At 40.4% G+C, this 219,416-nt stretch overlaps 29 protein-coding genes and 1 long non-coding RNA gene across 36 annotated transcripts; 16 read left to right on the top strand and 14 right to left on the bottom strand.

Annotated features, from left to right (window-relative positions):
- Positions 1 to 517: 517 nt before the first annotated feature.
- Positions 518 to 7,484, bottom strand: LOC105394632 (WW domain-binding protein 4). The gene is made up of 7 exons (XM_011566537.3): positions 7,317 to 7,484; positions 7,135 to 7,207; positions 6,759 to 6,956; positions 6,467 to 6,614; positions 6,074 to 6,185; positions 5,288 to 5,449; positions 518 to 765 (listed from the first exon to the last, which is right to left on the bottom strand). Coding segments are annotated over exons 1-7 (897 nt in total). The 5' UTR covers positions 7,319 to 7,484; the 3' UTR covers positions 518 to 563.
- Positions 7,485 to 7,708: 224 nt separating this feature from the next.
- On the top strand, positions 7,709 to 15,487 carry LOC105393859 (ATP-dependent RNA helicase me31b). Of its 2 annotated transcripts, none has more exons than XM_011565674.3 (9): positions 7,709 to 7,859; positions 8,268 to 8,474; positions 8,555 to 8,636; positions 8,950 to 9,156; positions 11,205 to 11,376; positions 11,861 to 12,011; positions 12,097 to 12,292; positions 12,400 to 12,700; positions 13,132 to 15,487. In XM_011565674.3, the coding sequence occupies exons 2-9, from the start codon at positions 8,410 to 8,412 to the stop codon at positions 13,281 to 13,283; spliced, it is 1,326 nt and encodes a 441-aa protein (XP_011563976.1). In that variant the 5' UTR covers positions 7,709 to 7,859; positions 8,268 to 8,409; the 3' UTR covers positions 13,284 to 15,487. The 2 variants fall into 2 exon arrangements, with proteins under 2 accessions (XP_011563976.1, XP_037975131.1); XM_038119203.2 differs by lacking the exon at positions 7,709 to 7,859 and adding an exon at positions 8,078 to 8,097.
- A 349-nt stretch (positions 15,488 to 15,836) lies between these two features.
- Positions 15,837 to 29,750, bottom strand: LOC105393858 (pre-mRNA-processing factor 40 homolog A). Its single transcript, XM_038119202.2, has 18 exons — positions 29,489 to 29,750; positions 29,192 to 29,407; positions 28,881 to 29,036; positions 28,507 to 28,658; positions 27,792 to 27,949; positions 27,340 to 27,452; positions 26,873 to 27,021; positions 26,491 to 26,602; positions 23,601 to 23,726; positions 23,131 to 23,260; positions 22,616 to 22,722; positions 22,186 to 22,291; positions 21,646 to 21,875; positions 20,960 to 21,157; positions 20,303 to 20,407; positions 18,885 to 19,001; positions 18,261 to 18,415; positions 15,837 to 16,938 (listed from the first exon to the last, which is right to left on the bottom strand). The coding sequence occupies exons 1-18, from the start codon at positions 29,489 to 29,491 to the stop codon at positions 16,845 to 16,847; spliced, it is 2,427 nt and encodes an 808-aa protein (XP_037975130.1). The 5' UTR covers positions 29,492 to 29,750; the 3' UTR covers positions 15,837 to 16,844.
- Positions 29,751 to 29,965: 215 nt separating this feature from the next.
- Positions 29,966 to 31,811, top strand: LOC105393857 (syntaxin-5). The gene is made up of 3 exons (XM_011565671.3): positions 29,966 to 30,549; positions 30,769 to 30,977; positions 31,088 to 31,811. Exons 1-3 carry the CDS (start codon positions 30,129 to 30,131, stop codon positions 31,544 to 31,546), a joined length of 1,089 nt encoding a protein of 362 aa, XP_011563973.1. The 5' UTR covers positions 29,966 to 30,128; the 3' UTR covers positions 31,547 to 31,811.
- LOC105393856 (barrier-to-autointegration factor B) lies at positions 31,520 to 33,288 on the bottom strand. Its single transcript, XM_011565670.3, has 2 exons — positions 33,033 to 33,288; positions 31,520 to 32,949 (listed from the first exon to the last, which is right to left on the bottom strand). Exons 1-2 carry the CDS (start codon positions 33,156 to 33,158, stop codon positions 32,803 to 32,805), a joined length of 273 nt encoding a protein of 90 aa, XP_011563972.1. The 5' UTR covers positions 33,159 to 33,288; the 3' UTR covers positions 31,520 to 32,802.
- Positions 33,289 to 35,859: 2,571 nt separating this feature from the next.
- On the bottom strand, positions 35,860 to 37,539 carry LOC105393855 (magnesium transporter NIPA2). The gene is made up of 3 exons (XM_038119189.2): positions 37,148 to 37,539; positions 36,812 to 36,954; positions 35,860 to 36,735 (listed from the first exon to the last, which is right to left on the bottom strand). The coding sequence occupies exons 1-3, from the start codon at positions 37,365 to 37,367 to the stop codon at positions 36,034 to 36,036; spliced, it is 1,065 nt and encodes a 354-aa protein (XP_037975117.1). The 5' UTR covers positions 37,368 to 37,539; the 3' UTR covers positions 35,860 to 36,033.
- Positions 37,540 to 37,919: 380 nt separating this feature from the next.
- LOC105393854 (ribonucleoside-diphosphate reductase large subunit) lies at positions 37,920 to 41,954 on the top strand. The gene is made up of 5 exons (XM_011565668.3): positions 37,920 to 38,147; positions 38,673 to 38,761; positions 39,009 to 39,186; positions 39,551 to 39,750; positions 39,916 to 41,954. The coding sequence occupies exons 1-5, from the start codon at positions 38,108 to 38,110 to the stop codon at positions 41,803 to 41,805; spliced, it is 2,397 nt and encodes a 798-aa protein (XP_011563970.1). The 5' UTR covers positions 37,920 to 38,107; the 3' UTR covers positions 41,806 to 41,954.
- LOC105393853 (TATA-box-binding protein) lies at positions 41,951 to 43,689 on the bottom strand. Its single transcript, XM_011565667.3, has 6 exons — positions 43,468 to 43,689; positions 43,040 to 43,356; positions 42,794 to 42,940; positions 42,533 to 42,629; positions 42,249 to 42,447; positions 41,951 to 42,152 (listed from the first exon to the last, which is right to left on the bottom strand). Exons 1-6 carry the CDS (start codon positions 43,534 to 43,536, stop codon positions 42,076 to 42,078), a joined length of 906 nt encoding a protein of 301 aa, XP_011563969.3. The 5' UTR covers positions 43,537 to 43,689; the 3' UTR covers positions 41,951 to 42,075.
- A 397-nt stretch (positions 43,690 to 44,086) lies between these two features.
- On the top strand, positions 44,087 to 50,586 carry LOC105393852 (cytoplasmic dynein 2 light intermediate chain 1). 2 transcript variants are annotated; one of them, XM_011565666.3, is made up of 4 exons: positions 44,087 to 44,240; positions 44,334 to 44,694; positions 49,756 to 50,006; positions 50,286 to 50,586. In XM_011565666.3, exons 1-4 carry the CDS (start codon positions 44,136 to 44,138, stop codon positions 50,481 to 50,483), a joined length of 915 nt encoding a protein of 304 aa, XP_011563968.3. In that variant the 5' UTR covers positions 44,087 to 44,135; the 3' UTR covers positions 50,484 to 50,586. The 2 variants fall into 2 exon arrangements, with proteins under 2 accessions (XP_011563968.3, XP_037975021.2); XM_038119093.2 differs by having other exon boundaries at positions 44,143 to 44,240; positions 44,311 to 44,694.
- Positions 50,587 to 50,593: 7 nt separating this feature from the next.
- Positions 50,594 to 52,592, bottom strand: LOC105393863 (tetratricopeptide repeat protein 8). The gene is made up of 5 exons (XM_011565678.3): positions 52,212 to 52,592; positions 51,744 to 52,004; positions 51,242 to 51,666; positions 50,987 to 51,161; positions 50,594 to 50,828 (listed from the first exon to the last, which is right to left on the bottom strand). Exons 1-5 carry the CDS (start codon positions 52,503 to 52,505, stop codon positions 50,706 to 50,708), a joined length of 1,278 nt encoding a protein of 425 aa, XP_011563980.3. The 5' UTR covers positions 52,506 to 52,592; the 3' UTR covers positions 50,594 to 50,705.
- A 633-nt stretch (positions 52,593 to 53,225) lies between these two features.
- LOC105393851 (thyrostimulin alpha-2 subunit) lies at positions 53,226 to 55,040 on the top strand. The gene is made up of 4 exons (XM_011565665.3): positions 53,226 to 53,462; positions 53,647 to 53,813; positions 54,072 to 54,261; positions 54,838 to 55,040. Exons 1-3 carry the CDS (start codon positions 53,369 to 53,371, stop codon positions 54,162 to 54,164), a joined length of 354 nt encoding a protein of 117 aa, XP_011563967.1. The 5' UTR covers positions 53,226 to 53,368; the 3' UTR covers positions 54,165 to 54,261; positions 54,838 to 55,040.
- Positions 55,041 to 55,722: 682 nt separating this feature from the next.
- On the top strand, positions 55,723 to 58,987 carry LOC105393850 (vacuolar protein sorting-associated protein 54). The gene is made up of 2 exons (XM_011565664.3): positions 55,723 to 55,953; positions 56,054 to 58,987. Exons 1-2 carry the CDS (start codon positions 55,856 to 55,858, stop codon positions 58,611 to 58,613), a joined length of 2,658 nt encoding a protein of 885 aa, XP_011563966.3. The 5' UTR covers positions 55,723 to 55,855; the 3' UTR covers positions 58,614 to 58,987.
- A 91-nt stretch (positions 58,988 to 59,078) lies between these two features.
- Positions 59,079 to 61,257, bottom strand: LOC105389880 (UDP-N-acetylglucosamine--dolichyl-phosphate N-acetylglucosaminephosphotransferase). Its single transcript, XM_011561075.3, has 5 exons — positions 60,976 to 61,257; positions 60,689 to 60,803; positions 60,268 to 60,481; positions 59,920 to 60,151; positions 59,079 to 59,761 (listed from the first exon to the last, which is right to left on the bottom strand). Exons 1-5 carry the CDS (start codon positions 61,113 to 61,115, stop codon positions 59,275 to 59,277), a joined length of 1,188 nt encoding a protein of 395 aa, XP_011559377.3. The 5' UTR covers positions 61,116 to 61,257; the 3' UTR covers positions 59,079 to 59,274.
- Positions 61,258 to 61,769: 512 nt separating this feature from the next.
- On the top strand, positions 61,770 to 71,522 carry LOC105393848 (exocyst complex component 3). Its single transcript, XM_048624795.1, has 12 exons — positions 61,770 to 61,998; positions 62,209 to 62,357; positions 62,536 to 62,731; positions 62,966 to 63,220; positions 64,564 to 64,709; positions 65,155 to 65,290; positions 65,883 to 66,065; positions 66,604 to 66,762; positions 67,028 to 67,135; positions 69,028 to 69,207; positions 69,632 to 70,024; positions 70,425 to 71,522. The coding sequence occupies exons 1-12, from the start codon at positions 61,906 to 61,908 to the stop codon at positions 70,677 to 70,679; spliced, it is 2,253 nt and encodes a 750-aa protein (XP_048480752.1). The 5' UTR covers positions 61,770 to 61,905; the 3' UTR covers positions 70,680 to 71,522.
- A 410-nt stretch (positions 71,523 to 71,932) lies between these two features.
- Positions 71,933 to 83,468, top strand: LOC105393847. Of its 3 annotated transcripts, XM_048624796.1 has the most exons (8): positions 71,938 to 72,110; positions 74,961 to 75,185; positions 75,908 to 76,033; positions 79,033 to 79,168; positions 81,036 to 81,214; positions 82,150 to 82,203; positions 82,647 to 82,700; positions 83,294 to 83,468. In XM_048624796.1, exons 1-8 carry the CDS (start codon positions 72,038 to 72,040, stop codon positions 83,356 to 83,358), a joined length of 912 nt encoding a protein of 303 aa, XP_048480753.1. In that variant the 5' UTR covers positions 71,938 to 72,037; the 3' UTR covers positions 83,359 to 83,468. The 3 variants fall into 3 exon arrangements, with proteins under 3 accessions (XP_048480755.1, XP_048480754.1, XP_048480753.1); XM_048624797.1 differs by lacking the exon at positions 82,647 to 82,700 and having other exon boundaries at positions 71,934 to 72,110; XM_048624798.1 differs by lacking the exons at positions 82,150 to 82,203; positions 82,647 to 82,700 and having other exon boundaries at positions 71,933 to 72,110.
- LOC125489309 lies at positions 82,596 to 84,188 on the bottom strand. Its single transcript, XR_007266876.1, has 2 exons — positions 84,021 to 84,188; positions 82,596 to 83,638 (listed from the first exon to the last, which is right to left on the bottom strand). It is a non-coding gene; the product is annotated as an uncharacterized LOC125489309 (long non-coding RNA).
- A 347-nt stretch (positions 84,189 to 84,535) lies between these two features.
- LOC105393862 lies at positions 84,536 to 86,533 on the bottom strand. Its single transcript, XM_011565677.3, has 4 exons — positions 86,071 to 86,533; positions 85,613 to 85,849; positions 85,009 to 85,140; positions 84,536 to 84,648 (listed from the first exon to the last, which is right to left on the bottom strand). Exons 1-4 carry the CDS (start codon positions 86,279 to 86,281, stop codon positions 84,536 to 84,538), a joined length of 693 nt encoding a protein of 230 aa, XP_011563979.3. The 5' UTR covers positions 86,282 to 86,533.
- Positions 86,534 to 86,627: 94 nt separating this feature from the next.
- On the bottom strand, positions 86,628 to 90,096 carry LOC105393846. Its single transcript, XM_011565658.3, has 2 exons — positions 89,622 to 90,096; positions 86,628 to 89,183 (listed from the first exon to the last, which is right to left on the bottom strand). The coding sequence occupies exons 1-2, from the start codon at positions 89,839 to 89,841 to the stop codon at positions 87,835 to 87,837; spliced, it is 1,569 nt and encodes a 522-aa protein (XP_011563960.3). The 5' UTR covers positions 89,842 to 90,096; the 3' UTR covers positions 86,628 to 87,834.
- A 319-nt stretch (positions 90,097 to 90,415) lies between these two features.
- Positions 90,416 to 96,940, top strand: LOC119693970 (rab3 GTPase-activating protein regulatory subunit). Its single transcript, XM_038119089.2, has 9 exons — positions 90,416 to 90,628; positions 90,717 to 90,928; positions 91,760 to 92,009; positions 92,132 to 92,303; positions 92,574 to 92,723; positions 93,082 to 93,331; positions 93,502 to 96,039; positions 96,264 to 96,461; positions 96,654 to 96,940. Exons 1-9 carry the CDS (start codon positions 90,547 to 90,549, stop codon positions 96,816 to 96,818), a joined length of 4,017 nt encoding a protein of 1,338 aa, XP_037975017.2. The 5' UTR covers positions 90,416 to 90,546; the 3' UTR covers positions 96,819 to 96,940.
- A 1,037-nt stretch (positions 96,941 to 97,977) lies between these two features.
- LOC105397264 (piwi-like protein Siwi) lies at positions 97,978 to 111,958 on the top strand. The gene is made up of 18 exons (XM_038119081.2): positions 97,978 to 98,094; positions 99,674 to 99,971; positions 100,576 to 100,701; positions 102,539 to 102,698; positions 103,259 to 103,370; positions 105,674 to 105,799; positions 106,063 to 106,164; positions 106,661 to 106,754; positions 106,874 to 107,001; positions 107,256 to 107,516; positions 107,790 to 107,932; positions 108,128 to 108,385; positions 108,572 to 108,701; positions 109,068 to 109,305; positions 109,626 to 109,702; positions 109,955 to 110,127; positions 110,286 to 110,385; positions 110,639 to 111,958. The coding sequence occupies exons 2-18, from the start codon at positions 99,677 to 99,679 to the stop codon at positions 110,801 to 110,803; spliced, it is 2,688 nt and encodes an 895-aa protein (XP_037975009.1). The 5' UTR covers positions 97,978 to 98,094; positions 99,674 to 99,676; the 3' UTR covers positions 110,804 to 111,958.
- Positions 111,959 to 112,062: 104 nt separating this feature from the next.
- On the top strand, positions 112,063 to 134,201 carry LOC105386833 (coiled-coil domain-containing protein 170). Its single transcript, XM_048624368.1, has 13 exons — positions 112,063 to 112,481; positions 113,692 to 113,784; positions 113,860 to 114,592; positions 114,711 to 114,883; positions 115,241 to 115,420; positions 116,079 to 116,210; positions 117,094 to 117,174; positions 118,950 to 119,054; positions 119,374 to 119,541; positions 120,615 to 120,725; positions 131,527 to 131,666; positions 132,926 to 133,123; positions 133,987 to 134,201. The coding sequence occupies exons 1-13, from the start codon at positions 112,404 to 112,406 to the stop codon at positions 134,069 to 134,071; spliced, it is 2,277 nt and encodes a 758-aa protein (XP_048480325.1). The 5' UTR covers positions 112,063 to 112,403; the 3' UTR covers positions 134,072 to 134,201.
- Positions 134,202 to 136,880: 2,679 nt separating this feature from the next.
- On the top strand, positions 136,881 to 138,694 carry LOC105386832. The gene is made up of 3 exons (XM_038119050.2): positions 136,881 to 137,047; positions 137,447 to 137,769; positions 138,363 to 138,694. Exons 1-3 carry the CDS (start codon positions 136,996 to 136,998, stop codon positions 138,522 to 138,524), a joined length of 537 nt encoding a protein of 178 aa, XP_037974978.2. The 5' UTR covers positions 136,881 to 136,995; the 3' UTR covers positions 138,525 to 138,694.
- A 123-nt stretch (positions 138,695 to 138,817) lies between these two features.
- Positions 138,818 to 149,478, top strand: LOC105386800 (polycystic kidney disease protein 1-like 3). The gene is made up of 2 exons (XM_011557436.3): positions 138,818 to 139,058; positions 147,123 to 149,478. Exons 1-2 carry the CDS (start codon positions 139,026 to 139,028, stop codon positions 148,725 to 148,727), a joined length of 1,638 nt encoding a protein of 545 aa, XP_011555738.3. The 5' UTR covers positions 138,818 to 139,025; the 3' UTR covers positions 148,728 to 149,478.
- A 2,115-nt stretch (positions 149,479 to 151,593) lies between these two features.
- On the bottom strand, positions 151,594 to 170,221 carry LOC105386797 (uridine phosphorylase 1). 2 transcript variants are annotated; one of them, XM_048624405.1, is made up of 9 exons: positions 165,287 to 165,461; positions 163,689 to 163,890; positions 162,544 to 162,667; positions 159,067 to 159,228; positions 157,051 to 157,236; positions 154,569 to 154,707; positions 153,716 to 153,909; positions 152,253 to 152,326; positions 151,594 to 152,084 (listed from the first exon to the last, which is right to left on the bottom strand). In XM_048624405.1, the coding sequence occupies exons 1-9, from the start codon at positions 165,444 to 165,446 to the stop codon at positions 151,976 to 151,978; spliced, it is 1,350 nt and encodes a 449-aa protein (XP_048480362.1). In that variant the 5' UTR covers positions 165,447 to 165,461; the 3' UTR covers positions 151,594 to 151,975. The 2 variants fall into 2 exon arrangements, with proteins under 2 accessions (XP_048480362.1, XP_048480363.1); XM_048624406.1 differs by lacking the exons at positions 163,689 to 163,890; positions 165,287 to 165,461 and adding an exon at positions 170,081 to 170,221.
- A 3,977-nt stretch (positions 170,222 to 174,198) lies between these two features.
- Positions 174,199 to 179,505, bottom strand: LOC105386796 (tetraspanin-13). 2 transcript variants are annotated; one of them, XM_011557430.3, is made up of 7 exons: positions 179,248 to 179,505; positions 178,942 to 179,109; positions 178,541 to 178,639; positions 177,853 to 177,978; positions 176,882 to 177,013; positions 175,873 to 175,987; positions 174,237 to 174,373 (listed from the first exon to the last, which is right to left on the bottom strand). In XM_011557430.3, the coding sequence occupies exons 1-6, from the start codon at positions 179,305 to 179,307 to the stop codon at positions 175,913 to 175,915; spliced, it is 660 nt and encodes a 219-aa protein (XP_011555732.1). In that variant the 5' UTR covers positions 179,308 to 179,505; the 3' UTR covers positions 174,237 to 174,373; positions 175,873 to 175,912. The 2 variants fall into 2 exon arrangements, with proteins under 2 accessions (XP_011555731.1, XP_011555732.1); XM_011557429.3 differs by lacking the exon at positions 175,873 to 175,987 and having other exon boundaries at positions 174,199 to 174,373; positions 179,248 to 179,503.
- Positions 179,506 to 180,028: 523 nt separating this feature from the next.
- LOC105386795 (transmembrane protein 177) lies at positions 180,029 to 181,460 on the bottom strand. The gene is made up of 4 exons (XM_011557428.3): positions 181,227 to 181,460; positions 181,012 to 181,148; positions 180,765 to 180,856; positions 180,029 to 180,679 (listed from the first exon to the last, which is right to left on the bottom strand). Exons 1-4 carry the CDS (start codon positions 181,382 to 181,384, stop codon positions 180,110 to 180,112), a joined length of 957 nt encoding a protein of 318 aa, XP_011555730.3. The 5' UTR covers positions 181,385 to 181,460; the 3' UTR covers positions 180,029 to 180,109.
- A 448-nt stretch (positions 181,461 to 181,908) lies between these two features.
- LOC105386831 lies at positions 181,909 to 197,016 on the top strand. The gene is made up of 22 exons (XM_048624458.1): positions 181,909 to 182,698; positions 182,796 to 182,956; positions 183,175 to 183,294; positions 183,794 to 183,937; positions 184,079 to 184,577; positions 184,840 to 184,970; positions 185,440 to 185,625; positions 188,594 to 188,746; positions 189,039 to 189,290; positions 189,609 to 189,790; positions 190,138 to 190,297; positions 190,597 to 191,488; positions 191,797 to 191,877; positions 192,120 to 192,373; positions 192,703 to 192,847; positions 193,321 to 193,387; positions 193,451 to 193,600; positions 194,144 to 194,286; positions 194,959 to 195,174; positions 195,633 to 195,709; positions 196,000 to 196,137; positions 196,466 to 197,016. The coding sequence occupies exons 1-22, from the start codon at positions 182,044 to 182,046 to the stop codon at positions 196,679 to 196,681; spliced, it is 5,022 nt and encodes a 1,673-aa protein (XP_048480415.1). The 5' UTR covers positions 181,909 to 182,043; the 3' UTR covers positions 196,682 to 197,016.
- Positions 197,017 to 197,154: 138 nt separating this feature from the next.
- On the bottom strand, positions 197,155 to 209,466 carry LOC105386698 (ATP-dependent DNA helicase Q5). The gene is made up of 11 exons (XM_038119442.2): positions 209,188 to 209,466; positions 206,784 to 207,442; positions 206,600 to 206,705; positions 206,120 to 206,280; positions 205,330 to 205,520; positions 204,838 to 205,050; positions 202,929 to 203,130; positions 200,056 to 200,271; positions 199,412 to 199,580; positions 197,548 to 199,191; positions 197,155 to 197,339 (listed from the first exon to the last, which is right to left on the bottom strand). The coding sequence occupies exons 1-11, from the start codon at positions 209,279 to 209,281 to the stop codon at positions 197,239 to 197,241; spliced, it is 3,756 nt and encodes a 1,251-aa protein (XP_037975370.2). The 5' UTR covers positions 209,282 to 209,466; the 3' UTR covers positions 197,155 to 197,238.
- Positions 209,467 to 210,472: 1,006 nt separating this feature from the next.
- On the top strand, positions 210,473 to 212,834 carry LOC105396035 (DNA polymerase beta). The gene is made up of 5 exons (XM_048624595.1): positions 210,473 to 210,922; positions 211,050 to 211,172; positions 211,457 to 211,634; positions 212,160 to 212,349; positions 212,689 to 212,834. Exons 1-5 carry the CDS (start codon positions 210,495 to 210,497, stop codon positions 212,781 to 212,783), a joined length of 1,014 nt encoding a protein of 337 aa, XP_048480552.1. The 5' UTR covers positions 210,473 to 210,494; the 3' UTR covers positions 212,784 to 212,834.
- A 754-nt stretch (positions 212,835 to 213,588) lies between these two features.
- Positions 213,589 to 218,834, top strand: LOC105386705 (spermine oxidase). The gene is made up of 8 exons (XM_048624457.1): positions 213,589 to 213,744; positions 214,514 to 214,690; positions 214,889 to 215,107; positions 215,396 to 215,612; positions 216,260 to 216,441; positions 216,639 to 216,909; positions 218,339 to 218,436; positions 218,523 to 218,834. Exons 1-8 carry the CDS (start codon positions 213,659 to 213,661, stop codon positions 218,776 to 218,778), a joined length of 1,506 nt encoding a protein of 501 aa, XP_048480414.1. The 5' UTR covers positions 213,589 to 213,658; the 3' UTR covers positions 218,779 to 218,834.
- The last annotated feature ends 582 nt before the right edge of the window (positions 218,835 to 219,416 follow it).

Below are 219,416 nucleotides of genomic sequence, written 5' to 3'. Positions count from 1 at the left end.
AAGATTATACATAGGTATAGACGAACATAAATTTGAGCAAACGAAACTTAGGTGTTTAAAGATTGTGCCTAAAGAGTTTTAGACAAAACGAGCCTTATGCCACATAAGTCTTGGCAAAGTGATGGTTCGGCCAAAAAAGTTTAGACCATACGAGTTATGCGAAATGAGTTTTGGTCAATAAAGATTATGCCAGATGAGCGGAACCCAGATTATAGACATGCCTTCCAGATGTGTAAGTACCTAGTTGTAGATGATAATGAGGAACCAAGCTGTATTTTTACGATATTCTTACCTGTAAGTAATGATCATTCCATTCATGAATAGACTTCCAGCCTTTAATTTTAACGCAAAATATTTGTATAGGTCCTCAAATAAAACTTAGACCTAACCGAGGATAATAAGGACATTGGTTCGTTCACTGATAAAATGTACCTATCCCTGATGCATATACTTTACCTTCCTAAATATTTATAGTCAATATCAATATATGAAACAAAATTAAATGAAACAACACAAATTAGAAAACTATGTACAATTTATTTAACTTAATCTCTACCATCACATCAGTCATCAGTGTCCAGTTTCTGTCTCATATTTTTCCTGTTGTGTCCGAGTTTCCGCTTCTTGAACTCGACGGGTCCGTCTCCTAATGATTCGACGGTCCGTTCCTTGAACTGGAGGCGCTCGTCGGGCTCCACGACCACGGGGGGCGGGGGCTTCGGCCGCTGTGACTTCGGGAGCTGCAGGTCCACCGCTTCCACAGGCCTGTGGACCAATGACATATATCTTAAGTACCTTACTTGGAATTTGAAGACATTGCTGGCAATTCTGGAGCGAGTATTGGATTTAATGAGATTTGTAAAATTATTCAGTGAGTTGCAAAAACGTGAAATTCGCAAAACTGCGTTGTTGTATGAATTGTGTCAAAATCGGCTAGATGATGCTGTACGAAATGCAACGATGCGTTCAGTTCACGCTGGATATCCGTCATTAACTTCGATGAGACAACTTTGCTGAGGGATAACGAAACCACGATTATAGAATGAATTCGTCAGATTTATGAATATTACAGGAAGTAAGTACCTACTTAGTGCTACCTCGGTAGGTACTTGAGATTGTGGTTGTCCAAAGGTCACATGCCCTTCGAGTTGTTTCGACAAATCTCAAAGAAACCGTAAACATGAGTTTCCCGGAACGTGACGCCACATCGCCTTTATACAATATTTATACTTACACAAAACTTTTTATCAAGATATTGTTTCAATGGTATTAAAGGAAATTTCGAGAGTCAACCCGTGACTAAGAAATTAATGTTACAGAAACAATTTTTGTGGGCGTCACGGGGAAATAATGACATGGAAATACGAATCCTTACAAGCGAAGAGTTTTCCAAAAACAACAATAATAACTGAACAAGATCGAATTGTAAAGAAATATTAATGATTATTTAATGGGTAGGTAAAGAAGTAGAAAGCTACCTAAACAATAGGACAGGATGAACATATAATTTTCATCGGCGTTGCACACAGCCACACTTCCAATTCATAAATAAAGTACCTATTTAAATGCACTTGAACAGATTTTTTTGTTTTTTTTTTACAAAATATTACTTATACGTAGATGTTGCAAAACAGGTACCCTAAGCAGAAAATTGTTCAGAACCCTTTCAGCTTACTACACCCTTTTTGCAACACACTGTATAATTTATTAATTTAATGCGCTAAGGCCTAATTTCACACCATTCGGTTAGGTTAAAAATACCTCGGTTTGGTTACATTTTGGACCGTTAAGGTTAGTGAGTGTCCCACCATGCTAAATCACGGGGTTAACTCCCTTGATCGGGTGATAAACTTGATTGCTGCTGTGGGGTTCCGCTAAGACTTGGTTAAGACCGGTAACCAGGCAACGGGTTGTTTACTTGTCACTCATTCTGTCAAGATTCAAGATGGAAAAATGAACAGAGCCTTTGATAAACAATATACGAACTAGATGTTGTGTGACAAAAAAAATGAAGCGAAATACTGTCTGGGTTTTATATACTGTCAAACCGAGATAAAAGTTTTAATTTAATGTCCTAACCTAACTTGGAACCGCAATATAGAAACACAAATTAATGGCCCTACCTGGAAATCGAACCCGGGATCCCTGGGTGATGAAGCTGAGCTTCTATCACTAGACCACAGAGGTAGATATAAGAAGTTAAACTTAATGACTTAATGAGAACTATTGAATTAAGTGAAAAATCTTCTAACAAACTATTTTAAAATAAGACCTTACTTAGAAATTGAGGTGTTATTTGTTGAGTCCTTTCTTTTGCACTGACACTCCATCTAGTTCGTTGTATTGTTTTTCAAAGGGCATGGCGTAATGATATTATTTTCAATGACGGATGTCAAAAAACAACCTCGATAGAAATAGTAACCATGGCAACCTCAAAACCAAAAAGTTTGGTTGTTTGAGGTTGTTTGACATTATAGGGACATAGACACCAATTTCAATGAATATGACAGAATATTGAATGAAGTGTGAGTGAATGATTCACATAATGCTTGATTTATGAATGGTCTATTAGATTTTCGTCATGGGACTCATCCAATTAACAAGGGTAATAATCCTTAAACGCGTCGTCAGCAAATCCGCTATTGAGACTGTAACTAACAGAATCATGAGAAACCAGGTCTTAATCAAACAAACCATTTTAAAATCGGTAGTTAAGTTATGTATTAGTTGTATGTTAAGGTATATTGTGTTTTCATGCTATTGCTGAGTCAGTATATTTATTTAAGACATAAGTTTTTTTTTTTATTTATTTTACCGTAACTGTACGATGTTGTTTCCTATGTTAGCTAATTACATAATAACTTAGGCCTAATTTCACACCATTCGGTTAGGTTAAAAATACCTCGGTTTGGTTACATGTTGGACCGTTAAGGTTAGTGAGTGTCCCACCATGCTAAATCACGGGGTTAACTCCCTTGATCGGGTGATAAACTTGATTGCTGCTGTGGGGTTCCGCTAAGACTCGGTTAAGACCGGTAACCAGGCAACGGGTTGTTGACTTTTGACACATTTGTCAAGAATTCAAGATGGAGAAATGAACAGAGCCGCATATATATATACAATATACGAACTAGATGTTGTGTGACATAAAAAATGAAGCGAAATACTGTCTGGGTTTTATATACTGTCAAACCGAGATAAAAGTTTTAATTTAATGTCCTAACCTAACTTGGAACCGCAATATAGAAACACGAATTGATGGCCCTACCTGGAAATCGAACCCGGGATCCCTGGGTGATGAAGCTGAGCTTCTACCACAAGACCACAGAAGTAAATATAAGAAGTTAAACCTAATGACTTAATGAGAACTATTGAATTAAGTGAAAAATCTTCTAACAAAATATTTTAAAATAAGACCTTACTTAGAAATTGAGGTATTATTTGTTGAGCCCTTTCTTTTGGACTGACACTCCATCTAGTTCGTTGTATTGTTTTTCAAAGGGCATGGCGTAATGATATTATTTTCAATGACGGATGTCAAAAAACAACCTCGATAGAAATAGTAACCATGGCAACCTCAAAACCAAAAAGTTTGGTTGTTTGAGGTTGTTTGACATTATAGAGACATAGACACCAATTTCAATGAATATGACAGAATATTGAATGAAGTGTGAGTGAATGATTCACATAATGCTTGATTTATGAATGGTCTATTAGATTTTCGTCATGGGACTCATCCAATTAACAAGGGTAATAATCCTTAAACGCGTCGTCAGCAAATCCGTTATTGAGACTGTAACTAACAGAATCATGAGAAACCAGGTCTAACTAACAGAATCATGAGAAACCAGGTCTTAAGGTTAGTGAGTGTCCCACCATGCTAAATCACGGGGTTAACTCCCTTGATCGGGTGATAAACTTGATTGCTGCTGTGGGGTTCCGCTAAGACTTGGTAAAGACCGGTAACCAGGCAACGGGTTGTTTACTTGTGACTCATTCTGTCAAGATTCAAGATGGAAAAATGAACAGAGCCTTTGATAAACAATATACGAACTAGATGTTGTGTGACATAAAAAATTAAGCGAAATACTGTCTGGGTTTTATATAATGTCAAACCGAGATAAAAGTTTAAATTTAATATCCTAACCTAAGTTGGAACCGCAATATAGAAACACAAATTGATGGCCCTACCTGGAAATCGAACCCGGGATCCCTGGGTGATGAAGCTGAGCTTCTACCACTAGACCACAGAGGCAGATTCAAGAAGTTAAACCTAATGACTTAATGAGAACTATTGAATTAAGTGAAAAATCTTTTAACAAAATATTTTAAAATAAGACCTTACTTAGCAATTGATATGTTATTTCCTGAGAAGTTTCTTTTGCACTGACACTCCATCTTGTTCGTTGTATTGCTTTTCAAAGGGCATGGCGTAATAATATTATTTTCAATGACGGATGTCAAAAAACAACAAAATAGTAACCATGGCAACCTCAAAACCAAAAAGTTTGGTTGTTTGAGGTTGTTTGAAATCACAGAGACATAGACAACAAATTTCAATGAATATGACAGAATATTGAGTGAAGTGTGAGGGAAATGAGTGAATGATACACATAATGCTGGATTTATGAATGGTCTATTAGATTTTCGTCGTGGGACTCATCCAGTTAACAAGGGTAATAATCCTTAAACGCGTCGTCAGCAAATCCGTTATTGAACTGTAACTAACAGAATCATGAGAAACCAGGTCTTAAGATACAAGGGTCATTAAGTAGGGACTGAATAAATGTACCGACTTGGTATAACCTACATGGATTTCTCAACTTTTTACGGTTGAAGGCTTGTTCAAGGGCTGAATTGCGACACTTGGTTTTTTACAAGTTCTGTTTTTTTATGGAAAAATCTTGTGAAATTAATATTATAGTACCTATTCCCTATACCATACCTATACAGGATGGCCCTATTAATCATGGTGCACACGAGACCGGGTAACCTACGACATAATTACCAGCAAATAATTCCACTACATCATTCAGTCAAATCTTTCTTCTTTACAGCTAACATAGGTGTATAAAGTACTGAAATCGGAAGTAGATCCTAACGAATTGTTAAAGAGCGTATTTAATCAATTTATTATATTTGTTTAAGGACAAATCCGTTAAAAAGCCATTATCAATCGGTATTTTATATTTGAAATGTAAGTAAACTGACAATGATAAAAAGTCTTTGCAAAATCGTACTCGTTATTGTCATGACTTTCTAGTCTATACTATCGTTAAGCACTTACTCAGTGACGACGGTGGTCCAAGTCCCATACGGGCGGGCGGCGGGCGCGGGCCCGCACACGGCGGCGGCGGGCGCGGGCTCGGGGGGCGCCGCGCGGGACCGCATGCTCTCTCGGGACAGGTGCGCCTTCACCTCTTTCATGCTCTCTTTGTGCTTCTGTTTTCTGGGGGAAATAAAGGAATTAATAGATAAGGCCAGTGTCTGGCATCGGCTTTTTTCTGAAGAAGACTGCCGACTGGTGTAGTGGTTAGTGGCCCTGACTGCTGAGCCGAAGGTTCCGGATTCGATTCCCGGCTGGGGCAGATATTTGTTTAAAGATAGATATTTGTACTCGGGTCTTGGGTGTTGATATTTATATTTAATATATCTATCTATCTATGTATTTGTGTAGATATATCAGCTGTCCGATACCCATAACACAGGCTCTGCCTAGCTTGGAGTCGGATGGCCGTGTGTGAGATGTCCCCACATATTTTAAAAATGACACAAGAGGCACAGGATCACAAACGGTGGGTAGTTCATAAGGGTGGCCATTGCCCAGCAGAGACATACTACAGATAGATAATGTCACAAACTTAAAGCGTGGACGCAGGCATCCCTATCCCGGAGGGCTAGGGACAGAGTGTTGTAAGAAGAAGCAAAAAAGCCTTAAAAGAGGCTTATGTCCAGCAGTGGATAATTACGGGCTGATGATGGTCATTTTGATAGATAAAGCCTGGCTCACCAATGCTGCATATATAATGCTATAAATATCATAAACAACAACACACAATCATGTTAAACCTACTTTAACTTTACATCTATTTTTGCTTGTTTCTTGGTTTTCTCCTCTTCTTTAATTTTCTGTTCCTCTTGCTGGGCCAGAGAGAGGTACTCGTCAGGAGGATCCCAGGTGGTCTCTGTAACAACAAATAATATACTTATGAAATCCTACAATGATAATTTGTCTTTGTTCGGTGTTTCAGCAGTAGCTTATGTGTTAATCCAGGGTATCTGCATCATTTCATAAAATTGGTCCACACATTTTCCAGTGATAAAGTAACAAACATCCATCCATCCATACTTACAAACATCATATTTGTCATTTGTAATATGTATTAGTAGGACATTTCATATCATTATAATTTTAAAAAGTTAAGAATAATTATTGCCAAGATAGTAATCCTATTGTTCAACCCACCATTGTTTTCAATATTCCAGAAGTAGTTCCCATCATCACTCTTGACTTCATGCCACACGGGTTTCTTGCTGGCTTGGACAATAGGTGCGGGCGCCTTGGTGTCGCCTTGTGCGGACCCACCAGCATCATTTAACATCTGATTGAGGGTCTGGGAACAATGCCAAGTAATATAATTTTATTAGGTGTTATGTATATTTAATATATATTATACACATTCATAATAATCATACAGGTAAGTACTATATTTTTATAATTTATTTTAAAAATCAATCCTGATAGTAGACAGAAATACCTGTGATGTAAGGTCAGCATCAACATTGTTCTCAACATCCTTCAAGTAAGCGGCCATGGCCGCGGCCTCCATCTTCTTGATCTCGTCATCCATCTTCTCTTTCTGCTTGAAGTCCTTGGCACTCCTCTTGGTAACCTGAGATATGTGCTTGGCGACAGCTTCCTTGTGCCGCTTGCCATTTTCATGGAATGATACTGACTAAAATGTAGATAAGAAGTTAGTTTCATGTATAAATTCTTTAGTAAATTATAGTATCATACCAAAGAAATCTAAGTCCATGCTTCTTTGTCACCTCTGCTTAATGGTTCTTAAATGTAGATCACTGACTACTATAATTTATAAGATAATATTATTATATTTATGTATGTAAACTTACCACTTTATTATCAGCTATCCAACATTTACAAAATTCACAATATTTCCTTCCCTGGGATTTCCAATATTCTGTCCTGAAATATAAATAGTCATTTTCAGATACCAATTTTATAACCTAGAAGCTAATTCAAATTTCAACCTAAAAAAATAATAAGACATAATTTTTCTGCTTTGGTTACTTACATGGTGACGATATAAGTTGGTGGTTCATAAATTTTATCTTGAAATGGGTTATAGTAAAATAGTAAAGTTATGTTATAGAAAATTTCAAATTATTTATTTTACTTTGTTTACGTTTGATGATTGGAATTGAGTGAACGAATGAAATGAATGAAGTGATTTGAAGTGAATGAAAGGAAGGCGTGCTTAATGTCTAAAGCCGCGTACAGACCGGCCCAACGAACGCCAACGAACGTTTTTCGTTGACCTTCGTTGCTGCAATCTGCCCTGTATTATAAATGATAAATATCCATCGTTGGGATAACCGTTGGCGTTCGTTGCCATCAACTTTTTTTTTATGAGACACAGATACAAAAAAAAAAACATACCATAAACGACTCTTAGGATGCTCTTATATAGTCTTAGGTCATTCGGTAGAAATTGGCAACACTGGTTCTTCTCTTTGGTTTTACTTGACGTTTTTCTTCTTTGTCTTTGGTTGTTACTTTATGAGTGATGTCGCCGTTGTTAATCGAGTGTCGTCGTCTTTTTTAAAGTTTTATCTAGGTAAGATTGTTTATTTATTATCTACGATACAAAGATAATGATTATGTTAGTATTTCAATTGTTGTTTTGCCCTTAAAACTTAAAAATTTTTGGTCCGGTCTCTGGGTCTTAACTTTGGTGACTAGAGTCGGCCATTTTTATATTGGGAATTTCTATCAACCCAGACTACTTCGTATCACTATTTATCTCTTCAATCTCAAATCAGATTTATAAATAATTCCTCTGATACGATTTTATGGTAAAAACTGCATCCCCTATTTAAATTAGTTCTCAAGTTTAACGATAGTTTACTTACGTCAATCTACGTTCTATTTATATTTTGTTAATGTTGGTTGTTGACGCGTCTTTAGGCCTATTCACTTATTTTATCTTTACGAAAGTATCTAACATTCATTTAATTTATTTCAGATAATTCCGGACTCCGCTGGTGTACGTGATAACTTAGCCTATGTATATAAAAGTGACAAATCGTGAAATTAGTTTTGTGTCGGACAAAGATTTGTGATTAAGTTTCTAATTTATTGATCCCGAGAGGGATTTATTTGGCAAAATGATGACCGAAAGGATCAGTTCGAGTAATCACGTCGGGAACAGTATCAATAATCAGAGCAAAGGGTCAGTATCACTTATTTTCCTGCTGTATCATTCCTTTCACCTATTTACATTTTACATTACAGTCCCGTTATTTTTCACAGAGATGTCGATAAAGCTGTTGACGACATTGGTTGGAAATCTAAATTAAAAATACCTCCAAAAGACAGAAGAATAAAGACTAGTGTGAGTATCTACCCTCATTTATTTATATTTTTTTAAGATGGTCCCTAAGTTTTAATTTCCTTTTATTACCTTTCACTCATTATCCTAATGCCCTAAAGCAGCAAAATTTGCAGGTAGTTTAGTTTTTGGTACTTTTAGAGCAAGCAAGCAAGAGAACAAATTTTATGCAATGTTCGTAAAATGTTTGGTGCATGTCAACCTTAGCCAACTTACTGTTTTATATAATTATGTATTAATTTGGCACCTTGACCAATCTTTTCGCCATCAGGTTAACCATTGTATTGTCCTTATTTTAATAATTTCTTAAATGTAGGATGTGACGGATACAAGAGGAAATGAGTTTGAAGAGTTTTGTCTAAAGAGAGAGCTGCTGATGGGAATCTTTGAAAAAGGCTGGGAGAAACCGTCCCCTATTCAAGAGGCTTCTATTCCTATTGCTCTCAGTGGAAAAGACGTACTTGCTAGAGCCAAAAATGGAACCGGCAAAACTGGTGCTTATTGTATTCCAGTTTTAGAACAGGTAACTATATTAGTTTAATTCTGACCTGCATGTAGTCTCTTTCAGACTGCTTAGATTTTTCACATAATTGAAATTCATAATTATAATTCATTCAAGTTTTGGGTTCTGTAGTGATTTTCAAAACAATCTTTTTCTTAGCTTGTCAGTGACAAAGATTAGCTGGAATAAGGGTTTGTCACCATGGTCAAAAGATTTTCCAGTCAGATAAGTCATCAGACTCATTTGCTGGACAAAGCATCTGTAAAGGCAGGATATTGTTTCAATTTACCTGGCTCTTCCTATAAAATATTAGTTTTTGGTATTTCATGAATATCCCTGCCAAACACTACAGCCTGCATTATATTCATGTTAGAATTTGTATGAATGTGTAATATAGGGTTTCGTTTTTCCCGACCTTTTTCTGTTCCCGGGAAACGGGATTTTTTTTCTAGATTTCCCGGGAATTCCCGGGAAACGGGAATTTATTTTGAATGCTTAGTTTTGCCATTTTCGCGTATTAAAAGTCTATTAAAACACTAACAATTAAATCAAATATACGTTTATCACTCGTATAGGTAGAAAAAAGCAACAGTCAGATAAATTAACAACCAAAATTATAATTATTTATTTGTTTTACATGCCAAATCATTTGTTTTCTTATTTGTAAATAAAAACAATAACAAAGGTATTCATTATAATATTCTATTTTAATTATATGTCATAATAATATTATTTTCAAACTGTTACTAATTATAACATTTTGAAAATAATATTATTAATTATAACATTTTGAAAATAAAATTATTAGGACATAATTATAATTAAAATTAATTATACTTGAGGTAATGTTTTAGAAAAATTAATTAATTTAACAATTTATCGCTCAACCTTCTTCTTATTTTGGTTTTTTCTATGCGTTAGTAATTTTATAAAAAATAAACGCGGACACAAAACGGGGACATAACAAAAATAATATGACAGGCGTCACACTAGCGTTAGCTTTTACATACTCTTTGGTCACATATGTAAAAGCCGATCAATTGTTTGGTTTTAGGTAGGCGGTAGGACCAACAGATAAATAAAGAGGAAATATTGAATCAGAAATTGAAATATTAGAAATAAAATATGGATTGATTATGGATTTTAACAGATAGTCCTTTAATAAATACCTATAACAGATCGATTAAATACGATCTTAAACGATTAGTTAGGATCCACTTCCGTTTTCACGACTTTGTAGTTGGACTGTAAGTAACAATAAGTATTTAGAATTTTAAGTTCTCATTTTGAGTGAATGTTTTTTATAATGTTCTTATGAGAAATAAAGTACCTTAAACCTTAATCAGGAAGACGTGAAACAAGGTGATGTAGATGAGTCATTTATCTTTGCAAAGCAGCTGCGCGAAAACAATGACACGTATCATTTTCCAATAATTTACAACAAAACCGAGTTTCTGATCGTAGACAAGAAGCCTTTTTTTGGTTTAAGTCAGAAGCAACAGATAAATATACTTAGGTATTTGTCATAAATGAACTTCCATACTTAGGAACTCATATTTCGTGGTTATTTAACTTATTGTAGGTACTTTATATAAAATAGAAATATAATGTACTTGAATAAAACGTTTGATATCACTAACTTTTAAAGGTGTAATTACCTGGTATTGTATGCTTAATTTTAAGATAAAAGTGTAATTGCATAAGTTACTTTACTTTAATATTTGTTATTTATCATTTATCCAATAAAGAATTCTTGAAAACAAACAACAGATAAATAAAGATGAAAATATAGCATAGAATCGATTAAAAATCAAACCCGGGAATTCCCGGGAATGCTATTTTTTTCCCGGTTTCGGGAAAGAGAAATTTCCCGGGAATTCCCGGGAACGGGAATTCCCGGGAACACGGGAACGAAACCCTAGTGTAATAGTAATCTTTAATAATATGATGATATATTTGGATTCCCCTTCATTTTCTATAAATGATAATATCCATCCTGATCTATCACCCTCTAAAATCTCTATTTGACTTCATTGTTTAATGTACTAAAAAACACTTTATTACTTTAGGTTGACCCTAAGAAGGATTGTATTCAAGCTTTAATTGTGGTACCAACAAGAGAATTAGCACTCCAGACATCACAGATTTGCATTGAGCTGGCGAAGCACACAGACATTCGTGTTATGGTCACTACAGGAGGCACTAACCTCCGTGACGACATAATGCGTATCTACCAAAACGGTAAGAAAAATTACTAAAGTCAATCTGTTTTATATAATCTCTTCATTATGAACCTTAACCCACTGACGGACACTGACTGCATTTGACGTCCTCCACACTTTTAGAAAAAAATCACAACGTCGAATGCAGTCCCCGCTCTTTTTCTAATTATTTCAACAACGGTCAATGCAGTCCTGTTTTACCTAGAGTTTGTATGAAGACCATCTTGTGCTTTATTTGGAAGGATTTCAAAGTTATATGTGCACCCAGAGTACCTTTTTTTCACACAGCAATAATTTTTCATACAGAAAAAAGTGTGAACTCACACGCACACAACGGTCATCGACGTCGTGATTTCTTTACTGCGCCTAGGCAGTGTGCCGGCATGTGCACCAGCAGATCATCACACAATTCCCATACAAAAATGTTGTGCGTTTTTATGAGTTTCACGGTTAATCTAGTGTCCATCAATGTGTTAAATAACAATATGGTTGTTTTTTTACAGTTCAAGTAATAATTGCGACCCCCGGTCGTATGATTGATCTCATGGATAAACAGGTGGCAAAGATGGACCAATGCAGGATGCTAGTCCTTGATGAAGCCGACAAGCTCCTCTCACAAGACTTCAAGGGCATGCTCGATATGGTGATCTGCAGGTAACTCCCATCACATCATTGTTAGCCTCACTCACAAGAATTGTTTCATTTTGGACAAGAATTTAAATGATGCATTGACCTACAGATTACCCAAGGAACGTCAAATCCTGCTCTTCTCCGCAACCTTCCCTCTGAGTGTGAAGCAGTTCATGGAAAAGCACCTGAGGGAACCTTATGAAATTAATCTCATGGAAGAATTAACACTGAAAGGTGTCACACAATACTATGCATTTGTTCAGGAGCGGCAGAAAGTTCATTGTTTAAATACACTCTTCTCAAAGGTTGGTTTCTTTTGTTCGTGTCGTATATTTTTGTTATTATTTATAATTAATAACATGACCCAATTACAACCTTATCACCGACTCACCAACAAATCTCTCAATTCCAGTTACAAATAAACCAGTCGATCATATTCTGCAACTCGACGCAGCGCGTGGAGCTCCTCGCCAAGAAGATCACGGAGCTGGGCTACTGCTGCTACTACATCCACGCGCGCATGGCGCAGGCGCACCGTAACCGCGTGTTCCACGACTTCCGCGCCGGCCTCTGCCGCAACCTCGTGTGCTCGGACCTGTTCACGCGCGGTATCGACGTGCAGGCCGTCAACGTGGTCATCAACTTCGACTTCCCGCGCATGGCGGAGACCTACCTGCATCGTATTGGTCGCTCCGGACGTTTCGGACACTTAGGTGGGTGTTTTTGGTTTCTTTTAAACAAGTCTTCACCATTTTTCATCAAAATTATTGTGATGGCCAATGTTAGACATGATTTATCTGCGAGGTACCTACTTTAAAATTTGTACAGGTGATCAATCAGTCAGATACCATTCATAATTAACAGCATGCAACATTATATTCCTTTAAATAAACTATTCACAATATCACATGTTATTTATAGGTCTCTCGCCCAGTACTATATGGCATAGATAAGAATTACAATGTTATTGTTTGTTTATCAGTACTCTTACAAAGGTTCTGATAACGATAACAGTGTGTGTATGTGTAAACTTCTCTGCACACAAGTTTGTGCCCATTAAAACTATGTATATTGTACAAATGATGCCTATCCTGGTGGTGGTGTTTGCGAGTCCACTGCAGCTAGTAACGGGTGTGCTCCGCAGGTATCGCCATCAACCTGATCACGTACGAGGACCGGTTCGCGCTGCACCGCATCGAGCAGGAGCTGGGCACGGAGATCAAGCCCATCCCCAAGGTCATCGACCCGGCGCTGTACGTGGCGCGCCCGTCGGACGACTGCTCGGACGACAAGTAACGCCCGACACTTGCTGACTGCTCCAAACAAACTAATATACACATAGTAAAAAACTACAAAAACAAAAACTATATTTGTAAAGTGTAATGAATTTAACGAAAATTGTGTCTTGTAAATAGTTTTCTCGTGATAAGACTTATGACATCTGTCGATTTGGTGGTAAAACTGTGAACTTTTAATGGAAAAGGAAAATATGTATGTTGATGAGTGACTTTAAAGTGATGCCTCCTAGATCCATATTGGATTCGGGGCCCGGCAGCCGCGGATAGGTACACTTGTTGGATTGGTGAGTTTTGTTAAAATATAAAATATTTATCTGAATTGTTCAGAGTCTACCTAAATTTATCCAATGATCAATTACATAAATTGTGGTAGACTTTCAGAAATGATTTGCCCTCCCCAGCCCATGTCGCGAACTGAGCTAGCACTGGGTTACTTTACTGTTACTACAACCTTCTAGCTGGTGCATGGGTTGGGGCAAGAGACTAGCTCAGTTCTTCTAATGTAGAATGATTAAATTATATCCTTTACAACAATTTGACATGTTTTGTTACTGTCGAAATCTTATGAAAAATGTTGTCAAATATATTGTAAATGGAAAAGTATTAGAAAAACTGTAATTTAGATATTGTCCTGCCACTTGGGACAGTATCATAAAATCAAGTCGTTTTGATTTTATTTATTGTACACACTTTTATTTTGTTTTTATATCAAGTGGTAAATCACAGTTTAGTGAAACCTAAGATGATGGTTTGGTGGTAAGTCCAAGACACGGTTACCCAATAACTACCTATAAATGAATAATGCCTGCTTCAATAAAAATCGTGACTTGGACAACTGCCTGAGTTTGTGGATGTAACAATGTTGATGTAAATGTAAACTGTGACCAACGAGGCGCGGGGAAGGCACATCCCGTCACGACTTGCGGGCATGGACCGTCCCTGCGTCTGAGGGGATTTTATTTAGAGAGCTTTAAGTTTCAATTAATAACACGCATTTTGCTCTCTGGGGGTTCAAACTTTTTGGGATGTCAAGTGAAGAGTATTTCATTGGAACAGTATACATCTTTAGATTGTAACTTTTTATTTATTATTATATGGCTTAATCTGCATCTGGTATGTGTTTGTACGCCATACAAATTGATTTTTACTTACGATTTTTCACTGAAGACATCAAATTGAGGGTACAAATAGCAATATGTAACTTTAGTAGTTATTTACAGAAAACTTACAGTACCGTGTATGCACTAGAGGCTATTAAAGAGTCTGTTGATGGACAGTGAGTAAGCTATAACAAAGCTTTGGCAACTAAATGAATACAGACTATGCTTCAAGTGAATACATAGTGATTAACTTTGATCTGTGATAAAAGTGAATTCATATTTATCGGGCCTGTCTAGAGATGTTTATTTTGATCTAAGGTATTTTCGAATTGTAGTAATTTTGTAGTCTTCCATTTTTCACCATCTCCAAAATATTGCGTAAGCGTATGATGATAAGAGATATTGGCTTCGTCGCAGCTGGCTCTATTGGACTTACTCATACTTTTGCTACAATATTTATGCAGTCCGATGTAGGTACAAATTCCTATACTGGTTTATGTAAAATAGAATATTAGCCTGTAATGCAATCATGCAAGAGGCTTGTTTGTCCATGTGAATACTCACAGCAATCTGCCCTAGCCCTATAATATAACAACTCCTTTGTATGGCCATTGTGTGAATTCAAAATCTTATGGAGTAAATTTGGGAGACCTCAACAAAGCATATCAATATTGTCTACAAATTATTTGAGAAATCTTGTATTTCTGCTTTATTGCCTCTATTGGTGCAGGTGGCAATGCATTTCTCTCATTGTAATTCTCAAAGAAGTGACATATAAACTAAATGATGACATTGTAGAAGCACTGTAGTAATAAGCTGTAAGTGATAAAAAGTTAATTTTATGAAAGTAATTTGCTAAAACGCAAAAAAAATGAAAGTATTACTGTATTGTACGGAAGTGTAGAAATATTTTCTATTGGAAACTAGAGAAAAATGTGTAATCATGTTTTGTTTATAATTTTGTATGTAGGTACTTCAGTGTTTCTACACTATCATTTCAACAATTATTATGTTACAACTATTCCAAAAATAATGTGATATTCTACAAAACAGTATTTTGTTTTGTTGTACTGAACCATGAAAAATAAACTCTTCACGCAAATTAATTGGTTTTATTAAAAGTATGATAGATACCTAGGTAGGGTAGGAAACGGTATAGGTACCATGATTTGTAGTATAGCCCAGTTATCGAAAGCTGGCACGTCCAACACATTGAGATTTGTATTTTACTGACTGCGGAGCCAGGCTGCCTATTATATACGAAGCGCGCGGCGTTGAATCATGTATGTACCTTCGTACGTATACCCACTTTCCTAAGGCAGCTCAATGTCATGCCCACCAACACTGATACCTCTCACCTCTCAACGTAACCGACATGTCCAGTCATAGAATAGCTCCAGGGAGGGACTGTGCCTATAGATAGGCCATTTAATTAAATAAAACCAAAAAAGTTCTGTTCTTAAGTCAACATTTATTAGGTATCATTCAACATTGATAATATTCACATAAATTGGATAGGTAACCTATCATTTATCGATCAACCGTAAATTCCGAAACGTCTTTCAGTCTTTAGGTACTATATTGCATGCCTTCTCTTTTTATGCTTTCTATTGTCCAAATACCACTCACTTCTCGCTGCCGCAAAGTAAAATATAGTTAATATTACATATCTCATAATAATAGTTAAAATATATTTGTTACCTATTAGTTAAATTACAAGCTTAAAATGAACATCAAGTATCTATTAAATTTTACACTGTTGTCCATGAACTTATAAATAGTAGGTGTCACAAGTAAACTAATTAGAACACACAAAATATTTATTGTTTAATAACACTATATGTTAAATAACGCTACTGAAAGTCATTTTAAAGCCGATTCACTTCACAGGGTGTACAATAGGCGAAAGGATTAATATTTTAGTTTAGCTATAAGAATCCTTTGCACATATTGTAGCCGAAATTCCGTCAAACTTTTTGCGACTGAGCAGTACCTATCTCCTCTCAAGTTATCCAGTTTCTGAATGTATTTGTAGGTATTCCATATTATTATTCTATGCCATCCTTGAGAGATGTATTTTAGTGAGCCATGGCGGGCATGTGATTAGGTACTACGCTCAGCTTCAGTTTCTAAAAAATGCAATTAAGCGTAGTTTACACGACAAGAGTTCGCGCGGACCGAGTGACTGGATGCTACTCATAATATCATAACAAGTAATCCGAGCGCTCCCAGACAAAGACAGCCAATCACCGGAATCTGATCATACTCTATTTTCACACGAGCGGGCTACGACCAAGCGCCCTCTCATCGTGTAGTAAACGCTTCAAGTTTGACGGCACAATTCGCATTCACTCGGGGGTATCACTGTCGCTGGCGCTGGGCGGCGCGGGCGCGGGCGGCTCGGGGGGCGGCGCGGGGCGCGGGTAGTCGTTGAAGATGTGGATGTGCGTGACGCAGCGTCAGTCGGCCTCCTGCTCGTGCAGCTGCGCCAGCAGCGCCGCGCGCCGCGACTCCAGCTCCGCGTCGCTCCACGCGCCGCCGCCGCGCGGGGACCTGTAAGTCAGTACATACATTTATTAATTCTTAGGTTTAGATATTCGTGTAGCTATATAGATTACGCTGTATAAGGCATCAATAATGCATCATCTATTATCCATCAATCACATCGCTAATCAAATCGACGATTAAGATGTCTGTTGCAGCTGAAGCTGTTACTTATTGAGATTGTGATAGGGTAATGATCAATTAATAAGAAATTTGACCAATTTCTTCACGAAGTCGCAGTAGCAGAAAAAGTACCCGTGTCTATGTAAAATACTTAAATCATCGAGTACGCACGACATTATGCAGCTACCCTGTGATTGGTCTAGTTACATTTTTTATTATGGTTAGACTACGAGTATTCCGGGGAAAGTCTAAAATATGATGTACCTTACATTCTAACTATTTTACCCAAAGTAACTAAACCATACGTTATAAACACCAATCTTAATACATATATATTAATTTATAGCATACGTAAAACTTACAACTAGTTAGGTACCTACTTCAAGATATAATATAATACGATTATAATGAAATTATGGTTGTGTTGTGGAGGCCTAGAAGTTTCTAATGAAAATAGTAGGTACATTGAATACAATAAGAAGTCATATCTATTCCTATTTCAATAAAACCGAACTAATATTATTATATGTATAGTTAAATGTTATTCAAATATCGTGGTCTTTTTATACCGTTTTAATTGTACGTAAAATAAATAAACTTAAAACAAAACTAAAATTTAATGGACATTGGTATAACCTGCGATCCTTTTTTATCATATCAGATAATAGCTCGAGAATGTCGGATTGAAGCCTGAAAGAGTAGGAGACAAACTGAATAAAATTCTTACGTGGTAGATTACGAGAAATTGTTTAAAAGTAGATTTTAATGTCTTACGGTTTAACATCTTATTTATACGTACGTACTCACATACTTTTCTTTAAAACGACATACCGGTTCGCTAAAACGGAAATACGGCGATACAGCTTGCGGCCTTATCTTATGGTAGCAAGCAAGCTTCCGATTCATCTCTGCCTATTGTACTACTATGATCTCTCGGATTACAGTTGTGTTGTGATCGAGCAGCCCGCTTTTCTAAACCACGTGATATATTTATAGTGACCTAAGTAGCTCTTACACTGGGAAAGCATTGGATGCGGGCGGCCTCCGATCAGACAAGGTGGAAATCATTGGGGGAGGCCTATGTTTAGCAGTTGACGTACTCACTCGAACTCGGTCATAAACTACAGGCACTATACCGTCAGCCAGACATAAGTCTGACATCAGGGATCCATGGAGCAGTGTATCTAGCCGCCGAAGCTAATACATACTTGTCTTTCTTATCCTTCTTGTCCTTCTTCTTCTTGGGCTTGTAGACGGGCTCGTCGAGCTCGGGACTGGTCGGCGCGCTGCGCTTGCTCTTCTTGGGCCTCACGCGCGCGGGAGACTCGTCAGAGATGCCGCCCTCCTCGGGGGTTGGCGACTTCTGTTGGGGGGAGAGTGGGTGAGTCATACAGTAGTTATACACTTTTGTACTTTGTTAAACTACCTACTTAAAAAACTGTCAATGTTTGATGAATAAATAGCAAGTTTGTGAGTTTGTCTAGGTACTTTACAGTTGACTCCATTAGTTTATACAATTTTGATAAAAATATAAATTCGGAAACTGTCAATTACCTACCGTCCAAAGAGGTATGGTTTTTTTATGTTTGGTTTCCATAAAAAAACGAGGCACCATTTCTGCCAATGGGGCCTGACCCTAACCGACTCTTGGCGGCAATGGTAGACGGCCACCCTCGGATAGCCTGTCCAAACGTGGCGCAGAATTGTTAAAGTCGAGATTTATTCTATACCACCTCTATTCTATTCCTGTACGTGGCTCTCTCTTACTTATCAATCGATGACCAGTACTGTCGAAGATATCAACTACATCACACCGTCTTCACTATACGTACGGGCACGGGCGTGTGTCGGCGGTGCTTCTTCTTGGCCTTCTTGTGCTTGCGCTCCTCGGAGCTGGACGCGGACGGCGAGCGCTCGGACGGCGTGCGCGAGCGCGAGCGCGAGCGAGACTGGGGAATAATAATAAAAATTAATAAAAATTTCTTTATTTGAAAACCAACAAAGACACATACAAATTGTTGAATTTGTATGTGCCAATTAGTCCTAAAACTAGGATTCCCTGTGCTATGAGGACCAAGAATAACAGATAATATGCTGTTGGAGACTGTGTGACAGTAGACACACTTGCAGGAGAATGGGGATTTAAAATATACTGCCAGTTTCATTACTCTATCTATCGATAGCTGATAGTTACTATAAGGGTCAATTCAGACGTACCACAACCACACCACAGCCACAACCACACCACAACCACGCGGTGTGGTCGGGCGTATATTTTGTATTGACAATGAATAATCCAATTCACACGTGCCACATTTTGCCGTTGTCATCGTCCACCTGTGTAATACGACCACATCGCAACCACATCGCGTCGGCAACGCCGCCACGCGGCGGCGGCACGACAGCCACCTTCTCTCCCTGCAAACGACCACGTGGTTACCACATCGCAACGACAGCGACAGCACAACCACACCGACATTTTGTCGCTGCCACAACGCAACTGCTAAAAGCCGCTGCCACTCAATTCACACGTAACCACAGCTTGACCACCTTATGTCGCTGCGACGTGGTGTGGTTGTGGTACGTGTGAATTGACGCTAATACGATTTTGACGCATAAAACGTTGCATTCTATCAAAATCGTATGAAAGTAACTGTCAGCTATCGATAGATAGAGTTATTGAAACTGGTAGATAGTGTATTACACGTTGGCACCACAACTATCTCTAATCCTGTTCTTTTTTAAACTCTCTTCCATCCAAAGGTTGTCTGGTAGAGACTGCTCTAAGCAATAAAGCTGCATTTTTGTACTGGTTTTATTTTTTTATTTTTACTGTTTTGGTGCAAATAAAGAGGAATGTTGTTATTGTTATTAGTTAAATTTCCGCGAGCCACGTGGTCAGAGTGTCGCCTATAAAAGAAGAGCCGTCTTCGATATTTGACTCATTCGATGTCAAGCTCTTGACTGAGACGGACCTCGCGAATTCTTTAATTCGCGAATTGACTTATTTGAAGTAGGTACTTTTGATTGCTCATCATGTTAATTACTTTTAATGAATTAAGTTTTATATGAACTAATCACGTTTTAATATGCAATTTTTACTTTTTAATATGAGTTAATAACTTTGAATATTCGTTCATTACATTTATAACTTTAAATTGTTAATTATAATTTGAAATGATTCAGAGATTCGGGTGATTGCATCATACTGACAACCGTGCTCCAACATCATTCATAATAAAGCACATACCAAGGAGGCGGAGTTGGACCGCTTCTTCTTCTTGCTTCGCTTGGACTTGCGCGGCTTGGGGTGGTGGTAGTGCATGCAGCTGTCCTCCTGCTCGTTCTGGTAGTCCTGCATTTTGACAAACAAATATATTATGTATTAATCATTGTGTTTTTATCGCCCAATGAACATTTCGCTTACAAACTACGTACAATTATTTGACTGAGGATTAACGTTATATTCCCGTTGGGAAAGTAAATCCCACGTGTTAAATGTGAATAGTCTCTAATTCCAACCGCCTTCAGCAGGTCCTTATCCCACTTATCCCAATTATAACTACACCTACAACAGTGGTGGTGGGCTATTCTGTGAGCCAAGTGTGAACAATTACATCGCCGCAGAGAAAAGAATAGTCGTTTATCGCTGGCTCCGGTATAGACTATACCTACACATACTACACTAAAAACGGCCATTGACCTCTTATTCTACAGTAGTCAGCGTCAAAAGGAAAACGATAAGTATCGCTTTCCATGTGTTTCTAACACTTTAGTGTCGTTCCCGCGTAAGTGGTAACCCTGTGCCTAGCGACGCTGTCAGTCGAATTGGTAACCCTGTGGTAAAGGTCAATATCCGTTTATCGCTGGCTCCGGTATAGCCTATACCTACACATGCTACACATACCTTGTATATAGCCTCGCGGTCGTGCTCATCGGGCACGGCGGTGAACTCAGGGAGCTCGAGGTCTAATTTCTCCCGCGCCTCGCTCCACGGCAGCGCGGGGTCGATGTTGGCCTCCGTTAGCGCCCACTTGAACGCGCTCTCGATCTTCTTCTGGGCTTTCGACTCTTCTTTCAGCTTCTCTTTGTTGCGCGCTTCCGCCTGGATGGAGCAAGAGGAAGTTAATTTAAGGTTGTTTTAGTTACACATCTTGTTTTTTCATACATATTTTTAAGGAAAACTTAATTGATTGGAGCATCGAAACTCCTCTTTTAAAAATAGTGAAAACATGCTAGTTTGTGGTGATTAACGATAAAAATTGTTTATTACTTTTTAAGATTATAACGAAGAGGCTGCAAAGTAGGCATAGACTATTGTAGCATTATAACCACCACGCTGGATACCCTAAATACCTATACCTTCCTCAATGGACATGTCTGTCCAGAAGATATGGGGTGACAACTTGCGAAAGATGGCTGGTTATGTATATGTCGCAGGCATCTGGTTTAATCTCCTGTTTGATTGAACAGTATATAGATGCGGAAAGCTATAGATCGCATGCAGTGGCGTGCTTTGGAAGAGGCCTACGTCCGACTGCTATAGGCTGATGGTGATGAGGAAGATATACTAATAATTTGTGATTGTATTACCTTTTCAAGCAGCGAGTTATATGTCAACTTGACATTGCCGGCGTCCAGAGCAGCACTCTTCGAGTCCTCACAGACCACGGTCGCGAACTCTTCGAAGGAGGTGTCGGGGCGGACTTCGAACTCCTTCTCTTTGAGGATCTCCTTGATCACCTTCTTCTCGTCGTGGAAGCGAGCCTTGAGGTTCTCCACGTAGAACTTGAACAGGTCCAGCGGTGTGGAGCCGCTTTGGCCTGGAGAAGGTATGTAAGAAGTGATGTTAGCAGTGTTGATCTAAGCAGATGACATGCGCAAAACACGCATTTTTCTTGCATAAAATACCAGACATCTATAAAGACACTTGGCTGTTCTGTAACTTTAATGATTTTAACATACACAGCTGTAGCATGCTGGAAACTCAGTTTTCCAGATAGAACACGGCACGCACGTCTCGCACGGCTTCGACTTCGCCTTTGGCGGAAAACTTTCGTCACGTCTTGAGGTGCGCTTATTGCGGCCCATGCTACGCCTTCAGGTATAGACACGTATATTAGAATAGATTACCCAGCATGGCGGAGAAGCGCGTGTCGGCGGAGATGACGGGGTACAGCTCCACCCACAGCGACATGGACGTGAGCTTGCCCTCCTCGTGCAGCCCGTCCAGCAGCGCCTGCGGTATACGCCGTTATTGAGTCAAGATTTTATTTTATGCTCACAGGCGATGCTTGCGATATACATATGTATCCTTATTGTTGTACGGGTCAGAGTTAGGTTGGTCTGCTCTGCTTCATAATTATGTTAATTTATCATCGCTAAAACCTGCTTATAATAGAAGGTATCAATCGATTAAGATTCGCATGTGCAAAGGTGAGCCTCCATACAGTGATTCGATAAAATCGTAATATAATAAATAGCTTTCACAGCCGCATTATTGAATCTGGCATTCGTGGCAGATATTGGATAAAGCAATATGTATAAATGAGTATGTATTTACCAGGAAGTTGTCTCTGTTCTTCCGCTGCTGGCGCTTGTTCCGCTTCTTGAGCTGCTCGCGCTCCGCCAGGTACTCCGTCTCCAGGTTGCGGATGTGCTGCTCGAACACTGAAATAAATAGTCACAGTTTACAAGTGTTTCAAATGAAGCGAAAGGCGAAAGTAAAAAAATAGTTCTTCTCACTCATTCTTCAGATTGACTCCCTGAGTTAACGCTCCGGTCTTTCCGTTGGTACACTATTTACGGGACACCCTGTATAACATTCCGGGAAAGACAGACTCTGTTCCTTTTTACCAATAACATTTCTATTTACGGTACCGTTTTGCGGTACGGACTGATGTTACGTGACTGACACAATGTCTAACAGCCGTGCCGGACACATTCAATCAAAAATTATCAAAAAAATACACTTACTGTAAAAAGGAAGTCTTATTAAGCCAGTAATACAAATCCCTTTCTCTCTCTCTCTCTATCTCTCTCTCTATCTCTCTCTCTCACTCTGTCCAGTGTACTGACCAATGAGCGCGTCCTCCTTGTCCATGCCGAGCAGGCTGACGTCGTTCTTGAACGCCGAGTTCTCGAGCAGCAGCACCTGCGCCTCGCTCCACGTGCTGTTGTACGTGATCTCGCTCATGTTCTCTAGCACCTGGGGGTAAGGGTTGTATTTGTTTAGTAACGGTTGCTTAGAGCTTAATTTGTTCGGACCCTCTCCTTCTCTAACACGTGGTAATAAGGGTTTGGTTTAAGGGGGATTGGATTCAGGTGTGTCATTTTCAAAAAGTAATGGTCCTAATGTCTAATAGGTATAACTTTGCTTATACAAAAAGAAGATGAAGTAATGTATCTTTGTCTTAACATCCCCGATGTTTAGCGTCACATTACATGTTTTACATTAGTAAAAATTTACAGCGAGAAGTGAACATCCTACACTGAATATACTGAATAACCCATATATACGATAATGTATTTTAAAAAATATTTTTTACCTGTGCAAGCATCTTCATATTCCTCTTCTTCAGAGCCTTGGCTTCTTCCTTCTCGCGCTTGGTGATGGTGAAGATGCAGTCCTCGAAGATGTCGCGCCGGTCCGACTCGGGCACGCACCGCCATATCTAATCACATATCGAATGTTAGGTACATTGCACATAGGTATTACAAAACGTTTAAATAAATGTACAGCTAAAACGAATGCTTTGCGTCGTATTGGTTGTGAAAACCTCAGTTTGATATATTGTCTTTTATAATATGAAATATGGTTTAGATATGGGATCAGAATGTCGCAGCACCGAAAAACTATGACTTTTGACACCGTGTCAGACTGGCTATAAAATGAGAGCCGTCTGCGATACTGGATTCACACAATATCATAATGTGGCAAGTTACTTGGCGACCCTCCTTGCGGGGTGAAAGAAGTGGCGGGGGCGAGGTAGCACGACATGCTACACACGTAGAAAAGTGTGCCCGGATTAATCTCGCGATAGCTTGTATAGTGCCACAATCTTATCTGTTCCGGTGGTCAAAATGTGTACTAACGAGACGTCATTGTCAAACGTCATTTCATACTCTGTGCGTTATTTGTGTTGTCAATTTCCGCGAAGAGGCTGACGCTACGTTATTTCATTTGTTTTGTGATTTTTTGGGTGTAATAATGCCAAAAGCGCTGAAAAGTGATGCAAGAAAAGTAATACTAGATATATTGCCTTTTATGCAAGAAGCATAACGTATTCAGGCGCCTTTAATTCCGTTTGAAAAATTGGAAGAACGAGTTGCAGCGGTTACAGGTTAGTGTTGCCAAATATGACGAATAATTTTACCCATATACTCACATGTAATTTTATTAATATTTTCCCGAGAGACCCGTGCCCCAGCAGTGGGGACGGGATGGGTCGTGATGAAAGTATATAATCTTTATTTTTCTTTGATTACGGGTGTGAGTGAAGCTGCGAACCTATACCTTAGGCAGTATACCAAGAATAATTTCTCGCACCTGCAGTGATTTTAGACGAAATAATGATGATTAATGATCATCATCTTCTTCTTCCACTACGAATATCAAGGGTTGGCTGGAAGAAATTGATTTTTGGCAATTAGCCTTTGTACGTACATTGTCTGAATTTCTTTTAATTCTATGCTCTTGTTTCTTGTTACTTTAGAAAATGAAAATAATAAAGTGTTCATAAATAAATAAATAATAATTAAGTACTTAATAGTTTTTTTTAAGTCTATCTATCTCGTTATTCCCACGACCCACAGATATTACCTTTATCATTGTAAAATCTAGATTTAATGTCTAAAGTATATCAGAACAAAATCAGAACTAATTTTGTTTCTGTTCGCCGCGCCGTGGACAAATTTTTTATACAACAAATGTCCTTTGATATATTATATCCTCTTTCATTTACTATCGACCCTAATTTTGATTTATCTATATTTATGAATGTACCTAATTATAAAAATAGCTAATAGCAGAAATGCATTGTCGTTTAAACCAGAAATAGGCAAAATTTAATCGATGGCATCACTGGCTTCTATCACAAGCGACGTCGCCACCGGAACAGATAAGATTGTGGCACTATAACTATTTCTGACGTAAGTAAAATTTTATTCTATGAGTGTTCCCGTAAATGTCATATTTAGCTTAAAATTTATAGTTTGACAGCATTAAAATTCGGATGTTTACCTTCAGAATATCTACCAATTTGAATTTATTTATGTAAAAGTGTTTTATTTTATAAATCAATTTCCATGTCACTTTCATGTTCACTCTCTGTTTGAACTTGTTCATCGTCGTCGTCATCCTCATCTTCATCATCGTTTTCATTAACTTCAATTATAAATCTAAGACAAAAACCAAAAAACATTATACCTACTTTGAAGTATAATGTACTAGAGTACGCCAGTCATATTAGTTCGGTGTACACCTATAATATTTTATGTTTAATTTACATTAAATTATAAATAAACAATAACAAACCTGTCCAATACATCGTCAAATACTCTATCAGATTTATAATATTCGTCTTAATTTTTTATGACATGGTCGTCACAATTTCTCCACTTTTCAGGCGAATAATTAGAGAAAAGCAACTCTAAGTCTTTTATCTCTTTATCTAAGTTAGAGTCAATCGACGTTCGCCTTTCACGTACCGCCACACAAGTTCAATAGGATTTAATTCCGGGTGGTATGACGAATTATAGATACCTAATAATAATATAATGATAATATTAAAAAGGCCTCAACACTCATCCTAAGACTAATGGTCTCAGGATCAATGATCTCATGTGGGTCGCACTCAAATTATGACAGACTATATAAGACATGTGGCCGCCTCGGCTGCGCGGCCGAGACTGCCGTAACAATGACATGCAGTGCACGCGTTGCCCTTCACCGCTACCCCTCCCGCTACCCGCTGTCGTCTTGGGTACCTCGTCCCCTCCGCGTCTTTCACCCCGAAAGGAGGGTCGCCAAGCAACTTGCCAATCTATAGTCTATGCTGGATTCATTCGATGTCAAGCATATGTCAAGCTCTTGACTAAGACGGGCCTCTCGCAAATTTAAAGTCCAATTCATCGTCAATATAAAATCTTCTGATGAACATTTTTTTCTTACAGACTACCTATTCAAATCGAGTTGTTTGAAATAGGTACTTTAGATTGCTTGGAAATATTATTAATGAAATGGTTGTTAATTACTTTTTAATACGTGCCCTGTTTTAATTGTGTTGTTTTAATTAGTGTCAATAACTTTTGAAATGTTTCAGGTTTCAGTATCTTATTAAAGTTGGCAGATTTAGTGATTGGATCTGGAGTTTTTTGTAGAATCTGGTGGTTTGGAACCTTCTGACTGCTCCAAAACAGATAGTGTGCAGTGGTTACCTCGAGGTTGGTGAACATCTCGTCGCACTTGTAGTACTTGGTGAGCGAGGTGACGCGCTCGCACGACAGCAGGAACTCCTCCAGGCTCTCGCGGTTCTTCTTGATCTTCAGCCTGCGGGGAGGAAGAGACAAGTCAAATAAACAGGGGATCAGATTATCGAAAAAAACTGTTTAATATATCGCGCACATTATGACGGGCTATGTCGGCGCGCAAATTCGTTCCAATTCCAATATAACATTATAAAATACATACGGTGACGGCTTTATTAATTGGAAAATTAATAACAGTCCACCTACCACCGACCTACGCTAAAATGAGTCCAAGTGACATTTTCGTCTTTTATAGCATCAAATCTACATAGTATGTACAGATGATACAGACCTCTGCTCCTCGCGTTCGTCCTTGAGCTTCTGCGTCTTGTACGCGTTGAAGGCCTGCTTCTTCTCGTTGAGCTTCTTGAAGGCGGCGTAGCGCGCGTCCTTCGAGATCACCTTCACGCACTGCTCCCACGTCGCGTTGGATGACACGTTCTACAGGGAACAGAAGGGAATGTGGTTGGTTATAGGATATGTTACGCCCGAGAAGGATCTTCGTGATATAGGGTGCAAATAGGTAGTAAGTACTTGATTAAGTTCTCAAAAGCATGTTTCATTTTCACACACCAAGTGTTCACATTATTTAAAGGCAAAAAAATAGAGCCATTCAAATATCTGGGGACAAAAATTGCTACCTAAAAGAACATCCCAATTAGCATAATTTCAGTCAATTTAGATGAGAGTCGAGGCACTAAAGCAAAAATTCGTTTGGACTACTATAATGTTAGATGATTTAAAGCGCCTTATGTTTACCTTATCTCTCAGGAGTTCCTTGAAAGCCTCGATGGCCTCCTTCTTGTCCTTGTACTGCGTCTCGGGCTGGTCGTCGCCCGGCTGCGGCGGCACCGCGATGTCGTCCACTGCAACTGGAATCATTCATGTTTCATTTGCATTATTTTATTAAAAACCATTAGGTTTTTGTTCAAAAGGAAGTCAAAGTTTTTTTAAGTTCTATGTAAGTACCAGAGCACAAGTATTCATTATATGTCTGCTACTTTGTGCCAATATTTTTATATGTACTTATTTAGAAATGTACACTATCATTTTATGATATTCACATTTAACACACATTTCAATGGAAAATGCCAATATTTTGATAAGTGTATATCTTAAATTACAATTTTAAGATATACACTTCTTAACTTAATACACAGATCTCAACATATTTCAGTCATTAAAGAAAGTGGCATAACATGAATACTCACTTGGCTCCGGAATAGGGATAGAGTTGGTGAGCGAGGGGTCGATGGATGCGAGGGTCTTGGCCATGGCCTCGTCCAGGGCGGAGCTGCCGGTGGACGCCCCGGGCGGGCTCGGCAGAGGCACCTCTCCCAGGGGCAAGTCCGCATTCATTGCCGCTGAACTGTGGATTAGGATACCATGATATGAACAGTTTCCTTCACTATTAATTTTATTCAGTTTGATGATGATGATGATGATGATGAAATCCTGTTATCCCTCATCAGGGACATAGGGCTCGAAGAAAGGATTTCCACTTCTCCCGATCCTGCGCGGCCGCTTCCAGGTCGTCACAGCCGAGACCAGTTGATGCAGCCTCCTTTTCAACTGACCGCCTCCAGGTGGTACGGGGGCGGCCCGGCCTTCTCTTCCCCTTCGCTTGCCATTTCAACCCTTGTTTGGACAGGTGATTGTCTGGTCTCTGCAGCACATTCAGTTTACTATTATTTAATTATTTTATATCTGACAATATTCAGTATGAGCTCTGTGGGTGACAGACAGCACATTATATTTTTTACTAATAGGAACCATTAGCGCAACTTAAATTAAATATTGCATTCTCAAGTGTTACTTAGCAACTTGGCTTGGTGAGTGTAATTTATGTAACTTCAGAGAGTTTGCCTATGTCTATGCAACTATATCACAATACATAAAACTATTGCACACATCTTTTATACTTACTGTGCGGCTGCTTCTTCAGCTGCAATTTGATCTTTGATGTCTTGGAACTCCTTGGGCACCACCCAGCTGGACTCCTTGGTCTCTATGTTGTGGTAGTACACGCGGCCCGCGTCTGTGGTGTACTCCTTCCACACACATGATGACATCAGTTTCTGTTGATCAATGTGGTAATTGTTATGTGCTTTGTGGTCTACAAAGTATTTGTAATGAAGAAGATGAATGAATGAAGAAGCTAATATTTTTTACCAATCTCTGTGGGTTAAATGTGTATGAATGGTATTTAAAATGCCATCAGTGATATAACTTTACTGTAAATCATTGTAAGCAATATTACAGTCATGGATGTCTTGGCAATATCATGTATGAGAGAATACCTCAGCAGAAGTTTTCAGCTCATCAGGTTTCTCCCACAGGCTTTGCTTTGAGACAGAGTTGTAGTAGTAGGTCCTGCCATCCGGTGCCTTGTGCTCGGACCATGGGCAGCTCTGGTTGGCCATGGGTGCAACATCCGGGGCAGGGGCTGTCAAGTCCTGAAAATATGTGAACAATTCACATAAAGAATCATTTAACAATCAGATAGTACAGATATGCAATGCCTGCAATGTTTAAAATCTATGTTAATGAACATTTGTTTGAGGTAAACAAAGACCACATACCACAACATGGTTTAACATTTCGTACTTACAGGTTTAAAGCTGGGGAATCCAGGAGGTGGCATAGAGAAGGGTGGTATCATGGGCGGGAAGCCCATAGGCGGCATGCCGGCGAGGGCGGGCGGCATGCCGGGTATGGGCGGCATGGCCACGGCGGACGGCATGGGCGGCCCCAGCGCGCCCAGCCCCGGCGGCGGCAGCAGCGGCGACGCCATCATGCCCGGCGAGTTACTGCCGCTCTGTGGGTCCTGACATTACAACCACAAATATCAATACACAATCTTTAGTAGTATGAGAACAACAAGAAAATTCACGTAAAAGTATCTTACCATGTTGTGGCGTGGTTTTTTAGCAAGCAAAAGTAAAATGAATGATGTTGTTACAATAATGCAACATCAGCTTTCAGCTTATTATTTCACTTGTTCATAATCCATCAATATCGAACGCCTGATGCATTTGTACGGCGCAGGGCAGCGCACCGCAAGTTGCACACAAAAACAACGCACAGCGCAGCTAGCAAGCTAGAGAGGGAAGGGAAGTGGACCGAAAAATCCAAAACAGGGGAATGTGCACCACAATCAAGAATGGAAAGTGAACTGTCAATGTCAAATAATACGAATAAGAGAGCGCTCATAAATGCATTACCCACAACAAACATGATTATTGAACGCACCAGAATCGACGTGTCATGTTTTCGCAATCAGCAATTCTTAATAAACTGTTGTTGAAACTACTATTCCAGCTATGCTAAAACACTTTTAAGTTTTACAACGTTGGGGTTTTGCTGGGATTAGAGAATTAGTGAAAAATTGACATACAACTTATTATCATCATCCGAATTCCGATCACTTGACTTGAAATTTAGCAATAATTTTACTTTTATTCCAGTTTAGCAATACATTCTTATGTTATTTCACCAGTGTACTAATAAAAAGAAGTAACTTCAGAGGCATTAGAATCTAGAATGCGATGCTCCCTCGCCGTCGAAACATTGGAGGTGATTCGGAAAGGACACCACTTATAGAAAACGACTTGGAAAACTATAATAAACTTGATAAAAAAGGAGCCCCGTATACAAGGACCCCTTACGAGACCAGTGTTGTACCTGATAATCGGAGAGAAACTAAAAGAATTGACTTGGTCGAGGACTTCACATTTGATTTCTTAGAAGAGCCAGTGTTCGAAGTTGTGATGGCCTCCAGGGACCGAACTAGTGAGTTCGTGGCGACCGTGCGCAGCCTGCAGGGCCGCATGCTGGCCAGCCGCCCCTCCGTCAGAGATGACAGGAAAGCTGCAGTTCTTGAGACCTACTCTCAATTCATGAGTATGGCTAAAGTGATAAGCAAAAACATTACAAGTACCTATGCTAAACTGGAAAAACTAGCTTTATGTGAGTATTATAAAGTGCCCAATAGACTACTCCAATTTATCATAACAGCTAATTGATGGGTTTTCTGCAGACTTCTCCAAAGTCTAAGTAGGTACTGAATGTAATCCAAAGTTCTTTGCATCCAGTATTAAAGACACCTAGGGCTTTTTACACTATGTTATAAGATATTATGATCATTAATGTATCTGTAAATACTAACCTCTTCTCTTTAATTTCCAGTGGCAAAAAAGAAGTCCTTATTTGATGATCGACCTACTGAAATCCAAGAATTGACCTATATAATTAAAGGTGACATAAGCTCATTGAACCAACAAATAGCTCGGCTGGGGGAGATGCCGCGCGGCCGGCGCAGCATGCACAGCCACTCCTCCAGCGTGGTGCTGGCGCTGCAGTCCCGCCTGGCCTCCATGAGCAACCAGTTCAAGCAGGTATAATGAATACTCAAGCCCATATTATACTATTAGGGCATAGGCGTAATAATCAAAGTTGTTAGGACTCAATGATTGCTATAATCTTGAATCTATATTACCCTTTTCAGGTTCTTGAAGTAAGATCTGAAAACCTGAAGCACCAAAATACAAGGAGAGAACAATTTTCTAGAGTTGGTCCAACTGTATCTGAGGTTCCCACGCTACTGCAACAGGATGATGTGAGCATTGACCTCGGTGAGACATCCAACCTGCAAGTGCAGCAATTTGCCATGAGGGACGACAGTGACACCTATGTGCAGCAACGGGCAGAGACCATGCACAATATTGAGAGTACTATAGTGGAACTTGGGGGCATATTCCAACAGCTGGCCACTATGGTCAAAGAGCAGGATGAAGCTATCGGCCGCATTGACACCAACATTCAAGAAGCTGAAATGAATGTAGAGGCCGGCCACCGGGAGATCATGAAGTACTTCCAGAATGTCACAGGGAACAGAGCTCTCATGTTTAAAGTTTTTGGTGTATTGATATTCTTTTTCATTTTCTTTGTGGTTGTTATGGCTTGAGGTTATTCATATTATGTTATACTATGTACGAGTGAATTATGGGATTGGAATATAATTTTGACACTATCTGAGTTTGAGAGGTTCATCCACAATATTGATCCACCCATAAACTGTTAGCCATCAGCAGAATGTTTCCTCCACAACAAATTCGTGGGTGAACTTATCAAATCAATAGTTAATTAATTGAGGCATGGTTACATCCCGATTACACCATTCAATCTTACTATTATTTAATTATGTATGTAAAATAAATATTATGTCCTAATGTTCTTTAAATTATTTTTCTATCATATTGCATGGTGCAGAAAAGTTATATTGATATGTATTAAAATACATAAGGTTAAGTTTTGTACCAAATTTATTTCATAAAAATATATCATTTGTTTTATCAAAATGCAGATACATATTTAAATGCTATGCAGACATCAGTTTGAATCCAAAATGAGGGTTAATATGAGACATAATGAGTGATACCTATGAAATTCAATTAATTATAGACAAATTTCACTGGTGCATTATTACAAAAACACAGATCTAGTTTTAAATGGGTAACTTACAGATACATAAGTTATTATTTTTAAAAGTATTATCATTTTCAAGATAATTGTGTTGTTATTTATTACAATAATTCTTATACATATAATTTTACTAACCTTATTCTAGTCAATGATTAGAGATACTTCACATAATATAATCAGGAAAAGTTTTCCATATGCCAACAAATAAACTTATATTAGGTATATCTATGTAGAAACATATTTGATATTAAACAAGAAACATCTAGACTAGAAGATGTTTCCATTTCAAGCCAATGTTACTGTGATTACATGACTGGAATGATGATGAATCATCAAGTACTTAATATCAAGTAATTATCATTATAGCCATCCTGCTACACAAAGCTGTGAATGTTCTACTGTGAAAAATAAATGATTCTAGGTGTGCTGGAGCACATTCAACTCATTTTAGCCAGTGGTAAAAAAATATCCAGTAACAGAAATTAATATTTTTTAACACAACACCAACACCAATATCAATTGTGTTAAAGAATCTTTCAAGATCATTATAAATGAAGCATCTTAGTACGTCTGACTCTGACTGACATAATAAAATACAATTTGGCTTGGTGAATATTGATGACAGCTCTAAATGAAAGTTTTTGCATGAGTCAGCCACTGTCTTTGTATTGTTAGTAAACATCGCACTTGTTACTATAGTACATACAAGGTTTTGAACCTAAGGGCTAATTATATTATTTACAAGAACTCGTCACACCAGTCCTTCAGACACTGGAAACAATCTGCAGATTGCTTGGAGTTAGCAGAGCAGGTTTCTTTCATCCATTCTTGAAATAGTTCCTTGTCTTTCTTCAATACAAGAAATTGTCCCAAGACCACATATGCCTGAAATTTACAAAGATTACTTTAGTATTCTACTAGTAATTCAACCAATATAGAAACAAACAGTACACTAAAATGGTACAAACTTTATCAAACCCAGCGGTTTCAAGCCGCCGTCCTAAAACTTCACCGACGCCCGCCAAATCTGTAACGGGTTTTTCCCCCATGGGCTCCGCCACGAAATTCCTGTGTTTTTGCGAAGTGCTCGACATTGTGGCTGACGAAATGGGCTGGCTAAAACAACTCTACAAAAGTATTCGTCACCAGATTCACAGGCATAAAATATTTTTACGGATTTTTTTAGGTTATAATGAGATTGAGAATTGAGAATTAAAATAATTATGAATGAAAACTATCGTATCGTTCACTTCATTGAATGAAAACAACCGTTCATGAAAAATAAAAAAAAAATAAAGTTCACAGATTAAAAAAATTAAGACAGTTAAAAGCCGATACACAACCGGACGCGGCTTAAGGCGCCGACACACTAGCGGACGCGGCATCTACATACAGTGAAACTATGAAGTCCTGAAATTAATGTTTGAGCAACTAAAATTTTCAGGAGCCTGGCACCATTAGAAAAGAAACATAAAAGTCATAACAATTGTTTATGGCAGTTGGCGGTTGGCTGTTTTTTCAATTTTCTTATTAATTATTAGGATAATCTAGATAAAAACAACTATTTACGCTTGTTTGCAATTAGGAAGAAGAAGAAAAATATTCGTTGTCAAGCTAGGGATGTTATTTATCGAGTTTATATACAATGTTTAGTGGAACATGAAGCTGGACACATTTTGTCGAATTTGGAGGATGTTTACGCTCGTACAGCGTCTATGACGGGTATGTAACATTGTACAAATTGTAATAATTCATTTTTTATCAGTACCAACGCTTCATTTATCGATAGACCTAGGTTTAGAGCCCAAGTCGAACATTGTTTACATACCGCTGGTTGTAGGTTTGAGCTGGTTTAAGTTGAGTCAAACCATAACATTTTGATACTTGAAGTTATATTTTTTGTTTACTTACTAAATTCTTTCTGTAACTCTGTTTTTGAAATACGTGATGAAGAAATTGATGATTTTACTATGTGTGCCCTTCGTCAACAAATCCGGATATTTTATACAGTTGTAATAACGTTATCTAAATAAATATTTATTGTTTTCACTATTAGCCTTCATATTAACACCTTCTAGCTTGAATAATGTGATTTTTTTTGTAGATGGTAAGTTGTTTTTAAATACAGAAATAGGGTAGGTAGTCACAGGCAAAATTTCAAGAATTAAAGTCAGTTTTGTTTCGCTATATAGGGTTGCTACATGAAAGATAGCTGCGCCCTCATTTAATTTCAGGACTTTATAGTTTCACTATATTATTATACACTACGCTGTTCAAACTATCGGACGTAAAGCTGCGTACAGACCAGGCCATCGGGCCATTGAGCGCCCAACGAACGCCAACGGTTATCCCAATAATGGATATTTATCATACATAATACAGGGCAGATTGCAGCAACGAAGGTCAACGAAACCCGTTCGTTGGCGTTCGTTGGGCCGGTCTGTACGCAGCTTAAGTCGTGGACGTAACCTTGGACTTACCTTCAGCTTTATGCTGCGCACGCCGCGTCCGCTAATGTGTCTGCATCTTTATTCTCAGTTTTTTATTATTATTCTAATGTCATGCCCACAGAGCAGAGGATATAACATGTCAAATAAGACATCCATTTCCAATCAAATCAACAATTTTATTTTGAAATGTTTATCAGCGAGTTCAATTTCTCTGTATTGGACTGATTATGTTTACAATGATCGATTTAGTAGCAAAAGCAATCAATTTGCTATCGCTAACGATTAAAAGTGCATTTTTGGTTGCTTCTCTTATCGGACAAGTGATAGTTTCAGTAGCGACCGCTGTTGTTTCATCAGTTGTCAGCGTATTTCAGTGCATCTTCTACTTCTTTCAAATCATCTATGAAGATAACATATTTATTATAACGGAGGAGCTCCCAAACTTTTCCAGTACAGTAATTACTGGTGTTGTGGACCGATGGCTGTTTTTACAAAATAGTTTGTGTGCGCTCAGTGATGGCATCTACGACCGGACAAGTAACATTATAACCACTGTCGCTTGGTTTGTGAGTGCTGTGTCTACTGTTGTAACCGAAGTGCTGTTTTTAGTGAAAAGATTCATAATTTTATTTGGTGATACATTGTGGTTAATACTTACATTCTTTCCGGTTCAGGTCCCAATTCTTCTAAAAGCTGTATTTGGGTTCCTACAAGAACTTATAAACAATGCCATTGTGGCTGGTTACATGAGATTACTAAAGCTCACCAACTTTCTTACTGATGTGCCTTTAGAATCTTTCATAGGAATTACAAGTGCCATTATAATTGTTAGGCTTAGCATTCATTTTAGGGAAAATATTCAATCACAACTTAATTTGCTGTATTGGTCAGTAGTAAGAAAGCTTCTGTACCTATATCACACTGTGTACAATTACTTCACGGATTCTGAAGTGAGAGTGATAACTAGAATGGCACCTGCAGAGGAGCTGGAGAGGCTAGATGGTGGTATTGTGGAGGATGAGCCAGACCCGGCCGATGCCCTGTGCGTCATATGCCAGGAGAGGCAGAAGTGTGTGCTCATACTGCCCTGCAGGCACGTCTGTCTGTGTAGAGATTGTTGCTTGCGATTGTATGGTTACCAGAGAACTTGTCCTATTTGCAGGACATTTATATATCATTCTGTAAACATTTACTTATAGCAAAAGAAAATGACTGATTTGTTAAGGATCAATGGCTGCATTCCTATAGCATTTAGGTGTAATTGTAAAAAGTTGGATCTGGATTGTTAAGCAAATTTATATTCTAATTGTATAGTATTTACTGTTTTTATGATTAAAATAAGTTATTAAAAATATAATAGTGTATTTGGTATAATTCTTTGTTTCAATAACCAAAATCCTCACATTATTTTATACATTCCATAAATACAAGCTTATTGATAAACCTACTGCCACATAAAATTGTTTTAACATGGCTAACTTAATATCATTTAATAAATTACCTAAAACAATATTAATGTTTATGCTTCTGATCTAATAGTACCTTGTGCCATATTTTGTAGAAAATTTTCATTATTTATTCCATCTTCACCATTGGAAGTAAGCCTTCTATTTCTTTTGGCATTAATATTTAAGTCTTTAAAAGATATTTTAATATCTTTGAAAGCATTTAACATGAATATAGCTACAATGACTACAGTGAACCCGCAGGTACAGCCTAGAATATCTTTGAATTCCATGTGCTTCCACTCCCGGAAGAGAATAGCAGAAGCAAGAATAACTAATACAGTGAACATCACATAATACACTGGAGTTACTAAGCTAGTATTAAATATATCAAGTGATTTGTTTAGGTAATTCATTTGTACCATAATACATATCACACTCATAACTAATAACAACCAAAACATATAAGAGGAAAAGTTATTTACATCTCCATTAACTGTTTCCTTTATGGCTAAAGCAACTCCCTTACAGAAAACCACTGTCAGACTGCCAATAGCAGAGCACAATAGTAGGTATACTACAATATTGGTGTTTCCAAATCTAGGTGCAAACACTGTTCTAACAACAAAACTCATAACAAATATTATAGTCATGTAGCTGATGAACATAGTGTCACTGAACTTGCTTGTTAGTTCTGCAAAGGATTTCACTTCTTCAGATTTTGGTGAGTGTATAACTATCATGACTGAGCCCACTATGCACAGGAAGCATCCAATCTGAAAATAACATAATATATCATTTAAACTTTATTGTATTACTTAACTGAAAGTAAAAAATGGTGTTAACTCTTACTTTTCCAATAAAGTTAAGTTTTTCATTGAGGAAGTTGGAAGCGAGGACTGCGGCCACCAGCACGCTGAGCGCACCCAGCGGCGTGACCAGCGCGGCCGGCGCGAACGCGTACGCCAGCAGGTTGGCCGCCTCGCCCACACCCACTGAGGACAGAAATACAATTTTATTATTTATTTAAAAGGTTATCACCTGATAAGTTTGCAACTTCTTTGAAAAAAAAAACTTATAATTTATTAATGAATGGTTATCTAAATTGAAATTGCTCAAATCGAATAAGAATATTAGGTTAAAGAATTAAGGAGGGTTAAATAATTTAATCTTGTATGATTCACCAACTTGTTATCAGTCCGAGCCACCATAACCACTGCTTCAAGTAGCCAAATCCACCAGCTGATGCTCTCAGGCTTCCAGTGCTTGTTATTTTTTTAAGTGCGATCTTTTTTATAATGAAACTGGATCCAATAAATAAACTAGATGAAACAGCCAGTATAAGTCCGATTGTAAATGAGGCTTTGTCGTAGTGCGCACTATCCCTTGATATAGAAGCCGGTTCCATATTCTTTTCGTGCTTTTTCTATAAAATTACATTAAGATCACATCACTACACAATCATTGAATATTTTGTTTTAAATTCGTAAGACGTCCCTGTTTAAAATTATAATTTATTGATATTTTTTGGGTATAGGTACAACATTTGTTTACTATTTATCTGAATGAATGAAATGAGTGAATGAAAATTGACAATATGACATTATCACAGATGACCTAGTTCTGTGGGTACAGAGATAAAGGTGGCGACACATCATTGGACGCGGCTGTCAGTCGCAACTGATAAAGGCGCCGACACACTAGCGACTAGGACAGTTCGTTCGAGATCACTCTCGGACGTCTGAAAGCTGAAGATCAGCCCAAGGTTACGTCCGCGACTGACGTCCGATAGTTTGAACAGTGAAGTGTACCTTCCTTACCTAGATACCTTTAAGTCGCGGCTGGCAGCCGCGTCCGCCAGCGCCAGTGTGTCGGCGTCTTGACATTGACACTCGAGATTTTCTAGTTTACTAGTTTACTCTGTTAACTTTTATTTCGTTCGGCAATTTTCCCGCTTTTTTATTTGTCAATGTCAATTTATTAGCTGAGGCGGTTACCGGTTTACCTTACATTTTATTTCTTTTGTCCCAATTATTCTCATATCATAGTAACTGGAAATTGATTGTATTGTGCTCAGTGAATAGTCAGAGTTCCGTTAAAGTAGGGGCGTTTAAAACTTGGCAGTAAAATCGGCAATTCGCAGACATCATGGTTGGGAAGAATAACAAGTTGTACGTGTTGAAGAGAGGTAAGAGTACGGTCTACGGTACTTCACTTACTTTTCACAACTCATTGTCATCGACCCACCTGTGCCCCCTTTCGGGTATTGGCCTTTGTTAAATTATTTCAAATTTTGATTTCTACTCTAGTTCTAACCTGTATCATTTCATGGTTTTTAATGTCTCTAAGTTTCTCCTTCTGGCCTTGTACCTTACACATTAAATATTTTTATTATTATATTACTCTAATCCAATAGAAGTACATTATCTCATAGGTAAGCACCAGCTGCTGAGGTGTACTTACACAAAGAATATCCATCCCATCCAAATAAAAGCTTCAAGTGTCCCATGGGAATTCTGGCCTATATTATTCAGACATAGTGTAGCATGATAAGATAATGATGGCATACCTAATGTTTTAAAATAGTATACACTAATATTTCTATATTAATTAGTTCAGTAATTCTTGAGTAAATGAATTATGAACATACATATTTACACCAACATCTTTCCTCTTTTTATTGTAAGTACATGACAACATTTTTATGTTCCAGGGGGGAGGATGGAGGAAGTCCATATTGACAAGATTACTTCTAGAATCAAGAAGCTATGCTATGGCTTGAACATGGACTTTGTTGATCCTGTAAGTTAAAATTTAAATGGTATTTTTACGTAATATGCAATATAACTTGCCAGATTTATCACCTATTCCTGTTATACATTTTAGGCATCCTGAGCAGTGAGAGTGATGCAAACATGTTTAGCCAATCCTGTCACCATGGTGACAAACCCTATTTTACCTCTTTATATCACCAACATGACCAGAAGAAAGTCTATACATAATAATATAATCACCACTTATTAACAGCATACTTTGAATAATATTCCAGGTATCTATAACTCTGAAAGTGATCAGCGGTATCTACTCCGGGGTGACAACTGTGGAGCTGGATAACCTAGCGGCGGAGACGGCGGCCACTATGACCACTGACCATCCTGATTATGCTGTCCTCGCTGCTCGACTAGCCATCTCCAACTTGCACAAAGAGACCAAAAAGCATTTCTCAGGTTATTCTTTAATTAACTAAATAAAATGTGGAGAAACTGCATGAATGCCTTAGATTAACAATATATGGACAAGATAAAGTGGAAGTGTAAAAGAAATGTCTCAACAAATAACATTTGGGGTGATATTTGTTGATTCTACCACTGATTTCTTATTTTGAATTAATTTGGTCAGAAGATTTGTGACTATTCATGGGTTACAGTGGTTGTCATTAAGTTAAACTCAGTTTGTTTTTAGCTTTGTTTCTTCACCATCATGTTCATATATAAATAAAATCTATTCTAAGATAAATGTTGATAAATAATTGTCTTCTCTAGTTTTAGATTTCAATTAGAAGTTTATATTAATAAAATGGGTAATTTTCAGATGTCATCCATGATTTGTACAACATAACCAACATTCATACAAAGGAAAGATCACCCATGATTTCTGATTTCCACTATGATATTGTGATGAAAAACAAAGAAAGGCTGGATTCTGCCATTGTTTACGACAGAGATTTCAAGTACAACTACTTTGGGTTTAAAACCTTGGAGCGATCTTATTTACTGAAGATTAACAATAAGGTAAAGTTCTTTAAAATTCTTTCTTTTCACTATGCTTTCAGAAAATATTTATGAATAATATTGGTAATTCGTGCATAAATCAGACCTTGATCTTATTAGTACAAAAAGTACTTTTCCATGTTGTAATTTTAATGATATTAATAAAAATGTGATATGACTCTGCAGGTAGCGGAGCGGCCGCAGCACATGCTGATGCGGGTGTCGATCGGCATCCACGGCGCCGACATCGACGCCGCCATCACCACCTACAACCTGCTCTCCGAGAAGTACTTCACCCACGCCAGCCCCACCCTGTTCTCGGCCGCCACCCCCCGCCCTCAGCTCTCCTCATGTTTCCTCATCGCCATGAAGGACGATAGCATCGAAGGTATCTACGACACTCTGAAGCAGTGTGCATTAATATCCAAATCCGCGGGCGGCATAGGAGTTCATGTTCATTGCATCAGAGCGAAAGGCACCTACATCGCGGGCACGAACGGCGTCTCCAACGGGCTGGTGCCCATGCTGCGCGTGTACAACAACACGGCGCGCTACGTGGACCAGGGCGGCAACAAGCGGCCCGGCGCCTTCGCCGTCTACCTCGAGCCGTGGCACGCTGACATATTCGAGTTCCTAGACTTGAAGAAAAACACTGGCAAAGAGGAAGTGCGCGCGCGAGAGCTGTTCTATGCTCTGTGGATCTCAGATCTATTCATGAAGAGGGTTGAGAACAACGAGGAGTGGAGCCTTATGTGCCCTCACGACAGCCCTGGCTTGGCTGATTGTTGGGGAGATGAATTTGATGCATTATATCAAAAATATGAACAAGAAGGTAGGTTTGTTAAAAAAGTCCGAGCTCAAATCCTATGGAAGGCTATTATTGAAGCACAAGTAGAGACTGGAACTCCATACATGCTTTACAAAGATGCATGCAACAGAAAGAGCAATCAAAAGAATTTGGGAACCATCAAATGCAGCAATCTATGCACGGAGATTGTTGAGTACACATCTGCTGATGAAGTAGCTGTTTGCAACTTGGCGTCAATTGCTGTCAACATGTTTGTGACCGAAAATAAAACATATGATTTTGAGAAACTAAAACAAGTGACAAAAATCATAACTGAGAACCTGAACAAGATTATCGATGTTAATTACTATCCTGTCCCTGAAGCGAAAAAGTCCAACATGAGGCACCGACCTATCGGCATCGGCGTCCAAGGTCTGGCCGATGCTTTTGTATTGATGCGCCTTCCTTACGAGAGCGAGGGAGCCCAGAAGCTCAATCAACAAATCTTTGAAACCATCTATTATGGGGCTTTAGAAGCTAGCTGTGAACTGGCCGAAAAACTCGGCGTTTATGAAACTTATGCTGGTTGTCCGGCCAGTGAAGGAATATTGCAGTATGAAATGTGGGGAAAGACACCCACAGACCTGTGGGACTGGAGTGCTCTGAAGCAGAAGATCGCGAAACATGGCCTGCGGAACTCTCTGTTACTGGCCCCCATGCCCACCGCCTCCACTGCACAGATTCTTGGCAACAATGAATCATTTGAACCATTCACTTCAAACATTTACCAAAGAAGAGTTCTTTCTGGAGAATTCCAGGTGGTCAACCATCACCTGCTTCGCGATCTCACCGAGGCTGATTTATGGGATGATGATATGAAAAATCTCATTATACACAACAATGGATCCATTCAATCTATTGAAAGTATTCCCAAAGAAATAAGAGATCTTTACAAGACTGTGTGGGAGATATCTGTGAAGACCACAATCCAAATGGCCGCGGATCGTGGTGCTTTCATTGACCAGAGTCAATCATTTAACATCCATGTAGCAGAACCAAACTATGGAAAATTGACATCAATTCATTTCTATGCGTGGAAAATGGGCTTGAAGACTGGCATGTATTATTTACGTACTAAGCCTGCTGTAAATGCAATACAATTCACTGTTGATAAGGCGAAGGCGAAGTCAAGCATAGCAAATGGAAAATCTGATAAATACGATGCTAACATGGCTGCTATCACATGTTCTCTGCAAAACAAAGACGAGTGTCTTAGTTGTGGATCATGATTTTTTTACTCCTAATATATTTTTGTTACACCAACTAGGTTAAGTTAGGTAATACCTGTAATTTTATAAGTATATTAAGTAACAAGTGCCCTGATGATAATAATTATGTGAAATTTAAGCTTTAAAAATAAATATTTCGATAAAATATACTAAATCATTGTCTTATTTATAGTTATTAGTAAAACAAAGACCGTTTATTAAAAAAGGCAATATTATTTTATATTATTAACAATAAATAAGATATTCACACAATCAAAATCATTTAAATATTCAGTTTTTTCTGTAACTTCTTAGTATAGGATATATTATATCCAGAGCTTCACAGATTTCATTTCTGTTCTTTCCACCTGAAAACATAAAGTATATGATTAATAACAAGGAATCATAATGTTTTGAGTTCTAAGGATATGGTTGGTAGTAACATATTGTAAATTACTATTTACCTGTGAAAACAATTTTTCCATTGACAAAGATGAGTAAAACCACTCTTGGTCGTACCATCCTGTATACAAGTCCTGGAAATAATTCAGGTTCATACGATGTGAACTGCCCGTGAGCCTGCTGCAAAGCTTCAAGCCTCACTGGGAATCTTAGATCTGCTGTTGCTATAAAGTTTTGAATTTTAAAGTCCAAGAACTTGACCTAAAATAAAAAAATATATTCATTAATAAAACAAAACTGATACAAATAATTAGTAATGAGAGTGGCTCTACAGTTTGATCCTTACAGGAAATCCCAGTTTGTGAATAATTCTTGCAAACTTTCTAGCTGCCAGGTAGGAATCATGCTCATTCCGTGCTCCTGTGCACACAATCTTTCCTGACCTGTGGGTAAAAAAATTTGTATAAATGATCACATCCTCATTAGTGAGTACAAATGCACTGAGTACAAATGCACTACCCCTTCGGGGATTACAGTCATGAGTGCATATACATACTCATTTTAATAATTTTTCATATATTATTAGATTTTTGAATTATTATATTACCTAAATACAAGAGCTGTAGCTCTAGGCTCAAGAATTTTCATAACCACCCCGTGAAATCTAGCAGGATTATATTCTGAAAATCTTGTTCTGCAATAAATGTCAAGTAACTTCAGCTCACATCCTAAACTTACTGTTGACACACAATTTCTGAAACAAAATGAAAGGATTGAATATAACACTCTTTCATAGTATATCATAAGAAGTAAAAAATAATTGTTGAATTATTTTAGTAACTGTAGCACTTACTGGAGCTTTATACTATTCTTGGCTTGGTGAGGACCACTGGCCATGGGCGTCACAGCAGTCATAGCACTGTGGGGGTTGGTCAACTGCGGTGTGAATGTGGCATTGCTGTGGGTGGGAGTCAGGGCTACTTCTCCAGCTATCGTTGAAGCAACATGAGGTGAGAACAAACTGGAGGACACTGAGTCGTGGCGAACATTGTCTGGTCTCTGGAAAAGAGCCTTCTCAGTGTCATGTGTTGAAACTGTTTCTTGACTTCGGCTTCCACCAGCTGATGGAGATGCCATTGTTGCTGTGCTTTGTGATGTAGATGAGGAATGCTAAAAAATATATTTGAAATGTAAATTTTATTGCTATAATTAGGTATATTATCAGTGGTACCTTAGAGTGGTGAAAAGAAATCATATCACAGGCGCTCAATTAGTACTTACGACTTCGAAGTTAGTGCTGCTGTTGAGTAATTTATGTCCAGCTGGTTTATCAATAGTACCTAAATCCATAATGAAAAATTGTCACAATAGTTTAATTATACAACTTTAGCTACTAGTATGTTTTGCTATGAATGCTATTCTTCAGTTCTTTTACATTCGCTCATCAAAACTGGAAAATAAATAAAACTAACTTCGTGTTTAGAGCGCATTTGCATGGTATTTGCAACACAGAGTAGGAAATATTTGCAAGAAATAACCACACAGACTACTAAAATAAAACTATCTGACATTTGCGGTAGTGCTCAGGATAATAACGCCTTGCTTCGCGCTTTTGTAATGTTACTTGCCTTAGTGTGAGAGTCGTTCGATGTGGCTGTCATTGATATGTACTAATCAAGACCGTTAAAAGCCGTTTACATGGGGTCAAAACATAAAACTAACGAAATGCGAGTAACTACGTTATTATTCTGAGCTAAAGCTTATACTATACACCTATACAGTTTGTAGGGTAGGGTCAGCAAAGAAAGGATGAACGTTGCCATAGAGAAAATAAACTACGATATAGGCGTTGCTATGGTATCAAGAGTACAACAAAGTCACAGAGTACATTATTTATACTGAGAACAAAATTGTGATATGGTTTTTATGAAGCCAACTCAAATTTTAAAATGTTATCTATCCCAGATTTAGCGACACAGATTGTTGATAATTCCATTAAACAGTCTACGGATATAAACTGTAGCACAATTTTCGTTGTTGGAAACAAATCCGTTGTAAGTAGAAGTACTTAATTACCACTTTTTTATAAAGTAAGTACTTTTTCATGTATTTGTATGTATTAAGTATATCGGCATTACTTTTTTCAGGGTAAATCAACGCTGCTATACTCTTTCTTAGATAAAACCGATAATCCCCGAGAAACTTTAATACTTGAATATTTATTTGGAAGAAAGTCTGTGCAAAAACAGGGAATCGATAAAAATATATGTCATGTTTGGGAATATGGCGGCAGCTTAAATATGTTGAAAAATGTCCTTCCTTCCGTCCCAATAAGAGGAAACTATACATACTGTATAATGTTAGATTTGAGTAAGGTCAAACATATATGGCACACACTGGAAACTTCAGTGAAAGCTTTTCAAGATTCGATTATTATCAATGAATTAATTAAAAAACACTCTGAACTAATAATAATTGGAGGAAAATATGATATTTTCAAGAACTATGGTAAAAAAATCATTGTCTTTCAAATTCATACACATACCTACACATAATTCGATTTAATTATTAGTAACTAACTTAAAACTTTATTTATTTTTATTTATTTATTTATTTATTTATTTATTTACATTTACAAAATAAATGCCATTACAGTAGATACCAATGCGACATTTTTTAAATATAGAAACTTTACGCACATAAAATAACAATAATTACAAATTTACAACAATTATTTATTACAATTTTATACCTACTTGATTTTACTATTAAATAATTTTCTATCTTATAGATTTTATATACATTTATAATATTTACACAAAAAATATTTAAAAAACAAATAAATAACAATATTATTTTGTATTTCCGTAGCACATGAGATAAATGACTGCTTTCTCTAGCTCGCTCATCTTGCATACCAGGATGTCGATCTCATCTGCCAGTATGTTTAATAGGCGAATGCCTCTAGTGAGGGGTGCTTCATTGACCAGAGCCGTCTTTCCCAGCGGCACCTCGAACATTCTGTTCTTGCGGCGGCGGAGTGAACTGCTTGGTACGACAAATTTTAACAATTTTAGCACATTAGGGTTGCATTCCAGTCCCCGCACTACTTTGGTAAGGAACATCACCAGGGCTAAGTTTCTTCTGACTTCGAGTTTGTTGTACCCCACCATTCCCAGCACAAACAACGTTGGATACATGAGTGGGTAGAAGGGGTAAACACCGTACATTTTTAGATACAAGAACCTTGTGAACTTGTTCTGCATGCGTTCCAACATCGTAATATACTTGTCCTGGTGAGGACTCCAAACAATTGCATTGCATTCCAGTTTGCTTCTTACCAGGGCATTGTATAATGTTCTGACGGCCACCGTATTAGAGAAGCTCTGACATCGTCTAAGGATGAAACCCAGTCTTTGGAATGCTTGCTTGCAGATACTAGTAATATGCTCTCGGAAGTTCAAGTCACTTCTGAACTGCACCCCGAGGTCTCTCACGGCAGAAACTCGCGCCAGTGGCACAACCCCCGCTCTGTACTCGTGGAGTAGTAGATTTTTGCCTCGGCCATAGCTCATAACCTCACATTTGTCGACGTTAAACTGCAACTTATTTAATCCACTCCAATCAATAACGTTGTTTATTTCAGTTTGAAGGAGTTTGCAATCTTCGACATTGGTTATGATCCGTAACAATTTCAGATCGTCTGCGAACAGTAAGCATTCGGCGTTAACTACTGATTTCGGAAGATCATTGATCAGTATTAGGAATTCTAGGGGCCCTAGGTTGCTACCCTGGCTCACTCCCGAGTGCGTATAGTACGGTGCTGATAGACGTCCGTTTACATCGACTACTTGACGTCGGTCCTTCAGATAGCTAGAGAAGAATCTCAGTACAAGCGGAGTACAGCCGACTGCTGCCAATTTCGACAGTAGGACGTCATTATCGACTAAATCAAACGCTTTCCGGTAATCGAAGTAAGCGACGTCGACCTGCACTCCAGAGTCCACCGCTGGGGCCACCACTGACATAAAATCCAGTAGATTAGAATTGGTACTGCGTCCCGGCCTGAATCCGTGCTGCGCATCCACTAGTTGGGGTGTTACCTTTTTCAAAATACACGCTTGTAGAGCGGATTCAAAGACTTTAGGGAATGTAGAGAGTACTGCTACTGGTCTATATTTATGCACTTCATCGCTTATTTTGCCTTTTGGAATTGGAGACACTTTGGATATTTTCCAACTGTCAGGGTAGTGCCCTGTCTCCAAGCACCTGTTAAATAAGTAGTGTAAGGGAGAGACAAATGCCTTACTACAATCCTTTACGAGAAATGGTGGGATACCGTCCGGACCCATCGAGTGTTTGGCGGGTAGACGATTAAGCGCCTGTAATATCTGGTGTTTATCAAGACTTGGTATGTGTACGCGGGCGCCGCCGCCGCCGTCCGCTGCGCTGTAAGAGGAACTAGCGCGCTCTACGTTTAGATCAGGCCTCGCTGGGTCGTACACTGACTGAAAGTAGTCGGCAAATGCTTGCGCGACCTCGTCTTCTGGTACCTCTACACCTTCCTTTTGTAGCCGCATTTTGTTAATATGGGTCTTTTTAGATTTCATCACTTTCCAGAAGGTTTTTGGGTCTCTACTAAGGTTAGTTTCAATGCGTCTATGATATTGATCATAAGCAGCAGATATTTTACATTTCAGCGATCTACGGTAATTGGAAAAAATGGTATAATCATCTTCTGATTTGCTTTTCTTGTACTTCTTATGTAGCTTAGCTTTCTCTTTTAAGTCATGTATAATATCTGCATTAAACCACTCTGGATACATCTGATTTCCCTTTGCATCTTTGCTTTTCCTGGGAGTATTACGGTCTATTATGTTATTTACCTCACTGTAAAAATACTCCAGGGCTTCCTCCACCCGGGTTATGGTGTATAGAGTACTCCAATCAAATTCCGCTAAATCGGCGTAAAGTTGATGGAAATTACATTTCCGGAAGTTCCATCGTGGTATTTCAAGTGCTTGTAATTTATGATCGGCCGACCGCTTGGCCATTGAAGCTGTATGAGAAACCGCCGCTAAATTTCTTAGACTGTGCCTACCTTTTGGAATAGTTACTATTAAGGGGGGGTGATATTTGTCAATTGGCACCAATGGCATATTAGAGGCCGACACCACGGTATTTGATGGTTTCCCATCGCAAAGCGAAAAATTTGTCAATACGAGATCTAGTTGTCTATTATTACAGTTTGGTACATTGTTTATTTGGCTGAACTCTCCATATGCTACGAAAAATTCAAAATAATTCTGAACATCTACTGAAGCTGAGTGCAAGTTGAAATCGCCAATAACTAAAATCTTTTTATACTTTATACATAGTTCTTCAATAATTCTAAACAATTTTAAATATTCAATATCTGGCGCACCTGGCGGGATATATAATACACAACAAACAAACAAATGCCTATGTTTCAGGTATACAGAGGCACATACAATTTCGAATAATGAATTATTTATGTCTACACTTATTGGCACTTGTTTAAGTTCATAACTAGGACATGCTGCAACCATTACCCCCCCCTGCTTGCGCCCGTCTGTCCTATCACATCTGTACACTGAAAAACCCTTGGTAAACATTTCAGCATCGTTTATAGTCTCGTTACACCCTGTTTCCGTTATGGCAAAGAGATCACTTTCCGAAGCTGCAATGCCTTGCTGAAAGACGTCCAATTTCGTTCTGAGACCGCGCACGTTTTGGTAGTATATCGTGATCTCATTTTGGTCATAGTTATTATGTCTGTTTCTCACCTGATACTCTCTTAGTGTCCCTCCCCCGCGGCTGGAGATCGGCGCGGGGGCGTCGGAGAAACCACTCTGCAAACATTACTCCGGTGGGCCACGCTGAGGGAGAGTTGAACCTAGGATATATTGACTCTGGTATACCAATGATAAACGACGCATGTCGGTCCGTTTTGATTTCACGTTTTGATACGTAGTATTGATCTGATGGGTGAATTTTCCTCAAGTAATCTTTCAGTGCTTCCTCAGTAGTGTCAGGTGCAAAGCGCCACGCCTGGATATGAATTGTCCGTTCTACCGCTTTTATTTGACTGTCATTGCTTCCAGTGCCTACTACCACGGTACGATCATTGCGCAATTTAGATTTCTGTTTCTTTTTCTCTACTATGGTCCATCCCGAGTCATTTGTACCCTCCTGTGGTTCTTCATGTTTTTCAATGGAAAGTACAGACGGTTTGGGCACTTTGCTGTGGCTCGTAGATTTGGCCAAGATTTGAGAAAAAGATTGATGGACGCTAGATTGTTGTGTCGCATTATCCATTGCTGGCAGTTCAGGTGATGTTTCTGGGATAGGTATCTGAGTTGTTTTTCGGCTAGGTGGATCTGCGTTCTTAATGGCTAGTTTTCCCGGCGAAAGTTTCGTAACCGTGTCTTCTAATTTTTTAACACTGGTACGCAATTCGGTTATGACTGTTTCTTTACTTTCAAGTGTAGTATTTAATTTATTTATAGTATCTGACATAGTAGTAATTGTCAGATTCATAGTTGGAATCATGTTCATAATTGGTTCGAATTGAGTACTTTGCTGACGTAGCTGTTGTATTTCTTCACTCATTTCCTTCATAATCTTGAACATGTCCTTCAGTGAACTTACATCCCTGGTCGTGTGGGTCGGTAAGCTGCTTTCCTGGAGTGTCCCGCTTCCGCGATTCATATTTATATAGTTATTGAAGTTATCATTTTCCAGAGTAATGCTGTCATTTGTACTCAAATTAGCCGAATACGTCGAGTTAAGCATGCTTCGCACTGGCGTGTTGGTATTACCACCTTTGCGTTTTGTACATACACATTCGGGACAGATCCATGTTTTTAAGTACTCTTGCGAAAAGGTGTTAAAGTCGCTATGTGGTATCGCTAAGCAGTCTATATCATACATTCCATTACATCTCGCACACTCTAAATAGTCGAGGGACATTATTTTTTTGCTACATGCCTTACAAGTTGTGTTAGTAGACATCTTATATTGAGTCACAAGTAGCGCTGTTTACTTTTGGTGGTGAAAAGTAGAACTAAATGCAGCGCTATTTACTTATGGTGGTGATTAGCTGAACTAAAGTAACAAGCTTCCCCTTTTCGACGATAGATGGCGTTGCAAAAATATTGCGTTTAAAGGAACGCAAGATAAGTGTCAGTTCTAAGCGCGTTGTTATTGGCTGATGAGGTGACAGTCGCTGTCAAGTTGGCATCTGACTTTGACGTTTGATATTGCCCTCTCGTTCTTATCACAGCCGTTACATAGGTCTCTTTCGCTCACTGCATTCAACACTGACTTAAAACTTGTTGATTTTTCACTGTTTACTAGCTATTTATGTACTTATCTTTACAGAGAAGTGGAGCTTTATGAATACACTTCCTTTTTAATCGGTTGTAACTACTTTACACTGTGGATTTGCGATTGAAAATAATAAAAACACGGATAGAGATTTGTACTAATGTTTACACTTTGGCGGCACGTTCCGTTCAACTTAACATCGAATGAAAATTGTTTCAGATATGGAAATTAAAAAAGTTATTTGTAATTCATTAAGGAGTGTAGCTGTACTGTTAAAAGGCAATTTAATTTTCTTCTCATCTAAAGAACAACCTTTAGTGCGACGAGTGAAAGAGGTTTTTCATGGCATTGGCTTTGGGAACGGATTTCCTGTTAAAGACAAAGTCTCAAATTTTAATAAACCAATTTACATTCCAAAAGGCTTGGATTCATGGGAAAACATAGGAATTGCACCATCTACCATGGAACAGGTGAGCACGCACTAAGTAACTATTGCGGTTAAATACGTCAAAAACACACAATTATTTGGGGGTTCGATATAAACGGCCGGCCGGGTAGGTAATTTTATTTCGTTATGTGCGGTTTTTTTGACCACGGTACATTTTGTTCCAAATAACTTCAATGCTCCCGAAGTTGGTTGACAGTTGGTTAGATTAGACAAAGCACAAAAGTGTAATCACAGCCAACTTCAGGAACATTCAAGTTGCAAGCAAGTTGCTGATAAGTGATAACATGTTTTTCTGTTTTAGATCAAGGCGCGCCATTTGTCTATGGTTCCTTCGGAAACGGAAATACAAAAAGTACCCTCCACCGGAACCGTTCAGGGATCCACTAGCACCTACGCAGAACCCATGTTGGACAATCTGGTTAAACTCAAGTATAATGACCTGAGGAATTTAAGTTCGCTCGATGTATCTATGAACATTGACTTTTACAATGAATCTTGAGTATGATACCTATAAGCTAATTCAGCTATAAACTATTAGTAGTAACTTAGTTAGTCAGATTTTGTACGTTGAAAATTCGTATTAAAAGCTATAAAAAAATCCAGTAGGTAAAATTTTATTTATTTCACTTTCCACACTGTAATGTTATTTCGGTTCACTATAACTACATATTATTATATCAACAGAGTTTCATCAACTATAGTAAGTATTCTAATTCTATTACTATTTTATGTTTCGTAAATGCGCGTCAATGGCTCTTAGCGCTTTCCTCGCGGACTCATGTTCGGAGCTCATGACCAAGCTCAGCTGCAGGCATCGGCGAGCCAGCTGCAGGTCCCCCGTTGACTGAAAATAATGACGTTACCATGTTGATGATACATCAATAAATGTAAATAGTTTGTAATGTAATAGTTGGTTTCTTTGAGCAGCGTTTCTAAATATGAGGACTATGATGACCACTTACTAGCATATTCGATGACAAGTATAATGTAGTAGGTACTTACTAATGCGACATGAGAGATATTGAACCAGACGTCTGCTCGTATGGTGGGGTTGGTGGAGAAGTACAGGGCCTGTCTGAAGCACGGCAGGGTCAGGTCCCACTGGTTGCAGTGCAGGCAGCACAAACCCAAGTTGTTGTAGATTTCTGCACCCGGTGGACATGTCGCTAGAAGCCTCCTGAAGGCAGAATAATCCATAATTGAGATTAATGATCAAAGGGAAATAATACAGAACTTATATTTTTTTAGCAATCTCACCTGTAGTATCTCAGAGCTATTTCCGGCTGATCATTATAAAAGTTGAACAATGCAATATACGCAGTCGCTTCCATATTCGTAGGATCCTCCAGGGCCACCCTTCGGTAATCTTGAACAGCCAAAGCTGAGTTGTCCATTTCGTCGTGAATTCGTGCCTGCTCTAAAGTTAAGGCTGTATCGTCATGGAAGATCGTTAAACCTTGCTTACACACTTCCAAAGCCGACAGGGGCTGGTTCAACTCCACATACATAGCCACCAGGCGCAGGTAAACAGCTATGTGCTTATTCTTCTTAAGTGCTTGCCGTAATGATTCCTCAGCTGTGCGATGCATTCCGAGCGCATTGTAGCACTTTGCCTTGGAGTAGTCCCACCACCAATCTGGATGGGTGTCAATTTTGGTTGCTTGCATGGCTATTTCTAAGGCCTGCAAAAAGAAATAGAGATAAAAAAAACTTCAGAAGTGCCCCCACGAAGTATACGCAAATCTACAGTTTACAGTACCTTACGAACATCCCCTTCGCAGTAAAACGTGTACTCAAACAGCGTCTTCCCAGCGGCATGAAACAGTTGATCTTGCGTGTTGAGCATGGTGAGCGTGAGGGGCAACACGGCGCCGGCTCCCAGCGCGCCCCCGGCGGCGGTGCTGGCGCGGGAGGCCCCGGCGGTGGCGGTGGCGGCGCGGGACGCCCTCGCGGCGGTGTGCAGAGTGCGGCTCGAGGCTGTGCCCGTCTGGCGCCGAGCTGACGTCGTGGCCATGGCTCGCTGTTGGATTATGTTGGGATGTGAGTGTCAGTTTTTAAGAATGAGACCATAAAAATTAAGACAACATCAGCTGCTATGCATATTTAAGTGCTCGTTTTGGTTCGAGAATTGTGATGATGATCAGTGATCAGATCATGTTTACTGATTATCAGCACCATATAGCTGATGAATTTTGGTCAGTCCCTTGGACATATTTATCGTACTCACAGTAGTGGCAGTAAATCCAGCAGTTTTGGCTTGAGGTCTATGAAATGTGGTCCCAGGTCGAGGGGTCTTCGCAACAGCTGTGGTGACCAGCTCATCCCTCTGGGCTCCATAGCCAACTTCCTCGTAACCATCACCCGCTACTTTGGCCAGAATCGTCAGAACTCTCATACGTATGAACTCCAACATTCTGTTGTCTGTGCCTTGCATTGTGTCCAGCAATTGGTTGCATGCATCGTATTGCTTCGTTCTGTACAGATTTAGTATTTTATACTCAGTTTCCATTTCTAGAGCCATTTTTTACACACAAATACTGAAAAAATTACACACAAATACTGAAAACATGGTAAGGATGTCGGTAAGTACGAGATGCTATGTAGGTAAGTACTATTTGTTTGGTTTCGTATTGCTAAGCAACAGGTACTTAGAGGTAGGTACTTTAGTAGTTCTTACTTAGTTGATCGAGGCTTATCAACTAGATATCTACCTACCAGGGATAAGTTTTTGTCTAAGCTATTTACCCTACCTATATGATAATTAATGTCGAAAATAGCCTTATCAAGCGTAGAATATCTACTGAGAGAATTTTGGACATCATATTTGGCATACCTGAGAAGAAGTCATTTATTTTTAGAGAAATTCTGGTACTTACATAGGTAACATAAAAACCCATTTCAGACTAAAATAGAAAGTATGACGTCACCGTCAGGACTATAGGTAGGTACCAACGATGGGACAATAGAATAAAAGCTGCATAATTCGACAATTAACACACACCATTTACCTCTTCCGTCGCGATTTATATTATGTTTTATGAGATGAAAATGGTACTTATAACCATTCTAGACAGGGGCTGTGAACGAATGAAATTTTAAAAAGTCTCAAATAATTTCACGATCTTGTATTGATCTACCTATATGTAGTTAAGTTTACTAAAGCTATTCCAAAAAAAAAATAGGTCGAGTAGGGTAAGTCAATAAAGGGTGTCTAGAGGACTTGAAAGGCTTGGGAAGGTAGGCTGGTAGGTACATCTAAGCTTGAAGCCCACACTGACTTTTTGAGTTGGCAACCCCTGCATGGGGACTGTGAGTTAAATAAAAGAAAATACTTTTCATGCATCTGCCACAGTTAAGAACCACACTTCAAGCACTCTGACAACGATGTTGTTAGGGAGCCTAGTGATTCTGTTTCTCATGACTTTGGAACATGCTGCAGCTGGGGAATCGTGGAGAAAATCTGGGTGCCATAAAATTGGTCAGTGAAATATTAACTGCATTTTATCTACATTAATATAAGCCCGAAGATTTCCTAATCCACCTATTATAAGTGCTAGGATCTAAGGTTGTGAATCCACCCACAGGGCTGTGCCCACTTTACGCCTGCCTCGACGATGGAAAGCCACTATGTAAAACGTTTACAAAGTTGTTTAATTTTCTAGGGCACACAAGAAACATAAGCATACCGGACTGCGTAGAGTTCAAGATAACGACGAACGCCTGCCGCGGGTACTGCGAGTCATGGTCGCTGCCCAGCATCATGCTCGGCTTCAAGCGACACCCCGTCACTTCCCTGGGCCAGTGCTGCAACATCATGGAGGCTGAAGACGTAAGTACACACATTGTGGATGATATTTTTAAGGGGACCTGGCTGGTGGGAGTTAATAACTATAGGGTGCTAATCAGAAAATCATTCTAAATCCAACATGGGTGAACGTATAACTAAACAACCTAGATGGCGAGTTTTACTATTTTTAAGATATACCTAGATAAATAAAAGGTTTTGATGAAATCAAATCAAATATATTTATTGAACAAAAATTTTAACAGCAATGAATATCCATTTAATCTTATTTTTTATTCACAGGTGCCGGTAAAAGTGTTATGTTTGGACGGTGAAAGAAATTTAGTTTTCAAGTCCGCGGTGTCATGTGAATGCTATCACTGCCAAAAAGATTAGTTTAGCATTATTTTTGAATTTAACAATTTTAACATACCTATACTGATAAGACGATCTAAGTAAATAATGACCTACTTAAGTATATACTATTTTTTAGGGTTCCGTAGCCAAAATGGCAAAAACGGAACCCTTATAGTTTCGTCATGTCCGTCTGTCCGTCTGTCCGTCTGTCCGTCTGTCACAGCCGATTTACTCGGAAACTATAAGTACTACAGTGATGAAATTTGATGGGAATATGTGTTGTATGAACCGCTACAAAAATATGACACTAAATAGTAAAAAAAAGAATTGGGGGTGGGGCCCCCCATACATGTAACTGAGGAATGAATTTTTTTTTTTCGATGTACATACCCGTGTGGGGTATCAATGGAAAGGTCTTTTAAAATGATATAAAGTTTTCTAAAAAACATTTTTCTTAAAGTGAACGGTTTTTGAGATATCAGCTCTCAAAGTCGTAAAAAGTATGTCCCCCCCCCTCTATTTTTATAACTACGGGGTATAAAATTCTAAAAAAAATAGAGGTGATGCATGCTAATTAACTCTTTCAACGATTTTTGGTTTGATCAAAGTATCTCTTATAGTTTTTGAGATAGGTTGATTTAACTGTAATATTATATTTGCTGCTACGGAACCCTTTGTGCGCGAGCCCGACTCGCACTTGGCCGGTTTTTAGATAATAACTAACTATGTGAGTGTGACTTGCTATTGAGTATCCGGGATTCGAAATAGATACCTACATTTGATGTAAGATTATATAAATTTTATGTAAGATAATATTTAAATTAATGTATGTAATGTTTACATGTAGCTACCTATGATAATAAGTAGGTACGTTACCTAATGTAAAAATAGAATATTAAAATATTTTTACACGGATTTTACTCTTTTCTTTAACTCTTCGTAAATAAAGCTATGGGAATAATGGATTGTTTTCAACTTTTCAGCCTATTTTGTAAAGTCTGAAATAGTCCAGATAGGTACTTGCATAATTATATTCCATTTAATATTATCTAACATTTGTTAAAAAGTGCCTTAAAAGTAAAAGATTTGCAAAAATGTGCCATAACTTTCTTTGCTGGCGGTACCACCATAGTTAGTACTGGTTAGTACCTATGGTAGAGAAAGTTTGCGCCACCCACCACTGAAGTCCGATAGCCGCGGCGCTGCTGTTCTCAATGTACACTTGTCCAAAATTAATAATGCACATGCAGATCTTCACACCCGAATCATTAAATCGTAAGAGCCTTAAAAAAACACTTGCATTTTGCACCTTATTCGAAAGAAATAGGAGTCAATATCATGTGTCACATAATCGAAAACAACCGATCTGTCAAAGATTTCTATGCGCATTATCAATTTTGGAGCACTGTACGTAGTACGTAATTACTGTTTGGGTGTATTTATAAATGGATTGGCTGGTTATTTCCCCATTTTTCTGCAAGACGCCGCGGTCGGTCGGTACCATAGATGGTCGGTACCTACCATCACTGAGTTTTGTTCACAGCGATCTTTACAAAAGCATTTTTTCGTACGTCACTGACATGTTGTTGTGATTTGTCAATTGTCATATGTCAATGTCACTGTCATGGTGGTATCATGTTGGATTGCAATCGCGTTTGGATAAAAAATGTTAATCATTTTTTTAAATGCTATTAAGTGTATTTACGTAAAATAAATGAATTTAAAATGTTATGGAGGACCAACCTGTGGTGTCTAAAGCGACGCCTAATTGGCAGAACTGTGTTCACTGTCCAAATTTAGTCTTCAACAGTGCCCCTGAATTTGAAAGGTATTAATCTTGTTAATTTTTACTACTACTATTCATTGACTGTACATTAAAGTGTATCTTTAGCGGCAGTATGACTCAACTGTGTTAATTATGATTTCAGGCACATACAAGACAAGCACGCCCTAAAGGAGGGTTCTATAGTACTGTGTCAATATGGACAGAATGGCATATGTTCCGCGTTGCAATTCGGAGATTTGCGGAAAGCTGGTTTCAAGTATCATGTCAGAGAATATCACTCATTCACAAGAGACGCTAGTGACAATTGGACATTTTACTCATCATCACAAAATCTACCCGCTGTCCTCAATGACCCCAACAGAGGCAAACAAAGCAACTTCTTCACCAAAACCTGGGGAGATAGCTTTGTAGAAAAGATTGATGTACCTCCAAGCCCGTTCCTCCCTCAGATATCTCTGGCTCACTTTGAAAGTTATTGTAAAAGAATTGCAAAGAGATACAGAAGGCATAGCAAGTTAAAAGAATTAGCATCACTTAAAAGTAAAACCCCTGTAGTGGAAAATGACTGTGAGGTGCCTCAAATTTTTTACGAGCCCACATTTAAACTAAGTGACCCAGCTGTTTTCAGCCAAGTTTTCCCCAACCTTGATGAATCTGAGGATCCGACTGGCACAGTCCGATCTCTGCAAGAAACACTTAGTACTTACTTGGATGTCATTGAAATGAAGATCTCCAAACAGGTAGCCCAGAAGTCAGATGCCTTTTTTCATGCAATGCTGTCTCATGATACCATAATGGAACAAATGGCCAAGGCAGTTAAAACTGTACAGAAAACAAGACTTAGTCTTGGTGAGGTGAAATCAAATCTAACTGAATGTCCTCTCAAAATAGTAAGCTTGACAAGAATCAACAAGAATATGACAAATGTACATGATATTCTGAAGCTGATGGGCACAGTGCAGCAGACCCAGCCCATGATACAACTGCTGCTCAGCACTTCTGACTATGTTGCTGCTCTGGATTTGATTAGTTCAACTCAGAGAGTGCTAGCTACACAACTATCGAAAATTCAAGCATTTCGACATTTGTCTCCACAGCTTACAGAAATGAAACGATTAATACACAAAATGTTAAGTAATGAGTTTCAGAGGTTCATAGTGACAGATCTCAACCGGCCTCCCTCTGACCACACAGAGCTCCCGGACCGGGACAAGCTTGTGTCCATTGTATCTGGGATCCTCAGACTAAAAGAATTTGACTTTGTGGACACCTTCAAAACTGAGGCTATGACCTCCATACAGGCAACTGTGAAGCAATGTGTCATAGAAATTATATCAGAAAGAGATGGCAACACAGAAATTGTTCTAAGAGGGTCTAACTCTGACAACACATGGTTATTGTGCAATGAAGGAATTACTTTCCTGCAGAAGGTATCCCCAAATTTAATTAATTTGTTTAAAAGAATTGTGTGTATATCAGATTTAATCAAAGAAGTAAGTCAAATGGACGATGTTGCTGGAAATGATAATGAAGAAGTGTGGACCAAACAAGAGGTCACCAGTTTAGATGAGAGGCTCAACAAAGTGGTGGTCTCCCTGTCAGATTATTGCAACGAACGATGTGCCAACCTCATAGTCACCAAAACTGATAAAGACTATGTATTTTCAGATCTAACACAGCTATCTAAATTATCCAATTTAATTGAGGATTTCTCTGCAGAATGTGAAGCTATTACTGGTCATAACAGCAATGCTTTGAAATTAGCTTTGAGGAGCTTTTCCATGAAGTTCATACAAAGCCTACACAGCGATAGAAGAGCCCAGCTCACCTCTAGCCTGAACTCAGAGAGGTGGAAGGCAGCAGATGTGCCTAGTGAACTGCAGAGTGTTGTCAACAAAATTTGTGAATGTGGTGACCTTCCAACAGTGTTGGAATACGAAAGTGGAAAGACAGATGGTAAATATTTGGTGATAAACAAGGAGGAGTTTGCGGTGGTGGCGACGGCGCAGCTGCTGGTGAAGATCGTGCTGGAGTACGGCGACGCGACGCGGCGGGCGCCCGGCGCCGCGCAGCTGCTCGTGCACTGCCTGCTGGAGCTGGCGCGGCTGTTCAACTCGCGCTGCTGCCAGCTCGTGCTGGGCGCCGGCGCCATCGCCAGCGCCGGCCTCAAGACCATCTCCACCTCCAACCTGGCGCTCGTCTCCCGCTCCTTGCAGGTCATCCTGTGGCTCCTCCCACTTATTAGAAAACACTTAGAGAAACAACATTCTGAGGAGTTGGCACTCAACGGCTTTGAAACTGTTGTAAACGATATGACTAGCCATAAGAAAGAGATAGAAAACAAAATATGCCTCATAGTTAGTAACATGCTGAGCTCCCAGCTGACGGGGTGGGAGGCCAAGCCTCCCGTTCCTTCTCAAACATTCCGAAATATTTCTAAGCATTTAGTTAAATTGCATGAGGCGTTGGTAGATATCTTGCCAAATGAACAAATAAGATACATTTATAAGCAAGTGCATGAAAACTTTAAAGTAAAATTAAAGGAGCAACTTGCAAAGATGAACATCGTGGCCAACGGCAGCCCGCAGCACGGCGTCGTCACCTCAGAACTTACTTTTTATTTACAGACATTAAAAACCTTAAGAATAATTAATGACAATGATGTGGAAGATAATATTTTGTATGATATATGGTTAAATTAAGATGTTTGATTGAGGGTTTGAGGATCCAAAGATTTTGTTTGATAAATTGATGCACTCGGCCTTGATTGTTATCTAGGTGTGGTTAGCTTAAAGTATGTTTTATGTTTATGGTGCTTTATAATCCAGTCAAATACTGTATGCCTGTGTAAATAATATTATGTATTATATTACCTTCACTGCATTTTAAAGGGTTTTCTACATTTTATTCATTCAACGTCCATCATAGTCATCCTGTAAGTTATGGAAATGATAAGTATTTGTTGGTACCTAATTTATTTTGTTGTTATTTCAAGTTGTACAGATTGACAAGTCCAACATAACATAAATCAATGATGATATTAGATAAAGTTTTAATAAATATTTAATGCATTTACTTTAATGCCTTTTTTTATTTGATTATAATGCCACAAAAGTGATTACTGCTACGCGTGCTACAATGTAGTTAGATAGAACTTAAAAAGGAAATACAAAGAAATACAGTTATTTATTTATTTAATAAATATATGCAACTTAGGCACTTTACATTACATGTAGTTAGGTAAGTTAATTTCTCTTAAAATCTAAAATAAAGAATAAATGCTGCAGGAGCTATGTCGTTTCAGATTAAGGAAGCTTTTAAATTTAAACTCTTTGGCTAAGAAAGTTTATGATTGCACATTTGCTAGGAATCGTAAAAATAAGAAGCCATAGGATATCTGATTAGAAAAGCGACACAACTGCAGGCTACCTGGAACGACAGCAAGCTTATAGTCAGCTTGTTCTCCGTCATATCCCCAAACTTAATTAAAAACAGATTTATAATTGTTAAATTATTAATTGTAATGCTCTCCTTATCCTCAACTCGGTCCACTAGTCGTAGAACCGTTAATATTTTTAAAATTAAGTTGCTAAGAAAGCCCATGTCTTGTTTAGGAATTAAAGCTCTGCTGGGTTGCAGTATATCTAATTCGCCATTGTACTTTGGTAACCTATGTCTAGGACATGGAATAATATGAAATATTTGTGGCACAGAGTATAGGAAATTGATAACTTGTGGTATGAAGAATAGGAGCACCGTTTTGCTGAAGTGGCTCAAGATGCCTACCACAGCAAATGTCATACCAGACACATAGCAGAATGTGTCGCCCACAAATACTTTTGATGGGTACCTGGAATTACAAAAAAATGTAAGTGATTAATGAATCCTTGTGAATGCATGTTGTTATCAATTTTAGATAACAGTTAATTACATGCTAACCAGTAATGCAAAAGAAAATGCCAATTACATAAGAATATTAAGAGATAAGTGATAACATAATAAACTCACCAATTATGTTTTAATAGGGCCAGGGTGGTTGCCAAGTATGGCAGCATAATGTAGAGGGAGAATTGGTGAGCCTTGTACTGGTCCCCTCGCAGCTCCATCAGATTGAAGCTGATGATGGAGAGGGCTATCACCACCGCCTGTCCCACCTCCAGCCCGTTGATGCCAGCGAGGATATTGATGGCATTTGTGCAGAACACTGCCAGCATGCCCATGTACACATAGTACAGGAAACCTGAAAAATAAAGTGTTTTGGTCATTAATATGCTGAAAATGTTATGGTTTTATTGAACAAAGTCACATAAAGACTGATATTTAGTGGTTATCAAAATATTTGTCTATCTAACCTACCAATATTGACAGATGTCCCCAGCCATTCTTTCAATTGTATGGGGACGGCAAACGAGGTGGAGTTGAAGTTGACATAGTAGACGACGAGCAGCGGCAGCGAGGCAATGGTGGGCAGCAGCAGCTTGTACCGCCAGCGCAGGTCCAGCACGTCGTCCGCGAACCCCAGCAGCAGCATGCAGCAGATGGATAGCAGCGCCGCCAGCAGCTCTGCAAACTGGATAATACTTGGTTGAATGTCATATTGAAGAAACAAATTCAACTCATTAATAAAAAACACACATAAAAAAGTTAACTTTACATTCACTGAAGCTATATTTGGTGAATGAACTCTTCATGCAGGTAAATGTATTACAAGAGTGTTTAAGAACTTTAAAAACAAAACTACTACTATAAATCAGATGTTAAGTAATTGATTAATTACCTCATTGTGTGGAAAATGTTCCCTATCCATCAAGCCATTGCCAAATGCAATAGGTATGAATAGAAAACTGGTGACTAGGAACACACATCCTGAGACAACCCCAATAGCTTCAGGTCTGAAATATAAAATAATTACAATAGGTACAATGTTACTTATTAAACAAACCACAGTAATAATATTATTATACATTTGGAATAATTAATTTAGGTCAATTTTAATATTAATTCAAGAAAGTAATAAATATTGTAGTTTACAATTTTTATCAAGAAATTAACATAGGTACTTACACTTTGCTCTTGCTAGTTTTACACAAATCTACACCGAATAACCCAGCTTTTACGAAGAGATCCCTTAGTTTAGGTATTAAACCATCCGTAAACCAATATGCAACAATAGATAACACAAATACGATTAAAATGGACCACATTTTGATAAAATGTATTTCTTTACCCACTAGGTTTTTATAGATAACCTATAAAATTATAATTATAGTAAAAGCTCTCGTGATAAACTCCTTTACATGAAAATTTATTTGAATTCCCTATAGACAGATATTCTATTAGGACTAGTATTAGTATTACTAAACTAAATTATAAATAATATCTTTAAAAATTATGTGACCAAAGTATCAACACATATCCAAATGTCAAAACAAAGTAGTGTTGTGCTAAACTGGCAATTTTGTGCGCTGAGGACTGTCGATAGTCATAGGAACATTAATAGTATCGATAATATTTTGTTAATTTTAGTAAAACTGCGTACAGACCGGGCCAACGAACGCCAACGGTTATCCCAACGATGTATATTTATCATACATAATACAGGGCAGATTGAAAGAAAGAACGCAACGAAAGTCAACGAAACCCGTTCGTTGGCGTTCGTTGGGCCGGTCTGTACGCAGCTTAACTTGACGAACTTGACCAGTGTATTTCAGGCCAGTGATTTGACGTTCAGTATTCTGTGTGTAATTTGTCATTCGTTCAATTTCGTTCATTCATTTTTGTTTTAGCTAATGTTCTTTCCTCTATGGCTAATGTTTTGATGTGTATTATTTCATAGAGAAAAGAACACTACGTTTTTATTTTACGAAATTTTGTAAATTTGGTTGTTTATTAACTTGAATCTAAGTTTGTTCCACATCTAGTAGAGGTGAAGGTTTAATAAATGTGTACTTTGTTCTTCATCAAATAATTTTTATAAGGTAAATAAATAAAATAATGAGCTCCATGGAGGAAATTGAAGAAGAAGCGAAGGCGATGGCAGAAAAGATGGTTATGAATATGATGCAGCGCCCCGGCCAACTTGAAAAGGTACGACACATTTCCTACTACTATAAAAGCTTGGTGCCAGAAGCCTTCCGTGCTTGCCCTCCGATGAGTTTTTTTTGGGTTCAGAATGTCAATAATGGGCGGAATCACTCACGAGGGGGAGTGTTTCCCTGATACCTACTCCTAGCAACTACTTTTATTTCCCCATTTTTATACATTGGTAGCTGAGAACATCCGCTTTCATGTTTCTAGGTGGAACAATACAAAAGGAGAATAACTCATAAGAAAGCATCTATCGAGGCGCAACTGAAGTCAGCGGTGCAAGGCAAGCTGGACGGGGTCAGCGTCGGGCTGAAGCAGCTGCAGGAGTGCCTTGATGATGTCAAGGAAATCAGTGACAAGTGAGTAATCTACATTATACAGAAATATTTTAATCTTTAACTTTCTGTACATAACTCAACTTACCTTTTTTATTTACTGTTTATAAGCACACTTCTTCCATGCATACATTATAACTTTTTTGATTAAAAATAAACATACAAAATACAGCTTTAACTCAACTAACACTGAATTTTTCAGGATGGATGAGCTGAAAGAGTGTCTGCGTGGAGTGCCCCCGCTAGTGGCGTCCCTGCAGGCGGTGCGGGAGGAAGACTCGCGACACTCGCAGTACGTCACCGCCATGGACAGCCTCAAGCACATCTTCACCGTGCCGGAGAGTGTGGCCAAGGCCAAGCAGTGGATCTGCGAGGGGAAGCTGCTGCATGCTCATCAGGTATGAGTTATGACTAATATTTTTAAATTTTATTAGCTCTATTTTCATCTGGATTTAGATTCATAATATACAGGGTGTTTGCGCCATATGGCTTAACAATATTGTTTGACCAAAATCAGTTTTAGAAATTCTGAAGAAGAGAAGATTTCTGTAGCAAATAACAAAATCTAAAATATCAATAATTATATCAGCAAATAAATAAGACTGATGTATTCTTGGTGTTTGTTGTTGCAGTGCCTCTCTGACTTGGAGAACTCTCGTGATGACTTGCTGTACGAGCTGCACCGTCTACCCAACCAGTCCTCTCATGACAAGATCATGCTGAAGGCATACTTTGAGGATGTGGAGATGGTCTCCAACTTGCTGGAGAAGCAGATCAAGCTGATCCTCATGAGGACCTTGAACACAGTTCGTAAGGAGCCCACAGTCATTGTCACAGCCTTGAGGATCATTGAGAGAGAAGAAAAGAGAGACCAAATGGCGTTACAGGTAAATTGAAAATTGGACAAATATATGGGTGGCCCATTTTAACAAAAAACACTGATGATAACAAGTCATACCTCCTTTTTATGATCACATTTGCGCCACCCACGCGGATCACACATTTGTCCGTGCACCGCCGCGGTTGGCGGATTATCATTGTATGCCAAATTGACTGCTTGCCTGCACACACTGGCGCTGCCTCACCGCGTGGATAATCCGCGATCCGCGTGGTGAGGCAGTGAAGTGTGTGAACCGCCTAACAGTTTTTTTTTACATAATGTGTAAAGGCCCATCCCATCAAAAACAATACTTGTCAAAAAAAACCAAGTCTCGTAACTCAGTTGTTCTACGGTAAAAAGTTGTGAGATCCATGTAATACCAAGTCTTATCCGCGCACGCATCTCAATCTTAAAAATATTTAATGTTTTATATAAATATGTTGACTCGGCCATCGCATGGAAACATGTGTTAATTAAATTATTAAGTGGTGCGTTAACTTAGTTTGGTAGGTACCTACTACCTACCTACATAAATCGTAAACTTGAGATAAGAATCAAGAATCTTTATTTTTGGCTACGTAATGTACGTAATGAATAAACGTAACTTTGATACTTCGTACTGCATCAAATTTCCCTAATTAAATTTCAACCTTAGTTTCCAATACACAAAGTTCCTTGTACATTAAGAAAATTTGACTATAAGTGGTAGCACTGGTAGCCTGATGTAATTTGTCCGTAGGTAGGTAATCCATCCTCTGCGGATTTAATTTGCATGACGCGAATCTTTTGCTCGATTTGGCAGGGGCACTACCGTGCCCCCAGATATGTGATTATGAAATTATTTAAGCAGTTATGTACCTATCTAGAAAACTGGAACAAAATTGAAAAATTTTACTGGAGTTGGTATTTTAGTTTAGTTTTGCCTTGATTCATACACCAAACACTACTTATATTCCAAATTTGAAGCTTCTAGGTCTGCTAGAAGTGCCTTAGAATTTTTATGATCGGTGAGTGAGTGAGTGAGTGAGTCAATCAGTGACAAAATTAAGAAACTTGGACCCTTTATAATTCTTAAACTACTGGTTCAAATTGAATGAAATTTCAAATATACCGTGTCTTTACAATGCCTGCATGGTTAGTGAAAATTCAGTCTTCTAGTTTTATCCACAACGAAGTTACAGGGGGTCGAAAATGGCCTGAATTGTTTCGAGAAAAGGATGGTACGGCCGTGCCGCTTTTTTGCCCGACTTGGTGGGGGCACTACCGTGCCCCCAGATTCGCGCATATATCATAAGTCCAGAAAAAGAAAAGCTAGGGAACCAATTTTCATCAGTCCCTACTCTCTTCCAGCAACAGAACCAGTCGGGCTTCCTGCCGCCGGGGCGGCCGAAGGGCTGGCGCGCGAAGGCGTTCGACACGCTGGTGTGTGCCGTGGCGCAGCGCATCGAGGGCACCCGCGTCGACGAGAGAGAGGACAATAAGCTGTGGCTTGTCAGGTATGAGGGTATTTTATTTTAATATTGTTAAACCTATGCTGGAGCAGCTCATAATCGCAACCTGCGGTGCAGTACCTATCTGTATTTTGTTAGTTTATTGTTGACATGCTAAGAAGAGTTTTTACAATATGTATTCTATTATTTGTCTCAAAAATTGAGCTTCACTAGGGTTTATCACCGTGGTAAAAGGATATTGTATATAGCTTGAAGTCGATACCTGGATTCAACATCGCAGCATTCGTTATCAACAAAGAACCTTAACACCTAACCCTAAGGCTATTGTTAACAGCATACGGATTTCATCACGCACGCGGGATGGGCATTTTTCCACGTCTCGCGTGCATTTGCATATTCCACGCGTTACAATAAACACTTTTATGAACGCGTGCGGGGCATTCAAATCCGCTTGCTGTTAAAAACAGCCTACAGCTCTACTCCCCCGCAGGTACCTGGAGCTGACCCGTCAGCTGATCGTGGAGGACCTGCGCGTGGTGAAGACGCTGTGCGCGCCGTGCTTCCCGCCGCACTACCACATCGTGGACAAGTACGTCGACATGTACCACACCTCGCTGTCCGCCAGTGTAAGTGTTGCCACTTGATTACATTATATTTACATTGTAAAGCAAAGCAAGTTTCTGCTGTCTGTATATATGTAAGTATGTATGCTTAGATCTTTAACAACGGATTTTATTTACTCACAACTACATAAAAACTCCCAAACTACAGTTCAGTAGTCACCTCAGTGATGCAGAGGTTTAAAATTATAAACATAAACATATCTTTATTGTAATAAGTAAAAATAAATTTTAACTATTATAATTATAACTACTACGAATTTGGGGCGTGCGAAGTTATCGACAAAAGCTTGTTAAGTATACATAAAGATGGAGTGGACTCTGAGCTGGAAGCTGGAAGTAATGAATCAATCTACGCCCTCGTATCCGAACAATAATAAAATTATAACAAATTAGAACTTGAACAAACTAAAGTAGTAACTAGCAAACATTTCCTCTCTACGGACCTTTACTAACACGTTTCAAATTTTTTACCACATCACACATTTTACCACAAACTTTAGCAATAAACGCTACGCTCTGGATCTTTACTGGACCATTTCAATATGTTTACCCAATACATATAACAAACCTAATCAACAAAACCTCGACATTCCAGCTACAAGACGTGGTGCTAAGCGGGCTAGAAGGCAACGAGTACGTGACCCTGCTCTCGTGGGTCCTCAATACGTACCCGGGGCCCGAGCTGATGCGCTCGCCCGAGCTCAACATCGACGTGGCGACTCTGCCGCCGCTTCTGTCCGAGGAGGTCATGAACAAGATTGAGGAGGAGTATTTGCAGGTACGGTGTTATAGGATAAGTGGGGAAGGCTCTTTGTAGTATTTTTTTAATAAGTATCCTAACTAATATTATAAATGCGAAAGTAACTGTGTCTGTCTGTCTGTCTGTCTGTCTGTTACTCTTTCACGCCAAAACTACTGAACGGATTTGAATGAAATTTGGTATACATATGGTCTAGACCCTGGGAAAGAACATAGGCACACTTTTTATCCCGGAATTCCCACGGGAAAACTTTTTAAGGCGAAGCGAAGCTCGCAGGAACAGCTAGTAAGTAATAAATAGCAACTCTATTGCTACCATAGTGACTACATGAATAAAATATAGTGAGTTGATCTTCTTATGCGGACACTGTTATCCTAACTAAGGTTGCCAATCATCCAGATCCATCAACACCACTGATATGCACCAGTGTTATTGATTTAGCCATACAGGACATCTCTCAAAGATTTCCCCTCTTCTCTTCCCATCTCAAGTTCTTACAAAAAAAAATTCTACTTATCTATAACTTCTCTAACCTCCTATATCTCGTCGCCAACAGAAAATGGCTTCCAACTACGTGTCCTGGATGGACAAGACCCTCGAGTCGGAGCGCGCGGAGTGGGGCTCGGACCGCGCGCCCGAGCGAGAGCCGCACACCGGCGCCTTCCACACGCACGCGCCGCTCATCATCTTCCAGATGATCGACCAGAACCTGCAGGTATGTGTCCACACTGTGAGAGTTAAGTGAAGTATAGTGCAGTGTGATATGAGAACGGAAAAGGGCGTTTCTACGATTAGAAGAGCCTTTGGGAAATGGTAGTAGACTGATAATTTTGGCAATCGACAAGTAATTTCAGGAACAATATCCGATTCCGCCTTTGTCCAGGAGAGACACAAAGTAATTATACTGAAAAGTTACCTATGGCTTCTTATCCTTATATCTCCTCTTTATACAGAAGTTAAAAAGAGTAATTTGATTTCAGGTGACAGAAACGATAAGCAAAGAAATAACATTCAAAGCGCTAATACTGAGCATAGAGCAAGTGACGCGTTATGGCAAGATGTACCGGCAGGGCGTCATACAGTTCAAGGTAATTCTACTTGTTAGACTCTAGCAATGCTTTCGATACTATCGATAAGGATACCATGAGTGGACTATACTTCGATCGTTTATATTTTCAAAGTTGATGGATTGATTTCGCAGTTATCTGCATGAGTGCACACAACGTATCCATATTGAGGAGTCCAGGAGCCATACTCCCAATAGTGTAATATATCTTTATTAAGTAAAACACATTACACAGTTACTAATAACTAAACTATACTAAGGCTAAAGTAGATGTCTCATAAAAGTTATTGTTTAGCCTCCACTGCCGAACTAGGTAAAAACCTGTATTTCAGCAAGTAGCGCCTCACCCACCAAAAATGTCAAAAATAGCCATAGAGAAAGGCAAAACTAGACTTGCTAAGTCTGTTTATGTAACTTAAAAAAGTATATAACAGTTACTTATAACTAACATAAAAAAGTAAGAAGTTACAGAATTTATTAAATTATAATAAAAAATAATTTAGAGAATTTTGAGAATGTGCTTTCTTGTCTTAGTTGTGTTATAAATTCACAGAAAATGAGAGTAAGATTAATGTAAGATATCATATATATTTTGATTATTACTTTTATCAGTGTACGTGTGCAAGAACAACCAGCTAATTAAGTATAATAATTGTAATTTAAAAGGATCAAAATGTAGGTTAGTGCATTCAACAGTTAAAAACCATACCACAAACATAGCTAAATTACTTCAGAATCTTTAAAAGATCCTCAGTTTCATCGTATGAAAGCGTTAGAAGCCATTTCGTAACAACCTTTTTTAATGAAATTTTATTTAAGCTGTATATGGAAATTAACTTATTAACTTTATTATATAAATATGGGCCGAGAAAAATAAAAAATCTTTGGATGAAGGAAGTGTTGGACTGTTTAGGTAGTACGCTGACAGCATGCTTTCTTCTCTTGTTTAGAATATCAGGGTCGAAAATCAGATTACTGTGCTGTCTTAGCAGTATGTTAAGCACAAATAATTGACGAACAGTGAGCACTTCGCAGGACCGATACAACAGAGTTGTAGGAAAGAGATATGGCCGAAAGGTGGCCACTTTTAAAATCATACGTTGTGCCACCTCAACCGCCTTTATTGCAGTTTTGTGCGCCCCGCCCCATGAAGAAATGCAGTACGTTATAAGAGATTGGCTTAGTGAAAAATAATTTTGTTTCATTCTAATTGGCTCTAAAACATGTCGCAAATTCTTAAAAATATAAATGAGCTTGCGGATTCTTCCACTCAACAGATCAATATGCTTTTTAAAGTTTAAGTTGTGATCAATTATGACACCCAAGTAACGTATTGAGTCAGCTCTTTCCAGTGGCTGGCACGTGCATTCTTCGCCATTAAATTGACATAAATGGGAGACGATGTTTTTATCAGCAGTTGGTTGGCCGGTTTTAGTAATTGAAAAAGTCAAATACTTGGTCTTGCTTATATTCAGACTCAGGATATTAGCAGTAAGCCATTTATTAACCAAGTTAAATCCATTTTGGGCAGCTTGGAAAGTCTCACTCCAGGTATCAGCAGCAAAAACGAGAGCGGTGTCATCCGCGTAAGAGATAATCTTACCCTGAGAAAGTCTGAGAGATAGAAGATCGTTGATGTAGATAAGAAAAAGGGTAGGTCCTATTATGCTGCCCTGAGTGTGAGGTGGTGTTCCACAAGGCTATGTGCTATCACCTTTCCTCTTAATTTTTTTTATTATAAGAAAAGTGTACTTTATTTAGCCTTATCGCTAATAAATACTGATCTCTTACAGACAATCTTTCAGTAAAAATATATATTACAAAGTACATTTAGACCTAGTCTCTAAAAATAATAATAAATCCTAAGTACCCAACTCCTATCAAGAGTCACAAATATCACCGTCTTCTCCCCAGAACTCCCACTTCGCGGACCGCTCCCGGGTCGCCTACTTCACTCACCACATGATCACGATCGTGAACAACAGCTCGCTGATGGTGCGGCTCGCGCAGCAGACGCAGGCGCGCCGCTGGCCTCCGGGCACGCAGGACAAGCAGGCCGAGGACAAGTTCATACAGATGATTAACACTTACCAGGTATAGTTTGTCTTCTTTCTCTTACACAAACAACCATAGATTATAGGTGACTTCATACTCAACAGCACTGCATTTTTTTAGATGCCGGTTATAAAAAAATGCAGTGCTGTTGAGTATGAAGTCATCTATAATCTATGGTTGTTTGTCTATGGTTGAAAATCTCCCATTGGTAAATGCCACGATTTGTACCCATTGACCTCTCCAATGAGAATACGAGATCTTGTCCGTCACCACGCCTGTATTATGCAGTCAATAGCTGATACATGAAGGAATTTGAATGAATACACATAGAGTGACGTATTCGTATTTAGAAAGAGTCGAGAGAGTATTTCATTAATATTTTAAATTGATGTGACCGTACAGGATGTCAATCAAACAATACTTATTCACAATATTACAATACTTACACCGCGTAACTTTTCAGGACCTCCGTGACGAAGCAGCGAGGTTTCTGCTCGAGGAAGCGTTCCTGGATCTAGAGGTACACTTCGACGACCTGTTCTCGTCCAAATGGCTGGCCTCCACCATCCCCATAGACACCATTTGTGTCACACTAGAAGACTATTTCCAGGACTACAATCATTTGCGGGACAAGAACTTCGAATACGTGATAAACGAAGCGCAGAATTTGGTTTACAAGAAGTATGTGACTGCGATGTTGTCCAAGAAGTATACATTCAAGACGGTGGAGGAAGCGACGCAAGCGGCTAATAAGATAGTGAAGGAAGGCAATCAGATTAAGTCATTCTTCAAGCGGATTGCGCCTGAAGCTGTGGACACTGATCGCCCGTTTGAGATTCTTAGCATTTTGGCTGAGGTGAGTGTCTTGCATATTTATATTTATATCTCAATGATAGGAAAAGACAGCACACGACAGATTAGATATTCAAGATTGGCGATTAATACTAAAAAGTGATAACTTCTTTGATCTCTTTGCACCAATCATACCAGTATCATCAATATAGGTTTTATAAGTATATTAAAACTTTCCAAAACATTTATAAAGGTGCTTCTAAACAGTATATGGGGCGTATTCATTGCATATTGAGGCTAGAGTACCCGTACATTGCGCTGAATTACAGCCGCGCCCAATATCACTCATCTAACGTATCCTTTTTGCACCCTAATTAAGCTGTAACATTCTTTAAATGTACGAATAAATAGTACCCCCCCTCTCTCTCTACCTATCTACCCCACTAACCCCCCACCCTCCGCAGGTGCTCCGCTGCACCGACACAGAAATGCTCTCTCTGGACCTGCACGGCATCGTGGACAAGTGCCCCGACATCACGGAGGACCACCTGGTCCGCCTCGTGTGGCTGCGAGGAGACGTGCCCCGCGCACAGCTGAAGGAGACCGTGTCCCATGTGATGACCACTAGAAGGGCGCCTAAGACGCTGCATAGCGACTTTTTTAAGAGTATTGTTTTTGCCGATTCGATCACGGCTAAGTTGACAAATTTTGCGTTGTAGGAGAGTGGAATTGGTATAGGGAGTAGTGATAGGTACAGCTCAAGGAAACAGTGTCCCATGTGATGACCACTAGAAGGGCGCCGAAGACGCTGCATAGCGACTTCTTTAAGAGTATCGTGTTTGCCGATTCGATCACGGCTAAGTTGACAAATTTTGCGTTGTAGGAGAGTGTAATTAGTTAACTTTTAGGATACGTTCAGGTTAACATGAGATGAGAACGCTGCTATAATATGCGTTTTTATGTATTGTTTGCCGATTCGCTTACGGCTAAGATGAACGAATTTTGCACGGTAGGAGAGTTACGGAGTTATGTACTCCGTAACTCGAATAACTCGAAAGCGAATCAGCAAAGAATACATTAAAAAACGCATATTATAGCAGCGTTTTCATCTCGTGTTAACCTGAACATATCTTATTAGTATATGTAATTATCTGCGATTGTGACACCGGGTTGGTCAGTGGTCGTGGCGGATGTTCCAATGCAAGTTTGCAACCGCCTGGGTTTGTAGATCACGTTACTGAGACACTGGGTAATGTTACAAGGAGCAATCAATGTTAATGTTTTTTAGACGAAGGGTGGCCTTACTAAGATTCTATAAGATATAATGAGAATATTGTTTAATTTTAACGTAATAGTATTAGTTAAGTACTTATTTATTAAACTGTTACTTTGCGAAATATTTGTATTTTTTATGCAAAGTATGTTATAAAAAATCTGCTTTTGTCAATGTCCCTTCATTAGGTACTTATATATTATATTATATTTAACGTTAAGAGTATCTGTATAAATTGATATTGTTATGTAATAGTTATTGTTTTTATAAATTATTTATAACAATCCCATAAAATTGTTTTATATTTAAAAAAGTTTACAAAAACACCTTTAACTATTAAAGTTAAATGAAAAGGTAATATTTTATATTATTTATATTGAAATATTTTCTGTAAGAGCTTTCTACTATTTTATGTTTCCACTCAATTTTCAGGTATCATTGATGCACCTGTGGGTTTATGCCTGAAATATTTCAATGACACTCAGAACTCTTCAGGCGTTCGGTAAGTTTGATTATACATACATATATTATTAACACTCTTTCAAAACCTATTTGAATACATGTTTTTTCTTTCTCTATTTATGTAAACACTTTTCCAAATAATAATGATACTACCAAAACACCCGCCACCAAAACAATAAGCTAACCCTATCACAGAGCTAGACAATCGACTGTTTACAGTAGTTTAGTCGGTAATCGCTATTATTTAGTTAAACAAGCGTCGTGGCGGTCGCGTGGGCCGCTGGCTGGCTCATACAGTGAACTACAGTCAGTCTAGAATAGCCGCGCGCGCAACCGCACAACATGGTAGCGAGGAAAATCAGCGATGCGATCGCGAGCGGGATATGTGCCGTGGTGTTGTTGTGCCTTGTGCGAGGTAAGGTTTTGATGGAGATGTTTGTTTACTTGTTCAGTTTAGTTGGTGTTGGTGCTAGTCGATCTGTGAAAGTAAATTCGCGAGGGTTGTTGCGGGTTGCAGGCATAGTAAATAAAATAAAAGAAGCTTAATCTTTTTGTAGGTCGATTATAATGCTAAATATGTATAAGGTAGGTAATAAACTAACAGCAATCTTTAGTTTCTGATACTGGACTAATTTTATTTATTTCTAAGCTAACTGAAATGTTTTGACATATTATGGAGTTAACTTTAAACTTTCGTCAATGGTACTTACACATTTATTTACAACAATACTTGCGTGAATGTATAGCACATACAAATCAATAAAAACTGACGTTTGCAACACTCACGAAGTACCTACGCACAGGTGCGCTACTGGTTCAGTGCCTATATAATGAGCACGGGCTTATTGGCATCTTACAGACTGAAAAGACACTAACGTTTATTATAAAATTATGCCTAAATCTAACAAAATAAAACAAAATTTAACATCATGTATAAACCTTGTGAAAATATTTTTTTACTATGTAAATGACCGCCACGTAAATAGATATAGAGGTCGTAGAACCATTGCTCCAATGCCATGGAAACTGAAAGACATGAAAATTCATAAATAGTGTGTTAAGGTTAACCGCAACCTTTTGCGAAATTTAACTTTTTTATATATTATGACAAGCTTAAAAAGTTTTTGACTACTGAATTTTATATTATTTATTAACCACCTTCTTACCCACCTATAAATATGTGTATAGACACAATGTTGGTAAGAAGGTGTAATAACCAGTTAACGCTTTCAGTTTGGCAACATTCCAATTGTTACATCATAATATCTCCAAACACAAAATCTTTTCTAGTATTTATCAAAATATAATTTTACATCTATTTACTATAGTTTTCTAAAAATCTAATAATGCTAATTTATTTATCTGCATCATACAAGTAAAAGTAGGTAAGTACTACATTTTATGAATGAATTAAGTCTGTCTGCATTTTGCATTTGGCAACGGCTACGGTGAATCTGCAAGAGAAAATTCATCTGGAGGATGTTTAAAATATAGCATTCAAGAATCGAAATGGACAGGTAACGTCCTAACAGTTTAAATTACTTAGCAATTCATGTATTTAGGGTTGCTTTATAACTACTGGTAATGTCTGGTAAAGTTAGTTAATCTTAGTTAGGTATATCACAAATATAATTTCCTCAGTCCATATAAGTTCTGCTTAGGTACCAATACCAATGCTCAGTAGTATAAGGCTTGGTTTTGTACATGATGCCCTTCATTTGTTCATTATATTTTACTTACTGCTATGCGTTAACTTTGTCATCGATGAAAACATACCCCATTGTGGTGAATGTGTCAGTGTTTAACTTCACATTCAGCAGTTGTTGGTTTACGCGGCACTCAACCTAATTAATTCAACGATAACATTTACTTGGCTCTATTTGTTTTATTAGTAAAGCTGGAAAAGCTGTTTAAATAATGATTAATGATGATACATAACTGAAGAAATATTTATTTCATAATTTATTGTAGGTCATAGTAAGTATTTCTACCTACCTATTGAAAAAACATATGCTAAGAAATATGCGATGGCTACAAGCAGTTTTAATGCCTAACAAAAGGACAAAGAAAGACCAATAAAATCATATTTGTCGTGTTATCTCAGATCAACAATTTAGCCGAGGGTCTAATTGTAACAATGGATTGTGTGAATCTCAATACGGCGTAGGAATTAGGTACTGACCTAAGAATATTAAGAGTAGTCATTTATAAAACCTGACGATCTTACTGCGATCTAACCGCGAGGGATATAGGTACCTAACTCCGATAACTACTGTCACAGATTGATCAATAACTTCCTTGCCGTGATTTACGGATTAGAACTTACTTAGTTAAGTACTACTCTAGACAACGCATGTCTGTGACAAACATTACCTAAAAGGATTCACTGAATGTGAGATTAATTGTCAGTTGCGGACTTCCTGAAGATCTTGATGAGTCTCCGAATCTGACATAATATAATGTCGGTGTGTTCTATAGGCGGCGGCGGCATAGACGCGCGCGGTATTTTTAACATTCCCGGTCCGCCTCAAGGTTGACTAAGATGGGCGCTTATTTCATTGGAACATGACCTAATTTACTGTGGGTAATAATCTATTATTAGATTATCCTTTGGGTTACCTACGCGGCGTAACGGTTTCCTATAAAACCTCGTGTTATTAACTCACGCTGGAAGTTTTATGATGGTCTTGAGGTGCGTGTCCAAGTTCAATGTTGTTTGACGTTCACTGTCAACTAATTTTAACTGTCCTTGGCAGGTGTGCTCGCATTCATACCACTTTTGTAAGATTCTAACTGAATCTTTGTTAGATTCTTTCCTAACATTTCTCAATGATACACACAACACCTTTCCTATCTTGATATAATAAAAACACACATTCAGAATATGTGCCATAACGAAATCCTTCCCTACCTAAGTCGGTTACTTCCATATCGATATGGAAATGGGAACGTCACCGATTTCATGCTGTACCTATAGGTAGATTTAATCATAAATAGAATATCCCTACACAGAGCTTAATGTTGCTGTTGCTGTCCTATGGTACCCCGGTGCCCGGTGGTACAGAGAGCCTTCACAATAATGCTCTACGCCGTCTTTAGCATGCAACTGCCCTGGCTTCTGACCTTAATACACACACGAGCAATGAAAAAGTTTCAGTGACATATACAACGTCAATGGGAGGTGCATAAACTTTTTTATTGCACGTGGTATAATTGAAAAAACATTGACAAAACTTAATAAAAGCACCATTTTTATCCTCCGCAGGCACCACCACGCTATCCCTGACGGGGTTCTCTGTCCCGGCGGCGGCTCCGCTGGGCAGTGACGTGCGTCTGCGCTGTGCCTACTCGCTCTCAGCCAACGAGGCGGAGGGCGCCGTCATCATCAAGTGGTGGTGGCGCTCGCTGCTGAACAGCTCCGACACCCGCCAGCTGTACCAGCGCATAGGACACAACAAGCCGCAGGCGATCCGGCATAATACTAATATTGGTGAGTTTGCTATTCAATTTACGTTAACTGACTCGGAAGGCATATTTAGGAGGTGAAAGGTGAGGTCAAAACGGAAGAGAAGAAGGAGGCGAATGTCGGGTAGGTAAATTAGTATTCATGTATCTTGACCAAAGCATAGAAGACACTTGAGGTTTCCATGGAACGATGTGTCTTGCGCGATGAATCTGGGACTCTATACGTCTTTGGCAACATTTATACAATCTGCATATTCTATCATTGCTTGATGAGGGCAACACGCGCCTACACACAACGAGGCGGAGGGCGCCGTCATCATCAAGTGGTGGTGGCGCTCGCTGCTGAACAGCTCCGACACCCGCCAGCTGTACCAGCGGATAGGGCGCATAATAAACCGCAGGCTATAAGGCATAACACTAATATTGGTGAGTTTACGTGAACTTATTCAGAAGGCATATTTGGATCCGCTGCGGGTGAAAGCGTCTTTTGCAACTATGGGCAGACTATATAGATGTTACTTAAAATAGGTATGTTGAGAGCAGAAGGAGCGTTTTAGATTTAATTCTACAAATGATCTGTCAACAGCGTTCTGTGGCTCGGTCGCTATTCGTCCCTTTATCATTCGTTGATGAGTGCAACATGCGCAGCAGCTCGCAGCTAATGAGGCAGAGGGCGGCATATCATAATGAAAAGAAATACATAAATTCCTGAAATACTTATAAATAATAGACCGTTCCTATTCGCAGATGAGACGGAGCGCGACACGGTGGAGCTGTCCGGCGTGCAGCCCTCCGAGTCGGGGCAGTACGAGTGCGAGGTGGCCACGCTCAGCGGCGCCGAGGTCCGCCAGCACGCCACGATGCAAGTCTACAGTGAGTATACTATGTACAGATGAGACATAGCGCGACACAGTCGGGGCAGTACGAGTGCGAGGTGGCCACGCTCAGCGGCGCCGAGGTCCGCCAGCACGCCACGATGCAAGTCTACAGTGAGTATACTATGTACAGATGAGACATAGCGCGACACAGTCGGGGCAGTACGAGTGCGAGGTGGCCACGCTCAGCGGCGCCGAGGTCCGCCAGCACGCCACGATGCAAGTCTACAGTGAGTATACTATGTACAGATGAGACATAGCGCGACACAGTCGGGGCAGTACGAGTGCGAGGTGGCCACGCTCAGCGGCGCCGAGGTCCGCCAGTACGCCACGATGCAAGTCTACAGTGAGTATACTATGTACAGATGAGACATAGCGCGACACAGTCGGGGCAGTACGAGTGCGAGGTGGCCACGCTCAGCGGCGCCGAGGTCCGCCAGCACGCCACGATGCAAGTCTACAGTGAGTATACTATGTACAGATGAGACATAGCGCGACACAGTCGGGGCAGTACGAGTGCGAGGTGGCCACGCTCAGCGGCGCCGAGGTCCGCCAGTACGCCACGATGCAAGTCTACAGTGAGTATACTATGTACAGATGAGACATAGCGCGACACAGTCGGGGCAGTACGAGTGCGAGGTGGCCACGCTCAGCGGCGCCGAGGTCCGCCAGCACGCCACGATGCAAGTCTACAGTGAGTATACTATGTACAGATGAGACATAGCGCGACACAGTCGGGGCAGTACAAGTGCGAGGTGGCCACGCTCAGCGGCGCCGAGGTCCGCCAGCACGCCACGATGCAAGTCTACAGTGAGTATACTATGTACAGATGAGACATAGCGCGACACAGTCGGGGCAGTACGAGTGCGAGGTGGCCACGCTCAGCGGCGCCGAGGTCCGCCAGCACGCCACGATGCAAGTCTACAGTGAGTATACTATGTACAGATGAGACATAGCGCGACACAGTCGGGGCAGTACGAGTGCGAGGTGGCCACGCTCAGCGGCGCCGAGGTCCGCCAGCACGCCACGATGCAAGTCTACAGTGAGTATACTATGTACAGATGAGACATAGCGCGACACAGTCGGGGCAGTACGAGTGCGAGGTGGCCACGCTCAGCGGCGCCGAGGTCCGCCAGCACGCCACGATGCAAGTCTACAGTGAGTATACTATGTACAGATGAGACATAGCGCGACACAGTCGGGGCAGTACGAGTGCGAGGTGGCCACGCTCAGCGGCGCCGAGGTCCGCCAGCACGCCACGATGCAAGTCTACAGTGAGTATACTATGTACAGATGAGACATAGCGCGACACAGTCGGGGCAGTACGAGTGCGAGGTGGCCACGCTCAGCGGCGCCGAGGTCCGCCAGCACGCCACGATGCAAGTCTACAGTGAGTATACTATGTACAGATGAGACATAGCGCGACACAGTCGGGGCAGTACAAGTGCGAGGTGGCCACGCTCAGCGGCGCCGAGGTCCGCCAGCACGCCACGATGCAAGTCTACAGTGAGTATACTATGTACAGATGAGACATAGCGCGACACAGTCGGGGCAGTACGAGTGCGAGGTGGCCACGCTCAGCGGCGCCGAGGTCCGCCAGCACGCCATGATGCAAGTCTACAGTGAGTATACTTACTCTGTATCTCTGGAGGATCTTCAAAGGCTTGACCAGTATTGTACAAATAATAGTCTAGACCTCAATGTTGACAAGTGCTATTTTATTGTGTTTACTCGCAAACGCAAGCCATTCATGTGCTCCTTCAAAATTAAAAATCAATCACTTAATCAGGTTTATAGCACTAAAGATCTTGGAGTTACTCATGATTCAAAATTATTATTCGATTCGCATATTGACAACATTGTGGGCAAAGCTAGTAGGGCTTCATTATACGTGTGTCAAAACCTTTCAAGTCAATGAAGACCTTAAAAATACTATATTGTTCATATGTCCGTAGTCCCCTAGAATACGCTAGTCAAATATGGAATCCGAAATACGAAACCTATATAAACAGATTGGAGAGAGTACAAAAAAAGTTTACTCGGTTTCTTGGTTTTAAGTTCAAACTACCCAAAATGTGCTATCAAACAAGATGCAGCAACATGCACTTCTTATCTCTTCAAAATCGCAGAGAGATTGCCGACGTACTATTTCTAGCCAAATTAGTGAAGGGTAATATCGACTGTCCGGCATTGCTGTCCAAAGTAGGACTAAGAGTACCCCCTCGACTGACCCGTTTGAAACCGTTATTAAATGTACCCACCTCAAAAACCAACTACAGACAAAACTCATTCCTGATCAGAGCTTGTAGAAATTTTAACAAACACTTTACTGGTTCTGACATAGATCTTTTTTGCAACAGTTTGTCCTCAATGAAACATCATCTCATAAATGTGTGCTGTTAGTTTAAATTAATAAGACCCTTTGTTTTTTATGTGATTGTGGTAGGTACCTATTTGGGTTTTTATTTAATTGTCACGGATTTTTGTTTGCTCCTACTTACAGTCATTACTTTTGTGTTATATGCGGGAACCTGTTAATGGCATCTAGTTGTTATATGTTCATAAGTAATATTTAGTTATTAACAAAATGCTGTTGGTTCTCCACGAAAATGTAAAAATAAAATAAAAAGTATGTTTCAGCTCATAGAAACAACAAATCACTGTTAGGAGAGCTCCAATACTCTTTCAAGACGCAGCCGGGTGACGCTGTCGGCAGCGGCTGCCGGACAGTGGCAGCGTCTTGCCAAATGTGACGTTTACACGTATTAATTACTTTTCCCTGTATGATTTTATAACGGTGAAGTAGACCAAAATCTAACCGTTATGAAAATGTAATGTGTATATTTTTAGCATAAGTAAATATGTGGTAAATGATGACGTCTAATTTTGTGTAGATACGTACATTGTGATTTGAACTTCATCATAAATATTTTTTAGTAAAGAGTACCTATTTAATTCAATTGTTTTGTAATTTCTAACCCCTATCTCCTTCTCCAGCTGAAGGCACCGGCCCAGTTCTCAACGTGTCTCTAGTGGACGACGGCGCGGACGCGGACGAGGCGCCGGACGCGCTCGTCGCGTGCAGCGCCGCCGCCGCCGCGCCGCGCCCCGAGCTGCTGCTCACTGTCAATGGGTACGTTATACTATAGGGGTTGCAAGTATTCAGAGCGGCATAACGGATGACTCGCGCCACCGGTCAGAAAGCTTAGTTTATAAAGCCGAGAGAGCAGCGCGAGCGACATAAAGCCAGTGTCAACTAATGCTGCTCATTACTGTTAATGGGTATGTTAGTGGCGCCATCTGTTGATAATGGCGAATTGGACTACTTGAGTCAACAGAAAGCAAGGCTTAGAAACAAAAGATTGCAGCGCGAACGACACCGCGCCACTGTCAACCGGTACGTTACTACGTTAGTAGCTCTAGCTCTGTATCCACAAGATAAAAAGTGCTCAAAGGCTAGCTAGCGCCACCGATCAGAAAGTGAATCAAAGGCCAAGATAACCGCGTTTGGTTTTTCCCGCAAATGCCAATATTAGCGAACTGTGTATTAGTGGCTCCATCTGCCCCTGCCTCCTGTAAGTTCCTCCGCAGCGGAGGGCTCGGGCCCGGTGCTGGACGTGTCGCTGGCGGACGCCGGCGCGGACGCGGTCGAGGCGCCGGACGCGCTCGTCGCGTGCAGCGCCGCCGCCGCCGCGCCGCGCCCCGAGCTGCTGCTCACTGTCAATGGGTACGTTAGTGGCGACATCTGTGTCTTTATAACGGTGAATCATATAACTAGAGCCATCAGAAAGAGAAGTTTAGAAAGAACGTTAAGTATACATAATAGTGGCTGCAAGTATTCAGAGTGGCTCAATGGATTACTCGCGCCACCAATCAGAAAGCTTAGTTTAGAAAGCCAAGAGTGCAGCGCGAACGACGTAATGCCACTGTCAACTAATGCTGCTCGTTACTGTTAATGGGTATGTTAGTGGCGACATCTGTGTGTTTATAATGGCGAATGGGGGACTACTAGAGTCATCAAAAAGCGAGGTTTAGAAACAAAAGCTGGGCTGCTCGCCACTGTTAATGGGTACATTAGTGGCGCCTTCTGTGTCTGAAATAGCACAACGGGTAACTATAGCGCTATTAAAAGGCGAGGTTTGGTAAGTCAAAAGTGGCTCCATCTGTGTCTTCAAAAATCGATTATGGCAAAAGGCTAACTAGCGCCACCGAACGGAAAATGAAGCCTATATCCCCGCGGGAGCTCTTTTTGGAAAGCGCTGTGCCAATGTTACTAGTTTCTCACTGTCAACTGTCTCGTTAGTGGCTCCATCTGCCCCTGTCTCCTGTAAGTTCCTCTGCAGCGGAGGGCTCGGGCCCGGTGCTGGACGTGTCGCTGGCGGACGCCGGCGCGGACGCGGACGAGGCGCCGGACGCGCTCGTCGCGTGCAGCGCCGCCGCCGCCGCGCCGCGCCCCGAGCTGCTGCTCACTGCCAATGGGTACGTTAGTGGCGCCATCCCTGCGTTAAAAAACATCTAACGCCACGAATCAGAAAGCTAGGTTGAGAAAGCCAAAAGTGCAGTGCGAGTGACGCCGCCGCCGCTCTACTGTGAACCGGTAGGTACGTTAGTAGCTCCATCTGTGTCTTCATAACAGAATATTTGATAACAAGCGCCATCATAAAGTCAAGAGTGCAGCGCGAGCGACGTCGCGCCACTGTAAACCGGTAACTCCATCTGTATCTTCACAAGATAATTACATCCAGAGTCAGTTAACTTGACACCTGGCCAACAAGAACCAGCGGCGACGTTCAAGTCACATGGTATTTAAATTAGGTCTTGTATTAGTAGTTAGTATGCTTCGCATACCCTTATGTACCCAAAAAACGGCTAACTATAGCGCCACAGAATCTCATAAGGTCATAAGAAACTCTAGATTTTGTAGCTTACACAGGTAATAATAATAAGACACCAAACAACACCCGTTAATCGTGAAACTTCATTTTTCAATTTCCTTCCAGCCAAGAGCTGAAAACCGAAGAGTCGCTCAACAAATCAAAGGACGGTTTCTTCGACATCACGGCGTCGGCGCGAGTGTCGCAGGCGGACGTGGCGGGCGCCGAGTTGCGCTGCGAGCTCACCTTCACCGACGACTCCGTGTCGCACCCGCCCTACACCGCCGAGATGGTGTTCCAGACTAGTGAGTTGTGGTTCTAAGGCTGCTGGAGTTGGTACTTTTGTGTGGTGGCACTTCACATATTATTATTATTCTAAATTTAAGACGGGCGGGGATTGCTCCCTCTGATTAGCAGTGCAGTAGTTGAATAAAATTTAATACAGAATTAATCATGATAGAACACACATTCATAATGAAAGCCATAAAGGAGATTTTGGTGTTATCTTCTAATATGTGAAGGCGTGCCAAATTTTCACATTTTGCTATCTTCACAAATGTATACTGCTTGGTCAAAAACAACAACCCCTACCTATACCTACTACATTATAAATATATGGTCTGAAACCCAAATATACTATGTGAAGTGCCTCCATTACCATGGTAATTTTTGGGGATACTGGAATTGGTCCATAGCTTAATGCATGACACATAACAGCACTTTCTGCGCTGTAGATTGTTTAGGCAGTTGGTATTTAAAATAACTTCAATTCAATACTGATAAAAGGACGATATTTTATAAGGACGTATGAGAAAAAAAAACTACCAAGCTTACTTTATTTTTACAAAACAAATTTTAAGCGAAGTTTATCAGACGATTTAGTTTCTATTGCATGGTTGATCGGGCTAAGGCAGAGGTACAATATTGATGTGGTTTTTAGGCAGATATTTTTAATTTATTGCATAAAAGTATGGTCTGGCCAAACGATTCATAAATTATAAATGATGAAATTTACATTATGATTATAAGTCTCATGCATAATCCAATACGTGAAAAAATGCAGTACATATTATAGATGGAAGTTACACGCTTATCTTCTTGAGCATATCGCCCATATCTCTTTATGATATCACCTCTTTTATTTAACAATATTAGCTCACTCCGATTGGCCAGTTCATGCTCAGGTGTTGATGATTCGTTTGTCTGTGTGTCGTGAAGTGTAAACTAACATGTCTGGCAGGCCCCGAGGAGACCACCACGAGCGAGCCCGACAGCCTCACTGAACCCACTACAGGTAAATAAATACTTTATATCGCATATCACACTCAGGTTCAAATTCATTACAACATGTATTGCGTTTAGGGTGTAGGATCAATCTTTGATATGTTTTATCTATCTCAGATGTTACTATAGATACCTAATGGTCAACTAAACTAAAAACGAAACGAAAAAATCATACATATCTCGTGCTGATCAACTTGATAGCAAATTATCATTAAAGCAGACTAAGATCAAAGTTCATTCAAATCTATGATTTAATAACATCTTATAATGCAGTCATTAGAAAACAGTCCGATACTTCAAATAATAACAGTTCTAAACAATAACTAAAGTCGACCAGCTTTCTTTAAAAACGTAACATCCTGTAATACTACCCATATCATTTAATTAAATGAGCTGTAAATGTATCAATGGGTGTGTGTGTGGAGAAGTTACAACTAACAATAATATATGCAGACGCCGCCGCCACGTCCGAGCAGCGAGCGAACCTAGAGGAGACCCCAGCCACCGGTAACACTCATATTCATATTTACACTTTTTACACTTGTCATATTGTCAGGCTTTACGAATATGAACTTTTATTACTTTTAGCGTTCTCATGCCATGGTTTATATTCGTAAAGTCTGTAGCATGGTAAGTAGTGTTACACATTTTCGGATTGCAGTACCTATGCTTTTTGGAACACTCAGTTTATTATCATTGACTGTAATGACTTTATCAAACTAATATTGCGTTGAATGTGCTCATGCAATCTACTCACGTTTGTAATCATATTTGACTATACCCACCCACCCCCTGTCATTCAAATTAAAAACTTAAATTATGCCCTTACATTTTAGTATTTACCCTAATTTTATTTTTGCATTGAATATTGTTTTATTCATTTCGTTATTTCAACAATGGAACGCTGTGATTTAGTGATCTTCTATTTATTGTTTGACTAGTGCATTTAATTACCAAATCGAAAAACTCTAAAAACTGTTGATGATTATCCCTTTCATACTATATATTATCATATTTATATTTATAGTCACATATTTTCATTCAAGTTTCCCTTAATATATTTTTAACGTGATAGTAATATTTAATTTTTATATTTACAGATGCTGCATTCTGGCACTATGCTGTTTCGCCCTTATTGCTCATTGCTGTTGCGATGTTAATATGAAAGAGTTACACCAAATGTACCTAATGTGTTGTGCCTTAAGTGTTATTTTGTATTGATTTTAATTATTTTTAATGATGTTTGTTTGACTAATAAATAAGCTTTATTTTTTACAGTTATTTATTTAACATAGCGTATTCTGTAAATATAAGTAGTGTAAATGTAGCTGTGCAAATATTTGAATTGCTGTTAACATTTGCAATATTTCTGCATAATTGTGCTGCAGTTTCTTTGGTCATGTTTTTCTTGCATTTGTCTCGTAGTATGACGTCTTTGAATTTATCTGTAAGAAACAAAATATTTAATTTTAGGGACCGATTTGCCAGAGCTTTATTAAAAATTACATTTATCTATATGTAATGATTCGTATCATTTGCTTAAAAAGTACCTGTGGATGCAAGCCCTAGCGATAGTAGTTAATTAATGGTAATTAGGAGGCACTCATATTTTCCTGGAGCATTGTTCAACTGCTCTAATCATACTAATAGACCTTAGACTAGTAGCCGGTACATTTTAGATAGAGAAGGCCGTGGACAGAGTATTGTGGCGCTTCTTGGGAGAGATCTACATAATTAAGCTAAGTAGTAGTAGGATAAGTCTAAGCAGTGGACTGCTAAAATTTTAAGATGAAATTCAGTTCCAACCACAACAACAAAGTAACGCACCCCATCGGAACACCTGTTCCCTCACGGCGGAGTACCCGGCGGGCGGCAGCAGCAGGCGGCAGGCCAGGCGGTCGCCGTCCCGCAGAGATGAGGGGGCGAGCGCCGCGCGGCCACTGGCATCGTAGGAGGAACCGTTGTGCCAGATACGCTGCTCTTGTTTGGGGATCTGTTCGCTGGCGATAGGGAGAAGGAGGGTTTGTTTATTAGTCGAGCTGTATAGGTTTAAAATTATGACTTGCATTGGTCAATTGACAGCTTTTTGTAACGATGCTTCATGAGAAACAGGACGGTTGACGAAAAACGAATGAACGAGAGCTGTCGTGCAAACTGCACGTTTGATATAACGAGATAGAGTCGTGGCTCGCGCAGCAGAGCGCTCCGAAACTTCGCTTTTCGTCATATAGAGTGGCCACCCAGATCTTTCACCACGTAGACCCAAATATCTCTCTTCAAAGAAATTCGGGAATGTAACTCGGGACCTTTGGCTATTAGATACATACTTGAAATTAGTTAACTTACCGGTTGCGTTCTAGGACGAGTGTGGGCTGCGGGTAGAGCCCCCTAGCTATGCAGTTCACTTCAAACTCTTCAGCGTAGTCGATTGTGAGCACAAACTCGTGCTCGGGACCTGCAAATTGAAAATAACATTAGGACGTAAGTACTTATCTACATTATTTTAATTTGACGTGTCCTAAAAGCCGTCAGAGGGAATTTTATCAATGAACTTACCGAAGGCAGCTCTGGTTTTAACAGTTTCACATAATATAGGTATCTAATGAGTGGTTATGTTCAACAGTATTAAAGGAAGGTTTAAAAGGAGGACCTCCTTAGACCGTTAGCAGATACCTAGTGGCTGGATGAGGAAAGCCAAGGAGAGTGTTGTGGCGCGTCTTGCCTGATAATCACGATGGAAAGATGAGTGTTATAAGTTTGCCGGGTGCAAAAGGGTGCCGGTCATCCAAAGGAGCGTCTTCAAACATCCACTCACTAAATACAAGCACGGTCTTGGTGGCGTGGTCCTCGGCGCCGGCGTCGCTCCGGACGAGACACGTGTAGTCGCCGCTGAGCTCCGGCCCCGGCCGCAGGATGCGCAGCGACCGCCGGCCTATGGATGGACTGTCTGGTGGGCAAAGGAAAGTTGGTTTAGAAATTAAGTACTTATCGGAGTTTTAATTAACTCGTCAGTAGATAGGTAAAGTATGTACAATATTAGGGCGCGGCATGGCAACTTTATCGACGTAGATAAATTCGCATTATATGCCTACGTAGGTAGGTAGGTAGCTACTTATACACTTCTATCAACATCCCTTCGTAGTAACCACAGATCGTGATATAGGCACATAGGTATCTACGTAGATAAATACGTCATGCCCCGGGGACTGAATGAGCACTAAAGTAGGTACATAGCCGATAATTAGCGGCCTGCAGCGCAGCCCACTGTTGAGCGAGTGTTAGATATACACATAATCCAGTAGGTACAAAACAGTCTCATGTGGTGTCCTGCATATCAAATCTCTCCCATGACATTTAACACATAGCCCATAGGTACATAACACACATAGGTAGGTAACGCAACGCAAACTTCCACTTACCTGCAGCTTTATACTGAACATCGAGTCTGTCACGCAGCAAATCCACCACTACCGGCTCAGTGTTGGGCCTCCACTCATACACCGGCGGCCGCTCCCCGTTGAACAGCCACTGCAGCACGAAGTTCTCATCAGGAACTGAGAACTCGCAGTCCAGGATCAGAGCACTGGAGTTCGTTTGTGTCAGCTCTGGGACTGTCACCTTGGTCACTTTCGTTGCGCTTTGGTGGGAGAGGAGATCTGGAATTATAGGGGGGAGGACATTTTTATACTACTGTCATTGGGGGAGGATGATAACTCTAGGTAAGTACAGGCAAACATAGGTGGGTGTATCTAGCCAAGCGCCAACGGAAAAACTTAATTAAGTATTTATCTAATAAAAAACCAAATAAGTACTCACACAATGTAGGTACCTAACACTTTTTAGGTGTTTCATTTACTAAGTTAGTAGGTATACGTACTTGCAACCATTAGCAGACTGTTAGCAACGACATGTCCGATGTTGGTGGTCGTCATTTCACAATCACCTGCAGACTTAGGTATCACGGCACCAGTGTATGGCGTTATTGGCGTGCTAGCTATGACTGGGGCATGTATGCTGAGCGGTTGTCGCAGTTTTCTACAAGAAAGCGAGAGTCCCGGGCGCATAGAGTGTGACGCTGCGCACGGCATGCCTCGGTGTGCCCAGTGCCCACTAGAACCCAGTACCCGGCAATTTTACGGGGTAGGGGCATACTAATAGGCCTGATTTGTCGCCAATGTCCAATCAAGTTTCATATTTTGCAGTAGGTACCAAGGTATGAAGGTAGGGGAAACGGTTGTCCCGTGAACTTTGTTTTTATAGTGTGTGCCATACTTATAATGACGGAAAAACTGAGGAATTTTTGAACGGCTGTACCTCAGAAATGGATGGACTTGTGTTTATTTATCTTTTCAAGGGTTCGATACCCAGAGGGTTTGTTTCAAGCCTGGTACTTAAATATTTTTCCAAGGGTTCTGATCAACATAAACACCTTAATTCATTACTTAAATCTTTTTAATTTAAATAAAATACATGTAAAGCTTATAAATATTAAATTAATATAAAACACTTGCAAATATAACAAATTGTACTTACGTTAACTATTTAACGCTAAGCTAATTCGATTCAACCGAATGCAAATTAGGCAATTATAATAATGGTAAATAATGGCAAAACCTACTCAATTAAATAATTGTCGATAAAATGGCAAGCAATTGCATGGTATTCTGATCTGGTAGGGATAACTTTCAAAACATATTTAAATACTCGCGTATATTATACAATATTCTAATAATGTTCCTCAACATTATAAACAACAGCAATGTTATATTCTTGTCATGGTTAACTTATATATTTTTTGATTTAATAAGTAACACCAATTTAACAAAGCATATTATGTACTTTTGTAATTGTGTCTTTTTAAAGACATTACAGTATTTTCTTCTACTTCCCTGTACCAAGTCCGTCTAAACACATATTTATTTTATTTACTATAGTCTACATACAATATAATGCCATTTGTCAGTATATTATATTAGAAAGAGTTGCATGGATATTGCAACCATATTTTTCTTAGTGCCTAAACATTTTAACTACCTACAAAAGTAACATTAATTATCTTTGGATTTTTTATAGTAACCTTAGGTAATTTATAATTTAATATGTTTTCCTATGAGAGAACACAACTTTGTGTTATACTTAAACCACTATTGCACACAATGTATCTTTAATTTACTTAATTGCAATTTTCCCATTACCTATTTTTGATTAATTAATTTTTCATAACTGTAAATCTAGTTAACTCCGTTTATTTCTTCAAGGGTGATAATTGTAAAACATTACAAAATAATTATTTCGAAATGTTGCTTTTTACTGTATAAAATTAACTAAATTTCATAAAGAAGCTATTTCTTTTTGGCAAAATTTTATAAAGTTAGGAACTTTAACACAATCGCATTGAAGCCTCACTGAATACATATCTACGATTACCTACAGTTATAAAATGTTACTAAATGCAAAGACATCTTTTGTCCAACTATCCTAGGTTTTACCAACTTAAAATGCAATGCTAGTCAATAAACATAGTTATGCAACGGATCATAATAAAATAAAAGGGAATAGTTACTGTGTAAACAGTCCTTACATGGCATCACACCCCCAGTCTTATCATTTCAGAAGCTGCCAGCTACTCTTTGGTATCGTCTTATTTGGTAGATTTATCCTTCGAACGGTCTGTGTGAGGACTGCCAGTGTTGTGCCTTCCCTGGCGAGTGCCGTCGCACTCTGCGCTGGTGGCCACTGACGTGAGGGCGACAGTCTTGTCGAAGTCGATGGTGGTGTAGCCGACACCGCCGGGCGCGCTGCCGGTCGCGGGCGACGCGTCGTGCGCCGTGTGCCACCGGCTACAGCCGCGCGAGCCCTGCCCTGCATACACCTCGCCTTTTGAGCCACCCTCATTATCCGACTTCTTGTCTTTTGCTGGATGCCTGTGACTGTCTTTCGGAGTCTCTATATCCAGTATAGCATAGTTCACCTCCACTTCCTCTTGCGGCGTCATGGAGGCAAATTCAGATCCAGAGTATCGGTTGGCCATTATCACGTCGCTACTGACGCAATCCTTCAATTCACCAATTGATAGGTTGGCATAGGAATTGAGTTCTGGTTTAGGTGCAACAGGTGGAATATTCAGATTGTAGTAATCAGGTAGCTTTGGTATTTGGGGGGGAGGGGTAGGCAGGCTCGAGGCTGCGTCGTTCTTGTTGAAGTCCGCGTCGGCGTCGGCGGGCAGCATGTTCATGTAGAGGCGCGCGGCCTCCTGCTGCTCCACGCTCAGCTGCGCGTAGTGCTCGCTGGCGTTGCTAAGCGTGGGCGACAGCGGAGCACTCTTCTTTGAGCAGGTCACATTGTCATTCATGTTAGCAGCTGAGAAGGGAGGACTCTTCCTCATGGCACTGACATTTTCATTGATGTATGGTGTGTGCAATGGTGGCTGTGCGATGGTTGTGCGCTGATCTTCAATGTGCTGTTTCATAGCAGTCATAGCAGTCTCTTGTTTCAAGGTGTTCCTCAACATTTGGAGGTCCCTATTGAAGTCATTTGTGTACATGTGTCTGTTGTCATTGTTGATGTGCTCTCCGTGGTTGTTGTTGTTGTTATTTTCCTTGAATTTGAAATCCTTAACTTCATAGACATTAGTCACTTGATTGTTGAGTGGGCGTGGGTACAGCGGCATCACCTCTAGAATATCTGAGCTTGATGGAGATCTTGGTGTCTGCGAGACTGTTGTGAGGGCTGATGCTTGCAACTGATTGTTGTTAATGGTGCGAAGTGGTTGTCCATTATCTACTGAAGACCTGTGCACCACAGTAGCTTGCAGTGTCTGCCTTGGGACAGTAGGTGGGCTTCCCGTCAGTAAAGATGTTGGCATTTGGAATGGTAATGATTCCTGGAGAACATTTCGGAGCTGGATGTTAGACTGCAGCACATGGAACAGCATGGCAGCTCGACGACATCTGAATGCAAAAATGCCCTCACCGGTTGAGCACCTGCGACCTGTAATAAAAAAATATGGTTTTGGTTTATAAAGGTTGCTTACTTAAATTAAAAACATTACATTATTTCTATCTATATCTAAGGTTTTTCTCTGCCTATGCCATTTCATTGTTCAGACCAATATGATTACTGTTTATCAGCTTTTCATATAGCTATTAGAACATACTTTCGTTTCGTGTTATTTGATATTTCACTAAATTTGCATGCTCGTATGATTGTAATAAAACACAGCCACTTTCATAAAAAAAGTTTATCAAAGCCCCACCCCAATGATATCAATGTAAATGTATAACATTAGCTTAGATTCAGTGAATCCTAAGATGGGATACCAACCCTACATCTAGATTTGTAATCTCTAAAGAGATAATCAGTATACAGGTCCCTCTCAATGTATAATTATTGGATGTAGACTAAATGCGTAAAAATAATGGAACCTACCTGATTCAAAGCTGAATATTTCTCCTTCAAATCCATATCTCCTTAGAGAAGCGAGCGGCCAGTAAGTAGCATCTTTTCCAATCCGGTACAGGACCAGCTCTGTCTCTGTCACTTCCAGCTGCCCCGACCACAGGTCTGCGCCGTCTTCATCCACGTTCACGACACGGAACACGTTGGGGTGGATGTCTCCCGTATCCTTCTTGCTATGAAAGCACCCCATTCTTAACGTCTCTCCGTTTTATCTTCAAGTGATAATATTTTGTGAAGAAAAGCACAACGCAATACCAAAGGTCATGGTGGTCGCAGTATCAATAACTCTCACAGGTCTCACACTTGTTGCTGGATGTTAAGTAGCGTTAATATAAGTAATTATCATTTAAATAGTCTCCAAAACATCTTCTTTTTATAATTTAATCAAATAAATATTTCTGAGATCGATCACTCAAGCAGACAATTACACACAGAATAGTTGTTTTTAATCAATATACAAATTCCTTGATCAATACCTAAAAATACAAATACGAAGTGATGTGGGGGTATGGGAATGGATAGGGATTGGGGAATGGTGTGAGGTGAAGCCTGCAGCTCTGCGCAGCGCAGCGCAGCGAAGACACAGCCGCCCCCGCCGCCGGTGGCATTGCATTATTATTTTTCCATCATCATCCGAAAGCCGATAAAATAAATCCTTCTTCCAAGGAACTTTCTTTTATACTGTGATTATTTTTTTGACGTATCATGTCACAGAGCAAAATCAATACAGCTGACAGTGACATGTTTTGGTTTTATTTAAATGTCAAAAAATCTAAAAAACCTTGGATTGTTTGTATTTTATTCTTTATAAATTTACATGAAAAAAATCCTCCATTCTCCTTCTTTCATTGTGTTTTTGTGTGAATCAAAGGGCTGATGTAACGGAGTAATAATTATGGCATGTCAAGTTGAACAAATTGCCGATTGCGGTGATGTAGCTACTTTAGCGAGAGCCCTATTTATTTCGGACAAAGAAGGTACGATTTCTATTGGAAGATATGAAGTATCACACTGAAACACTTGTGTAAATTATGTATATTTACCAGTATTTCAACTTCTTTTCAGATAATAGCTGGCTATCTCAATGTTCCGTATCATTATCGTCCTGTGGGTACTTGCTAGCGGTGGCGTATAGGAATCGTCTTTGTCTGCTCACGTCGCAGTGGATCAGCGCGACAGACAGCAACACGTACTTGATATCGTGGAGTGGCACCGTCCCGGCCAATGTCACTGCTGTAGCTGCATTCCCTATTTGCCCATCACAACAATCATCACAGGTCAGTCTTATAAGTTATAACATATAAAGTTTGCATTCCATTTGAACACACCATACTATCCAATATCTTATTGATTCTTAAGAGGTTGGACACATAAATAACATTAAGTACAGCTCGCGCCAATCATCGAGTTAGCTCTGAAGTTGCAGCGCTTAGCGTCGCACGATCAAAAAACAGGTATCAGCGGAAAGAAGGCAGTCCGGGAGGGGAGGGGTCGGCAGTGCACACCCCCTCTCTCTCCGGCCCCGCACCGCGGTCGCCTCGATTTATGTGCGTGTGTGTGTTCTCACTGTTCATACGCCACGCACACATTCGCACCTACAGCAAAAGTACAGTCGCGCATTGCATCATTGTAGTCGTTTTGTTTTGTGAGTGTCGTAATTATTTCGTTGTTGTTTTAATAAACTTAGTGGCATTGCATTGCTAAAATGCCTAGATCGAATACCTTTTAAGCCGACAGGCTAGAAAAATTATATTCAACGTGTTTCAATTTATGAAAAAGGAAAGTTAAGAAGGTATCAAAATCGACCTTCAACACGTCCAAAAAAACTTAACATAGTTGAAACAATAAACCTGACTAAGTATGTAGGTACTTAACTTTTGTACATACATATTTATTAGTCCCACTGTACATCTGCGCAACGCGCACCGCGCCAACTTCAGAGCTAACTCGATGATTGGCGCGAGCTGTACTATGCTATTCAAGCAGAAGATATTGTTAGTCTGTATGATCCATGATAATATAAATAATTATGATGATGACTACATCCTACAATCTTTTATAATATATTAAGATTTGTGCCGTATTAATGATAAAAACACCTGTTACAGAATGGAGCAGACTGGTTCTGCATAATAGTTGGCTACCAGAATGGCTCAGTTGGGTTCTACACCCACACCGGGCACCTGCTCCTCAGTGAAAAGCTAGATGAGAAGCCGGTGATGACCATCTCCTGCCACACCGGTACCTATGGGACTCTGCCTGATGACATCTACATCCTGTTCCCAAACTGTGAATGCATTATTACAGGGAACAGTCTATTCCAGACACTCAGATTTGCTAAAGCTCAATTAGCTAGAGGTATATGTTTGCTATTTGTTAATCAATTGAGTTTTTTTTATCTTGGATAGGGTTAACTTCTTATCTAAAAGTTATTTGTCAAGCTGCCCAGTAGTTTATACCTGCCTTGTATTCTATTTCAGTGCAAGCTGGCCTACAGACAGATTACGCTGTGGATGGGCGAAACATACAAATAAGAAAATGGTCATTCTCAGATCAAGATGTGATAAACGATGCTGGGGTGGTGGGACTTGAGCTAAAGAATACCTATGACCATCTCCTGGCTGCCTCTACTTATGGTGGATATGATACATGGTAAGTGATGAAGATAACTTTCTATTGCTAATGCATGGAAGTCAGGTTATCTAAATATATTATATTGCAGAAACTGTATGATATAAATATTTAACTACATAAATACATATTTCAACTGTGGTAGTGTTGAATTTACAATCAAAGTAGTATGCATAAAAAATGTTATTTATCCAAAATAGAAAATATAAACACTGAAATTGGCAGCAATCCGCGTGATTACATTACTAAACCAACTTAATACCCCTTATACCCCTTATAAATATACTACAGGTACCGCTCGATCCCGCCGGCCAACACCCTGATCCTGGGCGCGGGCGGGCGGCCCTACGTGGGCTTCCACTACGCGCTGGAGGGGGGCTCCGCGCCGCCGCTGCAGGACGTGGCCCGCGCAGTGGCTAATAGGATTAAGTCTGCGCTGCCGTATGTTATCACCAGTCTATGAGATCCCATGTTTCAATATGCTACGAGTGAACCCCCTCACGATCAAGCGTCAAGCTGTGCCGTCAAGTCTGCAGGGCATGTTAAGACATGTAGATTGTAGAATTATACACATCTGTTTAGCACTTTCTTACGGCATATGACTTGACGGCAACCCGCGGCTGTAATTTTGGCCTTGTGTAGGTATTCATTGCAGGTCGCTGTCTGAAATACATGTTAATTTGGCATCCACGGAATGTTAAATTGAGACATTGTATTCGATGCTCTGCAAATTTTGTTTTGATTATATACAAATCATTTTATATACTTTTTATCACAGTTACCTCTTATCACCTTCCAGAGGCTGGCTAGGCGGCGGTCCGGAGCGCGAGCCGACTAACGCCGAGCCGCGGGTACGCTCCGAGCCTCTCTCAATGCGCAGCGGACTGAGCGACGCTCAGCGAGTCGGCGTCCACATCGCCGTCTCTCCCGACCGTAGGCTAGCCGCCATCGCGGATAATACCGGCCGGGTGGCGCTACTTGACGTGAATAGGGGACATCTGGTCCGGATGTTCAAAGGGTATAGGGACGCGCAGTGTGGCTTTGTGCAGGTGGGTTGAGTTTATCGTCGTGCTAGCTTATGTGAGCCATTCAATTTAGAGTGATTAGGTATTGGTGATGATTGAACTTAATTACCTCAAAAGTAATTGTAGGTATGTCGAAATACTTGTTCTTATGACTACCAAAATACACTCGTAAACTAAATCGAAATACTTTCCAGGTATTCGAAGAAAGCGCCAAGAAACCGCAGCTGTCGACTATCAAGGAGACCCGGCGCGCCGTGTTCCTCATCATCTACAACCCGAAGAAGGGGCTCATCGACATCCGCCTCATGCAGACCGGCGCGCGCGTCGCCGTCTTCACCGCCACCAAGAACGGGAAACTGCTCTATAACACTAGCGGCCTAGTCGGCGCCGAGCCCTCCTACACACACAAGCGACTGAACTTGCCCCAACACCAGTGCGTCCTCATAGATCCAGACGGGAAGCTAAAGACGTTCAATATACCCTTCTTCTTCGCGCTCGAGGGCGAACACTCCGCCCGCTCCAAGGACCTCCACCTCCTCAGGGACCTCAGAGAGTGCCTCAAGAAATCCCCCAATCCCGACAGCGAAAGAGAAGAAATAATAAACAAGGCACGCGAATTGAAAATGCTAGATTTGAAGAAACACTTCCTGGAAATGCTCATTCGCAACTACAAAGTATCGCCGGAGATCGTGATGGCATGCGTCGATATATTCTGGGACAGTCTAGCCGACGCCAAGTTAGACGAGCAATCGGAAAACATCAAAACTTACTTTAGAAACCTTGTGTTAATTACCTTGTTTTACCGCCGAATAAACAACGAAAACACGGACGATATGCAGGAACTTGTCAAGAAAGTTTTGGACGAGGAAACATCAGAGGAACCTGAAAGCTCAATGGAGGAGTCGGAGGACGCAGTGGAGACATCGGAGGACGCGAGCGAGAGCGAGGCGGAGGAGGCGGAGGAGGCGGGCGGGCTGCAGCTGCTGGAGGACGACGGCTGCGTGCTGGAGCGGCTGCTGCTGCTGGCGCAGGAGCGCGACTACCGCGCACGGCAGCCGGCGCGCGTCTCCTTCGCCGACGCCGCCACCGCGCACTACAAGGACTTCGTCACGAGCTTCGCGCTCGACCACCGCGCCGCCGCGCTCGCGCTCCGGCCCGACGCCTCCCCGGACAAACTGAACAACCTCGCCGCCTACGTCTACAAGTCCATATTCCAACTGGAAGATCTCTCTAAACTGACCGAGTTCGTGAAGGAGAGCCGCATGGACCCGCAGGAGCTGGTGCGGCTGCTGATCGTGCACGTGACCAGCATGTCGCTGGAGGAGCTGTCGGTGGGTCTGGCGGAGCGGCTGGCGGGCGCGGTGCGGGGGGCGGCGCGCGCGGGGGCGGGGGGCGGGCGTGTGCGCTACAGCGAGCAGGCGGCGTGGGGCGGCGCGGCGCGGGCGGCGCTGGCGGCGGCGCGCTGCCCGCTGCGCGCGCTGGCCGCGGCGCTGGCCTGCAAGGCGGCCGCGCGCGCGCTCGAGCCCGCCGCCGCCGCCGACTGGGAGTCGCTCACCACGGAGGCCGCGCAGTGGGGCCTGCTCATCGGCAAACTAGAGGACATATCGATACTCAGCATCGTGCTGATGCTCAAAAGAACGTTCAACGGCAAAACCTTACCGAAGCTGGATGGCGTGGACTTCGACGTGAACTTGAAGTACGTGTACTCACGCGGGCAGGGCTCCGTCACCGAGCTGATCTCCAAGTGGCTGTGCTCGCTGGGCGTCCCGCCGGCGGCCGTCGTGGCCAACGCGCTGATGGACCGCGCCGTGGACCCGGAGACCACCCAGGATGATGCTGACGACCGCAGCGCCATGTTCCTGGAGGACCATCGACAGCTTGTCGACGATAACCCTACGATATTCAAATGGGTTTCTCTTCTGAGACAGCAGTTTCCGTTCAGCACGTCGCCCGACTACATCGTGGCCAACATGAGCTGGGAGTACGCCCTCGCGTGGCAGCGCAGCACGCAGGACGCCGGCAAGCTGGCCGCCGTCGTCGACTGCCTCACACACATCTCCGACCAACATCTACAACTAGGACTCTGCTCCATCATATGGACCACTTACGTCAAGGATGTGTTCGAAAGTAGTTGCCGGCTAGTAAATAAAGTGGGGAAGCTGCCTAAAGAGCGACTGTGCGTGCAGGACGTGGCTCTATCAGACGACAACATGGTGAAGTTCCTCGAAGTGGCGACCACATACCTGGAGCATTTTCTAAAATGGTCGTCCGTGACACTGGACAAGGAGAAACGCCGGGTGCAGTATGAAAAGATCTGGGAGGACAACAACCCGTCGCTAGTCGAAGTGGCCCAGAACACGCACCGCGCCGACGCTGACATCGTGAGCCTCAACTACCAGGTGGCCTGCACTATCTACTACATGTGCCACTTCAAGCTGAAGGTCACGAAGCCTCTGAACAACTTGTACGACATCGACTATGACTACATATTCGAGGCCATAGCGGGGAAGGGCGAGCGTCGGGAGTTGAACATGAAGCCGTCGGACAAGTTGAAGTCTCCCCGCATGAAGTACCTGAACAAGTTGATCCGCGCGGCGCTAGAACTGGTCTCCTGCCAGGACGCGGGGCCGAGCCCGCGCTACGACACCATGGAGAGCCTGCAGTGGATGGACAAGGTGCACGATCTGGCGCATCTCTGGCACATTGACGATGACTTCGTTAAACGGCAGCAGGTAATTTTAACTACTTTATATTTGATCGGTGTTTTTTACTGTTGTTTTTTACTGCATGGATTCAGCTGAAAATCAGAATACGGTATTTTTTCTGACAAGACATTTTTAATTAAAAAGCCCCATAATATGAACCACGAATAATATTAGGCTACAACTCAGAAAAGTTAGGACATATCCCTGGGCTACAATTACACATTTTAACCAACCTCCTTTTAACCCCTCAGCTAGTGGGCACCTACCACCTGGGCTACGACCAGCTGGCGGAAGAGCTGGTGGGCCAGGTCAAAGCGCTCGATCTAGCGCTGCAGCCGCTGCTGGCGATCACGGCGCAGCGCTTGAAGCGCCATCTGGAGCTGGCGGCCGACCCCGCCGAGTGGCTCGCTGCCATGCCGCCGCATCTCGTCGTGCACCTCAATAACTATGTAAGCCATAGAGTAAGGCTTAATTCACAGCTGTCCAGGAGATCGGTCACGGTGTGCCCGCGTGCAAGGGACCCAAAAGCGAAATATTTAACTCTAGCGCTATTTCAGTTTGATCTGCCGCCATTTTCATTTATATTTCTGAAGTCACCGAGTTTCAAAAACCTTTTCTTCATAATTAAATGTTGTCACCAGGAGCTGGACCCGTCAGTGCCGGCGCACGCCTCCCCGGCCTCCACCATCAGCGTGCTCCAGAGAGTTCTAGAGAAGCTGGACAACTGTCCGCTCAACACGCAGAACATCAAACTAGCCGCCCTAATGGTGCGGGGCTGTGAAACCATCATAGAAATGAAGCTTTAATTTAATGTTGTATAGTCTACTTGTTATGTTTAAGATGCTTTTATTTGTATGAAATATTGTTTTTATAATACCTACTTCTTAATATAATTTTGTTGAAATATAGTAATAAATGATTAAGTTTTTTTTAAATAAGTTATAGAAATAACATGTCATAGGCATACAATAGTTTTCTATAGTGCCACAAACTTATCTGTTCCGGTGACAGCTCACGTAAATGTGTAATATTTCTTCATTCTATAAGATTTTAAGTTTGCCAGTAGTGGTAATTCGCTCTTGTGGTTTTAATGAACCCATCTAATCTATATTAATATATAATTCATTAGTAAATAATGAGATATGGATCAATTTAGTTCGCTCTCACCGGAACAGATAAGTTTGTGGCACTGTACTCTTTCACCAGGCTTTAACGAATATAATTATTACGCGCCACCAATGAAGTGTAACGATAAAAGCGGGATCCAAACTACTTATTCATACGATCTGTCTTATCGGAGACTAAAGTACCCCATACGAAGTATCCCATCATCCCATCCCTGTCCTGTCCTATGTAATGTGCATGTGCAGCGACCCGGTCGCGTCTATGGGACTTTAGTGGTGGCGCGGCACTGGGGCTGGGGCACAGGGACTGTTAGCCAATAGATGGCATTATCACCTCATCTCATTATTCTGAAAAATTTCTTAGCCATGGAAGTAATAAGTACTAGTACCGTAAGTACTTATACATAAGTACTACTACAAAGTACACTACGCGGTTCAAACTATCGGACGTAAGTCGCGGACGTAACCTTCAGCTTTCAGACGTCCGAGAGCGATCTGGCGTGGATCTGGCATGAACTGTCCCAAAACACTGTGCACATTTTCAGTCGCGGCTGACACGTCCGCTAGTGTTCGGCGCTTTTACAGCTCATGAAAAAAAAGAACTAAATCATAGATGGCAGTAGTAAAGTAATGCCTTCAAACCAAACCAAAGTGTTTTTCTTTCGTCAATGTTTCAAACGACGAGTACAACGGCCCATAGAAAGTCACAGTGCAGTGCCACAAACTTAAAAAAAAACGGCACCAGCGGCCATCTATCGGACGATTTCGGTCCTCATTACTACGATTTTTTTTTCTGCTCTGTGCTCTTTCCTAAAAAATTAACTTGGCAACACCGATGATAAGTTGATTTGATTTCATTCATTTCTGTTTCCGTTCCGTTCTTTTCATTCGATCGCTTTCATTCATATTTGTTTTTTCAAGCTGTGTTCGTCGAAGCAACAAGTAATTAAATAAATTGGTAAGTATCTATATAATTATTATTATGATTATAACATTCAATTATTTTTATCAATTATTATAGTAATAATATTGCGTTTTGCATAAATTAATTTATTACCAAAATAGGTTATGTTGTTCGCTGGCTGTTATTTTTTTATTTGTTAGTCAGTGCGCCATGTTTGTTATTTTGAATGTTTTGAGTACTTATTGAAATTTTTGTAAAATTGTTGCCAATCCATTAGAAAGGTAGGTAGCTATTCTTAATTGTTTCTAACGTAATAAGCTTTAATAATTTATGTTTGTATCCAAGATTTACTTGCCAAATTATTCAAAACATACAAAATTTGTATTTTTGTTCATATTCGGCAGAGGTACCTACCCTGAAAACCTATCAAGGCTTCGCTACGTCTATGAAGCGAAAGTCAAGTTACGAATTACATTAATGCTGTACATTGCATTCATGTACATTTTTGATCAAAAAACAGGACCTGACTGGAGTTTCATGTGCTAGCAAATTTTCGCTTTCATGGCTAAATTTGGACGCCATTGTTTTTCTCTGAATCTGCCGGTCCATAGTAGTAGGTAGGTACCTACGGTATGATTTCAAAGGGCCACATGGTTACCTCAGTTTCTCGATACAATCGCTCCAGAAGGTCCAAAAGGTAATTTATTTTACTGCCCATGATTTGGCACTCAGACTATTTCTTGGCTCTCAACATGGAATTTCAACTTCCAATAACTTTCTACTGAACTCTCCATGAAGTAACTGAAGATATTACCATAATGCTGCTCGCCTAAAATTAAAATTTTATTACCAGCAAACTTGTCACTTGTTAATTTATAAAACTATTGCTATGAACATGGGTAAGACTTCTAGGGCCTTACCACAAAAACTTAAGACAGTATTTAACAGGTGTTTAGCGCTGTCAAACGCCAACAAAATCTGTCAAATTTCGTTTTAAACACTAGTTAAACAGTGTTTAAAGTTTTTTGTGGTAGCACAGCTAGTTTCCACGCCACACAGTTTGCAAATATAGGTACCTACCTAATTGCAACCTAGCAATTTTGCACATTATTGCTGAGCTGTGTTTGACATTGTTGCACCCACCCACCAGCTGAGCGCTAGTTTAAAACATTACTTATATTTTTCATTTCATTCCAGTCCAGTGTGTTTTTAAATTAGTAATTTATCTGTTGGCACCCCAAGATGACCCACTTATCGCACTTTCTTTCAAGGGAAACCCATCATAATTTTAAGAGGCTCATGTCCTTTTTGTTTTTTTTGTTATGATAAAGTTACTAGAAACCAGTAAAATCAACTAGCCACTCGAATTTTTCAAGTGTTTACATTTTTCAAGCACATTCCACTGTTGAGTTGAGTTGTCAAGTGAGATAAACTACACTAGTCGTCTAAGGTCACTTGCTTTTGAAGAAGTACAAAACTTAGAGCCCCATGGGCTCTTATACTACCGTCCAAAACAATTCGGTTTCCTCGTCTTGATTTTCTTATTGCCATATTTGCATCCAGCTCGTTTTAGTTGGTACAGACCTGCAGACCTGTACCTGTATAAAAAATAGATCAATTGATTATGTTCTAGATAATGTCAGATCGTGGACGAGGGAGGTCTCGAGGTCGTGCGGGTCGTGGCGGCGAGGGCGCGGGCGCTCCGCCGCGGCGGCCGGGCGAGGCGCCGCCGCAGGGGCAGCAGGCGCCGCCGGGCCCGCGCCCGCAGCCGCCGTCCGCCTGGGGCCCGCCGCCCGCGGCCGCGCCCGTGCGCGCCGGCGTGCCCGCGCAGTCCGTGCCGGCCGGCCGCGCCTCGCACCGCACCACGCCCTCCACGCACGACCATCCAGGTGACGTCGATGTGCAGCAGCGCATGCAGAAGCTCGACCTTGGTTAGTCCGCTTTAATTGTTGTGTCTAGGTATCTGAACCTGAATGATTTTGGTAACAAATGTATTAGGTATTTTTTCGATTTATGTCCTACTTGTTGCCTTAGACTAGCATAGATTTTGAAACTGTATTTAGTTTACATGTGATATCAGTATTCTTGCTGTAGCGTAGAAGCTTATCATCATCTTTAAGATACAATGGAAAAAGCATAAACTGGCTTTTCTATGCATCTGGCGAAAGTCAGGTAACTGTATAAGATTATTATAATAAGCTTCCAACATTAGTTACTCAAATGCCAGAGAATAAATTTAAGTGTTACATTAATTAAAAGACCTTATTATTGATGATTACTTAGAGGATGTTAATGCATGGTTGTGATAGATGTTAGCTCTGTTCAAATACACATTATAATATATTATTAAGCATTTTAAGTCTTAATTTAAAGAAAGAAAGATGGCTTAGGAGTTTCTTGACTCCGTTATTTCCCAAAGACAGCAAGAGCCCCTTATTCGAACGGGAGAGTAGTTTATGAATCATTCTTCCGAAATTTTATATGATGCGATAAGGACTATGACTTAATGGGTGTGCTTCATTGGATGTGTTGTAGCCGGCGCCGGCGGCGGCGACGCGGCGGCATCGGGCCGGGGCTCGCGGCGCGGCGGCGGCCGCGTGCTGCCCGACCTGCCCACCACCATCCTGCGCACCAAGCCCGCCAACGTCACCACCAAGCAAGGTAATATACTATATAATATGCAGGGACATCTCACACACGGCCATCCGACTCTAAGCTAGGCAGAGCCTGTTAATGGCCTGTACCTATATGGGTATCGGACAGCTGATATAACCTCTATCTACAGATACAAACATATTAAAAGTACAAACATCTTTCTTTAAACAAATATTTGCCCCAATATTTGTTTAAAGACAGATAATCAGGATTCAACCTAGGACCTTAGACATAGCATTCAGGCTGACTATATCCCATTCCACGGGAAAGAAATCTTGATACAAACAAAAACTGCCCTTATTTGAATGTAATAAGGGTTCTGTCAGTTCTCTTTCCCTGTGGAATGGGATATAATCACTACACCGTTTGGTAACTACTTTATTTAGTTCTACAACAAAAGGTAATTTGAGATCTGTAATGTTGACCTCACTACGAATATAGCACGATCATGAATATCAACGGAGTCTCACGTTGCTTATTTCGGTTTGTATTACTGGTTTATTTGCAACGCGATAGTGAAAGTTTTTTAAATATGCAATAACCATATTTATAACCTTATTTTTGACTAGGACTAGCAGAACTAGTTTTCGTATGTTATTGTAATGGAAGCTAAATGTAATGTGTAATGATTTTGTTTTTTTTTTGTATTAATTATCTTTATTCTTTGTAAACGTGGTATGTTCAAATTATAATACACCGAGTCCGGTTTGCTTTATCTATGATTGTTAATACATTTCCTATCGCTTTACAGCTATTTGATGTTTACGTTATGGATATCATTGTACCTACGTAACCTTTATTACCCACTCATGTTTACCAATGCAACACGATCTTTATTATGAATACCTTATTTTTCTTGGAAAGGTCTTTCTTTAGCCAAAATCATGACTACATACAAATACTTTTGAGCTACAGGCAAAATAACTGATTGGTAACCATGAATTCTTATTTATACAGTTTATTTTATTAAGTATAAAATAATTTTATATTTTATTTTAATATATTTTAAATGAATGTCAACTTTCAATACATAAAATGAATCATTGACTAGAGCTGTGTTTAATCCGATTCAGGCCGACACGGTCGTAAAATTTCTTGGACCGTGCGTATACTACAAAAAAAGCCATAAATTTCATAATTTAGTACCTTTTTAATGTCACAAAAATATACGGCTTCAAAAAAACCCTCCTAAAACCTTTTTGTTACTTTCTAAATAATTTTGGGGTTGTTTATTATCTATGGTCAGCCCGAAAACGATATGTTCTACAATTATCTGTTAGCAAACCGATGCTCTTCCTTATCAAAGGTGTGGACCAACTAAGATTCCACTCATACAAATGGTATGGTAGATCTCATACAATTATAAATTATTAAAAAACAAACTTATACAGGGTGTTGCAAAAAGGGTATATTAAGCCGAGACCAGCATGTGCAGCATGTTATATCTAAGCCCGAAACTCAAATGAGAATTTCAAAATTCGTGAAAAAAAATATTTATTTTCCATAGAAACTTAGTTGGTCACGTGACTTTTTACTATCAAGATTATTCTTCGCGAATTTTGAAATTCTGATTTCAGATTCGGGTTTAGATATAACATGCTGCACATGCTGGTTTCGGCTTAGTATACCCTTTTTGCAACACCATGTATAATCAAAAGTTCTTTTCAATGCTTCATAGTCGCAACTTGACGCTTAACCTACCTCTGTAACCTTTTGCTCAAGCACATATCATTTTCTAACCGACTTTGATAAAAGGAGGAGGTTCTCAATTCCTCTGTATGTATATTTTTTATGTATATCCACCGATTACTCTGCCATTTATTTACGTATGTAACCCGTGCAGGTACCTACGGCACGCCGCTGGAGCTGTTCGCCAACTACTTCACGGTGGAGACGACGCCGCAGTGGCGCCTGTACCAGTACCACGTGGACTTCCAGCCCGAGGAGGACCGCACGATGGTGCGCAAGTCGCTGCTGCGTGTCCACAAGAACACGCTCGGGGGGTAAGCGTCATCAGCTCGAAGTCGTATACTGTTGTAATACCCCTGTTACACCTACCAAGTAGAGTGGCGAGACAGTAGCCTCGACCAATGAACGCCGATAGCAATTGACTGAGTGCTGGACACTGTCTCGGCCGCTCTACTCGGTAGGTGTAATCAGGATATAACTGGTAGTGGCTGAGGACAGAGTTAAGGCTTTTTGGCAGAAAAGGGCTCAGCATTATGTCCTTGCCTTATTCATCCGGCCATTACCGGCTACATGATTGTTTTAATTAGATCTATCTACTACCTCTCTATTGTCATATTTTCAGCTCTTCTCAGACATGTCCCATCATCACGATCAGCCCATAATTCGTCCACTGCTGGACATCCTGAGGAGTGCCACATCACTTCTATACCTCCTTTGTCCCTGGTCCAGCGTGCGTTCGTGGCGGAAAATGCTACGGTTGCCATATAATATGGTTAACCATGTGTGGTCTACTTAGTACTTTCATTAGTGAAATTCCCCTGCTATACAAACCACCTCACTTTAACCCATATAGTAACACGGTGTCCCCCTGCAGGTACCTGTTCGACGGCATGGTGCTGTACACGGTGACGCGGCTGCACCCCGACCCGCTGGAGCTGTACTCCGACCGCAAAGAAGACGGCGAGCGCATGCGCATGCTCATCAAGGTATGCTAGGATTTGTTCATGAAGAAATTTGGGACTAGTTTTCTTTCTGTCGCTCTATTTCAAAGTAACGGAAGGATTAACATACTTTCGTATGTTAGGTATATTACCGGCGAGCTTCGCTTCGACCCAAAAGATTTTATTATTTTTATTTTATTTTATTTTGGCTTCAAACAGTCATATGGAAACAAAATATACATGCTATCTTAAATCTAAACTTATAGACTTGGAGGGCCGAAAAGTTAAACATAAAGTAAATAACAGGAGAAAACTTCATTAACTAGTTATAGTAACATTGCAAAATTTTTAATTCATTGTGTGTAAGTTACAATTTTAGTAGGTGTGTAAACTGCGAAAATCATTGACAAAATTCAAGGGAAAAAGAAAGAAGGAAAAAAAAAAGTATATACCTACTTATCATAGGTTAGGTATACAATTCAAGGAGTGTCCAACATCAACATTTTAAATCATAGTGTTTTATATATCATAGGTTAGGTATACAATTCAAGGAGTGTCCAACATCAACATTTTAAATCATAGTGTTTAAGTATTTTTCTTTTAAATGAATCTGTACTGTCATTAAAAGGGTCAACATCAGTGGAAGATAATTCAGCATTATACATATTTAGGGTTCGGTACATAAAGCTGTTACGTGTGTAATTTTTGTTATAGTTTGGAAGTACAAATAACTTGTTTCTATTAGGAAGAGAACGAAGTGACCGTAAGAGGCCCTGGGAACGTACAATAAAGGGAATCCTACACAACAAAGAAGGGCAAACTATTTTATTATTTAAAATTTTGTGCATGAAAATAAGATCCATCACTTTTCGTCGTAAACTAAGTGCTGTAAGATTAAAGTGTTATAGGCCCAGATAAATAGTCGTTGCTTAGCACTTGCTCAAACTAATGCTTAGCCAAGTACGACTTCACATGAACTAAGTCGAGTTGCAATGAGTCTCTAAAATAGACACTATTTAGCGTTTGCTCGGCTAAGTCACTGTCTTAGAACCTGTTATGTCAAATCTGCGTCAAATATATATTTATTTATCTGTGGTCATGGTTTCATTCCGTAGTTTTTTAGCAAATTTGGTATAAATGTGGTCTGTGGATAGCCTGAGAGCTTAGAATAATGATTTCCTGAGAGTATGGCAGATGTGACAATAGACAAAATTGTATGTATGCTAAGCAAGGGCCAAGTCTTGACAAATGTGAACTCGAACTCGGCTAAGTCAGAGTGCGAACTTACTGGCATAGTCTGTGCTCAAGTAGTGTCTATTTTAGTGAATTCGTGTTCTTAGCATGTGCTTAAGCTAAGACTCCGTCTTAGTTTCGTCTATTTATCTTGGCCTTAGTCTCATATCATAGGATGAACTGTCAAAATTAAATTTAAATGATAGGTTTTTAAGAAATATCTTTTGTACTTTTTCTATGCGTTTCATGTGAATTTCATAAGAAGGGGACCATACTACGGAAGCAAAATCCAAGATTGATCTGATAAAGGAGTAATATAATACTTTTATAGTAGACACACTTCTGAAAGGCTTAGATATTCTATTAATAAAACCTAAGCCTCTGAATGCCCTTTTAACGATATTGTCTATGTGTGTGTTGTATGTTAATTGACTATCCATCATTATTCCTAAATCCCGAATAGTTGTGACCCTAGGAAGTTCCACATTTTGCAGATTATAAGAAAATCGTATAGGTTTTGTTTTACGGGTGTAGGTAATGATGGAGCATTTGTCAGCATTCAGAAACAGTTGGATTTTATTCTGGGATAGAAAATACATTATGGACCTCGCTCTTAAATCATAAATATCTATTTAAGAAACCGCATCAAAATACGTTTTGTCGTTTTACAGATCCAAGCATACGATAAGGTAGTCACTAGTACATAGATACAGAGAGTCACGAAAAGCGACTTGGCTTTATGCGTTATATGTATACTATAATCTGAAACCATACAGAGGTCCCCATTGTACGAGTTTTTAATAGTCCGCTTTCTATATAATATAGTTATATTTCATAAATTTGTTATCTTGTTTTCCTCTAGGAATAGATAAGGATGTTTGTGACCCATGAAAGGGTACTTGAATATAATTATTAATTTATGGTAATTTCTGATAAGTTATCAATTGAAACTTACAATACAATACAATAATACCTTTGTTGGGTTACACAGACGAGACGGTCTATAATAGGGAATATGCATGTGTTTTTTTTTTGGTGCATGGTTTTTAGAAGTTTATGTATTGTAACAAGAATGTCTGTCTATTCACACAACTGACGAATGATGTAATCCTCAGCTGACGTGCGACGTGGCGCCGGGTGACTACCACTACATCCAGGTGTTCAACATCATCATCCGCAAGTGCTTCCACGCGCTAAACTTGCAGCTGGTCGGCAGAGACTTCTTTGACGCGGAAGCTAAGGTATGATATGAATATTATTCTTGAATTTTCGATAGGTATGAAATGTTGTTTACGTTTGACTTGTTTGAATCTTATGACTGTTATGATTTCAAATACCTTGTAGGAAATATGAAACTGTATGTCGTAAAGTCATTGCTACACATTTACTTTTCTGTACCTTGTCAAATTAATAATTTAGAAACTGCAATTGGTTGCTTAACTGTATAATAATCAAAAGTTAATGCGGCTATTTTGTGTGATTAATATAAATCGACATCTTGCAGGTGGACATTCCAGAGTACAAACTGCAGGTTTGGCCTGGATATAAAACCACCATCAACCAATATGAGGACAGGCTGCTCATGGTAGCCGAGATCGCCCACAAGGTTTGTACACTTATTTAGGATATTCTAGCTATATTAGAATATCTCAAAAGACGACCGCAATTTATTACATCAATGGCAATAAATGACAATGTATCACCGAAAATACACTATCAGAACACAATCTTGAGTGGCAAAAAAATTTACTGTATGTTTGTACTTATACAGTAACTTTTTTTAACAAAGGGTAAATTGTTTTTATTGCTATAAACTCACACTATCTACTCGACCTGACGCGTAGCAAAATATATCAATATTGCTAGAAATAATAAAAAGTAGACCAGGATGTGCATGAGATATAATGGATGAGACATTTTACACTTATGTAACAGAAACAAGATTATCTATTCATGTATTGCCTGTCAGAGCCTATAACATTACGGATCTAGGCAGCCAGAGCTGAAAATAGGGGGATATTGAGAGAGCCACCTACAGGAACTTCGCCCACTCTCAGAACAAAATAGTTGTATAGTAGTAGTGAAACATGTATATTTTACAGGTGCTGCGAATGGATACAATCCTTCAGATGCTGAACGAGTACTCGCAAAGCAAGGGTTCTCAATATAAAAGGATGTTTTTGGAAGATGTAGTCGGTAAGTTAAACATTTTATTATGAACAAAAAAAACAGGAATAATCTGTTCGTAATAAAGGCGGAAAGCTTTAACAATATTTGGTTTAGAATTTCATTCATTATTGTATGTTTTCCTACAGGCAAGATCGTGATGACGGACTACAACAAGAAGACGTACCGCGTGGACGACGTGAAGTGGGACGAGTCGCCGCAGTGCACGTTCGTGATGCGCGGCGAGGCCATCAGCTACGTGGACTATTACTTCAAAGTATGTAAAAGACCCGAGTACCTACCTCCCTTAAAACTAGCAAGTAGAAACTTTGTTGGTTACGTGTTTTTTTAACTATTTTTTTTCGTGAACGTAGGACAAAAGTTTTTTCAGAATGGCCCCGTGATTCATCTCAGTTTGTCAGTTTTGCAACACCATGTCTAATATGTACAATGTAGGTACATAATCGGAGTCGCTTACACATGTACAAACAGCCGTATCACAAATCATCAAATCTTACCGTTTCGCCACAGAAATACCAGATCAGGATCCACGACGTGAAGCAGCCGCTGCTGGTGTCGCGCTCGAAGCCGCGCGACATCCGCGCCGGCATGCCCGAGCTGGTGTACCTGGTGCCGGAGCTGTGCCGCCAGACGGGCCTGTCGGACGAGATGCGCACCAACTTCCAGCTCATGAAGGCGCTGGACGTGCACACCAAGCTCGGCCCCGACGCGCGCATTCAGAAGCTCATGAGCTTCAACCGCCGCCTCACGCAGACGCCCGAAGTCGTCCAGGTTGGTCCGCCACTACATGACATATAATGTCTGGTGTCGTGATTGTGTATCTAGTTTATTTGAAAAGGTTAGATCTAAATTTATGAGACTTTTATCATGATCATCATCAAACCGTAATCGTCCACTGCTAGACATGCGCCACAACACTGTCCTCGGCCTGCCTTATACAGCCACTACTAGTTATGTCTCTTCGGTCCAGCGAGGGTCAGGTCCAGGTCATCTGAAGGTACGACGAAATCGAAACCGTTTCCATAACTTGTTATTCTGTAACAGGAACTGAAAGACTGGGAGATGAAGCTGTCCACCACGTTGGTGAAGATCAAGGGTCGCCACATGCCGCCCGAGAACATCGTGCAGGGCAACGACGTGCGCTTCCCCGCCGGCGACACGCACGACGGCTGGACCAGGGAGATGAGGTATACTTCACTAACACGACTTTAAAGTTATTCATTTATTAAATATCATATCCTCTATGGGCAATCAATTAGGAAAGAGCTACAGTGATATGTTGGACGTCGATTTTGTGGTATGAACTCTATTGTAGAAGTTGATAGTCGTCGATGGGGACAATGAATGAAACAGCTGACTAATAGTGGTGATGATGTTTGCAGATCCAAGAACCTGCTGTCGATAGCGCAGTGCGGGTCGTGGGTGGTGATCACGCCGGAGCGGCAGCGGCGCGACACGGAGGGCTTCGTGGACATGATCTGCAAGACGGGCGCCGGCTGCGGGTTCCGCCTGCCGCGCCCCGAGATCGTGGCCATCCAGCGCGACGGCTCGCTCGAGTACGCCAACAAGTGCGAGGACGTCATCGCCCGCCTCAACCCCTCCATCATCGTGTGCGTGCTGGCGCGCAAGGTCGCCGACAGGTATGCCACTTTAATGGTTTTTTCTATGTTTGATACCTTTGGTATGCCTTGTGACAGATCTGCCCAAGAGCACTTAATAAGTACGTTTGTTTCTTGGACAGAGAATTGAGATGCTCCAGACAAGGCTTCTCTGCCTATTTACAGAAACGATTAATAATAACTAATTAAACACATGTTAAATGACAGGTACGAGGCGATCAAAAAGAAGTGCTGCATCGACCGTGCGGTGCCCACGCAGGTGGTGTGCGCGCGCAACATGACCAGCAAGTCCAGCATGTCCATCGCCACCAAGGTCGCCATCCAGATCAACTGCAAGGTAACATACTTAACCTACATATTTTATTTATTAGTAGCCTTTCGCCTGTCTTACTATTTAGTTCCATTCATTGAATTGTACATATTTACAAATCGAAAACAGATATGTATACAGGGTTATTGGTAAGTAGACCGGATCCTTTGACCATGATGTACCCTGGTCCAAAGTTGGTCAAAATATACAGGTGGTGCTGATGGTCTACTTACCAATAACCCTGTATATGTACAATTTGATTTTATTTATTGGATAAACGACAGTAGTCGACAAAATGAAATTAACATTTAAACATAATATGTTATTTACCTTATATGTTTATCACTAGGAACTTAATGTTTTTGTAATTAACTAATAATTGTTATATTGCAGCTTGGCGGCGCGCCGTGGACGGTGGACATCCCGGTGGGCGGGCTGATGGTGGTGGGCTACGACGTGTGCCACGACACGCGGTCCAAGGAGCGCTCGTTCGGCGCCATGGTGGCCACGCTCGACAAGGCCATGACCAAGTACTACTCCACCGTGAACGCGCACACGTCCGGCGAGGAGCTCAGCTCGCACATGAGCTTCAACATCGGCGCCGCGCTCGACAAGTACCGCGAGAAGAACGGTGAGTGCCCACGTTTATAGTATTGTCAATTAGTACAACTTCGACGGCCAAGCATTGAGTTGCAAGACTTGCAAGTAGAAAACGGTTTTCCGCGCAGTAATGCTTTACGTACTTTCAACAAAAACTCCTGCTGCCCCTACACGTATTTGTTATCGACGTAGATAAACTTCCTATCGCTATTCGCTATAAATAAGGCTATGGAACGCGTATTACACGAGCTATCGATGTCGATTACGACCCGTGTAGCAGCCGCTGTACCTGTGCCCTTTGAATAACAGTTGGACTAAAAGTTGAGAATCAAAGTATTTTTTTTGTTACAGGTCAACTCCCGTCCAGGGTCATCATCTATCGAGACGGCGTCGGCGACGGTCAGATCCCTTATGTCGCAAATCATGAGGTACGCACGTTATACCTTTCATAATACAGGCATTTAACCGATTTCTAGACTGTATCCGATATACCAAACACCAGCAGCATTTAACACAATCCACCCTTTGTAACAAACCATAATCAAAATGTGGTATTGAATTGACCTTAGAAGTAATAACAGTTAATTATAATATACTATGGCTAGCCTTCTTACTGCAAAAAATATACAATACCGTTGCTGACACTTTTCGAATCTGCTATAAATATGGTTATTTCTTAGGTGGTGGAAATCAAAAAGAAGCTGTCGGAGATCTACGGCGGGCAGCCGGTGCAGCTCGGCTACATCATCGTGTCGAAGCGCATCAACACGCGCCTGTTCGTGAACCGCGGCCGCAGCGGCGACAACCCCAAGCCCGGCACCATCATCGATGACGTCGTCACGCTGCCCGAGAGGTTAGTATTCAACAAATGGTGTACAAATCGCATAATCACTCATAAATAGCATAATCGTGCCTACAAGCCTGTACACATGCCCATGCCTAGGAGTTGATTTTTATGTGCTGTACTTTGCCTACTTTGACTTGACACTAGCATACCTCGTTTACTTTCAGATACGACTTCTACTTGGTGTCCCAGTGCGTGCGCGACGGCACCGTGGCTCCCACGTCGTACAACGTCATCGAGGACACCACTGGCTTGAAGCCGGATCATGTAAGCTATCCTTTAACTGTCAATCTGTTCATTGATACTTATAGTTAAACGTTCGCTTCTAATAATTTAAATTAACATAAGTAATGCTATACTGAGATGAAATTTTAACGGTTTGTATAGATACTTGCGTAAAGCTGCGTACAGACGGGGCCAACGAACGCCATCGCCTGACCAGCGACTCATGGTCAGTCAAAAGACTCAAAAGAACAGAACACTTATTATTTTATTAACAAGTGGTGTCTGGTTGTTGCAGATCCAGCGGCTGACGTACAAGCTGACGCATCTTTATTACAACTGTTCGAACGCGGTGCGCGTGCCGTCCGTGTGCCAGTACGCGCACAAGCTGGCCTTCCTCGCCGGCCAGAGCCTGCACGGGCAGCCGCACTACTCGCTCAACACCTCGCTCTACTTCCTGTAGGAGCCTCCACACGATCGAGCTTTTATGTGCCAACGCATTTCTTTTTTTTTTACTTATTTTTTGTTATTAGTATAAGTAAGGTAGTCAGTGACTCGCCACTGAGCCACCCGCTTTGTTATAATTAGTTTACCAAGCATTCCCGGTATTACGATGTAGCACAGGTGCATTAATTGGCCAGTGTGTTATGTTACGTTACTTAATATTACCTCAGTATAATTTAAGTGATGACTTGTAGTCTTACTGCCCCGCTGGTTCGCATGTAGCAACTACATCCGAAAATGCGGTTCGGGTAGTTAGAATAAAACTGCGACAGTTTGATTCCATTGTACAACAGATTAGTGATGCAGGATTATTCAACGGAGATGATTGTGATATTTGGATAAGACTTGAGTCAATTTTTTCTATAATTTCCTGTTATATGCTTTATATAAAAAAAATACTATTTTTGTATGGACCACATTCTATTACCCTGGATAGATGTGCTATAATAAGGAAAAATATAGTTTATCTTAAGAGTTTTTTTTTAAGGTTTCGGTTACGAACTGAGCAGTCTTTTCGTGGTGTAAATAGACACATAGCACTTAGTTCGTAAACGCAGCCAAAAAGTTTATTATGACGTAGTTTTGTACTTTTTTATATTATGAAACATGACTTTCAAGTTTTGAGATTAGTTTCATTGTGTTTTCATTAGAATTTTGGCCATCATTATCATTGAAAACTTTTCATATTTTTTGTTTCCCACCGTTTCTTACCTAGACCAACTAACTAACATAACTGTGGCTAGTCATACAATGTCAGTACGGGTTAGTGATACGACTAATATTGTTTTTGAACAAATTATTTGATGATTAGATCTAAAAGATAATTTCTAAGTACTTATGTGTAGTCTTTTGAGAGGCTCTACAGAGGTTTATCCTCAATAATTGTATTAGTATGTCTTATCGCTTTGAAAGCGATACATGAAACATTCAGGGTAAATAAATGTTTTGTAAGCAAATGCTTTTTGTAAGACCTTTTACGAGTTCAGATGCTATATACCCTGACTGGCTCATTCCAGAATACATAGTAATTACAAATTTCAACAATGTAAACGAGAATCTCAAGATTCAGGTCATATTGTTAAATTGACGGAAAATCAATAAATGTTAAATTTAACTAATATCTTTTATTTGCCTGTAAAATAGGAAGTGCTTTTGTATCCACATATCGCACAAACGAGTATGTATTATATGTATATCTTGTGTGAAGTTAGCTGTCCGATATCCCACATTACAGGGTCTGTCTTGTTGGGGGTCGAACAACCGTATGTGAGATATCCACAGTGTTATTATATTTTGCTGCGCCTACAATTATAATATAACGAAACACCCTATGTCTTATGAGAATACATACGTGTAAGATATACTCAACCAATTTGCAAACTAGGTCAATCGGTGATGTTGCCTTGGTACTTCCTGATTCCGGGGTTGACTGTGAAAAATTTTTTAACACAAATCGATACTCTTGTTTACCGCCAGTACCGGCACCTAGCAACCGTAACGCATTGTTTTGTGCGCGAAAAAAGAAAAGATAAAAGTGAAATTAACTGGTTACTGTGAAAATGGAGGAGGAGAAGGATAAAGAGGAAAGCGACGACTGGAAAATGTTCGAAGTGGGGAACAGCAAGAGTCCGATCGAGGTTAGAAAAACAATTAAATATTTTAAATTCTATGGGCCTTACCACAAAAACTTCGTCAGTGTTTAACACATGTTTGTCTGTAAAATTTTCTTAAAAACACTTGTTTAATGTTTTGGTTAACAGTGTGCAACTAACATTAACAAAGTTATTTATTTACTTATTTTATATGTACATTATACACATATTAACAAAGTTATTTATTTACTTATTTAATATGTACTTTGCATAAAAGCGAATCGGCTTACGAACCTCCCGCTGATTATTTCGTGGTGTATTTTCGACTAAGCTCGAATCGTATGGTCGTTAGCTAAGTGTAGGTACAAATATTTTTCTCTTAAGATGAAAATCCACACAATAGCATAATCTCTATACCTACCAAGTAAAAGTACCTAATATTATACTATACATATCCACATACATAGTAACATCAGCACGGAATCGCCTAAATCACCAAGGTCCTTGTGATTGCGGCAGTGTCCGTGGAGAAGACGAGAAGCATGGCATCTGTAGTAACTATTCAGTAACAGTAAGCACTAAGGCATCATGATTTTATAAATTAATCTAAATTTTGTTTTACTTAACTTCTTGCTTCGCAGTATCTTGTTTGATACTTTCAATTCGTAATACCAATGTTTTGTTGTTTATCTATTGGGAGTTTACGCTCACCATTTAAGTATATAATATGTAAACCCATATTTTGTTACAAGGCAGGTTTTTACTTAGCGTGCCATCTCCGTACCACGCACGGATTGCCTCGGGCCGCTACAAGGTACTAGGTAGCTCTGATACTTCAAGCGACTCGCTACCCATCCCTTCACCCACCCCACCCACTCCGTGCTCGTTTGTACGTTGACAATACTCGGAAGAAGAATGACATCCGCCCATGACGGGGCAATTATTCTTATTACTTATTATCATAGTAGCCGACATACACCGCGCTTGCTATTTCGGTTCGATACCTTTACATCGCCCCACGCAAATAGGCCAGAGGTATCGTGACTCCCTGCAACTCTGAAATAGCATCCCCTATCACGCTATATTCCGAAGAAAAGCCTTCACTTAGTCGAGACTTGCACGCCACGGGAAGCTCACTTCCGTATGGAAAATACTTAACGCTTGCAAATCTCGTCGACATGGTATTAAAATGTAAGTGCAAAACATGGTACAATTATATTTTATTAATTTAATATTAGTCCTTGATTTACTTCAGGTGGAGGAACCAGATATTGGTAATGACTTGATCACCACATTGAGGAGTGACGTGGCCGGCCTCCAATACAAACGGGATAAATTAATATCAGAAGTGCGTATGGCGTCGCATTAATTTAAGTTATTATACCATTAAGATTGCAACTAATTTCTTCGGATACCGTTCCAGAACAGCGAGCTCAAAAACATGATGTTGTCACGAGACCAGCGAATCCTGGAGCAGCAGGTGGAGCTGGAGCGGCTGCGCGAGCAGGCGGCGCGGCAGCTGGCCGTGGCGGGGTCGCTGCGCCAGCAGCTGGCGGCGGCGGGCGAGGCGCAGCGCGCGCTGCAGGCCGCCGCCGCGCGCCAGGACCTCGCCGTGCACACGCTCGAGCGCGACAACCGTTACTACGAGGACAAGGTCAAGGACCTCGAGAAGAAGCTGCGCTCGCTGGAGCTGGAGTGCGGCAGCGAGGAGCAGCAGAAGGAGAGCGCGCGAGCCCAGCTGCACGAGCTGCTGCGCCGCCTGTCCGCCGCGCTGGACGCCGACTGGGCCGACGCCGCGCACGCGCCCGAGACGCTCGTGATGAAGGCGGCCGAGCTCGTGCAGGAGACGGCGCGGCTGAAGGGCCGGTGCACGCAGGCGGCGGAGGGGCTGGCGGGCGCGGAGCAGGAGCTGCGCAGCTGCCGCGACGCGCTGGAGCGCTGCGGCGCCGAGCGCGACGTGCTGCAGCGGCAGGCGGCGGCGCAGCAGCTGGAGCTGGCCCGCCTGCGCGCCGACCGCGACACGCTGGCCGCGACCGCGCGCGCGCTCGAGCGGGACCTGCACGCCGCGCGCGACCAGCTCGCCGTCACCGCCAAGAACCTCACCGTCGTCACCGACAACGTCAACCAGAACGACTCCATTATTATGCAGCTTAAAGGTATAAGGAATGTTTTATACTCTATCTACTTACCTACCTACGTAGTTGCAGACTATTATTAGTCTATGGTAGTTGTAACAACGAATGGTTGCCTGCTTGAGCGAAAGGTCCTTTTCAGAGGACCTGCGTCATCGCGAGGACAAGTACCAGCGGCTGCAGGCAGACTTCCGCAACACGCTCGAGTCGGTCGCCATCCTGCTCAGTCTGCCGGCGAGGTTCGTCGAGGCTCACGAGAGCTCCATCAAGGACAGAATACGAGAGATATTGAGCGAAAACAAGGATAAAACAGTGGTGAGTAAATGTATCTGAATTTTTAGGAGGGTGAGATTTAGCTTGTGGTAGGAGCGAAGTCGCATGGCAGGTTTTTAATAAGCAAGAAGCGCGGCAACGAGCTAAGTACCTATACCGCACAGTCCTGAGTCCTGATCTTTCAATCATAAGTCTTACCCTATAAGTTAATAATTCTGCTCCCCGGTAGCAAATCGAAGCGCTGCGCGAGAAGCTGTCGGTAGAAGCGAAGTCGCACGGATGGATAGATAGAGATATAGAAACTGGCAGTTAATAAGCAAGCGCGACAACGAGCTACGAAGTCCTGATCTGTCAATCATAAGTCTTACCCTATAAGTTAATAACTCTGCTCCCCGGTAGCAAATCGAAGCGCTCCGCGAGAAGCTGTCGGTAGAAGCGCAGCTGCACGGGGAGGCGGCGGCGCGCGCTCGCGTGCTGCAGGATGAACGCGCGCTGCTCGAGGCCAAGCTGTGCAAGCTGGAGGCCGAGCTGGCCGCCGCAGAGCTCGCACGGGACGGCCTCCGGAAGGACAAGGCCAATGTGAGTTGATCATACATGTTGTTTGTGCAAGCTGGAGGCCGAGCTGGCATGGGACGGCCTCAGGAAGGATAAGGCCAATGTGAGTTGCTCATGCGTGGTCACGAAAGGAACCTTCTCTAATAATGACGTCCTAATCCTATTATACAGAGTGTTGCAAAAAGGGTATACTTATATAACCCACTTGTGCAGCATGAAAATTAAATCAGAATTTCAAAATTCGGAAAATGTACCTACAGTTACGTCCGGTGCACCTTTGGTAGTCAGCGTCAGACGCTAACCTGACTGGCCCATGCTTTCACTATGACTACGGTAACAGACCAGACCCTCGTCTATCCGTAGCTAGATGTGTTTGTCGTCAACACGTTAATAAAAAGAAGCACATTCGCCATTTCTATTGCGGATCGCGATTTAGATACTTTCTACGTGCTAACAGCGATATACTTATGCATGATACCGTCCTTGCAACCGGGACTAACCAGATAAATTCATTCATAGAGCAAAAGTTGTTCAGATTAACCCCCTAAGCCAATCATTTTCGGCTTACCTCTTATGCAATAACCTGTAAGTATAAATTAACTTCCGCTACTGACACTGACCCCTTTTGGATTACTATAGTTACCACTTTTGCAACACCCCATATACCGTCTACTACCATCAGTTCGTGTCGTTCCTGGAGCGCCTGGGCCGCACCCTCGGGCTGGAGGCGGCCGAGCTGCCGCCGCGCGCCGACGCCGTGTTGTTGCGCGCCGAGCAGCTGGCAAGGCTCGAGAGCGACAAGATCGTCGATAAGGTTAGTTGCGCTCATCGAAGTAGAAAAAAAGATGCACTGTTTGGTTTTTAGGTTAGGTACAAAAGGTAAACCTAGTATGAGATCACTTTTTTGTCGTTCCGTCCCGTCTGACTATCTCTGTCATTTCCCTTCCCGGGAATTTTAAATGAGTCCTACTCGCATTCGAAATTGAAAATTTACATAATTCGTTTGAATACGTCTCTCTCTATCTTCTTAATTAATACCTACGTTATAGCTACATTCATTTAGGAATTTATGTATAACTAATGGTACCGGATATAATAAAAATGTGATCTATTTAATATTTGCGGTTTCATTAAGCTTGCGTAGGAACAATGTTTGGTTTGTTAATGAATGGCATTTAATTAAGGAATATTTAAAACATTGTACATTTATATTATTACTATCCATATGTCTAAAAAATCTACACTACATGCCTCGGTTGAGTGGACAGGTAGGTGCCTGACTCTCTGAATTCAGCCAGTTACATTGTAGCAGATTGTAGTGCTTTAATTTTTTATTAAATTAAGTACCTTCGTAACGGTACAGTATTTTCGTAAGCCTACCTACATATGCTACCTATATATAATTATGAACTATACATTATATTTATTTACGTGATTTTAAAATTAGCTAATCAGCTTATATACAAATTAACACATCACGTGAAAATGTATTAATTAAGAAATCGATTGATTCAAACGAGTAGTGGTTATCAGTAGCACTTATATGTAAGTAAGTATACCTAAATATTGGGAGACAATCTTCCTCTGACAAAATGGTGCCTTCAAGAGTAATTAATCAAAGTCAGCTACAATTTTGAATTTCCATGACAAAAAAAAAACATTCTTCAGTCTCCCTAATAACATGATGTTTTGTGTAGCTGGTGTATTACGGGTACTATGGCACGCTGCCGCGGCTGCGCAGGGAGCGGTCCTTACACGACCTGCCATGCCTGAAGGAAGTAAGGACTGCTGACGAGGCATGAATCTACTCAAATGTTATGTCATCCTTTCGTATCTAGATCATCATTTCGACAATATTCATCGAATGCTATTTTAGTTAAAATAACAGTGCTTGCTGGTATTTAATTAGCCCACTGGTCTAACCTGCACAATGAATTTCGCACCACAAACGATCGAACTCATCAAATACACATTTAATTGTTATTTTTCTGTATTTTCGTCATTAAAAATGCCCGATAGAATAATATCATTAAAATGTTTGAGATAAAAAACCATTAAATTGCCACTAATAGCAAGTAGACTGTATAACTAATTACGTTTTCATTACAGGTACTTATTAGATGTTGTACCTAACAAGCAACTTTTTTGAACACGTATTTTTTACTTAGTACCTACTGGCTGGTTTGGCGGGTAGTCGTCATAGTTTATTACTTTATTAGCAGCAGCATCAGCATGAGTAGTTTACGAGGAATGACTGGTAGCTGATACACATAAATCTACATTTTAGTATAGCTATAGGTAGGTAGTGATAAGTTACAGTGTCGTCTAGACTGGAGCACCTTGGCTAAGAGTCGCCCATCTCGTGACGTCATCGCATCGCTGATGCACTTGCCCTGCCCTTTACATCAACTATCCTTTGCAGAACGCGACATAAAGATCGAATTCCGAACTGGAACTAGGTACTTACAGATGTTTTCTTTTTGCTGCCGAGTCAACCGCCTCCTCGGCAGAGTGTGAACTTTAATGCTTACATTGCAAGCATTTATCTCAATGTCTCAACGATAAAATACTGGTGTTAGCATTGAGGTAAACCTTTTGAATTCCAGCTTGATTTATAGTGTTTTTTAGGATGTCACACGTGAAAATTCCAAAACTCGTAGAACAAAAGTTGTTCAGAATGACCCTCTGAGTCACCCCCTTTAGGTTTAGTATACCCTTTTTGCAACACCCTCTACATCGTAGTACGTAACGTACGATATGTAGGTTTGGGATAGAATGTAGGTCCTGCTAGTTAGTAAACTTGAACGCTTTAGATTAGTAATTTTAATTATTACTGAGAAACTGTGCGATCACTGAGAACAAGATAATTGATTACGTCCACTTGCAGTAAGATGACTTCACTATAGTTAAATTCCGCTCTTCAACTGATTGTTTAATCCACAACGGACTAGCTTGCTAGATATTTGTCCGTTGCGTGCATAGGTACCTATGTAACTGGACCTACCGGGGTGAGGACGATGTGAGGTGTCCAAGGTTAGGTAAAGTATCAAAAGCGGAAGTGAAATAAACTTCTTGGTACTTACTATAACAATAACCAATCCTTGGTGCTATAGGTTCTGAAAACAGGATTTCCTTTAAAAATAAGCTATGTTTTGTTTTATTAGGATGAGGCCTCATTGGTACATTGCACTGTGTTGCGTTGCGTGTCTTCCGAAAGGAACGGTAACAAAAAATAATGGGCCCTCGCCCTTAGCGACTCTAGTTATACACTCACGCGCAATGAAAAAGTTCCATTCAGAAAATCCACTAATTACAACGAATCGGAAAAAACTAACTTAAAGACACTTTCTGCAATATTTAAGTGCATTTATCGGCGCATCAGAATATTAAAAACTAAAATCATAAATATTTCGTTCAAATTTCCTACTAAATGTTTTAAAAAATGTACGCCATTTGGGGTCTGCATTTTGTAAGTGGAACTGTTTCTTTGCCCGTGAGTGTAGTTAGCACAAGCAAGTAACAGCCGTGTGGGCTAACAGCGGGTGTGTTGCAGACGGCGGTGGTGTACCAGCTGCAGCGGCGCGTGCGCACGCTCCGCGAGCAGCTGCAGCGCCGGGACCTGCATCTCGACCTGCTGCGCCGCAAGCTCAGCGTGCAGGTCAGCTAATACCAAGCTAATACTCAACCGATCGCCTTTAGCCCCAATTTCGCCATACTCGGTTAGATCATAACCTGGGATTAGTTGGTGACTTTTGACACATCTGTCAAGAATTTAATATGGAGATGACGTACTTATAATTTATGAACCAATCCCGGTTATGATCTAACCGAGTATGGCAAAATTAAAGTGACATAATATTTGTAGTATCTGGCCAGCTTAATATGGTAGAAGCTGGCCAGCTAAACATGATACCTAACTCTCTTTGTTGCAACGTAAGGTATTTGGTCTTAACTTAACACGCCCGCGTTATACTCAGGAGGAGAGCAGCCGCGCCCGCGCCGTGCTACAAGCGGAGCGCGACGAGGCGGCGGCGCGCGGCAAGAAGCTGGCGCGGCAGAGCGACAAGCTGGCGGCGCAGCTCAGCGACGCGCGCGCACAGATACAGGACCTCCACGCACAGTTGGCTGATGCTGCGGAATATAAGGTTAGTCTGCTTTTATCAACGTGCGAGATTCATCATGCATGCGGGATGGCCGCCATTTTCCCGCGTCTCACCTGCATATTCGTATTCTGTCAAACGTATTACCGCGCGCGGGGCAATCCCGCATGCAACACGGATACAGGACCTCCACGCGCAGATCGTCGACGTTGCGGAATACAAGGTTCCCTATCATTTATGTACCTACAGTCAGCTGCACAAGTAGCTGTGTGTACAGTCCCGCCTGCAACACGGAGCGCGACGAGGCGGCGGCGGCGCGCGCAGATACAGGACCTGCACGCGCAGCTCGCCGACGCTGCGGAATACAAGGTTAGTCTGTTTTTAACAACGTGCGAGTGTCATCATGCATGCGGGATGGCCGCCATTTTCCCGCGTCTCACCTGCATATTCGTTAAAGCGAGGCCCCATATTAGTGCGTTGCGCTTCGTTGCGTTGCGTCGCCCCAAAGGTACGGTCGTCTCAACGTCCCAAAAATATATGGCAGTAAGGACGCTGCGACGACGCAACGCACTAGTGGGGCCTCGCTCTAATTCGTATTCTGTCAAACGTATGACCGCGTGCAACACGGAGCGCGACGAGGCGGCGGCGCGCGGCAAGAAGCTGGCGCGGCAGAGCGACAAGCTGGCGGCGCAGCTCAGCGACGCGCGCGCGCAGATACAGGACCTGCATGCGCAGCTCGCTGACGCTGCGGAGTATAAGGTTTCTTTCTATTAAAAAGGCTAGGGTGCACAAAATGAATACCTGTTAAACTTACTGATGCAATAAATGATTGAGTATCCTCGAGACGTCTCTCGAGGCGATACCGTCGTATCGCACTGTTTTCTCGTATCGCCGGCGCACCTTGGGCAGGCTGGCGATAATAAATATGACTGCCCGATCATTTCTCCACAAGTCCTAGTCTAGCTGTAGTGTTTGTGACCGATACGGTAAGAGGAATTGATATGGCCATAACAGTGTCCCACTACTGTTATATTTGGTTTGACTGTGCTATCGGTAGTAAATAGTATAAAATAATAGGGTTTTAATTCTTCCAATCATACGGCCTAACTATTTACCAGATAACGTCGCTGGAGCGAGCGCGCAAGATCGAGGAGCTGCAGAAGAAACTGGAGGAGTTGGAGATGACGCGCGCCCGGTACAACCGGAAGGTGACGGTGCTACGCGACCAGGTACGCTACACTTTGTATCGTGATGATTGGTTATTATATGCTCATGCTCAAGAACGCTCTAGGGCCCGCTGGGCCGACGCCCACGACATTAGAAAGAAAGAAAGATACATTTATTTGACACACTGGGACAGAATAATAAGACAGAAAAAGAAACAATAACAAAATAACGAGAATACTTAATACAGAACAAACAAAACAAACAAATAAAGGATGCTGTCCAAAGTGTCAAAACGGCACCAGCTCAGCATATGCTGTGGACAGTGAGGCCACAGCGCTGGTTTTCAGCTGGCCCTTGAGTTGACCTCAGTCACGAACGCGAAGTTGGTGATATATATATATTAATTATGATGGGTTGTGTTATATGATGAGATATTAATAATTACATAGGTTATAAGTGTGGAAAGAAATAAATAAATAGTGGGTGAGACAGTGTTTGTGTAAGCAGGGTGTCCACTATCTGGAAAGTCAGGGAAAGTCAGGGAAAAGTCAGGGAAGCTCAAGGTGGTCAGGGAAAGTCAGTGAAATTGATGGGCCACCTGGAAAGTCAGGGAAAAAATACTATTCAAGCATATTTTTGTAAAAATATTTGTATTTAATGTTATTATTTTAGACGTGAAATACATAAAGCATAAAATAAAATCTCGTTTAGTTTCCAAATATATTTTACTGATCCATACTATTACATACAGTATGGTGATTTAATAAAATATGACTAAGATGCAAAAATATGTGGTAGGAATTTTAAAAGATTAGCTACGAGTAGATCTCTGTCTCAGTTCAGAGGTTTGAATGGTATAATGATGTCCAATATATATGTAGGTTATTGCAAAAGGTGACTCAGCTCACCATTCTAAACAACGTTTTAAGACTGTCGACGTCTTGCGTCGTGTCGCGCGACCGCATCCCTGCAGAAGTGCTGTCTCGGCGCGGCACCTACTTAGTGTGAAATTTTAATGCGATCGCACAAACAAATACTTTTTTTGTTTTTCGATTTCGATGTCCTAGTGACAGACAAGTCATTAGATTAAAACTGTTCACTTTAAACAGTTTAATGCAATTTTGATACAATTTTGATGTTGATAGGCCGAATACGTTGATCGAAGTACAATGTTAATAATATGAGGTAGGAGAACAATTAATAATTTTAAAACGCTAAGCGCCTGAATACGCTGAATAGCAATGTTGCGCCCGTGCGCCAACATACTCCCCCCCGTTGAAAGGGATCTTTCAACTCTTCTTATGGTCTTCCGTCGTGGGTAGTGGACACAGGCGAACCAGTGGACGCCGGACGCAGCCGCGCGTAGTGTTGATGTCCGCTACACGAGACACTCCATCTGCACCAGGGAACAGCCGTACTACTCTTCCGAGGCGCCAACTTAGCGGTGGAACGAAGTCTTCTTGTAGTAAGACCAGATCTCCTACATTGAGTTGGCCTTTGTTCGTTCGCCATTTTGTTCGTAGCTGAAGTTTAGCGATATATTCTTTCTGCCAGCGCAGCCAAAAATGCTGGCGTATTTGCTCTAGACGCTTGTATCTATCTAGTCCACCTTCCTTGAAATCTGTCAGATCTTTGGCAGGCAGTGCATTCAGTGCTCTTCCTATGATGAAGTGCCCTGGGGAGAGGAAAAGGAAGTCGTTAGGACAGGATGATAGGGGATATAAGGGACGGCTATTTAGAATTGCCTCCACTTGTGCGAAAAGAGTAGAAATTTCTTCGAAAGTAAGGTGAGTGTTTCCTATAACACGCTTTATGTGGAATTTAGCGGATTTCACCCCAGCTTCCCAAATGCCGCCAAAGTGAGGAGCGTAAGCAGGAGTAAAAATAAATTTGAAACCTTCGTGAGATGCAAACTCAGAAAGAGGATTGACATTATTGTTTAGGAAAGAACCGAGTTCCTTGGCAGCGGCAACAAAATTTCGACCGTTGTCGCAAAATATTTCCGCTGGTCTGCCACGGCGCGCCACGAATCTCCGTAGGGTCATTTCGAACGCGTCTTTAGTTAAATCACTCATAGCCTCAAGATGAATGCATTTGTATCGTAGGCAAACAAAAAGGCATAAATAAGTTTTTGTTATTTTAGCTCCGCGACCTTTACGGTTTATTGTGTAAAATGGCCCGGCGAAGTCTAGTCCAACTGATAAAAATGGAAAATCAGCAGTGATTCTTTGAGATGGTAAGTTTCCCATTTTGGGACATAATGTTTTGCCTTGCACTCGTCGACATCGTACACAATTATAGACAGTGCGTCGCGCAATATGTCTACCATTAGTAGACCAAACTGTTTCTCGAACTGTAGCCAGTAACAGTTGAGGTCCGGCATGCATGCTGCGCAAGTGTTCATGTTCAAATATTAATTTAGTCAAAATATGAGACGAGTCAAGAAGTATCGGGTGCTTCTTTTGGTAAGCGTAGTCAGAGGCACTTAAACGCCCTCCAACTCTAATTAAATTATTTTCGTCGAGAAACGGGTCTAAAGATAAAATCCTAGATTTGGGACTAAGTGGTTGTCCTTTCGATAAAATTGAATGTTCATGACTAAAACTTTGAGTTTGCGCTATATAAAATAGCGAATTCATTGAATTATTAAGTTCATCTGTAGAAAAAATGTCTGTAAATATTTTGATGCGATTTTTTAACATGTAAATAAATCTTTTAACGTATGCCATGATACGCTGCAATTTTGTTAATTTAGAATATTTTTTGAAATCTATTATGTCTTGTTTTGATTCACAAACTGTCACAGTTATAGTTTTAAGTTCAGGTATATCGTCATCACAATCTTTTGAGTGTAGTACTGGCCATTTTGATTCATCCTGTTTTAAATAACTAGGACCATGCCACCACAGCTCTGAATCATGCAACTTACTGGCACTAGCACCTCGTGAAATTAAGTCGGCCGGATTGCTAGCGGTAGGTACGTAACGCCATGATGAAGGCTGTGTTGTTTCAAGTATTTCACCTACACGATTTGCAACAAATACCTTTAGCTTGTTAGGATTGCCTCTCAGCCATGCTAGAACTACACTTGAATCGCACCAGTGCACAATACGATCGAATTTATACCGTAATGAATTGATTACCGAGTCACATAATCGTGCAGCTAACAGTGCAGCACAAAGCTCCAATCGAGGAATTGTTGTAGGTTTTAGACGAGTAACTTTGGATTTAGCGCATAGTAATCTTACAGTGACCTCACCATTCATATTTGTAGATTTTATGTAAATACACGCACCGAAAGCTGATAGCGAGGCATCACTGAAAGAATGCATTTCAATTCTAGTTGGTGAATCACACAAATTGTGACGGATTATTTTGAGACCTGCAATTATATGTAAATTATTGACAAAGTCCTGCCATGATTCTTCTATGTCTTTAAGGACTGGCTGATCCCAAGGAACCTTTTGCTGCCATAGTTTTTGCAATAAAATTTTGGGCACTATTATGCATGGGCTCAAAAGTCCCAGAGGATCAAAAATTTTGAATGAACTTGACATGATGAAGCGTTTTGTGATAGCTACATTTTGAGGTGGAATTTTGACCGGAAAATTTAATGTGTCATTAGACGGACTCCAGCCCAGTCCAAGCGTGCTGGACGATTCGCTTATTGCTAAATTTTCCTGAGTGTTGACGTCCGACACTTCGAAAATGCTGGGTAAATTGGTCTTAAACTTTCGTAATTTAAAGCAACCTTTGTCTACTTCTTTAGTTACAGTATTTAGGATGTGGCGTAATTGCTCACTATCATTTGACCCAGTTATCATATCGTCAACAAAAAGTCCTTTTGAATTATTGTTTTAATGAGTTCGTCCTCACACTCCTCCCCTACTTGCCAAAGACAACGCGTACTTAAATAACTGGCACTTGCGGTACCGTAAGTGAGAGTATTCAATCTTAACGTCCGGATAGGCATTGACTCATCTTCCCTCCATAAGATCAGTTGCAGGTTTCTGTCTTCATCAGCAACGAGAACTTCACGGTAAAACTTTTGAATGTCTCCCGTGAGTAGATATTTGTACTGCCTTGCTCTGATCAGTATGGAAAAAAGAGAGTCTTGCACATGTGGGCTTACCATCAGTATGTCATTGACCGAGAAGCCGGAAGTGGAAGAAGCAGAACCATCAAAGACCACTCTGATTTTGGTTGACTCACTGTCCTTAAATATAGCGTGATGGCACAAAAAATAAGATGGATTTGGCTTAACCTCCGGAGATTCTGAAAGATGACCCAAATCAGCATATTCTTGTATGAATTGTACATATTGTAATTTTAGATCTGGATCCCTTCGAAAGCGCTTTTCTAAATTCAAAAATCTACGTTTAGCCAAATAATAGGAATCTCCGAGGCAGTCAGGTGAGTCAACCAAAGGTAAATTTACGCAAAATCTACCGGTATTGAGACGAGTTACATTTGCTTTAAAATGAAGCTCGCAGGCCTTTTCGTCTTCACTTAAATTATTTTTGTGCGGAACTTCTTCTAAGTCCCAAAATTTTGTAAGTAATTTTTCTATTTTGTCTGTATCATAGGATTTTGTAGATAGTTTATGGATTACGTCTGCATTGCAGGATTGTGAAAGTAAATTTTGGTTTTGGTCTTTATTATTGAATTTTGTAAGTGTATTGTCTTTTTCGTCTGTATAACAGGAATGCATAGGTAGATTTTGTATTTCGTCTGTACTACAGGATTTTGTAAATAAATTTAGTTTTTTGTCTTTGCTATTGGATTTTGTAAGTATATTGTCTTTTTCGTCTGTATTACAGGAATGCATAGGTAGACTTTGTATTTCGTCTGTATTACAGGATTGTGTAAATAAATTTTGTTTTTTGTCTTTATTATTGGATTTTGTAAGTATATTGTGTTTTTCGTCTGTATTACAGGAATGCATAGGTAGATTTTGTATTTCGTCTGTATTACAGGATTGTGTAAATAAATTTGGTTTTTTGTCTTTTTTATTGGATTTTTTAAGTATGTTGTCTTTTTCGTCTGTATTACAGGAATGCATAGGTAGATTTTGTATTTCGTCTGTACTACAGGATTGTGTAAATAAATTTTGTTTTTTGTCTTTGTTGTTGGATTTTGTAAGTATATTGTCTTTTTCGTCTGTATTACAGGAATGCATAGGTAGATTTTGTATTTCGTCTGTACTACAGGATTTTGTTGTTGCATGATTGCAGTTAATTTTGTTTGTCTTTTTTGATTTTGTATAAACCGGACCACTGATTAACCAACCAAGTTGAGAACTGTGCAATTTAGGGTTGTTTGGACCTAGGGACTTTTGCTCACATCCCAGTATGTCCCAGAAAATATCTGCTCCAATCAATATCTGTATTGGAGAAGGTTGGTGAAACATTGGGTCGGCCAGTTGAATATTTTTTGGTAGTTGTAAATTTTGTATATTAATAGATTTTTTAGGAAGATTTCCTGTTAGCTCGTCTAAAACAAAACAGGAAAGTGTGACATTATAGCTTGAATTAATTGAACTTAGTTGCGCAACGCAACTTTCATTTACCTTGTTGGTAGAATTATTGCCAATGCCAATGACACTCAAGTCAACAGGATTACAATTTAATGATAGCCTTTGCTGCAACGACTTGCAAATAAATGATGATTGGCTGCCACAATCTAAAAGAGCTCGAACACGTTCCATTTGTTTGGTAACCGGGTTCTTAACTTCAATTAGTGCTGTAGATAGCAACACTTCCTGTTTCATATTTTGATCGCAAAAGTTTGAAATTGTCTCTGACTGATTGACAGAAGTGTTTGCAGCTACATTGTTTGGTTTATGCAGCAAAGTGTTGTGCTTCTTGTTGCACTCGCGACACGGACCCATGCGACACTCATGCACTGGGTGCCCTTGGCGTAAACAATTAAGGCACAACTTGTATTTTGATACATCAGCCAGCCTATCCTGAATGTTTTTAGATTTAAATGTAGGACAGTCATAGATCCTATGATTTTGATTGCATATTATACATAGGTAAGATCTTGGCTTTGATTCGTGACTTGAGTGACTTGTGTTGGCAAATGATTTTGTGTTCATAAATTGTTTTTGTGTATTTTGATTGTTGTTGTAATTCGATGACTGCTGTGGCCGCTGAAATTTAGAATAATTATTGTCAGATTTATTGCGATTTATTGATTCGAGTACATTAGCACGATCAGTTAGAAATTTTGTGAATTGTTGTAATGTCGGAAAGTCATCTTCAAGAGAATTACGGTACTCTTCCCACTTCACGAGCGTTTGGCTGTCAAGCTTTTGGGAAAATGTAAATATTATTAGTGTATCCCATTTGTCAGTGGGCTGGCCAAGACTGCTCAGCGCACGTAAGTTTTTAGTGATGTGATCGACAAAAAACCGTAATGCACTTTCAGATTCGCGAGCCATCGGTTGAATGTTATGCAATGACTTGAGGTGGTGAGCTATCAGTATTCTATTGTTGTTATAACGCTCGCATAGTAACTTCCAAGCATCATTATAATTGGCGGAGCTTATTTCAATATTCGAAATAACCCTCGCGGCGTCACCTTCCAAATACGATACCAAGTAATGAAACTTTTGAATGGAAGATATTTTCTTGTTGTTATGGATCAAATTTAGGAAAGTGTCGCGGAAGCCCAACCAGCGGAATGGTGAGCCATCGAATTTAGAAATTTGAATCTGATGTAGTTTAATACCATCATTTTGACAATCGCCTCCACCTTGTGCCTCCTGCCAATAAGAATTACGTCTATCGCGCTCCTCTAGCACAGAAATCTCATTTTGATAATTTAGAATAGTCTTAGCATCCGCAATGCAATCAATGATATTTTGTTCAATATTCTCGCGTTCATCCAATTCGTCCCTTAAATTTTCGGTATTTAAGACCTCAATCTGATCTTGCAACTCATCAAACTTAGTAGACAAGCATTCAAACTTGCTAAGCTTGACCGTTAATTTAGCTAACTCAATAGTTTCATACTGAGTGCGACCCGTAAAACTTTCTAAGTATTTCTTAAATTTTGTAATCTGCCCCTTTACTGAGCTGCGTTTAGCAGATAATTCTTTATATTGTTTCGATAATTCTTTAGATGAATCATCTGAATCAACTGGCGCCATGATATAAAATAAATTTAGTTATCACAATCAACAATTTAGTTACACAATAGCAAAGTGGCCAAATCAAGTTTTACGTTTCGCACCCAAATTGAGTAGGTATTAAGTGTAAATAATATAATTGAATTTAATCTCACGCTCCTCACTCCGTGACACCTGCCGAACAGGAAGCTGGGACCGCTTACCACCGAGAATTCAGCTTGAGCTGACGTTGGGAAGTCCTATTGGCATACTTCGTGGCTCGCTTTTGATGCGAGAACCTGGAATTGTTCGGCAAACCCGGGTTAGAAGGCGTGTATAGATTTAATTTATAGCGAGGGACAAGTGATGTCCACCTTACTCTTATGTTCACAAAACTTACAAGAAAGAACAATGGAAAAATTAAAAATGTTAATAATTTGTTTTAGGACAAAAATTTCAAAAAAGTGAAATCAGTTATGTGTGGTGGGTTACCCAGGGAATGTATTTTGAAAGTTTTGTGAAAATTGTATGAAAAACAAAAAAGTAGGTGGCACTTTTGTGTAAAAAATATTATAATTTCAATAAATCATTTTGGATTAATATTTTTTTAAATCTGATTTGATGAAAAGTTCTAAGGTCCCACAGGGAAGGTGTTTTGCGAGTTTTATAAAATTTGAATGAAAAATAAAAAAGTAGGTGGGATTTTTATATTAAAAAATTAAATTTTGAATAAATCCGTTTTTGGCTAGAATTTCAAAATTCTAATGCCACAGATAGTTGGTAGGTAGGAAGAGATATATTATATTTTGGAAGTTTGAAAATTGGATGAAAGATAAAAAAGTAGGTGGAACTTTTGTATGAAAATTTTGAAATTGTTATAACTTCGTTTTGGTTATTATTTTCAAAATTCTAACGTCACAGCAAGCTCGAAGGTTGCACAAGTGGAGTATTTTGAAAATTTGATGAAATTCGGATGAAATTTGAGGAAGTAGGTGGGAATTTTGTAATTTGGTTTGAGGTTATTTTGTTGAAAGATATTTTGTTACGTATATTTATGATGTATTTGGGTGAATTAGGACAGGTTTAGGTAGGAAACTGGAATGAAGGAAACCTTGGGCACTTATCTTTGTAGATGGTAGACTTCTCTGCGGTGTGAGGCTTTTGCTGCGTCACTGCCCGGGATGTCGGTGGCAAGGTGGACCTTCTGCCGTGCGCTGCACAGGCTTCGTCGCTGGTGATGGCTGGTGATGGCTGCTGGTGGACTGCAGGGCTGCAGGCTTCTGGTCACCACGCGGCTGCAGCTGATGATGCCTTCTACGACTCAGTTTTCTCCAGAAGTTGCTGTCCGTGATCACGTCGGGTCACCAAATTATGTCTCGTAGGGGACATATGGAGCTTGAATTAAACTCAAAACTGTTCACTTTAAACAGTTTAATGCAATTTTGATACAATTTTGATGTTGATAGGCCGAATACGTTGATCGAAGTACAATGTTAATAATATGAGGTAGGAGAACAATTAATAATTTTAAAACGCTAAGCGCCTGAATACGCTGAATAGCAATGTTGCGCCCGTGCGCCAACACTAATTACCCTGGTACAAGTTTTATACTAAAAAGAAAAAGTTTGTGTCTGCCTGCTTCCTTCCTTACACATTTTCTGAACAAAATCATGGTTTTCGGAAGACGTACTTTTAAAACCTACGAGATCAACCATAAAGTGAGCTTCAAACAGTTAAAACTGGTCTTTTATGCAATAAAAACCAGTTAATGCCGCTGGGCTTTCCAAATTTTGTATGTCTATTCTATTCTCTGTGGGGGTGTCAGTACCTGCACCTGGCTCTCTCGAATGGAACCGTTGTGCATATCCCCAAGGTCTAAACTGCCTTCCTAAGCTAGGGCCATTTCCCACAACGCTGGTCCACTGCGGGTTGGTGGGTTCACATATCTAGATGTGCGAAATCTAGATATGCAGGTTTCCTCACGATTATTTTTTCTTCACCGTAAGAGCGATGGTATACATTGTACTAAAATTCAGAAAAGAACTCATTGGTACATGTCAGCGCCGGGATTCGAACCCGCATCTCTGGCGTGAGAAGCGGGCGCTTACCCGACTGAGCTACCACCGCTCGCAATTTGAATTGTATGTCTTTTTAAGTATTTATCTAAACCAACTTAATACTACGTACACATTGTCGCAAATACAAGAAACACACGTTTCTGGCGAAATATTCTTTTCTTCACATTAAGCACATTGTCATCGTACCTGCATATAACTAATATGACTAACATAGAACTAATTGGTGTAAACATGAAATTATAATTTTATTGTTTTTGGTGTATTTGCAATAATTGGCAATCAATTAATCTAAGATGCAAAATGATACCAATAAGTCCTACTAGTGTAAATACGAATCATTCAAGCCTTTAGGCATGAGGTAGTTGTTATACCGTTGATGAGTTTCTATGACTGCCTTCCGTTTCCATCATCAGATCAGCTCCAGGTCATCATCATAATATTTTTTTGAGAACTAGATATATTTACGTTCTAAATTTTATTAGAACCGGTTAAAATGAAAATAAAACCCTATTTTTTACTCCTTTTCCTACCCTAAGGTCCCACTCCTGAGTTCATTACATAAAAAAAATTATTATGAAAATCGGTCCCTAAATGGCGGAGTAATCAGTGAACATACATAAAAAATAGTGAACCTCCTCCTTTTTTCGAGTTAAAATTTTGTTTAGAATGATCTCTTCTGAATCACGTCCTTTCAGCTTAGTATACCGCTTTTGCAGCCCCCTGTATAAATATTTTACGCAGTCGATATTTCAATAATTGTCAAAGAAATGAAAGCAAAACTTCAGGCTTTCGTCTTCAAATTACTTATAGTGCCACAAACTTATCTGTTCCGGTGAGAGCGAACTAAATTGGTCCATACCTCATTACTTACTGTACTAATGAATTTCATATTGACATAGATTATATGGACCAATTTAGTTCGCTCTCACCGGAACAGATAAGTTTGTGGCACTATAAGTTGGGTTTTTATTTTGCTCTCTGGTCAGGGAAATTTTCTGAAATGGTCATGGAAAGTCAGGGAAAAGTCAGGGAATTTTTTTAAGCATTCAGAGTGGACACCCTGGTAAGGTAGGTAGGTATATAGATAAAATGTAATATGTACAATCTGTATCAAATGTATTAAGTAATAAATATTAGAAAAGGTAGAATAAGTAAAAATACAAAACATAAACTAAAAGTAAATAAAAGTGCACAATAGTAATAGGTAGTATTAGCCGGTACACAATGCCAGCCGATCATGGTACCGCCTACCTACTTATAAGCAGTGGCGGGTAGCCATTATGAAACGGCACCCACAGCCACAGCCTGCAGCGTGAAAATATTTTTCAGTATCCGGGCGTGACCCGCTCAGTGTGCCCGCGTCATCCCGCCAGCCGTGCGTAGATAACGGGACGAGGCGGCGCGGCGCCCGCGCACCCAGCCCGGATACCTACCAAATGAAGTACCCCACGAACAGCTAGCAACAATCATTATACTCCAGTGTATAAGTACCTGACATTAGACAGTCAGCCATCAGTGGCTAGATGAAAAAGGCGTTTATACGGAGGTTTCTCAGGGAAATTCCTGGACAAAACACATCGTCATCATAATCAGCCGTAATAGTTCACTTGTAAAACCAAGTATTTATTAATAGATCCTATTACACGGGAAATAATTACCTTCCTACACCAGGTGCGTTCGACGGGTGAAACCGTGGAGGCGGAGCGAGCAGCAAGTGACCACCAGGCGGCGCTGCTGCGCGACGACCTCGCGCGCGCCAAGCAGGCGCTGGCCGACGCGCAGAGGAGAGAGGCGCAGCTGTGCAGCTTCAGGTAACTGTGTCTATGGTGTGATGTGTCTATGGTGTGCTGTGTCTATGGTGTGCTGTGTCTATGGTGTGATGTGTCAGGAGCGACCACCAGGCGGCGCTGTGCAGCTTCAGGTGACATATCTGTGTCTATGGTATGATCTGTGTCTATGGTATGATCTGTGTCTATGGTATGATCTGTCTGTATCTATGGTATGATCTGTGTCTATGGTGTGATATGTCAGGTGCGACCACCAGGCGGCGCTGTGCAGCTTCAGGTAACTGTGTCTATGGTATGCTGTGTCTATGGTGTGATATGTCAGGTGCGACCACCAGGCGGCGCTGTGCAGCTTCAGGTAACATAATTATATGCATATTATATGAGATGGATTAAATTCACAATTAATATGTAGCTAGGTTCCCAGTTCACTGCGTAGTTCACATAGAGATAGAATGAAGGCCAGAGGGTTCTCGAATGAACAGACAAAAATAGTGTGTTGCATGCCCTCCGACCCGCTAATTCGACAACCATTGACAGATAGATAGATGGATGATAATTGCTATAGGATTAACATAGCGTTGGGGCGCTCTTTGGGCGAGGCCTATGTGGACAATTAAAGGACCAAGGATTTACGAATGATAGTAAGTAACTAGTGGAATCATAAAATGCAGGTCCAGCAATATAAACATCGCATTATGAGCCATTTAGCAGATACTAATCTTTATTTAACACGCATAAACATTGTAACCTGAATGTAAACATGCATTCAATTATAGATGGACACATTCAGCGTAGGCTCATGGAAAACTTCGTATCAAATATGAAAATGAACTACTGACCGTCTACCTAACTGACCTTATTGTCTGTCGATACTGACATGTAATTATTATGTTGTAAACCTGTACTAGACCTAGTCTAGTCCCTCACTATGTACATTAGTCACTTAGGAATGTTCCGTTTTGCATAAGGCTTACGTAAGATTATCTAGGTAGTATTATACTCCTCAATTGATTATTAAGTAAGATATACTTACTTCAAAAATGTAACCATATTCATTCAGTTTTTTATGATATATTGTTAGAACTATCATGGCGAGCTGATTTTCCGCATTTAGCCTCCAAGGTGGGCCATTATGCGTTAGAACTAAATAACAATTTTAAACGTATATCTGAAAAATATAGGTATATAGCACAGGTCGCAAAAAGAACACCATAAGATGTGACAATGAGCATCCCGTGCTTACATATTTCTATCGACCATCTAACAACATTTGCACCCTCCAGGAACTCGATAGCCAAGCTGCTCGGCATCGCGCTACCAGCTTCAGTCTCGGACCTGGAGATGGTGTCTCGTCTGCAGAAGCTCATCGACGCCCACCACGACTTCACCGTGGTGTCCCGTCGCTATGATGACCCCGCCCTGCTGCGCGCCGCGAGCCGCTCGCCGCCGCCCTCGCGCTCCCGGACTAGGACGCCTGATAGGTAATGTAGCTGGTAGTTAGTTGGTAGCTAAAGGTGGTGGATAGCTAAGCTTTGTCTGGGCACACAACGACATAGGACTAGGACGCCTGATAGATAACGTGATGAACGTCAATGAGTAGATAGCTAAGGTCTGGGCATAAAGCCGATGACGATGCGACGCCCCTTTCACGATGCGACATCTTTCCCTAGTGATCGCATACTCACAAAGTATTCTCGGGACTTCAATGTGCTCAAAGGATTCACGAGTGTTGTGACAGAACCTACCGCCTCGTTGTAGCATACGTATAAATAAATGCGAGTAGCAGATAAATTACCTAATGAATTGTATAAGTACAAGCCAAGATAGCTATTTACGCAATTAAAATACAGTTGACTACAGCTACTTTTAATGCATTATGTTAAACGATATTATACCTATGTGTTTATAAATGGCAATTAATTATCATGTTATCCATTCATGCACATGTGCTAATATATCACTATTGCCGATAGGCTTGCAATGTTGTATTGCGGTTTCAACACAGCATTTTTTATTAATTTAGAAAATTTGTGATAGGTGAATGAAAAGTTGCATAGGTAGATTCAGGCTTGAATACGTTTACAAGTATGTAAACTTTTCAAACCTGCCGGCTTTCTCAAAGAAACTTTAAGCTAATTTGGTTTTAAATCTATGTCTATTTCATTCATTGAATTGTATATTACTAGCGTACTTTCTTTGTATCTGCCCGTCGTATTCTGTCAAAGCAAGGCAGCAATACATTTAAAGTCGACCTTACCTTAAAGTTCCTTTGTGCTCTGTTCCAAATTCAAAGTGATCGACAAATATTTTCAACCAGTCAATACAGCAGCCGTTCTCCCACCAGGTCGCTCCGGTACGACGACTCCGGCTACGCGGACCCCGCCTTTGATCTGGACGACGAGCTGTACAAGGCGCGCGCCGGCTTGTGACGCAGCCGCACCCGCCTCTACTGAGGAAGATGACTCGAGGGACCAAGCGATCTCGAGAGAACCAGACTATTGGACCAAGCGATCGCTAGAGACCCGGCGATGGGGTTAGGCTGAAATCAGACGGACTGCGCACCGCGACACTATACGCAGTAGATGCTATAATTACTTACGTCATCCGTTCTGAACCACCAAAAGCATAGAACTTTAGGTGAATTCGGAGTAAAACAAACAAAAGTGAAATTTACATAGAATTTTGCATAAAATTCGTTGAATTTGCGAACGTGAAACTTCCTTCACAAGCTAACTGTGCGGGTAACACCTGACAAAGTTAGTGCGCTCGTGTGTCGAGATTCTGTGAGCAGACAGATTTTCAAGCCCTACTGTATGTAGCCAAATACAATACAACAGTAGCCCAGTACAAGAAACAAAATTCAAAACATACCTAATAATTATATTTAAAATTCTCAAAGGTATCACGCATTTATTACATGATAGCTGACAACTAATTATGTAGGTACCTACCTGCCTCCGTGGTTTAACTGAGGTAGTAAAAATATCAATTTAACAATGTAACAGCAAATGACACAACCTTTTTTTATTTCGTTCTCTAATTACACTTTTGAGGCTTCCAACTACTACATCCATTAATAAAGTTAATCATAATATCTAATGTAAGTACTTATCAGTTCCGGTTATGATGTCTCGTTCAGACCAAGTTAGCTTAGTACATAGGTCTTGCTTTTTGAAATTCGGATGCCAATAACATTATAACTAAGGCATGAAGCACGAATTAATTTTCAATGCTACCTTATACGATTTAAGATACAAATTTCCCGATTTAAGGTACTTAAGTACAATTTTACTACGCCATATTTAATGATATTTTTAAGTCGTCGTGAATTTCTCAAAAAATTCTAAATATTTCCTTCCAGTCGATGACAGTTAACTAGCTAAAACTTAATTTTCCGCCTTCAACTTCCAAATCAATATGGGTGTTATCAAAGTTACTTAATATTAAGATCGAATACCTCCTATAACTGATAACAAGTTAAAAAGTAGTTTACCTTGCAAGGTCGCGGAGTATGGGGTCTTATTGGGTAAGGTCAAAGCGTATAGTTAGGTGCATTCATCGTGCGTCACTTCACAATACGGTTATACGTACCCATGTATAGGTATGATCAATTTGATCGTGGTTTAGTTACGTCCTTTTATGGAATCTAGGTAGTAAGATGAGGAAGGGCGAGGACAGACTGTTGATACGCTCATTGGGAGAGATATTTATCCAGCACCGGACGAACATTGGCGGTTGAAGATGTATCGGTACTGAAATAAATATCTTACGTCCCTAAACCCGCTATAAGAAAGTACTAATAACAGTTGAACGTTCCTACCCAAACGTAAATAAATATTATGTTTTAGAATAAGTTATATGTTTTATATAAGTAAGTACTTATTAGTCTTCCTATTACGTTTCTATACATATAAAGTGACTTTTATTTTAAGTTTGCATAGGTTTTTTTATTAACTTATTTAATTATTTTATCGATAAGTTGTAATAGGCATAATAAGTCTTGATCTCATGAATATAGGTTAAGTTGTTACCATAAAAGCTTTGATTAATTCAATGTTTTGTTGGTCTATAGGTAGGTATATAGGTACTTGTAGGGTTGAATCCGGGTTGTTTACATTTGACATTATTAATGTAACCACTTCCTCTTTATTCATTAATTAACGTAGAACTTTACAATTATATACATGTCATCACAGTGCATTTTATTGCTGCAAGTCACACCTACAAGTCATCCAACCTTTACCAGCCTGGCTTGTCGGCAAATACGTTGTGTATGAAGCATTTAAACTTTCACATACCTCCTTGCCTATTCATATTAAAAAATATTGTTTACATTTACTATTACTATGTATTTTCTAAACTTAAGTTTTCAAATATTCATCGATTAGTGGGTATATGTATTGTATATCAACTAAATAGGTATAACTCTCCTGTAACTATACTATAATAAGCAACTAAATAATGTTTCCTATTTTATTATTGAGAGCTTTCAAAATCAGGAATTATTCTATAATGCTATTTGTTCCCTAGATAATGGGAATTCCGTCACGCGTGCTGTTCAGTTATTAAATGAAGGAAATCGTCGCGGCATTTTCAGAATCCGGGGCGTTCCGCATATGGGTAATCTGGGGTAATCATGGGTTTTACAATGTACCTACTTAGCTTTGGCTTACCTTACTTAATTATTTTTTACTTAAATTTTGTACCTACGTAGTTATTATATACAAGTACGTATCAACTTAAGTAGGTATATTAGTTATAAAGCTTTTGTATTTGGGATGATTCCGATATACTTATATAATTGCAACTTTTTTTAATAACATACCTAGTATACAACCTGCAATGCTAAAACTCCTTCAGTGTATTATGTCTTCAATCCAAGATCATAATGTAAGTATCTATAGGTACCTCATCTACCTATAATACGTAAATGTACCTAACACAAAATACGCTTCTTTTGTCACAATGTATGTAGTTTCAATTATCTTAGAGCTTTATGTAAGCTGTAAGTGTATGAAATATGTAGTTAGGTATGTCTAAGTGTAGCAGGTATTTGTCCTGAGAAGTGTTCAATTGAAAATAGTACATATTTTAATAATGATATCGGAAACTAATAAATGACATTGTTTACCAACTTAACTGCTTTTTATTATTTTGTCCACTAGGTATATAACTACTGGCAACATTTTTATATCTTAATCATTTTTATAGCTGAATGAGGGTAGCACAATATTATAAATAACCCACGTAGTTTAAATATCACATCGCATTTTGCGTTAGTAACTCATTGCGTGGTTAGAAAGGTTACCATTAACATACTTTTATTCCTTTTTTACAATTAAATTATCTCAAAATGGTTAGCTCTACGTCTGTATGGATATTGGCCTTGCTAAGCTTCAATGTTGGTAAGTAATATTTATTGCTTTACTTGCCTGCGTTTTATGTTCAGCCACGTTGCTGATTTTGAAATAACTTAACGTAGGTATTATTAAACAGACATCGAGTACCCTAGATATAAAAAATATTGTTTGAGTTATCGATATTGATGTAGCTTGATTGATCGTATTTTTATGTTTTATAAATTAAAAATAATGGACATCTATATGTAGTAGATTTATAACAACTATTCACAGCGAGGCATTCCCCGCCGACTTAACTAACAAGACCCTACCTACCTACCTTGATATAAATATTCAGAAACCCGCAAGCGCCAGCAAAAAAACCTAAAACGCAATGAGATCGGGGCAGGAAAGCGGTTCGGCATCACATCGGGATTATAAAGTGCAAGGTCGTTTGTTCCCCAGCGGCGGCGGCGGCGCGCTTCCTGCCGCGCGACGTGGAGCGCCTGGACGACGACGACCGCGAGCTGCTGCGCGCCGCCTACGACTCGCCCAGCTACGACCACGACAACTATGAGGAAGACGACGACATGAAGCTCGGCAAGCTCGACCTCGTCAAGGACGGCCTGTGGGTCATCAAGGCCAAGATCAAGGAGCTCAAGGCCTTCGACAAGGCGCTGGTCGCCAACCTACTGTCCACCAAGCTGCGGCTCAAGGACCTCATGGAGAACCACCTCGACGTCATCAAGAAGCACCACCACGAGAAGCCCAGCCACCACGCCTACCAGGTACGTGCACATCCAGCGACCTTGCGCAGGTTAAAACACTTCCTACCCAGCCGTTTACAGTAATTGTAGTCCGATTTTATCGAAATAGGCCATTAATAAAAGTGTTTTGTTCAATACAAGTCACTTTATTGTTTATAATGATAAGTTAGAACGTGGATATTAAAAGGTTTTGTTGACGTTTTTTGCGCTGGTTCCTCACGGGCGGAGCCATGTGTGGACTGATATTGACATTCCAGAGCAGCGGTTGATAGATGCTCGGCAAAAAAGTGCTCATAAATCTATAGTTATTAGCTCGTGTACGTCGGCGAGTGGGTTTTTTGTGACATTAAATAGATGATGCGGGGGAGGCGCAGTCGGCGGCTACCAGTAATAACAACATGGCGCCTGCCGCCGGCGGTGGCCCAAGTGGAAATTACACCCGAGTAAATGGTCCAAGGGAATCTAGATCATATATTTTTCCTTATTACCACAGCAGCGTCCCACTTAAGAAATGCATTTTTACGCCTACGTCGCATCAAATGATCAGACGCAATGTCTTACTTGACGCATACAGAAATATATTTTTAGGTAAGTAAGCACATCTAACATTTCAGGGTCCATCATACCAGTACTCAGCGCCGGAGTACCACGCGCCGCAGCAACAGCAGTACGCGGCCCCACAGCAGTACTCGGCGCCTCAATACCAGCCTGCACAGCAGTACCCGGCCCCGCAGCCCGCGCCCACCTACCAACACGACCCTTACTATGGCCACTGAAGGTTCAGAGGTAGCCCAACTAAATATTTTTATAAGATATTCTATTGATTTAAATAATTTATGTAAAATGTAAATAGGTATAATATAATAATGTTCTTTTATTGTTACTCTTAATCTTTACAAACTTAAAGAAAAGAGCTGGAACTGTAAATAAATTGCATCTACCATTACTGTTGAGTTATTAATACAGAAAAGGTCCCGTTACATTTGTCTTGTTTAATTATTGTCGGCCGATTTAAGGTCCGGCGGCGGGCGCTGGGCGCGAGTTGCGCTCCGCCGCCGCCGCCGGAGCTCGTCATAATGAAAGTGCACTAAATCGTTAATTGGGAAGGTCAGTGGTGCGACAGTGACCGTGTGGAGCACTAGACCCGCGACCCGCGCGCCCGCCGCACGTGTAGTAGAGGCTCCGCCTAGTGCTGCTAGTGCAACATGTGTGTGTACGCGAGGGTGGACATGGCTCTCTCCATCCAGTAGCGACGGCGCCCGCCTGCCTGGTGCGACATGAGGAGCCACTGCTGGCGGACTGTTGCTCTGGTGAGTACTCCTGTGTGATCTCCTGAAACTCACCACGCTCCGGACTAAGCAATGAGAGTTCATTTTACAATAGTCTCGAAGTAGGGCAGTGTTTAGGTTGGCATAACTGGGTTTATAGCATATTTTAGTAACTAAGTGCTAAGGTAATTAAAGCGGTATCAAAATTTAATCGAAACAATTACGACATCCTCTAAGCAAAGTTTTCACCTTCACACAAAATGCTACAATTAGTGTAACAAAGACTTGGAGTAAACACTGCGAGTGTGTAAATTTTTGGCAGTTGTTTAAATGAACCTTTTAAATTACGTGAAGTTTACAGGGACAACTCTTAATTCACTGAAACTGATTACATAGTCCTACTATATTTTGTCAGGGTCACTAACCACTACGCCATTCGTCGAGCAGATGATCCCGGGTTCGATTCCCGGCTGGGGCAGATATTTGTTTAAACACAGATATTTGTTCTCGGGTCTTGGATGTGCCCGTAAAATGGCAATAGGCCCGCCCCCTATTACATTGGGACTAACATAACACTCTGGCGAAAAATGGGTGCAGCAATGCACCTCTGCCTACCCCGCAAGGGAGTACATTAGTACAAGGCGTGAGTGCGTGTGTGTGTATTTTGTATTGTGATGAGATATTAAATTAGATCGGTTGATCGGTTACCTAACATCAAATTCATTTACTGTTATATTATTTATATTCACCTTCAGTTTCATATGTAGGTAAAGTTACCATAAAAATTATTCCAGGGTTTTCGATTTCCCACGTTAGTTAGGCAGAGATTGTTATTAGGTAGCCTACTACTACACATTTTTCACGTTAATGGCGTGAAGTAGTGCTAATAGGTAATGATTTGATTGTCCTATAATTTACAGCTCTGTAAATTGCTGCCGAGATACTGGAATTAAGACGAATAGTGGGTAAAGGCCGTGGGGTAATTGCCCTTATGGACAGAAATAAGTGTAGCAAAGCATTTCTAGATCAAGTTTGCAACCAAGTCGGTCGGTAGAGGACTGTATGGATTGATTAATAAAATATTACAGAAAGTATTGTTCGTAAGTCTGATTTATATTCAGAGTTCTTTTTATTTGCCATCAAACTTTGAAGTGGTTTAATTTTTAAGGAGGATTAGCATATAGAAATATGTTCCTACTGTCCATTCAAACCAAGCTGTACCTACCACTCGTGACCAAAGATAGTATGGTGTACATTAGATATGTAGATAGATACTTAAATTAGGAGAGTGATTTTTCACTTTATTGATGGTACTATGCAGGAAGGCATTACGCGCGTACTCGTGAACGCAAGAACGCAACATGCTCCGTCCGTCCTTTATCCCAAGCGTAGGTTGTCGCTATAAAAATGTCAGTTTGATCTTTATTAAAACTGGATCAGCAGTTGAGTTTTTGCGACAGTGGAGGGCAGAACGAGTCTAGAGCACTTCCTGAATCGATGATATGCACTCGAACATACATTATGTACGCATTGTACCTACGTGTGTTACTTGACGTTAGGTGCTTGTGTGGTAAAAGGTTTCAACTATAGTATGTGTAGCCAACAAGAATACCTACTACTAACTCACCTGTCCATCCAATTTTACTGATTGTTTTTAGAAACAACCAAATTTTTTTGTATTGTGGAGAATGATAAATATAAACCTACATCTACAATTAACTGCTATAAATAAAAGCATAACCATTGGTTTTTCCCTTTATTTCATTGTTGATTTATCAGGCGTACCTTATAGTTGTTACATATTTGGAAACACGCACTGTCTGGGCCAAATAAACGGACCAGAGAGGGGGATTTCTTTACCCCAGACTATATATACGAGTATCAACGTAGTAACGTTCTTATAAAAATGCATTCAGAATAACGATTATTGCGAGACTTAACTAATTCTATTGTGTCTTATGTTATGTTAGATTACATCTCTTATTATGTTTACGATATTAGGTGCCTATTGTTAGGACATACGAGTATCTAAATTTAGACATACCTAATACAAATAAAAAAATAACAACACCTTTACAGAACTGCGTGATAGGTTTCGTATAAACGCGTGTTAAATATTGTGTTTCCTACCACACCCTGATATGCTTACATGTAATATTTTTCTCGCTTGATTAAGTTTTAATCCAGCTTAACATCAATATTAATATGAACTACTTACTTCATATATTGGATTACTTTGAAGGTTTACAACAGATTAGAAGGTTAACAGACTTTCAAAGAAAATATTTAATTATAATAATTATAATAAGCTGCCGGGCTGCCTATAAATATATTTGAAGAGAGATGAATATAAGTACACGTATACCTACATCTTATAATTATTATTTTTTGTTGGAGATCGATTGACTTATGAATTGAGTCAATTGTTAATTACCATCTCATAATTAATTACCAGTTCAAATCTAATAGAGTAATTTGAATTAGCTTTGAGTTAAGTACTTTATTTAAATTTAGGACAGATATATTTTACAAAAATGGCTAAGGTGTTTTTATCTATGGGATTATTTCTTGATTATCCTAATATTATAAATGCGAAACTAACTTTGTCTGTTACTCTTTCACGCCAAAACTACTGAACGGATTTGAATGAAATTTGGTATACTTAGATATGTTCTAGACCATGAGAAAGAACATAGGCTACTTTTTATCCCGGAATTCCCACGGGAAAACTTTATAGGGCGAAGGGAAGCGCGCGGGAACAGCATTGATGAATGCTTTAGGGTAGTTTACGTAGTTCAGAATAATACGCCCAGTTTGTGGATAGCAGGTAAGTGGCATCTAAAGAGGAGCTCCATAAAGTGAACAAATCAAGGCGCACACACTGAAACTGCGAGTAGAAAGGTCACTGAGGAAATTCTTGTCTCCGTAAAAAACGAGCCTTTTCGAACGAAATAGTCACAAGTTTAAGTCCAAGCACGGCCTGTAGGTATATTCACTGTCTAAAAATGCCATTATTTCAATTCAGTATTCATTTATTCACTTATAAAATATGATATAGCGTAATTCAATGGATATTTTTGTGTATGTACCTAGTACCTACTTTTTTTTTTTACTTTTAAGTATATTAATCCGTAGAATTACGATACTTCATATAATTTAAATATTTCAATATTTTATAGATAGTTCTTATGATGTTTGTATTTTAATGTTTTGTTTTAGTGTCCAGGCACCCCGTTGAATTCTTTTGTATGAAGAATATGAGGCACTACTGTAACACGTATCAAAAGCTTTACATTTTTGTTAAGTTTGTACAAATATGAATTATACAGCAAGTCTGTGTCTGTTTATATAATAATCAGTTTCATTTTTATCACTTGGTATTAAAGCAATTTCAACATTGAAATTGATAGACGGGCTCTGTGAAACGAGCCAAACTATACACCTACCGAGATGGATATACTTGCATGAAAGTTTTAGGTTTAGGAAATCATTTTTTGAATTTATAAATCTTCTATAAACGAAATTTGATGCCGCGAGGTAGAGGTAAATGCAGGAAGAAGTTATCGTTTTTCTTAACATTTAGCTTCATGAGTTTTATTGCTTTATTTCAGGAACGCCTTACTTTAAAGTCGTAAATATTATGTGCTCATACATAAGCGAGCTCGCGCCGACATCTCAATATCGAATGCGCGCAGTAAACATTCGAATATAAATGTCAAAATCATCATAATTCGAAAGCGTATTTACACTTGTTTTTACTTCAATATGATCGTAGCATCGATCGGTTACTTGGTACAGTCAGCTGCATAAGTAGCTATACACTTTCGAACCTTGTCAATCTAACAAACCGCCTATCCATTCATTGAAGCATTGACGGTTCGTCAGTTTGACAAGGCACAGAAGTGTATAACAACTTATGCAGCTGACCGTACGTACAATACAATCCTAACTAATAATATTATAAATACGAAAGTAACTGTGTCTGTCTGTCTGTCTGTCTGTTACTCTTTCACGCCAAAACTACTGAACGGATTTGAATGAAATTTGGTATACATATACCCTGGGAAAGAACATAGGCTACTTTTTATCCCGGAATTCCCACGGGAAAACTTTTTAAGGCGAAGCGAAGCTCGCGGGCACAGCTAGTACAATATAACTTTATTGAACAAAACACAAAACATACAACTACGTAAGTATAGAGTAGTGTAGTGAATTATTGATTTTCTACCTAAGTACCTGATTTAGTAGGTTATGTAAGTTAGGTAGAAAAACAATAATAGTAGGTACTAAATCGTTATCCCTTGGGAATTCCAGGACAAAAAGTAGGTATACATATAAACCTCCATGTTAAATGACACTAGTTACTTATCTCTTAAAAATACCCGCATTAAAACCTGTTGTGTACTTTAGAGATCTAAGCATACAAACATGATACTGACAGACGCGAAAGGCGACTGTGCTTTATACCTTTACTATGTAGTGATTTAATTACAGTTTTGCTGATTACTACCTTTTTAAATTCATTTTTGATTATTATTATCACACTGGTGATCGTAAGCGCTAGAAACAGTAACCTACATTACTGAAACAAAGGAAAAATACTGAAGGATGTTGGCAAATAGACAACTGCAGGAAACGGCCGCTTAGGATAATACCTCTAGACGTAATTCGCTGCATTGATAACTGAATATGCAACAAATTATATATACTAAGCCTTCACTTAGACTCATGATGAGTTCACGTGATAATTATAACATATCTTTACAGAAGTTGAAATGAGACATACCTACCGGTAGAAATTAACTTTCAAATCACAATTTGTGTTGGAGATGTAAAGAACTGTTTATTTGCTTTGCTTTATAGATTAGGTGGTTTATAAGTTATTGGAAGTATGACGACCGAATGGCGTAGTGGTTAGTGACCCTGACTACTGAGCCGATGGTCCTGGGTTCGATTCCCGGCTGGGCAGATATTTGTTTAAACACAGATAATGGCAATAGGCCCGCCCGCCTATTACATTGGGACTAACATAACACTCTGGCGAAAAGTGGGTGCAGCAATGCACCTCTGCCTACCCCGCAAGGGAGTACATTAGTACAAGGCGTGAGGGCGTGTTTTTTTTTTGGAAGTATGACTTTACACCCTATATACCAAACTAATAACTAACTATATAGTTGCAAATTCATACGTAGTGATAGCTGTAGCTAGGTCTAAAAATACATAATAAAGTATTACCTATTATATCTCCCTACAATGAGTTGGTATGAAGAACTAGTTGGAAGCCAGCAAAGTTGTTAATAAATAATTGACCGTCATAGAATAGTACTCATAAAGGTCTTTTGTCCTTGATTGTTCTTGTATTAATCCGGATCTCGACACTATCATATACCTACTTAGGCACTTAACTGATAATGATAATAGGTTCTTCCCACACAAACCAACTGTTAACATAAAACTTAGGTAGGGAGGTACTTACACTTACAGACCACTTACACGTATAACTATAGATGCATAATGTTGAATTTAAGGTAAACCATTAGCAACCAAGTGCATGGTATTTTATACATATAGGTAATCTACATAATAATTATATTTGTTTAAAAGCAAGCATTTTGCCCACTATCGATCTACCACAGCGTTGAACAAAATTGGTTCAACTAAAGACCAGTTCAAGTAGGTATTTTTTACTTAAAATTCCTGACTACTTTATGTATTATTACGTAATTATTAATTATGTAAGTAATTTTCATTCTTTTTCTGCTCCATTAACCTTGATCATATCGGAAATAAGCATTATTGAACGACAGTTTTCAGTTTTGTGTACGTACCAACCAGTACAAAATTACTCCTTAATGTCCTGTTCAGTGTATACTGTGTGCAGTATACCTAAGGCAGATAAATCTGACCCCTCTCAGAAGCATTGTTACCATGAGCGAGGGGTCAGGTTTCTCTGCACATGACCGTACCTACTTAATTACAGCTGAAAATAAAATACTGAAATGAAACACATAGTAGGTAATTAGTTGCTATTTAGTTGCCATAAAGTTTTCCTGCGGGAATTCCAGGCTAAAAAGTAGCCTGTGGTAACTCAGGGGCTTCCTAATAAAAGGTAATTTATTTATCAATATTGCCTAGCGGTTTTTCGTGAAAGAGTAACAAATAATTTCACAGCAAAGCTCTGTTAAGTATATTAATAGTAACTACTGGAAAAAAAACGGGGTGGGCCAATTTCCCATTATTTATTTTGACATAATTAGACGACTGAGTAGGCAAATTCGTTTTTAAATAAATTGTTGCTCTTGAAATTCCAACAGCATGTAAGTACCTATATTGAGACGTATGAATGGCATATACTGTTGTTACCTGTTTAGCCGGAGGCGAAATACCTACATGAAGGATAGGAAGTGTTCTCGGACTGTGTCGAATGCTTATTGCCATTAACGACTGAAAATTATTGCAAATGTGGTAAAAACGCTAAACTGGTTAAAATATGATTGTTGGTCACGGCTTAGCATAGCACCGACATCGTAAAATCGTAGCTTGATTGAATTTAATGACGCTCTTAAAGAGTGCGTGTTCAAGCCGAACCAACGTGGTGTAAAAAATATCTCTGAGTAACTGATCTCAATTAAACGTACAGTTGGTTTATTATTCAACGTTATAATTATCTTAATTCCTACCCACTCCCTACCTAATAGATGATCTAGCACACAAAGGATGAAAGGAATGAGGGGTCGTCGTGGGATCAATCAATCGATCAATATTGACTTTCACAGTCAATACCAAGGCCTAGGTCTTTGTGAAGGTATCTAATCTATGCCTTTAGAAATGTTATCAACACTAATAACTTAATTATATAGATATGTAAAATTAGCTAGATTTTACTGGACTGTCCTGAATTCTATTCCATGGGTGTGTGTGGTCAGCTTAAAGTCACGTGTCAATAGATCCTGGTGGTAGGTAGGTATTCCAGTTGTTTGACAGATATGAGCAGCCCACTGCTAGTTCAGCTATCGCTCGACATTGAGGCTGAGACTAGGCTGCGACGCACGCGGCGGCGCGGTGCAAGGCCGTGGGCGCGGTCACTGACAGCCGCCCGTTTCCGCTCCGATGTGTTAGCTACATTTACCGACACTCTATGCCTCAGATATTTCAAATTTTACAAAACCCAGTTTATTTAGAAAACAAAGAGTTTAATCGCAAAGGTTGCTCTTTTCTCAACGTGTGAACGGGCCTCAAGTCGCATGCCAACATTAACTAGATTCATCCGATAAGTTCGCTGATTTTATCGCATAATTTAAACCTCAAGAGATTAAACGCATTGCAAGTACAATAATTAACAAAGGGCGCGCATTTCTCAGAGCAGAAAATGTAAAAAGAAACACCCGGATTTGATCCTGGCAGCAAAAAGGAGATATGCCAGCTCGCGGCGCGGGCGACTGTAATTTGTCGTTTCCTTTCTGTTCAGTAGACAAATCTTTATAAATATGAGCCGATCCCAATTCAACACGCACAAAGATACGTGTCAGTATTTTAATGTTCCAGAATGTTAAATAAAACTTAATGCCCGCATCATTACTTTCAGTGGGGCGGTTTATGCCTACTCGTCTCACTGTATTCACGTCTGTTGTTGGTGCGTTTATTTTGTTGGTTACAAACAGTGATTGAGTGGCTTGTCCTTTCTTCGTCGTTATTAAGCACCTATTTATCCTTTTCATTGGAGTGAACAGTTTTATCTTACTCATCTGCGGAGTCCAGCCTGCAGCTGTCGGCGCACAATGACTCCTTATTAATCCTCTGCGGATTTTAATAATATATGGCGGATAGGTCCCTAGTTTGAATTCAATGGAGCAATGCGGAAACAGTTTTCGATAAATCAACTCTCATAATTATGGAGGACCTCAGAACCATTGTCATTTGGAAATTAAAGTTAGTTAAAGATACTTAGCTACATTACAAGTAGGTATACCTGTACTAGGTACGTAGGATGAAGTCGTGACCTCGTTGTTTGGTGCGATGTAATTAATGCCGAGTAACACTTCCGCCAATTTTATGACTTCGATGTTTTAGTAAAAACTAACTCGTGCCATTTTTTTCTAATTCCAGATCATGCTGTGTGGCGTGGTGAGCTCGATGCCGGTGCGACGGCTAGACGACGCGGACTCCACGGAGCAGAGGGCGTCGCCGGGGGGCGCGGGGGCGGAGGTCATCTCCGTCCGGATCACCTCCTCCGTGGCCGTGGACCGCGGCTCCCGCCGACACCGCACGCACAAGCAGCCAGCTCACACCATACTAGATACGTCTCCAAGAATAGAACCTGCTGATACTCCAAGCACGAACAATTCTACAGAGAACACGCGAGATCAAGAGCTAGAGGGCGCCAACGTGGAGTTTCTAAAACAATTGAAAGCCAAGAAGGAAGCTCAAGGTTTAAACAAAGTGGAGCGAGTCCACGATCTCCCAGAAAACTTAGATAAGGAAGCAAATATGCCCGAAGACTCCATAGTAGAGGAGTCTGTTAAATCAATATTAGAAGTTCCTCTGAATAGCGACGACAGCGAGGGGGCAGGCGAGGAGCCGCGCGGGCGCTCCGTGGCCGCCGCGCCGCCCCGCAACTTCATCCACGGTCTCGGCAAGAGACCGCTCGCCGATAGAAGTCGACGACTGACCACGGCTGTAAGCTTCAACATAGTCCACAGCTCGTACAAGGCGACTCCCAACTACAGCGACCACACGGGCGCGGAGCCGGGCCCGAGCCTCCCGGACAACTACTACAGCGAGCCGCAGCGGCTCTACAGCGAGGCTCCTGCAGGGTTTACACCATCGCACAAACCCTACAGCGACCTGCCCAGCGCTAGCAGCCAGGCTACAGAGGTTACCAGCCAGATCACTGAGGGCTACAGTGATACCACTAAAATATTTAATACTCCACCAGAAATAATTAGTGAAATGATAAATACAGGCAGTGAGGATCCTGCTATCAGTGAGACGAAAGACTTTAGCATATCTCCAGAAGTTAGCACAGAAATTCCTAAAGCTTCTACCCCACCTGAGGAAGCTTCAAGTGTAATCCCCAACAACCCTTCGAAGGTCTACAGTGAACCTTCGAAAATCTACAGCGAACCACCTAAAGTTTACAGCACCCCGCCTAAAGTATACAGCGAGCCGCCTAAAATTTACAGCCAGCCTGCGAAAATCTACAGTGAGCCTGCTAAAATTTACAGTGAACCGGCCAAGATATACAGCGTGCCTAGCAAAGTGTATAGTGTACCTTCGAAGGTGTACAGCGAGCCCGCTAAGATCTACAGTGAGCCTTCCAAGTTTTACAGTCAGCCGGCGTCCTTGCACTTGCCGTGGCCGGGGCAGGAGGCTGGCAGCCCTACGACAACCACCACTACAGAAGCGCCGACCACCACCGAGCTCGACACGGCCCTCGACCAAGAGATGGGCGATGAAGACGCGGGCGTGAAGTCCGACGGCGACAGCGCTAGCGACTGCGCGCAGGACAAGTGCAAGGTGGGCTACGTGGTGGAGGGGCGGCAGTACCGCAAGTACCGCGTGGAGGAGCGCACGGCCGACGGCTACCTGGTGGGCGAGTACGGCGTAGTGCGCCACGAGGACGGCGCGCTGCGCGGCGTGCGCTACACGGCCGACCAAGCCGCCAGCCCGCGCCTCATACACGACGCGCTCATGAAGTTCCTGCAGCTATGAGCGCCATTATACACTAGACAATTCGGCCTGGTTTTACAGTCACGCTGATGCGGATTGCCGAGAACGATTGCTTTGACTGGGTTTTGATCCGTCAGTATCTCAACAGTCTGACTGTTAAACTAGCCTCAGGCCAGCTCTATACGTTGGCCCCGACGTTGCTGGTCCAACGTGTGGAGCCAGCGTTACTCTCTTATTTGTTGGAGAATATTCATGGACTTTATGGGCATGACGCGCTGAGTGTAGCTGCGGTTTGCGGGTGAACTGAGAGACCGTAGGGGTCACTGTGTCTGCCTGGAATATGTGATTGTGGACTGTGTTGGTAGGAATGCCCGACGTCTGCCGTAAACTAATTGTGATCAATTATATGCTTTGCAAAATCCGAATTCTGTATTCGATGATTATTATATCGCTTATAATTATGTAGTTTATTGTATTTATTTATCGCCTTCTACATTAAATATTGCATCAATTTGCTCAATGGATGTCACGTTAGTAAAGCATGTGTGAGTATATGGTATCAACTAAATATAATTCGGTGCCATTTTACGTTTAGTTTGTAAGTAGAAGATACAATTGTGTTCATTGTGACCCGAATACAGACTTGATCAAATTTAAACAAGTGTTTTTTTACCTGAATGGTACTTGGTTCATAAATAAGATATTACCAACTAATTTTTATTATTTGGAAAGGGTTTAAAAGAAAAATATGTGTATCAATATTTGATTATATTAAATTAATTATTTTAGAACACTAACTCAGATCATATATAATAACGGTTAATAAATAAGATACAAGCCTAAATTCAAATTAAATTTACAACGGCTTACAGTACAATATGTTATACAATAGAACATTGAAAATTTGCTTATACTTATGTATATCTAAAGTGTTGCAACTTATGTAAATTTTAAAATAACTTCTTAAATAAACTGTTGTAGTTTCAGTTAATTATATTAATGTCATTAGTAGTCATAGTTAAAACTGAGTGAGTAGCGTTACACTAACAACAATTCACCTCCATCTTCAAGATTAATTTGCAACATCAACATCGAATATAATATTTTAAGTAGATAAAATACAATGTCTTATAACAACGCTAAGATATAACTTTCAAGTTAGTTACTAAATGTTTATACACAGATCATCATTTTCATTCCGAACATAACGATTCACTATTCCTGGTCAAATCTAGTTTCGAATAACTACAAACCTAATTTCCTTTTTTTATTACTTACAGTGCATTACTTTTTTGCCAAAATATGAGGTAATTTTGTGTGCACATTTTCGTGATACATATAAGTAATCGACCTTCACATTCTGATATAATTAGATATATATTTGAAAATAGGTACCATTAGATATATAAATCTTCACTTTTTTTTATTAAGACTTTAAAAAAAATTGCAGCGGTACCCAAGTAATTAATTTAAATTTTACCGTAATGTAGTCAATAGATATGTGAGGTGTAACGATTGGGGAAACTTGGTTGTGGTGCAAGTCTCCGTCAGTACAAATGTGGAAGCACTCTGGGTACGTACTACTCGTTGAAATATCACACATTTACATACAAACATACATGTACATATTTAGAAAAATCTACGCTGTTGCTAGCTGAACACAACGTAAGCGATCTACAAGGTATTTAATATTAAATATTAGTAGGTGATTGATTTAGTTGAGAAAAATATTTTGTTAGGCTCTCCCTGTGGTGGAATTATGACTGATAAAAAAACCTTATGATTCAGAGCTTCTAATGTGTACACCTAGTGAATGTCTTTCTATTCTACAAAGTTGTTGGAAAAACCGTTTCGTTAAAAATAACGTTTATACTTTTATATGTCTCACATGATATCATGAAATTCTGAGTAATTTCACATTATTAAACCTTTTATTTAGCGATAAATATCTTATTAATTAGAACACTAATCCCATATATTTCTATAAGTATTGGAATTTTTGACACATCTAGTTTCTAGCTTCCAGTGAGAACGTAAAACCTGCCTTATACATAGCGCTAGATGATAATTATAGTGTAGCGCACTACAAATAAAGAAATTGAAGTAGGTAAATTTAATTTTAAATACAGCTGCATCTTTGTTAACTTTGTAGATAATTGTTATTCAGGTGAGACAAAGTTTCATTTATGTTTCAATAAATATAGTTTATGAACTACAAACACAAATTGCTAAAATTTTATGTGAAAATATGCTTAGGCCATGTGTATTGTACGCGAGACGTTTTGTAAATTACATGAATGCAAACTAACAATTCCACAATTATACCCATGAACAAATAATTTATACTTAGTTATTGAGAATACTTTATTGTGTACTTCCAAACGCCTAAATCTAATGTCGGTACACTGAGCTTTGTCTTGAGCATTTTTCGCTATTTCATAAAGTAATAAATTATTAATTAAAATAAGAATTACTTCTTGAAATATTAAACGAATTATGCACTCTCTACAACTTTTATGAATGCAATAACTTAACTATCACACTAAGCCCTTCCGAGCGTTTAGGCGGCGATCAGTGCTAAAAGGACAATAAATGCCGATGATGAAGCCACAAAACACAACACTATAAGTTACAATTATAATACATTTATAGTACATCATATAGTACCGGAATCAATAATGCTCACAGCTTTAACCAAATGTGTGCTACATTTTCTACAGTGTTCTTTAGGTATAGCTTTAGAGCTATTTTGCGTTGTATCACGCCATTACTGACTGGTATAGTACGCGCACGAAATTATGTTACAATACAATGTTGAAGGCTAGGCCTAAACCCTTCCTTCATTGGAAGGAGACCCGTGCCCCAGCAGTGGGGACGTAATGGGTCGTGATGTGATATGAATGTTGAAGACGACATCATAGCCCAATATCGTGTGAGATTGAGATTTTGATTAGATGCAACAGCCAACCAGCGCCATCGCTTCATTTGATCTTACACTGACCTAGCCAATCCCCGTGCAGTAAGAACGTCTCTCTTACATCATAATTCGTCTTGTGGGCTATGAAATCGATATCTTTATTTCTAATCCTCGTATCCGCTACACGACAATCGAAACTGAAATAAGTTCGACAATGTTCCTCAACATCACAAAACTTAATTTCTTTTCAACAACCACCATAATCTTGCAATAAATCTAGGTTTAAAAGTAGCATAACGGTTACCAGGAGTTATTCGTGCGCCTGCCAGTAGTACCTACAATGTATGGTGAAGTTCTTACTGGCTAGGGGTGCTTAGTCGTAGGTCTCGGACTCCTGTTGCACCAGCTTGAACCGACGCGGGCTCTTCACGGCGATGGAGCCGTGCCCGTCCAGCGACAGGCGACCCTTCATCTGCAGGTATCTGGAAGGGAATTGGGGGACTGTTAGAATGGTTATAGGTGTGATTGTGGTTTTTAGATAGAGATAAATAGGTATGTATGTTGTTTTCAAGAGAGGCACTCATGACATTATTTAAGTTTTTCAATAAAGTTGATAAGAAAAATATAATAAATACTTGATGAATACACACCTCTTGATGTACCGGCACACCAGCTTGGTCGGCCGCTGTTGCCACTCGTCCAGTACTTCCTTGGGAGCTAACACCTGAAATAAAGAATAATTTAGTCACTTAATAGATAATGGTGGCAATATGATAAGAAAGGATTCGGTCTGCGTAGTTGCCGAAATAAGCCAATAGCGGCCGCATCGTATAACGCACATGACTGCTGCCTTGATCCCCGCATCTCGATAAATGTTGACTACCCCTGCCTTGTGTATAAACTATAAACGCTCACCTGGTCTCCCTTGAGTCTATCCAGCAGCGTGACGCACACGACGGCCTAGATCCCCGCATGATGAGTGACAGCCGCGAAGGCTAGACTCTCCATCTCTATAAATGTTGACCACCCCTGCCTTGTATATGTCGCAGGCAACTGGTTTAATCTCATGTTTGATTGAACCACTAGGCCGTTCATTGGATGGCGCTATTCAGTTGTATGACTAAAGGACAACTCGTCAAGTCGTTGATTGTAACGTTCGACGTCTTGACTGAACGTCATTCAGCGAAGTCGTTGAATGGGATATAGTATAGCAACTTTGTAATGTCTGGTTAGGGTGAACATCACCAGACAAGAGTCAACAAAAAGACTATGTTACAAAGCTCTTATCTCACAAATTAACTAAACAATAACAATAAACGTACCTTCATATTGTTGTTCATAATTATCCAGTTTCACCACTTTTTTTCTTTGAAACTATCCGCCCGCGGCGTAATAATAGGTAAATTCATGTTGTCACACTATTTTAACACAAATAACGCACTAGCTAATTTATTTGCAAAAAACTAACAATATAGGTGCTTTTAGTGTCAGCTGTTAGCTGTTAGACGCCATATTTGTTTTATTCACCACCTGACTGATTTTAAGTCAGCTAACTAGTTGGACGTTTTGTGACGTTTGTACAATCAACGTTCGGCCTAGTCATACAACTGAACAGCGCCATCCAATGAACGGGCTAGTGGTTCAATCAAACAGGAGATTAAACCAGTTGCCTGCGACATATATAAACCCTTACCTGGTCTCCTTTGAGTCTATCCAGCAGCGTGACGCACACGACGGCTGCCCTGATGCCCGCATGATGAGTGACGGCCGCGAAAGCTAGACTCTCCATCTCTATAAATGTTGACTACCCCTGCCTTGTATATGAACCCTCACCTGGTCTCCCTTGAGTCTATCCAGCAGCGTGACGCACACGACGGCTGCCCTGATGCCCGCATGATGAGTGACGGCCGCGAAAGCTAGACTCTCAATCTCTATAAATGTTGACTACCCCTGCCTTGTATATGAACCCTCACCTGGTCTCCCTTGAGTCTATCCAGCAGCGTGACGCACACGACGGCTGCCCTGATGCCCGCATGATGAGTGACGGCCGCGAAAGCTAGACTCTCCACATCTATAAATGTTGACTACCCCTGCCTTGTGTATAAACCCTCACCTGGTCTCCCTTGAGTCTATCCAGCAGCGTGACGCACACCACAGCCGCCTTTATCCCCGCGTGGTGGGTCAGCGCCGCGAAGGCCAGAGACTCCATCTCGATGTTGACCACCCCTGCCTTGTGGATGCGCTCCAGGTACTCCATCTTGTCGGATTCGTTGAACTCGCAGAATGCGCCGTCCAGACGGCCTTGTCCTGGAGATTGAGTGAGAAGGATTTAGTATGCATTTATGGTGGATTGCGGAATGGTAAATCACATTGAATCTTGAATAGGACTTGCTTTCTTGAAGAAAATTCATCTTGGACAGAACCCTATACACTAAGTGAGCCTACAAAGGGCTTAATCATTAATTAAAGACAGTCTACACCTTCAGTGGTTCGTTCCTGAAATAGGGCATTTAGCATGATTTCAACAAAAAGCCTTGTCGAAGTTTCTATATGCACACCTCCATCCTACGTGCATAAATAGCAAGCCGCATAAATAATAAGTCTTGTCACGGCTTGCTATTTATAAGTAAGGCTTATAATTTATAAGCCTTATGGGCCAGTGTTCGTTGTACCTTCATAGAAGTCGTAGGTGCACATGGTCTTGCCGGTGACGGTGTCGTAGGGGTCCTCGGGGTATAACCTAGCCATGCGTGCGAGCGAGACGATGGCAGCTCCGGCTGTAGCGAGAGCGAGACAAATCTATATCTGTGGTCACATACCTTCATAGAAGTCGTATGTGCACATGGTCTTGCCGGTGACGGTGTCGTAGGGGTCCTCGGGGTATAACCTAGCCATGCGTGCGAGCGAGACGATGGCAGCTCCGGCTGTAGCGAGAGCGAGACAAATCTATATCTGTGGTCACATACCTTCATAGAAGTCGTATGTGCACATGGTCTTGCCGGTGACGGTGTCGTAGGGGTCCTCAGGGTCCGCCAGGCCGCGCAGCTCGCGCACCAGCCGCTTGTCCAGCTTGGCCGGCCGCGAGATCGTGTTGCCGAGCACATTCTGTGGTAGAACAGACGGTACGTAAGCTTAGTTCATTTAATTGATAGTATTAATAAATCGGCACATTAGCAATCAATAATCATCAAAAAGGGGTCTCAAGGAGATCTTAAACCTATAATATATCTGTCATGTCAGTTATGCAATGTTGCTAGGATTGTTGATTGCTAATTAGTCGATGACGATCGTGCGGTAGCTGCACTCTGCACATAGGTACTATACGAAGCTTGAAATAGGGATTTATCAAACAAAGATTTTGCCAGTGTCTTTTGGGATGTCTTAAAGCTGCAGAAAAACAAATCTGGCGGTTGGATTCATCATCATCAGTCACTTTCATCATACTGCTGAACACAGGCCGTTGCGAAGATGCCGACATCAGCACGCACACGCACTCGGCTTCCCTCATTCAACCACTACCAAACATGTTGCAAACGCAGGTTTCGGCTTAGTATATCCTTTTTACTACACCCTGTATATAGCGCTTAGTAACATCTTGAAAGTCAATGAGTAAGTTCAATAATACTATGATAGGAGGGAGTCAGAGGCGCTGCCCTAGCACTTTAGGTACATTTCTACTCACGTGTTTGATTATGATCCTTATCTAGTATTTACATACAAGTTTATTTTTAACAACAACAGCATTACCTAATAGTTTATATCGAACAAACGTTGATTGTGTTTCTCCGCAGTTAATCTCTAATCGATAACCTATGGCTTCTGCACAGTATGTCAACTCGTTATCAATAGGGTAAGGGGGATTGTTTTGTCCTACGTTAATCTTAAATAAGTACCCAACTACCCATTAAACCCAGGAACTAAAGACATAAATAGCATATTAATTATTGATGATGCAATAAAATAATAATCGTATCATAACATAATCATGTGTAAGGGTATTTTTAATTTGTTATATATAGGTTTCTAATATCGACTGAAAATGGAAATAGTTCCATGCACATGCATGCATATTTTTTACTCACTTGTTACCATTTCACATAACACAGCTGAACAATTGTTAAAGGCACGCGACCTAACATGCAGTCCTTTGAAGTTTTAATTGCAGTTGGTACTAAATTAATAATTAAGGCCAACATACTAGTGTGTTGGTTTTTACTTACATATTTTGCGTAGGAACATAAAGTTATTAATTCTAATCTAGCCCTCCCTCGCTTCTGTGTATTAATAAAATGAGTAAGTACTTAACATGTGTTGTGTAGGGCACCACTTGGTCATAACAGCGCCGTTTAATACATAATTAATTGATAATCGATACTTACCCTGGGCTTTGTATAAAGTCGTGACTATACAAGTTTGTACCACAAAAGAAAAGGTTGTATCTATTAATACACTATAAGTGCTTTATAGAAACTAGACCGCATTTATCGAGTTTCTATCATTTAAAATTTTACTCCGCAAGTTTAGCCAAAAGTCTTTAAGTTATTCAGCACGGCTAGTAAACCTTTTTGGCCTTGTTTAGCACTTTTGCTGTCAACTAGAGTCACCTTCTTTTGGATTGCTTTTGCTGACACTATACTCATCCCCTTTCGGCTTACTGAACCCTGTAGAATAAATTATAAAATCACATCAACTCACCACATCAAGAGCGTTCTTCAGCGACCCATCCACGGCCTCCTCGGATATAACCACGGTGCCTCCCTCGTAGCCGACGCCGCCGCACGTGCCGATGCGGAAGAACACGGGCTCGCGCACGCGCGCGTGGTACATTCTACTACAGCTCTAGTGCCTCCATTCAAGTAACAACACGACGGCATTATACCAGCGATCTGCATTTTCCTGGTTGAATTTTAGGAGCCACAGAACTAAATGGCGAGTGGAACTTGACTTGCTAGGTTTCTTTTACCACATACGAATACATCGTACCTAATCGTTAAGGTTCTACAGGCGTTTTCGTTGTACGAAACATAAAAGACCGACGTAAAAATGCTGCCGCGGATAGACAAATATAATAAATAACTCACCACATCAAGGGCGTTCTTCAGCGACCCATCCACGCCACGGCCTCCTCCGATATGACCACAGTCCCTCCCTCGTAGCCGACGCCGCCGCATGTGCCGATGCGGAAGAACACGGGCTCCCACCCGCCCGGAGGTAGGTACTACATTCTACTACAGCTTCAGTCTCTCCATTCACGTAACACGGCGCCACTCAGTGACCCGCATTTTCACGGATGAGTTTTAGGTGCCGAAGAACTAAATGGCGGGAGAAACTTGACTCTTTGGTTTCTTTTACCGTACATAGATCGTAATAGTTAAAGTTATACAGGCGTTTTCCTAAAAAAAAATGCTGCCGCGGATTGAGGCACTAGTATAAAAAACTGCAACTTACCACATCAAGAGCGTTCTTCAGCGACCCATCGACCGCTTCTTCCGATATGACCACAGTCCCCCCCTCGTAGCCGACGCCGCCGCACGTGCCGATGCGGAAGAACACAGGCTCGCGCACGCGCGCGTGGTACATCAGCTTGATCAGCTCGTGCAGGAGGATGCCCACTGACGGGATGCCCATGCCGTGCTGGAAGGGAGGAGTAGGTTTTATTGTGGAGAAACACAATGTGTATAGAAAAAAAAGATCCCAACGAATTAAGAACCCCCTCCGTTTTTTGAAGTCGGTTAAAAAGAGTGGCCGTTTCGCGTTAGCGCCGTAGCGCACTTGAAAGCGTGTGTCTGGACCAATGCGTAGAAGACACTTTTTAGGTCCATTGCTGATATACGCATTTTTTTATATATGTCCACTGATATTTCCCCCATTTATGGACCTAATTTCATAATATTTTATTTGATGTATTAGGTTTATCTGAGGGTACCTACCACTTTTTTATTTTATTGCGGAGAAACGTTTATTGGAAAAAGAGCGGCCACTAAGGGCCAGGCCACAACACTGCGTTGCGACGTCACATCGCAAAATTCTGCGACTGTTTTAGAAGTTTTCCCGTACAAATGCTTGATTTACTGTCGCAGATTTTTGCGTTGCGACGTCGCAACGCAGTGTTGTGCCCTGGCCCTTAGGGTTTTGGCTAGGCTAGTATTATAAATTTACTCGAGCAGCATCGTTAGAATTGTTTGGAATGAAAGGTTCCGCGAAAGATCCCGGTAAGTACCTTAATTTGCAGGTTTCAAGGGAAGGGTATTAAATTATTTACAAAGGCATCTCCGGAAATGACGGAAACATTTAGAACCAGGATAATTTACAGAAGAAAATTATTGTTGAGTACCTAAGGAAGGTACTGTAGGCAACTTTTTATTCCTACTTCGTTCGAAAAGTGATTTCCTGGAATTCGCGCCATCATCGTTGTAGTTCTGGGAATTTCGAGCGATAACGCAACAGGAAATTGACAATAACGTGCTTCCCTCCTCGCCTAGTGTTTTTTTTTCTTCGGTGTCCCCGCCTCTAAGTATACTGCGCAGTCTCCCAGTAGGTAAGTCTCCTATAGGTATGTAGGTAATACATAGGAACCTATGCAACAACAACGAAGTATTGACTTGTAATGTGAGTTGTGAAAGTAATTCGAAAAAATATTTTTAAGTTCCTTATGACTAGGAAGTGTAAAATACCTACTAGTACCTATATTGACTTTCGGATCTATACGTGAGCACGTATCCAACTTTCATTTGGTCGCAAATATTAGTACAGTACCTATCAAATGAGAGCAAAGTAATTTATCATTTAGCGAGACTCCGTCCAAACAGTAAGACGGCTACAGTGCGGATGCGGAGTAGCATTCTCTGTAAGTTCCCGCTCAATTACCTACGAATGATGGATGCGCCATCCGCCGGCGCGCCGCAGAAACGAATCCATTCTTGTCTTCACCCCTTGCTTTTGTTTGCTGTTCGCATATTGCGTCTGTGGCCCAGTTTGTTTATTTATGATTGTTTGTTGAGAGGTTTTCAAACCAGTTCATTTTGGCTGGCTATATATTTCGCATTGAAACGTAGCTCCAACATTATATGTACCTACGTGGGTAGGATTTGGAATTTGGACCTCAACTTTTGGGTACTAAAGACAAAAAATGGTAGAAGAAAAAATAAGTTCCGTTAAAATCACTTCCAATATCAATATCTAAAGCTATTCCGTGCATCACGGCTTGCGACTGTCACGCGCGGCCGACAGCTGATGTCGATGAAAATTGCAGCTTATGCCATCAGCTGTCCGCCACGCGCGACAATCGTAATCCGCAAAGCACGGAATTTACCATTCCGTTGCTATATACCGTCAGGCACGGAGGATTTATATTTAAAAAAGTTTGTTTTGCTCACAAAGAGTTTTAGGTCCAGCAATGATGACATTATTCCATGACACACTGTTTGTGTAGAGCGGCCGAGACGTTAACCGACAAGTACTCACGCTCACAGACAGCACGGGGCCCACTTTGTACATGGAGTAGCGGTAGGAGAACTGGCTGATGTCCTGCAGCGTGGTCCCGCACGGCAGCTTGTGCCCGATTTCCGCCATGATGGTGTGCGCGAACTGCTCCATGCGCTTCGGGGTGCCGCCCATGCACACGAACTGGGGGGAAAAGAGGGGGTTAGAAAGATAGAAAAACTTATTCTACTTAGTACTTATAAAAGGTAAAATGTTATCGGTGGCATTCCCTTTGCCAGTTCATGTACTGGATATACTGAGCAACATTCAATATGAGCTAACTTTGCTATTTCCATAAATCCAAGTGCGTTAAACCTACACCTTTTTACATGCATGCGGGCAGCGCCAACAAAGGTTTACAGCAGAATTAAATCGAACTCTAAAAAGTCTTCAAGGGATAGGTGATTTAAAATCTGTTACACTCCGACAGCCGTCTGATTGTGGCGGTCATTTACTGTCGACATGTGTCCGATGTATGCCGACATTGCCGACCGAACTTCTTGGGACACTATTCAAGCCCTTATAACCTTTAACACGCTACGTTTTAATATTACTTAAATGGACATGGTAAATCATAAATCAAATGTATGTATGTTAATTGATGTTAATATATGAAACCATAAAGAAATATTAGGACTGACACATGATGATTAGCGACATCTGATTAGTGTCCATACGTGCGCGTGGGGTAAATTATCATTAGGTTATTTGATTTCAAAGAAGTTATAAATTATGTTGGGTCTGGCAAAGAAAACCCATTGATCAATATTCACGTAATTTAATCCTTCAAATCTTTATGGAGCTTAAATATAAATTTTAACTGGTTTAAAAACTTTCTATACCGAAGTACTTTGATTAAAACTTGGCCAGATTTTTTAGGCAGTGTAAATGGGGATGAAGGATTTTTAAATTGGTCGTTATGTCCAAAGTTAAGCAGCTTAGTAAAGCTTAGCTTAGCTGCGTGGCTGGCACCCGGCCAACTGAGGCCAAACATCTGGCAAACACCACACATTCATACATATGTAATGTTTCGTGAATGAATTTCAAAGTAAATACGACCCTTTCAGCAAATGCGGAGTTACATTCACATACATATTTTAAATGTAGCATGTATCTGAATTGGACTTTAAACTTTAGCTGGGTCATTCGTTCTAGATATTATGACTCTCTGACCAGCAGCATTCTGAACATCCCCTTGACATCAACACCAGCCCCCCGAGTTGCACCGAAATTCGCGCAGCTATAATAAGCTTAAAAAACGGTAAAGCCCCTGGTAATGACAACGTCCCCCCAGAAGTCCTAAAAGCCGACCTAGCAATGTCGTGTAACCTTTTGTTTCCCCTACTTAAAAGAATCTGGGAGTCAGAAGAAATACCGAGAGAATGGAAAGAGGGATACATTGTCAAAGTACCGAAAAAGGGAAGCATGTCAGACTGTAACAACTATCGGGGAATCAGCTTACTGCCGATGTGCTCCAAAATTCTAGCGAAAATTCTGCTACAGCGTATGGCGACGGTGATGGAACCAAAATTCAGAGATGAACAAGGAGGCTTCCGGGTAAACCGCTCCTGTACGGACCAAATAAATGTCTTGCGTATAGTGATTGAACAATGCAGAGAGATGCAAAACGAAGTCTATGCTCTGTTTGTAGATTTTGAAAAAGCGTTCGACACTATACAATGGGATACTATGTGGAAAGTACTTCGACAGAAGGGCGTACCAGGGAAAATTATAAATCTGGTCCGAAACTTGTATGTTGGCTCCACGTGCAGAGTGATACATCGTGGACAGCTGTCTGAAGCTATAAATGTATCTGCTGGAGTTAAACAGGGATGCCTTATGTCACCGTTACTCTTTCTTGTCGTAATAGACGAAGTGATGCGCAGAGTGGTTAAAGATAAGGAAAGAGGCATACCTTGGCGCCCAAACCGTGACCTCGAAGACATTGATTATGCCGACGACCTATGCTTACTATCCGCAAGCCGGGACGATCTACAGCAAAAGACCTTGGACTTAGTCACAATATCTGCCGAATATGGAATGCGTGTCAACGTGTATAAGACCAAAGATATGCGAATAAACACAGACGACATAGAACCCATTCAGATTAATGGCAAGAACATAGAACAAGTGGAAAAATTCTGCTATCTCGGTAGCATGATAGATCACAACGGAGGCACGGATATTGACGTCGAGGCGAGAATCAACAAGGCACGAGCAGTGTTCGGACAACTGAAGAACTTCTGGCGTTCCAAGAACATCAACCGTAACACCAAAATCAGGATCTTTAACTCCAACGTAAAAACTGTCCTCTTATACGGGTGCGAGACTTGGTTTGTGCGTAAAGATATTTCCCACAAGCTTCAAGTTTTTATAAACAAGTGCTTGCGACGAATTCTGGGAATATTTTGGCCACGAACCATCAGAAATGAAGACCTTTGGACTCTCACAAACCAGAGACCTACGCATTTAGAGATCCTCGATCGAAAATGGCGCTGGATAGGTCATTCGTTGCGGCAGGAGGACTCTCGCCTCACAAAGCAGGCCCTAGTGTTTGCCCCGCAAGGAAAATGAAGGATAGGGCGCCCAAGAATAACTTGGATAAGGACATTAGCCCAGGAGATCAAGTCGATCAACATGAGCTGGCCAGAAGTTGTGGCTGCTGCCTCTGATCGTCAGAAGTGGAAAGCTGTAGTTGCGGCCCTATGCTCCACTAGGAGTTAAAGGACTTAAGAAGAAGAAGAAGATTATGATTCTCTGTAAAGATACTGTGTTGAACGTATTCCAAAACACACCTACAATGGAACATTTATGAACAGTTTACCATCGCATAGAAAGTGCCAATATTGTAAGTAACCTGTGAGGGGTACTCACTGTCAGAGAAAACAGAACAAAACAAAATAGAGCAAATCAATTATTTACAAAGATGATAATATAGGTGTTTATGTTGTTAATTTATTATGTCTGGCGAGGTACGCTGCAGGCTGCAAATATCTATGTAAATAATAATCGATATCTTAATGTAAAAATATCTTGCAGCTGAATATTTAATTTCTGTGGACGTGCGTTGGCGGATTATTACCTAAACGTTATGAATATGAGATTGATATGTCTATAAGACCTACTACCGACACGTGAGGCCTATGTTGACTGAATACCCGAAGTCCTCACTCATCCAGCCACTACCGGCCAAAGGTCCCAAACTTCGCTTGACACGAACAGAACCTTAGGCCGGTAGCGACTCTCCATTCGAGAACTCTTGTACATTCTTCAGCATATACCTAAGGCCGGTCGATTCCACACCAGCTTGATATTAAGAGCTATGTTGGTTACCTAGTTAACTTACGAATTAAGTACCTAATAAAATTTTTAGGAGTTAGGTATGTTGTGTATTTCTTTATGATACAAAAAAATATATATTATAATGAACCGATCGTTCTGATAAATAGCAACAATTACCTTAACGTCCCCGAACATCTCGACGAGGTCGTGCGAGCCGGAGCCCAGCGCCAGGTGGTACAGGATGTCCTGGTCCATGAGCTCGATGTGCGGGTTGCGCAGGCGCACCGACCCGTCCGGGTATCTGCCGGAGAAAGGACACTTTAGGGATGTGTGGATAGTTAGCGGATTTTGTTACGCATGTAGGACTGTTTGATTTTCCCGAATTTAGAGAGTAGTATGTTTCTACGCATAGCGAAGAAGACGAGACGGACCAAAGATTCTAAAAACTGGAGCAAAATGGAAAAAGAGCGAGTTTCTTTTATGGATTCCTTATTTATTTTCTGAGCTCGCCTTGTCTGAAGTTGATTAAATTAAAAGGACCATAAAAAAGGAAGACGCATCTCACAAAGTCGATAAAGTTGCTAAAGATATCACAGATTAATTCACAAACATCGATCTTCACAAAGGTTACGAGTCGTTACATGCAATTAGTAGATAAAGCAAATAAAACAACCTGACAAGTAAATACCAACACTGTTAATCGCTTGTTAAAAAATAACTGTTAATTAATTTAAAACACCCCGTCGTGACATAATTGACAAGTTATCAACATGGCAATTTGTTAAAAAGTGCATCGGTAAATGTAAAAAATATCTGCGTAATTAATTTAAACAACCTCTTCCACCTTAAATGGAAAGGCATTTTAATTTGGGTCCAGTTCTTTGTTGTATGTATTTATTTTAATGGTTTAACAATATGGTGTCTTCTTCAGATCCGCGTAGTTAATGCTAAGGTAGAAAACTATTAAGAATTATCGATGAATTTCAGTCGGTAAACATAGTTATCATGGACATAATGGCAGATTGGCAGGTGGTTAACATACCACGGCAACACCAGCACGACATTACTTAATGGTAGGGATGGGTAAGGGCAGTTTACATCCAGATTATTGGCTGGCTATTTCGAGGTTACTGTTTCCAAGCTGTACTATTCAGATTTATTCAACTACCTATCATCCAAAGGTTCGTAAGGTAATTAGTATTTCCAAATTAATGTAGTATCCAAGTTAGGATATGTGCCTATGACATAGACGCAGCTGTTAGTTAGTCATCACAAATAACGCATTCACCCCAAAAAAAAACAAAAGCAAAACAAACAAAAACCTAAGGTCGTTGACATGTCGTTCCTCCGCGCCTTCCGTCTCCTCGTCGTAGGTCTTCCTATGCGGGTGGTGGCTGGCGGCCGCGGCTCCGTTGGCGCTCTTCTTGCACCCGTTCTGGTGGGGTGCACGCCCCTCCACTGCCACGCAGTCACATGGCATCTTGCTGGGTAGGGTTGCTACACGGCCTTGATCGGTGGACACGGCTATAGAAACATTGCAGGGTTTATGCTTTGTTCCATAATGGAATCCCATATCGGGTTTGAATGCAGTAAAGCAGTGGACTTGTTATGTGAAACAGGTGTAGTCCTATAGGACTATTTTATCATTTGGAATGTAAATATAATGGTTAAGCCGAAGTGATGGTGCTACTTGTATCTGACTGGTATCTTATTCTGGACTTATACAGAATATTCATCATTTTCAACCTGAGCTGGCGTAAGAATCTTAATTAAAATCGGTTCAATCTGGATTACCAACGCCTACAGCTTAAATCCAAATTAGGAAAGTATCGATTAACTTGTACTAAAGGAGATAAATTATTTTACTTAATTCACCAACACCAGTGGAACTGGATCTAGCTACAAGTAGGTAGGTACTCGTTATTGTGTGAACTGTGTCACCTTGAGAGCCGTGTGTTGTGTAAACAAAACCCAACAGGCTCGCAAACTTTTATCATTATTGCGAACTTCCTTGTTGTCCATTTGCACTTACATTTTGGTTTCCTACTCGAACATTATTTATCTTCAGGAAGATAAGTTTCCAAATATTTAGTATTGTACCCCAAACGTATGAACTGCGGTGAGTGTTTAAAATAATCCTGGCCCTGTAGCACGGGGCGCTATTAGGATGTGACAAAAGTTCTCCGTCGCGCTCGCTCTTGAGCTTGAACTGCTGATATCAGTCGGATTCTCAGTGTTTTAAACCACGAAGCAACAGACAAACAGCTGTTTATTCACTACGTTATAAATTAATACAGGAACACGATACGAACAGGTAAAATGACACCTTCATATAGTATAGATAGGTACTCTACTGTACGAGCTGTAGCCATCCAGCATTTAAATGCGTCTTTTCGTCCCAACTTTTCCAATTTAAGTATGGTAATGGTAACCCTATTTCCGGTCACTTAGCATTTGCCCATTGGCTGCTGCTATTTCAGGGAACTGGTCGACCTCTGACCCTTCCATATTGTTGAAAACTACAGATACCTACTGAATCCAGTCTGCGAATTCTAGTTTCAACTGTGTGAAATATTTTCTATTTCAGATTTTTATGTTATTTACTTCAGAATTTATTTCTGTAACCTGCATATTATTATTTACTTTACCTAGTCTTTATTTTTTGCGAGTATTATTTAGGCTACATGCTTGCATGAATTTAAATGCAGTAAGTAGGTACCTACGGTATGAACAGAAGCAATGTTCAATGTATATTTCAAAACCGGCTTGACTTATGGATCACTCGGCCGACCTCGCTCGCGTGACTTTCGATCAATCAGCACCTAAAACACTCGGTACATAGGTAGGTACTATTGGTACTTAAATATTATACTAAAATCTCTCGCACCTTCACTTCATTAAATTACATTCTAAAACATACCTTGGTTAGTAAAAAATACAAACAAATGCACTTTTAATTTATAACTCCCGATTAGAATTTCGATAAAAATATGAGCACGCAATATACGCTGAACACAGAAAGCGGTCTGACTGAGAATGCCCAAGTGCTCGAGTTTGTTTGCAATCATAACATTCAACATCGTCACTACGGTATTACATCACACTCGTCGACGCGAGATAAACTATTGATGCTCTACTCCACTGATGGCTTCCTATGGGCGATGTCTGATGTTGACAGGTTTAGCTCATCGTTGGACGGTGTGTAGGGCGTGCGATTAGTTTGAAGGGCCCTGCGGGTGCGGTGCAGTTGGCATTAGATGCAACGTGAGGGTGGGACGCGTGAGTGGACGTCAACGATGATTGAACGCCCACGAGGAATCTTAAAAGGAATTAATACTTTTTATGACAGTCTATATGAACTTACAATTTCAATGTAAAATAAGATCAATCTCTTTCCTATAAACATTATCAGACTTCTGCGAAATTCTACATAAATTTATTTATTATTGCCTAAAATTAAAAACAATAACATGTTTGGGCACGATGGATGACGCAAAGTTATGAGAACTTTTTATGTAAGTATTTTTTGGCTAATTCTTATCTCGATGTCTCATGGGCCAGATATTCATATCTTATACTTATGTAGGTAGGTACTTATCGTAATTTGAATGTATGTTGTCCATGTGGAAAGGTCATTCTTTTGTGAAGATTCGAAATGCATTTTCCTTACCTTAGTCATAGCCCTTAGCATGGCATCTGTACCTACCTACGTCAAATCATGTCACCACGTTTGACGCAGATTGCGATATACCTAATGACGTTTATCTGCATAAATAGGGATACCATGCCGAAGAGGCAGCAAGTGTAAGGTGTAAAGGTAAAATAGAAATGTTAGCATTGGAATTTTTTTTCACCTTTTAATTATTTTATATGTATATTATCTTATCATCATTATCACACCCATTCCCGTAAGCTTTAAGCTTACTCAATTGACTTTCATGATGAGATGCGAAAGGTCACGCATCCTAACGATTATCTTTTTATCGAGCAGACATCTTATTATTCCATCCGCATGTTTATCTACTTAAAAAATAAATATGTCTCGCGCTCCGAAGAAAATAAGATCACGTATACACAGCTCGCTAGAGAAATAACTGCAAGCTTTTATTCGTACCATATTTTGACTAAGTAGGCACTAACGTAAGTATTAAGTATTTGAATATCTTGGATCAGTGGTATCATAGTTTTTTTTAAAGCCTGTAGTTATAAATTGTTGGATGGTGTATTGTATGTTGACTAAATTATATATGTATTATAAGTATGTAAGTACAGTAACTCAGTAGTCAGTAGGTACATTTATATATCTATACGTAAGTACATTTTATAATTCGGTATGATTGTAAGAAGTACTTATATCCTCCACAGGCATTGCCCATCACCGTCACGGGACTCACGGGTCGGTAGTAGTAGTAGGGTTGGATATGGGCTATTATTGGGTAGATACTCTACCTGTGTCCCACAAAGCAGCAATACTTAGCTACCAGCCCCACTAACCGCCGCTTGTTTACCTAGCACTAACATGTTACGTGGCTTGTGTGTTCAGGTGTAAGGCGCATTTCACACGACATTCACAACTATTTGCGGTTTCGTGTAAAGGTCAGTTCTCTGAGCTTTGTGGCCGTATTTGCGAGAGGGCTAGACTGCAAAGGCATTTTTTAGGGTTTCATTGCTATAATATTGGCTGAAAAAATTTAGGTAAGTAAATACTCATAGATTTGTTATGTCTGTCTATCTATGGTACGTTATTTTCCTTAATTTTTCCGAAATCATCAGAACTAGACTGTTGAAGCTTTTTCATCTGTAAATCGCTTTACTTCGGTCTTGAAAATGTTTATTTAGGTTTGTATATTTGTTCTAAACTTAAAACTCTTACAGCTTTATGAATTTTTAGGCTACCTACCAAATGCACCACATTTCCATTCCAAAATCACGCTACCGTGACAGTTTTTACCCGCAATAAAGTTTATCCAACTGACTGCGCCACCAAAACTCATAAAAGGAAATAGGTACCGTACTTCTATCATAAAGTGTTTGGCTACGGTGAGTTTTGGAAGCCGACTACACTTTTGTAGCTTAGCTTTTGCCACAATGTAAATTCATTTGTTACTCATGCATGACTGTACAAGGTGCTATATGTAGTGCTGCGGCGTCTCTCGGTGTGTGCCACAGCATACAAAGCTCCTGATTAAACATGAAAATATAATTTAGTTCAACATCTGCAAAAAAGTTAAAAAGGATTTTCATTGGTGCCTCACCTCTGCTCTGCTAAAATCCTGAATGAATTTTACATTCAGGATTTAAAAATATCAATTTATATATTTTTTTATAAGCGAATAGGTGTAACTAGTTGTTACTCTATCACGTAAAAATTACTGTGGGAACAGGTTTTCATGAAATGTTTTATGCAGGAGGCAGGTGTGCCTGGATAAACACAGAGGCAACTTTAAAACTAGCTAGGAACAGAACACGAAGCTAGCTAGTAACTTATCATTTTTAAACATTTTTAAATTAATAACTTACTCCTTATACTTATAAATACATTATACGCAAGTTGGGAAGTTCAAAACTCAGTGGCAACAAACACCTCCAGTGTTTGCGCGGAGGTTCATTAGTAAGCATCACATTACTACGGAAACTGGGGTTCCAAACCTCGTGAAAGTTTCAGCTACAACAGTATTATTACAATTAGACACCTTCCTCTTCGTTGCAACTGTGAATAATACATAATTTATCCACTTCTAAATAATGAATAATTTATTATAGATATAATAATTTATTAAAGCTCACATATAAGTGACGCTTAATGGCGTGTGAATTGTGCATAGCAGTACAGTTCTCCCATCTTAATAATGCGCATGCAAATCTTCGCAAACTGTCGTATTCCCGGAAACACCCGAATCAGTGCCTTAAAAAAAGCACTCGCATTTTGATCCTTGTTCGAAAGAAATAGTAGTCAATATCATGTGACACATAATCGAAAACAATTTGGGCGGTCGGTGGCTGTCACCGATCAGTCAAGGGTCTCAAGGTCAAGATCAATATTACTTTTGTGGAATTATAAAGAGCTGCAATTACACATCGTTCTTGTTATTTTTTTCAAATGTGAATTTAATTTCAACTTTAATTATTTTTGACGATGCCATATTATGAGGCACATTTAAGAATAAAATATGCGTCACATTGATAGACTTCACTTTGCCAATAAAGCCACACCCAAAAGACCAAGTTTATAATTGTAATATTATTGTGAATGATCAGCTCTGTAAATACTTTTGAACTGAGATTTTAATGGAAACATTTTTATTAATGTGAAATAATCAGTGCTGTAAATACTTTTGAACTGAGATTTCAATTTTTTTATATAAACCTGTGTTTGAAATCCATTACTCCTTATAATATAAACCTTGTGTTACGAGTATTCAAACCTTATTCTTTCATACATCTTTACATCAGCTTCAGTAAGACACTTGAAAAGTACCTACTGTAACATTTTCGAAGTAAATTTTAATATTATGGAATATTATGAATTATCGAATCAAATTTCGTTACTGATAAATCAATTATCTCTTTTAGCACCAATTACATAATTCTACTAAAATTTCATGAAGAAAATGCACTTAACCACTCTAAATACATAATAGTTTTCTAACGCTCGGGAATACGACCGTTGCCGAACAATGACGAAGATTTCTATGTGCATTATCAATTTTGGGGAACTGTATATCGTTGGCCATTGGAAAATTATTTTAACTTACTGATCGTAATTTTATAGTAATTTTCAGAATATTAAGTCTTAGTTTTAGTCTATTTGTATGAACCTACATGTATGATGAACCCTGCTTTGAAATCAGTCAACCGTATTACGATAACCAAAGGTTCTTGGAAGATCTAAATGTCAATAATGTGGTTAGTAGAGATAATTGCTCTTCTTACCAAAACAACGACAGGGTGTTTCAAAAGTGGTACTTAAACGGATAAAGTCGTCAATCTAAACAACATGCCTATATATCGTAAATTCGTGAAAAGTAAATGCTACTAGGAACCTATACCAAAAAAGTAACTCTAGGTATAAAAGCGAAAAGCAAACAAAAATGCATATTGTGCAAACTGCAAAGTAAGCAAAGTGGTCACATTGTTGTGAGATCTGATTTTGGTTTACAGCACTATCACATAAAATCTAGCACGTCTCGTAGATGATGTCGAGCAAAACCTAAATAACTTATTGAAAGTTATGTTTTTACCAAATATTGACATAAAGTCATTCTAAATGGTTTTCTTCGGTCAGTAGATGCCTGAAACCATTATTTATCTATTGTAGGTGGGTGGCGCAGAACACATGAACACATGGTGTACGACCGAATCGATGAAATTACTTAAATTAAACAACACAGCACTGTGAGCACCGGACAATACCCATTTAACTGTAGAAGAGGTCGGAGCAAGTTCACCTACTTTTAAACGGGTCAAATGAAAAATCAGTCGAAACGCAACAGTTATTTCAGAGCATCCACCAAAGCCATTCATTAGGCGCTTATTCAAGTCTCGCTGAAGAGTTCAGTACAAGTTGCTGATAACATAAAGGATTGTAAATAAAGCGCAATCAGTTTGCTAATGGGAGATAATTAGGTGTACATAAAACGTATAGCAGGCGTTCTGAAAGACAGCGAATTCCTATAAAACCGATGAAGAACAGATTTAGGATAGTTGCACTTACTCATCCCTTAGTTCATCTTTGTCGAAAGACATGGTGGCTCGGCACACTCGGGTCACTCGGGGGGACACTGGGACAGGGCAGCAGATCGATCTCGGCTGACGGCAGGGGCGCGACTGACCCCCAGCTGCCAGAGGGCGCCACTGCAGCCTGAAACAGCGCATGCGCGGGTCCTCAAGCTATACGTAGCTAAGGGATACTTGGCTACCCCAGTCTGCTCGTAGGGGTATTAAGTTATAGGCAGCTGGTATGGTTTTTATTGAGTAGGTATGTGAGCATATTTGCGACCGCCTGGGAGTAAGTAATAAACTTTACTTCAGTAATCTAATATACAGAACGTAAATTTGAAAGGATCTTAATAAAAATCTGAGTAGGTGTATAACTTAGAAAGGATAAGGATTAACACACTCACAATTTATCTAGGTAGGTACTATCTTGAGGGGTAAGCGGAGGTACATTGCTCCGTTCACTAGGTTTATATTATATCACATTAGGTTTTAGACTCCATGTTCACCTATCCAAAACCTGAAAGAATACTTATGTGTAATAAATAATTATTCTAGCCGAGGATCCTACCCTGTACCCCCGGGTAACAAATTGCTATCGTGAATATTTGGCCATGTCGCGATGTGTACGCTTTCATATCTATCTCGTGATAGCGTAATTATAAACTACATAATAGTATTTCGACTGTATGTACGCTATAACGGACTTAAAATGAGTAGCTATTCCAATGTTTATATAACATATTTTTATTAACATATTATAACATATTTCATTTTACGTAGTCAGTATAGTAGATGTGCAGAAGAAAAACACAGAATTCATGATGCCTTATACACTTTATTTTGGTTCCAACTGACAGAATACACAGGTATTTAACTCATATACTTAATTAGGAAGGAAGTAGGTACTAGAGATGACTAATAAAATAGCAATATTTAATGTATGCAATGATAAAACACATATCTATAGTACACATAGTGTCTAGTTACATATTATATTTGATTATCTTGATGGCAAACCGATACATTTAAATTTTCATACGGAAAATAGTTTGCGGTCAAGTTTTCAACACCTTTGTCACACTGGCGTGCAAGGAAATGGGACACTAGGGTGGATATTTTACTCACATAGAGCACTCCACTTTGAGCAGGTTGCCTGAGCACCACACTTGGCTAGGTGCCATGTGGCACACTCTCAGTGTACGATCCTGTATAAGCTATTTACACGGAATAATTGTGATTTCCACAGTTAAGGTGTCCCAAGTGTATTGCACGGCAGTGTACATTATTTTGTACTTTCATTATTCAATACACAGTAAGTTACATGTTGGTTAGTGATTCACTAATGATGCTTACAAGTAAATATTAGGTAGGTAATGTGATAGATACAATATTAGGTATATTTTCAGTCATAGTTTTTTTTTTACATTTACCGAATACAATTAAAGAGCCATTGAAGACTATAGTTACTTTACCTACCTACCTAAATGGGCATTTGGAATCGTTAATTTCCTTAAATGTTTTGTCACCCTTATTTGTATGTATATGTATATAGCAAGCTATGTTTATGATAGTATGAAACCTACCGAAATTTTATAATATTATAATTATTTAGAAGGTACATCTCTCAAACTTATCCGACTTTAGGTTTACATAATTAACTTTTAGAAGAAAAATATAACATACCTACATAGGTACACATAATAATATTATTTTCAGTCAGTAGGTTCAAAAAATATAATATTATTAATGTGAAAGGGTTACGAAATATTATAATATTGTGAGCACACGACTACAGTAGGGTTAGTACAGGTTTTTTCTTTAAAAACGAAAAGTTTACGTATTCTTTCGGCTTGTCATTTCCATACATTTTCAGTCAAAAGTTTTATGGTAAGTTCGGCTAGTATGTGAGAAAACAAAAACATCAACAAAAACACACTGTTCTACCACAAAAAACTTCAAAAACTGTTTAACAAGTGTTTAAAACGAAATTTGACAGATTCTGAAGGCGTTTGACAGCGGTAAACCCCTGTTAAATACTGTCTAAGTTTTTGTGGTAAGGCCCACAGTATTTTACGTTAGCTGTCAAAACCTGTACTAGGCCTACAGTATATGTATTACTATGAATTATGTTCCGATTGTTAGTACCAATTTTGTTCGGCACACTAAAGTTAAAATTAAATTTTATTGACTACTGACTAGTTGACGAATGCAACGATTAATCTTCGTAATAAACATTAACACACGAACAAAATATAATACCACAAGACTCGAAGCTCTCGGCGGATAAACCGAAAAAGTCTTGTTATTTTGATTTTAAAGGAGCTCAAGGTTCGTGTTTATAGATTTTCAAAAAGTATTAGAACTCATGTGGATTTTCAAATAGTGTTTTCTCAATATGCAAAATAAAATTATAAAGTAGGTAAATGTACCTACATAGAACTAAGTTGTCTTTTGATGCACAATATTCCACTGGTATTTTCAAAACTGGCAAGTTACCAACACTGGTGCCAAATAGGGTTGTGATTGGATGACAAAGAGTACATTCTGGTAATTTATAAAATTATATTCAAAGCCTTCGTGACCGATATAACACTTTACACTGTAAATACAGTGGGCTCTCGCCAAAAGTTACACTTAAAATTGGTTATCATTCTAAATTCTTTGTTAGAGGATTCTCATGTAAATGTTAGTTGTGACTTCGTCCACTATATTCTCTTGTACTCTTTGACTATAAAGCATAAATAATTAATCTTAGCTTACCTAGGTAATGAAATCGACTTATAATGATGATTATTAAATATATAATCAATAACAGCGTAATGTAAGGAATATATCATGTCCATGTCCATTAAATTATAGAAATTGTGACGGTAAGAAGTTAATTAGTAAGTAAAATAAGCTTACTCATAGCAATATAACTTAACATCGGTTAACAAAATTACAATATGAGACACTGAGATCATTTAAACAGTCACAATGTTACGTTGGAATTACATCTATAGTATAAAAGGAATAAGAAGAAAATATTATATAGAAATTCACTGAGCTACCATTGATTAATTATTGTTAAATTTAACGCACTATGAAAGTTTTTGTTTTAGAAAGTAAGATATTATATATATAGCCACAGATATTTTTTTATTTACCTTATTATAGATAGGTTTATAGATTACATTATTATTATAATTAAACTAAGTAGATATGAAACTGACGACCCCAACATATGAAAATAATAGAGCTGATTGTAAAGCACAGACATCAATATACATCTATTTTTTGACACCCCTCAGTTCCCAATATAAACGTTAGATTTTTAAGATACTGTGCTTTAATAATCAGCCATATTAAACAACATTAATATATCTAAAGAGGTTATAACATTTAATAAATCCTTCCTTCTAATAATTATGCAAGAAAAAATATTTAAGGACATTAAAAAGTTAAAACCTCTTTCGAGCCTCACAGAACTACAGGTAGTATTGGCAAATAAAAACAGCGATATTTACAATTTGAGTTCAGCTAATTGACTAAAACATTGAGTATTATGAGCTGATTTAGTTTGAAGAAGGTAGGGAGTCTGTCGTAGAACAGTTATTGTGCAAAATTTTGATCCCATACCTTCATATAAACTAAATCAGGAATGTAGTTTAAGCAACATGTTACGGTGATACAACTTATTGGGTGACGTTAAATTGACTATAATATAGTAATCATTTATTACAAAGTGTGTATAAAGGTCACCTAAAACTATATAAGCATGATCTACCAGTCAACACATGAAGTACGGGAAATTTACGTAACATGTCACAAAAACATTAAAGCAGAATCATTTTTTTCTAATATTTGTCTACACAGGGCGCACACAGACCGACTTACCTATAGACAAGTAAATGCTGAGTAACGTAGTCGCGTCCCGTAGCATTTGTACAAATCTAGCAATCTACTTTCCAGTAGCCTCAACCAACTTTTAAAGATTCAATCAACACACTTTCCCATTAAAAATATACGAATGAGTGGATTCTAGACATATTAACGATATTTAATCTAGTCGATCTTCTACTTTCGACACGTTTGCATTTTACTGTCACCACGCTGACAAACGAAGCTCTTCTATCAAAGCATTTTACTCATCCATAGGCTCGTCTAGAACACTCTCGGGTATAATTGCTAGCTAACACATGACTACAGCTCAGTACAGGTAGTTCTGTCGGGGGAAGATGGCGTGGGGCTCCTTGTAGTTGGGGTCGGGCTGGTTGCGGTACCGTCGTGCGAGCCACACTGCGAACAGCTGGAAATATCGTGATAAACTTTAGTTTTATTGGTGAAATATGCGTGTACTTGTTGAGAAGTAGTTTCAGAAGTGTTTATGGCATTCAAATAGTACGTTCATAAGTAAGGTTAGTGAAATGGACCATAATGAACAAAGTAGACGGTTGGTTTCCCGTTCGTCAAATTAGCTGATAATCCAATAAACATAGGTACATAAATATGAAAACCTGTTGCTACTAATCGCAGTTCGTTAAAATTTTTGGAAGATTTGAGTTTTGTTTTGTTTGTTTATTGTTCATTTATTTATAATATTTCTTAATAATACATACAGTGCTCTTAAACCTATTAAGGTTTGAATGGGCACTCATCACTCATGGTTGGTATTGGGTATTGGACCTAAAGCTAGTAGTAGCTTCGGTAGACGCATTCTCTAATATAAATATTTTGCTATTAAAAACTTTTATTCTTTACGATCCACTTCTCACATGCAGCATGCGTTTAAAAGAGTGCATTCATTCAACACACCATAAGCGAAGTGATAGGCTAGAAGCATTCATACTTACAGATGCGGTCGCGTGCACTTGCAATATTCAAAGCCGTGTAGGAATCTTCATAACAATACGTAAGACATTCACACTTGAGGTTTATATGTAGGTAGTGAAGCAGTTTGGTGAGATGGGTACGGTTAGATATGAATTTTTATCGCACAAAATATAGCCGTATTGTGTAGATGTAATCGTAGAGGAATCACTTTTGTTTAATGTTTTAATACCTCTAGTATATTTTGGGTTTTGGGTGTCAGTCAGAGGTATATAAAAAACAATAAATGTAAGGCGCTTTCGGAAGAATATGCAATGAAAGGAAAAATTTATACTGTAGTAGCCTGACGGTTGAAAAAATAAACCCAAAAAGCTGCACTTCTCGTATCCGAGTGGTCCTTTCATTCAAAAAAATACAGAGAGGACTCGTGATTTGATATCTATGTATATGGTATCATCTTATCTACAATCCTACTGCTCGATACCTAAATATAATATTGTGAGGTCGTCCACATTTGTGTTACTACTGAGAGGATCTAGTGATAGTTGACACTTGCACTGCTAATCCGAATACTGTCCATAGGCCATCTAAAATTTATAGGAATCTTTTGAAATGATACTACAACTGTATTTTTACACATTGTATAGTGTTTCCTACCTATCAAGCTCTAGTATGGTTTCTGAAGTATTTCAGAGTTTAAACCATCCGACAGCAAAAACTGAGTTCTTAAATTTAAGCCATTGTCTGTCTATGGCACGGCTGAACGGGTAATGTAACGTGACTTTTCATCGCTATATTGGATGAAATCAGTCATACTTCAAATTTCAAATTTCGTTGGTGTACTTTAGGAGTTTTCAACGTAAGTAGTTGTTTTATGAATTGCTAAAATACGAAAGCACTCCCAAAGAGGGACAAACATCTATCGCACGCACAAACAACATCAACACAGCGACGCATGCAAGCGGAACACCAATACACCTTAGTGGAAATGCCGTAAGTCCGTCGCTAAGTCAAACATTCAGAGAAACGCGCTCGGATTCGCCCTCGGGTCCTTTTGGTTACGGTAACGAACTGTCAACCACACACCCAGAAACTGAAAGTAAGTTGTTGTTAGTCACAGATCATGCCCCGTTACCAACAGTTTAGTCACCAGTGAGCGAAGGATTAGATTACAGATTGATCCGCAGATAAGGGTTGATATATTTATAGATTTGAAGTGGTTAGTATAGGTAGGTAGATAGTTATGTATAATTATATGAATAGACTATTGGTTTTAGTTGTGGAAGCCCATATTTGTACATATTATAAAGGCTTTCTTTTAAAATTGAGTACGCTGCCCAGTGCATTTTCCTTTACATAGTAGACTATTCGGCAAAACATACTAATGATGTATTATCCTCATTCAAAAATGGAAAACGTTTTAATTTACTGAATGACAATCTGATAGTCCATAGATAAGACATTTATCTACTGATTTCTTTACAAAAGACACCACCAACTTTGCATGTACCCCAAAGAGTTTGGCTAATGGAATTATGTGTTGATGACACAGAAATAAACCATAAACTACAGCGATTAAAGCGAAATTAACGAACATAGCACCCATTATTTTGTACTTGAAACTCCAAAAATTATGTGTAGCTATAAATTGGTTCTGAGTAAAGATATAACTGATAGTGTTGAAGCTGATCCAGGCCTTATGTATACATATGTGAATGTCTTTTTAATATAAAAATACTAAGAAGTGTACTTTTTTCAGCAAGAATAAAAAAAGAAAGATGGGCCCAGTAAGTATTAAAAGGAGTTAAAAGTATGCAAGAGAAAAGTTTGTTAAAAGTTTGCTAGAGAACTATTTTGTCCTACTACCGCCACAAGAATTACAAAATCACACACTGGTGTCTGAGATAATGTAATGGGACCAAATAGTTCCATAGCCAAAGAGGTTGTTAAGTTTTAACATTAAAAGGAGGTGGATTAGTTATCCTACCTCGGTGAAGCTGAAGAAGAGTCCGATGCCGCCGCACAGCTTGAACGCGTAGTCTATGCTCTCCTTGAGCTTGCCGAGGCACGGGGCGCACTGGCAGCCGGGCGAGTTGTCCATTATAGAGCAGCAGGTTTTCTGGAAGACCATACACATTCGCATGAAGAAAGAGAAATAAGATATTACAAAAATATACTCCTAAAACTCTTAGCTTTTATAACATTTTACTAGAAAGAGGTAATTTTTTTATAATTTTCATGTTCCCACTTTCTATCTCTGATTTATTAATGATATCTCTTTCTAAGAGATTGCTGGATCATTCCAGAAAAAAGAGTGGTTTAATTTGTCATATGAAATACCTACAACAAGCAGTGTTTATTCTGAGATAATGGCATCTAGCACATCAGAAACATGTTTATCTATCATTTTAAATAATGTGGAGTATACTATAAATGTATTTTATCACATTGTAATGTAGATTAATTCCATTTTGTCTGTAACACAATCGTTATCAGTACAATGAACTTTGATTTATTATTACAAATACATATTAGGTACTATTACGTGATTGTATTTCAAATGTAGTTTTGTAGATATTGTAGTCTCTAATCATTGTATGAGTTTCATTAAAGAAGTGGACTTTACAAATAAAAAAACCTACTAATTATTATTATTTACAAAATTTTCTTCCCAGTCACTCATGTCTTCTTGAACTTTTGGTATCAAGATACATTGTAGGTATACATTGTATATACTGGGACAGTAACATTACAGTACAATAGGATTGTTAGGATTATAGCAATTTAATAAGTTTACAGTAATTAGTTCTATGTAAAGAAAGAAGCTCAATTTAATCTAAGTACATTGTAAACAAGCATCATCAAGTCATCACTGAGTTTAAACAAAACAAGGAAGCTTGTATAGTTTACACAGCATTTACACAAACCAGCCAGTATGATAAGATAGAGACAACTTACATCAACAAGGTCACATGATGGGTAATCAGCGGTGCCGTTGAGTGGCACGGAGCGGTCCTGGAAGCCGCAGCACAGGAATCTCTCCTGCACTTGCTCCTTCACATCCAGGTCCACCTTCTTCCAGCCCTGGATATAGATGGAAAGCATTAATAAAGTTGTAACTGCAAATTGAATAAGTACAGATGTAAAATGTGCAATGAAAGATTTGAAAAATTTACAACTATTATGTGACCACCATAGAAATTTGGGTGACAAAGATGATCAAATAGTATAAATTTAACTACACTGTCATAATTATACATTATTGCAAAGCAGAAAGTAACAATATAGTACTGAGGTTTACATTTTTATAGTTACTTTCACATTTTCAAGAACAATCATAAAAGTTTCATCAGTAGTAAATGTATTACATTCTATGCAAAAAAAACTGCAATCATGTTTTAATTTTAGTGAGTAATATTTGATTATTACTATCAGTAGCAAGGTCATGCCTTAACTGTAAGCAAAATAGAAAGAATGTGACACACTTAAAAATCATTGCATGAACCTTGAATTCAACCTTTCCGCAAATGAAATAAGAATAAGTAAGTACATCCTAAATCCTGAGGATTCATAATTGTAATGTAAAAATATTGCTGGTAGATTAAGGCCAAAGACAGAATGTTGTAACTGCAATGGATAGTCTCACCTGTTGTGCCAGCATTTCCTGTTGGTCAGAGTTCACAGCAAGGCACGCGCAGGCCACCGAGAACTGCACCAGGAACAGCATGAACAGAATCACCATGTACTGATGCCATTGTTCAGGAAATTAAATAGGTGCTTATTATTTATGGCACTATCTCTTTTGTTTCATTGACTGTTCACTTTAGCTTCTGTTACATTGAGAGGAAACATTTATGTTGGAGACCTGCTTATCAATTTCAAGTATTTATCTTAAAATGAAGGATAACTAATAAAATTAAATACCTAATTAATCTTACCTGAAAGGTCACTGTGTAATTTTAAAGGTCACCAATACCTGCAGTGGCATAAAAGCCTCCACAACTGCTGCTACACAGCAACACTACATTACTGTATTTCAAAGGATACAAAGAACAGCATGACTTGGTGGTGCTTCACAGCTCCAGCCAGGCCAAGGATGGATATCAGGATCAAGAATATGCCACAAGCCATGATGCCTCCCACGATGGGCAGGTTGGTCACCAGCGACGAGGCTTGCCCGTACACCGCCACTGATATCAAGATAGACGCCACAACCTGCCACAATAATACAATGTCATACAATGGAAAACAACTAGAAATTTCCACAAGGATAACAAGCAAATCTAAGGCACTTCAAATGCATTAGGGCTAAATAAATATAAACTATATGTTGATAAATTAGAGTTTACTTACCACATAAAGAATATTTAGTGCAATTAATGCATTTTTCGAACAAGTAAAACCACCACACATCTTGAAAGGATTAATGATCTCCTGATCACACAAATAAGTTCACTACGAAGAATGCTCAGACGATAAAAAAATATGTTTTTTTAGAACATAAGGCAAAAATATGTAATAATCAATAATTTTTGTGATATTTATTAAATCTTTCGCAAAACCAACACTTCTCTCTTGCTCTTGCTTGCGTTTGTTTGACAAATTTGACATTTACATTTACCTATTCGGTTCTCTACTCTGTGAATGAATGTGTGTTGTTCGGATACCCAAACATTCAAAAATCATCACAATTATTATTTTGAGATCTACGTCATCTTCAGCCAAGCCATATTTTCCTGTCTTTCAGTAGGTACTTAATAAATTCACAACAAGACTACAATATTGGTTGCAACTTGCATAACATAATATTATTATAGTCTTCTTTGCAGTATGAAACTACGGCGGATCACATAGTTACTTGTCCGCGTACCTAAAACCTAGTGTTCTTTTCTCTATGCCGCGTACCGCCGCGGTTGGCGGATTATCATTGTATGAAAAATTACAGTTTATATATGGAAAAACCGCTTACCCACACACTCACTGACGCCGCCTAACCGCGCGGAATATTACTATGTGAACCGCCTTAGGAGATAGGGGGCTAATGATGATGAAGTCACATGTTACACACATACACTTTCAAGTCTAGTCACAGGCACTGTCACAAGGCATTATTTTATTTAATGAAATACATAGGTTGATAAATAATATTTAATTAAAACACCTACAACGGCTACAACACTACATCAACTTACACTTATAAATAATCTCTAAAATTCTATGTTTCTTCTTTTCCATCTTCTCCTTCCTTCTGTTCTAGCTGATTTTGAAAGAATTGTTTTCTATGAACTAATGCAATTCTCGGCTGGCGTACGCCAAAGTTCTCATTGCCGAATTTAGTGTATTTTGACTCCCCTTCTTTTCCCATAAGTTCTCTTAGGGCTTGATTTCTTTTTAACATCTTATCATAGAATGTAACACCACACTCAACAAATTCAGGATTGACTTCACATAGCTTCTTATCTACTACTGTCTCATAGTAGACTTCAGTGTAGTCATGGAGTAGGAAATACAATCCCATACTGAATGAAGCCACTAGTGAGTACATCACACATCTAGCACTTGCAGGCAGACTGTAAAGATTCAGCCGTTTGTTCGCTTTCTGTGCCACATTGTATCCAAAAAACATACAGACAAAAGGGTAAGTTGATTGCAAATAAAGCTTTATATTCTGAGTACTTAGTATTTCCCTACAGATAGCAAACTCTTGAACTTTTTCAGGCAACAATATTGAGTCTGCCAACTTCATACCAGCCTCAGATTCCCAATCAACTTTTTTCTGATTGACCTGGAATGTAAAATAATTTTATACCATGAGTTATTAACTTGTTTCTGTTACCAATCATCATTTTATATGAGAAAAATGCTTGTACCTTGATATCCTGTTCTTTAATATCATTCAGTGTTTTATATGTAAAGTGCACTGGGATTCCAACAATAGCACCATTGCGAGTATACCAACTTCCTGAAAATTATAACAGTAAATTAATATCTACTTATAGAGTTATGAAATATAATAATAAATGCAAAAAATATAGGCTTATGTTAAAGAGTACCTAAGTACTATTAAGCCATAACTGTTAAGAACAGATAAAGAATTAAGATGTAATTAGCCTTCACCTGCACTAAATAGATCAAATCCAAATACGCTAAATGGTGAGTATAACTTTTTCTGATGCTCAGGAACCTTAAGTATTTCCAGACATTTGTTGTACCGGTTCTTAAGTTCTAGAGGGAGGTCCACAGGTTTGCCATTACTGTAATAATAAAATATTAAGTAATTTATCAAGTCTTGCAATATACATTGTAGGGGTAGCATTTTATCAGATAATTACTGGTAATTGTGCACGAAATCCTTGTATTTTTCAATGAAGAATGTATGCGGCGCAAATCTTGCAGTCGTCGCTGCTATTCCGGCCCCAGTAACAAAAGCGAATGAAAAAGCTCTTCCTTGATCTGTTAAAAACCATGATATTGGTCTTTTGGTAGTCATTTTAAATAAGTATTAAACAATAACAAAGAAACTTATATTAAATTTTTAGGTTATATTCCTTTTCGATCTCCTGACTGTCATCTGTCAAATTTAGACATAGTTCTGACGTGACACTCTGTGAAAGGTGATTATTATTCTGAGGTATATTTCTGATAGCTATCGTAGCTATCATAGAAAATAAATTTAACAAATTTAATCTAAAAGTCCTTTTTCAATGGTATCTTGTTCTAAGGTTTTCATTATGCCGGTCACGCCACGTATTGTAAATTTTCGGCTCTCCGCTTTTCTCGTTATGCTCTCGCCTTGATGGTGAAATACCATCTTCTCGTTAGAGTCGTTAGAGAAGTTCAAAATACCATGTTCTGAGGATTAATATCTTCTTGCACAGAGTTCTAATTGCCGAATTTAGTGCAAAATACCATGTTCTGAGGATTAATATCTTCTTGCACAGAGCAACAAAAATCACTTTGTTTGACAATTTGACAGATAAATGACACTTGTCAATGTCAAGTCCATCCAGTCATGTCATTGCTGACGGCGTTCTCCCGATGCGTTTTCGCGGTTTTGCATTTGTTTGTTTTGATTCTGTAAAAGACGCGAAATTTAAGAATTACGGTCTTTTAGCACTCAAATAGAATTCGTATAGCTATTTAACAACCATGTCGATACTCCTCACCGAGTTGGAGTCGTTAAAATTGGATAGTCTCGATGAAGACTGGGTGGAAGCTATCCATCATTCAGAATTCCTCGAAATAGTTGAATTTCCTGCAGAATATGAGAGTGCCATCGATTCTGTTAACATGAGATCTGTTTTTCGAAATATTATGAAGGCAATTTACAACTGGCTGCAATCGGATGATGGGGATGAGGATAAATCTTGGGCGGCTTTGTCTCAAAAAGTTCGACATAAGGAGCTGCTGACTGTCCTCGCTTTCTACATTGACTATGGAACTAAAAACGTTCACACCAAAGATTACAGGAACAACGCGCTCCTTGCATCCCGTGTGTACTATGCGCTGCTGTCTATACCTGGTTTTAAGGCATACCACATCTACCACGCTCAGTTGTTCACACACTCTCTGGCCTGTCTCAGCTTCCCGCGGGAGATGTGTGAGAAAGATGAAAATTATTACAACACTAAAGAGTTGACACATGAAGTAAATTCAGTCATTAAGGAGCTTCGACCCTATGTACAAGATCTGAAGTCCGTAGTGGATAAGTTACATTTGAAGCCCACAGACATGAATTTTGAAGAGATCTTGAGTAATCTAGTTGATATAACAGGTGGTGCAATTGTCAATAAACTTAACATAGGTGAGTTTTAAAACTTTTTTTTGTAAAACTTATAACTAAATCATATATACATAAATCATTGTATATATTTATCTGTTACACTTCAACAATTTTCCAGACAAGATAGAGCTTACAAAAATATCCAGAGTGATATATGTGATGATCGACACTCTGCTGCAAGAGCCAACCGGAGAACCGAATGCTGTGGCCATCAGGCTTCTGTTCAAGTGTTTGCTGCCTAAACTAGTCGCTGCTTCTGTGGACTGCAGGAATGCTAATGTAATTTTTTTTTTTTAATTTCCAGTCTTCAACTTACAAAGCTTTAGAATAAATGTTTTGGCCATCAAATATACACACAGTAAAATTACTATTCAGTTATTAGATGATATTAGGTATTTGAGTTTTAAGTACACACTAATTTTTATAAAGTGTGTACCTAGACTACGTAGTGAACAAACTCAATGGACACTAAAATATATTTGTTTCTTTACTTTCAGAATTTAGTGCGAGCATCCTATGTGACCTACTCCGGGTTGATCTTGACAAGGTATGGTCCAGCAGCAGTATCTGGGTTCTCTGTCCTCATCCAGCATCTCTGCTATGCTCAGGATGGTCTGGTAAGCACTATTATACGAATTTGGTGTTTAAAGTTCCCCTACATTTATTTCTAAACAGATTTGAATCCTGCACTGAGATATTCATTAGAATAATTGTTCTATATCCTAACTAATATTATAAATGCGAAAGTAACTGTGTCTGTCTGTCTGTCTGTCTGTCTGTCTGTTACTCTTTCACGCCAAAACTACTGAACGGATTTGAATGAAATTTGGTATACATATGATCTAGATCCTGAGAAAGAACATAGGCTACTTTTTATCCCGGAATTCCCACGGGAAAACTTTTTAAGGCGCAGCGAAGCTCGCGGGAACAGCTAGTTATACATAAATATAAAGAATAATAATGTAGGACTGTGCAGAAGTAGATTCCCCTTTGGCGCCTACAGATTTACATTGCCATTAGATCAATATAATTCATCATTAGAATAACCATACCACTTTCTGTCTGTATTACATGCCTACTCATCAGCTATTACATTATTATCCTCTAACAACTTAGGAGCGCGCGGAAGTGCGTGCGGCGCGAATGTCGCTAGTGGTGGGCCTGATGAGCCTGCTGCCGCGCCGCGCCTACAGAGCCACCGTGTCGTGGCTGCTCACACTCAGCGCCACAGCCAAGGTCGCACACCGGCATATTGCTATGGTTAGTAGTTATGGGGTTTACGGTTTCTTGATACCTTTATTATTAATTACTAGTAATTTAATGGCGATAATTAGTGCTTATACATATTATTTTTAAAACGCAGAGCTTTAGTCAGTTATTGATTGTAAATTTAATCTACAGGAAATATTAGCCAACCTGTTGAATAATGAACCAGAGAAAGTAACAGAGCAGCCCGGGCCAAACCCAGAACCAGCCCAAAATGAAAACAACCCCTCGAGTCAAAACGAAACCAACCCCACAAGCCAAACTGAACCAGAACCTCAAGAAAAGACAACAGCTGACAATGAAACAACAGCTGAAGTTGTACCAGCCAGTAACACTGAACCATCAGACAATGTTGGCGAAACCTCCACTACTGGAGCAGAAACAGAAAAAGATGAACCAGCCAAAGTATCTGAACCAATGGTTGAAGGTGATCAAGACCCCACAGTTGGATTAGAATTGGAACCTTTAACACTTAATAATTTGATAGACGACACTTGCCCAGAATTTGTAGCTGAAACTACTAGTGGAAATGAAGAAATAACGGATCCTGTAGCCAGTACAAGTAAAAATGATGATAATAGTGAGATCCCTCCTTCAAATGCCACTGCTAAAGAAACAGGCGATGAGAATGCAGGTATTGTCCCTATATTTAAAATAAGACATACAAACAACCTTCTGACCTACCAGTGCTTATCAATATTTTATGAACTAAGTACATAGCCAGTTTCAGGGGTTGCCGGTAGGAGAATTTTGGGATGTAAAGTAGCTATAGGCAGAGAACATTTTAGCTGTAGCTTTATTATAGAAAATTATTTATGTAAGTTTCGAGCGTATTCAATACAATCAAATCTTTCCTATTTATATTGTAGATGTAAAATTTATATTAACTTTGCCAGAACCTCCAACACCAGTGGAAGCGCCTCCGGAGGCAGTAACTAGTGTGGAGGTGACCTCGGAAACCACCGACGACGCCATGAGAACAGACGACGACAGCAGCCAAGACATGCCCGCTGTCATCAAAGATGTGGTAAGTTTTTCAAGTAATGTAAAAGATTTTTCATTGTATAATAATACGAAGACAGTGACACGAGTAGGACGGAATTTATCAGTAGGTAACGTTCCCTTTGTTGGTAGGTCAATGTACAATGCGAAAGAAACAATACCCCCAACAAATTTCGCTCTCAACAACCTTGAAATCCCAAAATACTGTTACGCAGTTCTTCCATAAGTACATTTTAGTATTTATTTCAATTTTTAAAATTTGTTGGATGCATTGTTGCAGTTGCTCAGAATGTTGTGTTGAAATTCACCTTGCAACAGAAAAGACTCTGTTAAAATTCTATCGGGTTTATGATATCACCACCAGCAGATCACCACTATACAGAGTATACAGGCATTTAGGCTGGTGCTAGTGCTACTGTATACCTATATCTTTAATAAACAAATTATGATTCTGTTATGAAGTCATCAGTCTATATAAAAACGTTTTCCTTCAGGCAGAAGCAGAAGAGGAAGTAGCCGGCCTACTCCGCGCGCGCCCGCACACCATCCCTCATCTCTCAGTGCTACGGGCTCTGCTGGCGCGCTGCGACGACGCGTCGGGCACGCTGCGGGCGCGCGCTCTGAGTGCGCTCGCCGCCGCGATTGAGAGCCGGCAGCCCGCCGTGCAGCGAGCACTACAGGTCACTGATTTATCCTAACTTAATATTATAAATGCGAAATTAACTGTGTCTGTCTGTCTGTTACTCTTTCACGCCAAAACTAATGAACGGATTTGAATGAAATTCGGTATACATATAGTCTAGACCCTGAGAAAGAACATAGGCTACTTTTTATCCCGGAATTCCCACGGGAAAACTTTTTAAGGGGAAGCGAAGCTCGCGGGAGCAGCTCGTCTTCTATATCTATATACCTACTAGCGGATCCCGCGAGTTTCGCTTAGTTTTCCCGTGAGAATGCCTCGATAAAAAGTAGCCTATTATCCCCACACCACCCCGCCCGTGTCCGTGCTGCGGGCGCTGCTGGCGCGCTGCGACGCCGCGTCGGGCACGCTGCGGGCGCGCGCTCTGAGTGCGCTCGCCGCCGCGCTGCAGAGCCGGCAGCCCGCCGTGCAGCGAGCGCTGCAGGTTATTGATATAGTTGATTTATGATTGGATTTACTGACACCTAGTACTCTTTCCCAAGTCGGCCAACAAAATTTTTATAATTGTAAAAAATACTCACTTTCTTCTACAGGTGTTGCAAAAAGGCTAAACTAAACCGAAACTGAAATCAGAATTTAAAAAATCGCGAAAACAAATTTTCAATTTCCATCGAAACTTTGTTGGTCACGTCTTTTTAGTATGGATAACTTTTTTTAGCGAATTTTTAAATTCTGATTTCATTTTAGGGCTTAGATGGAACATGCTGCACATCATGTAGGTTTCGGCTTAGTATACCTTGTTGCAACATCCTGTATATACTAGCTGTTCCACCGAGCTTCGCTTCACCTTGTAAAGGTTTCCCGTTTAAATTCCGCGATAAAAAGTAGTCTATGTACCTTACACCACCCGGCCCGTGTCCGTGCCGCGGGCGCTGCTGGCGCGCTGCGACGCCGCGTCGGGCACGCTGCGGGCGCGCGCTCTGACTGCGCTCGCCGCCGCGCTGCAGAGCCGGCAGCCCGCCGTGCAGCGAGCAACGCAGGTCACTGTTGTAGTTGATTTCTGATTGCATTTACGAGCTACATAATTGTGGTATGTCATACGATGCGGCTAAACGTGGGCCGCCGTATTGAAGAACGTAACAAAATGACAATCCGACTAAACGTTAATCCGCCGCACAAAAAATTTAACAAAATATTATTGTTTTTTGTTGGTAATATCCTAATGGTCTGTTAAATGTACTTCAATGTTGCAGAAGGTGTCATTAAGAGAGCCTTTTCCGTTTAGGAGTAATTTGGTGTTTTTCTCAGTGGAACCCTTTCATTGCCCGTGAGTGTATTATAATAAATCCATTTATTGCAGGCATCAAGGGCCCATAGAATAAAATACACAAATACATTTTTAAATAAATCAAACAAAATTAATATATACTTTTAACATAACTTATAAACAAAAACTAACTAGCTCTAGCACTATTATCAGGGGGTTTCATTGTCTGTTTCGCCTCCCTGTATCGGCGGAACACTATCCCCGCAGGCCAGAAGTCTCTATCCAGTAGAACCTTCTGCTGGTCGGCGGGAACCCGAAGACGGAAGGACTTGAAGTCCGTCTGCTTGGCGGACTGCAGCCTCTCGATTGCCAGTACTTGGACTGGCTGTTCGGTGCGGCCTACACTCCTCTCCTTAACATAGCGCATGATGTTATCATGCGCCATATTCGCATGGATGCGGGAGACGTATATGTCGACCGTGGGCGTGGCGGCCTTCAGCGAGCAGGCGGCCGGGGCGGTGCCGCGCTTGTTGCGGTTGCGGCGACGGGGGCTCCTCTTCTCCACCAAGATGAAGCCATCCTTGTCGACGACCGCGTTGCGCGGGGCACGGTGGGGCGCCGCCGGAGCTACGGCAGCCGCTAGCGTCACCTGGGGTGCAGCAAGCGGCGCGGCTCGACGGCGGCGGCGGGGGCGGGGGCGAGGGCGGGGGGGCGCGGGCGCGGCCTCCTGCTGGCTCCTGGTGGTGGAGGGTGCAGCAGCAGCGGGGCGCGGCGGCGCGGGGGCGGCGGCTTGCAGCGGGCACGCGGCGTCACGTGTCCGCTCGGCGTATGTCGCAGGCGGCGGGTCATTTACCCGCCGCGAATCGGTGTCAGTTGCATTGGATTTATTCTGCTGCGCTTGCACTTCACGCGCCGGCGGCGGTGTCGCGGTGATCGCAGCGTCAGCATTGTGCAACGATAACAACTCACGTTGCATCGCCGCGCTGGCGAGCTCCGAGGCTTCCAATTTGCCTCGAATTTCTGTGATCTCGGACTTCAGCAGGACAATGTCCTTAAGCAGCCGGGTCACATCGACATGATCGAAAGTAACTGGCGGCAGCTTGTAGAGGTCCCGAGCCACGTACGTCGGGACATTATCCGGATCGATCCTGGAACACCCGGATGATGTCCTGCAGGTCCTTTTTCATGCAGCCATCGCCGCGGCGCGGCACGAGGCGCACTGCGGTGGTGGCGGTGTCGGCGAGCAGCTTCTTGGCGGCGGCAAGCTCAGCCTCCTTGAAGCTGGTCAGACAGATCTGCTCGAGGCTGATCACGTCCATTGTATCCAGCTTGTTCTGTATGAAGGCGAGCACCTCGCTCACCATGAGGGTGTCCGAGCGTTTAGTGGCGGTGGCCATGTTGCGGTCGTACTCAGTAGTGAGTCACACGTGACGGCTACAGACGGCGCCGCTAGAAAGCGACCGTCCGCGCCGATGACAGAATTGCAACTGTAGTAAGTAGGACTTTCTGACTTACCGATTTTCTGACTATAGAGGAGAATTTTTAGCCCTATAAACAAGAGTATCCACTGGCATCAGTGGTTCTTGAAAAAAAAAAATTATCTTGCTGACCTTATATACATTTAAAAATAAAAACAGTGCATCATTAGGTACCGCTGTTTAGGTACCTGCTTTTTCTGCCCCATCTATGCACCCTGCGTTTTTCAGTTAGATAATTAATTAACCCACGTTTCCGCCAACAGGAGCTGAACTCGGGCGGCGAGATCCCGCGCCTGGTAGCGTTGGCAGCGCGCTGCGTGAGCGACGAGCGCGCGCTGGTGCGCCGCGCCGCGCTGCTGCTGCTGCTGACGTTACTTACTACTGACGAGGCCAACGTCACGGACACTAGTCTTGGTGTGAGTACACACACACACATACAAATACGAGCATGGTAAAAGTTCGTCTACACGAGCTTATAGCTGAAGACTGTGCGTAGATTATCGCATTTTTTCAAAATGTGCCGATGACAACTTGCAAATGGTAGTGATGAAGTGTAAAACACAGAGAATATCTCAGGTTAGGAGGTTACTGCTGCCAGAATGCTAAAGTCATACCACCTGAGGGTCGGCCCTTTCCAGCCCTTACATTTCATCGCCAAAGACTGATTGAAAGCATAACTTTCCTAACATCTCCCATACAAACCCGCAGGTCCTAGTGAGTCTGTGCCGCGACGCGTCAGTCATCGTCCGCTCGGTGGCCATATCTTCCCTGGGCACGCTAGCAGCGCGCTGGGGCCGCCCCGCCACGCTGCGCGCGCTGCTGCAGGGCCCGCTGCTGCAGCTGCAGGACCCGGAGACCAAGGTACAGTCGGCTACACTAGCAGCGCGCTGGGGCCGCCCCGCCACGCTGCGCGCGCTGCTGCAGGGCCCGCTGCTGCAGCTGCAGGACCCGGAGACCAAGGTACAGTCGGCTACACTAGTGTGTGTACACTAGCAGCGCGCTGGGGCCGCCCTGAGTCACCCCCTTTCGGCATACTATACCCTTTATGCAACTCTCTGTATAAGATACAGTTATAATAAAAATTCATTTATTTGAAAAAACCTAACAAAGACACATAAATTTGTTGAAACCTTGGTCCTCAAACTAGGATTCCCTGTCCTATGAGGACGTTACGTAACTTAAGGAAAATCATTTCGCGCACCCCTTCATGCACAGAGTAGGTAGGTTATGTGTGTTATGAAAAAGACATAACAAAAAAAGAAATAACAAATCCCACAGATACAAGAGCAAGTGACAACCCTAGTGCAGTCGCTGCTGTTCGAACGTCTGCACAAGTACAGACCTGGCGGGTGCGACGACCTCATCCCCTTCATGTTCCTGGACGCCATAGTGAGCCTCAACATGCGCAGACACCTGCAGAAGGCATGCGCTATGCTGGTGAAGACCGGGAAGTGTATCAAGTGAGTTTGATAATAGAATAGAATAGAATAATATTTATTCAGATAACTATAGGTAGGATTTTAATAATGGAGTAATTTTTAGCAAGAGTTGGTCACTCACACAGGTTAGAATACACACACAGCCATAAAAGTTTATATTTTAATAAATATTACAGTAGGTAGAACAAAACACACACAGCCATAAAAGTTTATATTTTAATAAATATTACAGTAGGTAGAACAAAGAAGGTTGTGTACAAGCGTTTCACAACGTAAAATGTATAATTAAATATTAAAATAAATTGTTTTTTGTGTCAATTTTTTTTGTTTTTCTCCTTACATTACATTGATTTATCTCGCATCCGCAGCCACCGCATCATAGACATCCTGAGCACGCACCTCGGCGCAGTCGACGACGCTCGCGACCTGCAAACCCTCGTGCTACTGACGAGTGTAGCTCCCCACACCACCTGCGAGCAGCCGGCCTTCCTGCGCCAGTACCACCTGCGCCTTATGCAGGACCTCAAGGTACAACACGACCCACGAGAGTTTATGAATTTTACAAGGCATTTATATAGCAGACTTTACCAGCTGCGCCTCATGCAAGACCTCAAGTTAAAGTTTCATTGGATAGAACGTGTCGACGTTGCTGATAAATCGTTAGGCACTCTAGTTTTTGGAAAATTACGTGTTTAGAATGTATTTAATGTAATGGAAGTATTCTGTGAGCGCAATTTACTGTCAGTAAATTACCGTTATGGCCATTGTAATCGCCTTACAAATAAATCCAAATAATCACACAGAATGCAACCCCCATTTACTTCCAGAGCCGCGACTCCCGCCTTCTCCCGCTGACCATAGAGCTGCTCTCCTCCTGGTCGAGCTGGATCGTGGGCGCCGAGCGCGTGGAGCTGCGCGCGCACCTCATACGCGCGCTGGGCACCGCGCAGGAAGGAGTCGACTGTGAGTTGCTCCCTCTCTCCATAGAGCTGCTCTCCTCCTGGTCGAGCTGGATCGTGGGCGCCGAGCGCGTGGAGCTGCGCGCGCACCTCATACGCGCGCTGGGCACCGCGCAGGAAGGAGTCGACTGTGAGTTGCTCCCTCTCTCCATAGAGCTGCTCTCCTCCTGGTCGAGCTGGATCGTGGGCGCCGAGCGCGTGGAGCTGCGCGCGCACCTCATACGCGCGCTGGGCACCGCGCAGGAAGGAGTCGACTGTGAGTTGCTCCCTCTCTCCATAGAGCTGCTCTCCTCCTGGTCGAGCTGGATCGTGGGCGCCGAGCGCGTGGAGCTGCGCGCGCACCTCATACGCGCGCTGGGCACCGCGCAGGAAGGAGTCGACTGTGAGTTGCTCCCTCTCTCCATAGAGCTGCTCTCCTCCTGGTCGAGCTGGATCGTGGGCGCCGAGCGCGTGGAGCTGCGCGCGCACCTCATACGCGCGCTGGGCACCGCGCAGGAAGGAGTCGACTGTGAGTTGCTCCCTCTCTCCATAGAGCTGCTCTCCTCCTGGTCGAGCTGGATCGTGGGCGCCGAGCGCGTGGAGCTGCGCGCGCACCTCATACGCGCGCTGGGCACCGCGCAGGAAGGAGTCGACTGTGAGTTGCTCCCTCTCTCCATAGAGCTGCTCTCCTCCTGGTCGAGCTGGATCGTGGGCGCCGAGCGCGTGGAGCTGCGCGCGCACCTCATACGCGCGCTGGGCACCGCGCAGGAAGGAGTCGACTGTGAGTTGCTCCCTCTCTCCATAGAGCTGCTCTCCTCCTGGTCGAGCTGGATCGTGTGGGAGGCTGGGTTCTAAAGGCTGAATAACGAGAGTTAAAGGGAGAATCAAGTAAAAAAACTGTAAACGTCTTTTCTGCGATTGAACACCGGCAAACATTACGTACGCGCTATCCACTTATCTACATAGCTAATATTGTACTTTGCGAACATATTAAAAACCTTGAAGATTTCCGTTTTTGCTATATAGTTAAATGTTATAAACTAAATTGTGAATGAATAAAAAAGTAGTACTTAATTTGTGTGATTCCAGCTTGCCGGATAGACTGCGCCGCGCTGGCCGCACAGTTGGATCCAGATAACCTGCAATGGGCGGATGAACTCATGCAAATCTGTAAGTAACTCTTTTTTATCCCGAATATCTCGATATCTCTCCCTCACTGTCTAGTATCTATGCTATCGATCTGTCTGTAAACAGGCGTGGCAAATTTGCATATTCAATTATTTAGATTCTGAAGGCGCAAATCCTAATGCTAGTGCTGTCAAAACCTTAAATTATTTGTTTAAAATTCGACTCCATATGGTTTTCCGTCTGATTTATCACTCTATCCAACTGATTGCCACCCCTACCCGCAGACACCCGTGGCGCTTTATCCGGCGGCGGCGCGGCCGAGGCGGTGGGCGCGGCCGACCTGGCGCTGGTGGCCGCCGCGCCGCCCGCCCCGCGCCTGCTGCAGCTGCTGCTCACCCGCCTGCAGCAGCCCGCAGGTACTACACCCTGTATATACACACACAGGGTGCGCTGTCGGCCGACCTGGCGCTGGTGGCCGCCGCGCCGCCCGCCCCGCGCCTGCTGCAGCTGCTGCTCACCCGCCTACAGCAGCCCGCAGGTACCGTAGACTCCACAGAAACCTGACCCCCTCTCAGTAGCCTCTCAATGACATTGTACATACACCTGCGCCTCCCTATACACACCGCTATAACACACACACAGGGTGCGGTGTCGTGTGACCTGGGGCTAGTCGGCGCGACGGGCGGTGGGCATCTCTAGGTCGTCAGTAATTTACTTACACTTCTCCAACGTTTGACGGCTACCGTTCAAGAACTACGTGAGGCATTTTCGGAGCTTCTTGATCATTCGAGTTTTTTCTAGACGCCCACGTTTAAACCAGACATATTACTTTTGGACGTCTCCTAACACAACATTATAACCTTACAGACATGGACGAAGAATCCGAAGGCCTCACGGTGGTGGCTATCGGGCGGCTGTGCGTCCGCTCTTCCGCCGCCGCCGCCGCCGCCGCGCCGCTGCTGGCGCGCTGCCTCGCCGCGCCGCGCCCGCTCGCGCCGCGGGTCAATGCACTGTTAGCGCTGACGGATATATGCGCCAGGTATTACCACCGCAGAGGTAATCTAAAGCAGAAAAGAATTTGCCTTGCTATGTCTCTTCGGTCAGATTCTTGTTTCGACTGCAACCATTGTGGCAAAAAAATTCGTGCTGCTATTGGCTGTACAGCCAAAGACACGGTGCGGCCGTCGTAACTCATAACCCAAGAGCGCTGCAACAATCATCTATTGTATATACATAAATGCTCTGGCCAACAGCCGCCTATCGAATTACCTATCGACAAATGTCAAAAACCTTCGTCATTCGCTTATAAAGGAACGTAAACGAATATGCCGTGGGGTGGACGCAAGTAGCCTCTTCTAGTGTAGTATTTCGTATAAACTGTACTTTAAATACGTCCGACGATGCCTGGGCAATCAGCGACTAACGCTATTCTGTCTGACCTAATCCTTTCATCAACTTGTACCACGGTGACAAACCCTAGAACAGGTTTAGTGTTTGTCACTGATATGCTAAGAAGTAAAATAGGTATGGCACTATGGCAGCCGTTACACAAGTGAGAATAATAAGAAATTAGCTTTGGACTGTCACAATAATTAACCATTATCCTCAATTCCAGATACACCTGCATCGTAGAACCGCTCCTGGACTGCATCTGCATGTGCCTGTGCCGCTCGGCCGAGCCCGCGCTGCGCCGCGCCGCCGCGCCCGCCTTAACCAAGCTGCTGCTGGCCGGCTATCTGCGGCTCAACACGCCCTTCTACTACAGGTATTGTGTTATATGAAGTGTCTATTATCTAAAGCTGCGTACAGACCGGGCCAACGAACGCTAACGGTTATCCCAACGATGGATATTTATCATACATAATACAGGGCAGATTGCAGAAGCGAAGGTCAACGAAACCCGTTCGTTGGCCTTCGTTGGGCCGGTCTGTACGTAGCTTAATAGAAATTTGGTATCTTGCGCCGCAATAAGCAAAACACTTGTTAGAAGCCCTTGGATTTTCAATCAATCTTTGTTTGTGGCTGTATGCCGTGTGTGACTAACACAGCAAATTCGGCCAATTGCGATTGTGTTAAGGTACACACTATGTTTATTGCTGTCTTTACGGTGGAGATTTAAAGATATTTACAAGGTTAAAACCTGAAACAAACCCCTTGGAGTTTTGAGGCGCGGCAGGTGGAATGTGTCAAAACATTGCGACGCCATTGGATGCGCTTAGCCGCTATTCTTTAATTGTGATAAGGACGCTCTTCAAATCCTCCCTGTATAATATAAAATGTACTATTTCTTAAATATGCTACCTTACAGATACTGCGCTCTACTAGCGGACGAAGAAGCCGATGTCCGCGAACCAGCAGAGTACTACGTCACTAGCTGCCTCACTAGCGACGCCATCTACAAGCACTTCGTGGAGTGCGTGCTGCACTACAACAAGCGCGACGCCGGCGGCGGTGAGTCCTGCCTAGCTATAGTGAACCGTCTATACACTACGTGACTGCTGCCTCACTAGCGACGCCATCTACAAGCACTTCGTGGAGTGCGTGCTGCACTACAACAAGCGCGACGCCGGCGGCGGTGAGTCCTGCCTAGCTATAGTGAACCGTCTATACACTACATGACTGCTGCCTCACTAGCGACGCCATCTACAAGCACTTCGTGGAGTGCGTGCTGCACTACAACAAGCGCGACGCCGGCGGCGGTGAGTCCTGCCTAGCTATAGTGAACCGTCTATACACTACGTGACTGCTGCCTCACTAGCGACGCCATCTACACTACAACAAGCGCGACGCCGGCGGCGGTGAGTCCTGCCTAGCTATAGTGAACCGTCTATACACTACGTGACTGCTGCCTGTGCCTCACAAGCGACGCTAGTTCAGTATAAATTCTACTCTAGACCACCGCAAAAACTAAAGTTTTTTTTGCAATCCTTGCACTTCGGAAGGCGATGGCACTACTCACTGAATATTATTTCATGTGGAATTTTATTATGGTGTAAGTTACACGTAAAGGTATTACGGTGAAGTTTGGACAAAGGTTACACCGTGTAACCTTTGTCCAAACTTACCAGATCTACGCTTAATTTAATAGACACATCTTTCAAATGTAAAATATCTCTCCCACAGAACCAATATCCTTCGACTCGCGCCAGCTGATCTACGACGTGATGCTACAGCGCATGTCCTTAGTCCAGAAACTGAACTTACAATGTCGACTCGCCAGAGAAGTGTTGGAGCACGCGGCCGATATCTGCGAGGAGGGCGACGAGTTGCCCGACGAGTTGAACGACGCGTTGCTAGATACGATCACGCTGCTGTGCGGGATACGGATGAAACTGCCACGTGAGTTTTTGCTTTTGAGCTGTGGATTGTGTGGGTTGGATGTGTGATTTTTGCATTTGAAAATTACGTTCTGTGTTTGAGTTTTTATTTATTACATAATAAGTAGCATGTTGATGAATATCATAAAGAAGAAAAATAACAGTAAACTGTTAAAACTAACGAGGATCACCATGCCCTGCAGTGGTCTATATATGTATAGGGGATGTTGTTTGTGTGGTTCGAATTTTGATGAGTTTTTTGTGTGTTTATGCATACCGAAGCTGGGTGGAACGGTAAGTGGCTTCGTGGTTTTGTTTGGAGTGTTAAGATACAATTAAAAATAAAGTAACTGCTAGATATTCAAGTTTTAATACCTCTAAATTTTACGTTGTTCGCTTCAGAACAAGGAACATACTTCACTAACGAGAAGCTTCAGAATCTACATTAATAGGCCGTAATATGAATTAAATTTTTATCAGGTAAACCTACAACGCAAGGCGATCCGGGAGATATGGAAGACCTCCAAGAAAGAGTCACTACAAATATTGTGTCACATGTAAGTAATCTTTTACGAAGTATAAATTTAAATCATCTTGATTTTCCTAGTACTAAATTAAGTAGGAAAAATAATATTTTGTTTAATATTCTTCAAAAGGGCTTTTTAAGAGAATTTATTACTTACCTAAATCCGAGTCTACAAGGAAAACAGTTCAACTGACCAGAGCCAGAGATTACTTTAAATCAATATACTTTAAAAAAAAAACAGAATACTTACTATAAAAGTCTAGCAACGCGGCGATAACGTACTTTTAGCCCTGTATTAAACCTCCCCCCCCCCTCTTACAGAAAATGAAGCGCACAGTGGCGGAGGTCCTCGTGCCGGCGGTGCTGCGTCTCTACGCACACATGCGCTTGCGCGGCGGCCAGCTCGCGGCGTACCTCGTGCGCATCGCCACCGACCTGCTCAAGGACTACCGGCAGGAGGTAACGTATAGTTCGCAAAAGAGATATGTAGATGACCCTAGTTTGGTTCACAGACGTAAAGGTATGAGCTCTGTACGTACTATGTACGAATGATACTGAGAGCAGTCGCGTCAACGACAGCATAACGGATCACCAATGGTGTCTCGCTCGGTCTTATGGCTCCTCTACACGTCTGCGGAAGCGTCCGTAGATGCATCCGGAGATGACATCCGCAGACGTGTAGAGGGGGTAGCAACAAAGTTTTAAGCGATTTCATATTCATTTGCATGTTCCGCTTGCATTCACAACATCAGACAGTATATTCACTAACACATCCTTGTATTTCCAGATCGAGGAGCTCATAGAAAATGACGAGGAGCTCGTGGAGAAAGTGAGAATATTCCAAGAGACGATAGGAGAAGAGCCATCTTTCGGCAACACCCGGAACCTAGTGACCAGCAGCACGGCCCACGAGCCCGAGACGCCCAAGTCTAACAAGAGACGGACCTACAACAGGACCCCTAAAACGGCGAAAGCAAGCGCTAAAAGGACGCTAAGGGTTTAACGGTATTGTGAAAATACTTAGCAATTTGATTGAGTAATGGGGTATTATTTTTAAAAACGATTAAAAACCTTTTACTTACCTAGAGGCTTATAGCCAAAAAGTTATAGTAGGCATAGGTGGATGCGTCGCAAATAATTCTAAATTCTTTGTATAGAAAATTATATTTATAAAAAACAAAAAAACGCATTTCAAGTTTCTCATATGTATAAGGTGGATGAAGACAATGATCAGGAATCACTAGGTATGGGGTATGGGATGTACCTAGTTGAAGTCGGCGAAACCTATTTTCGTAGTATACGCCGAAGTATCATAATAATATAATTTATGCTATTTCTTAAAATTATGTTTATATTATAACTTTTTGACTGTTTTTGATGTATTTATGTATATGTTCGGATATGTACCTTGAGGTATTGTACAGATTGTAAGATTATAAAATACCTATTTAGATTGTAAGGAAAATTAAGATAACATTGATTTTAAAATAAAAGTTTATTTTATGTTATTTACACACCGCAAACAGTCATGAATTCATGAGTAATAAATATTTATAACAATTAAACATTTTTTAAATTTATCTTAGCCGCTAAGTCCGCCTCCTTTTCTATTTTAATTTTTTTGAATGTACTTTTGAGTAACATTTTGATAGCCGTTTCCTCTGAAAAGAAAACAAACGAATTAAAGGTAGTACAAAATAATCTAAACTATGATCGAGTTAAAGAGTCCGCAACATTAACGATACGATATTTAAGTATGTGGGTCGTCATTATAATTGAAGTTAGGTACAATATTATTACATAAAAGCTCTAAAAATTTTGTAAACGTCCTTACCTAATATTTAAGAAAAAAAATATAGGGGAACTCACCAGTAACTTGTATCGCGAGCAGCTGATGCACGATGTGCCGCGCGGTTATCTTGAACAGCTCCCGTGTACTAATCTTCTGCTTCTTGTAATAAGGCATGAGCAATTTCACCACCAGACTGGCCATGTCTAGTTTCTCCGTCTTTTTCTCTTTATTATCTTTCTTCGCATCTTTTTCCTCCGCAATTTTAGTCACTTTACTTACTTCTAGTATATCTGAGTCAATCTTGGATCTGTCTGATCTGTGATGTCTTTCTTTATCTTTACCACTCAAACTTAACCTACTTTTATGCTTAGAACTTTTGGATTCATGTGCTTTCGTAGATTTGTCCACTTTATCAGTTGGTTTTTCCGTTTTAACTTCCTGTTTCACAATTATGGGTTCTGGAGGCAATTCTGCGAACTGCTTTAATTTTTCCAAAACTTTATCAGCCTCTTCACTTAATTTTATTGCTTTGTCCAGTTTCTTTATTTCTGTAACATCCATTGGCTCTGAAGACTTAGAATCTATTGAATCATTAAGTTTCTCGGTATCTGCAGTGGATATATTTCCTATGACGACAGTGGCATCAGGATCTTCGACTTTCACCTTCTTTCTTGAGTCATTTATTTCTTCAGCGTCACCTAAATCTATCATCAACTCCCTATCTGACTCACTGCCACTGTCTCCAAACATAGCATCGTCTTTACTGATAGACGGTAACTTTGTATCTTTTTCTGATCTATCCTCCTTCGTGTTATTGTTGTTTTCTTTGTCATTGCTATGCTTTTCGTGTTTACTTTTATCGCTCTTGTGTTCCTCATGTCTATGTTTAGTAGGCTTTTGTTCATGGTGTTTACTTTTGTTACTTTTATGTTCTTCGTGTTTAGATTTACTACTCTTGCTATCATTATGTTTACTATGTTTATCTTTGCTGTCAGTTTCGTGTTTACTTTTCTTTTGCTTGTCTTTTTCTTTATGTTCAGAATGATGATGAGATTCGTTGTGTGGCTTATATTTTTCATCTTCATTTTTGGGCTTTTTGACTGGCATTTCCTCGGTTTCACTTTCGGATGAATCACCGAACAGTGCTTTAATCTTCCTCTTAGCCACTGGTTTCACTGGAGATTTTTCAGCCGACTTAGAGATACCTTTAGTATCTTTTTCATCTTTATGAGATCTTGATGATTTTTCTTCGTGATGTTTGTGTTTACTACTGTTCTTATCCTCGCTACTTCTTTTGTTTTCTTCCCGCTTACTATGTTTGCCTTCACCGTCACTTCTTCTATCTTCATGTTTACTTGATTTACCTCTTTTATCTTCTTTTTTTATCTCTATCTCTTTTTTCACGCCTTGCAATGTGATGTTAATAAATATTCTTTTACCACTGTGTTCATTATCATTAGAATCTTCATTACTGAGGTGATGGTCTGCTGGATTATTTTCGGGAAGTCCTTGAGAATCATCATTAGCGTCACCGAATCCGTTGGAACTCTCGCTGTCCACATTTGGTGAGTTGGACGCAGACTTTTCTGAGGCCTTTGTGAAGAAGGACTTAAGTTTAGTTTGCGTAAGTGGATCCCTTCTGAAGGAGTTAGCTTTACGTTTAGTTTCCTTTTCTGCCTTCGACAGCTCAGTTGCTTCATTTTTAGTTTCTGATGATGCTCCTGTCAAAATAAGATTCTAGTTCATTGACTTATCCATTTAATTACAGAAAACAATACATTTATTACTAGATTCATCATCATCATCATCACGACCCATCACGTCCCCTCTGCTAGGGCACGGGTCTCATGTGAAGAATGAAGGAAGTGGTTTAGGCCTATTACCAGATTCATTAGTCTAAACACTACAAACACCCTTTATACAACCAACAGCTGTTCTTACCTCTCTCCAGCTCCGAAGCAGTCATGAAACCCGGGTACTTCGCCGCCTGCTCCTGGCTCCGTGCCTGCTCATACTCTCGCACGAACTCGTGTAATGTGCCTCGCTTGCGCGGGGAGAACTCCTTGAGGGGAGGGTACAGGTGCTCCTTGCACGCCTTTACTGCTGATATCTGGTGGGTAGTTGATGATGTTATGGTAAGGATTGAGGATCGAAGTATGGATTGGTTTGAGGATCGAAGTATGGATTGGTTTGAGGATCGAAGTATGGATTGGTAACAGTATAGAATATGTTATGGTATGGATTGTAAGAATCGGGCGAATCGGATTGTGGAATAAAATAAATAAATATTTATTTTCAGACCACATAGTCCATAGTAAGTGTTAGTAACAAATGGTAAAAGTATAGAATAATAGGTAACAGTAGGAGTAAAAGACATAATAAAAGGTAGTAACATAATACAGGTGAAAATTGGGTGCAGCAATACCTACATTATATGTATAAGGGCCTGACTGCAAGGGAAAAATAAATTATAAGTCTATGGTGTGTACTGTTCAACACAAGCATAGCGTCCACAGCCATTTTTTTCAGTGAAATCTCTCTAGTATTTCAAAAAATATTCTACCGAATGTAAAACCTCAACTCACCATCTTAACAACACTCCGTCTATACAAGCTGACCACCGTACTCCCAGTAAACGCTTCATACTCCATGTCCACGGCCAGCTGTTCCACCTGGTCCCGCGCCAGCCCGCCCGGGTGAGACGGCTCGTCCAGACCCGCCATGTTTGTGAGGTTGGCGTGGAGTGCGTCGGTTAGGAGGGACAGGTAGCCCTCGCGCCCGGGGATGGTTAGGCCGTTGACCTGGAGGGGTATGATAAGGTTATAGGTAAAATTTTGTGTGTGTGATATCTTGTTTTATTGGTGCTGCTGTTTCTTAATAATTATTTAAATGGGTATTTAGGTAGATTCATAAGTTTGCGTGTTATTGTTATGATTTGGGCTCATTAATTTAATTCGGAGGACAGTGATTATACTATTTAATTTGTCGGTGACAAAAACTAGAGCTAGACCAGTGTTTTTCACTGTGGTGATTGGCCGGTGAGTTTAACGACAGCCGTTGATAGCCCAGGCTGCGCCGGACGCATATTCTAAGTTAATTATAATTATAAGTCACTGGAGGGGTTCTACCTTTTTTAGCATAAGATTTATTTGCCTAATCTCGTATTGCATAGTAACGTTTGGTCAAAGTCTCGTTACGCCGAAAATCGTATGGCATAAATCTCGTTTAGTAAAAAGTTATTTCGCATAACATTGTTTAGCCTAGTAATGGTATGGCCAAATCTTGAATAGCCTAATAATGCTATGGCATAGGTTTATTAGGTTTATACAAAGTAATAATATTCGTTTGGCTTTAACTTTGACGGAGCGTCTCCCTACATAGCGCAAACTGGTGCCTTGTATTGTTTCCGCTGTTTGGAAAACGCTCCGCTCCGCTTTGGTTTTGATGAACATGTGCACCTAACACGCTCCTCCTCGCTTTGCTCGTCGTCGCACCTATTTTTAGGTTTCGATCTCATGGGGTTTGTAATAATTATATTGGTCGTTAACTTTCGATTTTTTGATCACACAATATCGTGATTTTCGGGATGTAGGAGAAAAATACCACAATTTGTACATTTACTACATACTTAATATATTATTTATTAAGATAACATTACGAGAAACAAGATTATACATAGGTATAGACGAACATAAATTTGAGCAAACGAAACTTAGGTGTTTAACCTCTAGAATGCCGTGTGCCAGATCTGTCCCAACCCCCCTTGTCTGCCTAGTGACAGATCTGTCCCAAGAGCACTTCTTCGCGATTTTTGTGATTTTAGTTATTAATTATCATGAAATAGAGTATGAAATCACCTGTAATTTATTCTATATGAATGAAACAACCATCGACAACATTTATTGAGTCAAAAACTTCACTTGTTTACTAGTAGCGCGAAATTCAAATTTTGGTACCTTGAACAGTCCTTGTACTCGTGACTGTTGGTAATAAAATAGTGATTTCGTATGGAAAAAACGTCAAAAGGTAGGTAAATACTATGTTTTCTTATTATTTATTCAATTTTGAAGGTATAGTAATAAATCAATAGTATAAAAAAATACAAAAAATCGATCGTTTTTATCGATCTAAAATTGTACCGGATTATTGCCTGAAGGGTGCGTAACTTTGTAAACTGATTTCTAGACTGTTATGTAAAAACATCAATAAATAATTTATTTTATTTATACAGATAATTTTATTGATAATACGTATTTATATCGGTTTATTCAATACATAGCCAAAATATTAGAGAAAATCAATATTTATCAAGGTGCATCCAAAATTCACACACACACATACGCAAACAAAATGGCTGCCGCTCGTGTATGTACACGAAGTGCGTTGGGTTGTTATACAGCGTGTTTTATTTTTTAGGATCATCGCTCTAGTGAACGTGAAGTTTAGGCTCTTTAGAATGATATCGATGTGTAGATGAGTCTGAGAGGGTGATCACCTGTCCTATTTATATAAATAAATATATGTATTTATATATGTATATATTTATAGTATCATATTTGTTGAAAGTAGTTTAACAAATAAGTAAATATGATTCAGTAAGTAACTTACGTTTAAGTTTTTATAATTTAGAATGCTAAAATACGAAACATTATAAAAATATTATCATTCATGTTTTATTTCATCAAAAGTGAACACCCTTGATTTGGGACAGATCTGTCACACGGCGCACTGGAGCAAGCACTTGTCACGCACACATGCACATGTACAGAAAATTGAGTCTTTTGAAATAAAGCAAATTATAGTCAGTTTTCAAAATATAAATTATGAATCTATTTCCTCTAGAGTTTACACTTTATTGATATCAGTTGATAGCTATATAATCCCTTCAAGTAATATGTATAAAAAAACCTGGATTGAAACTAAAACTATATTGAATTAGAGGTATTTTTCTGTGATGGATGCAGTTTCAAGTAAAAATCTGTAATCAATGACCTATAGAAATCAAATAAAACTATTATAACCAATAAAATTCATTGTAACACGTTCATTAGCTATCTGACAATAAATTACAATCTACCAATTGAGTACCAAACAATAATACCCAAATATTCATATAAATGTGATTCCCGCGCGGGCGCGCTCTACTGTCAAAAAGCGCCGGCAGACGGCAGTTACATGTGTGCGCGGCTGTTCGGCATAAGAAAGGTTAAAGATTGTGCCTAAAGAGTTTTAGACGAAACGAGCCTTATGCCACATAAGTCTTGGCAAAGTGATGGTTCGGCCAAAAAAGTTTAGACTATACGAGTTATGCGAAATGAGTTTTGGTCAATAAAGATTATGCGAGATGAGCGGAACCCCACTGGAGGATGTTCATTTCGTACACCCCAAGTGACCTATCACAGAGGGAATATATTATAACGAGGATGTTACGATACGGGTGTATCATTATTGCACTAACCTTCACCCCCGTGCTCTCAGCGGCGCGCACCTTGGCCCACTTGGCGGACTCCGCGTCATCCCCCTTCTTCCCCTCCCCTCCCTTCCCCTTCCTGCGGCTGGCGAACTCTTGCTGTATGAGCGAGCTGGTCTGTTGAGCGACGCGGCGCCGGCTGTCCTCGCCGTCTGATGAGCTGTCGCCGTTGTCGTATTGCTCGGACTCTCTGGTGAAATAAAGTTTTGACGGTTAAAGATAACTGCTGGTTTGGACTTCACATGGTTTGAATATTTGTGTTATCATTTATAACGTAACGCGGTGACTGCGGTGAGCGATTAACTGTCGCCGTTGTCGTATTGCTCCAATTCTCTGGAGAAAAGGATTGTTTGTGTTATTATATACGGAACGATTAAAGTCATGATATTTTGGTTGGTTGGGATTTGGTTTTGGACCGTTCCTTAGCGACGACGCGACGCGCTCCGCATGCAACATAACTATCATATTTAATCGGAATTCTTCTTTGCTCACTTCTTCTGCCCATACCGGCCCTCGCCATACAAATCATTATGGTCCACCCCATTAGATATAAACCCTCCTCTATTCAGCGTGGCCGCTGCACGGCGCGCGGGTCCGTGCGTCTTGTGGCGCCATCTAGTGTCGCCTCTCTAAATGTCGGTCTGATCTCCCGCACCCTACAAATGCGTTTAGAGCGGGGCCCCATTGGTGATTTTTTCTGCGATGCGTAAAAAATGTGGCTGAAACGAACCAATGAGGCCTCACCCTTACTCGCTACTACCTGACGAGCTTTGTTAAATATAACTAGTCCAAAAATTCGAATTCCCATTTCGGTACTTACTTTTTCTGCCCATACCACCCCTCGCCGTACAGATCATTATGGTCCACTCCATTAGATATAAATTATAAACCCTCCTCTATTCAGAGTAGCGGACATGTTCCAGCGCTCGCTGCACGGCGCGCGGGTCCGTGCGTCTTGTGGCGCCATATTCAATGTGTAGCTAGATCTCCCGCGCCATATATCCTTGTTAGGGCAAGGCCTCATTGGTGCTTTGAGCTGCGTTGCGGAGCATCGTCAAAAAAAAATGGCTGCGACGTAACGGACCAATGGGGCCTCGCCCATACTAGCCACTACCTGAACAGCGCTAAGTGACCAAAAATCAGATTTGTCATTTAGGTACTCACTTCTTCTGCCCATACCGGCCCTCGCCGTACAAATCATTATGATCCACCCCATTAGATATAAACCCTCCTCTATTCAGAGTAGCCGACATGGCGCGGCGACCGGCGACCGGCGACCTCTGCACGGCGCGCGGGTCCGTGCACACGTGTCTTGTGGCGCCATCTAGTGTCGCCATACTAGATGTCAGCCTAATCTCCCGCGCCATATACATTCTTGTTAGGGCGGTGCCCCATTGATGCTTTGCCTGCGCGTAAAAAAAGGGCTTCGACGACGCAACGCACCAATGGGGCCTTACTAACCACCTAGCCACTACCGGAACGGCGCGAAAACTCGTTAGACAGTGTCCAAAAATTAGATTCCTCATTTAGGTACTCACTTCTTCTGCCCATATCTTCCTTCCCCGTACAGATCATTATGATCGACCCCATTCGAAATAAACCCTCCTCTATTCAGAGTAGCCGACATGGCGCGGCGCTGGTGCTGGTCTAATGCTTGCTGCACGGCGCGCGGGTCCGTGCACACGTGTCTTGTGGCGCCATCTAGTGTCGCCCTGATCTCCCGCACCATAAAAATGCGTTTAGAGCGGGGCGCCATTGGTTATTTTTACTGCGATGCGAAAAAGGCTGCTACGAACCAATGGGGCCTCGCCCTTAGTCGCAACTACCTGAATGGTGCGAAAGCTCGTTAAATATAACTAGTCCAAAAATCCGAATTCTCATTTAGATAGGTACTCACTTCTTCTGCCCATATCTTCCTTCCCCATACAGATCATTATGATCCACCCCGTTCGAAATAAACCCCCCCCTGTTCAGAGTAGCGGACATGGCCCTGCGCTGGTGCTGGTCTAATGCCCTCTGCACGGCGCGCGGGTCCGTGCACACGTCGCAGCGAGCCAGGCAGGAGGGGGGCTCCTCGCCGAAGAAATCCGCGAAGGTCTTGTGGCGACATCTGGCGGTGGAAGTTGGAGTTAGGGTTGAGTTGGGTTGGAGGTTATGATGGAACTATTTACTAGTACTAGTATTTACTCTTTCTTAGTTACTTATTTACAAAAAAATATATAATTCAACTTGTAAAGTGTTTACAAGGCATTTTATATACACTTTAGACACAACGATATGGCATTTCTACGGGAATTCCTACATTTAAAAGCGAACATCACACTATAAAAGCCACAATAACTAATACCTGCGTGGTTACAAAGATAATAGATCTAAAAATCCAACTCACTTGACCTCCTCACAGTACTTGACCATGATGGAGAAGCTATCATACGAGTTCTTGCATCTCTGTTTCTGCTCGGGCGTCTTGGCTCTGCCCATCTCGCTCTTGAGTAGGAAGTCCACCGTGTTCCTCTCAGCTCGGTCGTAGTATATGCGACAGAACGCCGGTTTGCCGTCTCGCCCCGCGCGCCCTGATTCCTGGAGGGGGAAAGAGATGGGTATTGTTTTCATGTTTTGTATACAGAGCTGAAGATGATGCACTTTGAACAGTCGGTGTTTATGTCAATTTCACGTAGAATAGGCGAATAGCCATACATAAGAGTACCTACTTTTTGTACTATCACCCTCATAATATGACAGATGAACTCCACTGAAGACTGCTATGTGCAGTAAACATTGTTTAAGGTGCCCATCCGACAGCATGGATCATTTTACTGTTCCGATCAACCCCTTAGCATGAATTTTCATCGTGAACGTGACGTGAAATTATTCGATGAATTTTGTTGGGAAATTTTTGTTCTGCTACCGACCGCCAGGGGCGCTGTTCATATTTTCATACAAAATTACTCGATGAATTCTACTTCATGTTCGCGGTGAAAATTCATGCTAAGGGGTCAGGTTATCAACGACATAAAATCTCTGATAAGTACCTTATAATACGTGGAGAGTCGCACCTACTGCTTTACATGTGAAAAGAAGGACTCCAGTGCAATCACAATCCTAATGTACCTGATAATAAGCGGCGACATTATGCGCGCACCGCCCGCCATGTACAAGTCAATATCACCCTTATTTACCTGGTAATAAGCGGCGACATTGTGCGCGACGCCCCAGTGCGCGACCGCGCGCACGCCCGCCTTGTCCACGCCCATGCCGAACGACACGGTGGCCACCACCGCCGGCACCTCGCCGCCCGACCACCGCTCTTGTACGCTGACTCGCTCTGATTGTTTTAGACCTGACGGAAAGAATGAACATTTAATATAGTTTTTCTTGCCTATAGATAAGCTTGAATATATTTAAATCAATGTTTTATCTGTTTACTTAAAGCGTCTCTGAGATACGAGAGCTTATTTACGTGTACTTCGCGGGAATAATTACTGTGGCAATGTACATTGTACAGTTGCACACTATTCGCTATAACTGTATGCTATAACTTCATAATTTCTATATAATCACATTTCACACACATATTAAAACACTAACATTGTGGCGCGAAATGCGTCACGGGATCCTTATAATGATGGTGCCTTGATGGTATAAATTCTATAGTTTACCTGCATGATAGGCGAGGGCTGACAAGCCTCTTTTGTTCAACATATTGCAGATATCTTCAGTTTGTTCTCTTGTGCGGCAGTACACTATAACAGCATTCTTGTCTTTCTGAAATTTATAAATGAGGTAAATTTAAAAAAGTTGTAATAAAAACTGATTAATAAATTGCTGCAAAAGCTTACTTACAGGTTTCACATTTGGCATGTTGGGATCATCTGTCCCTAAGCTTTTCTTTAAAAACTCCATCAAATGACCCACTTCATCCTGTATGCAGTTCTGATAGATGACATCATAAAACAAATTCTTTCTGAAACTTGGTGTCTTGAACTGTGCCACTGGTGTCAGTAGCTTCAAGTTAGTCATGATGTCCTTGGCAACTTCCGTACTAGCCGTAGCAGTCAGCGCCACCCATGGGACACTTCTATACTTCTCTCTTAGCTCTCCAAGCTTTAGGTAATCAGGTCTGAAATCGTGGCCCCACTCACTGACACAGTGAGCCTCATCTACCACCACATAGGACACCTTCTTATATTTTATCAAATGCTCCATCAGTGACCTAAATGTTGTGGTGGCAGCCTGCTCCGGTGTGATGTAGAGAAAGCGAGTATCTGGCTTCATACTGTGCAGGTCATTTAGCACCCGTTCCCGGTCTTTTACTGTCATTTTAGAGTTGATGGATTCTGCTGGTATTTTATACTTGGCAAGATGGTCGATCTGGTCCTTTATGAGGGCCAGCAGCGGGGAGAAGACGATGGCCACCTTGTTGACCTCCAGCATGGCGGGCAGCTGGAAGCACAGGGACTTGCCCGACCCCGTTGGCATTGATATGTACACATCGTGAACACCTGAAGTTAATAAATTAAAATTATTATAAGCAGCTGTAGGTAGCGATTCTGAAGCCACAATAATATAAAAACATAACTGGTATTCATGTTTTCACATTATTGTTCCCTCAGAATTGCTAAAACTATACAAAAAAATTATTGGCTTTTGTTGCATTTATAAAGTGTTCATGTAAGGCCCTTAATTCTTTGTTTTATATTCAATTCCACTTTAAAAGTTTTGTAAACTTTATTTTCCTTAAAACATTTTTGTGCCCTTAGAATCTTTACCATTATCCAAAATACTACTTAGATGAATAAAAGATAAATAATAGTCCAGTCAAGGAATGAGGTGTAGAGTGCGTGAGCAGGTAACTCAGCGATTCCTTCAGAAACTTGTTCAGGGGGCTTAGGTTGTTAACATACCAAAAGTCCTGACTCCTAGGTGATGAGCGGGGGGGAGGAGGGGGGGATAAAGGTACGAATTTTTGGTTTTTAGCTTATATCTCGAAAACGGTGCATCGGAGAGAAATATTTTCAACTAATGAAATAAAGTTCTTAAAATTATCTAAAACTTTTATATCATATGTTTTTTTCTAATTACTAACCGTTTTCGAGCTATTACCCTCGGAAAAAATTGAAATTTACAAGAAAAACTATTAATGTCAAAAAATTCATAAACATTGCATCATATTGTCTTAACCAATTCATAAACGAAAAAAATGAAGAGGAAAGAAGTTGTAGATTTTTTTATTCCCTTTTAGAATATATTACATATGCTGGTCAATGTCCAACCCGCCTAAAGTTAGAGCTATTTTAAACTTGCATTTTGGTAAAGTCACTGACATAGCTCACCGAATTAGTAAGGTTAAGTGTGAGTAAAATAGCTGTACCTTTAGGTGGGTTGGACATTAACCAGCATATGAATATATATTCTAAAAGGGAATTTAAAAATCTACAACTTCTTTTCTATTATTTTTTTTTATTTATCAATAGGTTTAGACTACTTTAGACAATATGATGCTATGTTTATGAATGTTTTGACATGAATACATTTTTGTTGTAAATTTCAACTTTTTCCGAGGGTAATAGCTCGAAAACGGTTAGGAATTAGAAAAAAACATATGATATAAAAGTTTTAGATAATTTTAAGAACTTTATTTCATTAGTTGAAAATATTTCTCTCCGATGCACCGTTTTCGAGATATAAGCTAAAAACCAAAAATTCGTACCTTTATCCCCCCCTCCTCCCCCCCGCTCATCACCTAGGAGTCAGGACTTTTGGTATGTTAACAACCTAAGCCCCCTGAACAAGTTTCTGAAGGAATTGCTTAGTTACCTGCTCACGCACTCTACACCTAATTTTGAGTCATTTATTGACTGGACTATAAGTAGAGGGAACTTTAGGAACCATAATTTTACAGTACCTAAGTACCCAAAACATATTATATGTGTAGGTAAGTAATATTGTAATTTGTATACAATGGATTAAAACTTAGCTTTGCAATAACTAGAAATGCTGTACTTACTACTGAAAGTACTGAAACTCAAATTACTCAAATCAAAAATAATACTCTTTTCGGCGGTTTTATTTTTTTATGTTGGTATACCTGATATAACCCGACAGTTTTCAATAACAATAATAATTTCCTACAGAACGGTAACAAATTTTACATGTCAATTTGGTACTATAATTCTATTGCGTGTCTGATGTAAATACCAAAATAAATCAAAATTTGAGATAAAATCTAAACACTTTACCGACATACCTCTTGCTACTGCTCTAATAGCGCGTTCTTGAAGTTCACTCTTAAATTTTCTATGGCCAAAGCATTCTAACAGTTTTTCTGACAAGTTGTCCATTTCGCCACTTTAAGCACGGGTCACTGGTAAGTTTGAAGGCACTCCTACAACACTATATAACTACATTATTTTGCTATTTATTAACACTTATTTTCACCAAGATAAATGTAGATTAAAAGCCAATAACAAACAAACAACCTCAAACACTGGATGACATTTGGTTTGACAATTTTGACATTTAAGATAATAGGGATGTACTTATAACAAAAATCTAACTAAATAAAAAAAATCTACTACAAATATCGATAACTTTTATTTATTGATAATAGTGGAATAAAAATCGATTTATATTTTTATGTGAAGAATGTTACCAGTAGTTACCACCCATTCAAAGATTACCTTAAGTAGCTAAAAATGAACGTTTTTCAAATCATACAAGTGCAAGTTAATGTCTCAATTTATTGTGATTTTGGTCTCACGAAATAAAAAATCCCTACCTATAAAATAAATCAATGCTTGCACGTGTGTGGCACTGACATTTCAGAGAAAGCAATAATGACCATTGTTGACCTGCTTGCACCGTTGATGTCTTCATGGGGTAAATTCATAAAATGCAAATCAGTTTGAAGAAATTTGAGTCGCAATTAAATAGTGCAGAGTTTTTAAAGGGCCGGTTATACAGTCTGGAAAATATGTTTACAATTATAAGTATAGAATCATATGTTCCTAATACGTACGTTTAGGCTTGTTTAGGGCTGGTGGATGGAAAAGCTACTTGGGTGGTCATGTACTAGACCAATTATTTAGAAAAGTGGTGTTTCTAGTAATTTTTACTCTTTGTTGCCACGTTGTACATTGACGGATCACATTATACTTATCGATATAATTGTAACCTAGATTATGCACATCTCCAATTTCTCTATCATTTTCGCGGCGAAAGTGAAGTACGTTCAAGTACAACCATCACTTTATGAAATAATATGAGCTTTTTTGTTGACTCAAATACATATATTTATTTTTTATAATTATTATTGATATTATTTCATACATTAATAAAAGAAATATCAAACACTGGATATTATTAACTCCTAATGGTATAAATATACTTTTCAAAACAGTTTATTCTTAAAAAGCTTCTGAACTACATCACACCGAGTTGTGAGTGTACCAACATGAGAAAAAAGTGCGCGAATTTCAAACTTTTACCAAAATATTCCAAAAAAAGATAAGAAAGTTAATTAATTTTGCAGGTGATTTGTGATTTGGTATCAAAATGAGTAAACGAAAGAATCCAGCGGGAACTGATAACATAAATGGAGATTTCTGCGACTTTCTCATGGAACTGGCCGAGTACGAGAAAAATGTTAGTAGAAATGTGCACAAATACAATGCTTATAGAAAAGCTGCCAGCGTTTTAGCAACTCATGAGAAGCGAATAGAGTCTGGCGACGAGGCTAAGAAGCTGAAGGGAATCGGTGAGAAAATATCCAAGAAAATAGACGAGTTTATTCAGACAGGGAAACTGCAGAAACTTGAGAACATTCACAAGGATGAAGACGCCCAAGCCATCAACTTGTTGACCAAGGTGACGGGCATCGGGCCGGTGAAAGCCGCTGATTTAGTTCGGAGCGGTATAAAAACTATTGCCGACTTGGAGAAAAATAAAAACTCTTTGACCCATCATCAACAACTTGGATTAAAGTAAGCATAATTAAATTTTATGTTTTAATATTACTGGACTCAAATTTAATTGCCTACATATGTGTGTTACCACATACGTCTACTACCAACGAGTATAAGAACTTCGATCTTCCATATTTTATTTCAGATATTTCGAAGATTTTCAAATGAAAATCCCTCGTGCTGAGATTATACAAATTGAAATAATCCTCAAGAAGGTCATCACTGAATTGGACTCTCAATATGATGTCACCATCTGTGGTAGTTTCAGGTTGAGTATCATTTAAAAAACAGTAAGATATTTGTAGTAACTAGGTATTGTTCTGCAACTTCATTGTAACACTCACTTCTTCTTAGCTATTTTCAACCTCAAGGGTGTAGGCCTCTTCAAGTCCTCAGCCTGTGTTACTCATCTCTATCTTATGCTGCCTCTAACAATTTACCGCCAGATCCGCTCTTAGATCATCGCCCCAACTAATTTGCTATGAGGCTATTGTTTATCAGTTAGGTAAGTACTATTTTTCATACCTATCAATTTAATTTTGTGGTTAACAGGCGCGGGAAAGCCGAGAGCGGTGATATAGACGCACTCGTCACACACCCCTCACTGACGACATCTAGTGACGCTAAGAAGAAACATTCCGAGCAGTTGAAGAGTTTACGAGTAGTGGACGCGTTGAAAGGCCACGGCATCGTCACTGATACCATTTCTGTTGGAGACACTAAGTTTATGGTAAATCTTTGTACTTACATAGTTTTAATCCAATCTTATAAGGCGTCCAGAAAAAGAAACAATATGAAAATGGCGGATACACCTGTCAATGCTCCTTCCTAATAGTGCCACTTATGGAACAGCCGCCATTTTGAATACTGTTTCCTTACCTACTCCCGTTATGAAGACTTGTAGTATCCAGTGTTGTAGGTATTTACGTGGACTTAAGCCTGCCCAAGTGCTGGTAGTTTTTCCTAGTTAAGACTACCTAAATAAACCGACCAATCAGGCCACTATTTCGTTTCCTGGAATCCGGGATCTTTGACGCTTTACTGACCGCTGCACCACCCGTACAAACCAAGTACAAACACAAAGAAATACTTAGCCCCAAATTCATAGAGCTTTTGACACTTTAAAATTGACGTGATATACCTACGTATTTCAATGTCGTGAAGAGTCGCAACAATTTGGTTTTCAACGGCAATTTAACCTTGTTGTAAATTTACAATACGGTCTTCAGTCAATAGGTAATTTCCAATTCCCCAGGGCGTCTGCCGCCTGACCCCCAACCTGCCGGCGCGGCGGCTCGACATCCGCCTGGTCCCGCGGGAGCAGTTCCACTGCGCCACGCTCTACTTCACCGGATCCGACGTCTTCAACAAGACCATGCGGGCGCACGCGCTGGAGCGAGGGTTCACGCTGAATGAGTACTCGCTGCGACCCGTCGGCGTTTCAGGTAGGTGGTGGTGGAAGTGGTTTGAGGGTGGGAGATGTGACAATGTGAATTATACTGTGCACTGATTGATAACTATATTTTGTAACTACTTCGAGGAAAACACCTGACATAGTAGTGGTGACCAGTAGGTAACTTTATTGAAAGCATAAGTACTTGTAGGTACCTACAGTGGTAGGAAGGTATGAAGCTAATAATGTGTGGAAGGTGTCTTAACCAAGTGACCCAAGCTTATCCGCACTGCTCATCCAAGGGTGCAGCGAGGTCCAAGGTGTTATAGCTTTGCGTAGGTAAGTGTAGGTATTAAATGCTTGTAGTACAACTTGTAACTCGTATTTTCAGGTGTAGCGGGGGAGCCGGTGCCGATATCTTCGGAGGAAGAAATATTCGACTACATCGACTATCCCTACAAACCACCGGAGAAGAGGAATTTGTAAATGGCAACCTGATGAATCTCATAACAAACGTGTTTGTAATACAAAAAATAAATAATTTATAAAACATAAAGTTTTTATTTCATTTCCGCGTAGTTTGGTAGGCGCAAGCGGTCGGGTACCTAGTTACTAAGGCTGAATAGACAGGTGTCCGGGTGACCCGTACGGTTTATCACTACGCTACGGGCGTCAGTATATGAGACGCTAGAACATCGTTTCCTAGCGTTACTATTGGAGCCCGATCAACTCCCGCGTTACCCGGTTCACCGAGTTATTGTAAGGTATCGTTTTTTAGACCATTATTCAAATAACAAATGGCAAAATTTTCTTTGTACTCTAGGAAAACTTTCCTCCTTTTTCAGGCGAAGGTTGTGTCAAGTTTAAGAGTTCTTTAGTGAGGATGTGTGAAGTAGTCCTTGTTAAAAATAAGGCTCAAATATTGGCATGTCATTAGCGACGCATTACAGCAACTGTTCAAAGTGTCTCTGCCATGTCTCACGCATATTAGGATACGTGTGTTTAACTTCCGCCATTTCCGACGACGCACTTGTTTGGTGTTGGTATCGCTAACTGGAACAAGCATATGGGACGAGGGCATGCCATGTGCAGTACAGAAACAACATTAAGCAAATCTTCATAAAAACATAACAACACTTATAAAATATCGTCGACATTACGGTTAGGGAACCAATTTATGATCGTAGGTATCAACTAAATTAAATAATATCGGTAGGTATCAGCACAAATAATAAGACGATACGGCGCGGCGCGGTAAAGGTCACATACGTATAAGTATCAGATTATCATCTGAATAATATATATCCGCAAATACCTACTTACGTCCATATAGTCAGTAGTAGTTTGAGCAGGGAGTCAACATGTTGTGTAAGATTGGGATATTAGCATTACTGGCACTATTCTGCTTAGCTGAAAGTGCTGGAATTCGCCAACGTCGAGACAGCAGGTAAGTTCAGTAGAGCCATAAACATAGTTAAATAGTAAAAACCGGCCAAGTGCGAGTCGGGCTCGCGCACAAAGGGTTCCGTAGCAGCAAATCAAAATTACAGTTAAATCAACCTATCTCAAAAACTATAAGAGATACTTTGATCAAACCAAAAATCGTTGAAAGAGTTAATTAGCATGCATCACCTCTATTTTTTTTAGAATTTTATACCCCGTAGTTATAAAAATAGAGGGGGGGGGACATACTTTTTACGACTTTGAGAGCTGATATCTCAAAAACCGTTCACTTTAAGAAAAATGTTTTTTAGAAAACTTTATATCATTTTAAAAGACCTTTCCATTGATACCTCACACGGGTATGTACATCGAAAAAAAAAAATTTCATCCCTCAGTTACATGTATGGGGGGCCCCACCCCCAATTCTTTTTTTTACTATTTAGTGTCATATTTTTGTAGCGGTTCATACAACACATATTCCCATCAAATTTCATCACTGTAGTACTTATAGTTTCCGAGTAAATCGGCTGTGACAGACGGACAGACGGACAGACGGACATGACGAAACTATAAGGGTTCCGTTTTTGCCATTTTGGCTACGGAACCCTAAAAACATCAATAAGTAAGTACAGTATATTATAATTTCTCGCTTCCCCTTGGTGGGTCCCCCTATGGCCCATGTCACAATAAAATCGATCATCATAGAGGAATAGCCTCATATAGTTCCTAGTGAAATCCTCGAAGTTACCACAAATCATTTGTCTTCACAGTAGCGCTGACCAGCAGTATGACACAATAGTGGTGGGGCTGGGCGCGGCCGGGACCGCCGCCTTCAGTAAGTTGGCGCGAGCGGGGCGCCGCGTGCTGGGGCTGGAGGCGGCTGATAGGGTGGGGGGCAGGGTCAAGACTATACCCTTCGGCGATGGCATCGTGGAGTATGGCGCTGAATGGTTTGTATCATTATTTTTAGTATTAATCTTAAAATTAATGGCCTATTCTGACGGGTACAGAGAACAAAGTTAATACTTAAAAACAAAAGAAGGCAGAGTCGTTACGAACATACCTCATCAGTCATACTTATAACACACTACATTTTCGGCTATAGGTTGAAAATATTATTTACCATCATCGCCAGTCATTATTCACAGGATCCACGGGCGCAACAACAGCCCGTCCTACGAGTTGGCAGTAGCCAACCAGGTGCCCGTCAAGAACCAGGAGGTCACACTGCAGGTGTTCTGGAGCGACGGCGCGGAGATGAACGCTAGCCTGACGCATGTAGTCACGGAGCTCATGTACATGTGCACTAAGGACGCGCCTGATGATGTGCCGCCACAGCCGGCTGGGGACTATTTTAAGGCACAGTAAGTGACTATAGCGACTGCTTCTTGCTTCTATCCTGAACTAGGACATGTTAATGTTGCCGATTGTAGATCAGCAAGATTTTTATTTTTTGCTATCAAAACTAGGCAATCCTCATAGTTAGTGGGATGAAAACAACAACGCTTTTCAAGTATAGTTTCGATATTTGGTCTTGTATTTAGGTAAAAATTTAGTAGTAATAGTATTAATTTTATAGTAAAATCCCTTAGACCACAAAGTTACCCCCGACGACAGAAAAAGAGGGGTGTTATAATTTGACCACCTAATTTCAGTTGCCTCGAGATGATCAAAAGCAAGAAGCCTGAGCTACTGCAAGATCACGCCTTCATGGAAGCGTTGTTCCGTTCCATGGACTTAAACATCGGCAGCCTAGAGGGCGTGTCTAGCTGGAACGAAGTGGGAACGACTTCGGATTACGAGGACTTAGACGAATACTTGTACACATCGTGGCACAAATACGGATACAAAACTCTGTTCGAGATTTTATTGGTAAGCCTGATGACGGTACCTGATGAAACTTCTATCATAATAATCAATTGCCTCATAACTGCTGCATTACCTTATATACACATACACAAGTATCTACCAAGGTAGCTGTATGTCTAATAGTTATTTCGTACTTTGAAACGGTCCATCGGATCATCTGAATCATCTGATCCACTCTTCCTGTTGTAACTAGTACTTACCTGTTTATAGGACAATTTGACAATGTTTCTATTTTATTTTGATAAGTTACTTATAACATACTTATCAACATTGCAAATCCTTATTGTAAAACAAAAACATCGTTATCAGCCGGTTGGCCGGTTCATGGCTGGGCAAGAGACGCAATCAAATTTTAGTGAGACCTTTATCAACAGGTCGTCGATGTTTTGGGAGCGCTAAAATTTGCGAATGCAAGAGGGAGGGCGAGATGAAGATAGAACACTTACTTACTACAATAGAGAAACCCTTCTGATAACCATAATCCAATAATCCCCCACTGCTGGACATAAGCCTCTAACCAGGGAGCGCCATCGCCATAACACTCTGTCCTCGGCCTTCCTCTTACAGCCACTGCCTTGGCTTTATGAGTAAGTTCATTTCGATTCGTGTAATACCCTACAGTTGCTGAGGATGTTATATACCTATTTCAGAACGAATACAACAACGGGCAAGGTCTGCCAAAGACTGCAGAAATCAAGCTGAATAAGGAAGTGGTAAAAATCGTGTGGCCGTCAGAAGCAGACTCCAACGTTGTCGTCAAATGCAAAGATGGCTCTGAATACACAGCTAAAAATGTCATAGTAACTGTCTCATTGGGAGTCATGAAAGAAAGGTAGGTAGTTATCTTAAAAATTTATAGATTTTTAGAGACTGTGCTAACACTGTCACGAAATGTACCTATTATACCTACATTATGTAGATGTATAAGTGTTTTTATATTTTAATTTTAATCTCAATGTCACTGTATGGATTTTATTATCTGAATTAAAAATATTTTATTTGATTATGTACCATTCCAACTTTTTACAGACACACCACTTTATTCGAACCAGCGCTGCCAGAAGAAAAAGTCGCTGCTATAAACAACATAGAAATGGGTATTATTGGTAAAGTAATTCTCGCCTTCGACAAGATGTGGTTGCCAGCGGACACCACCGTGGTACCTTTCTTCTGGAAGGCTGAAGACCTGGCCAAGGTGCCTGCTGATGAGGAGTGGGTCACGCGCATTGGCTCTGCGTCCCGCTCCATGGGGGCTGACAATGTGTGGGTGCTGTGGACCTCGGGAAATACTACTAAACATGTAAGTTATGGTTTGAATAATGTGTTACATAATTTATTTTACATCGATGCTGGCTTGGACTTTTCTTACAAAAAAATCTACTAATCTCTAATCTTTAATCTCACGGAATTCTGACAGTTATCAATTTTTGACATGTCAGAGATCACAAACCTTTTTTGGCTGGGTACTTTTTTCAATACGAGTCTGAACATCAGTTGTATCCAGACAATTTTCTATATTATATTTTAAAAAAATTAGAATGATGGTCTTTACGTTAGGCGCAAAAGAACCACGAGGACCCTTCTTTCTGGGAGAGAGAAAGTCTGACTCTTGTGCTCTGTCAGATGGGGCCGCTTCCTGGGAAGGGCCAGGTTGTGGCTCCATAACGTTTATAAAAATCAACAAACTATCACAACGCAAAAGCTCAACGATAAAAAACCGGCCAAGTGCCAGTTGGACTCGCGCACTGAGGGTTCCGTACAAGTCTTCTTACCTGAGATATTTTTCCTTTTAATTTCATCATTATGTACATCTATATTATAATATGAAATATTAGCTTGATATCTTTAACCGTTTCTGAGAAAAAGGGTGGTGACAGACAGACGGACAACAATAAGGGTTCCTTTTTTCCTATTCAGGTAGGGAACTCTAAAAAAGAATAGTAACAATCAGATCAATCATTTCCGAGATATTTGTGGACAAACATACATACCAACAAACATATAAACATACTTATACAATACAATTTTTCATATTTGTTTATTAGGCTTAATGGATTGTCATATGTTAATATGGTGCAGTTCCAATAATCTTACATAGATACCTATATACCGAACATATTATGTACGTACCGAATTGAGAATCTTTTATTTGAAATCGATTAAAAAGGTTTGTTATCCCTGAATTTAGTAGCAAGTGATGCCATGCTAAAGAATAAAATAAAGTAATTAAAATTAATTCGATACAATGGTCGTGAGTCGTGATTTTACTTAATATTATTAATAATTTAAATGCGAAAGTTTGTGAGTATGTGTGTATGTATGTATGTGTGTACCTTTGTTACTTCTTCACGTCAAAACAACTGAACCGATTTTAATGAAATTTGGAATGGAGTCAGCTGCACCCTGGATTAACACATAGTAGCCTTTTTATCGCGGAATTCCCACGGGAAAACTAATTAAGGTGAAGCGAAGCTCGTGGCAACAGCTAGTATTGATATATTTGTTATTTTTGTATTACCTACTTCACTTTGAGCAAGTAAATATTTAGATTTATGTTATACTATGAAAACATTTAAAAAAAATATTGCCCTTAAATGGATCCAAATTTTACCTTTTTTCGGTGAAGAGCTTTTTTAGTGGTATCACTAATGAAATGTCAGAATTCCGCGGAATTAAAAATTTGAGTATAGACCTGTTGAACTTAATTTAAAAAAAAGTTATGTCATCAGGTGGAAACCTTATCAGATGAGACAATCAAGAAGCACGTCGTGTCTCTACTACGCAGGTTCTTTGGCAGCGCCGTCCCTGAGCCTAGTCAGTTGATCAAGTAAGCATCTCGTTTCTCATACTAGAAATTCATATAACTTAACTTAGAGAGCACCATCTTATAAAGATCCTTCTTTTAATTTCCAGAACAAACTGGTTCACGAATCCGCTGACGCGCGGCACGTACAGTTTCGATGGCGTCTCGTTCGCTGCACACCCCACGTCGCGCCACGTGCTGGGGGCTCCCCTGACGGACACCAGCGGCGCCCCACGCCTGCTCTTCGCCGGGGAAGCCACCAACGTCAACCACTTCAGCACAGTGCACGGAGCAGTGGAAACTGGCATCAGGGAAGCGAATAGACTGCTCGGTGATGACTCTAACAGTATTGAACCGAAACATTAGAAGGTTTTCATTTGTAACCTAAATTTATGAATAATAGATTTACTTTTTGAATATTATACATTTATTTATTTTTTATATTACAAACTTCAATAACAAAAATATACACCTAGTTACATATTATAAATCGGCATAACATTACAAACAGTCGACGCCATTTACTTATATGGTCGTCGCCCTCTTTATTTAGTAAGAATAAACATTATGAATACTTTGGCAAAATATCGGCATGAAAAGCCGTTATGAAGAGACGCCTCTTCGTGACCATAGCGAATTATCTAAAGATCTGTGGTATGTACTTAATATTAACCCTACAATAGAAAAATATCCTTCAATATTTTAATTTAGATAACGACCATTCTAATTAATATGAATTTCTGTAAATATTCATTTTTGGGATGAAGACTTTCAAGTACCTACCTGTCATAACTACAGCAAGTAAAATAGATAATAAGTGATTTCTTACTTCGGATGTGCCTTTGATAAACAATGGATGGGTGATTCTCAGATGACGCGATTTAGGTATGTCCAAGACATAAAATACATGAAATTGATAGTTTTATACCAGGATGTATTTTTTTTAAATAATGTATCTTGTGACCGTTTTTATACATTAGTAATGTAATGCATAAATTTATAAA

Source organism: Plutella xylostella, chromosome 12 (genome assembly GCF_932276165.1).
Source record: "Plutella xylostella chromosome 12, ilPluXylo3.1, whole genome shotgun sequence".
NCBI classification, from domain to species: Eukaryota; Metazoa; Arthropoda; class Insecta; order Lepidoptera; family Plutellidae; genus Plutella; species Plutella xylostella.
Note: the sequence above shows the minus strand (reverse complement) of the source record. Positions and strands in the feature narration are given on the sequence as shown.

What these genes read in the sequence shown, in the direction of transcription:
- LOC105394632 (XM_011566537.3), bottom strand. An exon ending in AAAATAGATGTAAAGTTAAA is followed by an intron (nt 5,450 to 6,073) that starts GTAGGTTTAACA and finishes TATTTCCCCCAG; the next exon opens with AAAACAGAAGCACAAAGAGA. An exon ending in TGGACCACCGTCGTCACTGA is followed by an intron (nt 766 to 5,287) that starts GTAAGTGCTTAA and finishes ATTGGTCCACAG; the next exon opens with GCCTGTGGAAGCGGTGGACC.
- LOC105393859 (XM_011565674.3), top strand. Translation starts at nt 8,410, where the DNA reads ATGATGACCGAAAGGATCAGTTCGAGTAATCACGTCGGGAACAGTATC. An exon ending in ATCAATAATCAGAGCAAAGG is followed by an intron (nt 8,475 to 8,554) that starts GTCAGTATCACT and finishes TATTTTTCACAG; the next exon opens with AGATGTCGATAAAGCTGTTG. An exon ending in CGGACGTTTCGGACACTTAG is followed by an intron (nt 12,701 to 13,131) that starts GTGGGTGTTTTT and finishes TGTGCTCCGCAG; the next exon opens with GTATCGCCATCAACCTGATC.
- LOC105393858 (XM_038119202.2), bottom strand. An exon ending in GCTGAAGAAGCAGCCGCACA is followed by an intron (nt 27,950 to 28,506) that starts GTAAGTATAAAA and finishes CCTAATCCACAG; the next exon opens with TTCAGCGGCAATGAATGCGG. An exon ending in AGATGTTCACCAACCTCGAG is followed by an intron (nt 23,727 to 26,490) that starts GTAACCACTGCA and finishes ATATGTGATTAG; the next exon opens with ATATGGCGGTGCGTGCCCGA.
- LOC105393857 (XM_011565671.3), top strand. Translation starts at nt 30,129, where the DNA reads ATGCTCCCTCGCCGTCGAAACATTGGAGGTGATTCGGAAAGGACACCA. An exon ending in ACTGGAAAAACTAGCTTTAT is followed by an intron (nt 30,550 to 30,768) that starts GTGAGTATTATA and finishes TTTAATTTCCAG; the next exon opens with TGGCAAAAAAGAAGTCCTTA. An exon ending in TGAGCAACCAGTTCAAGCAG is followed by an intron (nt 30,978 to 31,087) that starts GTATAATGAATA and finishes TACCCTTTTCAG; the next exon opens with GTTCTTGAAGTAAGATCTGA.
- LOC105393856 (XM_011565670.3), bottom strand. Translation starts at nt 33,158, where the DNA reads ATGTCGAGCACTTCGCAAAAACACAGGAATTTCGTGGCGGAGCCCATG. An exon ending in AAACCGCTGGGTTTGATAAA is followed by an intron (nt 32,950 to 33,032) that starts GTTTGTACCATT and finishes TGTAAATTTCAG; the next exon opens with GCATATGTGGTCTTGGGACA.
- LOC105393855 (XM_038119189.2), bottom strand. Translation starts at nt 37,367, where the DNA reads ATGGAACCGGCTTCTATATCAAGGGATAGTGCGCACTACGACAAAGCC. An exon ending in GTGGCTCGGACTGATAACAA is followed by an intron (nt 36,955 to 37,147) that starts GTTGGTGAATCA and finishes TTCTGTCCTCAG; the next exon opens with TGGGTGTGGGCGAGGCGGCC. An exon ending in AACTTAACTTTATTGGAAAA is followed by an intron (nt 36,736 to 36,811) that starts GTAAGAGTTAAC and finishes TGTTATTTTCAG; the next exon opens with ATTGGATGCTTCCTGTGCAT.
- LOC105393854 (XM_011565668.3), top strand. Translation starts at nt 38,108, where the DNA reads ATGGTTGGGAAGAATAACAAGTTGTACGTGTTGAAGAGAG. An exon ending in ACATGGACTTTGTTGATCCT is followed by an intron (nt 38,762 to 39,008) that starts GTAAGTTAAAAT and finishes ATAATATTCCAG; the next exon opens with GTATCTATAACTCTGAAAGT. An exon ending in GACCAAAAAGCATTTCTCAG is followed by an intron (nt 39,187 to 39,550) that starts GTTATTCTTTAA and finishes GGTAATTTTCAG; the next exon opens with ATGTCATCCATGATTTGTAC.
- LOC105393853 (XM_011565667.3), bottom strand. Translation starts at nt 43,536, where the DNA reads ATGGATTTAGGTACTATTGATAAACCAGCTGGACATAAATTACTCAAC. An exon ending in AAGAATAGTATAAAGCTCCA is followed by an intron (nt 42,941 to 43,039) that starts GTAAGTGCTACA and finishes ATTTTGTTTCAG; the next exon opens with AAATTGTGTGTCAACAGTAA. An exon ending in TGGAAAAATTGTTTTCACAG is followed by an intron (nt 42,153 to 42,248) that starts GTAAATAGTAAT and finishes TTATGTTTTCAG; the next exon opens with GTGGAAAGAACAGAAATGAA.
- LOC105393852 (XM_011565666.3), top strand. Translation starts at nt 44,136, where the DNA reads ATGTTATCTATCCCAGATTTAGCGACACAGATTGTTGATAATTCCATT. An exon ending in TTGTTGGAAACAAATCCGTT is followed by an intron (nt 44,241 to 44,333) that starts GTAAGTAGAAGT and finishes TACTTTTTTCAG; the next exon opens with GGTAAATCAACGCTGCTATA. An exon ending in TGATATTTTCAAGAACTATG is followed by an intron (nt 44,695 to 49,755) that starts GTAAAAAAATCA and finishes AAATTGTTTCAG; the next exon opens with ATATGGAAATTAAAAAAGTT.
- LOC105393863 (XM_011565678.3), bottom strand. Translation starts at nt 52,505, where the DNA reads ATGGCTCTAGAAATGGAAACTGAGTATAAAATACTAAATCTGTACAGA. An exon ending in ATAGCTCTGAGATACTACAG is followed by an intron (nt 51,162 to 51,241) that starts GTGAGATTGCTA and finishes TTCTGCCTTCAG; the next exon opens with GAGGCTTCTAGCGACATGTC. An exon ending in ATATCTCTCATGTCGCATTA is followed by an intron (nt 50,829 to 50,986) that starts GTAAGTACCTAC and finishes CATTATTTTCAG; the next exon opens with TCAACGGGGGACCTGCAGCT.
- LOC105393851 (XM_011565665.3), top strand. Translation starts at nt 53,369, where the DNA reads ATGTTGTTAGGGAGCCTAGTGATTCTGTTTCTCATGACTTTGGAACAT. An exon ending in ATCTGGGTGCCATAAAATTG is followed by an intron (nt 53,463 to 53,646) that starts GTCAGTGAAATA and finishes TTAATTTTCTAG; the next exon opens with GGCACACAAGAAACATAAGC. An exon ending in ACATCATGGAGGCTGAAGAC is followed by an intron (nt 53,814 to 54,071) that starts GTAAGTACACAC and finishes TTTTATTCACAG; the next exon opens with GTGCCGGTAAAAGTGTTATG.
- LOC105393850 (XM_011565664.3), top strand. Translation starts at nt 55,856, where the DNA reads ATGGAGGACCAACCTGTGGTGTCTAAAGCGACGCCTAATTGGCAGAAC. An exon ending in AGTGCCCCTGAATTTGAAAG is followed by an intron (nt 55,954 to 56,053) that starts GTATTAATCTTG and finishes TTATGATTTCAG; the next exon opens with GCACATACAAGACAAGCACG.
- LOC105389880 (XM_011561075.3), bottom strand. Translation starts at nt 61,115, where the DNA reads ATGTGGTCCATTTTAATCGTATTTGTGTTATCTATTGTTGCATATTGG. An exon ending in AAAACTAGCAAGAGCAAAGT is followed by an intron (nt 60,804 to 60,975) that starts GTAAGTACCTAT and finishes TTTATATTTCAG; the next exon opens with ACCTGAAGCTATTGGGGTTG. An exon ending in GGGGACATCTGTCAATATTG is followed by an intron (nt 60,152 to 60,267) that starts GTAGGTTAGATA and finishes TTTATTTTTCAG; the next exon opens with GTTTCCTGTACTATGTGTAC.
- LOC105393848 (XM_048624795.1), top strand. Translation starts at nt 61,906, where the DNA reads ATGAGCTCCATGGAGGAAATTGAAGAAGAAGCGAAGGCGATGGCAGAA. An exon ending in TGATCGACCAGAACCTGCAG is followed by an intron (nt 66,763 to 67,027) that starts GTATGTGTCCAC and finishes ATTTGATTTCAG; the next exon opens with GTGACAGAAACGATAAGCAA. An exon ending in AGATGATTAACACTTACCAG is followed by an intron (nt 69,208 to 69,631) that starts GTATAGTTTGTC and finishes GTAACTTTTCAG; the next exon opens with GACCTCCGTGACGAAGCAGC.
- LOC105393847 (XM_048624796.1), top strand. Translation starts at nt 72,038, where the DNA reads ATGGTAGCGAGGAAAATCAGCGATGCGATCGCGAGCGGGATATGTGCC. An exon ending in CCGGCATAATACTAATATTG is followed by an intron (nt 75,186 to 75,907) that starts GTGAGTTTGCTA and finishes TCCTATTCGCAG; the next exon opens with ATGAGACGGAGCGCGACACG. An exon ending in CTGCTGCTCACTGTCAATGG is followed by an intron (nt 79,169 to 81,035) that starts GTACGTTATACT and finishes ATTTCCTTCCAG; the next exon opens with CCAAGAGCTGAAAACCGAAG.
- LOC105393862 (XM_011565677.3), bottom strand. Translation starts at nt 86,281, where the DNA reads ATGCCGTGCGCAGCGTCACACTCTATGCGCCCGGGACTCTCGCTTTCT. An exon ending in CAGTCTGCTAATGGTTGCAA is followed by an intron (nt 85,850 to 86,070) that starts GTACGTATACCT and finishes CTATAATTCCAG; the next exon opens with ATCTCCTCTCCCACCAAAGC. An exon ending in CAAGACCGTGCTTGTATTTA is followed by an intron (nt 84,649 to 85,008) that starts GTGAGTGGATGT and finishes TTCAATTTGCAG; the next exon opens with GTCCCGAGCACGAGTTTGTG.
- LOC105393846 (XM_011565658.3), bottom strand. Translation starts at nt 89,841, where the DNA reads ATGGGGTGCTTTCATAGCAAGAAGGATACGGGAGACATCCACCCCAAC. An exon ending in AATATTCAGCTTTGAATCAG is followed by an intron (nt 89,184 to 89,621) that starts GTAGGTTCCATT and finishes TTTTTATTACAG; the next exon opens with GTCGCAGGTGCTCAACCGGT.
- LOC119693970 (XM_038119089.2), top strand. Translation starts at nt 90,547, where the DNA reads ATGGCATGTCAAGTTGAACAAATTGCCGATTGCGGTGATGTAGCTACT. An exon ending in ATTTATTTCGGACAAAGAAG is followed by an intron (nt 90,629 to 90,716) that starts GTACGATTTCTA and finishes ACTTCTTTTCAG; the next exon opens with ATAATAGCTGGCTATCTCAA. An exon ending in TATGGTGGATATGATACATG is followed by an intron (nt 92,304 to 92,573) that starts GTAAGTGATGAA and finishes AATATACTACAG; the next exon opens with GTACCGCTCGATCCCGCCGG.
- LOC105397264 (XM_038119081.2), top strand. Translation starts at nt 99,677, where the DNA reads ATGTCAGATCGTGGACGAGGGAGGTCTCGAGGTCGTGCGGGTCGTGGC. An exon ending in TAGCCGAGATCGCCCACAAG is followed by an intron (nt 106,165 to 106,660) that starts GTTTGTACACTT and finishes TATATTTTACAG; the next exon opens with GTGCTGCGAATGGATACAAT. An exon ending in CAAGTACCGCGAGAAGAACG is followed by an intron (nt 109,306 to 109,625) that starts GTGAGTGCCCAC and finishes TTTTTGTTACAG; the next exon opens with GTCAACTCCCGTCCAGGGTC.
- LOC105386833 (XM_048624368.1), top strand. Translation starts at nt 112,404, where the DNA reads ATGGAGGAGGAGAAGGATAAAGAGGAAAGCGACGACTGGAAAATGTTC. An exon ending in AAAACAAGGATAAAACAGTG is followed by an intron (nt 114,884 to 115,240) that starts GTGAGTAAATGT and finishes GCTCCCCGGTAG; the next exon opens with CAAATCGAAGCGCTCCGCGA. An exon ending in GCGACAAGATCGTCGATAAG is followed by an intron (nt 116,211 to 117,093) that starts GTTAGTTGCGCT and finishes TGTTTTGTGTAG; the next exon opens with CTGGTGTATTACGGGTACTA.
- LOC105386832 (XM_038119050.2), top strand. Translation starts at nt 136,996, where the DNA reads ATGGTTAGCTCTACGTCTGTATGGATATTGGCCTTGCTAAGCTTCAAT. An exon ending in CTTGCTAAGCTTCAATGTTG is followed by an intron (nt 137,048 to 137,446) that starts GTAAGTAATATT and finishes TTTGTTCCCCAG; the next exon opens with CGGCGGCGGCGGCGCGCTTC. An exon ending in CCAGCCACCACGCCTACCAG is followed by an intron (nt 137,770 to 138,362) that starts GTACGTGCACAT and finishes CTAACATTTCAG; the next exon opens with GGTCCATCATACCAGTACTC.
- LOC105386800 (XM_011557436.3), top strand. Translation starts at nt 139,026, where the DNA reads ATGAGGAGCCACTGCTGGCGGACTGTTGCTCTG. An exon ending in GCTGGCGGACTGTTGCTCTG is followed by an intron (nt 139,059 to 147,122) that starts GTGAGTACTCCT and finishes TTCTAATTCCAG; the next exon opens with ATCATGCTGTGTGGCGTGGT.
- LOC105386797 (XM_048624405.1), bottom strand. Translation starts at nt 165,446, where the DNA reads ATGTTGAATGTTATGATTGCAAACAAACTCGAGCACTTGGGCATTCTC. An exon ending in CGACATGTCAACGACCTTAG is followed by an intron (nt 162,668 to 163,688) that starts GTTTTTGTTTGT and finishes TTTCTCCGGCAG; the next exon opens with ATACCCGGACGGGTCGGTGC. An exon ending in GTGTGCCGGTACATCAAGAG is followed by an intron (nt 152,085 to 152,252) that starts GTGTGTATTCAT and finishes ATTCCCTTCCAG; the next exon opens with ATACCTGCAGATGAAGGGTC.
- LOC105386796 (XM_011557429.3), bottom strand. Translation starts at nt 179,307, where the DNA reads ATGTGTGGTGGTTTTACTTGTTCGAAAAATGCATTAATTGCACTAAAT. An exon ending in CACTAAATATTCTTTATGTG is followed by an intron (nt 179,110 to 179,247) that starts GTAAGTAAACTC and finishes TTATTGTGGCAG; the next exon opens with GTTGTGGCGTCTATCTTGAT. An exon ending in ACCAAGTCATGCTGTTCTTT is followed by an intron (nt 178,640 to 178,941) that starts GTATCCTTTGAA and finishes CAATGGCATCAG; the next exon opens with TACATGGTGATTCTGTTCAT.
- LOC105386795 (XM_011557428.3), bottom strand. Translation starts at nt 181,384, where the DNA reads ATGACTACCAAAAGACCAATATCATGGTTTTTAACAGATCAAGGAAGA. An exon ending in ATTTGATCTATTTAGTGCAG is followed by an intron (nt 180,857 to 181,011) that starts GTGAAGGCTAAT and finishes TATAATTTTCAG; the next exon opens with GAAGTTGGTATACTCGCAAT. An exon ending in TTAAAGAACAGGATATCAAG is followed by an intron (nt 180,680 to 180,764) that starts GTACAAGCATTT and finishes TTTACATTCCAG; the next exon opens with GTCAATCAGAAAAAAGTTGA.
- LOC105386831 (XM_048624458.1), top strand. Translation starts at nt 182,044, where the DNA reads ATGTCGATACTCCTCACCGAGTTGGAGTCGTTAAAATTGGATAGTCTC. An exon ending in TGGACTGCAGGAATGCTAAT is followed by an intron (nt 182,957 to 183,174) that starts GTAATTTTTTTT and finishes CTTTACTTTCAG; the next exon opens with AATTTAGTGCGAGCATCCTA. An exon ending in CCGTGCAGCGAGCACTACAG is followed by an intron (nt 185,626 to 188,593) that starts GTCACTGATTTA and finishes TTCCGCCAACAG; the next exon opens with GAGCTGAACTCGGGCGGCGA.
- LOC105386698 (XM_038119442.2), bottom strand. Translation starts at nt 209,281, where the DNA reads ATGGACAACTTGTCAGAAAAACTGTTAGAATGCTTTGGCCATAGAAAA. An exon ending in TATTAGAGCAGTAGCAAGAG is followed by an intron (nt 207,443 to 209,187) that starts GTATGTCGGTAA and finishes TATTAACTTCAG; the next exon opens with GTGTTCACGATGTGTACATA. An exon ending in GACGGAGTGTTGTTAAGATG is followed by an intron (nt 199,581 to 200,055) that starts GTGAGTTGAGGT and finishes ACTACCCACCAG; the next exon opens with ATATCAGCAGTAAAGGCGTG.
- LOC105396035 (XM_048624595.1), top strand. Translation starts at nt 210,495, where the DNA reads ATGAGTAAACGAAAGAATCCAGCGGGAACTGATAACATAAATGGAGAT. An exon ending in TTGGAGACACTAAGTTTATG is followed by an intron (nt 211,635 to 212,159) that starts GTAAATCTTTGT and finishes CCAATTCCCCAG; the next exon opens with GGCGTCTGCCGCCTGACCCC. An exon ending in GCGACCCGTCGGCGTTTCAG is followed by an intron (nt 212,350 to 212,688) that starts GTAGGTGGTGGT and finishes TCGTATTTTCAG; the next exon opens with GTGTAGCGGGGGAGCCGGTG.
- LOC105386705 (XM_048624457.1), top strand. Translation starts at nt 213,659, where the DNA reads ATGTTGTGTAAGATTGGGATATTAGCATTACTGGCACTATTCTGCTTA. An exon ending in GACTATTTTAAGGCACAGTA is followed by an intron (nt 215,108 to 215,395) that starts AGTGACTATAGC and finishes ACCTAATTTCAG; the next exon opens with TTGCCTCGAGATGATCAAAA. An exon ending in GAGCCTAGTCAGTTGATCAA is followed by an intron (nt 218,437 to 218,522) that starts GTAAGCATCTCG and finishes TTTAATTTCCAG; the next exon opens with AACAAACTGGTTCACGAATC.